This window comes from Perognathus longimembris, chromosome 15 (genome assembly GCF_023159225.1).
Source record: "Perognathus longimembris pacificus isolate PPM17 chromosome 15, ASM2315922v1, whole genome shotgun sequence".
Taxonomy (NCBI): domain Eukaryota; kingdom Metazoa; phylum Chordata; class Mammalia; order Rodentia; family Heteromyidae; genus Perognathus; species Perognathus longimembris.
In genome coordinates, this window is record NC_063175.1 from 27,743,020 (window position 1) to 28,031,377 (window position 288,358).

Genomic DNA, 288,358 nt, shown 5'->3' on the forward strand with positions numbered 1-288,358 from the left:
TGTTAGCTTGGGCTGGCTTCGAACCCTGGTCCTTAGATCTCAGCCTCCTGAGTAGCTAGGATTACAGGTAGGAGTCACCAATGTCCAGCCCAACCTACTACTTTAACTTACATCTTTAACATAGTTACAAAGCCTCTTTCTAACTTCGCAGGCCACAGAGGCATGATTCTAATAGAGGGTTTCTGTTCTGGTCAAAAAGCACAGGTGTGAGATCCCCACACTTAGGGGGCTTCTGGTCCTCTCCACGTAGGAGTCAACAGTCTAGTGAGCAGTCCTCCCTGCTGGGCAATCTCATTTCCTTTAGGACAGTATAAATGAACAAGCTCCGGTGGTTTGCCAGGGAATACATCACAGGTCAATAGCATCATTTAATTATTTTGAGCTCCATCCTAATTGTGTTTCACATTGCCTTTTCTTTCCTACCACTGAAAGCTATGATGATGCTAAACACAATCCATTAATATAAATTGCCTTTTCAGATAATGGGAGCTATTTTTGGGACAGGCCTTCCAAAGTGGGAGTTGTGGCTTTGTTCCCTAATGGAACTCAGTTTTACAGAGGCCCAGGCTATGGAACCAGTGTCTTTCTAAGCCGTGAGAGGATGGAAAGCAGAGATTTTATAAAGGGAAATGATGTTTATATCCTACTGACAGTGGAAGGTATGTCAATAAAAGTAGTTTTACATTACCTATTTTTTTGTTGTGGTTTTGTGTGCCCATTGATTATTTACCATGTTCTTCTGAGTTTCATTTTCAGGTATATTATAGGATGTGGAAGGAAATGGGCATGAGTGAGGGCTTCATTTAATGAAAATCATTAAGAATATGAAAATAATTTACTTGAAACAATAAAAGTGCCAGGGAAAGAGTATAATTATTACTTCATGGAGCAATAGATTTGGGAATTTCTTGGGAAATGAGTTATGGAATAGCTAATATTTTCTAGTACTATACTCTAGGATTCAAAACTAAAAATATCACACAAGTACTTGGTAGTTTCCATGTTCTATATTGTAGGATTTTAAAAATTCACATGTATCTCAGCTACTGTTAAAAATCCACATGTATCTCAGTAAAGCAGAGTCTTCCTTGTGAGGAGAGGTACTACAAGCAAAACCCATGAAATTGTGACTACAGTGTCTATTAGAGTCGGCCAAGATGATACTTCTTGAGAAAAGATATTCAAAAATAACATTTTTGGGGGTATTACTGGGATTTCAAGTCAGGACCTTGTGGCCTTGTGCTTGCCAGGTGGGTGCTCTCATGCTGAGCCATGCCTCTGACCTGTTTTTTTCTTCTCCATGCTGGAACATGGTTTGCTTATTTAGGTTTACCATCCATTGCTGGGATGCTGGAGTCACACAATCATGTCTTGCTTTCCTCTGTTGAGATGGAGTCTCACAGACTTTAGTTTTTTTTTTATCTTTGCCCACATTGGCCTGGAATTGTAGCCCCTCCCTCGCCGCCCTTCCCCCTCCCCCCTCCCCCCCCCCCCCCCCCCGCAGTGCCAGCTTCCCACGTAGCTTACTTAGGATAACAAGTGCCTGCCATTTCCCAACTGTGCATTGAGAAGGGATCTCATGAACTGGCTGCCTGAGCTGGCCTCAAACTCCCTCCTAGCAAGGATTACAGAAATGAGCCTGCTGATACTTGGCAGCTCTGGTTATTTTAAGATAAAGCCTTACATTTTGCCCAGGCTAGCTTGAGCTGTGATCTTTGTAGGCTGGCATGGCCAGCATGCACCACCACCAGCTTTTTCTGTAGAGATGAGATCTCAAGAGCGTTATTTTATTTTTTGACTAGGCTGGCCTAGAATCTTGATACTCCTGATATCTGCCTCCCACGTACCGAGGATTACAGATGTGGGGAGTAACTGGCACCTGTCTCCAAAATGATTCTATTAAGGGAGAAAACATTTTTTGTTCATTAACTTTCTTTAGTCTTATTTGAGTCAGAGGCAACCTCCCTATCTACACACACACACACACACACACACACACACACCCCTTAAAAAAAATCAACAAGGAAAGACAAAAACTGTGACTAGATTTTAGGCCACTAAGCATCTTGCTTGATGTCTGACATGTTACTTCACCATAAGAGAGGTTATTGTCCTTAGCTGCTGTGTGTGTGTGTGTGTGTGTGTGTGTGTGTGTGTGTGTGTGTGTGTGTGTGTATACTGGAGTTTGTTTGGCTTTTTTGCTCGCTCTTAGTGTTCTATCACTTGAGCTACATCTCCAGTTCCTGCTTTTTTTTTTTTTTTTTTTTTTGCTGTTAATTGGAGAGAAGAGCCTTACAAATTTGTGTGCCTGGGCTTGTTTGAGACAGTCAGATGTCAGCCTCCCGAGTAGCTAGGATTACAGGTTTGAGCCACCAGCATTTGGCATTTGTACTTTTGAGCTTTGCCTTCTCATCATGTTCTTCAAAGGCTGGTGTCAAAGGCTTGTGTTGCTCTGAGCTCCAACAGCCTGGGCAAGTATGTGCTTAAGTTGCAGTTCCAAAGCCTGGCTCCATTCTCTGTACCTACTTTTTATTACAATGCCACGACTGTTGCTGTACCCTGACCATCTTATCCTTTCAGATGGAAAGGTCAGATGATGATTATTAAAGCAAAAGCTGATGCCGGCCTGTTCTTCTACCCTCCTTAGACATAGCTCACCTCAATACCTCACACGCACAGCCAGTCCCAACCTCTGATGTCCTCGACCCCTGCTCCAGCTTTACATGTGAGAATAATGGCATCTGCACCATCAAAAATGGCAAAGCCGAGTGCAGGTAAGGGGGTCATGTGGGAAAGATGGCCTCATTCTTCCAAAAGAAATTTCATGGTGCTAGTTCAGGCAGGTTTGATCACTGAAAGTTACTATGAATGAAACCAGCCAGTTGTCACCTCAGAGCCATTCAGGATGCTTCCTTCTACTCCATTTAGGGTGTTGGATAGCTTTTGATGAAATGTTGCACATTACATTCTAATTGTCCGGAAAGTTCTCACAAGTTACATATTTATTAAAGCCACACATACAACCTTGTTCTTTGGGGCATGGCTATTCTCATTTTCTAGATGAAGACACTGAAATTCTGGCATCGTGGCCAAGGTATAGAGCAACAGGAGAGGCACTAAATATTCTGCTACTTAGGCTACCTCTCTTTCAATTCTTGGAACTGTTGTTTTAGTCTCTGATTAGATGTAATGATGCACTTTGTCCTTTTCATAGCCTTGAGGTGCCAGTCCCATACCTCCTGCTGGTCTAGAGTGAGTGAAATAGTTCTGTAGCTCAGGGACTTGATGGGGATCACTAGACTAAAGGTGATTCTTTGACAGAGAAGACATCCACAGTTAAATGTCAGTGTATGGTTCCATCTCATGTGCATGCGCAGGTGTCCTGCAGGGGAAGACTGGTGGTTCATGGGAGAAAGGTGTGAGAGGAAAGGCTCAACCCGAGACACCATCATCATCGCTGCTTCTTCCACTGCTGCTGTCTTTGGCGTGATGCTCATCGTCACACTTGTTAGTGTCTATTGTACCCGGAAGAAATACCGTCAAAAGACAAGTTCAAACACTGAAAATATAACTCTAGAAAACGTAAGTTCAGTCTGTGATTTGGTTATTCAAAACCTGTCGATGCAACCATATGGAGAAGACTTAGATCATTTTTATACACTATTCTTTGCTTTTCAGTGCTAAGATGAGTGATTTGAGGTCATGAGTTCCTATTAGCTTCACTTTGCATTAGTGTTTCTGAGATTGGGGAAGGGGAATGGGAAAGGGGAAGAGGAAAACGCCTTTGTACTCACCATGGTACTGGGCTGCCACCAAAGCAAGGAGTAAAACTGGGCAAGAGAAGCGCCTACAGGGAGAACATTTCTTTGAAGGGAAAAACTAAGCAACATGCCCTCCCAGCTGCTAAGATATTCCAGCAGTAGAAAGTGCAGCACTATAGGAGATTCATATTCCTACAAGAGTGTGGAGAAAGTGGCCTCACATCTGAATGTTACTTAAAAGTGGAGGTGTTTGGGTTTTTTTTTTAAGACTTGCAGATCTATCTCAGTTACCTCAGAATCTCTGAAAATTTTAAGTGAAATAAATGAAAAGAAGCCTTACTAGAAAAGTCTTCAAAATAAAAATACAGCAATTGACTAAAGCAAGAATACATCTTAAGAAAAACTGTCATTTAAGATGCATATTCTTTGTTCCAGTTCTGTGGACTTGAACTCAAAGCCTTGCACTCTTTCTTGGCTATTTTCCTGGCTGGCACTCTAGTATTTGAGCCATGTCTTCACTTGCTGCTTAATTGGAATAGAGTTTTATGTACTTTTCTGCCTGGGTTGGTTTCGAACCTTAATCCTTAGATCTCAGCCTCCCGAGTGCTAGGATTATAGACATGAGCCACCCCACCCAGATAAAATATGCTATCTTTTACTTTAATTTAAGTTAAGGATATTTTAAGTGGACAACTCTGTATCAAGATACTAAGTTTTGGGGAAAATCAGCCCAAAGATGGACAATAGCTGTGAATAGAAAGCAACTTTATTTACATTAATGACTGTTCTATTTCTGAATAGCAATCTTTAACCATCAGACAATAGATTAACTGCTTCAGAAACTTATTAGAAGAGTACTTAAAATATATACAGGTTGATTTGCTTTTTGTCATCTATTTCCAGATTTTGTTGTTGTTTGCTTGTTTGTTTTTTGCCAGTCCTGGGACCTGAACTCAGGGCCTGAGCACTGTCCCTGGCTTCTTTTTGCTCAAGGCTAGTCAAGGTTAGCATTCCACCACTTGAATTTTCTATATATGTGATGCTAAGGAATTGAACTCAGGGCTTCATGTTTACGAGGCAAGCACTCTACCACTAGGCCATATTCCCAGCCCTCCAGCTTTTCTTTTCCTTTCTTTTTTTTATGATGCAAAAGGGATGGCTCAGTCAGTATGGGACCCAATGGGCCAACTTGGTGATGTTTGTATCCATAGTCTCGGTCCCTGGACCAGTAGGGAGGAGCCAGGCCTTATGGTAAGGTGGCTGGAAGAGGAGGGCCAGAGTGCTAAGTGGAGCGGACTGCCAACTTATTTCCCTAGAAACTGAAAAATGTGAGTTCCTGTAAGAGTACTGATTTAGCCAATACAGATTGGAAGAATTAAAGAAAAATGATTTTTATAACAGTAATAATAAGGGAAAAAAAGGCAACCATTACAATATCAGGAGAGAACTGTTTTGCCTCTAGGTAATTTAAATACATTGTCAAGGGAAAGAAATCAACTGACATTTTCCTTAGTCTTGGCAGTTCTCCAGCTGATTCACGATAACAGATCTTGCAGATCTAGTTGAGATCTAAAATCAGGATGACCTTCTTTCTGAGGCCCATCTGTTCGTTCATCTTCATGGTTTGGTGTCTGAGTAATGGAGTCCTGAGAGGCCAGGGAATTGTCCTGGAGACAAAAGGGAGCCGCATGCCAGCTGAAAGAGAGGGAGGCCAAGAGACTGCTGGTGAAGACTTCATTTAAAAATTAAGCTGTTACATTGTGAGTCACTTAAATGACAGTTTTCAAATTTAGAAATTAAGTCATCAATTTATTCTTTCCCCTTTTAGCAATATGCTTTTTGAAGATTAACTCGACAATACAGCCAGAAAATGAAACGAAGAAGGACTATTCATCATGGATTTACCTAAGCTATAATTACAACACCTCATTCTTCTCAAAACAGATTTTCTCTGTAAACAGCTGAATGTACTATAGATCAGTATTTTGGTAAAAGTGAAATTGTCAAAATGCCTTCCCTTCTCTCTCTCTCTCTTTCTTTCCTTCTTTTCCTCTTTCTTTCTTTCTTTCTTTCTTTCTTTCTTTCTTTCTTTCTTTCTTTCTTTCTTTCTTTCCTCTCTCTTCTCTCTCTCTCTCTCTCTCTCTCTCTCTCTCTCTCTCTCTCTCTGTGTGTGTGTGTGTGTGTGTGTGTGTGTGTGTGTGTGTTTCCTGTCTGTCTTTTTCCTTGTGAAAGATAGCAGCTCAGGCTCATCTGGATGTATAATGTTGTCAATAAAAGGGAGCACAACCACTAGAGAGAGCTTTCTAAATCACTCATCCTTCTGTCTGGGCCTAGTGTAGTGATCTCTTCGGGGTCCCTGCCAGCCCCCCGTGGAATGATCGTGTGTGTGGAATCTCAGTAGTTTCACTGTTGTCCTGTCTTAAGGTAGTGGAAGTGGTGGACAGCTCTCCACACTCCTTGACCAACACTTCTTTCCAAAAAATGGCCACTTTCTTTTGTTTTCTTGTACTGTTTGGGGTATGTGAGTGTGATTTCCCATATATTTGAGCACATGACTTCAGTGTCAAAGAAAACTTTCTTCTCCGGAAAGAGCAATTATCAAAGTTTGGGGTCTTTACATGTTTAAATTTTATTTCAGATCCCAAAGATTTATAAGTCTTCTATTGAGCAGTATTTTCATTGTGAGAAACAAAATTGGGATTTTTTTTTTTTTTTATGATGGTACTGGGGCTTGAACTTGGCTTGCCTTGACAGTTCCCTTTGCTTTTTTTTGTGGCTCAAGGCTGGAGCTACATCTCTAGTTCTGGATTTTTGATGGTTAGTTGGAAATAAGGGTCTTAAGGATTTGTCTGACCAGGCTGGCTTTGAACTGTGATCCTCAGTCTTCAGACACCTGAAGCTAGGGTTATTGGCATGAGCCACCAGCACCCAACATCAACCTGGAAAAATTCTAAGCTATGACTTTATTAGTTATTAATAAGCCATTACATGTGAATAGACACTCTATCACTCGAGCCACACTCCCAATTTAACAAATGGTATTTTTTTCAAAGTCAGTTGAGACTGGGATCTGAAACCATATGACAAACTTTTGTGCCATGTCCAGTAAAATCCATGATATTTAATATTCTACATTGAACATTTGGACAGTATAGGTCCACCAGGTTAGCAGCTCTTCCAGGTTAAGACCTTTAGTTATATAGTTCCAAAACATTAGTTTTGGAATTAAGAAAGTTATGGCATTAAGACAGTAATTGAAAATTTGTTATGCTCATTGTGGGAAGAACAAAATTTCTTAAACTGTATTATTTTTTTTTTTTTTGGCCAGTCCTGGGCCCTGAACTCAGGGCCTGAGCACTGTCCCTGGCTTCCTTTTGCTCAAGGCTAGCACTCTGCCACCTGAGCCACAGCGCCACTTCTGGTCGTTTTCTGTATATGTGGTGCTGGGGAATTGAACCCAGGGCCTCATGTATACGAGGCAAGCTCTCTTGCCACTAGGCCATATCCCCAGCCCTAAACTGTATTTTTTTTAACCTGAAAGCTTAAATTTTAAACATCAGTAGCAAATATTGCTTTAACATCTTTTTTTTTTTTTTCCCTTTCCCAGTATCTTACCATGTAGCTCAAGCTGGTCTTGAACTCATGATCTTCCTGTCCCAATTTCCCAAGTGCTAAGATTTCGGGTTTATGTCTCCATGCCCAGCTAACTAAACAATGTCTTCTAATAATAAAGCCACTACATTAATTTTTTTGTTCCAGTGCTAGAACTAGAACTCAGAGCCTGATAACTGTCCCTTAGCTTTTTCACTCAAGGCTGGAGCTTTCCACTTAAATCACAGCTCCATGTCTGACTTTGGAGTGGCTAATTGGAGAAAAGAGTCTAATGAACTTTCCTGCTTGTGCTGGCTCCAAAGTGTGATCTTCAAAACTCAGCCTTCTGAGTAGCTAGGATTACAGGCATGAGCCACTCGAACCTGGCAAAGTTTTTCAATTCACATTTTGTTTTACCTAATTATAGATTCATATGCTGTGGTAAGAAGTAGTACTGTGAGATCCATGGACGCTTTACTCAGATTCTGCCAGCGCTACATCTTACAAACGTCTGTCACACACAGTCACTCTACAGACTTATGCTGGGCGCTGGTGGCTCGTGCTTGTTATTCTAGCTACTCGGGAGGCTGAGATCTGAGGATTGCAGTTCAAAGCCCAGCACAGGCAGGAAAGTTCATGAGGCTATTATTTCTAATAAACTACACAGAAAAAACTGGTAGTAGAGTGCTAGCCTTGAGTGAAAAGAGCTTAGGGACAACATGTAGGCCCAGAGCTTGAATTCAAGCTCCATGACAGATTAATTAAATAAATACTGACTCTGATAAAGCCAAGTTACAAAACACTTCCATTCCCAAAGTATTCCAATAAAGTTACTTTTACACAGCCTTATCCATTTCCTGTCTGCCCTCACCTCCTGTACACCCTCTGCCACCCACCAACATGTTATAGTCCTACAATCTTATCATGTCAGAATGTCCTATTCATGGAATTATACAGTCTGGAACCTTTTGGGGTTGATCCCCCCACTCACCCTTAGCATAATTCTTTGTAGATTCACCCAGGCTAAACTGTGTATCAGTAGGGTTTTGTTTTTTTTCCTTTATTGGTGAGGAATAGCCCCTGGTCTGGATGTACTATCGCCATTCATTTGTGTAAGGGCATCTGAGTTGTTTCTCAGTTTTGGCTATTACAAATAAAGTTGCTGCAAATGTTTGTATGTGGTGCTTTGTTTTGAGATTGAATCTATTATATAGTCCAGGCAAGCCTAAAACTTTAAATCTATCTACCTCCTGAGTTCTAGTATCACACATATACACCAAATGACCAACTTGTGTATTGGTTTTTATGTAGAGATTTTTCATTTCCCTGGAATCTATACCCCATAAAACGATTTCTGGGTCATAGTTGCATGCTGAATTAAAAGAAACTGCCAAAACAATTTGCTGAGTGGCTGTGCCTTTTTACATTCTGCCAGCAATGTATGCGTGGTCCAGTTTCTTTGCATCCTCATTTCTTTGCATCCTACTTTTTGTTTTTAAACAACAAACTTTTTTTTTTTTTTTGGCCAGTCCTGGGCCTTGGACTCAGGGCCTGAGCATTGTACCTGGCTTCTTCTTGCTCAAGGCTAGCACTCTGCCACTTGAGCCACAGCGCCACTTCTGGCCGTTTTCTGTATATGTGGTGCTGGGGAATCGAACCCAGGGCTTCATGTATACAAGGCGCAAGCGCTCTTGCCACTAGGCCATATCCCCAGCAACAAACTTTTTTTTAACTAACCCTAGGGCCTGGGCACTATGCTTAACCTTTTTTTTTTTTTTTTTTTTCTTATGGCTGGTGTTCTACCTCTTTTGTTTGTTTATTTTTCTGATTGTAGGGTTTGAATTCTAGGCCTGGGCCCTGAGCTGTTCAGCTCAAGGATAGCACTCTATCACTTGAGCCGCAGCACCACTTCTGGTTTTCTGGCAGTTAATTGGAGATAAGAGCCTCACAGACTTTCATGCCCAGCCTGGCTTTGAATCACAATCATCAGCCTTTTGAGTATCTAGGATTATAGGCATGAGTTGGGGCTTGGCATCAACAAATATTAAATTGTCATTATTTTTAAAAATATAGACTTTTGTTTGTGATAGGATCCTGTTATGTAGTCCAGGCTGGCTTCAAACTCATAATCCTCTTGCCTCTGACTTCCAAGTGCTGGAATTACAAGTATGTACCATTATGCCCAAGTTATAGCCTTCATTTTTTTAGTTTTTTAATTTTATTTATTTTTATTTCTTTATTGTCAAAGTGATGTACAGATGGGTTACAGTTTCATACATAAGGCAGTGAGTACATTTCTTATCCAACTTGTTGCCTCCTCCCTCATCCTCCTCCCTGCCTTCCTCCTCCTCATCTCCCCCATGAGTTGTACAGTTGGTTTACACCATAGAGTTTTGTAAGTATTGCTGTTGCATTGGTTTGTTCTTTTATCCTTTGTCTCTCTATTCTGATTTTCCCCTTCCCTTCCCTAGTTCCAATACACATATATACAATATCCATGGTACCAAAATCAGTTACTGTGATATCACAGGTATAAACCACAGGAAAGAAAGACAAAAGGAAAAGGGCATAATTTCACATGGTATGTTGAAAATAACAGAAACAATGATGAATCACTTGTTTCCATAACTTGGAGTTCATTTCACTTAGCATCATCTTATGTGTTCATATGGACATAGCTATTGAGCTATTGTGATCTTCTGCTAGGAGTATTCTAGACATGTACTAATTATTCTGTTGGGGTCTCTAGCCTCCCGTGCTCTCCTGACCCTTGGGAGAGACAGGAAAACACACTCCAACCAGGCGAGCCAAGAAGAGGAAAGGGTAGACGGACTGCCCGCACCCAGCCCTCCCTCACCGGAGGACAATCAGACGGAGTCCGGGAGAGATGTCAGCACACTTCTTGCTTTATTGAAAGGGCTTCTCTCTTAAAATAGGTCTGAGAGTGGCAGGAAAGGGAGGGGTTATGTGCACCTATCTAGGGACTGTGAAGGGCTGCCTGAGCTGTCCATCAAGGGTGGAGGGCCGAGGGACCAATCCTAAGAGGCGGCCTAATTCTATGTCACAGCCCACAGGACTGCCTCCGGGTTCATCACCAGGTGCCATCTTAGCCGATTGTGGTCCCAAGGCTGGGAGGCGGGGCCAGCTAGAACCGCCTTTCCGTGTTCCAGCATAACATGCGGCCCCAGGGCTGGGAAAACAGGCGGGGCCAACTAATTGCCTCTTAATGATGCAAGGCATCTGGGCAGCATGCCCCACATTATTCCCAATGAGGGTAACCATAGAGTCTATGTTTCTTTGGGTCTGGCTCACTTCACATAGTAGATTTTTTTTCCAAGTCCTTCCATTTCCTTACGAATGGGGCAATGTCATTCTTTCTGATAGATATAACCATTTTTAGAGCAATTTGAGATCCTCAACAAAACAGCAGCAATATGTAGGTGATCCAGCACTGAGGAAGAGCTGCTGTTGTTAAAAGAGACAATACAAAGGAATGATAGAAAGAGTAAGGAAGCAGGAAGATGAATCTAGATGAAGACAGATTATTCTGAGAACTAGGGAGAGGGGATGGAGGACTAGTTCAAAGTATTTTTTTTTTTTTTGGTTTGGTTGTGGGGCTTGAACTCAGGGCCTGGGTGCTGTCCCTGAGCACCTTTGCTCAAGGCTAGTGCTCTACCTCTTTGAGCTATGGTTCTGTTCTGGTTTTCTGGTGGTTCTTTGGAGATAAGAGTCTCACAGACTTTCCTGCCTGGGCTGGCTTTGAACTGCAATCCTCAGATCTCAGCCTCCTGAGTAACTAGGATTACAGGCATGAGCCACCTGCTCCTGACTGAAAGTAGTTTTTAAATATAGAAGTCTGAGAGCAAAACTAAATTGTACACATGCATTTTCTTACGATAAGTGGCAGGGGTGGCTCATAGTAGCAGTCCTGCTGAAGAAGATGTAGCCTTGCAAAGATGATGAGGTTGATGACATTGTTTTCTGCCTTAAGGTCATGAACATCTGTGCCACAGCCCTGCTCTGCCCCCAGTGAGGTTCATAGAGGATTAATACTACCAAGTGATGCAAGCTCTTACTGCTCCATACTAAGAAGTTCCCAAATGGAGACGGAAATTTTTTTATTATTTTAGAAATATTTTTATTCTAGGACAGAGGGAAAAACCTTTGATTTCTTACATGTGAATATAATCATTTTATTCATAGGTGGTATGAGAATATATCCCAAAGACAAAGGGATTTGTGTATATAGAAACATACATACTTTAATAAAATGGTAGTTGTTAATATTATGTAGCTACATGGGTTTACGTTTTTGCTTCTAGTTTCCTACTTGAAGCTTCTGAATAATGTAGGATTTTTTTTTTTTTGGTTCCAGTTAGTAGAGGCCCACACAATGTCCCTGTTATAGGCTAGAGTTCTACCACTTGAGCCACAGCTCCACTTTCAGCTTTTTGTGGGAATTGGAAGAGTTTCACAGTCTTTTCCTACCTGGGCTGGCTTCAAACACTGATCCTCAGATCTCAGCTTCCTGAATAGCTAAGATTATAGGCATGAACCATGGATCCCTGGCAGGGAAGGGATTTTATTTTGCAGTTGATTCTAGGCTATGACTGGAGCATGCAACCGTTTCCTTAGCTCTGCATTATCAAATGGTTCCTCTTTTTCTATCCCACACAGTTATCTTTAAAATGAGAGCGCAAAGGAAACCATCTCAGTTGCCATGGCCTAGTGCCTTTGATTCGTTTACCATGGTCTCTGTGATTATTTAACACAAGTGTCTTCAGGTAGAATTAACTGCTTCCCTGGAGGGCAGAATTTAAGTCACAGCATCAAAGCAGAGTTAAGTTTCTTCTAAGCGATGTTTGGCCTGGTGATAGTATGTTGGTCATCTATGCTATACTCAAAGCAGCGTTCTCTGGTTCCATCCTCCTGTGGCAGCCAACTGTCAAGCTCTGCGCTTGAGAACCACAGTTGAAAGTTGGTGTTGCTATGTGTTTCTCCCAATTCTGACAGATAAGAAATGAGGTGCATTTCTGGAAACCTGCTAAAGGGCACTGCCCTGTCCTTAGAGTAAAATCAGAGTTCCCAGCTCTGAGGCCCACTAATTTTAACATTATGAGATGCTTAAAGAATTTGAAATGTGAGATTTTCACAGCCTTTAACATTCTATACATAGAGACTCCGTGAAGGCCTTTAATAGTGTGTGGTTACCACTTGAAATGTTCACATTTGATAGGATTTGACCGTACCACATTTCATCAGCAAAATCCTTCTCTAATACTTGGATCCTCACGGGAATGATGCACTCTTTCCATTCCCCTTTTGCGTTGATTGGTGCCTGTGGAAGTTAATCTAATTTCTTAAGTGTAGGGAGAGATTGAACATTATGTGACTTAAAGGCTTGGAACGACCTGAAAGTTCCTGTATTTCTTCTACAGACATCGCCAATCTGTAAGGTCCTGGGAGAAACAGGACTTGATTCAGATTATCTCAAGTATTATTGTTCATATTTAAATTCAGACTTCAAGAAAAAGGGTTTTCCTTTGTCATTAAGAAATGTTCACATAAAATCAGAGGTCCCCATTAAAGTCATCTCTGATTTGACGTTAAGCCATTTGGCAGTATGCCTTCTATGACATGACTATGCTTCAGAGGTATGTAACTCATGAGAAATGAGAGTCTTGGCTGTATGGAGTGGCATATATCTGTAATCCTACCAGTTGGGAGGCAGAGGCAGGAGGATCATGAGTTTGAAGCCAGCCTGGGTTACATACACAAAACAACAACAACAAAAACAAAAAGACAGCTTGATGAATATAAATACCTGATTGCAAGAGGTTGTCTTCAGAAGTGTCAAATGGCAAGAAAAAAACATTAGAAAAACTTAGTAATGGGTTATTTAAAGCATTTAGCTGGGGAATCAGACACAGATGACTGGAGTTGAACAGTGCATTAACTTGGAGCCCTGTAGAGATGATCCCTGACTGGGAAGAAGAAAGTCACTGGTTTTGTCAGGGGGAGGGGCCACTGTACTCAAGTCTAGGTTCTTTGTAAGCCGTGTGATTTGTTTTGGTAGTGCTTTGCCTCACAGTGGGCTAGGCTGGTTCTCTACTGCTGAATTACAACTGCAGCCATTTTTTGCAATGGTACATACGGTTGCATTTGGGTTCTTCAATTGAGATGGAGACTCACAGACTGTTTTGCTTTCCCCCAAATTGACATTTAACCATGATCCTACCAATTTTAAATTTCCATGAAGCTGGAATGACAGGCACATGCCAACGTACCCAGTTACGGATTGCAAAGGGGTCTCATGAACTTTTCTGCCTGGGCTGGAATTACGAGCTTCCTGCTCTTAATCTCCAAAGTAGCTAAGATTACAGGTGTGAGCCTCTAACACCAACTCTTCTCCAAAAATTTTCAATAACAATTTTTATTTTTTTATTTCTTGCCAATCATGGGGCTTGAACTCAGGGCCTGGACACTGTCCTTGAGCTTTTCTTGTTCAAGGCTAGCACTCTACAACTTGAGCCACAGCACCACTTCTGGCTTTTTCTACATATATGGTGCTGAGGAATTGAACCCATGGCTTCATGTATATGAGGCAAGCACTCTACCACTAAGCCACATTCCCAGCCCCTCAATAACTATTTTCAAAACATGACTTCTAATTCCTACGATTAGGACATCTTGTCTGTGGGAGGAACTTTTTTTTTTTTTTAAAGTGATCTCATGCCGGGCACTGGTGGTTCACAACTGTAACTCTAGCTACTCAGGAGACTTAAGATCTGGGGACCATTGTTTGAAGCCAGCCCAGGCTTCGAGCTGTGGCTCAAAGTATTAGAGTGCTAGGGTTGAGCAAAAAGGCTTAGGGACAGCACCCAGGCACTGAGTTCAAGCCTTGAGTTCAAATGATAAAAAAATAAATTAAAATGATCTTATTTGTACATACCCCAAAGGACTACGGTGATGTTGATGTGTGGAGTTAGCTACCATTTTTTTTCAATTACTTTCAGATACTATGTGCTTTTGGGGGGTTTACTTTAAGGATTGCAATAAAAATATGTTTTGGTACTTTCTGGGAATTCTGTAACAAACAAAACCAGAGGGCGTGACCAGGGTGTCCCCTGCCTGAGAGATGATTCAGTTATCATAAACCTTAATGGTAGTGAATTGCTAAGTCCCAGGGAAACTAGGATTGTGAAACATTTTATCTCAGATTCCACCCTGGAAAACTCACCTGCGATAAACACCTGGCATTGGCTGGAAACACTCTGACACTGTTTCCTGACAAGGCCACACCCTGCTGTTGATCTGAGCAGCCCTCCTTCATCTGTGAATCTGCATGTGGCAGCCTCCCCCACCCCCATGACAGGAAGCTTGGCAGAATGTCATCAATCATCATCTTCTTCTCTGACAGCTTCTAGGATAATATTAGGGTAAATATGAAAGAGATCTTTAATATAGAAAAGAACAGAATATTTCTCTCCTTGGAAGCTCTAATGAATGGTTTGACTAAACATTCATTTTCTCTCTTAATCCCTTCAAATTGTGTCTCCTTTTGGTTGCTGCTGCCTCTATGCTCTTCTGTCTTTGGGTTTTGTTTCTTAGATTACCTGTAAGACAATGTAAGAAGGAACGGGATGGAAGAGAACACTGAAGAATAATGGTTTTGACAGACTGAAAATATTTTCATGAGAACAGCTCTGAGTCCTCTAATGACATTTACACACTATGCCAACCTACAAACAACCCATAAAAAATCTTACTCTAAAGAATTCATTTATAGAGGTTTCTTTTTCTGGTTATCTTCCAGCTAACAGGGGTTCCAGCCGTGAGTGACAGGGGCCTTGTGACCCCTGTCTATGCACTTCAAACATGGCTACCTGGCAAGCCTATGAGAAACAAGGAATTGCAGCTGACATTCAGGAGAATGTGATCACTAATGCTGGGTCACGAGGTCCAAGTGGAATCCATACAAGCCCGAACGAATGTGGAAACAAGTAGTTACAACTTGACTCCTGGTTGTCAAATTCAAGACTCTTGGGAAGATAGGTAAAGAATTTACAAGTTTGCTTAAGCAGATGGAGATTTTATGGCTGCAAATCTGAACTTTGGGAAGGCTGATACTCGCGGGGGCCCCAAGAATGATGACACAGGAATCAGAAATGCCCTGGCCACCGGGACTTCTTCGGGTCCTTGGCTCTCCCTGGGTGTTGGTCTGGTTCTATCCTGTTCTCTCTGTGGCTGCTGGTGGGGCTAGACTGAGGTCATAGCAGCTCGGCCACAGAGAGGGTGAGTTCTTTTGGCATGGCTCCACTTTGAAACTTTGTAGGGAAAGAGTTTTTAAATTACATTTTTAAGTAGTTGTACAAAGAGGTTGCAATTCAATAGGTCAGTTTAGAACTGCAATGCATGTTGATCAATATCACCCTTATCACCCATCCATCCCAACTCCACCCATCCTCTCAAGTTTCCTAGTTTCATTGGCTATACATTGAATTATGGAAAGAGTTCGATTGCCTGGTTTTCTTGTGGCCAAGGATGAAGTGGTGGGTTATGCCAGTTCAGCTCAAGTGCGCACCCTTGTGGCGGAGGATGGAGATGGAAACATGGATGGTGAATATTTTCCTAGATTGCTGAAAATGATGTTGGATCTCCAAAATTTGGTGACTCGTGAGGGCTGCCCATATAGTCTTTGGAGATGTTTATGTATTTGGACAAAAAGAGTCATATGGTTGTTACTCTATTTAGCACATGAGTTTCTTAGTCATATGTTGCTCTATTTCATATTAAAAAACAGCATAGGTTAATATGTGCAGAAATAGAAGTTAATCACGCAGAAGACATAGTCTAATAATTGGGAGATTAAAGCATTCCCTATGATTAAAAAGTTATAATTGAGAAAGGAAAACATTACAAATATAAGAAATACCTTATGACGCGAGAATGCCATAATACTAAAATATATATTTTCTTGTGAAAATATTGAGTTATTGAGTGTTAACTCAAAGCATACAAAATTTAAGATAATAAAATCCTAGAATATGAAATAAAAGAAGACAAGCATAAGTAGGTAGATATAGAGACATTTTGGTTGAGAATTTTGCATAAAGAAAATAATAATTCTCAACTAAATATAACACACAGTCTTATGCACTGCTGGTGCATTGTGAGATGAAGTTATAACAATAGAAAATGGAACTTGACAATTTGATAGTTACCCAGAAGACTGAATATAAATTCACAAATATGTCTATGTTTGCATTAAAATGATCTACCATATGTAAAACATTTATAAAAGAAGCCAAGACATAATGTCTTCTCTCATATGTGGAAGCTAGATCAAAAATAGCCCAGAACATGATAAATTATATAGGACTCTAGACACTCAGGCACAGTGAGACCAAAGGAGAACAGTCCTAAGAGAGGAACACAAGACGAAATGCCTATGTGCCTCTAATCATATAAAATAATATTTATCAAAATAAACTCCAGGAAATTGAAATGAGAGGTTTTATCTTTATTATTGTTTTTATTTTCTTTTCTTTTGTCTTAGGTATTCATTTATATGTCTTTGAGAGGGTAAGGTGGGGCACAGAAATGGAGATACAAAGGGTGAAGAAATGCAGCAGAGATACTCACTAGACAACACTAGTTGTACAACTTGGGGATGGGGGAAAAGGGTCAGGAGCAAAAATCTGGGAGAAAATGAGGGAAGAATTAACACTGTTCAAGAAGAAGTGTACTCATTACCTGAGTTTTGTAATTGTACCTCCTCTGTACCTTACCTTTATAATAATAATTTTTTAAATGTTAAAAAAGAAGCCAAAATTAAAAAATAAAAAAAGAAACCAACATATAATGCCACTAGAAGAAGAGTTGATTAAAAAAAAAGTCTGTACCATTCATTCATTATAAACTAAATGTAAGACAAAACAGGAGCAATAATACAAGCGAGGAAAGGCAATGGGATGGGAATTCTGCTGTCAGCTGGCCTCTGCCTCCTGCTTCCAGTCTGGCCTTCTTTCATGTGCTAACTGTACAAAAGGCTTACCAAGTATAGTTCTCTACATACACATCTAAGTGTACTGATCATTCTGATGCTGTGTGTGTGTGTGTGTGTGTGTGTGTGTGTTTTGCATATGGCTAGAGAATGGTATTATCTCAGGATGTGGGTGCTCCTATTCCTAAGGGCATTCCACCCTCCCCTCCCCCTACCTTCTGAGGCTGTGAGTCTTTAAGGCTGCACAGAAATGGAGTCACATGCACTCATGCATGGGATGAAAATATTACATGAAACTCAAAGGGGATGGTTGAGAGTTTGCTATCTTCTTCACAGGGGGAAGGAAGTAAGAATTGTAAATACTTTTAGAAAGATCATAAATGAGTTTTGGGGGGAAATGAATGTGCCTTAAACACACCTGGGGAGAAATTCCGCTGGACTCTAGGGTGGATTTTCAGTCTTTTCTCAAGTGTTAGTCCTGTTGGTTTATGCAATTTCATAATGGTTGTCCTCCTTTTGAAGAAGGGGCTTTCCTTAGTCAGAAAAAGGAATGTCAGGATAGAGAGGATCAAATATGATTCAGAGACAAGGGAAGTGGTGGGGGGGCGGGTATCAGAGAGACCTTACTCCCACGATTTTTCCAGCTTAGCCTGTCAGAGCACCGACTTTGGGAGGATTGCCTGCTGAGCCCCTACAGTTGGAAGGCTGAGATGCATGCATCTTCACAGGGCTAGAGGAGGAGTGCCCCTCATTAAATTCAGTGCTATCAAAGCAGTGTTTTTAACTTGCTGGGAGCCTTGGGCAGAGGGTACAGACAGATATGGTTGACAGAGTTGGACTGAGAATTCTTACTGTTTTACAATTAAGCCTCACTTTTTTTTTTTTTCAAAAAAATTTTTTTTGCCAGTCCTGGGGCTTGGACTCAGGGCCTGAGCACTGTCCCTGGCTTCTTCTTGCTCAAGGCTAGCACTCTGCCACTTGAGCCACAGTGCCACTTCTGGCCATTTTCTGTATATGTGGTGCTGGGGAATCGAACCCAGGGCCTTGTGTATACGAGGCAAGCACTCTTGCCACTAGGCCATATCCCCAGCCCTAAGCCTCACTTTTCAAGTCAATTTTTTTTTGTTTTGTTTTTTGGTTGTGGGGCTTGAACTCAGGGCCTATGAATTGTCCCTGAGCTTTTTTTTCTTGAGGCTAGAGCTCTGCCACTTGGAGCCACAGCTCCACTTCCTCAAGTCAATTAAAAAAATTATTAACTTTATGTAGTTGTACAGTGGGATTTCAATTCAATTCAACATTAATTTGAGTACAGTGCATCTTGATCAGTGTCATCCTTTCCATTGTTCTCAAGATAATTCTTATCAAATCATTGCTGATTAAAAATCATAAAGCTATATGCTATGAGGACTTAGAAAAATTAGTTGAGTTATATTTATTCTATATACTGCAATAAGTTTGCCACCGTTCAGAAGGCTAAACATAACATTCATGAAACACTATAGTCAAACAAGATCAAATATGAAACAGATGTCTTAGCCCAGATGATAATATTCAAGCTTCATTCAGAGTAGTAAGTGCTGTTTGTCCGTCTCTTCCTTCTGTCTGTGGGATCTCTCCATCACTCATGAGATCTATATACTGATTTGGAGGAATTTCCAGTGTGGTTTTTCCACAGGGACTAAAACCACATCCTCCCAGCTAAGTGTGGATCCCTCATTCCCTTCTCCACCTTCCACTGATGTTCTTCTTTTTTCCTGTGTCTTATGATCTAAACTGTGAAGGCAACAAAGTCTGCCACTTAAAAGAGGCCATGTTGGCATAGAATCATTTTGAGCTGGGGGCATTAAGAAGCAGTTACAAGATAAGCTCTCTGTCCTTTTCCTAAAGCAAGACCTAAGTTTGTGAAGGCGTCCTACCTCTCCTAAAGTTGGTCATCAGAGACAATTTTGGACCAGTACCAGCCTGAGTTCAACCCCAGAGAAATCAACACAAGGAACTATAACTAGCCTTCATAATTGGTTTTCCTATAGCTGCCTTCCAACAGCTTGCTGCCCGGAGAGAGTTACAGTTCCTTACCTTAGGTTGCAACTTCTATAAAAACGTGTTCTTTGTTGAAGATGGTGTGAGTTGGAGCCCTCAGTCACCTCCCAGAGAACTATTCTCTTCTCTGATTTTTTTTTATATTGTGTCTGTGAAACACACAGTTGATATGCTCATTGTTTTTCTTTTGTTAATTTATCTTTTATTTGAGGGGTAACAGCTGAGAATTCACAAAAAACAATGGTTTATATGCAAAATCAGAGTCCTTGTTCCTCAGAACGAGGCCTTGAGGATGAACTTAGATGAATAAGATGAGGCCATTTACGATGAGGGTAGGCCCTTTACCCAATAACTCATTTCCAGAAGGCACAGAATAAATACTTTTCGAAAATCTCAACATCCTAGAACTAGGCTGTGATTGAATAGTTCCTGTGATCTGTGTTTGGGTTTGTCTCAGTGCTCTCTGAGATTTGTGGGATGCATCTAGCATCCACACCAGATATTTCTTATCTGTATCATTTAGAAGCAGACTGAGACATCTTTCATTAAGAAGAACATATCTTTACAAATACATGTTTTTGCTGTCTTTTAAAGAGCATAATATAAAAATTTCCCTTTTCTCCTTCTCTTCCAACGCAGTTGTCGATCTGCTTTGTATTCCTTTGCTTCTCTGTGGCTTGCACCTTTTCCTGGGCTTATTAGCATGCGTCATTTGTCGTTCATCTCCCCATCTATTTTAACAGCCAAATGACTGGCTGTTTTCTGGCTTCCATGTAGGTTAGCAGGAGCAAGCTGTAATCCTCCACTTAGATGAAGGTTTAGCCCTCTGTATATATATGGTCTCCTCCAGCAGCAGGGCTCAGAATAACAGATGCTCTGCTCATTTTCGCCTAGAGAGGACAAGCATGGCTGTTTGTGGGGCAGGATGAGTCTTCCCCCCCTCAAACCTGGGCCTGTGCTTCTACCTCTGCAGTGTAGCTCCTCAACCTCATTTCCACTATGAATATTAGAAAACACAGTCAAAAAAGAGGCTGGCAAAAGCAATATGCATGTAAATATGTTCTAGAACACACATGAAGATTCTAGGTTTTGGGATTCTTGATATTCTTAGTGATCTTTCCTTTTCTAGCAATCTCTAGGTCCTCCCCTCCCCTCCTTCCTCTGCCAAGTACCTCAAATGTTTGAGGAGTACTTAGAAAATATTTATGGCACTGAATTGAATAATTACTATAATCAAAAGGATGCTAAAAATAACATATTTCAAGAATTATTTTTCTAAAAAGCCTTAAAACAGAGGCAATATTTTATTTGAGTTATAAATGATTTGGCTTATTAAATAATATTTAGGGAATTTCTTCTCACTTGACAATCAGATAATTGTGACATTTTCCTTCTTTCCAGGACAGTCCTTCTGCTTGACTTGAATATTGAGAAATGAGACAAACTTGCCACCCCCAAATTCCAAGTTCCCATGAAAATTGAGAAGAGTATCAACATAAAAATGACAGTACTTTTCTAAAGTCTAGTATTCATTTTCTTGTACTGTTTATATCATTAATTGCTTAAAATTACATATGACAATTTGATATTTGTGCAGACTTAGCTTAAGTTTTCTAGTTGTTGTAGATTCTGGCTACAGCTATAACCTTTGTCTAAGGCATCTGAGCATGTTGAAGAGCTAAGTTGACAGGTATTAGATTGAAGAGCTACTATGTTGAGGAGGTACTAAGTTGAGGTGGTACTAGATTGAGGAAGTACTAAGTTGAGGAAGTGCTAGTGGGTGCAAGGAGTATTCTCATGCTTAGCTTGGTTTCCTGGAAAATATCAAGATTGGATGGTGATTCAGGTTGGATGAGGAAAGTGGGTGGACATGGAAATTCAAGAAAAGGAAACTGACATATTTACAAAGCTGACTTGAGAAAAGCATTTGTTCCAAATAGGGTTGAGCACCCTCTGAATGATGAACCTTGTTTCAAGCACTGGAAACATGACAACGAACACACAAAGGTCTCAGGTGTCAAAAAAACAGAGCCAGAAGAAAACAAAGTTAGTTTTGACAAGTACTAGGCAAAGGGATTACAAATAAGTTTCTATAAGGGAGAGAAACAGAGAGAGAGAGAGAGAGAGAGAGACAGAGAGAGACAGACAGAGAGAGAGGCTACTGTTTTAGGGAGGTTAGTCAAATAACAAATGTGACAAGTAGAAATCTGAATAAACTACAGAATTGAATGTGAGAGATATCAAGTTGTACAATGGAAACAGCTCTTTTTAAGGCACTGTGTGTGGGGGGAGAGGGGGGGAGGTGCTGGGGATGGAACTCAGAACCCAGGGTCTCATGCACGCTAATGTTCTACCACTAAGCCACAATCCCAGTCCTGAGCCTATTTTCTTTCTTCTTTTTTTTTTTATTCACAAAAGATTAAAAAAATGTTCTTAGTAGCATGCATTGGTTATGTGTGTGGGTCTATTGTGACATTTCCATACATGCATACAATATACCTCACCAATCTCACCCCTCTCACTCTCCCTATTCTCCACCTGCCCTCGGCCTATTTTCTTGTTTATTTGTATTGTTTTTGTTGCCAGTCCTGGGGCATGGACTCAGGGTTTGAGCACTGTCCCTGGCTTCTTTTTGCTCAAGATGAGCACTCTACCTCTTGAGCCACAGCACCACTTCTGCTTTTTTTCTATATATGTGGTGCTGAGGAATCGAACCCAGATCTTCACGTATATGAGGTGAGCACTTTACCACTAGGCCATACTCCCAGCCCCCTCAGCTTATTTTCTAATGAGGTGTTTTGTTGTTTTTTTTTCTTTCCAGTCCTGGGCCTTGAATTCAGAGCCTGGGCACTGTTCCTGAGCTTCTTTTTGCTCAAAGCTAGCACTCTACCAATTAAGACACAGCACCACTCAGAAGTTTTTCTGTTTATGTGGTACTGAGGAATTGAACCCAGGCCTTCATGCATGCTAGGCAAGCACTCTACCACTAAGCCATGTTCCCAACACCATCTAATGAGTTTTTGAAATGACCATTTGTGAATTCTATTGGAAGATGGAATACTACTCTTATAAATGTGTCCAATGTTGTCGTCTGGGTCATGTCCTCCTCCTCTGAACAGCTCCCCCATCCCCCGTGTGTGTGTGTGTGTGTGTGTGTGTGTGTGTGTGTGTGTGTACAGCGTTTATTGAATGTTCTATTTTTATTTCTTAACTCTTTATTGAAAGGGTGATGATGGGGGGGTCACAGTTATGTAAGTAAGGTAATGAGTATATTTGTTTTTAAACACTGTTACCTCATCCCTCACTTTCTCCCTCTTATCCCTCCCTCCAAGTTTTAAGGTTGATATCCAACCTAGTGTCAAGTGAGTGTCATTGTTGCATTAGTTCATCCTTTGTCCTGCTGTTTCTGTGATTCCCTTTACCTTCCACTGTTCAAATAATCGTATACATAAGACACAATAATCTTATACACAAGATACAGAAAACTAAGAGAAAAGAAAATAAAAGCTACACACAAGACATAATGAGAATCTTGTTTTCATATCTGGGAGTTCATGTTGATATGCTTCATTACATATGGTTCTATTTGAGATCCCTTGTTAAGAATATCATAGACATATTCTAGTTCTTACAAATGAGGGAAATGGTACAACCTACTTTTCTTTGGGGATGGCTTACTTCATTTAATATATTTTTTTCCAGGTCTTTCCATCTCCTTATGAATGGGATAATGTCATTCTTTCTAATGGGAGCACAAAACTCCATTTTGTATATATACTACATCTTCTTGATCCATTCATCTACTGAGGGGCACCTGGGTTGGTTACATATCTTGGCTATGGTAAATAATGCTGCAGTGAACATGGTTGTGCTGGTAACTTTAGTAAGACCCTTGACTGCTCTATGGCTAGTGAAGATTGATTGTCTCCCAGTCTTTGGGGTTTCTATCTATCTTGCTAATTATGTCCTTTGCCGTGCAGAAGCTCTGCAGTTTGATGCAATCCCATTTGTTCAACCTTCCTTTGATTTGTTGTATTTCTGGGTTTTTTTTAAGAAAAGTTTTGACCTGTCTGTGCCAAGGAGCCCAAGTGTTTCTCTTATTCCTTCCTGTAATATTTTCAGGGTATCTGCTTTTACCCCAAGGTCTTTGATCCATTTGGAATTGATTCTATTACAGGGTGATATATAAGGATCTAACTTTACTTTTCTACTCGTGTTGCAGCTTCCTTCTTTCTGGAATTTCCTGTCAATGTCCTTTTTTGGTTAGCATCCTGCTGTGGTAACCAGGCTACCTGAAGCACTGACGTGTGTGTGTGTGTGTGTGTGTGTGTGTGTGTGTGTGTGTGTGTAGCCCCTTGATCTCTACTGTGAATTCCTTGTGGACAAGCTTTTCGTCCTCACTTTTTGCTTGCCAAGGATATGTAGTATTTAATAAATAAATAATAAATAAAATAAATAATAAATAATAAATTTAAGGAATATGTGTAATTCATTTTCACAATTAGGAACAAGGGCAGATTTTACAACATGTGGGGTGTGTGTGTGTGTGTGCCAGTACTAGGGCATGAACTCAGGGCCTTGCACTCTTACTTAGCCTTTTTGCTCAAGGCTGGGCTGTCTATCACTTGAACCATAGCTTCATGTCCAGTTTTTGCTGGTTAAATGAAGGAAAGAATCTCAAGGATTTTTTTCTGTCAGCTGGCCTCAAACTTCAGCCACAGATCTTAGTCCCCTGAGTGACTAAGATTGTATGTATGAGACACCAGTTTCCTTCATGTCAGGCGCATTTTTCACCCTCTCCCCAAGTAGGTGACGTTGAAAAGGACTGGACTAAAGGTGGACAGAGACTTTTTCAATCACAAGTTCTTAGATGAAAAGTACCCCAAAATCTTCACTCAAGCTCTATTTGGCCTTTGAGCCTGTGCCCTAAGTGTAGAATGGGAAGATCTAGGTTAGAGGAAGATTTAGATTTAGATTTTAAGTGCTGATTTTTTTAGTAGATCAAAGCTGAAATTTGGTGCCAGATAAGGGAATAGGAATAAGGAGATAACTGGAGGAACTGGGGCTACACAGTTGATGTATTGAACATAAGACATTTGCGATAAAGGTCAAATGATGTTCTCACACATAAAAATGTTTCCAATAAAAAGGCAAGCACATTTTTATGCCAGAAAATGATGACACAGTAATTGTGCTAGTTTAGCTTTTTGTTTTCTTGCTAATATTACATCATGGAATCACACAAGCGTGGTGAGGAGGGGACAATAAAAATAAGTTATCAATGCACTATTAACTCAGCGTGCTCTTACCTATTAATAAGACATTGATGTCTCCTCTTAAGCGTGTCACATTGAGAAACACTTTCTCATTACCTCCAAGCAGCATACACAAAATGGCTTTTTTAATATACTCATGTCTGTGGATGCTTGGCGCTAAAGACTTGTTTAAATGGTCAAAGATATCCTATTTAAGAAACAGGAAACACTTACATTGCACATTATCAACATTAGAATAGAATCTCATTATCCATTAGCTGGTATTTGTGCGATTTATAACTCACTTTAGATTGAGTTTTGCAGGATTTCATGATCTTTGCCATATCATCAGCTGAAAACGTAGGTGCTATGGCTTTGCTCATCAGTTTGATATTATTAGCTTAGGATTATGGCTGTATGTTTCCAAGGCTGCAGAAATCTTTTAAGAGATGCTGCTAATTAACTATTAAATAAATGCTTGGATGAAGTTATCTTCATAACAGATAAGCTACTTGGAAATTGCTTCCAATAAAATGGAATGAGTTAAATTTCTTCCGGTGCATTTGTGTTAACCTTTGCCTGTCTTTTAGAAATTTCTGACAGAACACTAGATGGTATGCTGTCGTTTGACTTGCATTCTCTTGAAACTTTGCAAAGAAAAAGAGCTGGGGGGCTGGGGATATGGCCTAGTGGCAAGAGAGCTTGCCTCGTATACATGAGGCCCTGGGTTCGATTCCCCAGCACCACATATACAGAAAACAGCCAGAAGTGGCGCTGTGGCTCAAGTGGCAAAGTGCTAGCCTTGAGCAAAAGGAAGCCAGGGACAGTGCTCAGGCCCTGAGTCCAAGGCCCAGGACTGGCCAAAACAAACAAACAAAAAAAAAGAAAAAAAAAAAAAAGAGCTGGGGAAGAGACACCCTATTCAATGGCCTGTGGGAATTAAAGACACTTCAAAAGACTACTTATGTTTTCTCTGCTCTCAGGCATTCCACACCCAACATTTTTGCTTGTTCCTACAGAGAGCGAGAAAAACCACATAAAGGCAAGTGTTTCAGGCCATAAAAAGTAAATCACATCACAATTCACAGAGAATTATGTACTCATTAAGTAAAAAACTTTTTTTTACTGTTTTGAATGAAAAAAGCGATGGAAACACTCAAGAATCTAGGAAAAGTTGGTGTTCTGTATCTTCTCTAATGATATGACATTATTTCATCAGATTGAAAACGAAATAGAGACTTCAATTCTAAGTATAAAAATGTCTTAAGTAGGTGAATGCAGATAGTTTCACACATTTGGTATGTAATAAACATAGATCTTTCCTAAAAAATAAAACAACCAACCACTACTAAAAGAAGAGTTTGTTTCCCAAAAGCTAAATTTACGTATTCCATTTGTTTCAACCAATCCACCAACAAAAATATTTACTGAATGTAGCCTAGGAGATGGCAGTCTTGGGAGACCAAAGCTAAGACAAAATCAAACACAGTTTACCATCCACTGGCTTACAATCCATGGCCCAAAGTTTGTACTCACCTTGAGGAGGGAAATGGCCCAATAGCACAAATATGAGGACAATACTGGGGGCAACTGAGGGGAAAGTTATTGAGACACAGACAACAGAAGAGAATGGCTACCATAGAAATGGAGAAGAAAAGAGAAATTTGCTAAATTTAAATCCATTAACTAACCCATTCATCTGCCTTTCCACTCACCCACCATCACACAACCAATAGTCTCCACACAATCCACCATGACGGCATATTGGTTGCAGTGCAGGAGAAAGAAAGAGGAGTAAGTCCAATTCCTGACCTCTGAAAATTTTAAGCACCCACCCATTTCTTTTCAGTGAAAATGTCAAGCCCTATTGGTGTATTATCTTGCCATTTTATATGACAAACAATGACAGAGTATCTCCTTCCTTTTGCCTGTTAATACAGAAACCATATTGCTTTTTGTTTCTTTTTTCCTTTGGGCTTAACTTTCCCTTTTTTTTTTTTTTTTTTTTTGGCCAGTCCTGGGACTTGGACTCAGGGCCTGAGCACTGTCCCTGGCTTCTTCCCGCTCAAGGCTAGCACTCTGCCACTTGAGCCACAGCGCCGCTTCTGGCCGTTTTCTGTATATGTGGTGCTGGGGAATCGAACCTAGGGCCTCGTGTATCCGAGGCAGGCACTCTTGCCACTAGGCTATATCCCCAGCCCCTTAACTTTCCCTTTTTGAAGAAATGAAAATCTGGCTCTTGCTTCCTACAGGAAACTTTATTCCTTCAACACTGCTCCCAAGACTGAGTATAGGCCTTTCAAAATCAGATAAAGATAAGACATAAATTCTCCTAGGTGGAGGGGTGTACTGATTGACTAATGACCCTGTAGAGTTCATCACATTTTTTTTTATTGTCTTAAATAATAAGTTCTACAATACCTTGTTGCACTCTATTCATGGGGGTTGTGGTGATCAAAGTGTCATCAGTAAAAATGTATTTTAGGCTGAAAGTGGTTGAATAAGGAAGAAACTTAAACCTGTACATTCATCTGGAAGTAAGGATAAAGAAACTAGAATCATTATTTTTGTTTCTTAGCCTAATGGGTAAGTTCTTAGTCTATTTACTGGTACTGTAACAGAATTCTGGAGACTGAGTCACTTACAAAGAACAGAAGTTTGTTTTGGGAAGTGAAAAAGCACCAGTATTTGCTTGGTTTGGGGCAAAGGTCTTCTGCTTCAACTCATGATGAAAGAGAAAGGACAGGTAGCAAAATACTACTGTAGTCCCAGCTACTGAGGTCCCATGAGGCTACTCGCTGCCTTGTGTTTCCAATCAGAACAATGAGTTTTGATGAAGTAGTCTGTTGTTCAATGTGGCAATGATGAGAAGAAACAGGGAGAGCAGGGCCCTAAGTCCTGTCTTTGGACTGGAGTTATAGTTTGAAGGTTGCATAGGAGAAAGGCAGGGCAGGAGGCAAGCAAGCAGTCCTTATCAAACTGTGACTTGGTCAGTTGTCTCAGGTCTGGTTCTGCAGGGTCTTCTTGGTGCCAGAGAAACCATTATTGTTTGAAGTGGGTGGGAGGGAGGAAGGTTAGGAGTAGGGGTGAAGGGGCCAGTGGGTAATTCAGCTTACACTATGAGCTCATTGCTCCTACTTGAAGGGCAGCCTTGTTTTTCATCATGGTGTGAGCTGCTTTCAAGGCTCATTGTTCCTAGACTCTTGAAAAACATCCTAGTTATTATGATCTCATTGTCTTCAGCCTAGAATGGGGATTAAAGAGTTTGGATAAATTTAGGGCTAATCAATATGGTATTAGCAGTTTTTAGACAGAGAATCTGACCACAGAGTTTAGGGAAGCAAAGAAGACAGATGCAAAATGATGGCAGAGACCCCAAGCTTTAGTTATTCAGTGGGCACCTGAAAGCCCAAGTGAAGAGGCCGTGCTTACCATAAAAGCAGTCAGAGCAAGTCCTGGATACAAAATCACAATAAGCAGCCTTGTTCTATAACAACAACAACAAAGGCATAGATTTATACTTTCTTTACTCCAAGTAAACTTGGTAAAAGGATTGGATTGGTGTCTGGGTGTCTGCTCAGGCTGTCCGGGGATGTTCTCTAATTTCTGAATAGGCCTTGCCCAATTCATTCAGTTACAGGAAATCAGTCAGCTGGGTACTTACTACAAGCTATATTTTAAACATACACACATTAATAAATACGATTCTTTTTCTTAGGTACTCAAGGCATTTTATGACTGAAAAAGGTCAACAGGTTTAAATTGTTTTACTTTTAAAATATTCACTTCAAATTCTTTATTTTCATTTATGATAGCCTAGTGAAGCTAAGTCCTTTTTCCATACAAAACTTGACCTATCCCTTCCCATTTGGGATAGTCCCATCCCTGGTAGATCCTTCTAGAGCTAATCTGTTGATAAAGCTCCATTTTATTCTCTCTACAAGCAGAGCATCTAGCTGGGGTTCTGGCTTGAACACTATCAGCTTTCACAAAAAATACCACCAATGAAATGGCTTACAAACAGCATCCATTTATTTCTCATGGTTTTGAATGCTAGGAAGCCAAGATCGAGGTGCTAGCAGATTTAGTGTCTGGGGATGGCTTGCTTTCTCACAGATAACAGAGAACTTTTTTTTTTATCATCTCCCCCTGTCAAGGGGTTAGTCTCTTGGATTCCTTCTGGTAAGATACTATTCCCATTCATGAGGGTTCCACCATCATGACCTAAATACTTAGCCAAAGGCTTGCCTGCTAGTACTTGCTCCATGTTGATTAGGTTTTAACATAAAAATTTGGGGAGTGGAACAAGCCGGTACCACAATTTGTCACAAAATTCACATCCTATGTGAATTTTTATGTGTAGAATCCATGGGAATGCTGTCATAATATTCATCTTCTACTCCTCCTTTCACATAATGTATTAGAAAGGGGGGTGTGTGACAAACATAAGATTTTTAGACATGAGGGGTTAGTCCTTTCTGCCCTACCACTATTCACTGCTCTGATTGGTCTATTTCTTCATACTCCCACTGGTAGCACTCCCTCCAGCGTCTATCACTCTTGGCATTAGTTATATCCAGTTTCCTAATTGGTCCCTCCATATCCAAATTTGCATCCTTCCAATCTATTTTTGTTCTCAGTGATGGGCATCTGCTCTGTTCTCTGTTCTCACAACTCAATGTTGCTCCCATGGCCCACTCACCACATTCCTGGGAGAATCCTTCTTGGAAATCTCCCCCGAATCTTATCAGAATCCCTGCCTTTGAGCTATTCTCAGCAAGACCTCACCCCTGGCCTTCTCTAAATGGGCAGGACTGATGGCAGCAGCTCAAGGACATCATAATTCCAAAGCAGGACTTTCTGTTACAACTACAAAGCTATGACAATTCCAAAACACCTCTCATACTCCATTGTCCTTAAACCCCCAAACCCCCATGCTTCCTTATTCCTGGTATCTCCGACTCTGGTTGCTGGTACCAGTGCCCCTCTTTGGTGATGATTAAGTCCTCATATGATCTGCTGAGGTCTCTGTCTTTTTCTTTTCTTTCATCTGCTTGGCCTTCTCTAACACTCAAGAGATCCCCTCTGCTCCTGCCACACCCCTGCATCCAGCCACAGTCAGTGCTCTCAGGGTGAGGAACAGACTCCCTCGCTTACTTGTCAATGACTGTCACAGAAGGTCTGCTTCTCATTGCTTCATTTCTTTCCACTTTCACTTGATCTTACCTAGATCAATTGTGCAAGCAATGCTAGGCTGTCTTTCATCTCGAGGACTTTGCAAATACTATGCATTCTTTTTGAAATAGCCAAATCTTCTTGTTTCACCATCTTCTCGCTCTTTCTCCTCTTCACTATTTCTACTTATCCTCCAAGTTCCTGAGCTTCAGGACACACAGGAGAAAGGATTGTATGCAGAGCATCTTGTGCTGTTCCCTCCTAGGAATATGGATATGGGGTTGGGAAGTCTTGTCTTTAAATCCAGGATCGGCTGTTTTTTGTCCTATGTAATCTTGAATCAGTTTCCTTTTCAGAGGTAGCTTCCTCACTACAAAAATGGAAGTAAAGGCATTAAGTATCTCTTACTACTGCTTTACAAATCAAATGAGATGATGCACACAGCTTCTTGTGTTTGAATTAGAGACACACGAGTTTTGACTGATTCTTAATTCTCATGCTTAAGGTCTGAAAACCATGATCGTGCAAACAAAGAATATGTCTTATTCACCATAGCCGCTTTAGCACCTTGTCATAGGCTGAAAAATATGCTCAATAAATACTTACTGAGCAAATGGATAGGTAGAAGAAATATACGAGTTACTCCTATCCCCACCTCACTCTCTCTCATTTGCAAAGACATTCAATTCTACCCCAAAGCAGAATAAATTCTTACTTTGAACAAAATGGTATGTTAAGAGCTTCACATATATCAACTTTTTAATTTTTATAGCCACTCTGAGAAGTAGTTATTATTTCTCTTTTATGGTAAGGGGATTGGGCTGTAGTCACAATCTTAATAAAGAGTTGAGCTCCGGTCCAAATTCAAGACCGACTGACTTAAAATAGTATCTATATTATTGTCCCTAGAGAAATTCATCCTCCCTTGGGGCAAATCCTGGTGAGAGATGGAGCCTTATGTAAAAATGCAATCACGTCTCCACAGGAGGCATTTCCACACGGTTGCTGCGTCTCTGGGGACCAGCTATGGAGCTGAGGGTGGGGATGGAAGAGCCCTGTGATTCGTTATTGGGCCTATTTCTCATTCCCCCTCGCGGGCTTCAATGTGGAGGCTTTGGAAGAACGCTGGTCCTGGGGGTGCGAGCGGACATGCCCACTGGAATTTAGGAAGCACATTCGTAACTCAGCAGATGCACCCGAAGTCGGTGTGGTGTGACACTGGGGAGGAGAGACCGAAGCAGGGACCAGAAATATCCACATGGGCATGTCTCCAGTGTGCGGGTTCAACTACTTCACCGTGCCTCCAGCTGCTGGTAGCGAAGGCTAACAGGAGGCGCCCAGTGCAAAGCCCCTGCGGAGAGGCAGAGGGAGGGTGTATCGGACAACCTAGGAGCAAATGCACCATACTTCCCCGAGGCATTCTAGAAACGGCTCCTAAGGAGATGTCACAGACCGAGGAGATGGTTGACAAAGAGTACAGTGCTAAAAAGTTTAAGGAAAGAGTGAGAAGAATCTGAGAAGAAGAGAGAAGTCTGAGAACAGAGGAGAACCTTCATTTCAGTGACAGTGAGGGGAGGGTGGGAGTGAAATCACCCAAGGCCTAGCAGATGGTGTCCTGGGCATATCAAACCCTTGCTTCCTGTGTATCAAATTCCCCACCCTCCAACTCTAACAAAATCAGTCTGAATGTGAAATGTCCTCGCGGGCTCAAGTGTTGGGACCTTGGTTGGTAGCTGATGGGCTTTGCAAAGTGATTGGGTCCTGAGGGCTCCAACTTAACCAGTGGATCAATTTCTTGATGGATTTAGAATACTGTTAGTCCCTGGAGGACTAGGTCACAGGAGTGTGCCCTGGAAGGAAATATCCTGTCCCTGGCTCCTTCTGAGGCTGTCTCTCCTGACTGTCCTGGGAGGAGCAGTTCCCTTTCACCCTGTCCTTCCATCCCAGTGTTGCCTGACCACAGGCCTGCAAACAATGGAGTAGCTAGCAGGATGAAAGCCCCTGAAATAAATCATTTCTCCTTTAAAATTTTTATTTATATATATATATTTATTTATTTTGCCAGTCCTGGGCTTGGACTCAGGGCCTGAGCACTCTCTGGCTTCTTTTTGCTCAAGGCTAGCACTCTGCTACTTGAGCCACAGCACCACTTCTGGCCATTTTCCCAGGGCTTCATGTATATGAAGCAAGCACTATTGCCACTAGGCCGTATTCCCAGCCCCTTTTAAATGTTTTCTTAGTTATTTGTTACAGGCAACTTAAGAAAATGACAAACACACCCTGCCATGAGTGACAATCAGGAGGAGACACCAACTATGGGTGGCAGATGGAATCTCTAAACACTGTCACTACTGACTGACGCCTGCGCAGTGGGCTTACGGCCGACCCTGGAGCCAGCTTTGCAGTCCAGGGCAGGACCAAGTTGTCCCAGATCCTGCCCCGTGGGAAGCTCATGCAGAAGGGAATGGGCTCAGAAACCAAGCGACAACTCCAAGAGGAGGCAAAGCAGATCAGCAAAGGGCACTTGCAGGTTAAAGAAAACGCTTTAAAATGAAAGAGCTTTAGAGAGCAGGGAAATGAATGTTTCAGAACAAAGTAGAAGATGAAAAAGTAGGGCTTGGAATATCCGATGACGACATGGCTGGAAGACATGAGACCTTCATGGGGACAACTGGAAAAATGTCTGCCAAGAAGCAGGGCTGTGAGCCAATTATAAAGAGGATGAAAATGGAAGCATAAAACCAATTAAAGATGTTCATAAAGCCTCAAGATGAAGTGGATGCCTTCAAACAAGGCTAGGGATGCCTCTGGAAACAGCACAGTTTGGAACTCGGCCCCACTGTGTCCTTCAGTTAATACTGTCGTGTTTATTTGTAAAGAAATGTATAATTTTGGAAGCATGCTGTGTTTGAAACAGATGTGTGATGCATGTGACACCACCTTTTCCTAATGGTGTTTATTGACAATAGAATTTTAGCTCTTCCAATGCACTTAGGCACTGAGGAACTCTAGATCTGAGATTTTCAAAAGCACATATAGTTCTTCAGTCAATGGCCTTGAATTGACTCCTATAAACTAATGTCATTGTTTAAATTGCCCTTGTTTGTATTTTCCTTTCAATAATCAGTCATGTCAAGACTACTCATACATGCATTTTGGAATCAAATATCATGAGAATTTATTATATGTAAATTTAATTCATAAAAAACAAGCATTATGTCAGCTGGGCAGTGGTGCCTCACACCTGTAACCCTAGCTATAAAGGAAGCCAAGATCTGAGTATTATGGTTTGAAGCCAGTTTGGGAAGGAAATCCTATGAGACTCTTATCTCCAATTAGCCATGAAAAAGCTGGAAATAGAGCCATGGATCAGATGTCAGAGTGCCAGCCTTGAGCAGATGAACTGAGGAACAGCACTGAGGCCCTGAGTTTAAGACCCACTGGCTCAAAAGAAAAAAAAAAAAAAGAAAAGGAATAAAAAGAAAAAGCATGCCTTTTCAGGCTGCATGCCACTAAATCACCAGCAGCTCATATTAGCAGTTTTGTTGTTTAGGAAATTTAATTATTTTCTAATCTTCTGTAACAAACATCTTTGTTTCACACAAATATGATCAATATTAGCAACAAGTCAAGGCAATATAGACATAAGATGGACAGAACAAGAAAAGATATAAGAAAGCCATGTCTGTCAAGAGCTAAGTGATGTGTGTTTCTCTAAAGATGTTCCTGAGAGTTAACTGAATAAAGGGAATATGTATTTCATTTTCCCATCCAGTATGCATTTACAGTTAGTTATCTGTGAAAGATAAGTTAGTTTTCTCAGCCTTCCAAATAATAAACCACCAATGACTCCTGACTCATGGATTAGGGCACTTTATGCTTTACCTAATAGGGTTCTATCAGTTGCCTTTTTTTTCTGCCAGAACAAATAACTTTCACATCTTTCTACCATTCAGGATGATGAATACAGAGAAATCATACTTTTTCAGAATATGCACCAGATAACTGGTGTGCACAGAGCTGAATCTCAATGACAAGAACTTAAGTGCTATTCTCATCTAATAAGAAAATGAGAAGAAAATGAAGTCTGTAGGCCTGAGAAAGAATATGACAGGAAAGGACTCGATTCACAATTTATCTCTATAAAGGAACAGGGGAACTTAAAAAAATTAAGATATAAATCAGAGTCCATAAAATTAGATGAACACTTTAAGCTGTAAGCTGGTTCTCAGAAGGATTGCTCACTTACGGGGTGGAATGGGCTACTCTGGGGGTCTCTGAGAATAGAGAATGGGAGAAATCATGAATGGGTGGAAGTACTGCCAGGACTCAGACATGGAGATAAGTGGGCTCTTGAGAGATCTGTCTCACCACCTCTCACCACAGCATTTGCTCAAAGGCAAACATAATTTACAATACTGAACCTTTCCAACCTTAGATGAGGACAGGTAGGAGATGCTGACAGAACTGTCATCATTCTGTAGCCCTCACATAGACAAAGAACCAAAATGGCCTCTGTCAGAGATGGGTAACATAAAGAAACATGAAAGCAGCAGACCATTTCACAACGTGAAGAGCTGCATCGGTGTGAACTCTGGTCCCTTTGGAACAATCACATTTCCGCATAACCCTTGTTCTCAAACCACTGATGTGTGGGGAAAAAATAGGTAATTATGGTTATGTGAAAAGAATAGCTGCCAATTATATTGTTTCAAGATGGCAACCTAGACTGAAAAATGAGGGCTTAAGAATATGGCTGAGTTGGCTGAGTGCTGCTTGCCTTGCATGCAGCATATTATGGGCTCAATCCACAACATAGCCAAAAGGAAAAAAGAAAGATACGTTATGAAAAATGGAGGTGTGACTCAAGTGCAGGGTGTCAGCCAATCAAGCAAGTTGGGTGAACACAAGGCCCCGAGTTTACCCCATTAAAACCAACCACCAACCATACATTCACCTCCTTAAAGGTTGATCTGGAGGAGACTGGCTATACTTCACCAATGACTGATACTGAAAGTTATTAAAGAGAATAAAGAAGGGCGTAGAAATACTTGTACATAAAAATGGTAGCTTGACATTTCTTAGGTATGGTTTGTCTTTTCTTTTTTGCTGTTCCTTGCAGAATCACTTAGGTGCATTCGTGGTTTGACTCTGAAGGTGGAGGAGGATGGAAAGGGATGTTTTTCTCAATCCTAATGTGAAAGTCAACTTTATTGAAATGTTATTTACTAGACTTTTGTTTCAGGTAAAAGGTTTGATCAAAATCAACCAAGTAAATAAAAGAGGAAGAAGCACAAGTTCTTCGTCTGCGCATCACCTTTAATAATTAAATTATTTTTTTAAAATAAAAAAAGAAAAAGTGCTTCTTCCTCCTCCTCCTCCTTCTTCCTCCTCTTTCTCCTTTTTCTCCTCCTTCTTCTTCCTCCTTCTCCCCTCCCCGTCCTCCTCCTCCTCCTTCCTCCTCTTCCTTCTTCTTCTTCCTCCTCCTCCTTCTCCTCCTCCTCCTCCTCCTTCTTCTTTTGATAGTTTCCAAAAATTCCTGAAATTCAGCAGCTGGGAAGGTGGCTTAGTGGTAGAGTGCTTGCTTTAGAGTGCATGAAGCCCTAGGTTTGATTTCTCAGCACCATATAAACAGAAAAAGCCAGAGTGGCACTGTGGCTCAAGTGATAGAGTGCTAGCATTGAACAAAAAAAAGCAGGGACAGTGCTCAGGATCTGAGTTCAAGCCCAAGGGCTGGCAAAAAAAAAAATCTGGAAATTCCCAACTAAGAGGTAGTAAGGCAGGCCACCTCTGCACTTTGAAAACCTCCTTTGTTCTCTTCTGAGTGGATATCTACCTTGGTGGGGGACAGGAGAGAGGAAGAAAGACTGTACACTCTCTCAAATTCCCTGTCATTCTTGTTTATTCATTTCCATGATACCAATATTCAATGCCTTTGGTTGAGGAAAGTAAAATGCAACTGATGAAAAAGAAAGTCTATGGTTGGACTAAAAACCTGCTTTGATTGTTGGCTCATTATTATTATATTCTGTTAAAAGTTAACAGGAAGGTGGGCCCAGGTGGCTCATACTTGCACTCCTAGCTACTCACCAGGCTGAGATCTGGGGATTGCAGTTTGAAACCAGCCCAGGCAGGAAAGCAGCCCAGGCAAAGTCTGTGAGATTCTTTTCTTTTTTTGTGTGTGTGAGACTATTATCTACTCATAAATAAATAAATATGCCAGAAGTGGCGCTGTGGGCTCAAGTGGTAGAGCTCTGGCCTTGAGCAAAAGCACCCAGGGCCAGAGTTCAAGCTCCAGAACCAGCAAAACAAGAACAACAACAAACCCAAAATGTTAAGAGGAGTAAGCAGGGCACTTGTGGTGTTGGCTATTCAAGAGGCTAAAATTTGGAGGACTGAGTTCAAAGCCAGCTCAGGCAGAAAATTCTGCCAGACTGTCTTCAAAAATAACCAACAAGGGCTGGGAATATGGCCTAGTGGCAAGAGTGCTTGCCTTGTAAACATGAAGCCCTGGGTTCGATTCCTCAGCACCACATATATTGAAAATGGCCAGAAGTGGTGCTGTGGCTCAAGTGGCAGAGTGCTAGCCTTGAGCAAAAAGAAGTCAGGGACAGTGCTCAGGCCCTGAGTTCAAGGCCCAGGACTGGAAATAAAAAAAAAAAACAAGAAAACCACAACCAACAAAAGGTTAGTTTGGAGGCATAAAGTGGTAGAGTACCAGCCTAGCAAATGTGAGGCTCTGAGTTCAAATTCCAGGACATCTCCCCTTCTAAAAACAAACAAACAAAATGTTGATTAGGGTAACCCCTGACTAGTAATTAGTGAATCTAAGAGTCTGACATCTAGTGATCATCCATAGTACTACAGTTGTTTCTCCACCTAGGTGCACCTAGCCAGGTAGCATGGAATGAGTAAGATGAAAGGTGGGTGTGTTATATGTAAGCCTTTTTACTTTTTCTCATGTTATACCTGTATTATTTGACATCTCCACATTTTGGTAGTACTGGAGGTTGGACCTCAGGGCTGCTGAGATGCCTTTTTTGTGTGTGTGTATGTGTCAGTCCTGGGGCTTGGACTCAGGGCCTGAGCACTGTCCCTGGCTTCTTTTTGCTCAAGGCTAGCACTCTGCCACTTGAGCCACAGCGCCACTTCTGGCCATTTTCTATATATGTGGTGCTGGGGAATCGAACCCAGGGCTTCATGTATACGAGGCAAGCACTCTTGCCACTAGGCCATATTCCCAGCCCTGAGATGCCTTTTTTAAAGTCTTACTCCCAGTCCTGCACTAAGTCTTCCTTTTTGATCAAAGAGCAAATGAATGGAGAGTTTCTCTTTATTCCCACCTTGCTCTGATGGGAGAATTACTGTGTAGGCTTTAAATTTAGAAGAACTTGGGAGACCAGGGCATGGTATTACATGCACTGCAAAACCATTATGTTGTCTTGGAGAGTTAAAAGTTGAGGAAATGGGGAGACAGAGTTGGGATGACTGAATACAAAAACCAGGAGTTTATATCCTGTTGTCACCACCCAGTGAGCTCTAGGGGACGTCATTTAACTTGCATGGGCATTTCTCCTCTGAAGTGAAGGACAGGACAGCTCATTCCCAAGGTCTCTTCTGGCTTTAAACTTCTCTACTGACCATAGGTGCCATCTCCTGCACCCTGCACAGCGTCTCCTCTCCTGTAGTTTGGAGAGCACACACTGGCATTTGTTTTTCCATCACTACCTCTAGCCTGAGAGCATGTCAGGTCAGGCAACAGCTGCTATTTTCTAATCACCTGTGTCTTTGGGAGCTAATATCTGCATCAGTCTATAGGGAAACATTGATCTCCACGATTCACTGATCTCTATGATTTAGCACACAGCCACCAGAAAGGGAAGTCATTGGCTTAATAAGAAACAATTATTTATTGTAATACTTGTTACATTTGTAATTTGTCACAACACAAACAACCTGGGAATCTCAAAACAAGTTTGTGTCCTGTCTTCTAGTTTACTTCCATACTTTTCTTGGTAAATATTTTTTGTTATTATAAAGGTGATATACAGAGGGGTTACAGTTACATAAATCAGGTAAAGAGTACATTTCTTTTGGGGCAGTGTCATCCCTTATTCCTGTACTTTGTGAGTACAAATGCCACTGATGTCATTCATGTGACTTTATTTTAGGGGTGATGATTGAACTTGGTCTCACCTGTATGGAACAGGTGCTCTGTACCTGCTAGTCCTCATTTGACCCAACTTTGTTTTTGTTATCCGTATGGCTGTAGTCTTGATCTGAATAGTACATAGGCTATCATTAGCAATGTCATGCATCAGGGTTTGAGGAGCATCTACTTTTGAAGGAATTGTGAGAGGGGCATCCTAAATCATTTTAGCAAAGAATTTATTCAGTACCCATTTTTCATCCAGTACTTGTTTTTGCATTAGATCCTTGGACGTTTAGGCAACCTACATCAAACTTAGGGTTACATCTAGTGCTCACATGACTGATATCGAGGGAAGTGGCCATATATAGGTATAGGTCCTCACAAGTTTTATTCCTAAAGAATAGGTGAGCAGAGTGGAAGGTTTAAAAGATCAAATATGAATACAAATTTGGGGATTCTTTCAGTCCAGCAAAAGAAGACAGGAAGGCAAGAGCATCAAAATGTTGGGAAATAATCTCACACTATTTGGAGTACAGTAAGTTATCTTAACCCATCTCCTACTTCTCTTTAAAATGTTTTGGCAGATGCCACCAGGCTAGATGCTCACAACTCTTTTCTAGTACACCTGACCATTTTTGCTGTTGTTATTCTGTAACACAAATGAGTTTGCATTAGCTCCCCATCTCCTTGCCCATGCACACGCATGTGCGCGTGCATGCACACATACAAAGTTTAGAGCCTTATCACATCATCTATATTATCTTCTGCTCCATCTCCTAATCACACAGGTACTAGATTCTCTTTGGATGTCACTAGGGTCCCTGGTTACCAGTGTTTTCAACATATGGTACTTACTGTTTTCAATCTAGAAGACAATAAAGCAGAATGGGCCTGCAATGTTAGGAATACTTCCAGACCAGTGCCCTACTGCTGATGAGAATGGGGAAAGAGGCCCTAGAAAACTCCACAGGATCTGACTAAGGAGAAACTCAAGAGCAACTTTGAAAATTTCTTTATTTATAGACATTTCAGAACCATTTAAATCAACAGACAAGGATTATTTTTTAGGCATAACATACCGTGTTTACCTTGAGGTACACACTGTGTCCACAGATAATGCTCTGGAAAGCCAACTATTCACTTGTACTTAACCACCCAAAACGTTTTCCAAGCCAAGAAACTGCAAAGATGGTTACAAAATTCCTTGAAAGTAACATAGCATTTTCATTTAATTTAAGGAAATCTTCCCAAATTCTGAACTGAGTCCCATTTAAAAAAATTAAATCAGAACTTAACATGAACATGGAAGAACAAGTTTCTATCTAAGCAATTAGCTGAACCCTACGGCATGGAGATTGTAAACAAAAGAACTTTTGTGTTCTGCTAAACTCTAGTACAAAACTTACAGTTTAGAAATTAGAGGAATTAGAAGCAGCAAAATTATAGGAGATGATTGAATCTAGTTTAAAGTGAAATCATGTTTACTCCTTGTTTCTGGCTATCACAACAAGGCAAAGTTTAAAATATGAAGTTTCAAAGACTAACATGATGTGATTTAACACATTGTGGCCATAAGAATCCCACATTACAACCTCACAATATAAAAGTCCCCTTTCCATAATTTGCATTCTGGGCTTTTTACTCTGTACCTTAGCAGCCTTTAGTTTTCTATAAATATGCAATCACAAGCATATTTTTCAAAAGCCTCATGTCTCCAACAGCAGGCTTACCTATCTTTCTTTCTTTTGTTTTTTGGTATTGCTGACACTAAAATTTCCTCTTAAAGTTCTACTAGATTCTTTGGAGAACGATTTTGCATTTCCAGTTTATTATTCAGAATGTTAGTCGTATGGGCCTCACATATGATGAGTAGTGACTTATTACACACACAAAGTGTAAAAGGGCCTCGCTATCCACCCACACCCAAGCCTGAACCCAGGTTTAGGGGAGATACACAGGTTGTTCTGGAATGGGAGCAAAGATTTTATGTGTGTGTCTGATCACCTGGAATGGACAGTCATAATATTTCCATAAAGTTGTTGCATTTCTGCACAGACAAGAACACTGCCCTTTAGCTGAGTGGACAGTTTTGCTACAACTTCTTCAGTTTGAATGATCTGTGAGGGCCGAGAGCGGAAGTGTACATTTCACAGTTCATAAAGTAGAGCAGCTTGACTTAGAGAACTTCCAGGCGTGCACACGATGCACAGAAGGAACTGGTCTGTGTTTGAGTTCTTGGAATTGGGTCCACGTTTTCTTTTTAACATTGTTGGTGGTTGGCTTGGTTTATTGATCTTCTTTTCTGATAGAGGCCATGAAGATGATGTTAGCCATGAATTTAAAGATCCAAGAAAAGGCCCTTTTTAATCACACAAGTTCTCCCTAATGCCTGTGTGACTCATTCTGACTTCAGGGAACCTGGAGAAGAATGGATGGTTAGAACAGGTCTGCTGGTGGGGGGCCTCTGTAAAATCTTTTCATGGCAAACATGCACCTCACTATGTAAGCAGATTAAAAATGACAGGAAAGTAAGAGTGTACCAGCAGGAGGGTAGAGGATTAAGGAAAAGAAGTGACTGTGGATGAATATTGTCCCAGCAGGTTCTTTGTGCGTGTGAAATTAGAACAACAAAACCTGTTTGAATTCTTTTAAATTTTAGGGTGGGGGACTGGGGTAAACGGGAGTGATAGAGTGAGATAGATGGGAATACACTGTAGCCACATGTGGAAATGGAAATGTTATAAAAATTCCTTTCCACAACTATGTCTGCTAATAAAAATTCTATAAAAGGAGGAAAACAAAATCATCACAGCTCCCAGAAGGAAAAGGTTGTTTTACCTCTTTATTCTGTCTCTGCCTTTCTTGTCCTGATTCCCTTGAGGTGATGGATGTTGTGTCTAGTCAGGAGCCTCTATAGATGCATGTTCAGCCCAGAAATGGCAATTACATTTATTTGTGACTTTTTGAAATGCTAGTAAATATCTATTACTGTTAAACAATTTCTAAGTGAATGAAAGGAAATACTAGACAGGGAGAGACAGATGCTTTCTGCCTCCAACACATTCTAAATTTTAATGGTTTTGTGGTGTTTATTTTATACCCCATAGAAGATTGCTGCCACTGCTTCTATCTGTGGATTCTTTAAAGACAGGACACGTTTACCTCAGTATATCCAGCTATCTCAGTAACTATGATTTTAAGTATCAACCATGAGTTCCAAGAAGGCAGGGGTTGGGTTTTCTTTATTTTTGAGGGGTCCTACTGGACTTTAAACTTGGAGCTTGTGCTTGCTAGCTATTTTCCCCTCCCTCTGATGTTATTCAACCTTGTAAACCATGCCACCAGCCTGGCTTTTTGCTGGCTATTCTGGAGCCCATAACCTTTTCTGCCTGGGTTTGTTTTGTTAGCCTTCAGGATATGTAGGATTACAGGCATGAGGCACCGCTGCCCAGCGAGGCAGCATTTTTGGCTGATGCCAAGCATCATGCCTGGCATGATGTATAGTTAATACATGATGAATCAAAGCCTTTGCCCTCCGGAGAACCCACACTGCCAATCAAGACACACTGGGCTTAAACATGCCAGGAACAACACAAACATCAAGAAAAGAATCCTGTTCTGTGTAAGGCTTTTTTTTTTCCCCCCAAAGAGAAAAGATTGTTGACACTGGGGACATATGTCTGTAATCCTAGCTATTCAGGAGGCTGAGATCTGAAGACTGCATTTCAAAGCCAGCTCAGGGAGGAAAGTCCATGAGACTCTTATCTCCAATTAACCACCAAAAAGTCAGAAGTGAAGCTGTGGTCCAAGTGGTAGAGAGCTAACCATGAAGAGAATCTCAGGGACAGCAAATCGGCCCTGAATACAACTAGCGCGCGCACACATACACACACACACACACACACACACACACACACACACACACACACAAAAGATAAAAGGAGTCAGTTATTTGATGTGGGGAAACATCTGTTAGTAAACTTAAAGCAACTTCATTGCTTCTGAGTGAAGATTGTATCCAAGTGCTGAAAAGTGGAAGCCACAGTGGCTTACCAACAAAACCTGCTGATTCTCAACTGCATCTACTTCTATTCCACAGGGAAGTTCTGAAAAGCTGATTTTGTAGGGTGTGAGCTCCCCTCACAGAGAGGGGACCTTCTACAAACAGGATTCTGTGGGCCTGAGGGTACTGAAATTTTCAGACCCTCAGTTACTTTGGAAGGAAAGCTCCTTATTTGACAGAGTTAGAGGGATCACCTTCTACCTAGAGCACAGTATTTACATTCTGGAAGGCATGAGTATAGGAAATCTAAGATGGAAAATTAGAACAGGTATGAGCTCACCTATCTCTACATCATGAATCTCAAATATCTTTCTAATACCAATAAACAAAGTAATATTTTACAGCACTATAAACTTAAGACTAGTGGGTTTTTAAAAAAAAATGGATTAACTAATTTTGGTGAGCAGCAAGGAGAGATCATAAAATGCAATCCAATTCTGCAGGCTATGCTGACTCCATGAGAGGCATGTATGTGATCATGAGCTACCTACATTCAGAGGCTCAGGACAGACTTGAAGGTTGTTTGTAGGATGCTTTACTCAGAGAGCAAAAATGTTTCTGAAGTTTGTATGCTTTTAAAAAAAGAGTCAAAGGGCTGGGAATGTGGCCTAGTGGTAGAATGCTTGCCTAGCATGAACGAAGCCTGGGTCTTCAGCACCACATAAAACAGAAAAAGCTGGAAGTAGTGCTGTGGCTCAAGTGGTAGAGTGCTAGCCTTGAGCAAAAGGAAGCCAGGTACAGTGCTCAGGACCTGAGTTCAAGCTCCAGGACTGGCAAAAAAAAAAGTCAAGAGTGAGGATGATGGCATTTTGGACTATTTAATCACCTTTAGTAAAAGTACTCAGATACACATTCTGGAATTCTTGGAGTAAAAGTCTGATAAGGAGGTATCACTTTCTTTGGAAGAAAAGAAAGATGAGGCTTAAGAAATTAGCACAAACTCTTATTGGTATTTTAAGAATCACTCAACAGATGCAGTGCATACGAAAATAGAAGGATGGATCATCTGATTGTTGAGTTTCCTAAAGCCAGAGGCATGCTGTGAACAGCGGACACTGAGAAATGCCCATCAGATCGCTTATCGCAGACCTTCAAAGCCAAAATGATCACTCAATAGCAACTGTCACTTGGCCAAACATCAGCATGGATATGCAGCAAGCAGCCCTATCATGGGCTTAAAGAGCTCACACCATCCTTTACTACAAACTCTTTACAGATTTCTTCCACATTTCCAGTGATGAAGCCTGAGCTTCAAGGTTTAGGGTTCTGAGAATCTTTGGAATCATTCTGTCCACTGTGTCTAAGAGAATCAACATAGTAGTCTCAAAACCTCAATGAGTATTTGAGAGTAAACATATATTATCTAAAACATCGATTCAAAATTATGTTTAAAACACATATGTGTGTATATACATATGCATATGCACACCTCCACACATACATATACACCTATACGGATACTTCACCTTGTTTCTCTCTGCTCAATAAAACTAGCAGCAGTTACAGATCCATTTTTATGATCATGATTTGTCTTATTTCTAAGGACGTTATATATCCTCTATCAATACATGAGTTTTGGGAAATGCCTTTTGATAAAACAATCTCCACCAAGCATACAATGTTAAAGTGTCATTATTTATATCACTAACATTTTCAGGCACAAGAGTAAAACAATTAGCATGAAGCAATCCAAACAACAGAGCACAGAACAGTTAATTGTCTAGAGTCAACTCTCCCAATGAATGAAGGGAATTATTCACAATGTTTTTCTTTCTTTCTTTTTCTTTTTTTTTTTTTTTAAAGATTCTTATGTCTTTCAGCTTTGGCTATTTTGTAATAAATATCATACCTTCTCACAAAACCTACCAGGGTAAGAATGAGTTCTCTGAATATGCCTTTGTTCTTTTAGCAGCTGCTGGGTGTTGAGTGATGTACAAGGCACACCTCTAAGTGTTCTGTACAGCATTTTTATTGATGTACAAAATAGCCTGTTCACCATTCAGAAACGTAATCTGCATAGTAAGAGTCTCTTATCCCTATTTACAGAGAAGGTTTTTAGTGCAAAAACATGAAACTGTGTCCCAGCCCATCCCTTCTATAGCACACACACTGCTTTGTTTTGTTCCATGCTACCTAGGGCTATTTGGCTAAATTTTGGGCCTCCAGCCATTAATGAATTGCATTATTTTCTTCACTTGCAGTTTGCTTAATTTGAAATCCTCTGAGAGGATTTCTTCTGTTAGTTGAACAAGCAAATTCCCGTCAATCTTTTCAGTGACAAAGAAGGATATGACATCTTCAGACAAACCAATGAACCGTAAGGACTTGGACACTTCCTCTATGGACAGTCCCGACAGGTCAGCAGGTGGCTGCCATGGAGAGCCGTCACCACAGGACCTAGGGGCCAGCTGGAGGTGGAGCGGAGATGAGAAAGGGTAAGAGACAGAGAAGATGTCCGGCATGCCCTTTTTGACAAAATACTGGTCCTCAGAGAGGTCCAGTGACCCCGACTCGGGGCCCTCCTCAGCACCATCGATTTTCAGAGGCAAAGGAGATGTTTCACAGGTGGCTTTCTGTTCCACTGGCTTTGGGGCCCTGGGGGGCAAAGCAGGGCAGGAGACACTCTGCTTGCTCATGCCAGCTGCAACAGTGCTCTCCTCTGAGCTCTCCAGAGAGTAGCTGGCTGACTTGGGACAACCAGAGACGCTGCCACTGAATTCTGCAGTGGCGCAAGTTGGAGGGCTGCCAGGAAGCTCACAGCCATCGAAATCAAAAGGCGCTGGGCAGGTTCTCTTTGGTGTGCCTGGTGTCTTTTGTCTGGGGTAACTGTAACTCCTGCTTGGATCCAGTAGGAAGTCACTCCTGGTCTGGTTTTCGGATACTCCTGAATAATGGTTAGGCCACGAGAGTCGTGAGGCGAGTGCTTCAGCAGAAGGACTTCCAGAAGGGGATTTCAAGTCCACTGAGTCTGTTTTCACTCGATTGCAGGGGTAGCAGGACACAGGAGCATTGTCAGAAGGATTTGTGTCACTTTTAGTAACACTGCTTAAAAAGCAAACAGACACAGAAAAGGAAATGAGTATGAACAAAAAAACCAGGCAAATTCAAGGCATCTGTTATGCATAGATGTTACTTAGGAAAAATATATTTCGTATTATGAATTTAAAATAAAGTGCTTGTTGACCTCTGTCTTTTTTAATTTTAAGAATGGAATATATTTTATAATTATGGACAGGTACACAATGATTCAAAGCGCTATGAAAGAGAGAGAAAATGATACACATTTTTAGCCAACAATAAAATAAATCATGATTGTTCAATATCTGAATCTTTACAGTGAGAAGAACCCTCAAGCTATGTTTTGGGCTTTGCATCCACAGGGGAGACAGAAAGGGGTGTGTAGATCCCTTGTGCTTGCCTTCCATGTGTGCAAATGACTAGACTTTTCATGACCATCCCTCACTCTATTCACACCCCACTGTCTCAGACAGGAAGACATGCTTCAAATGAAAGGTTCATCTTTGCTTTGATTTCTGTACAATGCAGTCACAGTGGCCTACAAACAGAGAAAACAAAGTGCCTAAGAGAGCTACTTAAACATTTACAGCATACGTGGAGTGTTACACTTAGCCTACGGATCATATTTTAAGAACAGTGAAACTAGGATGTGCTGAAAAGTGTGGGACCAGGCTGAGGACAGAACAGGCCACAGCGACAAGGAAAATGAACTGACACTGTTTCTTTTGGAGTGGGGAACACCTTTCATGGTAGCAACTTCGGATTGTCATGGACTGGCAGAGAAGTAAGGTGGATCTATTTTGTTTCTCTGCACTTAAGGAATCATCGAGCATTACTTAGAAATAGATTTTAACTTGATAGTATAAAAGACACATGCATTTCACAAAACTATTGTCATTTGTCAACAACAGAATGGATGGGCTGTTGTATGAAAGAAGTAAACTCACAGCTGTGGAAGGACTCAGAGAGGATGGAATGACTACCCAATAGTCATGGTCAGAAAGAGATTCCTTTCTGGTTGGAAACTTGGGAGCTCAGAGCCTCGGCCCCTCTTGGTGGGAGATCCTGCTGGAAAGCTGCTGTTTCAGTGTCAAGGTCAAAGTGGAAATAACCAATGGCAGTGCATGTTTTGTTTCCAGTAGGCATTTTATTACTGAATTTCTCTTAGACTGTGGTGGCATCATTTCTTCCCAACACTTCGACTCTTCCATCCTAGATCAAAACCCACAGGGGCCCAATCATGCTCTTCCAGCAAAAATTTTCAAAGGGAAAAGTACAATTTCCCATCCCTTGCCTAGGTGGTGATGTCCTCAAGGGCTCATGAACTGGTGGAAGGGAAGGTGGGGATGTGGCGGGCCCTAGCAGTAAGACTTACATGCTGTGCAGCCCTGAAGAATAGTAGGACAAGGTGGGGCTGGGAGAGCGAGTCTGTGGCCGCGCTGGCTTGACTGTGCGAGGAGGGATGGAGGGACTGGTGGACAAAGGCTTTGCGCTTCGGGGTGGAACAGGTGGGGCATTCAGGAGCCGGCATTCTTCCCTGACCTGGCGCAGAAAAGAACACTCCACGTTAGCAACAGGATGACAAGACTGACAAGGCCTCAGGGGACCAGCTTGATCCTACAAGGGTCATGTTGGGGTGGAAACAGAAGAGAGAGAAGATAGGAACAAACAGGAGAGATGCTAAACACAGAGGCTGCCAGGGAGAAAACCAGACGCCTGTCACATATTTGCTGGGAACAGACTGATTTGGAAAGAAACTGCTTGGTGAGAGTCAGCTGCTGCGGAAATATAGCAAGCAATGTGAAGTACAGCAAGTTAAAGTGTGTTTGCTTAAAGAGCCAGTGAAATGTGAGGATGTATAAAACAGATGTGTGAAGGAAATGAGACCACAAGGCAGCCATGATATCGACAGGATGAGACTCTCCTCCTGGGGTGTGTTTATTCCCTGCTTAAATAGATTCCAATCTGATCCAAACTTTTGGAAATGTGGACTTTCTCCAGGGTTAAACCTCCTTTGGAAGTTAAATCTGGGGCTTCTCAAACAGAAGTGCACATGTGTGACTCTCCTGAGGAGCATGTAAAAAATGCAGTCTAGTCCAGAAACTCGGGGTCGGGGCTCTGTATCCTCAACAGGCTCCCAGGTGAGAAGGAGACAGAAGGCAGCTCTTTAGTGCCAAAGATTTGTACTTTTATTGAAAAAGCTGCCTCCAGCCCTCTCATCCTCCTCTCAGCTTCACACTGGAGAGGACCTAGGTGATGCATGAGGGCCATAGCTTTAGCAAGCCTGCCTGCTCTACCCCAGAGCTTGCTTTCCCATCCTTGTAACATTTCCAAATAAAATCCCATTGACCAAGTGGGCGTTTGGTGTGCACTTCCCCATGTCAGGCAGCAGGGGGCAGCTTATGCCTGGTTCTGCTTGTCTACAAGTTGAACAAGAAACATACTCACTGCCTTACACTGTAACCCCTCTGTAATTCACTTTGACAATAAAGGAAAAAAAGAAAAAAGAAAAACTGAAAAACAAAAATACCAGCCAATTCTGACTTGATCAAAAAGTGCTGTGTTACAAATGCCCCTGCCTGCTTTTAGGCCATGTTATCATCAAAGTATTTCACTCTTTCAAATCTTTTCTGTCCAAGCAGCTATGGGAGCAGTAAGGACAATTAAACAGCAAGCGCCCATTAGCTCTGGCACAGAGCTTGCCCAACATGAAAGGAAATGGGCTCATGTTATTACATCACATCTTCCACCTCCTACACTGACCGCACCCTGGTCTCCAACTGGTGTCCCAGGCCCAAGTCATTCGCCGAAGCGGTCAGTAAGAAAAAGTCATGTGACCATGAGTGGCTCCACACATCTGTCTCCTAAGCAAAATGGAGACGATTTAAAGTCTTACCTGCTGTATTTCCCCTCAGTCCAGGGATTATCGCACTAACGTGCACACACTCCCCCACTCAGCCCCCCACAACCCAATACTTTACACTGGGTTGGGAAGAAGAAGGTTCTTGTTTTCATCTGGAGTTGAAATAAAGTGAAAGATCTGAAGCCAACAGCTACATGAGGCTTTAAAGAGGTGGTGGTGGATAACTGCAGGAAGGAAACATCTGACTAAATGCACAAGACTGCTCAGCTCTGGCACTATTTTGGGGTCCTCTTTGCTAAGTAAATGAGACCCAACTAGATCTGGCTAGGTCACCTTATTCATTCCCTGTCTTTTTCTCTGTGTGTGTGTGTTGGGGGGGGTAGGTAACTGTCTTTCTTCTGTTCGGCCAATGATCAGTACAGTAGCTGGCTGTTCTTCTCTTTCTCCAGAATGACGGATCTAGGGTGCGGCGGCAGAACTTCACTGAAGGTATGCTTGCTTTGGTGGATGTTTACAGTAGCATGGATTGTGGAAAATGTGAGGAGAGCCAGTTGACATTTTCATTTTTTAAATAAACAATTATGTTTCAGTACTTGGGTAGAGGGAGCATGAGCATGAGCTGAATTCAATTTGGGACATTTTCACATTTTGTAATTAGTTATTAAATATGACATTTCATTAGGGACTGCTTACCTGAAATGTCAATTGTAATATACATTTTAATTGAAAATAATTGGCCAACCTTAATCCTGGAACTCAAAACAGCATCCACTTGCAGTTTAATGTATCCTAGGGAAGTCCTCTTTCCTGTCCTCACAACTAGCCCCAGGCACCAAAGGTGGCCTGGAGCCCATCTGGCCACCTCCTCCACCTCCTTCCTAACTGAGCTGAGAGCTTCCCATGAATTTCCCACTGAGGCTGGGAAGTGAAAAGAAGCATTTGTAGGCTCTGGGGGCTGGGCTGCAGAAAGCTGCGGCTGAGAATATTTACAGCTAACCTTCAAAACAGAATCTGAGACAGGCAGCTTTCGGGGTGGTCACATGGCTCCTAAAGAGAGTTTGAATTATGAATTCAGAGTGAAAAAAAGTAGGCTTCCTTCAGACAGACTCTGGAAAAAAAGGTTGTTTCTAAAAAGGCAACTTTAAAGGGATCCCATCCATGACAAGAATTTCAGGTGCTGTCTATTGAGGCACAAAGCAAGGGGCTTTGTGCTATGCCTGGTGAGTGCGAGTGGCAGCGCTCAGTGGGTACCAGCAGCCACCCACAACACACCTCCTTCAACTGGCTCTTTTCAACATGGTGCTGCAGACGTGGCTACTCTGATGAAGTCGTATTTCACAGCATATTATGGGACGGATTATACACACTTGGAGATGTATACATTTGGGGATTCAGAAGTATAAATCAAGAACAGCAATCATCCTACTTTTCCTTGCTTCTTGATTTGATTCAATATGGGGTATTTATATCCAAGACGAAGGTAGCTATGTTGTAAATGAATTTTATCTGATAATAAAAGGCAATCTGTAAGCTGGGATGGCCAATCACCCTATTTCTAGTTTCCTCTAGTATTCAATTTCATTTTTAAGTGCTACATTTTCAGTACATTCCTTCTGAAAGCCTCAGCATGTGGCTTTTACCACGTTCCTTGCCATCTCCAGGGGTCCCCTCCGACTACTGGATGAAGGCCAGTCTCCTCCTCTGGCTCCATCCAGCACTTCTCTGAAGTCTGGTTCCAGCCCACTTTTTCTGCTTGTTTCTCCCCCTCCTCCACATGACCATGTACATCTAGGTGGTAGTGGGTGTAGTATCGTACCTTATGTTTTCCTGTCTCTTCCTCTGCTTTAGTTTTTCTTTCCATTCCTAGCTAACTGCCCATTTCTATTGCCCAGCCCCAAACATTACATGCTCTGTCTATAACCACCACAAGCAGTCACCGCATCTGATCCCTGCTACTGAATTCCACTAACATCTTGTTACACTGACTTCAGCTCCATGTACAGTCACTTAGCTGAGAACTAAAATAGTAAAAGCTGTTGTTATTGTTCTCACAGTCCTGTGAGGGGCTGAGTTTGGGGTCTCTAGCCTCTGGCACAGATATGTCACATAGACTGGTAGGTAGAGGTCAACAGGTTAACATTTTTTTAGACCAAAAACATACCACAGAATGACATTTACATTCCTATGTGGAAATTGCTGTTGACAAGTCATTTGGTTATCTGGGCCTGTGATACCATATTCACTGAAAGTCTAGGAAATAAAATAGAGCCAGTAGAGCTGGCACATAGACCATTATTAATTCCTCCTCTACCATCACATGCTGATATAGTACTTGGGTAAAAATGAGGACGACTGCATTCTTAAATTAAGAAATGATGTGGCTTTGTCAGCACTTCCCTCATAAGTAATTCCTATTCTAAAATGGAGACATCATAGACTATTTTGTGCCTGGCAGAGTATAGCCCTTTTGTTATTCCCAAGGAAACACCTGAGACTGAGTTTGAACTAGCAACACATGTGAGAAGTGGCTGTGCTTTTAGGAATAAACCCCTCAAATCCTAGGGTAAATGCGGGGTGGACATTCTGTTTTGAGGTGAATGTTACCACCCGTTGTAGATTATAGGTAGCTGTTGTCCATCTGCAGTTAATTCCTGACTGTGAATAGCGTGAATGTCCACAGAGAAGCTCCTGGCAGCAAAGGCTAGTGCTTAAGGCAAAGCCAATGAGCACTCATGGAACCAGGTAGCAGCATGGAGGGGCCCACCACTGCTCACATCCAGAGTCTCGCTTCACGAACAAGGCCTGCAGCAGCTCTGCAGCACTTCCACGTCTAAGCATGACTCCTTCACCTTTCCTCCTTCACAGAAAACTTTCCCTTTTCTAAAAGGTTAAAGTCTTAATTTCTGTCAAATATATGTCACAACTAATCTGGTGTTAGTAACATTCTTTGGTATTCACGTAGCAGATTGCTAACCTCAGGCTAAATGCAAAACGGAATTATTAAAAGGTAGGAATGTAAGTTCTGTTCTAGAGTCTACAAAGCATATTTCTAGGGAGGAATGTTCAAGTGCCTGCCATTGAGCACACTGAAATAGTCTAGTAATACAAGGTTGAAGTAAACTATAAAAGTTGGGACCAAAGCACCATCTACTTTCAATGTGTTAAACACCAACCCCCACCCCCACTGCCCCTGTAAGAACATGGCTGCTACTCTCTCTTTTCTAACATATCAACTTATTTTGCTAAGTGTAAATATATCTTGAGTGCATATTATGCTCAATGAGCTTGTCTTGACTATACAAAACTAAGTAACTCATAGAATGAGTTGTGAGGGAGGAAGATAAATGTAATTACAATAAAAACTGGCAAGTGTAATAACAGAAGTATGTGCAAAAGTACGTGGGAACTCCATGAATTTACTCAAGGTACTAGGAAAAGAACACTCAGGAAACTGGGAAAGTCTTACAGAAGTGTTATGAAGAGCTATAGAGAACATGGGCAATTAGGATGGAGTTCTGGTCTAGAAGCTGAGTTGGTAAGACAGCTATCTGTCCCATTTATCAGACAGAAACTGAGAAGAAAGAAAAGGATTGGGAGAAATCAGAGTTCAGTGTTGAAAAGACTGTTCAAAGACTGTTCGGCTTTGACTCTGTATTGGTAGAGAGACTGAGATCCCAGACAAGAAGTGAAGACAGGCAGGTAACTACTGCTCAGAGAAGAAGGATGGCTGAGTGCAGGTAAGCAAGCCAAAGTAGGGAAGGCTGTAGAAGGACAACAGTGCAAAGAAGGAGAGATGTTGGGAAGCCATGAAGAGGGCTTGTAAAAGATTCACATCATTATCACAGCAGTCACTAGTGAGCATAACAAATGAGCCTTACATCATGTGAAGGGAACCCAAGATTCCAATGAGTCAGGGGAAGGAAGGGAAGAGAGTAGAGTCAGTGAGGCAGTCTGTATTATCTGTGAAATTGGCTAGATGTAAAGCAGTTGTTAGAAAGGGAACCTGGAATTGAACTGAAGGAATCATGATTGATTTAAGCTAAGGCTTAAAAAAACTCAGGGCCTGGGCACTGTCCCTGAGCTTCTTTTGCTCAAGGTTAGCACTTGAATTCAACTCCACATCTGGCTTTTTGGTAGTTTACTGGAGATAACTTGCATGGACTTTCCTGCCCAGGCTGGCTTCAAATCATGATCCTCAGATCTCAGCCTCCTGAGTGGCTAGGATTACAGGCCTGAGTCACTGGCACATGCTTATTTATTTTTTACAATTGTTTTTGGTGGGGGGGGGGGAGAAACTAGGGAAAGGTGTTTGGGTATATGTACTAGGGGCTATCACATGAACTCCTGTGACCCCGTATTCAACTTTGACTTAAAAAGATGAAGGAGAGAACACATCCTTTCTCCATGCCTCTTTCCTTTGCCATGCCCTTAGTGGCCATATACAGCTAGAATCATAATCAATGGTGGTAGCCCATCATCTAACAGCTAAAGTAAAGATAGTCAACAAGAAGTTAAACACCTCTTTAGCCCTTGGTTGATGCCACTTGCTTGACTTGCCAGACTTCGATTGTCCAGAAAGTCTAACTTCATTTCCTGCCTCCTAGAACAGACATTTAATGTTCCTGTTGACCTTTGTACTCGCTACAACTGTGTAACTGGAAGGAATCTGAGCACAGGATAAAGGATGAAAAATCTGGGAGAAAATGGAAAATAAGGTATTTTCTTTAAACATTCACATATTAAAATAATGCACAAGAATTTCTTAATCACATTATGACAGTATTGGAAAACAGCCTGGGAAATGCAATTGTTTTAATGACAAGTATTCAAAAACTATGTATAATTGGAGTATCTTACACATATTATTTACAAGTTCAGTTTTTGCTACCTACATACTTCTAGATATTTAAAATAAAAGAAATAAAAGACACACCCAGTCTTTAGGAAACAGCATTGCCCGACAATGGTGCTTTTTGGTATGGTAGTAATTCCTGGAAACATTTGGTTTCTTGACACTCTGGGACTCCCCATTCAGCTTCACAGGAATAAACAACATATCTCCACCCCCTCACTAACTGACCAATGAGAGAGCTTAAGAAAAGTAAACAGAATACTTCACAATGACTCATTCTTTGCTTAACAGTCTTCAGATATCCTTTGGGGGGAAAATCCATGTCATAGCAGTGGTTGCTCAATTCATACACAAAGAGTGGATTTGGAGACACCTGCTAGGGGAGCTACACACTTCCTTGCAGTTTTCAGTCTAAAATCTACCACAGCTACCTGGTGGCAGTAGTGAGGGAGTATTCCCTGCCTTGAAAAATAAAAAACAAAAAACAAAAAACAACACAGGGCCTGGAACTGTGAGCTATCACTGAGTACTTTGTAACACTTGGTAGATCCATAATTGGTAGAGGATAAATAACTTTGTTTCCATATTGATGATTCAGAAAATATATGTGCTATCTGTGTGCTTGATCTAAAATTGCACTTACCTTTACTATGAGTTTTCTTCTCTAAAAAGCCAAATTCAGGATAATGTCAGCTATCCAAAGAAAGGAGTTTTGTAACCATGCTTCCTTGAACTTTGTAACTTTGCCTTCACTGCATGCTCTCTGCCCTGTGTTTTACATTTCTTCCCACACTCCCTCTCCCAGATAACAAAATCATTACAGCTTTAAGAAATCTTATTTATAAAGAGGCTTTTATGCAAAGAGTTCATAACCCTGTCACATAGTCATCAAAGGATATTTTCAGCTAAACAGAATTAAAGTTGTATAAAAATGAAGTTCAATAAATGAACCTCTCATTGATTAATTAAACAAGGCCAAGTGTGATTTACAGTCTTCTGATTCTCAGATAGATTGGTTTCTTTTTTCCAGTTTTATACATGGATAATAAAAGCTTAAGACAAACTTTTCTGGGAAAAGGCTTCTAATACTTAAGCCTCAGGCAAAGGAGGCTGGGGGAAGGAGTGGGAGGCCACTCAGCCAATGGCAAGAAGGGCAAGTAACTCTGAAAAGAAGTACTTGTTTAAAATCTAGGCTTCTTCTATAGACTCAGAAGAAAGGATATGCCATTGGGCCTACTATAAAGACCTTTCCTGAGCAAGGAGGGTGACACATCATGTATAAACTTACAGTGCACATAACCTTCTTGTCAATGTGATTTTATCCAAATGGTACCAAAGAATGCAGACCTGAAAGAAGAAATAGCTAACAGATATTATGTTTCATAATATCTCAGTCATCCTGACCTCTGATGACATCGAAGGTTGATTTAAGAAGGTTTCATTTAAAAACAATTTACATGCTAAGTGTGTTGGCATATGCTGTAATCACAGGACTTGGGAGGCTGTGGTAGGATTGTAAGTTAGAGGCTAGCCTGGGTTACACAGTGGCATGTCGTCTCAAAACACAGTAAAATTTTTTTGTGTGTGTATACACACACACACATACTCATACACACACATACACACACACACACACACACACACACACACACACACAAACTTGCAAGAAGCTTTCTGGGTAAGATGGCGGATTAGAAACCTCCTTCATGGAACTCCATGAATGAGAGGAGACACAGTAAGAAAGGACATGCTGTATTTAAAAAACAGGAAGAGCATCAAGAGTCACAAAAGGGGAGACATGATAGCTGAAAAGTACAGAGAACGAGGAAGGCTAGAAAGAAGTAGGAAGCAGCCAAGCCTAGAGGTGGGGGTGGGGACAGGGTATGTGGAACTGAAGCCACAATCACAAGGTAGGCCAGGCAGCCCTGCCCACAGGATAAGCCCAGTTCTTCTAAGCCTCAAGTTCAATGGGAATTTGGTGTTCAAGTGGCTGCTCCTGCAGGGCAGGCTAGCATTGAAAAAAAAATTGGAATTTTGTTGCTCCCTACATCTTTGAGAGATGGAGCCAAGCAACATCTTGAGAGACGTCTTATTGTTTTGAGACTGAGCTACTCTGCGGGTCCTAAAAACAAGGAAGCCTACGGATATGCTGCCACAGTGTCTGGATAAGAGATGGCTATAAGAGGCATTCACACTGACAGGAAAGAAGGACATGGACCTTCTAAGAAGTTTAGGTAGCCATCATCTGAGGATGACTGCAGAGCTCTGAACCTGAGCCCATGCTGGTGAACAGCTCAGACTCTGGAGCTGCCTTCCAGCTGCATGTGCTTCCAGGTAGGACGGAGAGCTCTGAGCCTAGGGCCCACAGATCACTAGATTTTCCCAGACTCTCCTCTCTCAAAAGGTAGTTTACTTCTGATTGGGGTTTGAAAGCATTGCTAGGTGAAGTGCCTACTTCCCTCAGGGTGCCCTGTGCAGTGTATATGTTGGTGTACTGTTTCTTCCCTAACACTCCAATATACCTAGGGAAAACTTCTCAGCTTGGATATTTGCTACTCCTGGGTATACAAACTGGGGGAAAACAAGCTACACAGCTCTGTGAGGCCATTCTAGAACACAAAGAAGGGAAGCATCTAAAGTGACTGTCAGCCTTAAAGCTGACAACTGGTCCGTGACTGTCTCAGCCCTCATCCTCAAATAGCACCAGCCTGAACAGTAGAAGTTAGCATTGCCCTGATACAGAAACTGGGTAAGGACATACCAAACAAACACATAAATAAAAACCCAACCAATTTTCCTGTACTCTTAAAAGACATTAAGGATTCCACTAGGAAAATCTTAGATCTGACAAACAATTTCAGCAAAATAGTAGGATACAAAGTTAATGTACAAAAATCTAGCTTTCTTACATACCAATGCAAACAGGATGAGGGAGAAAACCCCCAGGAAATCTATCCTATTTACAATAGCCTCAAAAAAGAAGTATTTAAGAAAAAAATTAAGGATGTAAAAGACCTCTACAATAAAAACTATAAAAACTGAAGAAAGATATTGTAGAAGACACTAGAAGATAGAACATTATGAAAATGACCATATTTCTGAATGCAACCTACAGATTCAATGCAATAAGCACCAAAATTCTTCACAGAAATATAAAAATTAATCTAAAATCATATGGAAGCACAAAAGACTCTAATATCACAACACCTGACTTCAAATTATACCATAGAGCAAAGTAACAAAAGAAGCATGGTATGGGCAACTACCAACTAAAGAGAATAGAGAGGACCTAGAAATAAACGTATGGAGTTACAGATGCCTGATTATTGATAAAGATGCTCAAAACATACTCTGGAGAAAGTCTTTCCAACAAATAGTGTGGATAAATGTGTATATCTACATGTAGATGACTGAAACTTGACATCTATCTCTAACTCTGTACAAAAAGCGGCACAAAGTAGATCAAAGACTTTAATGTATGACCTGAAACTTTAAAAGCACTAAAGGAAAACACAGGGGAAATAGTCCCAAGATATAGGAAAATAAGCATCTGACTTTCTGAGTAGGTCTCCAATACTTCATGAAATAATAGATAAAATTGACAAACAGCACTACATAAGATTAAAAATCTTCTGTCAATTGTAGTACATATACATGATAGAATTCTATGTTTCTGTCAGAAAGAATGACATTGCCCCATTCGTAAGAAAATGAAAGGACTTTGAAAAAAATCATACTACGTGAAGTGAGCCAGACCCAAAGAAACTCTATGGTCTCCATCATTGGTAATAATTAGTATATGTCTAGGATAGTCCTAGCAGATGATCACAATAGCTCAATAGCTATGTACATACATAAGATGAGGCTAAGCAAGATGATCTCCAAAATATGGAAACAAGTGGTTTATCATTGATGATGTTATTTTTAACATACTATGTGAAATTCTTTCTTTTTTTTTTTCTGTTCATTTTCCCTATGACTTAGCCCCTGTTGTCACTGTATTTGATTCTAGTACCCTGGGTATTTTATATACATTCGTCTGAATTAGAGAAGGGAAAGGGAACATTAAAAGGGTAAGACAAAGTTGCAGTACAAGGTGAACCAATGCAACAACAATACTTACAAAACAATATGTTTTAAACTAACTGTACAACTCGGGGGTGGGGCAGGAGAGAAGGGAAGGTGGGAGAAAAATGAGGGAGGGGTAACAAGTTGGACAAGAAATGTACTCATTACCTAACATATATAACTGTAACAACTCTATGTCACCCTGACAAAATAAAGCTCGTGTCTAACAAAGGAGACAAGCAAGGTGAAGAGAAAGTCTATAGGATAGGAGAAATAAAGCCTCTGCCAGCTAGTAATGGACAGGTGATTAATCTCTAGAAAAAATAAAAATTAAATGACCAAAGAGCAAAAAATCTAATTAAAAAGTGGGCAAGCGGGGCTGGGAATATGGCCTAGTGGCAAGAGTGCTTGCCTCGTATACATGAGGCCCTGGGTTCGATTCCTCAGCACCACATATACAGAAAATGGCCAGAAGTGGCGCTGTGGCTCAAGTGGCAGAGTGCTAGCCTTGAGCAAAAAAGAAGCCAGGGACAGTGCTCAGGCCCTGAGTTCACCGCCCAGGACTGGCAAAAAAAAAAAAAAAAAAAAAAGTGGGCAAGCGAATTGAACAATTTTCAAAAGAAGTACAAATGTCCAATAAATTATACATAAAGACATGTTTAATATGTTTAGCCATAAAGAAAATGGAATTGTACATCACCCTATACAGAATGGCTATCATCAAAAGCTAGTAAGGATGTGGGAAAAAAGCACCCTCAAACACTGTTGGTGAGGACATAAATTAGTGTGGCCACTATGGAAATCATTATGGAGAATCCTTTAAAAACCAAAACTTTGGCCTGGGAATGTGGCTTAGTGGTAGAATGCTTGCTTAGCACGCATGAAGCCCTGGGTTTGATTTCTCAGTACCAACATAAACAGAAAAAGCCAGAAGTGGCGCTGTGATTCAATGGTAGAAGGCTAGCTTTGAGCAAAAGAAGCTCAGGGACAATGCCCAGGCCCTGATTTCAAGCCCCAAGACTGGAAACAACAACAACAACAACAACAACAACAAAAAATCACACAAAACAAAAACCCAAACTATTCTGGGGATATAATGGAAGGAATCTAAGTCAGTATACACTAGAGGATTCAGCACACCAATGTTTATTGCAGCACTATTCATAACAGCTAAATCTAAGCGCTATCAGTGGGAAAATGAGAGAGGAGAAGAGAGTGGGAAAGGGGGAAGAGAGAGGGCAAGAGAGAGAGTGAGAAAGACAAGGGGGGGCAGATGGAGTTTTATTCAGTCATAAAATGAATGGAGCTGTGTCATTTTCAGGGAACTGGAGATCATTTTGTTAAGCAAAATAACTCTAGACTCAGAAACACAAAAATACGGTTTCATTGTATAATCTAGATTAAAGTAAAAAACTAGACACTAAATTAGAAGTGGAGTACTTTGGAAGAGAAAAAGGTCAGTGGGAGGGAGACAAAGGAAGATAATGGGCGATGAGTATGGCCAAAATATTTTGTATGTAGATTGGAAAATTACATAATAAAACCCATGATTTTGTACAATTAATATGGTAATAAAAATAAAAATAACCTACACAAAATGCAAGGCAATTAGTTTACAAGTTATCCAAACATAGTAATAATTTAGTCCTTATTTCAATTAACAAATGGAAATGTAGGTATGGCTTTCTTACACAATACCTTCAAAAGTTATAATTAAAATTAACTAAATGTCAAATGCCCTAGGAGACCTCATTAATTAGTGGAATCTTGAGTGAATGTTTTCATAGAGTAGTTATTCAGAGAAGTAAATAATTACTTCTGTATTTCTTTACTTGTAGTACTTGGGATTAAACCTAGGCACTCACATGTTCTTAGCAAGGGCTCTGCCACTTAGCTACATCTCAACCACTACTTCCATATTAATATTTTTACTACCTACACTTGAATCACTAAATGAAATTATTTTAAGAAAACTTGCCCTTTGTGCTTGTACAAGATGGCAATCCAGCACTTGGGAGGTAGAGATAGGTTCAACATGATATCATGTTGGGCTACATAGGGAGATTTAGTTTCAAAAAAATAAAAACAAAACAAAACAAAATGAATGAAACAAAGCAAAGCAAAACCAAACCAAACAAAAACATGCCCTTTAATGTCTTTTTTTTTTTTTGCCAGTCCTGGGCCTTGTACTCAGGGCCTGAGCACTGTTCCTGGCTTCTTTTTGCTCAAGGCTAGCACTCTGCCACTTGAGTCACAGCGCCACTTCTGGCCATTTTCTGTATATGTGGTGCTGGGGAATTGAACCCAGGGCTTCAAGTATACGAGGCAAGCGTTCTTGCCACTAGGCCATATCCCCAGCCCCTTTAATGTCTTTTCTACCATTAATATACGGTAGAGCAAAAATTCAAAGACAAAAAAAAATCCAGAGCAGAATTCGTTTTTGTAGTCACTTCCTTATTGATAAACAAATATTTTTATGGTGCTTTCTTACTTTGGGTAGTCATGTAACATTCTAATTCTGGATGATGGACGTATCCGGGGTGCAAGATCTGTTGGCACCATGGCCTAACCCAGCTGTGCCTAAGGAATGGAATTATTCCTGGCAAATTCCCAGCTTTAAGACTACAATACAGGTTGGCCTGAAAGTGTTAGTTTCTTAATACTTGTTGACAGCTTTAGAGCCACAGGCAGCCTTTTCACAAGCACCCTAGACTTCTTTAAGCCCTCCAACTCCTTCAATTACAGGACTCTGTTATTGAGATCCACAAGATATTAAGCAGTTTGGGGGTTCTCTCTTTTGCCTTGTGATTATTGCCAAGTTTATAACCCCACAGCTCGGTTAACTATAATACAACACTATTATCCTATCAAGTAGATATTTTAAAAGTCAGATTAAAAGAATGATCTATTTTAAAAAACAGAAATTCTTTTTGTAACATCTAACAAATATGAAACTACCAAACAGGGTTTAGGGAATGAGGACAAGGAGCCCATCTTGGTGTCAGGGCTACCACTGCTGACTGGGCTTGAAGGTAGACATGCCTGACTCTGGGGAGGGTCCTTATAAACTGGGAAAGAGAGACTGACTTACTCCATGATGGATGGGAGAGAAGAGACTTGAAAAATCATTTCCCATCTGGCTCTTAGTTGGAATCCATCTATATTAAATTATTGCTATTCTTTATTTTAAATACTTACCAGGCATTAGGGAAAAATGCCAAACACTTTGTATAATACAATAATGCAGTGAAGAATTTATTATTATCCCCGAAGGAACTTAGGGAGGTGGTTTTGCCCAAGGTATGAAGTTGCTAAGTGGTAGGGCACGGATCCTAATCCAGCCTGCCTCTCAAACTCAGTGCTACACACCGTCCTCTGGTGTGGCAGACCAGTTCTCCTCTGATTCATGAGGGGATTTAATAAAGACTCCCAGGATGCAAGGTACATTCTTCTAGTTTTCCATGGTAATCTCCTAACACAGACTAGAGACATTTGAACACACAGTCAAATCAGTCTTTTCAAGCACTCACAGATTAGTCCCAATCTGGCATTCAATTCATCCTTTAGCCTTCATTTTCTCAAACAACATTGTATCTCCTAGTCTCTTAGTGAGCGATGAATAGGGATTATCAATTCATTTTATTCCTATACTTCTCTCCTGCCAACTTGTTAGTAGTTTAAACAAATTCATCAGTGCCACAATAAAGTTGTTTGAAATTAACAGCTCAAGAATTAGAGCTTCTTTTATGGATTTCTTCTTACCAATGTCAGGAACTGCTATAATGGTGACAACCAAGTTAGGCATGTTTGCAGTTTTTTTTTTTTTTTGTCCTATTACTAGAGACAGATAAAGGACATTGATCAATGGATCTTGGTTTCTCCTGGTAAGATATTTTTGTGCAAGAGATTTTAGAGGGTTATCCAATAGTTGTATTTTGGCAGGAAGGGTTGGGGATTGAACCCACAGCCTTGTACACAGATGAGGCAAGTGATCTACTGCTGAGTAAATGCCCTCAACCTAACTAATAGTTTTGATTACCATTTGCAATTCACTGCATGGACCAGAACAGTCTGGGAGTCATTCCATTTATATAATTCCATACAATATAAAGTGTTCCCATCATTGTTCTTTAAAATTGCATTTTCTAAAAAGAAAAAAATGGAGAAAAAAAAAGCTCTTGAATCAAGATCGTGATTTGTAGAGTGTATTTGGGTAAATATTTTAGACATATTAGCCAATACTCATAAATTAAAGTGACGTATGGAAGCCTACAATGTTATGAAACAGAGGATATGTTTAGAAACAATGCCTGGGTCAATAAGGATAATTCATTTAAGAGGCATTTCAGGTTATCGTGGTCCATGGGCTCCCTGCAAATTTTTAAGTGACAGTGGCACCACCCAGTGAGCAGGGCCTTCTCCCTCAGCTTGGACTTTGCTGCAATATTGCTGCAGGATTTAAGTGGCTAAATCCTATTTACTTCTGGAGCCCACAACCATTTAGTTTTTCCTAGGACATTTCTATCAGGGAATAGCTTCTCATACTCCAAAGGATAAATGGCAGTGCTTTGTTTAAAAAAAAAACCTGTATTAATTAATCTTTACAAAGACACAAGATGACTACAGCATCATTCTAATCAGGCATGATTGTTGAAGGGGAAAGATTTATTCTTATTTTCACAAAAAGATACAAAGACCATGGAAATCTGCTAGACAGAGTATAATCATATCACAATTTAGGACACTGGAGCTGAACATGACACATAATTAGAGGGAAAAGAACAGACTGACATGTACTACAATGCAGCTACTGCACCTAAGACCTTCACATGGCTGGGTTAATGAAACAGTTCGTTAGCCCATCACCAGCTTTGCATTCTTACTGTGAAAGACATAATTTTTTTGATTGGCCCATGGCTTTATCATCTTCTATTCCTGAGGATCTGGTAAGGGCTGTCTTCTTCCTAGATACCCTCCCTCACTGGAAAGCGGACTGCCAACTTTGTTAGGTGAGGTGTTAGACACACAACACATCTTTTTTCTAGAACTTCTTCTACTCTATCTAAAGTAGAACTTTTAGTTAATTCTGTGGAAGCATATGAATTTGTGCCCCACTAAAGTTCCCTTTTAAAAATTACAAGCTGAAGCTGTATCTAAAACTTATGACATTCTTTGATCCCACACTCATCCTAAAGAAGGGAAAAATCATTTCATGGTTAAAGAACCAATTCAAAAAAGACTTCATTTAAAATGTGAGATTTTTTTTCTTGAAAAGTAAATGATTTCAGGTGTTTATAAAAATATGTTTATAATGATTTACAAACACTTTATGTCATAAAGAGACTGTAGCTTGGACTAGAAGTCCAAATCATTTCTTTCTTGTTTCTTTAAAATGAGATTTGCTTTTAGTTTCAAATTTAACTCTAGTGTTTGTCTTTTAGTACCAAAGTCAAGATTGGGCTTCTTAATGTTTATGTTCTTATTCATCTTTCACTAGACATGCACGCACATATGCACATTCATACACACATTCACACACACGCACACACACAAATAAATGATGCTGGTTTCTGACCTCTAGATTTTGCTATGTCAACAAACCTGAGAGCCACTCATTATGTCCCAGTTATGTTTCTAATAAAGACCAAGGTCCTCAACTATCAAATATCACAAATACGGAGCTGAGTTCTGACTTCACTAAAGGTGCCTAATGCTTCCAACAAGACGTATCCCCTTACTTTTTGTTCCTTTTGGGGAAGAGATGGAGGGGGAAGAAGGGAAACATGCTTAATGAATCTCTGACATGACTACAAGGACCAAGGACCTTGATTCCACCAAGAATTCCCTAAATATTCCCTGTTTTCTTATTCAGTGTCTCTGCACTTGTGTCTGAAGGTTCCTACAAGATCCTTTAAGCAACAAAGGAAGTCCAGACTTGAAGTTTCTAGGAAGCAAGAGACGGATCCTTTCTCAGGAAACCTTTGTAGAAATGAGGACTCTTTCTGGACAGCTAAGCAAACTGCCTAACATGAACTACTGCCTAACATTTAGGGCTGCCCATGTGTTGCTTCTAGCCTTTTGGCCACCTCTGTGCTTCATGTACCCTATTGAACCCTATCAAGCAGCCAGACAGAGCTTATGTGTTTAAGCTGTCCCTGCTCCCACACCCTTGCTCATGCTTTTCCTGAAATGTTCTTTCTTATCTCTCTGCTCTTTGTTTTTTCATGTATATTCGCTAAACTCACTTAAAACATCATAAGCTTCATGGAAGCGATCATTCATTCCCAGCTGGAAGTTTCTCTTTGTTCTACACATATTATCTGTCTCTCTCTTCTACTGTTTATCACTTTTTGACTGGTTTTCATCTGCTCATTTTCTACATCAAACTGAAAGCTACGAGGACACAGAGTCCAGGTCTTATGGTTCCTCGTATTTTTAGCATCGACCCAAGTAATTCCATAGTTTTAAAACTGGGTTCTCTACAGACTCAGAATCCCAAGGATGTTTCTGGAGATCAGTCCCTGGAGAAAGAGTCCTCAATCTGTGCTGTGGGTGTGTTTAGATTTTAATTCCTCAAAGATACTGGGATTCATGAAAGATTTTTTTTTTAAAAAAAGGACTCTTCTAGAGATAGAAAAAAGGGTATCACTATAATACATATTGTCAAATACATAAAGATAATTATATTTGATCCTTTTAGTGCTTCCTTCTTTTAGATTTAACAACATGCAATGATCAAACTGAGTAAAAAAAAAGTTAAGAGGATGTCACTGAAAACAACAACAACAACAACAACAACAACAACAACAACAACAACCACCTCCCCACATCAAAAGCAAGAGCCCTTTCTCCTGATGGGGATTGAACCTAGGACCAAATGCATTGTAAACATAGGCTCTACTAGCCATACTCCACACAGCTCCTGTACTAATCTTTTAACATGAAAATTTGATGGAAGATCCATCAAGCTCTGCCTGGGTAACATTTTAAGGTCCAAGCATAACAATATGGCACCTGGTTCTGCTGTGTGTGTGTGTTTGCATGCACGTGCGTGTATGTGTGTGTGTGGTGTTTATATGTGTACATATCCTCATGCTTTACCTCAGTGTAACTTCAGGGATACACAAAAGAGTTACAAGTGATACTGATACATCCTGATTCCCCTCTGTTTTCTCTCATATTCCACACTTCTCTTTCTGACATCCTTATCACTATGAATGACATTAATATCCACTTGTGATAGGCTAACCACACACTTTTCCCTTATTACTCCCTTTCCTTTTCTTCACTCATCTACTCATTGTCAGTGATGAGTGTTGGTCTACCTTCAAATCATATTCCAAAGCACCACATCTCTTCAGGCCACTAACTGTTACTAGCTGCTATAGGCTAGGCATTGTCACCATGTACTTCTGTTATTGCAATTGCCTCTTTATTGGCCTACTGTCTACTTCCTATAACCAGTTTTCTAAGTAGCAGCAAGTCAGGGTGGGTGGGTTTGTTTGTTTACTTCTTTGTTTTGTACGTGATGGATTGAACCTAGGCTCTCCATTCTACCATTTGAGTATGCCTCTAGCCTGAAAGTCAGGTTCAAACATTTCTTCTTAAAATATCTCAACGAGTTTCTCATTCAACATAACATTCTCACCTAACTAACTCCTTATTAATGAAGTAACCAGGTAGCATTATATTTCATTCCAATTAAGAAGCACTTTTATTCATTATGATAAACTTTTCTTTTAAAAAAATGAGTGGAGCTAGTAGTGTGGCTCAAGTGGTAGAGCACCTAAAGGCAACCTAAAGGCCCTGAGTTCAAGCCCCAGTACTATCCAAAAAAAAATGGTATAGAGGGCTGAGCAGGGAGACAGAAAGATTGGCATCTCACTCAAAAGTGAACAACTTACGGCTTCAGATTTGGGAGGCACCGGAGGTGGAGGTAGGGCAATTTCTGAAGACTTCATTGTGGCTCCAAGAGTCCCAGGGACAGGAAGAGGTGAAGTCGTACATTTAGACTTGACAGAGCCCCTCAATGGGTCACATCTGCTTTTCTCACTCAGTGAGCGAGTGAGAGGCTGACGGTTGGGCTTGCCTTCCTCTAGCCAAAGCTCTTCGTAAGGGAGTTCTGACTTCCCTTGGACACCCACAGACTCTTCACCAGCCTCTGGGAAAAGGTAGTCACTCCCACTGTCACCGGAGTCCTGATAGGGCAAAATGTCATGAGGAAAGGGAGCCCATTCTCCCCCCAGGTCCCTGCAGCCATGGAGGTTCACCTCACTGTTGCCATGGAGATTGTTGCCATATACACAGACTGAGAGCCTGTGGAAGGACTGGGTGAGCTCATCTCGGGCATAGCTGAGGGAATTGGGGACATGGTTGTGGCCAGAGCACCGGCCCTTCTTGGGGCTCTTGCAGTCCTCATTCCAGTCTGTTTTCACATCACGGACAGCCCGTGAATACTCATCAATGTCAAACTGCTCTTGGCAGATACCCAGCCAGTGATGGACCAGGGTTTCAGGCCACAGCTCTCCCTTTACAAGGTGTTCAGGGAGGCTGAACTTGGGGACGGTCAAGTGCAAAGGAAAGTGCATGGGGAGGATCTTGTTGTTTCTCAACACACAGCAGACCACCACTGTCTTAGTCTGGATGTTCACAAACTTGTAGCGGTGCCCCTCCCGGATGAAGTGGAGGTCATAGGGGTTCCTGGGTGGAGGACTGGGCACAGTCACATTCACAGGGAGTCGGGTTTTCTCCACAATGTTTCGGATGGTGTGCTCACCCTCCTGCATCTGAAGTTCCAGGGGACTTCGGGTGCTAAATCTGCCCTTGCACTGGAATGGAAGGCTGATACTTTCATTGGTCCGGTGATTCATGCAAATGAGGCATGGCATTTTGCCTTTTCCCAGCCTGCTGATGGAATTGAACTTCCCAATCTTTTTGAAGATTGTGTTGAGGCGTGACTTCTCCTTGAAAGTCTTTGCATAAAGGATTTCTGCCTGCCCCATAAGAGTGAGTTCATCCCCAGTACACAGGGTGATGTTGTAAACCTCAGTGTCTTCATTGCATTCACCTGAAGCAACCTACGAATGTGACAAATCAAACTGCAGGTTATTTCCTTTAGTCTTTTCAAACATATAGGTAAAGAATTTCTTAGCAAGACATGGGCATATACATAGAGGAAAACACTGTACTTTCATGTAGGATTTTTTTTTTTTTGCCAGTCCCAGGGCTTGAACTCAAGGCCTGAGCACTGTCCCTAGCTTCTTTTTGCTCAAGGCTAGCACTCTGCCACTTGAGCCACAGCGCTACTTCTGGCTGTTTCTATATATGTGATGCTGGGGAATTGAACCCAGGGCTTCATGTATACAAATCAAGCATTCTTGCCACTAGTCCATATTCCCAGTCCCTCATGTAGGATTTTGACAATTACACCAGAGGCTGTGTCAGGCATGTTTAAACCCAAATACATTTGCATTCATCTTTCCATCCAGAAATCCTACTTCTAAGAGTTTCCCTAAAGACAATCTTCTAGCATTATGAAACTATACATGAATGTTCATTGCAGCATTATTTGAGTTTGCACAATATCTAAAATGAGCTAAGTGCCCAGAGGAGACCAACTGAATGAGCTATAGTATACCACACACAATAGTTCTATGCAAAAAAGAACGAGGACAATGGAAAACCCAATTCTCCCTGTGGGTATTTGGCTGGGCTTAGTGTTGTTAGGTAAAGGCTTATAGGAGAATATTAAGTTTTGTTTTACATCTTTGTTAAAAAATATCTTTTACGTCTTTTTCCTTGTAGATGGCCAGAGCTGTCAAAAGCAAGCAGTTAACCCAGTGAGTGAACTGATAGTGTGAGGCCAGGCACAGTAGTGGCGACTGCCAGGAAACAGAACTAGGTGACTATCCCAGGTCAGACAGAGACAGACATACTACTGTCTCTTGCTGTCCTGAGTGACAATGTTGCCACTCCTGAAGTTCCATCTGACAAGGTGTAAGCCTCAGTTTTAGTCCCATTGCTTTCGTAGAATTTGTGGAGCTGTCAGTCAACCAGCTGCTTCCTTCAGGATTATGAGAGCAGTCATCATGACAGCTGTGACTACTTTAAACACTTCACAGCTGCTAAGGAGACTCTAATCAGCCGCTGCCACCTGGAAGAGACTTCAGTCCAGCCAAAGAAAGTACCACAGCTGTCGAGGCCACCACAGAAGCCACTGCTTCAGTTCCAGGCAACATCACTTCTGTAGCTGCTGTGTCAAGAGACTCTGTTTCAGTCATGGGCACACTAGACACCTGTGATGACCACAGGACACTGCATCCCCCTCTAAATGCAGCTCCAGCTGACTTTCAGATGTCCCCTGCCCATAACAGTGGGATCAGGCTGGCCAGTCCAGTCTGAGTTACACTAGTATGATTACGCAAAATCTTTGGTTACTCTAACAAAATATGTGTGCATGCATTGTAAGTAAGCTGCCTATGTAAACTTTCACTTACTCTAGGGTGACCTCCTTCCCATATACTGTTGTCCCCAGTTTGTGCAGCAGACTAGGCCTCAATTAAGCCTCATTTGAATAGTTCCATGGCCTACCATGTGGTCCTTAATCATGAGTAGATTGGGCTATGCTGGCAATTAGAAAACAGCAGTGTGTGGTAGCCTCACACACATCCAGCAGCTAGAAGGGAACTGATGAGTTCCAGAGAGTAGATGGTTGGAGACTGGAGAGCTAAATTGCAGAAATGCTGAGCAAGTGAGAGGCAATGGAGAGCTGAGGGACTGTGGAAGGTGATAAACTATGAAGAGAAGAGCTGTAGAGAACTGGCCCCAGCAATGGGAAGAGCTCCAAAGAGTCAGTTTGAGTTGAGCAGCCACCAAAGGCAGCTGACAGAGATATTAGCACTAGCAGCTTGTGCTGGGCGGCTGGCACTCAAAGCTTAGAGTTGTTGGCAACTAAGGGAGCTGCACTTTGCCTATTTGTGATTTCCATATGAATATAGCAAAAGAACCTTTAGCTGATAGATTATTGAATGCATTCAACAAATTGGTATGAAATTACATGATACATTAAGTGGATAAAAGCAAAACGCAAAAAAGTTTATAAAGTATATATGCATTTTTTTAAAAGGGGGAAATTAGTGTGGTATTTTCTGCTTATTCTTGTGAAAAAAGGAATGGAATAAGCCAGAAAACAATGAAGTTGGTTACTTATGCAGGTAGTGGAGGGAGGAACCAAGTAAAAGTAATGTGAGAGAAAATGGAATCTGAGTATACCATGCTACAGAGCTTTCCTTTTAGGATGTCTGTGAATGTTCTACATGTACAAAGAATTAAATCAATAAGATTTAAAAACAAACCACTCTGAATGCAAATGGAAATGGATAAACCCAACTGTATTGCAAATAAGTAAAATAACCACTTTGGGTACAGAGACAACTAATCCGGAATGCTACTCTATGCTACTCTAGGTATTGTCAACCCTGAAAACCACCTTTGACTGTGTAATGCTGGTAGCAGGGGAGGGGGGAATGAGTGGGTGGATACTGATAAATCTTTTGTTCCCTTTAGTAAATCTTTTTAAGAGAGATGTGTACAGAATGCATGTGAGTCAACATTATGTATACTGTAGGACTGAGCAAATGAGCAAGTATGTTGATGTATTGAAGATTACTGAGTTTTTGCTATGGAAGGAGAGATGGAAATATGGGATGGATTAAACCAGAATAAGCAGGAGAACAAGACAGAACTCCTTGAGGACTGATTTAGAATTGGAGATTTTTAAACAATTTACATATACATTCTCTCTCTCTCTCTCTCTCTCACACACACACACACACACACACACACACACACACACACACACACACACAAACACACGCTTTCTTTCCAAGAAACTGGAAGCTAAAGCTCCTTGGGCTCCAAACCATTCTCTAAGGAAAGTCCCTTGAAGAAATGATCAATTGTAGGGGTGGCACAGAAGAGGTACTAGATGAGGTTGGAACATTTGTCTCTGCCAGGGACTAAAGCATTCATAAGAGCATGTATCAAAAGAACACAGGAGCCAGCTTGAGTTGGCTCCCACTGATAGCATCTGGAACAACTTATGCATCACAATAAATATACCATTTGATTTATGATCTAACAAAATAAAAACTACCAAGTCTATACTCATAGCAAAAAAAAAAAGAACAAATGAGGAAAGTGAATGGGGAAAAACAATAAGAAGTGGTGAGACTGAATCAGAAAAATCTCAGTTTTGCAGCTATCATAGTGAAGAATGGTTTATGCAAGATCATCAGTGAATGCTGAATGCATCAAGTTTGATTAAGAAACATGTTATGTGCATGGCCTTGTCATCCCTCAGAATGCTTCTTAACTAAGAAGAGGTAAAAGCGAACACTATAGTTAAGACAACATCTTGACTAGACCATTGAATTTAATGTCACCCAAAAGAGGTCAGAAGTGCTCAGGACCCCACCTATGTAACATCCCAGAACCTAAACATGAGGAAAGATGAGACAAACACAAACTGAGCAATAGTTGTCCTCCTTCCCTCCTCACTTCCTTGTGTTGGGAATGGAGATTAGAGCATCAGATATGCTAGGAAAGGACTCTATCACTGAGCTACATTCCTATCCTGAGAAACATTCCAATACAATGGTTGGTGCATATTCTTAACAAAATGTTCATGCAAAAGAAAAGATGAAAAACCATTTTCAGATTAAAGTATAACAAACTGAAATAAAAAGTAACTGCAAATGAAATATACTACTGTATCAACTGGCAAATTTTGATCAGGAAGGGTAAATAAATTTCCTTGTTGCTAATGTATCATATTTCTAAAACAGAATACCATCATTTTCAGTAAAAAGCACTGATGTATTTTTTGTTTGTTTTTTGTTTATATATATATTTTATTATCAAACTGAATTACAGAGAGGTTACAGTTTCATACATTAGGCATTGTATACATTTCTTGTGCTGTTTGTTACCTCGTCCCTCATTCCCCTCTCCTCCCTCCCCCTTTCCCTTCCCCCCCCCCCCCCACCATGAGTTGTTCAGTTCATTTACACCAAACAGTTTTGCAAGTATTGCTTGCACTGATGTATTAAGGGGAAAGGGTATAATGTATTCAAGTTACTCTCAAATGATCTAGTATATATGTAAGTCATATTGTATATTTGTTCATATGAGGATGTGTGTGAAAGGGTAGAAGACAACAAAAACAAATGTGGACAAATAGCCTAAGCGGGTCAATCTGGCTAAAGTGTTCAGTGAGTTTTTGTATTACTTTGGTAATACTTTTTAAGAATAAAATTATTTAAAAATTAAAAATTGAAAAAGTAAAGAATTAAAAGGGCTGTGGTTGGCACTGTGAATTTTCTTTGAAATATATTAAATATGTTGATGTTTTGTCAGGAAGTGACATAAATGGGACTTCAAAATAGGTGATAATTCTCAAACTTTATTCAAATATTCCTTTATTAATCTTTATCAATTGTGAATGCTTTCAATTCAGTTATCAAATATGTTTATTATTCCACATGTCCCATGACTTACTGCAATAATTTTTTTTCAGTTTATTCACGTGGGATTTTGAGATTATATAAAAAGCAAATGAAAAAAATTATCCTTGACTTTTCAATTTCATATCTTTACTCTCTGGTTTTGAGAGTATTGATATTTTAATGTGAATACTATCCATATTTTAATATAAAACTCAGAGAAACATGCTGGTCTGACATATATTTTATATCATGTGAGTAATGTGTCTTCTAATTCCAGGTACCTGGAAATTTCTATGAAGAAATTTAATCAAATGTTGCTTCAGTGTCCAATAATTTGGTCATGTTTATTTTAAAATGTGATGGACTACTTTAATATTTAATAGTAGACACCTAAATATTAAAATAACTCTACATGGTTTAAGGAATCTTAAATGATAATGTGTATCTAAAAGAGCATAATTCTCTCTGACAGCATTGGATCTATGATTTATGTATCTTAGTCACAGGTAAGACTGGTCTATGGTTTTATTACACTTTCTTTATCAAGGTTCAGGTCTCAGGTTTATGTGGAGGCTGAGACTGAACTTTTTCTTAAATTAATAAAAATGGTATGGGTAAAGTAACTGATGATGTTCATATTGCTTATAGAGTATCAATGCCAATGTGTACTTAGAAAACTTGGTAGAACAATCTTTGTAAAGAACCTCTTACTCATCACACTCCAGATCATCTGTGTGTAATTTTAACCTTTGGAACAAGAAATTTGTCCACCAACACTAGTACTATAAAAAAACAAACAAATAGCTCTATGGTTACCATAGTGATATGAAATTTTCTGCAGGAGTCATTATAAACACATAAATGGCAGCACAATATTGTTTTAATTGCAGCTTACCCTGCTAATGTTTAAAGTCCACTTTAGGTGACTCAGAAAAGTGTAATTATTTTTTTTTTCAGACAGAAAGAAGTTTACTGGGGGAAAAGTGACTACCAGCTCATATAAGATGGAGGCATGGGGAGACAGAGGTGAAGGAAGGAGAGAAAAAGGAAAGGAGAGAAAAAGTGCAAAAGAGAATAAGAAAAGGAAAGAGTGTAATTATTTTTTAAGATTTCAAATTAACTGTTTACTTTTCAGACTCAATATTTACCTGGCCATAACATTTTACAACTAATGCATCCATCCCTTCTGTATTGTGATAAGTTCTGAAATGTAAATGAATGTTAACTATTTGTTTAAAATGATTCTGGCTTGGCTACAAATATGCACAGGAGGACAGAGTTAGAGTGTCGCACACCTACCTTCTCTAGTTAACAACTTACACAACCGTGACACTTGTCATTGTGATGTAGTACTATGCAGTAACCTTCAAGTGTTGTTTATATCTCACCCACTTTTTTCAGTAGTGTCCTTTTTTCCTGGACACTAGTAAAACAACCACTGGATACAACAATGTAACTAGTCCTCTGATATATGAGCTCTTTGGTCTTGTTTTTCACAACCTTGAAAAAACAGCTTAGCTTTTTCCTTAAACCACGAATGCGTCATTTTCAGATGACAGCACTTGGCACACATGAAGCTTTCTTTTCTTACATGATCTATAGCTTCAAGGCTTAGGTTATTTTATGATGTTGGTTTCCAAGAACCCTTTACTATTCACTTTAACTTTCAGCATATTTCTCCTGACAGATAGTACTTTAAGCCAGCAATATGTGTAGATGAGATGTCAGCAAATGACTGCCCACAGTCCAGATCCAGCCAACCACCTAATTTTGTAAACAGGGTTGTATTAGGACACCATCAGTCCCATTCATTTATGTAAAGATTATGGCTTCTTTCATCATACACTGGTAGTATATTTGCAGCAAGTACTCTGTATCTACTTGTTCATTTTGAAGAAAGAGCTTGCCCACCTTGGATATCGATGAATAATCTTTGGAATTTGATTGGCATGGTACTATTAACTTTATTAACTAAACTACAAGCTGAGCTTGAATCCTGGCTTCACAATTATGTGATGTTTTGATCTGCTTAATTCATTTCTGTTTAATTAATTTCATAATGTTTTATTTATTTGCTTTGTTCTGCTGGCCAAGTGAATGCATATGAGAACAAGGGCCTGTTATGCTTGGCACACAGTAGGTGTCCAATAAATGAAGGTCAATATGATAATTTTTGTTAACAATAAAACATTTTACTATGCACAATTCAGTTTCACAGTATTTTTCTCATCTCTATATTTTCACACTGACTTCTAGGGGTTTTCAGCTACTACTCTTTTCAAGCCCAAACCACTACTTCTTAGCATTATCCTTCTCTCTTTTCTGAAGACCAGCTCAAATTTTTATTGAATGTGTTATCCCAGAAACAAAAACTTAGTATCAGAATACAGCCTGAAATACCATCACAGATATCTTCCAAGGGAAGTAAACACATTCAAATGATTCAAAACATACTAGTTTAGAAGAAACTAGCCGGCAAAACTCTGTTAAATTGTTATACTTCTTTTTATTTCAACTTTGTGAAAAACCTGGCAGTTCACCTAGTTGAGAATCACACACAGAGAGACACAGACACACGCACACATACACACACATACATTCACTCTAGCAACACACTATTTCCAGTGAGTATACAAGGAGCCAATATTTGTCATATATGAAGGAATAAAAAGCATGTTTATTTCTAATCAACTAAATGGGTATTTACTACATTTTTCTTAATTTCCCTTTATAAATTATCAACTTTCCACAGGGATGACATGATTGGTATAGTGGAAGTACTGCACATAAATGAACTGAAGAGAATGACAGTCAGCTTTTGATACAAGCAGCAGACAGTCTGTGCACAGATTAAACAGATCAAAGTAATCCTTACTAAATGTCAGTATCCGGGCGCATTCAAGGGCTTTGCCTACATTTTTGTCTGTGTGTATTTACTAAGTTCCTCCCACTCAATATATAAAAATGCATAACATATGTGAGTACAATCTGTAAGTCTATGTTTCCAGCTCTGATGTCATCATTAATGCTGGCAATTAGCCCCTGCATAAATTATGAGACTAATGTACTGACCAATTTTGTGGTCACTGTCAGTGACAGATGAAGACTCTTATAAATACATGTTCTTCCTTTGGCAGTTCAGCCAGTCTCCTTGGATTTCTACAGATGTGATTTATTTGCATAATTTCTTTCCCTTTTTATTTTTTTAAATAGCAAAAGAAACAATGTGTTCCATCTAAGTGCTTTGGTATGTGTGCCTGGTTAACATTTCCAGTTGCAGTGCTTCCTGAGAGGAAGTAATTCAAAGTGTGTTATCTAAACAACTCTAATAGGTCTAATCCAGGAAACAATCAGGGTTTTAGCGTTCACAATACCACTCAGAATTAATGCCCCTTCGTCAAGAAACATTTTAAAACACTACTAAAACTTTTTACACTTATGCATATGTACAGTGCATACCACACACACACACACACACACACACACACACATGCACACAGATTGTGTTGGCATTAGACGTGTTCTCTAATGACCAAACAATCTAACAGGTTAAAATTCTAACTCTTTATGAATATTATACTATGTCCTATCAAATTCAACTTTACCAACTCTATCCTTTGAGAAAATGGCAGTGATGAGGAAAAGAAGCTTTCTAAAAGTTAAGATGTCAATTCTGGGTCTGTATGTTTTTTAAAACAGGAAATAGGACAAGGCTGACAAATACAAAGGCAATGATTTAATCTGTGACAGCATAGCAGAGGGTTTGCCAATTGGTAATTTTTCAGAAGTCTCAAAATCTCAGATAGCAAAAAAAAGTACTGAGCTGTCTTTAACCACTAAAAAACAATTAACCCTACAACTATACCCAATTTATCATGCTAGAGAATATTGATACTAAAATGACTTCTGACTCATCCTAAGTGAATGATGCAATTTTTAAACTGAAAAACAAAAATAAAAGTTGGCTGCAACTAAAATGCATTTAATCTTCATCTTAAAAATTACTTCTTACATTTGACAAAACTCTGCATAGTCATGAATACTTTCTGATCTTTCTGGAATAGAGCCAAGAAAAACACAGTGACCTAGAAGGACTCTGAACAGCCATGAGAAAGGAGGTAGTGATATGAGGGTAAGAACAGATGTACACAATCCTTAACTCAGTGTACTTGCTCCAAAACTAACTAAAACTCTGTCAAACATGCATGCCAATTTCCAATCCATGACAACCAAAAATGGAAATAAAAACTGTAAAGAGATTTTATAGAAAATATTCTAAGACATGTAGGAGGCAACAAACAGAAAAGCTTAAATGAGACCATAAAACACCCAATTGTAAGGGTACAGGATCTTCCAATATAAAGGCAAAAGTCATACATAGAGATGTTAAGAGTGTCAATGAATTATAGAACAGGAGATGAAGTTGAGTTCAAATTTTGTTCAAGTCTTCTCTTGAAATGGCAGGAAAATGCAATAAGAAGAAACAGAAAGGAAATTATAGTCATTTTATAAATAACTTTGTTAGAATTCACAGCAACCCACCAAAGCTGGTTATCTAGAAGCACTCATGTTCCTAACCTTCTAGAAAGGAATTTACTGGAGGAAATGATCTCTTATCTATTTTGGAAAAAAGAACCCACAGGAAAAAGTCTCCCTGATATTATTATAAACATAAAAACAAGAAGGAGGCTCCTTTTAGCTATCAAGTCTGAATTTGGGGGCAGTACTTTAGACTGGAATGGCTGAACTACCAATTATAACAAAACCTCCAAAGAACACCATTTCATTATTACAATTTTGCATTACTTTATAGGACAAAGACAGGACAGTCAATGTATGAGGAATAGTATCTACTAATGAGCTGCTTTAAATTTTAATGCAAATATGCTTAGAAAGATGATAGGATGTAAATAATTACAGGAAGAACAGAATCACAAGCAGCCCCACATTTCCTCATTTATGTATTTTCAAAATTCTTCTTTTACTTTCCTCTGTTAAAATGAGTTCAGAAAGTAAAATGGCATGTTTAACTCCTGTATCTATGGAAATATGACTGGTTGGCAAAAGGGAAAGGTCTTTTATTGACTCAGTATTTTTGTGAGATGGCAATTTAAAAAGGGGTATCAAACACATTATTATAAAAGCACACAGGTTTCTTCAATTCCGTGACTTGGGAAAAAATGGTGGATTTTTAATAAGTTGAAAGCCTTGGAGTAAATTCAAGGTTTAGCATCAAGTTGCATTAATTAGTGAAACTTTAATTTGATCGAGTTAATCTTTAGACACTTGCTTATTTATTCAGCAATGTGTTTTAGTCACTTATCTCTAACACAGTTTCAAGTAATATTCAAGTCTAGCCTTGTTTCTCTACTAATGTAGTTAGAACTTTAATATTTTATGGGTATATTTTTGAAGGAGTTCATTTTGACCCGTAATACCTAATTAACTAAAATACTATAATAATGATGAGCAGACAAATATCACGAGCCTGGGTACTGTCCTTTAGATTGTTCTCTCAAGGATGGTGCTCTACTATTTGAACCACAGCTTTACTTCTGGCTTTTTGCTAGTTGGAGATAAAAGTCTCACAGATTTTCTTCACTGAGGTAGCTTCGAACATCCATCCTCAAATCTCAGCCCCTTGAGTAGCTAGGATTAGTTACGCCCCTGAGACACTGGTGGCCTGGCAGAATTTCACTTTTTAAATGCTAGCACCATACTGTGGTAAAGAGAAATATCAATTACATATGTAACACTCACAAAAGTGCCCAAATCCTTTGTATCAAATTATGTTTTAGAAAATACAAGACAGAAGAATTCTGACTACATGTTAGGTCATATACATTAATTATTGACTATATTTTTCTAGATTAAAAATGAATTTGGATAGAAAATATGATGTTTCTAAGTCTGTAAACTTCCTGTTCTGGTGGGATTATAAAATTTTGTCATTTTACTTTGGGTCACATTTCTCCGTATCAAGGTACTATCATGTAAGTTCTCTGAATCTTCTATGATTTTGTTTCCTATTTTAAGACAGGGATCTCTGAGAATACACACACACACACACACACACACACACACACACACACACACGAAAATGCCATTCAGCCTTAAGAAAAAGGGGAAATAATATCATTTGCAATAACATGGGCAAACCTGGAAGATACTATGTTAAAAAAATGAAACAGTCACAGAAAGACTAATATTCTATGTTTTCACTCTTACATGAGATATTAAAAAAAAAAAAACAAGAACACACAGAATTATAAAACAGAATGGATGGCTTCCAAAGGGTTGAGAGTGGGAGAATGGGGAGATGTTGGTCCAAGGGTACAATGTTCTAGTCAGATAGATGTACTGTACCCTGAATACTTCAAGTGGTGGATATAATTAGCTTTATTCAATCATTCCACACTACATACATATGCAACATCGTCTATCACATAAATACATGCAATTACAACTTCTCGATATTCGAAAAGGGAGATACCTCTGAAATCCTTCTTCCCTCCCCATCAGCATCTCTGTTGCTAGGCAATGACACCCTTGCTACAGCAGGTGTCACATGCAGTAATTAGAAGCTGATTTGCAGGTGACAGGGCTGTTAGCTCAGCTCCTACCCAGATTGGGTGGTTATGGAAAAGGCAGAGGCAGTGACTGACCTCAAAACTTGTTTCTGAGTGGGTCATTTTCCCTAGCTGAGACAATGCAAACTTGTTATTTTGCCTCTGGGGGATCTCTGCAGGAACAGCTGAAAGCAAGGCCCTCCCTGGCTGTAAACGAAAATAGTAACATTATAGATTCCAGCCTGGAGGATCTGGGCTGCTCCAGACTTCAGGGTAGTAATTTCAATGTATAAAGCTTTGGAGGCAGAGCAATGAAGACAAGCTGCCAAATCAAAACCGCCTCTTCTTCCCTCTTCCTCTACAGTGTCATAGTGAGGACAGAGCTTGCATTAAGACTTATTTGTTAGTCATTACTTTGGTGGGAGAAAACCCATGTGTGGGAAAATTTCTCATCACTGGGCTGAGTTTGAAAGGTTGTGTAAAAGAATTTATTAATTATGCCTATAGTATATATGAAGTGAAGAGGTATTTTGAAACAATAATAAGACCTGCTTCTATCTACCAAGTTCTCAATATTAACATGGGGTGTGAAGTATTAAAAGTTAAGTGAAATAATGATGTGGTGGGTGTAATAAGGAGGTCAGATCTGGCTAGCGCCATCATTGGCCACATGGCAAGCTGTACTATTTAGCATCTTGTCTTGGTGGGTGTGCCTAGATTCCTACAGGAAGGGAAGTCCCATCCCCAGGTAATGGGTATTCCAGAATCCCAAGAGACAGGGGTGGGCACATGTCCTATAGGCTACTGAACCTGTCTGTCAAGTGCTTGGAACTGGAGCTTCCTGTGACCCAGCCTCCTGACCTGACCCTATTGAGGGTCAGGCCAGCTCCGGTGCCATTACGCCATGCCACATGTCTCCATGTTCACGTCCTGTGTCCTGTCTCATCTTTAGTCCCCATGGCGTCCCAAGTCAGCTCTTCATCGAAGCTGAGTTGGTTTGTTGGTATCATTTTTGTTCTTTCCTCCCTCCCTGGCCTGTTTCCTGATAGTGTTAAGGGCATGTGTGGGCTACAAGAGTTACTTAGAAATCTTCCGGAAGTAAGTCTTTATGTCTCTGTCCTGTTTTGTGTTACATATTTTTCTGAAACTTGGGACCGGTTCATCTGGAACTTCCCTAATAAATTCATCTTTTTGCTTGACACTGTCCCTGAGTGGTGGACTCTTGGATGGATGGGGAATCCCCTCTCTCGAACCCTATAACAGTGGGAATGTGTCTTAAATATGATATTATTTAGTAAGACTTCCTTACAGGGTCAGACAGTAACTCTTCGGACTCTGTTGAAACTTGGAAGCTCTGTTGGTATGAAGCAGAAACAGACAATATGTAATCAAATGGCTGTGTTCCAGCACAGTTTAATTTTTAATAATAGGTAGCCTAGCCACGGGCCACAGTTTGCTAGCTCCCATTCTAGACAGTGGAAAGGACTCAGGTGCATTGTTTCATTTAATTCTGACAACAAATCATAAGGTGTGGGTTATCACCTCCATTTTGCAAGTAAAGGCATGGAGGGCTTGGGAGGTGATGTGGCCTACTCATGGACATTAACTTTTGACCTGGGGCTGAATTCAGCTCAATGCCAAGAGTCTGAACCATGATACCATCTCATGGGTGTTTAGGTCATCATGGCTTTGGTTTGAAAGTGGTTGATATGGTAGTTTTTATTATTAAAAGGTAAAGGACTAAACCTTTAGTTGAGATGACCAACTCACAAAGAAGAAGTCTTTTGACTTTGGAAATAAACATAAGAACAGAGGTGGTGCTGAAAATACTGAGTGGTAGAGCCCCAGCATTGAGCAAAAGAAAACAAAAAAGTCCAGGCTCTGCTACTGCCCTTCAAAACCAAATCCAAACAAACAAAAAAGTAAGTGCTAAGACAGAAAAGGCCTATTGTAGTTAAAAATAAACAGAAGAGCAAATAAATCCAAAATTCTCACAATGTAAGTTAAAAAAACAAAAACGATGGATAAACGTTAAAAAAAAAGCAATGTGACAGGCAGGCGGTTGCTATTCTAAAAACAAGGTAAACTCTTAGTTTTGCTCTTTAAGGGACTGGACAAAACACATAAAAAACAATCAGGAGAATCATGAAGCCTTTGATTTTCATAAATATCTCACCTCCTATTCCTATGTGGAGTTAACATGTCTCACATAACATTTCTAGTTATTATGGCTCAGTGCTACCCATTAATCTGAGTCATACTTCACTAACATCTAGGATAATCTGGGTTATATTAACCACTAAAATCTAGGCTAATGATAGAACAGCACATGTGATGAATTGTACATCAGTGAGGCCTGCATCAATGAGGCCGATGCTAGAAGAAGCAAGAGGCTTGAGGGTATGCACTGGTTAGCTTAGTTTTCATGCCTTGGTATTGATTATTTCCTTTGGGTCAAGGCTACCAATGACTTCTGTTTTGCTAAATTTGATGTTAGCTCTGAGATTGTATCTCCTTCAGTTACTAAATATCATTCGATAGAGTTATTTATGCCTGCTTAACATGTGGCTTCTGGGAAACTTGCTGCCCTCTTATCTCATTGCAGGGCCCCAAATGTAGAAATGTCCCAAGGCTCAGTCCTCAGCTCTGTGTTTCTTTAGACTCTGGGTTAGGGTTTGTAAATCTTGAGACTTGGTATTTTGGAGTGGACGATTTTTTGTTGTAAGGGTCTCTCTTGTGCATTGTGGAATGTGTAGGAACATTATGGGCCTCTATTCTCAGAATGTCTTCTACTCTGTAGTCATGACAATCAAAATTACAGATATGTAAATGGAAGCTGACTGAAAATGTTCCTGTTTGAACACCACTAGCAAGTGGTGTTCAACTCAGCAAGGTGATGAGCCCAAATGTATATCATCCCAGACTTAGACCTTTTTCCAAGTTCCAGATCTCTATATCTAAATGTCCCTCCTCCCTCCTTCCATCCCTCTTGCCAGTAAGATAGTGTTTTGTCTTACTATATAGCCCAGGCTGCCAACTGTTTTCTTATCTCTACTTGAGGAAGGAGGGGAACACTTATTGTCTACTTTCCCTATTAGACTGTGGTTTCCTTAAAAGTATTCACTTTCATATTCACTCTGTATTTCCAGATACTACAACAGTACTGGGCATGTACTGCTCAAAATATATTTGATGATTAAATATTTAATGCACATAAATTCATTTTAGTCAATCAATCACTGATGCTTCAAATTCTTATTATAATTCACTTAAATTTGAACCTGTGTATATCCAGGTTAATATGTATATGAACACATACACTTAGGAATATTTATTTCAAAGAATGTTCATGTCTCCTTAATAGTACGAGGGCTGCAATTCATAAGTAAGTTATGTCTTCAAAAGCCCTATAGGTATAATTTATGCTTTGAAGTGAAAGAAACAAGGTAAAGTTTTCTAAGGAGGTTTGAAAGTTTTACAAACAAACAAGCAAACAAACCTGTCTCCTGGTAACCAGACACATGGTGAATAGACAGTGCTGTTTTTCATTTTTTTTTCTTCTCCACAGAAAGTAGTAACCAACCAAGTCATTTTTAAAAAAAACAATCAGCTCTCTCACAGACACTATAATCATTTCTACTTTTAATTAGAGAAGACCATAACTTTCATCATTTACTTTTGGCCCGAGTAGTATCCACACAAACCTTTCCATAGCTCTCCTCTATTTATTTACTTACTTGGGTGGTTATTTACCAAGTGTGCAAACTTTTGTACCTCAATTGTTCCTTGAGTAGAAATGAGTCATGTCTCAATGACTGACGCAAGCTGAATGTGATGGCTCCTAAGTGTTTGTTAAGGCATAGACTGAAGATATTATTTATATTTGTACAACCTAGGACTCAGTTCACACCCAATTAGCTCTATGGATGATATAAGCCCAATTTCATATTATACACATTTAAGTAATACACTCAAACATGGTATTCTATGTAGTAAAAATCATTGTATCAAAATGTATGAGTTCCAGTACAATATTTTAAACCACTGTTGATTTAATGTAAAAATATCTGAAAAGCTGGTAGAAGCCATCTTTTAAAAATACTGTACATGGAAGTGGAGCTATGGCTTTTGTGGGAGAACATCAGCTTTGAGTGAAAAAGTTAAGATAGCCAGGCAACAGTGGCTCACACCTGCGACCATAGCTATTCAGGAGGCTAAGATCTGAAGATTGCAGTTTGAAGCCAGCCTAGGCAGGAACGTGCACGGGACTGATAGCTGCAACTAACCACCAAACAGCCAGAAGTAAAACTGTGGCTCAAGTGAAGAGCACTAGTTTGGAGCAAATGAAGCTCAGGGACAGAGCCTAGTCCCTAAGTTCAAGCCCTAGGACTGTCATATGTATGTACACAAGCACAAACACACACAGCAGTGTTCAAAGATAAAAATAAAAAAAAATTAAAACAAAAACCAAAACACTATACACGAACAATATGGAATGTTGAATTTTAATAGTAGAGAAAATCTTAAATAAATTTTTTGATTGACTTTTAATCATTTATTAGTAAATAAAATATTTTAAGAATAATTTACAAGAATTAATTTTCTTTTCTCAACAATATTTTATTAGGTTACTTTAAATATTTTAGGTTTTCTGGAACGATTTAAATCATACTTAGATGCTAATTGAATTAGACTTCCTGGGATGAGGAATATATACTAATGGTAAAGAATTTACTTTAGTATGATTGAGGTCCGAGATTTGATTTCTGCACCATAAGAAAAAAAATACACAAAACAAAAAAACCAAAACACAGTTGTTGTTGTTTGTTTGTTTCATTTTGTCAAGTCTTGGGGCTTGAAATTAAAGCTTGGTCACTGTCCATGAGCTCTTTTGCTCAAGGCTCTACCACTTTGAGCCACAGCTTCACTTTCTGTTTTTTAGTAGTTAACAGGAGATAAGGTAAGAGTCCAGACTTTCCTGCCACGGTTGCCATTGAACTGCAATCCCCAAATCTCAGCTTCCTAAGTAGCTAGAATTATAGGTGTGAGCCACCAGTGCCCAGCTAGAAATAGAAAACACAGGTTTAATGTATGAATCAATGAATCTGGAATTTTAAAATGAAGAACATGTTCTCACCTACTTTTAATATAAATGAGAGAGGGTTGTCTTGATGACTTACATACTGAGACAATGGAGGAACTAAAAAATTATATAGTTTTTTTTTATATAAGTAAAATCTACCTAGTAAGACATTTTACAAAATATAAAATCTGATCTACTTTAACAATAAGACTAAACAAAGCAGACCACCACTACTGTATTTTAGAACTGGAAGCAAGAATGACAGCTCAGCCAATACAACAGACAGAACCTGTTCTCCAATCAGGAGGCTGTTGGACCCTCCTCCCTTTCCTGAAGAGTGTGGGTAGAGTGACCCACAAAGACTTTGGTGTATTCTTGGGCCAAGAAACCATGTAGTATACTGTTTACATAGATTTCTAAGAAACGGGAATCCTGCTTCCCTCACTCTTATTCTCAGAGAACTTCACTTATTTGGACTTCCTGGAGAAAAGAGGTTAAATAGGAAATCCTTTCAATGTGAATACTAAAATGTTTGAGAGTAATTGTGAGTGTTGGTGTAGGAGATATGTGGGCAACATGACTGAACCTAGCTAGTGCCACTGCTTTATCAGCAAGTTTGGTCAAAGGAGTTCCTTCAACATATTAAAGGGGAATGTGCTGTTTCTTTAAGAATGCAAAACAAAGGAAGTAGAGCAAACACTATCTGTCTTTTCTCTGGGTAAGATTCTGTTTATCAGTTTTCTCTGTATATATTGAGACAGATAGTTCACAAAGAATGGAATGAATGCATGCTGATCTCAGAATAAGCTCTACAAGCCTTTTGTTCTTCCTTTTTTTTTTTTTTTTATTCCTTTATGGTCAAAGTGCTATAGAGGAGGGTTACAGTTTCATAGTAAGGCAGTGCCTACTTTTCTTATCCTTCTTAAACTTAATGTATTTGTTCATCCTAGGCAGAAAACCAGTCCCAGAAAAGAGTCAAACAAATGCTACAAATGAAGTCCAAATTAAAAAAAAAAAGTCTTCTCAGGCTAATGGAAGGGGTCTGCATGTGACAAAGTACATTATATGTGTACATGAAAATGTTATAAGGAAACCTATCATTTGGTAAAATATAGGCTAATAAAAATGAACTTAAAATATCCTTGATCTGTCCTACCCATTTTATTTTTGAACTTATCAGGTTTATGTTCTAATAAAAGATAATGCCAATGAATCCAAAATGTAATTAGGAGTCAGGTCAGCTCTATTATATATATGCATTTTGCCTGCTGACATTAATTAGGTCACTGGGGAAATGGAACCCTCTGAACAGCACAGATATGTGCTTGTTATGTACATAAAGACTTGAAAGGTAAATTATTTTAGTGAAGGTAAATATTTGGTTCTTCAAGAGCTACCTTCACATTGAAAGTTATCTCCTCCATGACGTATACGCGCTCAGGGAATGCTTTAGCCACCTCCTCCACACTGTTGAAGTATTGCACTGGCTCTTTTATATCTCGGTCTTGTTCCAGCAGCTTGAATTGTCCTAGAACACAGGATAAATGGAAGATATGTAAGATATTTATGTTGGACAGCTGTCACCATGGTGACATCATCCTTTTCCCTTACAACAACTTTTTTTTTAAATCAAAGAACTTTATTCATCATAAAAAAAGGAATTATCATAACAGAAGGGCTAAGCAAGAGCACATATACATACATATATATGGATATATACAGATTTACAGCCAAGCATATAGATATATTATGTTTTTCCCTTTTTCTGTTTACATTCAGGGTTTATGGTCAGAGGTCTAAAATTGTTTATGGGTTATTTAATCTCAAAGAGAAAGCTTACTATCTTCTTTAAATTATTGTGAATTTTGTTTTTTAACAGAGTTATCTTGTCATTTAGTTGTATTAGAACACATATAACATTTTATCAAGGCCCAGTAGCCTAGAAGAACTAACTTTATAAGGTTAGTATTTAAAATAGAATAGAATAAGGACAAAGGATGTGGCTCAGCAGGAGAATACTTACCTAGTATGCACAAGGTCCTGAGTTTGACCCCTAGCACCACAATAAGACTAGCAAAACAAACAGTAACACAGAAGAAAATAATATTACAGACTCTTGGCTTTCATAGAATTCAAATTTGTTTCAACTATGCATGAGAAACAATGAAGGCTCATGAGCTGTCTGAGTATGATGGGTGAAAGTACAGAGGGCCTGGGCTGTGGAGTGAGGACTAAGCCCTAGCAGCCACATAGCATCTAAGGCTTCCTGTGGCTTCCCTTTTATTGAAATCCATTCCAGTAAATATATTATTATGGTATGTACAATTTGGGGGATTTGGGAAGAACTCTAAATGTGTTCCTAAAAACATCAAGCACCTATGATGTTGTTTGCGCAGTTTCAATATTAATGATACTGCTGCTACAGTCTACAGGATTTGTTTTCAGTTTAACATAAAAGACCACTTGTAATCAAGTCAAGGACATGTAGTTATTCTGCTAGTTGGTATTTTCTGAATTTTGTTTACATTCTAACACTTGAGAAGCTTAGAAGCAAATTAAAGACTACCATGAGGAAAATCCGAGAATGTGTCTGTGTCAGGAAGAAATAAAGAAACTTTCATTATATTCAACACATTAAGTGTCTACTAGGTAGAGGCATTATACTATATTCACCAATGGAAAGGATAGGCAGACATCACTGTCTTTCTGAAAGTTACATTTGGGTCAGAGACAGACAGCAAATTCAATAAAAGAGGTTACATGATGTGAGAGGGGTAAGATGTGCTATTGAACTTAGGGCAGAGGGGGGCAATGGTGTGGACAGGGTGGCCACAAGATAAAGCTCACCCTGTGACCTTGGGTAAAGGACAGAGGTAGCTAACTAGAGTGGAGTTCTTAGAATTCTAGACATAGGTAGGAGCCAGTGCAATGACCCTCAGGAAAGTGAGTGCCTGCTTGGCATGCTGCCAGTGTAACTGGAATAGGGTAGAAAATAGGCAAGAGAGCAGAGAAAGAATGTCACCAGTGAGTGAAGAAGAGGTGATTTTACCAACAAGGCTCACTATGGCTGCCATGCAGGGCTGTCTTAAGACGCAAGTCTTGGGGGCAGAGACAACAGGAGATTCCTGTAATCTTTAAGTATGAGAGTGCAAGGGATTGTAAATGGTGAGAAGCGTTAAGAACCTGGCTTGAGCAACAGACTGCCATTAAGTGAATTGGACTGGTTTAGAGAGTAGATGAAGGACTAGAAATCAGTCTGGACATATGTCTATCACATATACAATACAATGAAGGCATCTATGGATGTATAAATGAGAGGTCAGGAGAAAGGTCCAGCTGGAAATAATGAACTTGTCTATGTCATCTACATATAGACAACATTTAAAGCCATGACACTTTAATGATGATGATCAACAGGGTTTTGAGTATAAGTAGGAAAGAATTCTAAGATATAAGTTTCAGGAAACTAAGGAAGACGAGGCAGGACAGTCAGAGGCAAACCAAGAGGGTGCATTCTGGGAGCCAGGAGGTCTGAGTACTTCAAGGTTTGAGGGCTGAATGCTGCTGTGGGACAGTGAGATCAAAACCGTGTTCGATTTAACTGGGAGTTTGAGGATGGCTGGACCAAGTGCCTGACAGAACTAAATTCCATTCAGATGATCTTTATTTAGACAACATTGGTACAGAGAGATGGGACATGGAATAGTGACTACAGGGAGGAGGTGCAAGACAGAGTTGGGGGCATTTCATTGTTCTTGATATAATGTGGGAGTATAGCACATTTGGGTACTGATGTAAATGACTAACAGAAAGGATCAAGCACCTGGTGGAGTGGTTCAGGCTTGTAATCCTAGGTACTTGGGAGGGGGCGTTAAGAGGTTTGCAGGAAAACCCATCACAAGCAAAGGCTGCACATGGTGGTGTGCTTCTATTATTCCAGTTATAGGGAAGAACAGTGGTTGGGTGCAGTGACACATACATGTTTGTTATTCTCAGTGACACAGAAAAGCACAAGTAGGAGAATCATTTTCTGGACAGTCTGGAGGAGTAGAGTGACAAGCTGCCTCAGAAATAACCAGTGAAAAAGGATCTGAAAGCAGGAGCCCTGAGTCCAATCCCCAGTACTGAAAAAAAAATCAGTGTGTGTGTAAGCAAACTACGGGAATGACTGGTGCTCTACTGTTGAGTAGGAAGAGGGGAAGCATCTGACACGAGAATGGTGGCCTCCAGATAGAAGCACAGACAGCCCTTCTGTAGCTACACCAGGCATCGTATAATGTAGTAGGAACTCACAGAATCTTCCTTTCATTGTTTAAATTCTTCTAGCCAAAGGTGGAACAATTACTGGTTGAGAATAGGTTGAGAGAGGCATCAGAGGATTAAAGAAAGAGAAGGTTGTCACAAGTCCAGTGATAGGGAGTAACATCACAAGACTGCTAGGGCGTAATGAGTTCCTGCTTAGGGTTGATGATTTTGAATTAAGAGTGAAATCAGAATGTATGACCATGCTTTCCCCAGCCAAGGTCAGAAGCTGGTGCAAAGTAAAAATTTGGATTGGGCCAGTACTGTGAGCATGAGAAGTAAGAGAAAGCAAAGGAGCCAGGATGTAGATATGGGAGTGGATATGCTGTCTATTCATGGGCCTTGAGCTGGCAAAGAGGGATACAAGATTTTAAGTGGAAAGGAAGAGAAACATGGGAAACAAAGATTGGTATCAATGGATAGTCTGCTCTGATGGAGATGGTGTTTTCTTTTCTTTGGAGGGAATTAGTTCAAAAGCCATAGATGAAGAGCCAGGCCCCTTAAAATCATGATTATGTTACCAGTAACCTCAAAGAATACTTTTCAGCTGCCAATCCAAAGACTAGGCTAAACACAAAAGTATCCTTCAATATTAAACAAATGATCCTTCAGCATTGCAAGGGGATATATCGGTGGTAAAAGATAAAATTTGTAGGTTCACTTGGTGAGATCTCTAGAAACACCCACAAGAGACTTTAAATATTTGTGCCAACATTTCTGGTTATGTGTAATTGTGATTTCTAATTTCTAATTTGTTAGGTAAACATGAATTTTACTTTCAAAATCTGAACACAATTCAAGCCATCTTTCATGAAACCAGGTACACTTTTATTAAAAACTGCCAATGATATCAACTGTTGGAGTATGAATGAGTTTAATTTACTTAAAATTTGTGATGTTAGATAAAATTTCCTAACATAAAGCAATCTGTACATGCACCAAATATTAAATAGAAGATACTAGTAAAACTCTTGAATTATGCCTTCCCCCTTCCAACATCCACAAAAAATATAATACAAAGAAAGCTGGGTGTTGGTGGTTCATGCCTGTAAATTTAGCTTCTCAGGAGGCTGAGATTTGAGGACTGTGGTTGAAGCTAGCCTGGATAGAAAAATCTGTGAGACTCTTATCTTTAATTAATCAAGAATGTGCCTGAAGTGGACGTGTAATTCAAGTAGGCAGAGCACCAGCTTTTAGCAGAAAAATCTAAGCAAGAGCAAGAGACTCCGAGTTTAAGCCTTACCAACATGCACATACAAATACACATACAACATAGGTAAAAAGAACTAGGGCACTGGTAAGGGCATTGGTGGCTCATACCTATAATCCTAGCTGAGGAGGCTGAGATCTTGAGGATTTTGGTTCAAGGCTAGCCCAGGCAACACAAAATTACCTAAAATTAATTATTAAAATTCTTACATTACAAGTGACTTTAAAATCTAAATAGCTAACACCTATCAAATATCTTCTTAACATAGTCAGGCCATCCACAGTACCCCAAGGGACTTCTTATGGCAGAATTTAACAAACTTGTTCTGTATATATTTTAGGCTTCCTCAGCTAAATGGACTCTGGTGTGCAAAAGCAGTCTCAGATAACATGCAAAGGAATGACAGCAGCCAAGCTCCAATAAGACTTTATTTACAAAACATGCGGCAGGTCAGATGTGGCCCTCAGGCCACAGTTTGCTGACCTCCATCCTGCTGGATAAATTGGAAAATACACATCAGCTAGGGGCAAAACAAGACATCAGAAGTGAAAATGAGCTGTCCATTTACTCCACACATACTAAATTGTCATACCAGGTTCTCTTGTGAGGTTCCTAAAGTCAATCCTAAACTGCCCTTGTTGATTTTCGAACAGTTTTTTCCCTTAAGTACATATCTAAAATCATCAAGTGCAAGATACAGAAGCAGGCTTATATTAGGAGAACAATGCAAATGATCAAACAACACAAATGCTGATATTTTCTCACCATGTTGTCCAAGAGAAAATTTATATGAACTTTTACTTAGCTTCTAATCTTTAAGAACAAATGTGACACTCCTTGGGTAGTGAACTTGATGTACTCTGGGAAAGACACTGGCTATAGCATTAGTGAATTCTCTGTGACCACTGTGGCTTGAAATTGGACCTTGTTAGAGGCCAATCTTAAAGACTGGATGAGTTAAGAGCCAATGTCTTGCCAAAACTGAAATCAATTTATACAACACATATTCCCACAACCCCCACGCAGAGGAACTAATTTTTTAACAGACCATTTCATGAATAACAGAGTCTTTTGTGTCACCAAATGAAAACATTCGAAGCTTGTGGAAACATCTGTTCTGAGATGTTACTGTCAAACTCTGTTCTTGGAGAGGGAGGTAGTTGCATTGTCTTCTGACAGCTTTGATGATTTCATAAAACTTCCCATGGAAGAGCAGATAGGTCCATCTGCCAGGTCCTGAAACTCCACGAAACAAATCCAACACCAATGATAATGCCTGCTGATTACAATTTAAGTAACTTTACTGTATTATTTAGAAAGCAAAGATCCACACTGTATTTATGTTATGCCTAGAACTTGATTCCATAATAGGTGATAAGGAATATCATCTGAAATATATTAATTATTTTTGCCCCTCAACATTGTCTCAGAGATAATAATGCTAACAACCGCTGGAAAACATGTCAAGATAGGCAAGAGCACAGTATAATGCTACGGGACTGTCCTAATAACACCTCTTTTACTTAGAAGATAAGACCATGTGTCAGAAATGAAAATGGAAACAAATTTTGCTAATTAAAAGGAGAGAAAAAGCAATAACAAGAAGAGTTAGATTGAGGTAATGGGGTGAGGTCTGTTAAGCTTGCTATTGGCCAGGACGTTTTGATCACCAGTCAGTGAGAATCCAAAGCTGCAGAAACCAGTGATTTGTGCTCTACTGGTCGCCATTACTGCTGGCAATGAGCAAGGCCTGTGGTAAATCTTTCACAGACAAGATTTTACTGCTTGCCATTCCTTCAACACAGTGGTCTACTTTATGTGTGTAAATAAAAAGAAATGGAATAAGAGCAGAGGCCTGCCATATCCATCTGTGGGACTATAATTCAAGTGAACAACACTACTACTGATGTCTCCTCTGCTGCTGGGAACAGACAAATGCTGTCGAAACCAGCCTTAAAACATACAGAAAAGAAAGAACAACCAAAATAACACCAGCACACCAAGAATGGTGAAAGTGATCCAAAGACTGTGCAAAGAAAGTCTCAGCAAGCTGACAAGACTACATTGTTCAGTGTGGGACCTACATGTTGCATCAAGAAGGTGTTTACTAAATACAGATTGAGTGAACAAACTTCTTTCCTCACTTCTCTCTGACAGTCTACCAACATTAAGTTGGGACTTTTCAAGTTAGGTGTGTAGAAATACATTTTAGGTAGTTCAAAGAACTGACTTATAAAACCACTGGACCATTACCAGATGTGAAGAAAAGAACAATTCTCAAGTGACAGAAGCAATGAAGTAGTTGCCACTTAAAAAAATTATTTATTGTCAAAGTGATGTACAGAGGGGTTAGTTACAGTTTCATATGTAAGGCCATGGGTACATTTCTTGTACTATTTGCTACCTCCCCCCCTCCTCCCTTCCCCTTCTTCTCCCCCCATGAGTTGTTCAGTTGGTTTATACCAAATGGTTTTGCAAGTATTGCTTTTGGAGCATTTATCTTTTTATCCTTTGTCTCTTGATTTTGATATTCTCTTTCACTTCCCTAGTTCTAATAACAGTATACAAAGCATCCAGGGTACTCAGATGAGATACAGGTGATAGCACGGGGACAACCACAGTAAAAGGATACAAGAGGATCATCAACAAAAGAAGCTACGATTTCACATGGCATGTTGAAACAGAATATTAGCTGAGAATTTCCCAAATATCCAGAAGGATAGGCCTATCCAGATACAAGAAGGGTTTAGAACCCCAAACTGACCAGACCACAAGAGGACACCCCACCAACACATGGTGATCAAAACAAGATCAATAGACTCCAAGGAAAGAATCCTTAAAGCTACTAGGAAGAAGAAAATAATCACATATAAAGGAAAACAAATTAGGATTACCCCAGACTTCTCAGCAGAGACCATGAAAGCAAGAGTAGCCTGGAATGAGGTATGCCACACCCTAAAGAAAAATAACTATCAACCAAGAATACTGAACCCAGCTAAACTCTCATTCATAGCCAAAGGTCAAATAAAAGTCTTCCACAGTAAGGAAAAACTGAAATAATATATCTCCACCAAACCAGCTTTACAGAAAATCCTCAAGGATGTACTACACATGGAAAATAATCAAGATTACAATACAGAGAAATGAACCCTAAATAGAAAACCAGAATATTAGATCAAGAATGGGGAAGACACAGCTTTTAAAAAGATAGCTATAATGAAAAGAACAAACGACCATCTCTCAATCCTAACTCTCAACATTAATGGACTTATTTCTCCAATTAAATGACATAGACTCATAAATTGCCACTTTTTATAAGATAAATAAAGCTGGGCAGCAATTAGCACTTATCAAGATGTAATATCAAAAGTATTCAGGCATTTTTATCTGGTATATTTATGCAGGCAGAACCTCCCTAGGGCCAAATACACAAGTACAATTTGCCAGGTAGTAGATATGCATTACCCTGTTATTTTGAAAAGCACTGAGCAATACGTCATGTTTTATAAAGTTTATGTTAATGTCCACTAACAGTATGAGGAAACCCATTTACTTAAACCTTTCAGCCGCAGCCCAGAGGTAGTATCTGATGTAGGCTAGCTACCTTTTCCAAAAAAGGTAGCATATTATATAATCACTTCATTCACTATATAAAAATCTGTCTCACTTTTGGGAGCTGCTAAAACCATATATACCACTATACCATAACAACTAATTTAAACAGCCTCCTGTTGGTGGATTATTCCAATCTTCTGCAGCTACAGTGCTGTTGAAATGAATATTTTTTTTTTTTTTGGCTGGTTCTGGGGCTTGAAATCAGGGGCTGGACACTGTCCCTGAGCTTCTTTTGTTCAAGGTTAGCACTCTACCACTTGAGCCACAGAGTCACTTCCGGCTTTTTCTGTTTATGTGGTACTGAGGAATCAAACCCAGGGCTTTACTCATGCTAGGAAGTGCTCTGCCATAAAGCCACATTCCCAGCCCCCAAATTAATATTCTTATACACTGGTAGGAAAATGCCTAAAACAGGAACTGATGGGCTAAATGGTAAAGGCATTTTTCTTCTTGATACATATTGCCAAACGAAGGGTAAGTTTGCATACTCTCATAAACAATTCATTTCCTTATGCCTTTCCTAATAGTTCATTTACAAAGTTTAAAAAGGTATGGTTGTTCTCAAAGGTAAGAGATAGTTTACCATTGTGATCTGAACAAATCTTTGACATAGTTATTTTTTTGACATAGTTATTTTTGTAAATAATTTATATTATGTGAATTTTCTGTTCATTTTTCAATTACTAATCATTGAAATTTGTATTAATCTTTGTGTGTGTGTGTGTGTGTGTGTGTGTGTGTGTGTGTGTGTGTGTGCGCTGAGGCTTGCATTCAGGGCATGGGGCACTATCCCTGAGCTTTTTTAGCACTCTACCACTTAAGCAACAGTTCCACTTCCAGTTCCACTTTTGGGGGGTTTATAGGAGATCAGAGTGTCATGGATTTTCCTGCCCAGGCTGGAACACACTATTGAACTGCTATTCAAAGGGAGATATGAGTTACTGGAAGGACGAAGTGCTGAGGCTGTGAGAGAGGGAGAAGGAGCAGGTAGGTCTTGCATGATCTTTCCAAAGAGAAAGCTAGGGCTGGGAATATGGCATAGTGGTAGAGTGCTCACCTCACATACATGAAGCCCTGGGTTCAATTCCTCAGCACCACATATATTGAACATATATTGAAAAAGCCAGAAGTGGCTCTGTGGCTCAAGAGGTAGAGTGCTAGCCTTGAGCAAAAAAAAGCCAGGGACAGTGCTCAGGCCCTGGGTTCCAGTCCTATGACTGGCAACAAACAAACAAACAACAACAACAAACCAAAAGAGAAAGCTAAAAGAGCATTAAGACTTGGATTTTACTGTGTTCCTGCCATTGGGACTATCTATCCATTGGCAAGACTGGGAGGAAAAGAGCTTGGAAGTCTGCTCATTTGGCCCTATAAGTTAGCTTCTGGGACGCATCACAATAGAGGTAGAAGAGAGCAGTTGAGGGGGACAGGAGGTACATGGGAGGTAAGTGCACAGATCCTCTGAAATTTGGTTTTCTTTCCTCTTTGGGCTAACACCCATCCGAATTTATTTACAGTAAACTATACCTCTTTTCACACAGAACTCACCATGTAGAGTACCTTTCATCTATTCCCAGATTTAGCCAATCTATTCATCTCAAATTAAGTTCATTTATTATCTATACCATTGAGAACTTCCAGGTATATAACTGAACACATTCTTTTCTTATCTACAGATTTTTTTTTTTTGTGTGTGTGTCAGCTCTAAAGCTTGCACTCAGGACCTAAGCACTATCCCTGAGCTTCTGAGCTCCAGGTTAGCTCTCCACCACTTGAGCCATAGCTCTACTTCTGGCTTTTTGGTATACTTGCTTCAAACCACTGATTCTCCAATCTCAGCCCTGAGTAGCGAAGATTACAGGCATGAGCCAACAGCACCCAGCTATTATCTACAGAGTTTTATTCAAGCATGTATTTTATTGTCCATTTTTGTTTACATATCTCTTTGTTATCTAAACTGATGGGATAGGGAATGTGTCAGTGGCCTTCTTATTGGCTCCCAACATTGGGCAAAACACTCAGAAGGTCGTTAAGAAATGATGGAAAATGAAGGAATAAATTTACGCATCAGCTCAAGTATACAGTTCCGTGACAACTTCACCCTATTCTGATTTTATTTATATTTACTACCAGAGTTCATATTTCCTACTTGTTTCATGTGTGTGTGTGTGTGTGTGTGTGTGTGTGTGTGTGTGTAGTACTACAGTGCTCTGACAGGAAGAAATATGTGTTCTGTTTCTTTGAGCGCCACGCTGAAGACAATGCTAAGAAACTTAATAGTGTATTTGAAGTCTCAAACTCTAATACTTATAGGAACTTTCAGAAGAGTCTTATAAATTGGTAAAACTGATAAAAAGGTACAGATGGTGACCTCCTAGCTCTCTTAGCACCAGCTGATGATCCCCAGAAATGGAGTTTTTATGTAAATGGGGTTTCTATGTAAATAAATCAAATTTTTAGTGAGTTATTCAACTAAATATCATCTCCATTTCAAGGACCACTTCTCATTTCTGAAGGAGAGCAGGGTATAGATGTAGCCAAAGGCTTGACACATCACTGATCTAGTTGATGTCACATGAGAGTGTGTGGATTAGGGGCAAGAAATATTTAAGAAACATAGTTGGGAAATCTAGCCTACTGCACTTCACTCCTCCTAAGCTTAAAACCACAGAATTGAAGTGGAAGGCCTCTTCTTATAGCTTTTTTATTTTTTTTAATGTTATGTTTACCATTAAAGCAGTTACCATGACCTCGCCAAAATTTCCTTCCTTCCTTCCTTCCTTCCTTCCTTCCTTCCTTCCTTCCTTCCTTCCTTCCTTCCTTCCTCTTTCTTTCTTCCCCCTCTCTTTTCATTCTTTCTTCTCTCTCTCTCTCTCTCTCTCTCTCTCTCTCTCTCTCTCTCTCTCTCTCTCTCTCTCTCTCTCTCTCCAGTCCTGGGGCTTGAACTCAGGGTGTCCCTAGCTTCTTTTTGCTCAAGGCTAGCACTCTACCAACTGAGCTACAGTGCCAGTTCTGGCTTTTTCTATCTATGTGGTGCTGAGGAATCGAACCCAGGGCTTCGTGCATGCTAGGCAAGCACTCTACCACTAGGCCACATTCCCAGTCCTTTCTTATAGCTTTAAACAAGAGCATTATGAACAAGTCCTTGGAGACCTATTCTGGTGCCAGTATTCAGACTGGGCATATCCAAGCTCCTTTTACTGGCCTCAGTCTAAAAATGTAAGAAAAGACAGTAGGTTCTGACTGACTTTGTAGGCCAAAATGTGTCCAATGCAAGTGATAGTGACAAAGATTTAGAAGGGAGAATCACAGACCAAACAAGCATTATCTCAAGAGAATCTTAACCAGATTCAGAAAATGAAATGAAAAAGAAAGAGCCTGACCCTCTGGCTAGAGTCATCCCAGGACGACTCTTTTCGTTCTACTTTCCCACACACATCACTCCATTCAACAAACCATGGAGTGGGCGAGGAGTATTAGAGATTTAACTGGTGGGGACACTGAAGGAATTTACTTTGGTCAGAGCCAAGTTGGTAGGAAATCCAGAATTGTAACGTGTGTTTGGATCTAAATTTACCATTATTATGCTGCTTCTAAAATCCATCAACACCTCCTTAGGATGAGATCAATAGGACGGGGTGCTTTGCCTATTTATGGAAGAATATAAAAAAAAACTATCAGGAAAAGGATCATTTGATGTTATGTAGGTGACAAATTTCACTTTAAAAGAACTTAAAAGTCTATTCAAATTGTCTCATTTAATCCCCTAAATGACTATGGCAATTGGTTAAATGATAAAGCAAATTTTCATTTATATATGACATGGGCAACTGAGGCATAGAAGGCTTGATGACAGTAGGTATTCACTTCATTCTGTGTAATCAGAACCTAACCACCCTTTTATAATGTCTGGCATGGTGGCTAGAAGCCAGGGTGTAGCAGCTGCTTCTGTTAAGGAACAAAAACCTACATTAAAAAAAGGAATCCAGGTTTCAGTATGTAAAAAGCAATTTTATTTGAGTTAGGTTATTTTTAGAGAAATATAGAGTAACCCATTCATGTACAGAAAAATTAAAGACTCTACATTTTTTTATTTGCTGAATTTTAAGTTATAGCCCATAGAAAGTGAAGGGCAAGATAAAAATGAATAGAAAATAAAGAGCAGGAAAAATGAAGTGAGGAGAGAGGAAGATGTACAAAAAAAATTTTAAATGGGGCATAGAAATTAATACTAGAAAAAGACATCATGCACAGACACAAATGCAACCCTGACAAAGAAAAGAAATACCACACCAGTGCAGATGGAGAACATATGGGTGTATACAATACAGATAGATTTTAAAGCCATGTTGTCATTTTACAATGACAGGCAAAACAGAAGACATGCCATTTAAAATTCAAGTTGAAGTTTAAGCTTTCAAGGCTCTGATCCTTCTAATACAGGCTTCTCCCTCATGCCTTATGGAAGTATTTAAAAAGGAAAAAGAAAGCCAAACTGCATGACCAAAGAATGGAGAGGGTGAGAAACACATTCAAGGATTTTAACATTCCACCCTTATTTCTCTATTGAAACATGACCCCATTCTTGGCTTCTTATTCGTTCCCTTTTCCACAGCCCAACAGTAAACTCCCACACACCAGTGGGACCACAGAGGAGAGACAATAATACAAGCAGCTGCTCAAGCTGTGGTTTTCATTAGGGAGAAAAAGTGCCTTGATTATAAGAGATTTAGGTTTTAATCTTTGTGCTAAAACTGTAGCGATTAAAACTCCATGTAAAAAAATATTCATAGTTTCTTAAAGGTATGCTCCAGGGCAGACACTTAAGTTATCAAGGAGATGGGGGAAGATAAATCAATTTTAAATAGCAACACTGGCCTAAAACATTGAAATCTACTAAAAACAAATCATATTAGTCTTAGCTGGGGATATAGCCTAGTGGCAAGAGCGCTTGTCTCGTATACATGAAGCCCTGGGTTCAATTCCCCAGCACCACATATACAGAAAATGGCTAGAAGTGGCGCTGTGACTCAAGTGGCAGAGTGCTAGCCTTGAGCAAAAAGAAGCCAGGGACAGTGCTCAGGCCCTGAGTCCAAGGCCCAGGACTGGCAAAAAAAAAAAAAAAAAAAAAAGAAGGCCAAATCATATTAGTCTTACACTGCATTTCAGGAAAAATTAGGAATAAATCTCTAAATTCTTTAGTTATTACTAAGAAGTCATGAAAGACACAGAGAAAGCTTATGCGCAGTATTTGAAAGAGGCCAATCTTATAAAAGCTATGTATTGTAATACTATCTATATGATAATATATAGACAAAACTATGGAGATGAAAATTATTAAAGGGGAGGAGGTTAAAGGAAGAGAATAAAGAATAGGTGCATCACAGGTCTTTCTGAACAGTGGGAATATTGTGTATCAGCAGATACATGTCTGCTATACATTTGTCCAAACTCACAGAGTGTTCAACACCAAGATGAAACCTAAGTGTATACTATGGACTTTGGATAATGAAAATGTGCTACTGTAGGTTCATCGTTTCCAACAAATGTACCATTCTAGTCTGTGATGTTGATAATATGCGATACTGTGTAATGTTGGAGTCCAAAATACATGGGAAATATCTGTGCCTTAAACTTGACTATTGACCTGAAACTTCTCTATCAAAAGAAAATCAAAGCAAGGCAACTCCTTAAAGCCTTACGCTTGACAGAAGAGCCAAGTAAAAGAAAGATATCCTCAGAGTCAGATGTGTCCTGTTTTCTGGGCTCTTAAAATAATAGGCAAAAATGAAGACATGTCATTTAGAATCACATTAATGTTTACACTTTCAAAACAAGATGGTCAGCTTCAGATTATCATCAATGATCATTTTTGCCTCCACAACTTGGTGCAGCAATTAGTGCATACATTTCTGGAGTTCAAATTCTGGCTTTCTCTTTTACCTTGCAACTTTGGTTGTCATAACTTTTTACACTCCTTTTTGCTTCCCAGTTCTATATAACATTGGTTAGTAATGCCAATATTAGGCTTTTTAGGATGATAAACATACTTAGAGAGTTTAACATGGTAAGTGACATGGTAAGTGTGTTCAATGAATGAATTTACTTAAAGGAGGCCAAAATATGATATGGATACTCATTGTCCTCAAAGAACAGGAGCTGGGCCAGGAGTTTGGCCTAGTGGTAGAGTGCTTGCCTAGCATGCAAGAAGCCCTGGGTTTGACTCCCCAGTACCACATACACAGAAAAAGCCAGAAGTGGCACTGTGGCTCAAGTGGTAGAGTGCTAGCCTTGAGCAAAAGAGCTCAAGGACAGTGCTCAGGCCCTGAGTTCAAGCCTCAGGACTGGAACAAGAAAGGAAGAAAGAAAAGGAGCTGTAGTTCATGTCTGTAATTGTAGCTACTCAGGAGTCTGAGATCTGAGGATTGTATTTTGAAGCCAGACTAGGCAGAAAAGCCTGTGAGACTCTTATGCCTAATAAAGCTGGAAATGGAGCTGTGGATCAAGTCATTGTGTGCTAGCCTTGAGCAAAGGAAACTCAGGGACAATGCACAGGCCCTGAGTTCAGCCTTAGAACCAGCAGACACACAGACACAGACACACACACACCGAGAGCAACTTAATATTATTTTAATATTCTCTCTTTTTTTTTGTTAGTCCTGGGGCTTGGACTCAGGGCCTGAGCACTGTATCTGGCTTCTTTTTGCTCAAGGCTAGCACTCTGCCACTTGAGCCACAGTGCCACTTCTGGCCTTTTCTATATATGTGGTGCTGAGGAATTGAACCCAGGGCTTCATGTATATGAGGCAAGCACTTTTTATCAATAGGTCACATTCCCAGCCCTATTATTTTAATATTCTTGCTGGGTAGAAATAAGGTGTTAGCTTCTTATATTAACACTTAATTGGAGATATCAAAAAGTATTTTAAAATTGACAGATACAAATGGCACAAGTGTTAGGAAGAAAAGAGGAGACAGAAAGGCAGAGGTATTTAGAGCAACTTGCAGGTATCTGGTTGGACACTGGTTTTGGAAAAGAGAATGGGAAATAGGAAGTGATGACAAACTGTCTAGATAACCCTCTCCTCATGAACAATTCCAATGTCTCATACTTAAAATATAATTAATGTACATGTCACCACAATGACAAGGAATGTCAGGTCCTATACTCATTAGGAATCAAAGCTGCAGCACAAGAAAAAAAAAGGAAAACCATATAAAATGAAAAAGCTCTACATAATAAGGAGCCTCCTCATTCTTGCTAAATCCTTCAGAATCTGTAATTAAGCAATAGAGAAACACATAACCATGCTGTTGCTGTTGACTTATAGTTCCATTTCTGTTAAAGTGCTTGATGAATGAGCATGTTGCCAAATAGCAAATACATACCTTTGGCCTACCCCAAACCCAGCAAGTGGTTTTCTTTCCACCCTCTCACAAAAGAGCTACTCTTTCTTCTTTTGTTTTCTTTAGTATTTGCTGGTGAAATGTCCCTGCTCTTTCTCTAATTCTTCGCTTTCATCCAAATGCTTCCACTTTTGTTCAGCAAGGATCTAGCTTACTGGGCATTCATAAGTGCCTTTTAGGTTTTGACCCTATTCCATGTTAAACAGGCTGCGGTGCCTGTGTAGGATGGTGCTCAGTAAAACATTCCACCCAAGGAGGGCAGTTATGTAAACAGGACTGCACAGGCATGAATGTCTGATAGGAAAGGCTGGGGAGAAAAAGTACTTTTACAGAGGAGTGACTTTTTCAGGGAAACACATTCCCAATAACAATTTTTTCTTCTTTCTTTTCTCTTCCCTTTCCTCTTTCGGGCTCCCTCTCTCCCTCCAGTCCTGCCTCTCTCTCTCTCTCTGAGAGTCTTATTATACAGCCTAACTTAAGCCTTAACCTCACAATTCTCCTGCTTCAAACTCTGCAATGCTAGGATTACAAGCACACCCTACTTTATCAATTGATTTAAAAAAATTCTTGTTTCTAATATAAGACAAGTCTTTTAACAAAAATTACTGGGAGTAATCTGAAAAGATCTTATAGACAGCCTTTGGCAATATTGCCATTTTCACAATGTTAATCCTCCCAGTCCAGGAACATGGGAGTTTTTTCCATTTCCTTAGTTCTGCCTTAATTTCTTTTTTCAGGTTTTTAAAATTCTCATCATAGAGGTCTTTCACTTCTTTGGTTAAGGTTATTCCTAAGTATTTTATGTTTTTTGAGGCTATTGCAAAAGGAGTTGCTTTCCCGATTTCAACCTTGCTCTTCGGGTTGTTGGCATATAGAAAAGCCATCCTGCTACTTTTCCAAAGTTTTGGATCAACTCAAGTAACTTGGGAGTAGAGTCTATGGAGTTCTTTAGATACAGGATCATGTCGTTTGCTAAGAGCAAGAGTTTACCTTCATCCTTTCCTATTTGGATCCCCTTTATGTCTACCTCTTGCCTTATTGCTCTGTGAAGTGAGCCATACCCAAAGAAACATGGACTCTATGGTTTCCCTCATAGGGAATAATTATTACATGTCCAGGACAGTCATAGCAGAAGATCACAATAGATCAATAACTATGCCCATATGAACACATAAGATGATGCTAAGCAAAATGAACTCGAAGTTATGGAAACAAGTAGTAAATCATTGTTGTAGTTATTTTCAACATGCCATGAAACCATACCCTTTTTTTCTTCTTTTCTATCATATTCCCTTCCCGTGGTTTTATCCCTGCTATCACTGTAACTGATCTTAGTACCCTGGATACTGTATATATGTGTATTGGAACTAGGGAAGGGAAAGGGAATACTAAAATCGAGAGACAAAGGATAAAAAGACAAACCACTGCAACAGCAATACTTAGAAAACCATTTGGTATAAAACAACTCATGGCGGGGGGGGGGGGGGGAGGAGGGAGAGGCGGAGAGGGAAGGCGGGGGAAAATGAGGGAGGGAGTAACAAGTTGGATAAGAAATGTACTTGCCCCACATATGAAACTGTAACCCTTTTGTACTTCACTTTGATAATAAGCAAGAAAAAAGAAGATCAATTTTGATTCAGCAACTGTATTTTCTGATAGTATACTAAGGGTACATTAGTTATTTCTCTGAGTACTATGACAGAATACCTGACAGAAACATTTTAAAAGAGGATAAATTCATTTGGGTTCATAGGCTGAGATCTGAGTGAGGATCATGGTTCAGAGCCAGCTAGGGCAAAATAGCCAGAAGTGGGGCTGTAAGCCCAAGTAGCTGAGAGCCAATCTTGTGTGAGAAAGTGAAGGGACAGCATCTAGGCCCTGAGTTCAAGCCCCAGTATAGGCACAAAAACAAAACAGAACAAAACCATTATGACAGTTTCACATATTTATTTATGATTCTGCTCAAGGCATTGTTCAAGGTATTTCAAGGCAGAAAAATGCTTAGAAAGCTTTGTGTTCCTTTCTCTTTCTTTTATCTATAGGTTTGAATTTTCCCAAGTATAATTTTAGCATATTCTACTTTTTTGTGCCCTATAAAAAATTCATTAAGTCCAAAATGTTCATATTTTATAAGCTGGTAAATCATTATCAGATAAAGTGGGATGAGCTCTGAATTTATGTTTGTTGTTTTAGCTAATACTCTACAGGTAGAACTGACAAGGTCGACAGAGTTCTTTATGCACTGTGTTGCCACTGAGAGTCCAGATGAAATATTTGGAAGCTGGGTTCAGAGTGAACGGACACCTTTTTTGGTGATGGTCTTAATAGTTTTAGGACACATCTTACTGTTTGGGGGTTCTGGCTATTTAACTTACAGTAGCATTTCTGTTGAATAAACACAGTTAAAGAGGGTTAAGTAAATGGAAAAAAATCTCAATGTTATGTAATAAAGATACTGTCACAACACACTGGACAAGACTAGACTAATCTTTGGTTGGTTAAAAACTGCCTCACAACAGAGAAGAACTAAAATGGATTTTATAAGCAGAAACTAAGGCGAAACAAGGAATTTATTAAATATTTTTGCTTGAGAATACTATGGGAAAAGTTGACAGGTGACAGAACAGAAGATGACTGTAAAGTCTGAAAGTGAAAAGAGACAGATATTGGGAAAAATCTGTGAAATCCTACAAATGAAGGTGGAGGAACATTTTTAAGGAAGGTCAGCCTAAAGCATGTGAGGAGAATCTCAAAAAGTGCCACAAAGGCAAATTAAGAGTTCTTATTTCACAACTGTTACACATGCAAACTTGTAATTTCCTGATATAGGTCAGGAATCTTGTTGGACAGCTACTCTGGAGAGAGACTTTTGCGTCATTTAGTCAAATTAACTCCTCATGCTTCGAACACCCAGCAATTCCACTCCTACATATAAGTTTCAAAGAAATGTTCACACAGAGCACGGGGAGCCATGAAGATCTTCATGACAGCAATACTGTTGCTGCACTCCTTTGGGCAACCAGATGAACACATTGTAAGAATGGAGTTTCAAACAAGAGTGGTTCTTCAAATGATCCTTAATAAAGCTTAATGAAGAGAAAAAAATGGCATTTAGAACACTATACATTTTACATAAATTACAAACATAAGCTGAACACAGTAGTTTAGGCCTATCATACTAAATGGGAGCTATATGGAATGCTGAGATTGGAAAGATAGTGGTTCAAGGCCAACCCAGGCCAAGAGGTCACAGAATCCCATTTCAACTAATAAACACTTGCAAGCTGCATGGGAGGTATAGAAAGATCTGTTTAGGACAGTCCTATTTAAAAACTAACCAAAGCAAAAATGTGACTCAAGTGAAAAAGCACCTGCCTAGAAGTGCAATGCCCTGAGTTCAAATCCCAATACTGCTAAAATATATTCAAGGCAGACACACAAACACAGACACACATATTGGCAGAAACCCATCCAATAAACAAGGCACAATAAACATACTGCAATGGTAACATATGACAGACTGGGGAGTATATATACTGCTGAGGTAAAATGGAAGAAAACAAATCCCCTTCCCCCTTATATGTAAAGAGTAAACTTAAGGTTCATATTTTAAAACACTTACTTAATATATCAGGAAGAAAGGATGGAAAGAGGAAAAAGGGGGAAAGAAGGAAACATTTTGAGTGCCATATAGGCTATAACAGTAAGTTTTCTGGATATAAAATATTCCCTAAAACAGCTGCCCTTCTTACACACTCTTCAAAATTCCATATAGCGAGCTCAGGGCCAGTGGTGCATGCCTGTAATTCTAACTACTCAGAAAGCTGAGATCTGAGAATCACAGTTCAAATCCAGCCTGGGTAGGAAAGTTCGCAAGACTCTTACCTCCAATAAATTACTCAGAAGCAGCCAGAAGTGGCACTTGCGGATCAAGTGGTAGAGTGCTAGCCTTGAGAACAAAGAGACCCAGGGATAGCATCCAGACCCTAAGTTCAAGGCCAGGACGTGTTAAAAATTTTTCATATAGCCCTATACCCCAGGTATACCTTCTGTATAATTATAGCCTAATTTCAAGTTAAACTAGCACAACCATTCACAAACAAATCTGTTTCTTCCTCTTATAAAACCCACAGAGTGGTTGGGAGTCATGCCCCTTCCTGTGTGACATTGTACCATCCTCCAACAAGGACTTCACACTGGTTTCAGATATTGTGAGAAATCTGACATTTCTCCACATATGGTGTTCTAAAGCAGATCAAGATGAAATTATTAGTCACAAGAAAGAAATGAAGTGAAAATTAACTGGAATAACTTTCAGCAATTGATCCAAATATATAACAAAAGATTACTGTGTTGTGTAAAAACATGAATGTAGGCCAAAAAGTGGAACTACAGCCTTATCATGGAGGTAAAATATTAATACATGAAACAAGTAAATAATGCCACACATAATTTAATTCTAAGGAAGTTGCATACTATTGTTCTAAAATGTCAGTTGCATCCAAATCACCTCGAAGTCTTATTAAAATAAACTCTGGGCTCTATCTGACCACCCAAGTAAAATGTGGGAGGACCAAGTTCCTGTACTAAAGGACAGTCTTGGAATGTCTTAGGAGAAGGAGGAGGAAAACGAGGAAGAAGAGGAAGAGGGAAAACAGCACCTGATCCCATATCCCATCCCTGTGCAGAGCCTGGGCCCTCCTATTACCATCTGATAGGACACTGTGAGGACCACATGGAATAAGCTAGAAAAAATGTCTTGCACAGGATTTAGCACCAAGTGGTTCACAGATGGAACCTATCATTTCTAAGCTTGTAATCCGGATCCTGGCACCTTTGTCTTATTAACCCACTTGAGCTTCTTCCATGAAACAGTGCTCAATGGAAGAAGAATATTAGTGATCAACATGATAGCCTAGGGTATGGACTCTGACAATGACAAAAATAGACACGGCAGAGTAGGCTGTCAGCTTAGGGGAGAAAAGACACATTTTTCCTTTGTAGGAATTAAGGCTGACACAATGAAAGAACATAGAGTGTGCTCAGTGTGTTGCTAAACTTTGAAACAAAAATTGTCAAGAGGAGTCAACAGTAGAAGTTGTGGGGAAATGGAGAGGGGCTTTAGAGGAGAGGAAGAAACATTAAGTAGAGGAAAGGAGTGGTAAGATAGAGATGGGGGAGGATAACAGGCTGACTGTGACCAACACATTGAAGAGTAGGCACAGATAATAAGGTGGAGGAAAGCCAAGAGAATGGAACACCATAGGGAGTGAGAAGAAGAGTTCAAGGACAGTTGCCGCTAGTGTCCAATGTTACAGTCAAGAAGCAGACCTGCAAAAGACTTGGAGTCTGACCATGAGAAATTACTATGATACAAGCAAGGTTCCCAGGAGAGTGTCAACTAAGATCAAGGCCAGGCCAGTCATTCCTGTGATCCAGTTGCAAGTTGAAGGTTCAAGACTGACAGAAACAGAAATGTATTAACTGAAATATGGCAGATTCAAGGGGGATATGCAACTGTAATTCCTTAGAAAGGCAAAGTCAAAATTCAACAAAATAAAACACCAGGAAATGGGTACTTGAAAGGAGTGGGGAGAGTCAAGGGAGAGGGAGGGGTAGTCAAATGAAGAGGAGAAAGGGGAGAATGCAGTCAAGAATTCAATGTATGTCCTTCAAAATCAAGAAAAGTGAGAGAAGGGGTGGGTAGAGGAGGGATGAATGTGAATGTTGAAAGTGGTGACACTGATAAAGATACACTACATTCATAAAGTGCTTTGTTAAATGGCAACTCCTTTGTACAACTACTTAATGATAATGATTTTTAAAAGGCTGTAGTGTACATTTCTTCCTGAGCTAGGTATACAATGCCAACAAATGGATACCCAGCCTACTCTTTTTAATTCTAAAGAGCTTCCTAGCCTTCAAGCCTATGTGAGTTCCTGTGAAGAGGCGGCTCATGGCAACAGATCTCATCCTCCACATCACAAGCTGCTCCAAATCCACTTCCTGAGCTGACAGTGACATTTATATTCTGATGTTTTTGTTGTTGCTCTTGTTTTCTCCCCTCCTTAGTTTGGAAGTTAACTTTAGGTGCTCATCATTAGTGTAAATAACAGGATTAAAGCAGTTATTATTAGTTAGAAGACACAGATCTCTGACCAGGCTGGATCTGTATAGAAAAATAAAGGTGACTCCTGTCCCACTGCTGTGAACACTATCATGCAACCAGCGTGGGGTGCACTTCACAGGATGGATGAGATAGGATTCATCCAAGATGCAGAGGACCATATTGCACACTGAGCAGTTAAGAACATTATGAACTCCCAGTCAGAAAGAAGCAGGTGTCTAGAGAGGCAGAAAGAGGAAAACAATAACAACAACAACAACAACAACAACAAAAATCCACACAAACTATAACTGAGCTAAATAACCCCAATTCCCAATCCAAATTAGCCACCCTCCCATCAGAAAAATCTGTAAGAGAAGAGTTTTATAGAAGGTTTAGTCAGTTGTATCCTCAGGGCACTAAATTTCTCTGGTGGGTCTGTTGAGTGATGAGAAAGCCCAGAGGCAAATTTAGACTCTATTGGGAACAGCTTTGAGACATATGACACCTTGAGATGTCAAAATTGTTATTCCTGTGGAAATAAAAATCTGCTGCCAAATTTTTATTTACCAAGACTTCTCACCTTACAGGAAAAATAAATAGAAAAGTTCAAATACTCTCAGTCAGTTCCATGCTGGGTGGGTGGCAAGGGGCAGGAAGAGGAAGGAGAAGAGAAAGCTGGGAGGAGCTGGGTAGTTTTCTAGCCCAACAAAAGAGATGTAAGGGCTGGGGATATAGCCTAGTGGCAAGAGTGCCTGCCTCGGATACACGAGGCCCTAGGTTCGATTCCCCAGTACCACATATACAGAAAACGGCCAGAAGTGGCGCTGTGGCTCAAGTGGCAGAGTGCTAGCCTTGAGCGGGAAGAAGCCAGGGACAGTGCTCAGGCCCTGAGTCCAAGGCCCAGGACTGGCAAAAAAAAAAAAAAAAAAAAAAAAGAGATGTAAAAAGGAAGCTCCATGTTTATCTAGCTGAAATATTCTCCTCCAAGTAGGTTTCTACCTGGGAAGCGGATGAGAAATACATAGGCCATAGTGAAGGATGGAGCAGGTCTTTTTGTTTTCTTTTTAGTTGGTGTTACGGTTTGAACTTGGAGCCCAGGCAGCACTCCACAACTTGTACTCCAGCCTCATCTCTTTTTGCTTTCATTTTTGAGATGGAGTTTTGACCAGGATAGCCTGGACCCAATCTTCCTATTTAAACTTCTGATCTAGCTGGGATGACAGGGGTGGACCATCACACCCAGCTATTTGTTAAGATAGGAGCTCAATAACTTTGTTTGGACTTGCTTCAGATGGATCCTTCGGATGTCTACCTTCCAGTTGGGATCACAAGTGTGAGTTACTGCACCAGGCCAAAGATGGAGTAGTTTTGAGGGGCAAAGGGTGCCCTAATACAGCATGACCTATCCACCCCAATTTTGCTAGTATTTGGGGATTGATGTTGACTTCAATAAAAATTCATGATATCATAATTGTTTTTTTCCTCCCCATAGTATCTCTAATATAAACAAGATAATATTACCCATTGATCTATTCTCTGCCCTTGCTCAATGCTATTCTATTTCTTTCCTTTTGATATAAGTAGGAAACAGGTCAGGGTAGGTGATGTAAAGGACTATTAGGAGATTTGACAAAAATACCAGGGACATGTGCAAAGAGGGGGTGGCTGGTATCACCCTGTATTTGCTGTCGAGTGCCCACTCAGACCCAGAGCTGTAGGAGAGCTCTTTCCGCCCATTCCTTCCTTCCTCCTCAAATAGAGCCACCTTTCTCCACTGCCAATCTTCAGATCAGCACAATGATTAATGACCCAGGCAAGAACTTAATTTCCTGTCCAGTAGTCCAAGGCTGATTTCCAATAAAAGAATTCACTCAAGACAACCATTTCCTTTTCACAGCTTCTAATCTTTTATTCAATTGAAGGCATTCTTCTCTCTCAGTGTGAAAGCAGAATCAATTTCTGAACTTCCATGTGGTGAATATTCCAAAGAATTGCAGAGTGCTAAATCTGGAAGGGACCTTAAAGGCAATGCCATTGTCAGATAGACTGAGGTTGAAGGCTTTGACTCACACTATTCTGTGGGCACATGGTCAAGTTGCAAGTGAAGGGGGAAGTACTATCATTAAGGGACACAGCTTGGGTCCTCACTGGTCTCATTGTAGTTATCTTTAATGAAACCATCTATTTCAAACTGAGAACTAATCACCATGGGAAAATGTTTCTAGCAATTGCAGGCTCAGACAAAACACAAATGAAAATAAATATTAGTGAAACCTTTCAAGAACAACAACACAATTACCCTGTCCAATTACCTCTGGATTCCTTGAATACACAGAGTAGATGTAATGGGGTGTCCTGATTTGAACTACATGTATCCATCTTCTATTTATTCTGAGAAATGCTTGATAAATCACTCCATCACTTTCTGTGAAATCAATTCTGAAAAGCACTGACTGCTAAGAGAGATGCTAATGACTGCAGAAAATATGAGACCTTCTTTAAATGCACAATTTCCCATGAACAATTCCAGTGACGATTCAGGAAATACTTTCTGCCTTGATGCCTAAATTAGGTGAAATTCACAAGTGAGAGGATGCAAATGCCAAGCAATGGGTTGGGCTATGATGGGCTGAGGGACAGCAAAGTGACCACAGGAGCAGTAGTGAGAGTTACACCCTTTTCTAAATAATTCATTCTTGTTGAGGCAGTTTCCTTATTTGCAGATGAGGTATAATTAAGGCTTAGGAAAAGGTTACAAAGGTGTACTAAATAGGACATATGATAGCAACCATCATAGTGCTTAGCAAATACTGGTACTTAAGTGTACTTGTTGAATTTAAGTATCTTAATTTCCTCAACACTTTTTCATGCCTCATTGAAACATTTCAATTGCAATAAAAACGAAGTATAGAGATTTGTCATTAAAATGAGTATATAGTGTACATAGTCTCAATTCACATCAGATCTGTTCTATCCCCCATTCAAATGCTCAAATAGGCTAAAAACTGAATATGGACCATGGGCAGACCTAGACCTAAATCATGTCAATATGAAGACTGTAATGAGGTAGAGCGTGAGACTACCAAAAGTTTGGACTTCAGACCAGATGGGTTCTACTCACCAGAACCAAATGGTTGGACAGATTATTTAACTTCCCAGAAATTTACCTTCTTCCTCTGTAAAATGAGATACTTAACCACTGACTTCATGGGTTGTAATAGTGTGAATTAAGCTGATTTGTATAAAACAGCTAGTAAAATTCCTGATGCAATGCAGGTGGCTAAAACATGGCAACTGCTAAAAATCTGAAGTCCAGGGATATTCAGGACACTGTCATTCTTATGGTTCCATCTCTCTCTCTCTCTCTCTCTCTCTCTCTCTCTCTCTCTCTCTCTCTCTCTCTCTCTCCCCCTCTCTCCCCCCCTCCCTCTCCCTCTCTCTCTCCCTCTCCCTCTTTTTCTCTCTCTCCTTCTGAAACAGTAGTGACAACAGTTCTGTCTAGTGAGAAGACTTGTTATTGGGAAAATCTAGAAGAAAGCCCCCAAATATGAAGGAGGATAGAAGACACAAATATGTCATAGGTCAAATTACTGGAAAATATGTTTTATTTTCTAGTGGCTTATATGAAACTTTAAAAAGCCTGAAAAAGTGCTGGGCGCAATTCTACCTGAAGGGGCTGAGGTCTCAGGATCATGGTTCAAAGCCAGCCCAGGTAGGAAAGTACAGGAGACACCAAAAAACCCAGAAGGGGAGCTATGGCTAAAGTGGTAGAACATTAGCCTTGAGCAAAAAATCCCAGGGAGAGCTCCCAAGCCCCAAGGTCAGCCCCAGGACTGGCATAAACAAATAAAATAATAATAATAATAATAATAATAATAAATAAACGAAGTGCAAATATACCAGACATGAGATTCACTAATCCATATGTAATTTCCTGTTAAAGACAAGTGAAACTTTGGCCATAAACTTAAACTTTGTCCATGAAAATAAAAGCAGATGAGACTATTTGAAGAACATAGGAAGTTTCAGAACTTAAAATGTGTATGCAAGAGTGGCAGCTAAGAAACATTTTGGAACACTTCAATCCAGTATCCTGCACACAAACCTGCAAGTGGTAAGTGGGGTATATTGTGCAGTCCAGTATGCTATTTCCCAGGCTTAGCACTTCTGAGTGAGATGACTGTTAGAAGCTTACTGCTTCTCATCTCATTAGTCACATGAAACGACAAGTCATACTTTCATGTTTTTTGAGCTTTTGGTGATCTAAGGTAGAACATCAAATTTCCAAAACTAAAATATTGACCACTCTTAATAGGATAATGAGTAGGAAAATGGCTAAGCTCTAAAGAGCCAGGAGATAGTTCCAATGGCTACAAAATATCGCAGAAGAACATTATTTCCTACTGAAAATTCAATTTGTGCTCCAAGCTTTCCCAGGCTAAAATTAGTGGGCAGTTTTCTCAATCATCACCCCAAGAACTTAGCCAGCCTGCCACTTGTAACCTCGAAAACATTTCCACCTCCGTTGGCCTTCAGAGTATTTAGAGTATTTAGAACATTCTTGGTTGAATTAAAAAACACATTAGCTAACTAACCAAACAAGCTGGAAGGAGGCATACCACAAGACCTAATCCTGGCAGACAGGGTGAATGTGAAAACACTCTTAAAGCTTATGGAGCATCGGGAGAGAGCTCTAAAGACAGCAGGAAGTAGTTTCTTTAAAGTTTGCACTTATTCACCCACAAATACAGTCATTAAAAACACAGGCCTAAGCCTGGTGCCAGTGGCTCATACTTATAATCCTAGCTACTCAGGAGTCTGAGATGCAGAGATTTCTGTTTAAAGCAATCCTGGGAAGAAAACTCCTCAAGACTGTATTTCCAAAATTACTACCAAAAGTAGAGCTGAGGGCATGGCATAGATGGTAGAGTGCCAGCCTACTAAGCAAGCCAAGGGATGGCAGATCCTGGGTTCAAATCCTGGTTATCAGCAAATGAACAGACCTAGAAAGGAATGAATTATAAGCCTAAGTCCTTCTAACTTCTAGATAGTTTAGAATATCTGGACCCTGGGAGATTAAATAATGCATATATAATCTTGTAAAAATATTTTTCCTACCTTGAATTCAAGAAACAGCTGGTTTTGCCTTTGAGACAGGGTCTCACTAGTAACCCAGGCTGGTTCTCAAACATGCTATACCTGCCTTACCTCTCAAGTGCTGGGACTGCAGGTGTATACTTGTCACCTCATACATATTGGCATCTCCTAAAACTTTTTAGTTTAAACCATCTTAAACCCCAACTGGACCATTCCTCTAGGATGTCTCTCAAGCAATGAACACATAGTACTCCTCTCTGAATTCAGTGCTTACTTACCCCTTGTTTCTTAATTTCCCAAACGGAAGCTTCAAACTCATAAATTAATTCAAGCCAGAAACCTAGACATCATCTTCACCAAGGCATTGCTCTGCATCTACTCTATTACCCAGTAATATTAGTTCATTTATCTCCTTCCCTTTCTCCCTCCATCTCTCCCTCCTTTCCTCCACCCTACTTTCCTTCCTTCCGCTCCTTTCTCCTTTTTTTTTTCTTTTCTTCCCTCCCTCTGTTCCTGACTGGACTTGAACATCCAATATTCCTGCCTCCGCTTCCCAAGTGCTCCATCTGCTTATTTCTTCAAGCTGTTCCTGCTGCTTTATCCTTGCTACTTAGACTCTTAATTTCTACATTGTTACAGTTAATCTCTGCTTTCTACCTGTCACAATGGACAGGTGGAATGACTTCTCTAAAATATAACTAACTCTATAAACATGGCCCTGAATAGAATTGTTAAACAGCTCCTCAAAGATATCTAGAGATAATTCTAAGTGCTTGCAAGGATGACAATAACCTGATAAATATAGCAGGCCCTCTCCTCTCCAGTGTCACTTTCTCTAGCTGTTGTATTCACATAGCTTCATTCTCTACGACACACCTGCTCCTGCGTTCACCCCTTTCAGCCTTTGGCAGACAGCTCTATGAGGCACTTAGGGATATAACTGTGAGTGAAACAGTTTACGTCTTTTAGTGGTTCTAGTTACGTGATGGGGCCATAGGGTGTTCATTATTAATCACTTGAAGAAACATATGATTATGACAAGGAGAAAAGCTCTAAAAAAAAAAGTACCATGAGGTCACCAGAACCAGACTTTGTGTAAAAGGCCCAGAAAAGAGCCTCCCATGGGATTTTAACTTTCAGCTGAGACTTCAAAGATGAGATCTGGCTACAGGAAATGAGAATCTTGGCATGACAGAGTTCACAAAGGGAAGAACAATAGCATGTGAAGACGTTGTTATTATATAAGCACATAGAGCCTTGCCAGTCGTAATGCAAATCTAACCTAGCCCCCTTGGACTGTGTGCTTCACCTTTCTTTGAAAATTGCTTTACAAGTTTTAATGTGTTGTAAGAGCAAAGCATGCAAGTGAAATGAACTCCATTTTATGAAAATGATTGTTATATCACAGTTGTAACTACTTTCAACATCCCATGTGTATCTGTAGTTTCTACTATTGATGATGTTCGTGTATCACCTTCTTGTGATTGTATCTACACTATCTCTGTAATCTTATCTGAGTGTATGGGAAACAGTGTGTACTGGTATTAGAATTAGGAAATTCAAAGGGAATACCAAAATTGAGAGACAAAGGGTAAAATACGAGAAACAACAACAAAAGCAATACTTGCAAAACTGGTGTAAGTGAACTGAACACCTCAGGGGGGGAAAGGGGGAGGGGGGAGGGGGGTATGAGGGACAAGGTAACAAACAGTACAAGAAATGTATCCAATGCCTACCGTATGAAACTCTAACCTCTCTGTACATCAGTTTTATAATAAAAACTTTAAAAAAAAGAGCAAAGCATGCTTATTGCAACAACTCAACAATAGAAATGAAAATAAACAGCAAGAGTAGCAAACATTTTATGTAGCCCTTGCTAGGTTCTAGATACTTTCTAAGTGCTGTCATGCAACCGCAGAGGTACAGAAAGGTAGTTTAAGTAACTGCCTATGGGCAAAGTTAGCAAGTAAGAGCTAGCCGTAGATGTAAGTGGTCTATTCCAGTCTGTCAAGTTAAAGCAACCAATGGGCCCTGCCTTCAATCCAGCCTCTGTTGAATACTGATATAAGTCCAGTCTCTTTTGGTAATTGATACAAAAGATATGACACACTTTTATGTGGGTTACTCTGTTCTCAAACACATAAAAACAACTGGAGAACTGACATGTTTTTCCTTACAATAGAGAAACTTTAATGTCTATCTTAAAAGCAATGGGAAGTTACTGAAGTTTGATTCTTTAACATGGTGATTTTCACACAGATTTGTGTTTTGAAAAGACCTATATATTCTGACTCCCAAGTAGAGAATGGAGTGGGAATAGGTGGAGCAGAGAAGGGTCAATCACTAACTTGTCTATAATTCTCTAGGCTAAAATAGCTGCACTGAAGGTGAAGTGAAGCAAATAGACTGCAGACTTATGCTGAGGATAAATCATCAAGAACTAGAGATAGTGTCATTATAACAGGAGGAAAGGGACCTGTCAAGGTCTGCTGAGTTGTTGTCTAGGTTTCTGGATAGACAATCACAGTGAAATGAAGATCACTCATTTTGTAGGCCGGGAGAGAAATGCTTTGTTCTGGATAACATGAATTAGAAGCCTGTGAGACACAGTACTGCAATAATGATTATTTACTGAGAGTTTATGATGCAGTAGGCATCGGATAAGCATCATTTCTACTCAAAAATCCTTTCAATGTTGATACTGTCATTATCTGTACTTTCCAGATAAAGAAAACAATGCTCAGAAGTTAAGCAACTTGTTTGAGGTTCAAGAGCTAAGGAGACTCAGAGCCTTGAAGCACACTGTCACCAGTGACTTTCCTGGGTTATTCTACTTACCTCTGAAATAATCTATATGCCTCCAGGTGAGAACCAACATCCATGATGCAGCTACATGCCCACTGGCTCAACTTGTTCCTACCCTATGCCCTTCCAGGCTCTACTTGCCTCCTCTTTGGCATGACACACAGACCTTTCATGATCCAGACTTGCCAACCTCTCGTGTGTGTGTGTGTGTGTGTGTGTGTGTGTGTGTGTGTGTGTGTATGTTTTACAGAGTGCAGAACACAGCAGCGGGTAGGGTGTGACTCCCAGGACAGGTGGTGCTCTCTTCTGTTCTGTGATGTCCTTCTCCACATCTCAGCTCTGGCCATCCCCACAACTGCTTTTGCAGAACTGTTTGTGTGACTATCTTTGTGTTTCCAAAGCTTTCTGAGGGCAGTCTTTTTTCTCAAATTCCTAACATCCTATTAATGCTAACTAAAAGGAACAATTGAATAGCATTCACTTGAAAATATCTATGGGACAATGGCAGCAAATGCTATATGAACAAAAGCTAAGGAAACTTTGTAAGCACAAAAGGAAGACTACTACATTTTATCATACATGTCCACCAACCCACTCTATCTGCAGTTCCTTTTGCCACACTGATGTCTTTTTCCATGCTCCCTTTGCACTGAAATATTTCATTGATATTATTTGCAGATGCAGTAACTTGAACTTAAGCCAGGTAATAGGTACTCCAAGCCTTGCAGTGTCAAGAACAATGGACCATTACTGGGACTCATTGTCAAGTCCCTCCATTTCTGAAGGTCATTGTACTCTACAAAAATTTGCTAATTTAACTTTGAAAGCTGCCATATCCCCACATGACAGCACAACAAACTTGTAAATTTGTTATCAATTCTGCTACAGAAAACAAATTCCTTTTAGTTTTAGAAGATATGCTGCCTTAAAAAAGGCCAGAAGTTGGCAAAAACAAACAAACAAAAAACCATGAGACAAACAGAAGAAAAAGTACCATCGTTGAATCTGCCAACTAATTTCCTCCAAGGCCACAAGAATACTTTCAAACTAAGCCAATTCAAAGAAAAAAGACCAAATCTTTGAACTTCTAACATCTATCTCATGCATTCCAGAGTATGATATGTTTAGTAGAACATATTGCCATTTTTCTAAATGGTGGTTGCCACCTTTAGCACTGTCTAGCTCCAGGTGAGGAAGCAGATACACAGCTGTCAGCAAGCCACCCACTTTCCTGCAGCCTGAGGGCAGCAGTCAGGATCATAACAGCTCATCTGCCCCTGCCTGAGAACAGTGGGCTGATGCCTGCTTCCCTCTACTGAAGGCTTCTTGGGTTCTTTTGTGAGCATAGTAACTCTACATATTATCCTCTGCTTTTCCTTCCTTCCTTCCCCTCTTTCCCTCCCGTATTTTTTTGCCAGAGTTCAAACTTCCACAGGCCTTGTACATCTAGTCTCATTATGCCCTACTTTTGAAGAAGTCCTGGAAATGCCACCTTGAGAACTGGAATCCACCCCTGCATGCTCATCGCATAACGGTGCTACCTCCCTGCTTTGGCTATAGTCCTCAGTTGCCAGGCTTTCTTCTGAATCTGTTATCTTTCTGGACCCAGTCATACAACTGGACTTAGAGTGCAGAGGCTGCATTCCTGTGGAGACCTGGTCCTGCCCTGCTGGCCTCTTCCCTAAAACTCAGCAGCTTTAAAGTTTCTCCAAATCAGGGATAAGGCTGACAAGTGACCTCACTCTTGATTAGGCTTGGCAAAAACAGACACTAGCCTTCTGTGGCCTTCTGCTGGGGGCCAATGTGAGTAACTGGAGCACATAAAGAAGAGCCCAAAGGCGCTGATAGCATGGCTCAAGTGGTAGAGTGCTTGGTTAGAATGCACAAGGCTCTGGATTCAGTGCCCAGTAAAAATTCAGATGGTGCACTGATGTTCAGATTTTTAAGGTACAAAATAGATTTGTAAACGCTGATTATCAATAATTATGTCTAATCAAGCTAAATTGGGGGAAAACAGCTGCTCACTACACTGAATAAATATCAATTTGCTGTATGTAGAAATGCTTAATTACTTGAATAATATATTGAAAGTTAAATTATATGGGTAACATATTAAGCTTAAAGATTTCTAGTGTAAAAAGCATTTTCAAAGTACAACATTGCCAACTGATAAAAAATGTATGCCTATATAAACTGTAATACTGAAGTCACAGGTTGGAAAGCTTGTGAGCAGTCTAAAGTAGTCCATAGCTTATAAGTAAACTAGGCAAGTAAAATGAATAAATCAAGTATAGCAGAGAACATGTACCTGGATTATCTAGAGGAGAAATTAAGAACAAAATTTTCATATGCAAAAAAGCTGGTTTACAAATTAGTGAAATGTCTACATACTAGAAAATAAATGGTAAGAACCCAGGATTACCACAAGAATCTTCTCCACATAATTCCTTTAACTACATGGTTGGAGTTTAAAAATAAAATTAATAGAGGCATCATTCAGGTGATGATGTAGGACAGAAAATTTATCACATGAAAGAAGATAAAGGACAAATTAACTTCACTGGATCTGTTGCTCAGTTCTTCAAGTAGAATGAAAAACAAGAAAGATTTTAAGAAGTCTTCTCTAAAACATTGATAAGGTAGTGGTAAATTGGTTATATTGGCAATCAGTTCAGGAAGTGCTAGTTTCTAGTTAAATATGCCTAAACAAGCAGCTACTTAATTGACTGGCCGGATGAAAAGTAACTGATAGATTTCCAGCTGAACTTCATATCACCAAGCTGATGAAAATGATGCTGCAGGAAACTTGACCTGGGTCTGAGATCTGGGTACTGATAGCATGGTTGATACTAGTGGTAAGTAGAAGATGCCCTTCATTAAGATGTTATCTACTTCTTATTATGTCATGAGCTAGTTTTATTTTAACTGAGATGAAATTAAAGTTATTCTACATACATTTCTACATTTACTAAAATCTGACAAGCTGGGTGTCCCAACTACTCAGGAGGCAGAGGCAAGAGGACTTGAAATTCAAGGCTATCCCTCAGTCTCTGCTTTGTTCACACTACATATCTGTTTGGAAACAGAATTTAGAGAAGTCTGAATATAAATCTGCCCAAGACAGCCAGACTTGAGATATTTAATTTATGTAGAACTATATAAACATCATATCCTCAAATGCTACCTATATTCATGCCATGGTAAAAAGGAAATGATTATAGGACAGTTAAGGAGAAAAAGAAGATTAATGTTCTAGTAACAAGACTATTTAAAAAAAGAAAAAATAACGATGAATGAGGTTACATTGATCAAGAAGCATTGTACTTACAAAATAATCTGTTGAAAGTCTTTTGTACAGCTACTTAAAGACAGTAATTTATAAAAATTAAAGTTGTACACAGTGTCTTATGTCAGTACTCCTAGCTGCTGGGGAAGCTGAGATTGTGAGTATTATGGTTTGAGGCTAGCAAAAAGTTATTGAAAATCTCAGTCAAGTAATAGTTGGGTACAGTGGTGTATTACTGTCATCCCAGCTATGCGGAAGCATGAGATCAGAAGGAACTTGATTCCAGGCCAGGCACAAGCAAAAATGAATTGTTTGTGAAGATCCATTTTTTTTTGGAAAAGCTACGTATAGTAGTGAATGCCTATCATTCATTATGGCAGAAAGTATAAAACAATAGGCTTATGAGTCCATACATCTCTTTCTTTCATTCAAAATAGCCAGTGCAAAAAAAAACCAAAAAGGCTGGAGGCATGGCTTAGCAGTAGAATGCTTGCCTCACAAGCTTGAGGTCCTGAGTTCAAGCTCCAGCACTATTATAAAAGAAGGGGGTGGGAACCATAGTACAGCTCTGGTCTATGGCAAGCAGTGCTCTACAGTGAAGGAAATTAACCTCTTGCCCTTGTTGAACAAGTGTTTTAGTTGGCTATTTGTGAGCAATGGAACAATCTGGAGCATGTGGTACAAATGAGACAAGAGAAATATTACACCGAACCAAATTTAGAAAAGTCATTTTTTTTTAAAGGTGAACTACAGAATTACATATACACAAGTTGGATAGTAGAAAATGAGTTGTCAATTAGGAGACACGTACAGAGGGAAAAGGAATCTTTTTACTTTAGGAAAGGCTGTAAGATATACAATATGGATTAGGAAAAGTATGGAGATCAATGGAGCAGGGGACATTGATAAAGATGCATTGCATTCATAATCTGATTTGTGGAATTGAAACTCCTTTATACATCTACTTTAAAATAAAGAACAAAAAAGGTAGATAATATGAACAACAACACTAACTCAAAAGTCACAGAAACATTAGATCAAAATCAATGAAAACACATATTTGTTTAACAAATATTGAAGAGAGGCTGGGAATGCAGCTTAGTGGTAGAGGGCCTGCCTAGCTTTCATGAGGCCCTGGGTTCAAGTCCTTGGTACCACATAAAAACAAAAATAAATAATAAAAATAAAAATGGAAGGCAGAGTAATGGGGTTTGTAAGACATTTTCTATTCATAGAGAGACAAGAATATTCTCAAACATTACATTGACCTGTGGCTCAACAGATAATTTTGCCTATCCTTCCATGATAAACAAATGATCTTATTTGTTTGGAAATCCCTATGGTAGTCCATTGGATAAACACATCCTAAATGATTCATTAAATTTGATCTGTCATTATCATGAATTAATTTGACATTTTCTGGAGTTCAGGCCTTTTTCAAGCTGTAGAAACTCACTTTTGAAATTCTAGAGAACATAACTGGGTCTTCTAAGATGAGAATGAAACATTGGTTGAGGCTTCCTTGCTAATTTTAAAAATACTTTTGGAATCTGCAATTATTTCTTAAAATAGAGTTTTAAAAATCTCTGTATTCAAGTAGATTTTAATTTGCCTAGTTTTAGCTTGTTTTGAAATTTCTATAAAAAGCGACAGAGGAATGCTCTAAAAATTTGTAAAGAGAATATACATTTGGTTTAGAGCAAAGTTAGTAGGATTTTTTAAACATAAAACTCACAATGGTTTGAATTTATGAATTGGAATCTCATCCAAAGTCATTATGCTATTCAATGAGAATAAAGGACAGGAGGGCTAGGGTTTGCCTTCATCTCAAGAAGTTCCATTTTCTTGAATGACACAAACTTAACTGATTAAAAGAAATTTGTAAGTCTTATTATAAAAGAAATGAAAATCAGGCAATATCCAAAATGAGCCTAGAAAATAAGCCAAGGCCACTTTTAAAATTAATAGTCACAAAAATTCTGTCTGATAAATATATAATGTACCTAGTCAAAATAAAAATATAATCCAATATATTTGAAAGATATTTACTGAGATTTTGTTTCTTAGCCTAATTTGGTCATTAACACTCATTAGATGTAAGAAACCATGCAATATGCTGTGTGTATATTTGTGTGTGTGCATGCATGTGCATGCACACGTGCCATTACTGGAGAATGAACTCAGGCATTATGTTCTTTCTTGGCTTTTCTACCTCAAAGCTGGTGTTCTACCACTTGAGCCATGCCTTAACTTTCAGTTGTTTGCTTGTTTACTGGAGATTAGTGTCAGATTAGAAAGGATCTTCACCAGCATAGCAACAGACAAAGGCCTAATATCCGTCATCTACAGAGAATTAAAAAAACTAACCTTCTCCAATCCCAATTATTAAATGGGCAAAGGAGCTAAAGAGAGACTTCACAGGAGAAGAGATAAAAATGGCAAAGAAACATATGAGGAAATGTTCAACATCCCTAGCAGTAAAGGAAATGCAAATAAAAACAACCCTGAGATACCACCTCACTCCAGTAAGAATGGCCTATACTCTGAACTCAGGCAACAACAAATGCTGGAGGGGATGCAGGGAAAGAGGAACCCTTTTCCACTGTTGGTGGGAGTGCAAATTAGTACAACCACTTTGGAGAACAGTATGGAGGTTCCTCAAAAAGCTCAGCGTTGACATACCCTATGACCCAGCCATACCACTCCTAGGCATCTATTCTGAACAACAGGTCTCAGGATATCATAAAGACATCTGCACATCCATGTTTATGGCTGCACAATTCACAATAGCCAAAATATGGAAACAACCCAGATGCCCCACTACAGATGAATGGATACAAAAGAATGTACCTATACACAATGGAATACTACATAGCTAATAGAAATGAAAAGATATTGGTATTCACAAGGAAATGGTCAGATCTTGAACAAATAATGTTGAGCAAGACAAGCCTACAACACAGAGAACAAAGGGGCATGGCCTCCTTGATATATGACTGTTAGGGTGGGGGCGGACAATAGAGACCTGGTCTGTAAAACAACAAACTTCTTTTCAAAAGGTATTTCCATAGGTTTGGGTCAGCGACCTTACATTATGTATCTAGAACCAAACAACTACTAAACATAAAAAGGTCTAGAATAGACCTATCAGTGGATCACAATAGCTCAACAGCTATGTACACATGATCATATAAGACGAGGATAAGCAAAAACAACTCCAAGAGAAGGACACAGGAGAATTCTATTGTTGACATTACATATAAAGTTCTAGGTGAGTTTCCTTTGGCGTACCCTATGCAGTTACTGTATAGGATTTTGGTACACTGGATATTGTATATATGCCTACCTGATCTAGGGAAGGGAAAGTAAAACGAGGGTGTAAGATATCACAAGAAATGTACTCGCGGGGCTGGGGATATGGCCTAGTGGCAAGAGTGCTTGCCTTGAATACATGAAGCCCTGGGTTCAATTCCTCAGCACCGCATATACAGAAAATGGCCAGAAGTGGTGCTGTGGCTCAAGTGGCAAAGTGCTAGCCTTGAGCAAAAAGAAGCCAGGGGCAGTGCTCAGGCCCTGAGTTCAAACACCAGGACTGGCAAAAAAAAAAAAAAAAAAAAAGAAAGAAAGAAATGTACTCGCTGCCTTATTATGTAACTGTACCCCTTTGGACAACACCTTGTAAACAAAATTTAATTAATAAAAACAACATTCAAAAGGGGAAAAAAACGTACGATTTCTACATAGTAAACTCATGAAAACAAGAAAAAAAAAAGAGTGTCAGATTGGATTTACCTACCTGAGCTGGCTTTGAACCACGATCCTTAAATCTTAGCTTCCTGAATAACTATTAGAGACTAAGTTATTGGTGCCTGACTTCAAACATACTGATATTTACAACAATGATTGCAAATACATTTCACAAAATTTATCACATTTATATTCAATTTACCATCTTGCATAAATGTCCAGAATCACTTACTTATCTAGAACTTACTTCCAATGTTCTGTAAAGACCATTTCAGAACTACAATTCTACAAATTGCTTTGAATCACATGAGATGACGGGTTCAAATACAACAGGTATAAACCAGATTTTATTGTAAGCTTTGTTCTCCTAAGGTCCATAAAAATTGAGTTTACACACAGTTTAAATGTTGGATAGACTGAACTCTTCATGGATCTTATGAATTTTCCATAAATGAGACATCAGTTAATTTGACCGGGACAAGATAAAATACAAAGCTTAAACAAAACTTTCCAATTGTAGCCATGTCTCTCAGTAATTATCAGAAAATTTCCAGTCTAATATTAGTATATCAAACTCATTAAGTCACTAGAAATAATTGCCCATTGGCTGATGAGGTAGCCAAGAACCAAAAGATACTGTATGAGAATTTGTATATACTATGTACTTTCTCCTAAAAGCAGGAATTGTTCAAAAATAGGTAGGTATTATTATTTGTGAAATGAAAAAAATTAAAGTCCAGCAATATATTCCAAGTAAATATGAGTATATATGTATGTGTACACACACACATACACACGTTTGCTGAATGGAAGAATGCTCAACTTAAAAACATTCAGTATTTTATCTGAAAATTTTTGTTGTTATTCTATATTTTCTTAATCAACAAATATGAAATGTATGAAGGTGGCTTATTAAATAGCATGCTGTGGAAAAAAAATGAACCTTTGATTTTGAAAAGGTAGCATATGAAGGGCAAGGATTGAATACAAGGCATGCTTTTTTAATCCAAGCCTAAAACTTCAATGAGCTCTAAAAGGACATTTGCTTGAGTCAGGGAGTATGGAACACAGCATGAGAAATGTGAACATTCTTGGTAAACTGACATCATCATGACAACTTTGGCAGGCCTCCAAGCGTCTGAAGCAGCATTGAGTCTTGTTTATGAAGTGGGAGAAAGGAGCTTGGGCTTTCTGATTTACACCTTGGCAACAAGCAGAGATAGGAGAAAGGGGACACTTTTTATGTAGAGTAACTGGCAAGTTTCTTTGAAGAAATGAGAAGAAGAAAGCAAGCTATTTGAAAAGTTAAAAATTGCCCTCCCCCCTGTTTTGCAGAGTGAGTCATTCAGATTCTCCCTCTTCTCTAAATATATAAATATATACACATGAAGACATAAAAAGTCTATTTGTGAATGTAATATAACCTCTTTACAGCATGGAGAGTAAAAAATAAAATTATGCATAGCAACACAATCTTACCGGAACTATTATTGTATAATACAATCATTAGAATTTTTGGCTAATAGGATATTCTTGGTCCAAATTCTTTTAAACTAGAGTCAGGGTCTTTTAATATATGAAATATGAAGTCAAAGACCTTTAGGTAAAAACAAGTATAAAAATACTCAACTTAAGAAATTTCTGTGTATATACAAGGGCTAACTGATATTTCATCAATACAATTTGAATTTCTTATTTAATGAACGAAATAGAAAAACTGTGTTTAAATGCAATTTAAAGACAGCTTTAGATGCCACATAAAACTTGTAGGTTAAGAATCACTTTAAAGTTCTTTCTTGAATGTTTGCTCATTATGGAGGACATAATAAATGCAAATGTTCATGTCTATTACATGTGTTAAAGAGAAAATGTGATAGGGAGCCAGTGGCTCATGCCTGTAATTCTAGCTACACAGGAGGCTGAGACCTGATATCATGGTTTAAGGCCGGCTAGGGCAGAAAAATCCTCATGAGACTCTTATCTCCAATTAACCACTCAAAAACTGGAAGTGGTGCTGTGTGGCAAGTGGTAGAGCACAGAGAGGTTCAGGGTCAGTGCCCAGGCCCTGAGTTCAAACACTACAATCACCACCAACAAAAAAGGAATCTGAGTTAGAGAAACATCAAAGTTCACACTACAGAAAAAAAGCAAGTGACAGCCTCTGGTTTGAAAATACACATAAAACCTAACTGGGCAAGGTTTTACATTTCTGTTTCACACTAAACTTCATGGCATATCAAGAATGTAAAGCATGGTGGTTTAATAAAATTTCGACTAATGAGACAAATTCTTCCTTTTTGGTAAATAGACTGTTTTTAATACTGCATTCATTTTTAACTAGGAAGAGAGCACATACAAACTAAATGTGAGAAAATTGGCTGAGTAATTCACGTAGGAACTTGTATGTTAAAATAACTACTTAAACCTTTGGCTAAACTTCTGGTCCTTCTGTTTTTTTAATCTCTAATTTTTATGATGCATTGTTGCATACCCTGTATCAGTTTTTTAAAAAGTTTAAAGTTATTAACAATGCTCTGTTGATGGAATATAAAAATAATTTTCATTGTTTCTTTAAAGTAGAAAAAAACACTCTACGTACCATAGAAAATGTATTTGAGTGCCTTAGTCATGTATTCTTTTAAATCATAATTATATATCCACTTTCTTGGCTCTCCAATAGTTTTAAAAGGTTATTTTTAGAATTATTACTCATTAATCTGACTCAAATTTATCAGTGAGGAAGGCTTATGTAAAACTACTGATGCAAGCCGAACAACAATGATAGTTCTTGGTCCTCAGATATAAATAACACATTTTCTACGAAAAACACTGAAGTATATACTAAAGGGCCTGAATGACGGGGATTTCACAAAATTCAACCAAGTGCCAGAGTACATATGTCATAGAGCCCAGTTTAACCAAGGTGACATTACTTTAAGGAGGGTTGTAATCACTCAGTCTTGGTGACTTGGTTAGGAAATATTCTAAGTAATATTTTAAAAAGTAAAAATGTGTAAGTATCTCTAAAGCAACATGCTAGACATGACTTGCCATTCTGTTTAAGTCTAACCAGCTTTCCTACATTCAAACTCTTGGTATACTCTTTAAAAGATAGATAAAAATATTAGTGGAAAAAAATGCTTGTGAAAAGGAATCTCTTCTTCCACTGAGTTATACAGGTGTTGATCTGAAGATTTATGGAATTTTATATACTTCAAATAAATGATTTTCTATAAGAAGTCATTAAGCCTGAAATGTCCGAACTTAAATAATTATATAAAGTGATGACAAAATGCTTTTAGAGCTAAAATTTCGACCATTAACAACACTCTTCCTCCCATCTCCAACCCCACACAGAGCCTTCTGAGCAGCTGCAGAATGTGAGACATATATATTCCAAAAGTTCTTTTCTTAGTTCCTCGAAACTTTTAATATTTTCTCAGGGACATAGGATTACAATTGGGGGTTGAGTTTCCAAATTAGCACAGAAACATAGTACTAAAGATGAGGTGAGGGTTGTATAGAACATTTGGAGAAAGTATACTCATGGCTGAGTCCAGAAGAAGAGCAAAGGCCCATCTTCTTGCGTTGCTCTGTGCAGAGAATCCTGTCCCTCTCATTGTCAGCCCAGAATCTCTTCATAGCCACTCTCTATTGATTGCTTATGGGGCATACAGGAAGGAGTGTGGAGTAGCCTCTAAGAGGTACATAATATCAGAAAATCAGGGGCAGATAGAAAGGTTGGGTGGTGACAAACTGGCCCAGAAACTTAGAGGAGTTACAGAGGGTAAGAGTTAAAGCAGAGAGGTAGAGTAAAGAAGTGGGCAGGGGATAGGATAGTAGGCTGGTGAAGACTGAGTTCACCTTAGACCTGGAACATCTGTGATTATTGGGAAGGACAGAGTCTCCATGGAAGAAAGGCTTGGAAAGATATAGAACTGATGGAAAACTGAAAGAAACTTATTGGGGGAGAATGTGAGGCAGTGAATGGAAAAAAGAGACGGCAAGAAAAGAACTGAAACTCAAAGTAAAGAAAGAAAACAAAGCTCTGTTTTTAGAAAGACTAGAAAATCATTTATAAATAAGCTGATTAATTTAGGATGAAGGATTACTCATAAAACATACTTTCTTTTACATGTTGAATGGAAACCCCTCTGTACAACTACTTAAAGGTAACTTTTTAAAAAGAAGAAAAAAGATGTATTTTTGACCAATGTTAAGTAACTAATTCATGAATACTGACAAAAACAAAAGAAACCACAGATGCAAATAAATCACTGATAGGCTAAACTGACAAATTCATTGTCACTACAAGGCTGGGGTAAAAATGAAAAAAAAAATACCAGAGTTTCTGCCTTCTCTGCTCTGTATTAAGGTTCCATGTTCCTTTAATTCAAATTCTAAATTAATGGCAGATATTTTCTTTAACATAATTAAGGAGTATGTGAAATGAGTTCATAGACTTTTGGCACACTTCCAAACATGAATAACAGGCTGAAAATACAAACCTTTAAGACACTCAGAGCTGCCAAGACCGGAAAATGGATTATGCAATATGGTCTATTGCAGTGTCCTGAAGAGTGACTGGCACATAAGTCAATAAATAACTGAATGAATGTTTAAGATAAAAGACAGATGGATATGGCTAGAAGAATTGCAGTTTTCATTTGCAAGAATCCAAAATTAACTCCAAATTGCTATCAACATTAAGTCCAAATGACAACTTTTCTATTTATAACACAAATGTAAAACTTGAACACTACACCGAATCTAGGAGAGGAACCACCTCTATTTCTCTTTAAACTTTCTCCACAAAAGCAGGGCGAACATTTTTTTTTTTTTTTTTTTTTTTTTTTTTTTTTTTTTTTTTTTTTTTTTTTTTTTTTTTGGCCAGCCCTGGGGCTTGGACTCAGAGCCTGAGCACTGTCCCTGGCTTCCTTTTTGCTCAAGGCTAGCACTCTGCCACTTGAGCCACAGCGCCTCTTCTGGCCGTTTTCTAGATATGTGGTGCTGGAGAATCGAACCCAGGGCTTCATGTATAAGAGGTAAGCTCTCTTGCCACTAGGCCATATTCCCAGCCCAGGGCGAACATTTTGATCATTCAAAATGGGCTAGATGGGAGCCAAGTATCAATGGCTCATGCTTGTAATCCCAGCTACTCAGCAAGCTGAGATCTGGGGATGGAGATTCAAAGATGGCCAAGTCCATGAGACTCTTTAACTACTCAAAAGCAGGAGATGGAGCTCAAAGTGACAGACTACTGGCCTTGAGCACAAAAGCTCAGGGACAGTGCCCATCCCCTGAGTTCAAGCCCCATGACCAATACCAAAAGCAACAACAAAAACCAGAGTGGGGAGATAGCAGAGTCCAACTCCCTCATGGCTGGTGAGATTAGGCTCAGCAGCTCAAATAACTTGCCTTATATCACAAAGCAGAGCAGCAACTAGTGTTCTAGTCCTCTGACTTTCCTCCAGGGTTTTACCTTTACTGGCAATAGTTAAATGTTTGAATTGTGTGAAAAATCAGAAAATTCAACAAACTCAAAAAATAAAGTAAAGAGGTAGTGACAGAAGCAGCCACTGTATTTGCCTAATGGTCATTTTACTTTGGAGATTACTGCTGCTCTAGAAAATTCTACAAAACAAAGCTGTCTTTACAAGCCTTGCAAAGATGAAAACTGGGTGCAAGAAATTGAAAAAAAACTTAAGAGAAAAGAGTCTTATGATCATTACTGATATTGAAGAGGTCATACCTAATTGCGGCATTCTTTCTCCTAAGGTAACAGTGGAAAATTTTGATAAAGCTGTACCCAATTCCTTTAAAAAAAAAAACCACCCCAAAACCAAGTAGTAAATAAGAACAAACCAACGACTCCTAGAATATGTTTGGATAAATAAAAGTTTCTTTTGTGATAATGCCTTTTATCTTTGTAAAAGATAAATTGTAGGACTGGCCCTTTCTGGCTTACTATATTTATGATAATCATTTGCTAATTTCACTTTAAGGTGTCAAGAGTAGAAAACAACAGTCAAAATATTTGTTTTACATTCACATTTCACAGCTTTGCATTGAGTATTTCATACTGTCATTAGCAATATGTTAAAACAAAAATGAATAAACATACAAATATGTTAGAAATCTCCTCTCCCTCATGCCTATCTTTTCTTCTTGTATTAGGGATTGAACTGAGGATGGCCCAGCCCACTATATCATTCTTATTTTAAAAATACCAACAATAACCCAGGTGCTGGTGGCTATGCCTGTACCCTAACTACTCAGGAAGGTGAGATCTGAAGATCACAGCCCAAAGCCCAGCAGGAAGGTCTTTGAGACTCTTGTCTCCAACTGACCACCAACATGCCAGAAGTGGAGCTGTGGGTCAAGGGGTAGAGTACCAGTTTTAGCATAAATTCATGAATTCAAGCCCCACAACTGGCACACACATTTTTTTTAAGTGTCAATAATTAAAAGTTACTGATTTCATTCCACCACTTAAAGCCACCAAGAGAAAACTAAGAATTTTTTTATAGAACTATCAAACCATTGACATTAAATTTGATTTACATTTACAGAAAGAAAAATGTGTCAGCAGGTTAAAAATATTCCGCAAAAGAAATGACATATTTTTTTAAGCCAACAGAAGTCTCTAAAGGTTACAAGCCCACCAAAAAAGAGTATTATTTAGGTCAACCCAGTCAGTGAAAAATAAAGAACATTCAGTATAGTAGAACAGGAAAATTCCATGCACACTTATTAGAGAAGGCTTATTTTAGGAAATTAGTATATCTACAAGGGCTCTTTGTTGCTATGAGCAACATGCTTACGACCACTTTCAATTGCCTGAGTCAGGTCATGATTACCTCTTAAACAGACCTTGTCATTCTAGTGGAGCACTTTTTCTTTCATTCAGGATTTCTAAGGAAACAGCTTTCATCTTAAGCAACTAAACGTCTGGCTTCTTGGTTTGTTTTAAGGAGCAAAATGGGAAAAGAATGAATCACCACAGAGCAGGTCAGGTTAGCATTTTTTTCCTATTAAAAGTTAGTTTCCAAAAACTTTCCTCGAGAAAATGAGTAATTCAAAACGCACCAATGATTATAGAGGAGGGACCCTGGAATATGTCTAAAGACAATTCAGGCTGACCTCCCATGTTTGCGCTCTAAATTCTAACTTGCAAACTATTAAATCTTACTGTAAGGTTAGCCAGGAAGGAAACCTGCCACATGGTTCAGGAGAAAGGAGTTTATTGGGGGGGGGGGGGGGACAAACTGTCAACCCACAGAAGATGGAGGAGTGGGGAGACAGTGGGGAAGGAAGAAGGGAAAAAGAGATAAAAGAGCAAGAGAGAAAAGGAAAGAACAGGGACTGTGTTGAGCCAGATTATATAGGAAAAGGTGGGAGGTATGGCCAGATGGATTGGATGTGACCTCAGAGAAGAAGGAGGTAACTGCCTCCAGGTGTACCAGTTACCTAGGTAACTCAGGTACTGGGTACAAACTTAAACAGATGGGAGGCACCTGCACGGAGCCTTCCGGGGGTAGACCTTACATTCCGGCCTTTTAATAATTATGAAAAAGGGCACTGACTCTCTGGCTACCTTCTGCTGGCAAGGGGAGTCAGCATTAGGGGTAAAAGGTGGAGATGTGGTCCCTCCAGGAGAAGGCAAGCAGCAGATGTCCTTTGGTGGTCCTTGAATGAAGCCTGGAAGAAGTCTCATGAGGCAGGGGCTGTAACTTACTAGGAATTGACCACAAATACCAGTTATTTCCGTAAAACTGCCCGCTTTTTCCTTTGGCTTGTGAAGTAGATCAAATTCAGAACGGCTAGCCTTTGAGAGAGAATCTAGAGGGGGAGTCCTTAGCCAAAAGGTTGGGCCATTGAGACCAACTTTCTAGCCTATGAGGCATTTTGACTTTATGGAGTAGTCTGGTGAGGACACAGGAGTCCATAATGATGTAGAGGGGGGTCCACAAGGTCATAGACAGGGGGTCTGCAAGGACATAGAGTCAAATTCTCGATTCAGGCATCCCTGAAATGAGAAGAGACTGGCCAAGAAGGCATAAGGGGTCCCTCTGGCGTGGTCAGAGGACCTGTAGATGGGAGTCACTCACCAGACTTAAGAGAGGAGATGGTGTGGTGGGTGCTTAGCCAGCAATGGTAAGGTGAGAAGTCCAAAGTGAGTTTCCCCTGGCTTTTGGCAGTTTGGTCTGAGGAGGGGTGGTCAAGAAGGTGGATTAACCCTCAAAAGAGACGAGGGAGGAAAGGATCCAGGGACTCCTGACTGTCCCCATCCGAGTCATGGCACCAGATGTAAGGTTCACAGGAAAGGAAACCTGCCACATGGTTCAGGAGAAAGGAGTTTGTTGGGGGGAAAGCAAACTGCCAGCCCACACAAGATGGAGGTGAGGGGAGACAGTGGGGAAGGAAGAAGGGAAAAAGAGAGGAAAGAGCAAGAGAGAAAGGGAAAGAGAGCAGGGATTGTGTTGAGCTGGATTATATAGGCAAAAGTGGGAGGTATGGCCAGGTGGATTGGATGTGACCTCAGAGAAGGAGGTAACTGCCTTCAGGTGTGCCAGTTACATAGGTAACTCAGGTACTGGATGCAGACTTAGGTGTGGGGCATATGCATGGAGCCCTCCCAGGGGTAGATCTTACAATTACACAAAATAAAAACATCTAAGAGGAAAAGGAGTTAGGTTCTTTGAGCATTACTGCTATTCTTTTTTTTTTCATTTTCCTATCATGAAAATAACTGAATATATATAAAATATTTTAGTTCTCTTTGATTCCTGAAAAAAAAATTCTCTTTTTTTCTTAATGACCAGATGGTTTATTTACTATTCCATTCCCAAGTCCACTTGCTGAAAGTCTTTAGACATATAACTAGGGTGATTTCTCTTCTCCTTTCATCATGTACAGAGAATTTACTGGATGTTACATACCACGCAGAAGCTTCACATGTGTCTTAACCTCTCCCCTATTAAGTTATTAGAATAATTTTGAAAGGAAAATCTCTGCCAGACAATGGTGACACAGCCTTAATACCAGTACTTGGGAGGCTAGGGTAGGAGGATCAGTAGTTAGAAGTCAGCCTGTGCTACACAGTGAGACCTTATTTCAGAATAAGTCTTATGTTTTTGGTCCAGGCTTCTTTGGCCATTCACTCTGTGTATAGTGTAATCCATGTGACTCTAGTACATTCTGTTCATCCTGAGGAGGGGCCCTCCATCTCCTGGGATTCCTCTTATACACAGTTCTCTGTTCTGTGTCCTTCACATGCTCTATTCTTGTGCTCATAATTGTCTTTATCCTAACAAATTAGGCTTCAGCTTACCAGTCCATTCTCAAAAACAGTAAATCCTGAACTCAGCCTAAATTAACTTCTTTTAAACCCCTAGGACACCCTGAACTCTTTACTTAAAGGCTTTATCTCAATGTGCAACTGTTTTAACTTCTCCATTTACTCCCTAGACCCTGAACTTCCTGAACACAGAAACAGCCCTTATCTTGCTACAGCCTGTACTCTAATGTCTCACCCGGTGATGCCAGTGTGGCCCAAATCCTGGCCATCAAGAGCCATTACAAATTGTGAAAAAGGAAGCCTCCAGCTATCTCATGGGCTTTGCTTGTTTCTCCAGCTTTAATATTTCCTTCAACAGTATGCTAATTCCTTACAAAAATGCTCTCTCCAAAATGTAAAAAAAGAAGTTTTATGCAATCCTCCTATCTCCTTGTACTTAACTCAGCCATCTTGAGGACAGTGAAGTCTGAAACAATTTTAATGACTAAATAAGATATAACTATAAATACCGCGATAACAGAAACACAACAGCCCACAGATACCCAACTATGTAGTACTCTTCAAATGTGTCACTCTGGGGACAGCACAAAGACTTCTGGGACACTATCATGGCATGAGATATTTCTAAGGATTCTCTTTGGCAATTGTCTTTAAAATCAATTTAGTGACCAAACCAGAAAACCTGCTTTCTCTTTTAAGGTAAACATAATACTGTCTCTTAGTTGGCACTGTCTTCGCCTTGCTGTTCATGTGAACAGCTGCGCCACCACTGAGTCTAAATGACATTCATCCCTATATGTGATAACCTTGCCAATGGCCCTACAGAGGCCTTTGCCAATCTGGCCCAGCAGCATGAAGATTTGCAGCAGAAACATATTGGTTTGTTTTGAAATTTATGTATTTATTTGTTTATGTATTTACTCTGCTACTGTTGTTATCAGCAGTCTCAAAACTTATGTATACCAGAATGCCTACACTGGTGATCCTCCTGCCTCAGTCTTCCCCACTGCTAGGATTAGAGGCATATACAGCCACACCCATCTCTAAAGTTTCATTCTAGAGAAACTAGAGAAGACAGTGGAGATCCTTTCAGAGTAGCATGCTAGCCTACTTCCAATGTGAAGACAGCTCTGTGATAGTCAGGCCAAGAAATGAGCAATTAACACTGCTCAGGACAGGAACTCCAGTGAGGCCTGGTCTGTGACAGGGGCCACATTTTATTCTCTGTTCTCCTTGTCTGAAGGAGAAGTGGTGTCTCTCCAGAACTCAAGGTGACTGACTAACTAGATTTTCCAATCTGGACAACAATCCAAACATCCTTCTTCCTCTAAAAGGGTGACTTGTCACAAGCTTAGCTTTCTCCATACTGACATTCTTTTCTGTGAAAACGATTCTACTTATTACGTAGTTCAGAATTTAAAATAACCTTTCCCATGCCAAATTTCTGTTTGAAAATGACACATTAATCCATAAAAGACATTGAACAACTGTTTAGGGTGTTGTGCCATATATGACTTTCAAATGCTTGAGATGGATGTCAGTGTATTGCAGTCTTTGTGGCCCTATCAGTCTGTCTGGGTACAGAAAACAACAGGCCACTAGAAGGTCAGGGTCATAGGAAGTAGTAGCAACCTCACTCAGGCCAGAATCCAAACAATGTATCCATTAGAGCAGGCCTGGCTACATAATTTCCAGGGCTTAGCTCAAAGGGAACAAGTGGGGCTTCTTGTTGCTAAATCATTAAGAATTTCAAGGCAGCAACCAAGCACTAAAACAAGCTCTGGACTATGTTGATTGTACAGGATGTCTAATCATGAAATTAAATCCAAATAGAAGCAGCCCTTAAATTGCCCAGCTGTGTACTCTACCTTCCCATACTGTGACTTTAGTATGTTGTATAAAAACTTTGTTGGGGTTGGGGGTGGGCTGGGAACATGGCTCAAGTAACAGAACATTTGCCTAGTAAGTGCAGGGCCCTGAGTTCAAACTTAGTACTGCAAGAGATAAATATAAATACAAACAAATAAAAACAACACCAAGAAGCTGTGTGCTATACTGTGTTAAAAGCAAAACCAAAACCACAAAGCTTTGCCTTCTGCTTTAACTTTTAAATTAAACTAAAACATGCTCAGAACTACAATAATCTACAATAATCTACAGAACTACAATAATCAGGTGGTATTTGCATCTCTTACTGTAATAGAAACCTGAGATAATAAGCTTATGAAAGGTTTATTTTGGCTCACAGTTTTAAATGTTCCAGCCAATGACTGATTTGCCCTATTGCTTTGACCTATCTCAAGGCAGTCTTATTATGGTGGAAGCATGTGGTGAAACTACTTTCTTACCAGGGAGTAGATAGTGAGGAAGAGCTATTTCCACAATAACTTTCAGGGACACAAACTCTACCCCCTAATGACCTAAAGACCTCCCACTAGGTCTCATATCTTAAAGATTTCACCAAATCCCAACAGCACCACCACAGGTATCAAGTATTTAATACAGAAACAGTACTCAAAGGCTTATAATTTACAAAAGAAAAATAGCCTCTTCCATGCCTCCTAACCTGATCCTGTCTCCCTAGAGATGAGTACTTTTGATTGAGGACTTTCTTCTGTCATGTCTCTGAATATAAATCACGTTATGTGTCAGTCTATTTATTTACCATTATGCAGGAGGTTTATTATGTGACCTATATGCACACACCACACTCTCCTCTCCTACCCCATCTTGTTCTATGACAGTGTTGGGTTTGAATATGAAATCCCCCACCCCAGACTGCTCATTTATGGGATGCTTGTCCTCAGCTGGTAGAACTGGGGGTTGTAGAAACATTAGGAGTTGGGACTCACTGGCAAAAGAAGATTCCAGAAGGAGTACCTGCTCCCTGGGTCCCTTCTCTGTGCTTGCTTCTTGCCTACAACTTGAGCTATTTTGCTCCATCACCACATCCTCCCTATTATAGTGTTATAAAACTTCTGAAGCTTTAGTGAAATAAATAATTCCTCCACTTTGTTATGTCAGGTATTTTTGGTCACAGCAACACAAAGTATGACTAACAGAAAATTGGTACCAAGAAATGTAGTCATCCCAGTGACTAAACCTGATGATGCTAGTTCAGAAGCTTCTGGAACTACTTTTTCCAGAAGAATTTGGAAGCGATGGAAGGTATGACCTAGGAAAAGCCTAGGAATCCTGAAAGAAGAGCTTAGTGGGTGATTCTGGTGGATGCTCAGAAGAGCAGAACACCAGTGGGAATGTAGATAGTGAAGGCTAGGCTCATGAGATTTCAGACAGGGTAAGAACTGTATTGGAAACTGGAATAGAGGTCATGTATGTTACATTCTAGCCCCCCCCCCCCACCATCATCTAAAATTTTGTCTATCACTTGTGACTTTGAAGTTGATATTAAGCACAATGGACTTGATCAGAGGAAACAAGTCTTGAGGGCATCTCAGGAATTGGCCAGATCCCACCAATGGGAGACTTTGGGGTGAGGAGGTTTTCACTCATTTGAAAAACCTTGCTTTGGGAAAGTAACTCCAGGGTGGCCAATATGCACAGAAAGTGTTTTCCCAGGTTCAGTTGTCTCAACAATTAAGAGGCTGTTGCAGTTGTAACCCAAGGGAACCTGGCTACTATTCTATCAGGCAGCAAAGTTCAACATCATCCACACATCATATTGGTTTGCAGGTATGCAGAATGTAAGAGTTATGGGGTCAGGAAGGCTCCACAATTGTTCAAAGGCAGGCCTGGGAGGCCAGGCAATATGTGGCAATGTCAGGGTCTGAGTCTCTGTAGGAAGTCCCTGAAAAGGTGACAGCAAAGTTGTAAGGGATATTCTTTAGCCACAGTGGAGATCCAAAGATGTTAGAGATGCCCATGCCTGTTGGAGCTTTTATCACACCAGTATGTGCCTCAGGTGTCAGATAAGAAACTGTAAAATTTAGTGTTTTGTCTTGCTGGCTGTTGCTCTTTCTTTGGTTCTATGTTTCTGGGAAATTTCAGGTTTCAGAGTGGGAATATTCTCTGTGCCATTGTATCTTCATAGTATTTTAATTTTCTTTTTCATTCACAGGGGTTCATGACTAAAGTCTACACTGAGTATCACAAGACTTTGAATTTAGGCTATGAGCCATGTTGGGAATATTAAGAACCTGAGTACTTCTGGAGATGAACTAAATGCATTTTGCACTGAGGTAGTCATGACTCTTTGAGGACCTCTAGTACAATGTTATGGTTTGGACATGAAACGTCCTGTACAAACGCATGCATTGAATACATGATTCTTATCCAGGCAGTGCCATTTTGGAAACCTAGAAATTTTAGGAAATAAGGTCTAGTTGGAGGAAGGTTCAATGGGGGTGCCTCTGAAGGTCCCTGATCCCTTTCCTCTCTTTTTCTCCCCCTTCCCCCCATCCCCGGCCCTTCTCTTTACTTCCTGTCTGCCATGAAATAAAGAAGCTCCTCAACAACATGGAGCTACCACTATGTTCAGTTCAGATGCATGGCGCCAAGCAACCATGGACCAGATTTATGAAACAGTGAGCCCAAATAAATCTTTCTTCTTTACATTCCTTATACCAAGTATTTAGTGAATGATAATAAAATTGACTAATATAGACAGCCTAGGATTATGATCAATATTCAGTGCTTATGCTACATGATTCACAGTAAAGCTAAGTGGCTCATACATGTGCAATATCTCCTTATTCCACAGGTAAAGAATTGTTTTGGTGTATAGGTACTTTTTTAAAGTAAATATTTCTAATTCCTGTTAATACAGAGCACAAATACATCATCTAATTTATCAGTTTCTTCTCTCTCTTCCTCTCTGCCCCTTTTCTATGACCTTACCACCTCTGCTAAATCACCTCCATTCATGCCTTATGTGGACTATCACTCAAGCATTGAGTAATAATTTGTTTCTTTCCTATCTTACACTCCTCTTTTTAAAGACTGCTACTTTCTGGGAAAGTTTCTCATCTTTAACTAGACAATCATTTCGCTGATTGTATTTGTGTACTAGGTTTAGTTTCTCTAAAAGACCTTCTACATTCCAACTATTTAAAATATCTAGCTTTTGTTAAAAACATATCTTTTCTCTGATCTGATCTCTCTCTCAAGCATTTAGAGATTTCTTTCCCTTTTATTATTGGATGGTATTTTGATCAAGACTTTTTTTTCCCTCTAGGTGTGTGGCTTGCTCCTAGGAGTCACACTGCAGACATTCCTCACAGGCTTCATGCTTCTAGCTTGTCAGTTTTCAACAGGAGTCAGGCCCTAAAACTCAGAAAGTTTGGGGGCACAAAATGGGACTGCTGACTGGTTAATTTCACTGGAGAGTGATAAAACATTTTAAGGGGAATTCAAATATTGTGTTTTATACATCTTTTGAGGGTGCCAGTAATGAGGAGCATCATTTTTTTCCAGAAAGAATTTTCTTGTCTAGAGGAGACAGGTCTGATCAGTAAATACTCTACATACAACTGAGTTTTAAATTTTCATAGAACACTTATTGCTAGCATTTCTATTTTGTGTCTGCTGTAGCTCCATTGGCTGATAATTGATGGATTATGGATATTTGTATAACTTATTAGAGAGCTATTAAAATTTTTCATTCTGCCTTTCCTTTCCATTCATGTTTCCATTAATTTATTTAAAATTTTTATTTTGGACAATATCAGGGTTTGAACTCTGAGCCTCTCACTTGCTGAGCAGTGCTCTACCACTTAAGCCATGTTCACCAACCTTCTGTTTGTTCTTAATAGTTCAAGATCCCATTTGCTCCTCAATGCACATTACTGGATTTTGTGGGAGAACAAATGCTAAGTACCCATGCTTCTGCTGATATTTAATCAAGGTTCTCCCTTGATCACAGATTGTAAATAGAAACATTTATTAGTTTTAGCAGCATTTCCAGTTGTGAATACATTCTCTTACTTAATATTCTTTTAAAAGCACTGAAATTCTGCAGGGCAGTGGTGGCTCACACTTGTAATCCTAGCTACCCCAAAGCCTGAAATCTGAGGATTACAGTTCAAAGCCAACCTTCTCAGGAAAGTCTGTAAGATATCTTATCTCTAACTAACCACCAAAAAGCCAGAAGTGGAGTTGTAGCTCAAGAGGCAGAAAGCTAGCCTTGAGCAAAAAAGCTCAGGGGCAACATCCAGACCTTGAGTTCAAATCCCAGAACTAGCATCAAAACAACAACAAACAGCCCAACAAACAAAAATCTCCTAATAGTCTCCCACATTTCTGGCTCCTGATTGTGCATATAATAAAGCCAGAAGTCTGGTCAGGTGTTCTTAGGCAGATAGGATTTCTCACCTTTCTGTCATCCTAACCCCTGCCTTCCTCACTCTATATAAGAACACATTTATGTGGAGTTGATCTGTTTCAGAGGTCATCTGGCCTACTTCTTCATTTACTGCTGGTTGTATGAACTTGAGAACTCTGGCTATTTTCAGTGTTAGTACCAACCAAGGGTGGCAAGGAAAGCAAATCTGTTGAAAATAAAACCTAAAATTAAGTGAAATTATTTTGGAATATTTATTTTGTTGCCTCAATGAAATTAAGGAGAGAGATTTAATTAAATTACTTAGAAAAACTGGATTTTATTAACTGTAACAGTGTGATTAATGACAACTTGATCTGGTATACAGGCAACCTCTTTTTCAATTTTGATTCTAGATAAAAAAAGTAGTTTGAAATGCTGACATTTCTTCTTACCTCAGAAAAAAATAAACAGAAAATAAAATTTAGACATTCAACGGGAGATCTTACATCAGCATTTTATAATTCCTCAATACCCCATTCAAGTCATTATTTTAAAAACCTTATAAACATTTCCTAGTAGAGTTTATAAAATGGACTATGTTTACCCCATATAAAATCAACATCAAAAGGTTAAACTAATAGGCAAAAAATAGAATGGAATCTCCTTCCTTTGAATACATTCATTCAGTTTTAGGAGCTATATGTGCCAGGTTTAATCATTAAAAATGCTATGTATATGGGGCAATGTGCCTGCTCATGCCTGTAATTCTAGCTACTCAGGAGGCTGAGACCCAAGGACTGTAGTCTGAGCCAGCCAGTGAGGAAAGTCTGTGAGATTCTTATTTCCAATAAACTACTTAGAAAAGGCTGGAAGTGGTGCTATGGCTCAAGTGGTAGAGTGATAGCCTTGAACAAATGAAGCTCAGGGACAGGGCCTAGGCCCTGAGTGCAAGCCCCAGGACCAGTAAAAAAAAAAAAAAAATGCTGAGCATAATAGGTCTTTATATTTATGTATATTTCCATCTATGTGTAGTGAGTGATTAAAAGTGGCTATATTTAAGCAATGCTATAAAAGTTTAAAAGCAATTTCTGCTATCTTCAAATCCTACTAGAAATTAATCAGTTGGTCTGGCAAGAAGGGTAGAAGGCAGAAAAATGATCACACATGGAAAAATTCCCAGTAATTTGAACACATTGCCATAGTACTTCTCGTCTCAGATGGTTTCCCCTTCAGAATTCTGACTTTCAGGATAGAGTCTCACATTTGCTAGTCTTCCTTTCCATTCCCATACACTTATCCGGTGGGTAGTGGCAATCCTCAACTTGACTGACTTAAGAAACACGTAGGGGGCTGAGGATATGGCCTAGTGGCAAGAGTGCCTGCTTCATATACATGAGGCCCTGGGTTCGATTCCCGAGCACCACATATACAGAAAATGGCCAGAAGTGGCGCTGTGGCTCAAGTGGCGGAGTGCTGGCCTTGAGCAAAAAGGAAGCCAGGGACAGTGCTCAGGCTCTGAGTCCAAGCCCCAGGACTGGCCAAAAAAAAAAAAAAAAAGAAAAAGAAACGCGTAGGATATTAGCTTCACTTCCAGGGGTGTCTGTGAGGATGTTTCCGGACAGAACCTGATCATAGAGACTTTGAACTTGAAAGAATTAAAGCCTTGATTTTGTTTTCTTCCCACTATAATTCATTTTATGATGGCATTACTCGAAGTGGTGAAAGATAGGTGCTGGAACCTGGTTGAAGAAAGCAGGTCATGAGTGACCTGTATTTGGGGGTGATATCTTGCCCTGGTCTCTCTCGGCTTCCTGTGAGCTGCTCTGCTCTACTACACCCCCTTTACCCTTTACTCACAATGATGGATTGACACCTTGAAAACTGAATCAAAATAAATCTTTTCTCTTTGTTTATGTCAAGTATTTGGTCCCAGTGTAATAAAAAGTAACACAGGTACCTAAATGACATATCTGTGTGGAACAGGTTTTCTTTTGTGTTTTTAAGATAAAGTCTTGCTATGTAGCCTTGCTATGTGGCTTAGAGCTTGCTCTGTAGCCTATGCTGGCCTCAAACCCAGGATCTACCTGCCTCAGTCTTTGGAGTGGTGAGATTACAGGGAGGTGTCACTATAGCTGATCTAATGTAAGTACTTTTCATGCCTTGTGTAAAACCTTTAAGAAGCATTTTAGTGGATTAATAATCTAACTCCTACTATAGTTTACATATAGCAATAAGTTGTTCTTAAATGGTTCTTAGTTTCTGTTGAGATACATGTCTCATTAAATCCTACTATGTTTCTGAATTAAATGTGCAAGTTTGACAAGAAATGTACTTACTACCTTACTGTGTAACTATAACCTCTCTGTATACCACCTTGACAATAACAAATAAAAAATTATAAATATTTGAAATTTTATTGCTTTTCAGTAGATAATGTTTGTAAGAAATCAGTAATAACAACAACTACAATGTTTGATTTTTTTGTTTTTCATGTGTCAGTTTTAAAGGCAAGTTGCAGAGAAGAGAGAAATATTACGATGAATCATGAAAACTTCAAAGATGAAACAAGAGACAAATCTATATAGGTTTAACCAAATGATGACTAAGGTAGTGTTTACTGAGATATAATCCTTCACATTGTGAAAGACATTAGTGACAACCTTACCATGTATTTATATGTCAATGTGCCCTTCAAGTTTCAGTTTCAAAAGAACAAATTCACATTTTAATTATCAAGAGTAGACACTAATTAATAAACAAATTGTTTATCAGATATGTCTACATTTTTTAAAAACAATAACATCCCTTATTTAATTATATACTTACTTGTATTCTCTGTTCAAAAGTGAATTGAAATCTGTACTGCCTAAAATTGCTCTTCCAAGGAATCCTATGAGAACTGTATCAGTTATTTAATTAATTCATTTACCCTTATATGTGGACTCATTTGTCAAGCTTCAAGTTGGAATAAACCCAATTATATGAATCCAAACTGATTTCTGTCTTAACAGAAGCAGAGATAATGCTCTAGTGATTGTTATAAAATTAAGCTTAGTTTCTTGTAAGATAAAAATATCTTCCTGTCTCAAGGAAGTAAGTTTTATTTTAAAAAATACAGTATACCTTTAAAAAAACAAAAATTATTTTCAGAAAATTAAGAGTAATTCCCTAGCTATTAACTTTAATCCAGTGCTCCTTTCCTTTGTGATGACAAATTTTACTTTTTAGAAATTATCTTGCCATTGCTTCTTTATAAAATAAACCTGACATTATAACCATGTAGCCAAATAACTGAAGTTAATTACACAATTATAGCTAAATATTAATGATCACCTATAAGTTTATAGTAGGTAAAACTGATGTAAAACAACTTCTCTAGCAATTTCTTGATTCCATAAGGTCTTCTGCTCTCAGTGAAGGATTTTTCTGGTTCATGGACTGAAGGTCTAAGGTCTCTAACAAATCAAGTTTAATAAAGATCCAAACTTTTTACAAATTTCCAAATGCAAACAATGGAGGAGGCTTAATGAGTTAATCTTATTCCCTTCATGGAATATTCTGCATTCACCAAAAAACATAACCTTGTATGTGCAAATTTTCGGTTATCTAGATGCTAGCCATTTTAAAGAGGGTTAAGATGATGTTCTTGGAACTTTTGAAAACACTAAAGGAGAGATCCTGCTCCACCTAAGACAGAGTTGTTGTTGTTTTTTTTTTATCTTTTGATAAGGGGTTATCTTTTCTGGTAAAGATTTTTTTCTAGTACCAATAAAAAAATTTCATTATTTTACTTCTCTTAGTATCTGTTTATTCTCTGCTACTCCCAACAAACATTCAACACTGAAACAATAAATATGTTTTTTTAAAGCAAACTTTAAAGATGATTTCACCTATATTATGTAAAAGTCTAGCATGTTGGTTTTAATGCTTTATTTGTTCTGACTGTATTAGTAATATAATACATTTATAAAATTGTCTATCCTAAGCTTGTATTACCACTATACAGAAAAATGCTTTTATAAATATTAGGTACATGCTAACAGTAGACATTAGAAAGCAAACTGTGACATGAAAATAATCAGATCAAAACTTATTTTTTGTCAGTTGTGGGGCTTGAACTCAGGGCATGGGCACTGTTCCTGAGCTCCTTCACTCAAGGCTAGTGCTCTACTACTTTAAGCCACAGTTCCACTTCCAGTTTTCTGAGAGTTAATTGGAGATAAGAGTCTCATGGATTTTCCTTAGTCTGGCTTTGAACTGTGGTCCTCAGATTTCAGCCTCCTGATTTCAGCTAGGATTGTTTATAAGCTACCAGCTCCCAGCTTAAAACTTTTTAGCATGAAAATGTATCATATGGTAGGTATAAATGAGTACAAAAAAACAAACCACTAAAGGTTGTACCTCTCAAGATTTCTCAATATATTATTTCTAAAATAAAATGAGGAAGCGACTATCCTCTAGAGTATTATATTAATGAAGTCACATGGTAATGAACAGTAAAGCAAAAACTCAGATCCCAGATGGCATAATACTGGTGCCCCTGGCCATCTGGGAATGGCTCTTGATGGTCAAAGGTTAGTGACATGAACTGTTTTCATTAGTAAACTTCAGGAACATGTGTTCAGAAAAATAACCTATGGCTAGAACGTTTCTGTATGCAAAATTATTATTCTTTTGTCTGTTGTGGGGCTTGAACTCTGGGCTGAGGCCTTCAGTTCAAGGCTAGCACTCTACCACCGGAGCCACAGCACCACTTCCAGTTTTTTACTAGTTAATTGGAGATCAAAGTCTCACAGACTTTCCTGCTCAGGCTGGCTTTGATCCAAGATTCTCAGATCTCAGCCTCCTGAGTAGTGAGGATTACAGGCGTGAGCCACCGGCACCCCAGTTTATTTTATTTTTATTAGGAAACATTCCAATTGTTCCAAACTTTGATGTTCTACTCTATCACTAGAATATTTATTTGTATATATATCACAATAGTTAATCTAGCTTATTCAGTAGGAAAAAATAATAGCAAGTCATGTGATATGAAATAGGATCATTCCATACCAATGGCTACTGAAGCAAGTGAAGCCATCTTTATTGCAAATGTTCTGTTCTCCACACAAATAGATCACAAAGATATCCTGTAAACCCAATACTTCAGGGCCCAAATCTCATATACCTAGTAAAGACATTTATACCATGAGATGGCAAGCAGGAGGAGCAGGGCTGACAAATCCTGGTGACATAATTATTCCTGATTTGTTTCCACACCCACTGGCTTGCCTCACCTTCTCATGTCATATTTCTGGATTGTCCCCACTAAGCAATCCAACTTCTTGGCTCTCTTAACTACCTCTGCTCCCAGGATATCATCAAAAGGCCAACTGAGTGCTAATCCCAATTTTGAGGGCTCATCTTGGAAAGAATGCAACACCATTAAAGCAATGTGCAGGAAGTGTGAGATTTTTCATTATGAGTTAGATGTCTGGAAGTGTTGCATCTGATAAGTAAAACCTAAAGGAGTAATTCCACTGTTGGGGAGGATTACTAAAGGTAGAGGAGAGATTCGAGTCCCTTTAAGTAGTATTCCTTACATGTTGCTTTACGGTTTGATAAATCATGGAAGATATTCCATACCTGATTTACCAGTGCAGCTCCATCTCTCCATGTTCTCTTCTCAAACTGTTGACACAAGCAATTTCAAATGTGTAATTTTCTTCCCTTAAACTATCCTGTATTTTCTCCTGTCTGCCACATTTCTCTCCTCTTCCACCTAAGTGGCCATGTTTATCCACCCTAAATCCCAGCAGAACATCAGTACAGCTCCCCTTGCCCTATCTAATCTAGTTGGGAGCTTTGCCTAAGGTCTTAAGTGCCTTGTCTTTCTTCTCTGGTACTATTTTTTTTACTACCTGCTATAGTAAATATCCCTACAAGGAGGCTTATGGTAGCCCTGTGTCCCAAGAAATTAGTCTAGTGTTTGGCATGAAGAGTTCTTGACAAATGTTTGCCACATCAAGGGCTATCTCAGGAGAAAGAGGACATACTTTAAAATATACTACATTTATACATGTGTGTATACATATATGTATGTATGTATTTATGAGAGGAACCATGAAATAAACTTCCTTGTTTGCTAAGCTATGTCCATGTAAAAACTTATAGAGTAGCTAGACCAAAAAGTTCTAACAGTGAAATTTTAATCATTTTTCTCATCTACTTTTACAAGAAAGCCTAAACAATCACATCATAATATAAACTCTGGCTAAAATCATTAAGATTTAGTACCAGGATCAACTCACAGTTATGCAATACAGGAGTAATTTTAAATTTTGTTTTGTTTCCGGCTAGCTGGGAGGTCTACATACCAAAACTGGGTTGGCAACTTTTAGTTGTTGAGAAAGTTCTACAAATATTCTGGAAAAACCAGTGGGTGGAATTTAGGTTCTCAGTAACAAAGTTTTTGTTGTCAACAGGTGAAATACAAAGTTGTGAAATCAAGTATCACATTAACAAAATGATGACTTCATATGGAACACATTTAAAAAGCACTTAAAGTATTAGTAATTTTAAAAGAACTATTAGTTTATAATTTTTGAAATAAGGAGTTACTGATGTTAGGCTATGTGGCTAAAGTAAGCTGCAACTATAAATAGAGAATCTCTCCTATGTTCTGTCTTGTTCCCATAGACATCTAGCAATGCCAGTGTCCTAACATTTTAACTTTAGATTTCTGATTTTCAAACTGATACATATCAATAAAAATCTTCTTACAAAATAAGGAGATATATTTTAGTCTAACATGTATCTATGTTAATCATTTCATTTTCTAATAAGCCCCCAAAAGAAGTCACTTTTTCTAAAACTGTTGAGCCACTGTTGAAAGCAAATTGAATAAAGTTTATATAAGATACAAATATCTAGCTAATAGAGGAAGAGTACATAGATGATATATGTGCATATAATAGAAGATATAGGTAACAACATATTCTTCCTAACTCAGAGGCAATAAACTTGTTAAGAGGAAGATACATTCAAAGGCTTAAGACTGATACTAAGCCTTTGCATTCTACTAAAATATTTAGTTTTATAACATATAGGAGTAATCCAAATTTTAATGAGCCATGCTCCTTTGAGAAGTTTTAGTAACTTCTATGCCCTAGTTTTTAGATTACCAATTTTGCCAAAGAAATACCAGAACAATCTCTCACATACTTCCTCATTGTCAAAGTCCAAGCTTTATTTTTTGTTCTGTTGTAATTGATGGATACAGTGTGTACTTGCCTCGGTCTCAAGTATATAAGAGTGGTGAACAGGCCCCAGTTTCAACTCTCAGCAAGCCAAGGAGAGATTGGAAATGCAATTACCACACAAAGAAAGGCTATAGGGAAGTAAGTAAAGAGAGACAAGCACTTTTGCAGGAAAGATGAATGACTAACTGTCAAAGGGAGTCAGGTAAAGGTTTTACATGGGAGGTGACATTTAATCTGGGGTTTGAAGGTTGGTACAAAAGAAAGGCATTCCTGAAGACAAGACAGAGCCAACACAAAGGAAATATTTGAGATGTCCACTCTCAAATGAATACATTATTCCAGACAAATCCTTGGGCTTATTTCCTTGTCTCTAAATGGGGCCTTCTCGGCCCCATTTATCCTGTCCCTGCTTATATGATGAGTATCCCTCCAAAGAAGCTCTAACAACAATGGTTTCCTCCTGCCTTCCCAAACTAACTCCAATAGTTCTTATTGGCATTCCTCAATAGATCTTGGGTATTTTGACTCTGCTGGAACATGATTTAAGCTTGTGTCTCCTTGGTCTTGAATACAGGGCCATCTTGTTTTCTGCTTCCTTGTAAAAGAAGACCAGTACCTGGCCTTTTACAAGGAAAAACTGTTTATTATATATCTGAAGCCAGTGTGGAACTGATCAAAACTGATCAAAACATTATTTCCTAAATTTATCCAACTTCTTTTTACCTGTGGATCTTCATATCATTAGCAATGTGTCACCATTGTCATGTAATTTTCATGGCATTTCAGACCAAAATGTTGCACAGCAAAACTGGAAAAGAGGTCTCCATATTTTTTTCAGTTGATAAAACAATGTTCTTTTATGTTCCGAATTATTGCTTCCACATTTTATTTAAAAAATCTAGACAGCAGGAACTCTTTTAAAAGTTGAAAAGTCTCTAAAGACCCTGGTGCTAATTACCAAGTGGTTAACTTATTCATTACATGAATGGAAATGAATGGATTGTAAAGACTCTTTACAATCAAATTGTGGTTTACTTTCCAGTGCTTTCTTAGCCCATTTCTCATTCATTCACAAACTCTTTTCTTCTCTCTTTCTCATAAATAATATGAATATGGATTTTCAATGTGATCTGTGCTCATCAGAAATCTGCACAACTTAGTTCCTTGGTAATAATAACAGCAGCAAAATTAAACAAACAGAAAGTAGTGTCTAGTATTTTAGCTTAAATATGGCTAAGAAAAATCTAAATTGTAAATGAAATATAAAATGTAGTAACTGTCCTTTTAGTCTGCACTGGATCTTCATACTAAACCTGGACCCCTGTGCCTAACAACAGCAACAGCATCAGAATGTCATTTCTATCACACTGTCTTTTTCACCAATAAGCTCTATGGATGACTGTCTCTGGCACAACTTTGTGTTATCAAAGACATCCTGAGAGTGAGTGAATAAGTGACTGAATGAAAGGCAAGGCTAATTTCAAGTGTAAATTCACAACTCGGGGGCCTACATGTTTCCTAAAAAGATTTGGAACTACTTCTTAAATTATAAATTTAGACTGTGATCCAAATTACGTCATGTCCAATCGCGTATGTTTTTCAGCAGAGACAGTTGGAATTGATGTTGTGGAGAGGTGCTTTTGAAGCTGAAGTGGTTTATAATCCTTATTTATCCTAATTCCTATACCCAATTTAAACTACATAAAGACATCATTGATTCAAAAATGTGCTGTCCTGTTAACATGCTGCTCTTCTGAATGACATCAAAGACATGAAGAGGAAATTCTTTATTTGCTCTCAATAGGCACAGGATCTCCTTAATGAGACCATTAAGGTCTAGGATAGGATTAGAGACACAGCAAGGACACATCAGAAGATGCTTTCTAGATGAGAGATGACCAGGCCAAGGCACTCCAGGTGGGGGGGACAGCATGACCAGATAAAGAAGAGCATGGCAACAATGTAGCTCATGCAGAGAATGGTCCACCAGGCTGCAGATATGACAGGCAAGGTCTAAGGTCAGGCAGTGTGTTGCTTGGTGATCCATGAAAAAGAGAGATGTAACTCAGGTAGATCTTTTAAAACAGCCTATTTTAAATACTAAGGACCTTCTAGGCTACTCTGTGGGTGGTAAAATTTAAGAGATCAAAGCTAGAGCCAGTTAAAAGGCTGAAGGTTTAAAAAGGAAGAAGGTTTGTATTAGGAGAGCAGAAATTTAAAAAAAAAACACACACATTTGATATGCAGTGATGATAGCATCAGTGAGACTTTTCATCACAGGATGTGGAGGATGATGTTGTGGGAAGGCTCCCAGATTTCTAGCTTGGATGGCAATGCCACCAAACAGGATACAGGAAGAAAAGCCGGTTTAGGGTGGGCAGTAAGTCTGGAGGAAGCTATACTAACTGAGGTGAACCAACTGGCACTCGGGGTGATAATGAATCCCAAACAGACCTGGGGTGAGAACTGCCAGTGTAAAGTGGTATCCTGGCAGCGTAGAGAAGAAGACTGTCAAGGAGAAAGTCATGAACAACAGTCTTAAGCAAGCTGAGGACTGGAAAATGCTTATTCTATGCAGACAGTAGTAAAAGTTGTTTCAGTAAATTTATGAGAACAGAAGCTGCCCTTCAATGAGTTATCAAATAAATGCAAAGTAAGAGGTAAGAAATGGAGATAATGTTTAGTTAAGGTGCTGTTAAATTGAGAAACAGATTTAAAGGTAGCTTTAGATTGGTTTAGTTGAAAACATACAATCTACAGATAACCACTGTTGTTTTGGTGACCATACATTCTTCCATATATTACTATGTATACACATATACATATACACATTCACACCCTAAATGCAGACACAAAAATTTGTCCAGACAACCATGCATGATTACAGTGAATTACGATTTTACATTTAAATCTCCCTTTAAGTTATAAATATCAAAAATATATAAAGTCAATACAATCTCGTTTCCAAACTAAACCCTAATCCTGGTGACACACAGCATCACTTGACAAAAACACTCCTGCTTCTTCTGAGAATCATAGTACACAACAGTCAGCCTGGGAGAGAGACACACCCAAGGTCATTGATTTTTAGAAGGTAGAAAGCAACTTCCCACTTGGAACACTTCCAGGGAGATAGACACCCAGCCTTAGGAGCACAGACTTAGGAGATTTACCTCTGAGGGCTAACAACCACTTAGCAAGAGGATATTAACAATATACACCCGAAGAGTAGCACCCAGTGAATCACCAGAGAGGGACAAGTCCTGCCCTGTGAAGCATCCACACCTGCCTCTGTCTCATCACCACAGAAAGAGCAACATTCAGCTCTCTAGTGTGGTGTGGCAAAGCCAACAGAACTGGAAAGACTGGCTAAACAGGCCTGTCAGCAGAATGGCCATAGGATTTGGCTTAGGCTCACTCTAGTAGGAAATGGGGCAAGAGGTCAGAACTGTAGCATAGTAAAGGCAGCTCACAAAGACTTCTACAGTCAGCCTGCGGTGCTTTCTGTAGAAAACACAGTGCTCCAAGCAGTTCCTTAGCTCTCCTGTTTGCCCTCACTCCCATTCTTACTTTTCCTATTCCTTCTTCTGTAGAAGAAGCTTTCCTAGTAGACAATGGAAGGAACATGTTTGTCAATCCTTTTTTGTGTGAACTCCTAGTTTGTATACAACTTTAAAAGCTCTATTGCCATATCTCTTCTATCTCTCTGTACTGTAGATAAATCTGATTTTTTTATTTTTGTTGTTGTTTTTGTTTTTTGCCAGTCCTGGGGCTTGTACTCAGGGCCTGAGCACTGTCCCTGGCTTCTTTTTGCTCAAGGCTAGCTAGCACTCTGCCACTTGAGCCACTTCTGGCCATTTTCTATGTATGTAGTGCTGAGGAATCAAACCCAGGACTTCATGTATACGAGGCAAGCACTCTTGCCACTAGGCCATATTCCCTGATTTTTTTTATTTTTAACTAGAGAATAAAAAGCTGCTAGTAAAATAGCTTAGGAGAGTATAAAATGTGTTAACAACAGATGAGGCTGTTTCTTGCTTATAATGTCAAAACCCAGTATTTTAGTTATGTAGGTAACAACTAGGTCCCATTTGGAAGGCCTTCTTTATACCACTGCTTGTGGTACAAATGCTTGTGTCCCTTCCTCCCCTCGAAATTCATTGGCTTAAACATAATTCATGAATGGGACTAGTGTCCTTCTAAAAGAGATCCCAGAGACCTTTACCCTTCCATGTGAGGCTACATGAAAAAGTTAACCACCTATGCATTAGGAAGTTACCCTTGTCAGTCACTGAATCTGCCTGTGCTTGATACAAGACTTCTCAAATAAAACTGTGAGAAAAACTTTGCTATTTCCAAGCCGTTCAGTCTAGGGTATTTTTCTTTTTAAAATTTTTTTTATTATTTTTTATTGTCAAACTAATGTACAGAGAGGTTACAGTTTCATCCGTTAGGCATTGGATACATTTCTTGTACTGTTTGTTACCTCCTCCCTTATTCCCCCTTCCCACCTCTCCCTTTCCCTCTCCCCACCATGAGTTGTTCAGTTGGTTTACACCAAACAGTTTTCCAAGTATTGCCCTTCCTGTGGTTATACCTGCACTATCACTGTATCTTATCTGAGTATATTGGAAACTGTGTATACTGGTATTAGAACTAGGAAAGTGAAAGGGAATACCAAAATCGAGAGACACAGGATAAAAAGACAAATGACTACAATAGGGTATTTTTCTTATAACAGCTTGAAGACAAGGTTGAGACAATCACCATGGAACAGATACTGGTATGCAATTGATGAAACCCTTATACAGACAGATAAGACTTTGTGGATCTCAAAGTCCAAAACATTCTATCAGCAACCAACATGATTTTTCAGGGAAATGGACCAAAGGAGTTAAGGATAACAGTACATAGTGTATTGGCCAGATTCTTTAGGGAATAGCAGAATTCCTCAGTGGCCATGTCCCCTTTTACTTTCAAACACTGAAATGCACAGAAAGTGTACAATGTGAAAAATTGTCTTTGGGTAACAACCGACTCAAAAATCATTCTTTGATCTGATTAAATTCTAAAAATAAAAAGAAATAAAAAGACATGAACATTCTGTTGCCACACTTTTCTACAAAGACTGACAAGAAACAGCAAAACAGTGATGGGGTGGGGGATGGTCTTCATAGAAATTTTTACAAGCAAAGCCACCTGAAAAGAAGACATGTGGAAGATGACACCATTGTGGAACAGTTGTCACATAATGTGCTCTGGTTGCCTGCCAGTATACCCATGAGGTAATTGCTAAGGTTGGTCACTACCTGTCATCCAGACTTTTTCCAACCTCCAAAGGTAATTTTCCACCATCTGCGTCACAGTAGACTACATTTACTGTCAGTGGTGTCAATTTATGGGAAAGCTTCTATAATCACTTTTGTAAATCAGTCTTCAAGGTCTTGTAAAACTACAGATAAGAATTTCTAGCAAAACAAATTTATTACTTTCCACTTAAGAAAATTCCATGAACACAGTATTCTTCATTGGTAGACAGTATTTTTAGAGACTTCATTTTTCCAGGACACTAAATGCATACTTAAAACCAGTTGTAAAAAACAGTCATAATGAAGACAACAACAACAACCACACTTTTGTGTTTGATTGCTGCCAGATTTCATAAACAGAGCTGTTAGTCAGTCCCCTCAATGCTTTAATTTCCAACCAAGACCAGGAACCCAGAGTCAGGCATTGTGTTTCCTGTCAAATGTCTCATGCATGGTCTTCAAAGACATGAGGGACATTCAAATAGATGTTAGAAAGGTGACACTCTGGGGCTGGGACTATGGCCTAGTGGTAAAGTGCTCATCTTGTATACACGAAGCCTTGGGTTTGAGTCCTCAGCACCATGTATATAGAAAAAGCTGGATGTGGTGCTGTGGCTCAAGTGGCAGATTGCTATCCTTGAGAAAAAAGAAGCCAGGGACAGTGCTCAGGCCCCGAGTTCAAGCCCCAGGATTGGCAAAAAAAAAAAGAAAAAAACAAGAAAGAAAACAAAAGAAAAGTGACACTCTGTTGAAGGCAAAGTGAGGGCAGCAGGCCATAAATCTTCCTCTGGAAAGGTAGCCAACTTTTCACACACTCATTATATACCACTTTTAGATCTGTGCAATTATTAGAATTCATCTTTTAGTTTGTAGATTCATTTTCTAGATGCATATATACTTGGACCAATGACTTAGTCCCTTGCTCTTCTCAAGTACCATACCCTGTTTGGCATGTAGCCATATAATAGTCTCCTTAGCATAAGTTCCACTGATAGTAAGCATATATACAAGACCTTATGATAGATCCTTTCTTAGATTCTAGCTGAACAGCACATAGCACCAACAAAAGCAACTAAATATTTGAATTAGTTTTCAGCAGCAACTCTAGAAACATATGTACATTAAGTTAAGAAAGAAGTGTTTGAGAGGTAAAGGGAAGGACCTAAATGATGATTAAAAGAATAAAACACTGCTGTGTAACATGTTCCTTTCAAAACATCTAAATGGTGAATAATTGTTCAGCCACTTAGATGTCTACTATGTATCTGTCACAATAGAAGGTTCTGTGAAGAATGCAAAATAGAGGAGATGTATTCAAGAGCTGACAAGAAGGCAGCAGACACATACAAAAGATACTTTATATACTCAATTGGCAAATGTAATTCCAATAAAATGCTATATAAGAAGAAAATGTTTCTAACTGGAGGTTGTAAGGAAAGGCATTTAGGACAGCTTAAAAATAAATATCATTTTAAGTACTTACTCCAAAAAACCATGCTGAGTATATGTAGGAACATCAAAATCTAAACATACGGAAAGTTAAGCTTTGTGAAATGATAGTTCTCATTTACAAAGTGCCTATAACACAAACAGCTAATATTCTATACACCTAGCCACCTAAATATTATTGTACTTACCTTAAAATTTGGGAATTTAGGCTTAAAAATGATAAAGATGGCATTTGAGGCTGCAGGGCTGGAAATGTAAACTGCAGAAGCAAGCACTACAATGTGCACATGTAAATTTATACCACAGCTACCCTCAATACACAAAAGAGCAATGCTAAATACTGCTGGTGGGGTAAAGGCTGGGTAAGGAGGGTCAAATCCCAAGCTACAGGAGTTTTTTTTTTAAGGGAGCAATTCTGGCTCTGTCTTTTTTTTTTTTTTTTTTTTTTTTGGCCAGTCCTGGGGCCTGGACTCAGGGCCTGAGCACTGTCCCTGGCTTCTTTTTGCTCAAGGCTGGCACTCTGCCACTTGAGCCACAGCGCCACTTCTGGCCGTTTTCTGTATATGTGGTGCTGGGGAATCGAACCCAGGGCCTCATGTATCCGAGGCAGGCACTCTTGCCACTAGGCCGTATCCCCAGCCCAAGAGAGCAATTCTGAATTTGAGCAATTTCTGTATTTTATTCAGAATGACTGAAACTAGTTGTAAAAGCGACTGGTAAATGAAAAATCATTCTACAAATTGTTTATTCTACAGCTTCAAACTGAAGGATGTTTTCCTTGAATAAGGTCTTACTAGATACATATCATAATGCTAGTGATTTTGTACAATTAAACTGAAAATTACTAGGTTTAAGGCAATGGTTAGATAAAATGATTTGGAATTCATTACATTACTAAGTAAATTACAAAGTATAATATATGCCTTGCTTTTTAGTCTAAGCATATTTACTTTGTATGAAAAGTCAAATAGATACTGTCAAGATTTAGTACTGAATTATAAGAGCTTGGGAAGGATAGTGAAGCAGGAATGGAGAGTGGTAGGATTATTAATGGATCTGGAGATGAAGATGCACAGGAGCGACTTCTAATGTTATACTGTACAATGGGGCAAAATGGTTGACAACAATTAATTGAATATTTCAAAACAGCTGGTGGAGAGGGTTTAGAGTATTTTTCCAAAATGAAGGAATGATAGATACCTTAGGTGACAGGTATTACTATGATCTAACAGCACATATTTTATACATACTATCATCTAATAGTACACATTTATACATATATATTAAAATATCATACTGAGTCCCATAAATGCATACAATTATTATGATTCAAATTAAAAATATATTCGAGTAGCCACAACAGCAGAACTTAGTGTTTAGTATATGCCAGATAGGCTTCTAAGATTAGTAAATCCTCCTGACAAGGGTTATCCTCATTTTATAAATGGTGAACATGAGACAAAGAAAGGTCAGGTCACACACATAAGACGTCAAGCCAGGACAATAAGCCAAAAGTTTCTTTGGTAAAATACTCACTGTAGCTGGAGAGAAAGTTGTTAGGCCACACAAGGGTGAAGGTGAAGATAGAAACCCTCATCTTGTTTTTGCTTTTAACGATATCACCAGTATAATGTTGTTTGAAGCCATAAGAAGAGGGAGAGGTATGAGCCAGAGCCTTTGCCAGGAATCTCAGAGGTGACATAAAGTCTAGGCAGCTGGACATCTTGGAGCCTATGTCACTCGGGGTCTCGGGCAAGTGTGGCACTTCCCACACTGTGCAATGTGCAGATAGGAGCCAGGTGATGGGAAGACAGTGTCCCCTGTTAGTTGACAATATGCTTGATGGACACTTGCCAGAACACAGTGGCTTCTCTTCTGCAACAGGAAAAGCTCAGCACTCTGATATTCCTTGAAGGACTGCTCTTTCTCAAATCTAGTTATACCTTAGGCACACAGAAAAGGCCTTTCCACATGGCACAAGGAACAAATGCTCTGTTACCTATGAGTTTTTCTCTCTGGACAAGCTCTCTTTAAAAATGCTATCTGTGAACCTTGGCTGGCAAGGAGGTGAGAGGTAAGGGAGAGAAGGGAAGACAGGAAGAACAAATACCTCAGTCCATGTGCTGTCATCCTTTGCTTCATGACTCATAAGGCCTCCTCATGGGAGACACTAGAATAGGCTCTCCAAAGTTATGAGAACCAAGGAACAAAGACGTGTTGTTTGTTCCTTCCACTTTAGTTATGCAATTTGTTATTAACAAAGGGCCAAAGACTTATCTGTGAAACAAAACACGGCACCTTGATAATAAAATCACTGCATATAGAATACAGTCTGAGCCCAGAAGGTCCACAAGAATTCAGATCTAGACCTTGTGAAGGGCTGCAACCTGATTTTTTTTTGGGGGGGGGGATGTGGGGAGGAGAGGGCGGTCCTGGGGCTTGAACTCAGGGCCTAAGCACTGTCCCTGGCTACTTTTTGTTCAAGGCTAGCATTCTACCACTTGAGCCACAGCACCACTTTTGGCTTTTTCTATATATGTAGTGCTGAGGAATCAGACCCCAGGGCTTCCAGTATGAGAGGTAAGCACTCTACCACTAGGCCATATTCCCAGCCCTGCAGCCTGATTCTTTAGGTGGGTTTGGGGTAGAACCTCAGATTCACCACCTACTGAGTAGAGGATCCAAAGCCTTTTTTTCCTTATCTGCAATGGTTTCTGTATTGAATGAGAGAAAAGTGGTGTGAAGCACCACATTATGTATTATACAATAGGTGTTCCACTCATTACTGTTGACTTAACTCATGTCTGACTAGATCCACAGATCTACCTAACCTTGTTAAGTGTCACTGTCTCTCAACCTGTGATTAGGCTTTCAATAGAGTAGCTTCAACAAAAAACAGAACAAAACATGCAGTTAAAATGTTGGGAAGGTACAAAGACTTACAATGGAAGATAGTGATACACTTTGGGGGGAATCAAGGAAAAGGGGCCCCACATTTTTTCCCCTCACATAGATACACATTAAATTCTATATTTTGGAAAATATGAAATATATAAATATGCATATATATATATGTAACCTGAAGCAGGTAGAGTTTGTTTGCTGTTTTAGAGCTTTCAAAATCTGTTGATTGTAGGCATTTACATGCATTCTTTTTTAAATTAAGGGAAGAAGGAAAAGAAAAGTCAGAACAGTCGGGAAGGTAAACAAAATTTTGCAATAAAAGGGATTGCCACATTTAGGCCCCCTGAATTTTCTGGTCATGACAGGCACAGTAATTGTCAATTTTAGGCAGTGTGTGTGAAAACAAACATAAGCTTACAATCTGCTGAATATTTGTTTGTCTAGTTAGGTCTGAGCAACAACTGGTTATTTTAGTAATCAACATTATAACACTAATTTTGTAGACAATATCTATTGGTATCTTCTATCTAAAAACATAATATAAAACTGATTATGGTAATAATAAATAAAATAGCAGTAATAATTTCATTTTTCTACCTCAGCATCACTGATACTTGGAAGATGGACATTCCTACAGTGGCAAATCATCCTGCGATTGTAAGCTGCTCAGTAGGTTGCAGGGCTACCCCTCCATTTGTGACAACCCAAACTGTCTCTAGAAGTTGCCAGATGTAAACAGAGTGGGAAAGTAGGTACAAACTTTCCACTTGCTTGAAAACCACTGGTTTATGTTAAACAAAGAAAATAATCCTTCTTTTCCTTAAATGAGGAAGTAATAGTGTTATTATGAAGAGACATTAGCTTTTGATAGTAAGTTGACCTACATAACATATTCTCTCCTTCACACAAGAATTTACTTATTATCATGTTCAGAATATACAATCAACATATTTTATGCAACTTAAAAAACTTACATTTGGACACTCAGTGAAGAGTTTCTGATGGATGTAGGAAATAAATAATTGTCAAAATACAAGTAAAGTGCTAAATTTTTATAGTACTAACCTTTTAGAGTCTGATATTTTTGTATGCCATGTTTTATCACTTGATCCTGTATTCTAAATACACTTTTCTATAGCACTCCTAACTCTAACATACTAGACAGACCCAAGATTGAGAAAGATAAGAGCACTCTTCCCAGTCTGAAGTCAAGTAACTCAGAGGTTGAGAAACATCTCTGATGTTTCAGAGAAGCCTCTGACTATTCCAAAAGATTCGGGATTTTAATAAGAAACCTAAATCTTCTTTCTCTATTATTGGGAAGAACTTTAAGTATTTTTTGTTGATGCTGTTGGCAGATTCTATCTTAAGGGGAGAGAGTGTTTTAACAACAAATAAAACATTAGAAATAAATTAAAGCTATTACAAAAAAACGTGCACAAGCAAATGCCAATGCCTAGGAGCAAGGTAGAGAGAAGAGGAAAAGAGAGAGGGAGGGTGTTTCCTTTAAAATTGGGCAAAAATGTTTATTATTAGTTCTCAGATTTATTTTCTTCTTCCATTTCTTTATTTCTCATATTTCAATATCTACTTTTATCTCACCCCCACTAGCCTAGTCCCTATCTTCATCATCTTTCTTTTTTAAATGAATACGTATGGCTTGTACAAGACAGTTTCATTGTGATAATTCCATAAACATACACAATATCCCCTGACCAAATTCACCCTCTCTACTGGTCTTCCTTATCCACTTCCCCATATCAGGTCTTCCTCAAGAACTTTTTCAGCGGCTTTCCCATCTGCAGTTTCCCACTATCTTTGCATCCCTCACTCCTGATTTATTAAACTCACATGTAGAGGACAGTGGGCCAACTCACCAGTAATCTTTTAAAAACACAGATTTTGGACAGACTACCAGAGCATAGAGTATAATTACAGTTCTCCTTGTTCTGCCTGGGAATCCCTATTCATTTCCCTTAAACTAGACTTCTAATTGTATCTTCTAAGTACTCCTTCCCCTTTATGCCACAAACTATTTAAGCTATTGCTACTGGTATAATGTTCTGATATAAGGTCATTTCAGCCCATGTTCACTTAAAGATCTCACCTTCCATTCCACAGTGCTGAGGATTTTGGCTATATCCCTGTGACAGCAATTCCAAACACCTTTCCTGTCGATATTGGGTATAGAGCTGGATTTTTTTTCCCCTATTTCAAGTATGAAACCAGACTTGTTCAAGAAATTCTCAAGCTACTGTACTGTGAAGCACAGTGGCTCAAGTCTGTACTCCTAGCTACTTGGAGATTAGAGATCAGAAAATTGCCATCTGAAGCTAGCTAGCATGGGTGAAAAGTTCTGGAGACATCATCTCAACCAACAGCTGAGCACAGCTATGTAAACCAACTATCCCAGTTAGAGGGGAAGTATAAACAGAAGGATCAAGGTCCAGACAATTCCTGGCACTGAGACAATCTAAAAAAAAATAACCTATGCAAAAAGTGATGAGTATCAACCTAGTATGAGGCCTCAATTCAAATGCCTGTGCCACAGAAAATTTTAAAAAGTTTGTCCTTTAAAGATGAATCAACTTCAGTTGGGTCAAGATCATTCTGTAAACCTTAAATAAACCAAGAGTGTACTAGATGCAGACAGGATCAATGCTACTTGAATTGTCCTTGAGGAGCATTTAGTAACAGGAAGAACAAGAGCAAGTCTCCCAGGCATGGAATGCTTAGGGATTCTGAAGAGTAAGAAAGAGACATTGTACCTGCATGGTGTGGAATACTGGGAAAAACTTCTTGGGGAAAACAGTATTTGGGGGCAGGATTTCACAATGGAGTAGGACTCTAATAAGTGAGCTCTGTAAGCACAAGAAAGAGAACAAAGCAAAACAGGGCAGAATGAGCAACAAAAGCCTTGGGGCCGATGCCCACTGGGATATACAACAGACAGATTTCAGGGCCCAACAAGAGTTTGTATTGACAAGAAGACCACCTCTGAAAAAGTCCTAGCCAGTACACAGAACACCTGGGGGCTGGGGGGAGGGGCAGGAAGGGAGATGACTGAGTTCAGGAGGAAAACCTGATCTTTAGAGCAGGGGATACAGTTATGCAGGTTGAAAGGACCTTTGGCTTGTTTAGGGAATGCAGGAGCAGAGTCAATAAGACAGTTACTTAAGGGGAGAGTTAGAAGGAGCCCAAAGAGGATGAAGCACTGGAATTTCCACACAAGGTATCTCTAGTTTCACATATGGAAACAAGTTGGGACTAGGAAATAGTGTAAAGAGTCAGAAGAAGAAAAAAAACAACAACTACCTGCCATTGAGTATTAAAACTAAAACTAATGCAGGAACAGAGTCAACAAGACAGCACTCAGTTACATAAGGGGTGAGTTAGAAGGAGCCCAAAAAGGATAAAGCACTGGAATTTCCACACAAAGTATCTCTAGTTTCACATATGGAAACAAGTTGGGACTAGGAAATAGTGTAAAGAGTCAGAAGAAGAAAAAAACACACAAATACCTGCCATTGAGTATTAAAACTAAAACTAATGGAATACAAAAGGCATACTAGGCGAATAGATTATTTCAAATGTCTATGTGGCCTGTATTTCACTTACCTACAGTGATATGGAACATCTAGAAAATAAAAGCTCCATGTTTATTACGCTCACCTCACACTCACTCATTTGCTTGACTCACAAGGGACAAACCCCACCAGCTTCTGTGAACCAGTTCTAACAAGTTGGAGGAACTGTGTGACGTACATCTTTCTAGAAGTGAACAGGGAAGAGTCTGAATCACCTCTCCTCTTACCCTGGATGGCAGAAATGTGCACAGTACACTTGGCTTGTTGTTTTATACTGAAAGTACACAGAACCACTCACTACCCAGATGGGTCAGTATTCACACAAAGCTAGCACAAGACTTCCATGAGTAGAGCATCATTAAAGACAAGTGATTCTACTCCTAGAAAACAGGAGTGACTTCAGGAAGTTTTAGTGCATTGCAATCAGTTTGGAGCATATGTTTGTTTTCTGCAAAGAAAAAGCTCAAGGAAAATCCTAAAAGCCAGAAGAGGACCTTTTGAAAGATCACATTTTACTTCTTAAAGGTACAAATCCAACAAGGAAATAAAACAGGCACATTCCCACCCATGCTATAAACACTCCATTAACAGTGTGGCCACAGGTTTATTCACTTTCCACCTGATGTTGATCACATTATCTCATAGGTTAAATTACACTTGAACTGGAGTTAGCCCTTTCCAGTACCGACTTCCCATTAAGTACCAAACCAGAAGTGAGGAGAAACAAAAACTACAGCCTAGGAGTTTTGAACCCCAAAGACCATCCCTGTTTGTGCTAGAGTAGTTGTATTTCTTCTGATTTGCTGTTTATAGATTTCAGCACATGATTTGCAAGGAGTGTGAGAAGAAAGAGAGATTGAATTGTGAAATACAATTGAGAGACTTATCATTTTTTATAATTTATAATAAATTTTTATTATTTTAGTAGTGTTTATAGCACGAGTGCAACACCAAAGAAGTTTCGAATGTATTTGCTCATATTCCTCCCCTTTCTGTATCTCCCACACACCTCTTACTTTAAGAAAATAAAGATCCCTCCTTCCCTCCCTCTCTTCCTTCTTTCCTTCCTTCCTTCCTTCCTTCTGACTTTAACATATATATTTATATATACATATATATGTATATATTGAAATATATACGATAGGCAAGTGACTTCAGGAAGTTTTAGTGCATTGCAATCAGTTTGGAACACATTAAAGTCTGTTTTCTGCAAAGAAAAAGCTCACGGAAAATCCTAAAAGCCAGAAGAGAACCTTTTGAAAAGCCACATTATATATATATATATATACACATACATATGTATAATATATTATATATTATTGTGTTATATTATATGTAATATATATATATATACACATATACACAATGTCCACCTCCTTATCATTTAAACTGAAGTAGAAAAGTTACCCTTCCTGGTGAAAGGACTTTACAGCATCCAGTTGGTGGAATGTGGCCTGGTGGGGCTATTGCTGGAATGTGGGTTGGGGAAAGACTAGGTGGGGCCACATAGATTGATGGCAGGAAGACCACAAGGCATTATTTTATTTATTTATTATTTGTCATTTGTTTATTTATATAGTCAGTTGTGGGGGTTGAACTCTGGGCAATAAATTCCTTTATCATCTCTAAAAAGTGGTTTTGATGCCTGCTAATCTGTGCCTTAACAAAATCACTAAGCTGAGTAAACTTCCAGAAGAAGCCACAGTTATGACTAAGGAAGGTTCCACAGAAAGCTACCAGCTAAGAAGGCTTGGTCATTACTTTTTCGTAAGTTCACCTTCCCTTCTATTCTTTCCATTAGTGCTCATTTCAGTGAGCACTAATCCTGATCAAATCCACCCAGTGAAAAGAGGAACTTCCACTCCAGAGAAATTGAAGACTACAAATGGAATTCTAAGATGGTTGGTCGCAGTAAGGTTTTGGTTAAATTATCATCTAAGAAAACTGTGACTGTCCATTACATCACTGAGTCCGTTTTTTTCCTTTTACTACAAAAATTTTCAAACAGAAAATTAGGGCAATAAGCATCCACATTCTCTTTCCAGTTTTAACAATTTCAATAGTTTCCCCATTATTCACCTAGTTTGTTTTTACTGAAGTATTTTATAAATTATGATTACATCACCCTTAAAGATTTAGTGTCTTTAAAGATTATATCCTTTTTGCTTTTTTTTTTGGTCAGTTGTGGGGCTTGAACTCAGGGCCTGGGATCTGTCCCTGAGCCTCTCTGTGCTCAGGGCTAGTGCTCTACCACTTGAGCCATAGCGACACTTTTTCTGTTCATGTGGTACTGAGGAATTGAACCCAGGGCTTCATGCATGCTAGGCAAGCACTCTACCACTAAGCCACATTCCCAGCCTCTCCTACAGCAATTTTATGACTAAAAACTAGAAACTCCTTCTCCCCAAAGCAAATCATATAACCATTACTCTAATCTCCCCCTTGGCCCTGCCCCAACGGATTCTTTACCTTGTCTATCAGTGCTTCCTATGACCCTCACTACAAAGAGGGTCCTGTGTTCTTTCTGGGAGGAAGGAATGCCATACAGAAGTGCCAAGAAGAGTTGATATGAACAAGCCTTGCTGATACCCTCTGTGAAAGTTATACTCTTTGTCTAATTAAATTTGTACACCATTATCCTTTCCTCATCTAAACATAAAAATAGACGATCAGGAAATTTTCACTGGGATGGGACTTCACTCTGACACTACTGTGTCATGTGAAAATAAATCTATGCTTTTGTTAATCTGTCATGTGTTAGAAAGAGTCTCAGCAGCAATCTTTCCATCCTCACAAATACCTTGGGGGGGGGGGAGTAAAACAGACAATTTCCCAGATACCAAGCTATTAAATTAGTTAATTAGTTTTCCTCTCCTCTCTTCTGAATCATTCCACCTAGGAATCATTCTACTTAACCTAAAAAGACTGACCAGATTACATTAGTCTCTAAAATTGAAATATTAAAAAATCCTTTCATTCCTCTGATCTCTCTTGCTTCTCTTTAATACAAAAATTTTGATGAAAATAGCTGATCCCTGTTTGCTGTCTTACTTGTCACTCATTAGATTACCTTCTTCAGTAACCTAATTTTCTTCTGTTTCATTCATTCATTTAGCCTGCTCTGTTGAAGATCATCAGTGTCCTTAGTAAAATACCTTTTCCCAGACTTTCAAGCTTTCCAGGTAGAGCAGAAGCCCTATCCATCAACTCAGGAGCCTCCTGGAAGCTCTCCCTGTCTCTGCTTCTCTCTGGTAATTACTTAGAGACAGGAATATCACCTATGTGCCGATGATTTGCACATCAAAAAGTGTCATGGTTTAGATATCTACTTAATTTGCCTAGAGTCAGAATATAAGTGGGGAGTGTGGATGAAAGAAATCAAAAGCTTTCTCAATATACTGCATTTCATGCCCCATTCACATATAATGCTGGGGGCAGGGATTACATGGCACACACTGGCCTAGAAAGTACCCTCTAGAATTTGCCAAGAGGGAGGAGTGTCTCTGGAGCTACATATGCTGGGTTCAAATCACACTTGACTCTTGACTGTATAATCTTACAAGATATATAATACCTCTGACTTTCAGTCATTCCTTTTCCAAAACGTAGACAATAATGGAACAAACCTATGGGTTTGTTATGAAGAAATGAAAGTAAAGGGCTGTTAATAACCTGTGAAGGAAATAATAAGCTCTCAGTAAGTCTTAGTTATTGCTAATTGTGACCTATTAGGCAATCCTTAAAATTTAGTTGTTTATTAGATAACCAATCTTTACTATTGGCAAAAGTGGCTGGGACATTGGAACATTTAGGACTTTTATAAAAGGAAGTCCAGTCATGTTCCACTTATCACAGAAAGTTTATCCCATGGGACAGAAAAAGTATACAAAGTGTTGTTCAAAGCTAGTAGTAACTTTTGTAAACTGGTGATTCATACTAATTAAACTTGCAACCCAGGGGAATAAAATTAGCTTGTTTTAACATTTCTTTTTGTTCAGTAATTACAATTCAAGGTTATGTTAGGTACTGTGAGACAGACACTGCACATCCCACATTTTTTTAAAACAGGCACTGCTGACAAAAATGCAGGTGCTGCTGACTAAGGGCCTTGGAGACTGCATAAGCAATTCTCCCAACCTTGTGCACAAGTGACTTCTTTCTGTACATACTGCAGCTGGGAGGGAAAGGACTGAGCTCGCTTCATCTTGTTACAGATTCACCAGATTTGCAGGAAGATGAAAATTTAAAAATAGAAACCAAACGTGGCTGGAGTTAATCTCAGATGCTTATGTTCAAGTACCAATCTGTTCATCCATAAGGATTGTAAGTGTTCCATGGAATGATTTATAATTTCATAAGCCCAGTCAGAATTGCATTCCTTGGCAAGTTGGTGGACCACAGGTATACAGACACTTTACATTCTGATCCATTTGATTTCTTAAAGCTCTACCTCCAGAACCCTCCTTGTTGGTTCTCATGAGAGGGTAAGAAAGGGGTTAGATCTCTTCAACATGTTCTAGGGTATATTCTCTATTGTGTATAATGGAAACAGCACTCAGGAGGGTAAAGAAAATTTCAGAGGATAAAAATTTCAGAGAATATGGCATTTATTTCCAAGTATTTGCAGAACCTGAAGTCTAGATTACATTTAAAGAAAACAGCATCAAGTTACATTCATGATTCATATTTATATTACTATGAACCAGATCATATTATTTTGTCAACCTAACTATAAACTAAATTAGGCTTGAGGCCTTAGGAGGGAGGGTCACATGACATTTGCTTTGGTATTAATTTGCATCTCCTGGACTGACTACTTCAAATTGCAAAAACCAAATGAATTTGATTTTTTTAAGTGAGCTGTAAAATGAGAAACATTCATACTGCCTAGAATTAAGATATATTAGGGCTCTTAAAACAAACTTTTAAAAGAAGGGTTTTATTCAACCATTAGGGTAAATGAGGGGAAGGGTGGATGTATAGGGTGAATTAGCCTGTGTTTGAGCTTTTAAGCATTTCTTAAGCTAGATGTTCTGAATGTGCAGACTACAGTAACAGTCCTGAGATTGTCATACATGTTTCTTAGAAAATCTCAGCCCCTCTGGTAGCAATGAGAAGTTAAATTTTGAAAGAGGATTTATCTGTGATGCCTTTTGAATAAAACACATGTAAAAACATCATTGCCTTTTCTAAGGACTCTGCCAATTTTTTTGAATGCTTTCTTCAACTGTGTGAAAAATACATGATGCTGACAGAATACATTCTGTCTCTTGAAATTGATTGTTGTACCAAGAAAACTCCTTTTCCCCAAAATTAAACCTATTTTTTCCAGAATGAGGAAACCCTTTATTTGTGTAAAGCACATCTAATCATTTCAGAAATCAGAATAAGGAGCTTCTTATAAATACCATTTCAGTGTGTAGTTCTCATGCAAACTTCAAGTTTTATTTAGCTCTTCTCAAAGCCTTCTGAAATTATTTCTTTTCATATGAGGAATGTCATGAAAATTCTCTGATACAGAATAGGTGAAAGGCACAGTGAATTTCTTAATGATGCTGACAGCTATTCTATAAATCAACTTGCCTACGTTCTTCAAAAATGTCTGTGTCAAAAAACACAAAGACAGTGACTTCTGCTCTAGATTCAAGCAGCCTGAAGACATGACAGTGAATGACAAGGTGTGGCCTGTTCCTGACCAGGACACAAAAAATAAAATAAAAGACAAGACAGTTTGGGACAACAGTTGAAACTGGAATATGGACTGTAGATTAAAGTATTAAGTCCAAAGAACATAAAAGTAACAAAACTTGTAAATAACAGTACAAGAGACATTTCATTAGTTTCATGACCATGATAGTAACCACTGGCACTGACAAAGCATTTAAAGGAGCTACACTCTGAAAGGTGCTCCACTTGTATGACCTCTTTTAATCTTTACAACTCCCTTTGGAAAAAGGTACTATAATTATCTCCATTTTATAGATGAGAAAAACTAAGATTTGCCCAAAGTAATACAGGTAGTAAATGATACAATCAAGAACAAAGCCATATTGTTTCATTATAAAACTGGTGGGCTTTGCTACTATGTTAAACTTGTTTATTAACTTTCCTTAAAGAATGAACAATTAACATCAACTTGATAAAATTCTGACATGTATTCATGGATAAGGGTTTCTTCCACTAATTAAACTTAAAGAGTACATGTAAGAGAGAAATGATGTTCTTTTGGATTCCACAATGTACTTTATGCTCACTTTCTTTTCAAAGGCTGAATTTCATAATACATATATTCTTCAAGACAAAACAGATGCTACTGTAGGCTGGGTGAGGTGGTCCGAGTTACTTGAGAGGCTGAGACAGGACAATTTCTTGAGCCTGGGAGTTGAATACCTTCCTAGGTAATGGTCTTGAGAATATGGTTGACAGTGGTAGGTAAGTGTGAAGCTCTGAGTTCAAACCCAGTACCACAGAGAAGAAAGAAGGAAGAAGAAATTATTCCTACTCATAAGCCACTTAAATCTTGATACCAAACAATTATATCAGGATTGAAGAATGTCACTTTTATAATGTATCAAAGTGCTGGGCCCTCTTGATTCCCTATTAGCCAATAGTATTGTGTTTTTATTAATTAACAAATCATTGAAGCTGATCTTTTTAACTTTATAAAGCAAGTTTCTTGGTGATTTTTAAGATGTGTGCCCTCAAACAAAATGACCACTGCCATCTATTTGTACCTCAAGTCTTCTATCTATACTTCTTGCTCAATCAATTCAGAAAGGACAGTTTAGAAAACTTAAGATAGGCACTAAACACCAACCACACCTTCTAACTTGCCATTTGATCCTATTTCAAGTTTTTCATCCTTTCTTTTCTCTCCTTTAATGTAAGGTGTCGTGATCTTAGTGCTCATGTTTCCTTCAGTTTTGGTCCTTCAATTCCATTAAAATGAATGTCTATTGCATGCAACATGATGATTTTTCCTTTCACAAATAAAACACAAGCTGCTGAACACCCACAGAAAGCTGAGTGGTTGTAGTACAAAAACATATGTTCAAAATACTAATGTATTTACAAGTATTTAGGAAAATTACAGCATCTAACACTATAAATACCTATTCACAACCCAGGAAAAGTTAACCACAGGGAAAGTTAAAATTTTGAGAACTTCAGGAAGTAGAGCCAAGCAATCAAGTGATTACCATGGGGAGCCAGGGTGAGATCCTGAGATCAAACATTCATGTAAATTACTTGTGTATAGAAACAAAGGATGGCAGAGTTTTTTGTTTTGTTATTGTTTTTAGAACTAATCTTGTATGTGGATGGGGGAGGAAATGGGGTTTGAATTCAAGATCTTGAGTTTCTAGGCAGGTGCTTAATCACTTGAGCCATGCCTCCCAGCCCTTTTTACTTGTAGTTATTTTTTGAATAGTGCATGAGACACTTATGCTCAGGAAAGCCTGGACATCCATCTTTCCATTTACACTTCCAGTATAGCTGGATGAAAGATGAAACTCATTGTGTCCTGTCCTCTCCAAGCCTTTTGACCAGACTAATCTCAAACCATTATTCTCTTCTTCTCCATCTCCAAGATAGCTAGGAGCACAAATGTGAATGACTATGCTTGACTGATCTTATTTGTTAAGGTGTAGAGTCCAACTGGTACATGAAGGAAGGTATGTGTGTTCACAGGAAGAGGAATTTAAATGAATAGTGATAACATGTGCCAAATGAAAGTGATACATAGTAAGTATATCAAGAATCCAGTGGGGGCAGAAGAACCTGCATGCCTCAACCCAAAGACAGGCTGAAAAGCAGCATGTGCCGAGGGAGGCAACTCAAGTGAGGTAAATGGTATAAATTTAAAATATCTGGTGTGGTCAGGAATCATTGACTAATCTAGGTCAAGTGGATGGCACTCTTTTCAGAGTAGAAAGGCTGAGGAATTAGGCTAGAACTCTCAAAGGCCTCAAACAACAAGGCAAAGCACCCCCAAATATATTTATTTACTTGCCAATCCTGGGGCTTGAACTCATGGCCTGGGCATTGTCCCTGGGCTTCTTTTGCTCAAGTCTAACACTCTACCACTTGAGCCATAGCTCCACTTCCAGGCTTTTCTGTGTATGTGGTGCTGAGGAATAAAACCCAGGGCTTCAAGCATGGTAGGCAAGCATTCTACCACTAAGCCACACTCTTGTACCCCAAGAATCCCTAGAGATTTGAAGAAATGGTCCAGCAAAAACATTCCTCTGTGAAGACTGATTTGACAGAACCATTCATGGAGGGTTTGGGGAGAGACTGAAACTTGGTCCACAAATGGAAGAATGGTCTACAAATGTAATAAACTAGATAAAGTCATGTAGGTGTTGAAACAATGTAGAAAAGTATGTTTCCTTGCAGTTTTGCACAAATACAGAGTTAGAGCCTGCTCCCTGTTGTGGGAGCTTCCTGGAGCCTGTCTGGAATCTTCACTCCTTTGAAAATTGGCTTCACTCCTGTTTATCTGGCTCCCAATCTCACAAATGTAGTATCTTTGGCAGTTAAATATTTCCCTTTTTCCATGAAGGCTATTCATTCAGCAGGTGAGGCATGATACATCCAGAAGAAAAAAAAATTAAGACAGAGAAGTTCTCTTTCTTTAAGTATTTTTTGAATAAGAATGTTTCCAGAAGCTCAGTGATCCCTAGGTCATACCAGCAATCAAACACTTCTGAGAATCCAAAGAGCACCAAATTATTCATTCATTCCTTAAGAATTCATTGTACAAGGACCATTTGCTAAAATTTTAGTAAGGTCCTTTTCTAAATAGACAACTTGATGAGCATTTTAGAAAGGTCAAGCAAAAACAAACTGGCATTCTAGTGCTAAGCAATTTATAGTTAGTTGGTTAAAATGTCCTTCTGTAACTAAATTTAAAAAAAGAATAACAGAAAGAATTAAGGTCCTTTTTATAATGAACTGTAAATGCCAGAGTAAAGTATAAGGTAAATTACACATATTTTTTGATGACTTACAAGGTACTAACATTGAAAGTTCATTCAAACCACTAAAGATGTCCAAAGTTCAGTTTGGGCCACAGAATGTGCTCAATAAACATGAACTCACTGAACTGAATGGAATTTAAAGGGAAAACAAGGCAGTTGTCACATGCATTTGACTAGAGTAGTGAGATCCTCTCCATTGCTGTGTTCTACAGGCCTAGTTGACAAAACCAACACATATCTAGGTACTTGATTTTCCAATACTCCTAAAACCAGATTACAATGCTCACTTGTGAAATGGCACCTTTTGGAATCACTACATCAGAGTTATTCACAAAAGGAATGTTCAAGTTGTTCACAGATCTTCTTGGAGATCAGATGTTCATTACACATACTGAATTTAATCCAAGACTGCAGAGAAGTTCTTTGTACTCATACAAAATTTCATCTTAAAAATATCTAGCTGCATTAATTAGAAATATTTACAACAAAATGAATCTGATATTTTATTCACGGATTAAAAAAGAAGTGTTTGGTTCTTGTTTTTCGAAGTCATTGTGTTACCTTGTTTAGAGACAATTCCTATTTCTACTTATGAAGAAAAAGCATGAACTCTTTAGGTATCCTTTCTCCCTCTTGCCTGTTTCTGCCACTTGAGAGATAGTTTACCTGCATAATGTACCGGAATCTCTATCTTTGGCCCAATGACATAGTGGCCCTCCTCCAGGCTGTGGGCAGTGATGGTGGTCCACTGACGACATGAATGGATCAGAAGATAGTCATTCTCCCGCAGCCCTTCTATGCATTCTCCTGGAAAACATACAATTTATTGTAAAAAAAATTACAATTCACATTTCCTTACTCTATGTTTTGCATGAAATCTCTTCAGGTAAAACTTTACATGCAGAAGCTGGTAACTCATAGTAAGGTAGGAAAAAAATTTACTCTTGATTGAAAAAAAAGTAAAGGTATTCCACATTAAGTTGAAAACTGGCCACAGGATTTCATAAAAAATGTTTTCTAACAACATTGAGATTTCATCTCACCCCAGTAAGAATGTCATATATCAAGAAAACTAACAATAACAATTGTTGGAGGGGATGTGGCCAAAAGGGAACCCAACTTCATTGTTGGTGGGAATGTAAATTGGCTCAGCCACTCTGGCAAGCAGTGTGGAGATTCCTCAGAAGGCTAAATATAGAACTCCCCTATGACCCAGCAGCCCCACTTTTGGGTATCTATCCAAAAGACCACAAACAAAATCACAGTAAAGCCGCCAGTACAACAATGTTCATCATAGCACAATTTGTCATAGCTAAATTTGGAACCAACCCAGATACCCTTCAGTAGACGAATGGGTCAGGAAAATGTGGTACATATACACAATGGAATTTTATGCCTCTATCAGAAAGAATGACATTGCCCCATTTGTAAGGAAATGGAAGGACTTGGAAAAAATTATACTAAGTGAAGTGAGCCAGACCCAAAGAAACATGGACTCTATGGTCTCCTTTATTGGGAATAATTAGTACAGGTTTAGGCAAGTCATAGCAGAGGGTCACAAGAACCCAATAGCTATACCCTTATGAACACCTACGATGATGCTAAGTGAAATGAACTCCATGTTATGGAAACGATTGTTATATCACAGTTGTAACTACTTTCATCTGTATCTGTAGCTTCTATTATTGATGATGTTCTTGTATCACCTTCCTGTGGTTGTACCTACACTATCTCTGTAATCTTATCTGAGTATATTGGAAACCGTGTATACTGGTATTAGAACTAGGAAATTGAAAGGGAATACCAAAATTGAGAGACACAGGGTAAAAAAAGACAAACAACTACAAAAGCAATACTTGCAAAACTGTTTGGTATAAGTGAACTGAACACGTCATGGGGGGAAAGGGAAAGGGGGAGGAGGGAGGGGGGTATGAGGGACAAGGTAACAAACAGTACAAGAAATGTATCCAATGCCTAACGTATGAAACTGTAACCTCTCTGTACATCAGTTTGATAATACAAATTTGAAAAAAAAATGTTTTCTAGGGTTGGTAATATGGCCCAAGGGTAGAGGCTTGCCTCGTATACATGAAGCCCTAGGTTTGATTTCCCAAGCCCCAGGACTGGCAAAAAAAAAAAACCAAAAAAGTTTTCTATATATCTGGCAAATACTTCACTGGACCAAATGGTTACATTTCAGTGGTAATTTGTAAAAGTACATACAGTGCATTAGCCACTGCTTAGATTTTTATGTGTCTGTGCATATATATACTCATGTATATATACATGGATATATTCATATATATTTTATTTAATAAGAACTTTATGAAGTAGTTATTGTTCCTCCTTTACAGGTAAAAAAGAAAAGTCCAAAATATTAGATTACATGTCTAAACTCACAGATTTAACAAGCAGGAAAATGAGAATTTTTTTCTTTCTTTTTTGTTGGTTGTGGGGCTTGAACTTAGGGCATGGACACAGTCCCTGAGCCCTTTTGCTTGAGTGTAGCGCTCTATCATTTTGAGCCACCATGCCACTAGGGGTTTTCTGGAAGATTCTCATGTACTTTTTTGCCTGGGCTGTCTTTGAACTGTGATCAGATCTCCTAAGTAGCTAGGATTACAGGTGTGAGCCACTACAGCCCAGCAAAAGTGAGAATTTAAAGTGAGAATTATTTAGGCCCAGTTGATCCCAAAACTTCTTCTTTTAATCACTATAATAAAACTCTCCAAAACAAATAATAAACTATGTCTCTATTGAAAGCGTATTTGGAATCAGATGTGTGTATTTCCTTTAAATTTTTATATGTCTGCCAGCTCTCTCTGGATTTATCCCAAACCTCCCAATCAATTAAGTATAATGAAGCTTTATAGCATCCAAGTGAAATTATTTTTCATTTTAATATTCTCTGAAGTAACTTTCTGGCCTTTGAGCTAATGACAAACTAGTTCAAAAGAGAAATCCTCTCCCTAAAATATAAAAGATGTTCCTCAGATGCTGACATAATGCATTCCATTATTTCAGAGTTAGTTATCTGAAATGTTCAATGAAATATCTGAAAAGATTAATTTCTTCACACAGAAAACCTTATTTTTTATGTTAACTTTATTATAATAATTAAGACAGTAACATTGCATTTTGAAATGACACAGGTCTCTCTAGAATAAAAGATTCAATATTTTTCCAATTAATAGAGAAGGTAATAATGGTCAATTTTGATTATTCTGACCATAAACTATCTAATTTGCTTCCAAACCAGTAAATGCAACCATGTTTAAAACAGCCTTAATAAAAGAATATTTTATCTTTGTGGTAGAAAATACAGTGAAATGCTTTGTCTTTTGAGGAAAGGGGGAAAAAAAAACAAACGGAACTGGAGGTAGAGTACATGAGCAGGAATGGAAGGGTCTAATTACTCATTAAAGTGTTGTTCCAAACCTCAGTCCTCTGCCCTTCATGCTTTAGAAAGATTGGAGTTTTCTTGAAGACATCTCCAGGGGCCACTATCATTCAAGAGCCAGCTTCTCTCTCTCTCTCTTTCTTTCTTTCTTTCTTTCTTCCTTTCTTCCTTCCTTCCTTCCTTCCTTCCTTCCTTCCTTCCTTTCTTTCTTTCATTTTTTGCCAGTTCTGGGGCTTGAACTCAGGGCTTGAGCACTGTCCCTGGCTTCTTTTTGCTTGAGCCATAGCACCACTTCTGGCTTTTTCTGTTTATGTTTGTACTGAGGAATAGAACCCAGAGCTTCATGTATACGAGGCAAGCACCCTACCCACTAGGCTATATTCCCAGCCCAAGAGCCAGCCCTTTCTTTTCTTTCCTCAAGCATGTTAGGGCAAGATGGAAAGCAGCCAGAACCCCTGATCCCAAGAAGAAATCAGGCAGCTACATGGTAAGCTTTCCATGCCTGCCCCAGAAGAGGGCAGGCATATAATAGGCAGAATAGTTATAAACACCAGATTTGGGGAGAGGGGATGTTCAGCATACCTAATCTTAGTATAATGCCACTCACTACTGGGTGATTTGGGGCAGGCTGCATCTGCTTCTTACCTAGGAGGTAGATAACTGTAGTTCCTGTTTTACAAGGAATATACAGTGACAGAGAACAGAAAATGTTTAGCACCAGGTCTAACAAATTAGAATTAATTAGGAAACATGAGCTATTAACTTTATTGTACCTGGTTTTCCCTAAAATTTAATCCTTACATAAACACTGTAATTTAGGTCAAGTTATCCTTTAACAGGTTACAAAATGACCTTCAGAACAGTCAAGAACCTCAGTCATACAGCCAGCAAGTGGCACAAAACTACTTCAGTGCCCCTCTACATTTTCTTCTTCATCTTTTGTCATGGCACTATCCTATGCCTCAAAACACAATGACAATAACCGAAGAAACAGGAAGAAGCTAATCTTTACATTTGGATTTCACTTATTCCCTCAACTAACATGACAAGCCTTGTTCTAAACATTAATACACATCAGTGAGCAAAACAAAGTGCTTAATACCAAACAGGGATGAGGAGACAGCCGATATCAGACAGCCAATATCAGCAAAAGAATGAATAATCACAAACTAAATAGAAGATGAGAGGTCCAATGAGAAAAATGAGTAAGAGATCCAAATACATGGGAGGTAAATTTCATATTTGTTATTTTAAAGTACTCATTAATTTGTCCAGCAAACAGCTACTTTTACTCAGTATCTTTATTCAATAGGAATGGAGGAGCCAGAAAAATATAACAATTTTTAGTTCCCAAATTAAGAAATCCATTTTCTTAATGTTGCAATGTCCTTACATATAATTTTACATAAGGCAGGGCAAGATCCATGCTTGGCTGGGGGACAAAATATCTAGAGTAGAGATGAGCACTTCAGCGGAGAATGAATACAAAGAAAAGCATTAAGGGAGAATATAGTAACTGAGATGTCCCTTTTGTTATATGGTAAATTATCTGAGAAGCCATATACTGAAGGATCAAATTTTGGAGTCTTTAATGGAGCATTAGCAGTCTGCAGGCAGCTAGTTGTTACAAAGGCCTGCAGCCCACAAATACCCTTAACACTGTCAGGAAACAGGCTAGAGTAGAAAGATAGAACAAAATACCAACAAACCAATTCCGCTCCAGTGGAGGTGACTTAGGATGTCATGGTGACTGGACACAAGACACAAAGATGGAGACATGTGGCATGACCTTGATGGTGCCTGGGCTGATCTGACCTAAATAGGGTCAGGTCAATGGGCTAGGTTACAGGAAGCTCCCAGTCCTAGGCACTTGACTGACAGGTTCAGTAACCTATAGGCCAAGGGCCCACCCCTGTTTCTATGGATTCAAGAACACCCATCACTTGGAGGTGGGACTTCCCTTCCTCTAGGAAGTCAGGTACAACCATCAAGACAAGATGCCAGATAGCACAACTCACTATGTGGCCAATGATGGCGCTGACCAGATCTGACCTCCATATTACATTTTGATGGATGAGCTGGGCTTAGATGAGAGGGAGGCAATGGGGAGCCACTGAAGGAGAGAGGAATGACCAAATCTCTGCTTCAGGAAAATTAATCTGATAGCAGTACAAAAGATGGATGGAAGTTAAAAGAAACCAGAGCCATGGGGCACATGCAGGAAACTCAGGGTAGAACACATTGCTGTTCAGGGAAAAGAGAAAAATGTCATTCTCTCCAACTAAATGGTTATATCATAAAAACTGTTTTAATTTTATTCCACAGTGGGCTCTAAAGAGGCAGCCACGAAACAATTGTAGTCAAGTTAATCAAAATGAAAATTTAATGTTAAATCCTACTGCTTGCTGTTGTAGTAAACATTCTGGTAAGAGGATTCAGAATGATTTTCAAAACCATAAAGCAGTAAAAAACCATTGCCTTCTTTTTAGCTTACATCTTTTTAATTTTTTAACAACTGAACCATGTGTCTGTCCGCTTTAGGCAAAATAAGTTTAATAAAAATGTCTAGAAATAAAACTTAAAATATCCTAGGGTAGGCCATAATAAAGATACTACATTAAGCAAATTCACCAAGTAAACAATTTTGTGATACAATTATCCTTTTGCTTAACTACTATGTATAACATACTGAAATATATATATATATGTATATATATATTTGGCTCAATGATATAGTAAAAAGAAGTCTAAAAGATCTGTGTGTTAAATTCCAAAATATGTGAGCACCTTCTTGACATTTATTGTCATGTAGCATAATGCTAAGATTTACTTTATTTCTCTATTTTGACCTTGATTTCCTTACATTCCTGCTAAAATAATTTTTAACACTAATTTAACTTCAAAGTAAATCTTCTTTAAAAAACCTAAAACATCAAAATCTAGTAAGTGTTTATAAGCTGAGCATAAAAAAATAAGGAACTTGTCTTTCTGTCCTGTGGTCCAAAATAGTCTCTGGAGTCAACTTTTGTGTTACTTCCTCTCAGTTTTTGCCCTTTAGATTGGCCATAATGTAATAGGTCAATACTGCTGATCTATTCTCCTTTTCTCTTTCCTTCACATTGTTTCATATTTCTCAAACGCTCAATTAATCAGAGACAAACTCCCCAATCTTTATCACCAACTGCTAATTTTCATTCTAAAAACCTATTCTAGCCTTGTATTTCCTATATATTTCTAACTTGGTGTCACAGTGTCACTTATTATGCATCATACATTCATCCAGTACACATTTATGGAGGACCAACTATGCTGAATGATCTAGCAGTACCACAGTGGACCAAGTACTTATTACCCTCACAAAGATGTCCTCATTTTTCATTCTTCTAATTTACTGCAATATTATTATTGATAGAACTCTTTAAATACAGTAATCGACTGTTTGGCTTACATGCCTCAACAGTTCCCACTCCTTCCTTGGCCCAGTACTCAAGGGTTGTGATCTAGTTGCAAAGGAATCTACTGCCTTATGTCCCTAGCAGAAGTCCAAGACTGTTCTCTGTTCACCTATTGGCTTCGCTGTCACACAACTGGGCCCTCTCCTCACCATCTCTGATAAGCTTTTCTCTACCTTCCAATCTCAAGACACAGCTCTTCATCTGTTTGCCCTTAAAGGCCAGCTCCAATGCCACCTGCATTAATATCTTCCTAACTCTAATTCTAGTTGTATTTAAGCTTACATTCTATGTTGAATACATACATATATATATATATATATATATATATCTTTTAATTCAGCCATGGCCCTTAGGACATGTCAGAAAGAAAAAAAAAATGTGTCTTGAAAAGTGAAGTCTTTATCCTAAGTTCACTTAGTTTGTATGGCACTGGAAAACTTCCCATCAAGAGTCGGATTGGGGCTGGGTGCTAGTGGTTCATACCTGTAATCTCAGCCACTCAGGAATCTGAGATCTGAAAATAACAGTTTGAAGACAGCAAAGTCTTGTGAGATTCTAATCTCTAATTAACCACGAATGAGCCTGACTTGGAGCTGTGGCTCAAGTAGTAGACTGAAAGCCTTAAGGACAAAAGCTCCAGGACAGCCCCCAGGCCCTGAGTTCAAACCCTAGGGCCAGCTCCACTGCCTCAAAAAACAAAACAAAACAAAAAAAAAACCCAGTCAGAATGGGTCTCAAACTGGTGCCTTAGGGGGCTGACATCTGGGGGTTTAATTCAGAGAAGCAGAAAAATCCATGAGATTCTGTTTCCCAAAATAACCAGGCAAAAAGCAGGACTGGAAGTATGGCTCAAGTGGTAGAGTGCTAACCTTGCAATCAAACCTTAAGGCCCAGTGTTCAAACTTTAGTGTCATTTCTCCACCACAAAAAGTCGCATGGCTGAGTATGATGGCACATACTTATAATCCTAGCACTTGGGAGGCTGAGGCAGGAGAATTGAGTTTGAGGCCAGCTTGAGCTATTCATAACCAGGCCCTGTCTTAAAAATAAGAGGGCTATGGTTCAAGCAGTAGAATACCAGCTGGGAGCAAGAAAGCTGAGCAAGAGCATGAACCCCTGAGTTAATCCCCAATAGGGCAACAAACAAAGGATACTTCACAAATAACTAGAGAAATCTCCACCATCACCTAGATTGCACTGGCTTGAACTTGTTGTTGTTTCTGAGTTCTCAAAATGATTGAAACCAGCCAGCACCAGCACCAGTACCAGTGGCTCACACCTGTAATCCTATCTACTCTGGAGGCTGAGATTTGAGGATCAAAGTTCAAGCCAGCCTGTAGGAAAAGCGTGAGACTCTTATCTCCAATTAACCACCAGAAAACCGAAATGGCACTGTGGTTCAAGTGGTGAAGCACTAGCCTTGAGCTGAACTGCTCAGGGACAGACAGCGCCCAGGTACAGAGATCAAGACACACACACACACACACACACACACACACACACACACACACACGATTGAAAACTTGAAGCATAAGAAGGTGTGCCCAGTTCAAGGGGTGGAGAGGCGAGGAGGGTCCAGCTCACAGTCACACACACCCCTAAGTTGTCAAGTATGGAGAGTGCAGTCACTTACATTTTGAATTTGCATATGAAATTGTGTGGTTTCAATTTCAGAGTGAGGGTCCTAACATTTTCAATACAACCTTTTATCTTTTCCACTGAACTGATTCATAGAACTTTAGGTAACTCAAATAATCTTTTACTAGTGATCGATTGCTTGGCCCTCTAAGGAACTAGCAGCTAAAAGTAGACTTCGTAGGCTATGTAAAATACAATGATAATTTTCGTCATTGTGAAAGTTAAAATGTGTACTGTGAAATATATGCAGTAACAAACTGAATAAAAAATGTAAAAAAAAAAAAGACCGCAATTAAAAAAAACAAAAAAAAAGACTGGGGCCAAGAACTAGTGGCTCACAACTATAATTCTAGCAACTCAGGAGGCTGAGGTCTGAGGATGGTGGTTCAAAGCCAGCCCAGGCAGGAAAGTTCAAGGGACTCTGCTCATAGCCAAAAAAAAAAAAAGGAAGGAAGGAAGGGAGAGAGGGAGGGAGGGAAGGAGGGAGGGAGGGAGGGAGGGAGGCAGGTAGGCGAATTTATAAATTTTTAGAGCTATGGATACAAGAAATCTAGGTCAACTTATTAATATTCATACATTAATATGTAAATGAATTAAAATAATGTAAAAGAGTTTTTCTCCTTTTAAAAACTGGTGCAGCCGGGCACTGGTAGCTCATGTGTGTAATCCTAGCTACTGAGGAAGCTGAGGTCTAAGGATTATAGTTTAAAACCAGACTGGGCAGAAAAGTCCATGAGAGTCTTATCTCTAACCACCCAAAAGCCAAAAGTAGAGCTGTGGCTCAGTCTTGAGAGAAAAGCTAAGGGGTAGTGCCCAAGCCTCAAGTCCAAGCCCCAGTAGCAGCAGAGCCACAATGACAACAACAACACTAAAACTCTTGTGCATATGTTTTTCAAATTTAAGAAACATAACTGTAAGGGCGAAGGAACAGAGAATTCAGAAGTATGAGAAGCTTCTTAAATCATTCCATCTAATGCCCAGAGCAATGCAACAGAACAAACCAGACTCACTCCCTTTTGGTTTTCTTGTGCTTTCTAGATATTATAATAGTTTTATTTAGAATATCTCTTCTATACTGAGTATTACTTATAGTGCTCACAACAATTTTAGCTTTGTACAACATTACCGTTGAATAAGAACAGTGAATAACCGTTGAATAACAACAGTGCCTGTGTAACTTAGGGTGATTCTGAATTAGTCCAAGTGGTTATATAACTAACATCTTTCATAGTAGGCAGACCTCTACTAAATACTTTTTTAAACAAGAAAACAAGGTGCAGTCTGAATATCCCTAATCCAAAAACTTTTAAGTATCAACATGATGCTGTAAGTGGAAATTTCCACTCTTGTCCTCATGTAAGTGCTTCACACTAAAAGTAGTGTACAAAATTGCTTTTAGAAGCCTGGTGCTAGTGGCTCATGTCTATAATCCTAGCTACTCAGGAGACTGGGATACAAGGATCATGGTTTGAAGCCAGCCTGGGCAAGAAAGTCTGTGAGACTCTTATCTCCAGTAAACTACTCAGAAAAAGCTAGAAGTGGCACTGTGGCACAACTGGCAGAGCTAGCCTTGAGTACAAAGAGGCTCAGAGACAGAGCCCAGGCCCTGAGTTCAAGCCTCAGAACAGGCAAAAAAAAAAAAAAAAACCACAAAAAACTTTTAGGCTGTGTTCAAGAGCCTACATGAAATTGTATGTTTAGATATAGACCCCATCCCCTAAATATATTTGCAAATATTTCAAAACGTAGAAAAACACACACTGTATACACTTGATCTTAGCCAAAAGCTTGAGAAACGATACATTATATACATACATACCTGAATGACTACGTACTGATGGCAAACCCTTTCCATTTTACTCCCACTAAGTTTTCTCTTTAATGCTGAGATGAATCCAGAAAATAAAAGACAAATATTCCTGTTGCTTTTTTGGTACTCTTAAGTAACACAAAACACACCCTGCTTAACAGAATGAAGGAAAGCCCAAATATATGTGACTTTAGTAAATTAAAATCTTTTTTTTTTTTCCACACTTGTTTTCCATATTCCTTCCCTTGTGATATTTCACACCACAGTTACAGGCTCAGTCAACAACCTAGAGCTGTATTTCTACAGGTACTGTCTTTTAATTCTTATAACACCAAGAATACAAATAAATACCCTAAATTGCTGGTTAATTTTTATTTCACGAGTATGCTCTACCACTTCGGGGACTCTTCTAACCCCTTTTAGTGTTGATTATGTTCTAGAGTCTCTCACTTTATGCTCAGGCCAGCCTGGGCTACAATTCTCCAGTGCTTCCTCTCTGCTGGGAGGACAAACATGCACACCGTTGTACTCAGCCACTGGTTGAAATAGTCTTACAAACTTTTTTTTCTTTGCCTGAGTAGGCCTCAAACAATAATCACGCTGTCTCTACCTTGCCTAGTTCCTTTAGACTATTTTTACTTCGAGTGCCAATACATAACATAGATGGGTCTTCCTTTGCATACCCCACTAGACCATTAGCTCCTAAGGCTCAACATCGCCTCCTTTTGTGCTTTGTCTGTATTCCACAAGACAATATTGCTGGGCAACATAGTAAGTATGCAAAAAAAAAGTATGAGGGATAAGGTAACAAACAGTACAAGAAATGTATCCAATGCCTAACATATGAAACTGTAACCTCTCTGTACATCAGTTTTATAATAAAAACAAACAAAAAAAAGAAAAAAAAGGGGGGCTGTCAAGTGAATAAGTTTGGGTGTAAGTTGAAAAATAGTCACATCAAGCAAATATAAATATAAATTAAGTACTTGGGTATTATGTAACATTTAAGTCCCTCAAAGAAAGCTTTTTCAAATACTTTCTTCTATTGATCTCTCACCCTACCCTAAATAACACCAATATATCCACATTGTCTACAGTTGTAATTTTGGATAAATACTTTTTTCACAGGCTTAAAGACTGTTCTACTCAAGTCAGAGTTGTATTTTCAAGTTTTATTCTTTACTGTGAAATCTCAGTAATAAAAGAAGGAAATAGAGATTGATTTAGACAAATCATTACAGTGGTAATATGGTCAAAGAACTTTATGGTGAAATCTAAGCAAAAACAGAATATATGATCTAAAGGAGAATAAAAACAGGTTACTGATATACTATTCCTCTTTTAAAATGAAGTCTTAAACAAAGGACTCCTTTTACAACAGTAGGTCTGCCCAGAATTATGCCTCATAGATCTGTGCTGTATGAAATAGCAGTATGCCAACTTAAGTCAAACCTGAAATTTTGTGCTCTGAAATACTGATTGAACCACGCCTTACATTCTAAAGGTAAGAATCCTATTCAAAACAATTCCTAGAAAAACAGATGACCAACCATAGTTTCAGTATTTTATAAATACATAAAATATATTAAATCTCCCAACAGAGTGACCAGTCAGTATGTACCATAAAAATATTTCAAGCAGGTGAGGAAGGGGCCTCAGAATTACATAATAAAGTTATTCTTTGAAAATCTATTCAGTTATAACATATAGACATTCTTTCAGTGAGTGAGATACATGAAGTTTGTCCTCCAGTATTGGACAATGAACATCAGTAGGATCATTTGATTTGTGCAGCATGCATTTATGACTCTGTGTGAGGAGATGTTCATACAGACTGAGTGACCCACAAAAGCAGTCAAGGGTCACCTCAGGCTCACCAAGTATCAAAGACCAACTGACCTATCCCATTCTAGGATTTCCTCCTCTCTGCCTCCAATTCTCTGGCTCTAGTAATTTAAGTGAGTATTTGATGACTCTTCATGGTAGGTGGCAGGCAGTGAGGTACCTTAGAAATAGGCTAACATTTACAGCCAGATTTAGTTTAAATTTGTATTTAAGATTTATTAATGACATGACCATCAGCAAAACACTTTATTCCTTTGAGCCTTGGAAAGGAAGCTGGGATGACTGAATGAGAATAAAGATAAAAGACTTGATACAGTACTGAGTGTACAGGAGGTTCTCTAGAAGATGACTTGGGTTGTATTTTCTTCCTCAATCAGTTGACATCCTTTCACCCCCTTTTACTTGCTCAGTACACAATGCAGTTTCTTTGTCCAATGAGGCAATGCACTGCTAAAGTGCAATGATTCAAACTATGTTTCACTTGATAGGGTTCTTAAAAATACCTCTGTTTCATTTGTAAAGAATGGAATTCAAAGCCACACAGCACCCAGAATGGCATGGGTTCTAAAACCATGAACATTTTCTGCTGGAGTCCTTGAACTCCTCATATTGTTCCTACTTAGGCTGAGGCTGGAGTTCTCTTCCGAGTATCCATCTGCTTTAGAAAAATATTTGTAAATATTTTGTGAAGATACAGGAAGAACATACAGTAAAGCTCTACCCAGTCTTTCAGACAGACACCAATATAAAAGGACCACTGAGATAACACTCAGCTTCACCAAGCCATCATTTTATCATGGTAGCAGGTGCATTTAAAGGTACACACAGTTGTCAAACACAGGTCAGGTCACTTCAGGAAGTTTCTTCATGTATCTGAACCTTAGTTCTGCTATCTGCAGAATGTAGACACTAATAATAACTGTCTACTTCATGGGGTTGCAGTGAGGATTAAATGAGTTTGAAAATGTAATATAATATTGATTACTGATACACAATAAGCACTGTCTTAGTAAGATTTATTAGATGGGTAAGAATGATGAAAGGGGGTGAAAGTGATCAAGATAGATTTACTTATAAACTAACAGGATGAATGGCAACCTCACTGTACAATTTCTTACGAGATAAAGTTGAATTTAAAAATAAGGTTTATCATTGTTCTAGTGACACACCTCTTTTCACTAGCATCAATTAGTTGTACAAGGGAGGGGGGCCATTTTGACATGTCCATAAAATGTACCTTGATGAGACTCAGTCACTCTTCTTCTCTCCCCTCCCAAACTAATCTCAGCAAGTATCACTGTTCCATTTTCACACATATCTATAAGGTATTCAGGTCATGAGATCCATTCACTTCTCCATGATGCTCAGCCTTCGGATTTCGTTGCTGACAGATTCTTCCAAATGCAACTCCATCCACATGATTACCCTGCTTGAAAACCTTCAGTGATTCCTCATTACTTTCTTAAGTAGTGAGGAGGAACTAAAAAAATAGTGATGAAAAATTCCATAAGGCACAATACAAAAGCATTCATGACTGGGCCACAGCAACAGCACTGGTAAAGTATGAAGGAAGCCAGAGCAAGAGAAATGGCATAAATGGAGATGGGACAGCAGGGGTCACTCAGGTTAACCATAGGTTTTCTCACCGACATCTTGTTGCCTAGGATGTCCTTCATCCTCTAGTTGCCCAAACAAGAAATTCCTTTGTCTCCTAAGAGGAACCCTTCTCCACTGTTGGTGTGAGTGCAAACTAGTACAACCACTTTGGAGAACAGTATGGAAGTTCCTCAAAAAACTCAGCATAGACATATGACCCAGCCATACCACTCCTAGGCATCTATCCTGAACAACAGGTCCCAGGATACCATAAAGACATCTGCACATCCATGTTTATCACTGCACAACTCACAATAGCCAAAATATGGAAACAACCCAAATGCCCCACCACAGAGGAATGGATCCCCAAAATGTGGTACCTGTACACAATGAATACTACATAGAGATTAGAAATTATAAAATAATGGTATTCGTAGGGAAATGGTCAGATCTTGAACAAATAATGTTGAGCGAGACAAGCCTAGAACACAGAGAACAAAGGCACATGGTCTCCTTGATATATGATTGTTAGGGGTTGGGGGGTGGATAACAGTAGAGATCGGGTCTGTAAATAACAAACATCTTTTCAAGTGGTATTTCCACATGTTTGGGTCAGTGACTACATTATGTATCTAAAACCAAACAATTACTAAACAAACATAAATAGGTCTAGGATAGACCTATCAGAGGATCACAATAGCTCAACAGCTATGTATATATGATTATATAAGATGAGGCTAAGCAAAATGAACTCCAAGAGAAGGAAATAGGAGGATTTTATTGCTGTCATTACGTTTAATGTACTAGGTGAACTTCCTTTGGTGTATCCCATGTGGTTACTGTATATATTTTTGGTACACTGAATATTGTATATATGCTTACCTGAACTAGGGCAGGGAAAGAAAAATGAGGGAGGGTGTAACAAATATGACAAGAAATGTACTCATTACCTTATTATGCCACTGTAACCCCTCTGTACATCACACCTTGTCAATAAAATTTAATTTAAAAAAAAGAAATTCCTTTGTTTCCTGTCATCTGAAAAAGTTCTCTTGTTCTTCTATACCTTTTTTTTTTTTTTTTGGCCAGTCCTGGGCCTTGGACTCAGGGCCTGAGCACTGTCCCTGGCTCCTTTTTGCTCAAGGCTAGCACTCTGCCACTTGAGCCACAGCGCCACTTCTGGCCATTTTCTGTATATGTGGTGCTGGGGAATCGAACCCAGGGCCTCATGTATACAAGGCAAGCACTCTTGCCACTAGGCCATATCCCCAGCCCCCTTCTATACCTTCTTGAAAAGTCACCACAATGCTGTTTGCCTCTTACATTGTAAGTTACCTGTCCACCATACCATAAGTACTATCCTCCAGCATGTGACACTCTAATTCAGCCTCCTTCAAACCTCTGCTCTTCTCTACAAGTTTCCATTGGCTTAAAACAATTTATTATCCTTTCTCCAGCTGCTAAATCCCATCATCAGTGAAGCCTTGCCTACAGGACCTTCCCTCCCATAGACAGAAGTGTTTCTTTCTCTTTCCTCTTTTGGTACTCTGCCCACCTTCATCGCTAGCTTAGACTCCTTGCAATTGTAGTGAGATTACCTATTTGTGGGTTTGCCTTACACATTAAGTTGCAGCCCAAGGTCTTGGAAGCCCATGAACTAACTATATACTGAGGCTCAATGTATATAAGTTGAATGAACTTAAATTATGCTGTCATTTTCCATTCTTCAAATTCATGATGAGGGCTTCCTCATGTAATACCATTTCTTGCAGGACAGAATTTGGTGGGACAAAAGCTTTCCTGGAGCCATTACATATGTCTCAAAACTATAAATTCCTTGCTTAGAAATTAGAAGAAACTTAAACATTTGAGCTGATAAGCCCAAATAAAGTACATGTTTTAATTTTATTAATTAATTAAATTGATTTTAATTAATTGATTTTTTTCTGCCAGTCCTCGGGGCTTGAGTTCTGTCCCAGGCTTCTTTTTGCTCAAGACTAGCACGCTACCACTTGAGCCACAGTGCCACTTCCAGCTTTTTCTGTATATGTGGTGCTGAGAATCAAACCCAGGGCTTCATGCATGCTAGGCAAGCACTAGGCCACATTCCTAGCCCCTAATTTTATTATTTTAAGTAGTACAAGAAGGTTTCAACTCAACTGGCTATAGTACCAATTAAATTTGAAATGATTTTTGAAACAGAAACATGCTAAGTTTGAGCACTTTCATTTAATAACTGACAAAGCGTACACAAAATTCCCAATCACTTTGTAGTAACAGAAAGTGTAGAACCCAAATTCCCATTGTATTATCTCAATGCAGTACCAAAGCTATTAAGGGTGACAGCTGGATGAATACTGGGAAGAACTCTTCATTGGGCTTTGAAGTCTAGTGCTAACTGTGAGCCCCCATGTTGTGCTCCTACTGGAGGCAGTTTCCTAGTCTGAAATGTGAGAATAACACCTCTTCCATAAATTGTCATGACTATTAAGTGAGAAATCCAGGAGAGGCAGTCTTCAGATCATAAATGCCACCTAAGTGCCAACTGATAAGAAAACATAAGGCTAGTTTATACTGTGGTCTTTTCCTCCCATCATCAAAACCAGTCACCTATTGCTCTAGAGTAATGGAAGGAGAGGGTTGGGCTAAAAAGGAGAATAACTGAGGATTAGGAGGGTGGAAGTAGATTGTTTGCAAATATGAAAATAGAGCAATAAAACTTGTTGAAATTGTTTTAAGAAGGAGGTAACGGGGAGTAATAGAGGAAATGAGATTGATTGGAATGCATTTTTATGCATGTATAAAATGTCATAATGAAATCTTCCTGTAATTAATTACACTAATAATTTAAAAATAAACTAGCCATCACCTGATTTGTTCTGTTTATCCTTACCTCCTTGTTTTGTGGTTCTAGAAAGTGCACCAGCATCAAGGAAAGGAAAAGAAAAAAAGGTAGGTATTATTTGAATATTTATCATCTTAGGTTCTCCTTAGTCTATTGCCAATGGCATATAAACATTTTTCTTAAAATTTGGTGACAATCACTCTTTATATATTCAAAGAAATGGGCATCTTACAAAAGTTTAATGTCTGTTAAATTCAGAGACTTTAAGTTGGAAACAGCATTAGATGTCATATAAATTTTACCTTTTCTTCAAAGCAGATTTAAGGAAATAAAGAATACCAGGCATGGTAGTATATGCCAGTAATATTAGGCAATGGAGAAATCAAGTATCACAGTTCAGGGCCAGTCAGGACAAAAAGTTAGAAAGACTGTGTGTCAACCAAGCAAGCTGGGTGTGTTGGTACATGCCTATATATTGAGGAATAGGTAAAAGGATCACACTGAGACTGTCCTTGACCAAAAATACAAGACCCTACTGAAACAAAAGGAATGGAGGCACTTCTCAAGTGGTAGCATGTTTGACTACTAAGTGCAATGTCCTGAGTTAAAACCCCAGTACTACCAAGAAAAGAAAGCAAACCTATAAGTTATATATTTAAAACACAAACACTAAGTTTCATATGTTGTACCTAACTATAGGTAATAGGTTATCTTTAAAAAATAGAACAAAGTTTCATGTCCCACAGGACTTTTTCTTTTTCTTTGTTTGTTTATTTGTTTTGTCAGTCATGGGGCTTGAATTCTGGGCCTGGTTGCTGTCCCTGAGCTCTTCAGCTCAAGGCTAGTGCTCTACCATATGAGCCACAGTGCCATTTCTGGTTTTCTGGTGGTTAACTGGAGATAAGAGTCTCAGACTTTCCTGCCCTGGCTGGCTTTGAATTGTGATCCTCAGATCTCAGCCTCCCGAGTAGCTAGGATTACAGGCATGAGCCACCAGCACCTGGCCTCCTATAAGCCAAATTCTATAATAAACTAATAAACTGAAGATAATTCCTTAGTTTGTGGCAAGTAATACAAAATATATTATAGCTAATATATTACAGTATACTTTTTCCTAGGAACCCATCTTTTAGGAGGGAAGCCATATTTACATCCAATTTAAAAAAAAACTAAGATACTAGGGTAATATAAAAATAAGAAGGGGCTGCAACTGTGGCTGAGCGTTAGAGTGCTTGCCTAGCATGCATGAAGCCCTGGGTTCTATTCCTCAGCACCACATAAACAGAAAAAGCTGGAAGTGGTGCTGTAGCTCAAGAGGTAGAATGCTAGCCTTGAGCAAAAAAGAAGCCAGGGACAGTGCTCAGGCCCTGAGTTCCAGCTCCAGGACAGGCCAAAAAGAGAGAGAGAGAGAAGAAAAAATAATTATGAGTGTGTCTCAGTAAGGTTTGGTCAACTAATCAATTTACCAGAGTCTAAGACACATTTAAACCCACAAGCCAAAACAAAATGAATTCTAAAATAGCATTCACTTTACTGAGATGAAATCATTTTCTCTCAACATACATAATCTTATGTGTTAAATAAGGTTTTTAAACTAAAGCTTTAAAGCAGAGCTTTCTATCACTATGAACTTACATATAAATAAAACTTGTAAACATCAGATGTTTTACCCACTTTCCTTTGTGAGACATCCTTACAACATTCTCTTAATTCAGCATGTTGTCAAATAGTACTTATTAAGCACTATTCTCAGTAACTGAAACAGAACAGTCCCTTGTTCTGGGTTGTAATTTGGCACAGACAACATCCACAGAGGCCAGCCTTCCAAAGGGTATATCAGAACTGTTCTAAAGAAAGATCACAACACTAAGGCCCAAGGAAAAGGCACTTAAAATTCTGTACCAGTCCCAATTTAGTATTCGTGCCTGAGTAAAGGGTCAACTACATGATCACTTGACTCCTCCTTCTTCACTATTTTTACCCCAGTGGGTTAGTGTACATTAACTAGTTATTACTTAAGTATTTTTCATATTTATTGATAGGGAGCACAAGTAACTTAACCAATTTACTAAACTATCATCTGGCACAAATTTTATTTGGAGATTTTCCCCATTAACAATGGTGCACATTTTGTGAGGAAGGTGCTCCTGTTTTTTTAAGTGTAATTTACTATTTCTGGTGATTCCAATGATATCCATAAATACTGAAGGGAAAACTCTGCCTCTGTAGTCTGATAATTGGTCAGATCAAAGACAGTATCTTTTAAAAGAAAATAATTCTTTTGTCTCCTGTACTATTTTATAATTTTGAACAGACAGGAGTTAGAGAGTGTCCAGATATAAAAAGATGGTACAAGATAAAGTGATAATTTTTGCCAATTGTGTGATGACTCTAAGTGAACAGTCAAGTGAAGGAATTCAGTTCTGACTAAGAACACTGCCAAATAGTTAAAGATACATGGAATAGTAAATCTGACTTATTTCAGAAGACTTATTTAAGAAGCACAAAGAAAAAGTGAACAATTTCTCAGCATTCTTTCCACAAAACCCCTCAGATATTCAAAACAGTTTTTAAGTGGCCTCTTAAATTTACCTTAGAAAAGATGATATACAAAAGAGTAACTCCTTAATCCTTTCCTTATGGGCCATACTGTATTTGTTTGTTTTTAATCTGTAATTGCTTTTGTTGCTCTTCCTTGGAACTTTTCTACTTTTCTTTCGTTAATTTTAGAGCCCAAAAGAGAATGGAAAATGTTCGATCAAGGCTTACTCAACAATGGGCAAAGCAGAATTATTTTACTTTTCTTAAATACAGTATTCTTTTACTAACATTAAAATACATACATACATCTATATAAGGCTCTTCCCCTAAGTTCACTGATGAGAAAAACTCAATTCAAAGCAGCAAATCCAGCCCAAAGTCACTCCGATAGTAAATAAAAGAGAGCTGGGGAGAAGGCCAGCAGTGCCTGCCTCCTTCGGCTCTATGTGGGCATCCAAAACTTGATTCTGAAATGATGACAACGTGATAGGAAAGGTGGCTGTGGTCTGGATACAAGGACTACATTATTATGTTCTGTCACATCCCAAACATTCAAACCAGACATATGAAGATAGGTGGGTACTACTCTGTGTTTAAATTTAAGCATCTAACATTGGTGAGAGAGAAAAACTGGCATTAAACTCACTTAGACAACTAAAATGACTCACAAATATTTCCAATTTTCCTTCCAACCATAAAAAAGTGACCTTTCAGAAATGCCACATCATTTATAGCTACATTATAGCTAAGTTTTCTAAAATTGAAAGTTAAATCCTTCCTAAGTCTCAAAAATGTTCCAATACTCAACAGTATGAGTAAAGGAAAGGAGTAGGGCCTAGTGGGACTTAAACATAATTGCACAAAAGAGTATGACTATATATGGAGGAAGAACATATTATAGGTCTCTAAAAATGATAATGGGTTATTTCAGCACAAATCATACTATTTGAAATGCAGTGATCTCTGAGATCCAGAGCAGCCACCTGGAGAAGAACTACTAAAACATTTTGACAACTAGCAAATGAAAGTGGCTGAAAACTGTATTGGCAAGTTTGATAAATTTTGTAACCTTCCTGAAGGACACACACCATTAGAGGCTTTAATTATAACAAGCCGGTAAATTTAAACATAGAATTGAAAAGTGTCTCTTTGGTGTCCTGTCTAGTTTAACCCTTCTCCATTAAATGAATGGCAACTCTTTCCCTGGAAGGGAAACTCTAGATACCACATGCATGCCAAAAGCTTGGATTTCCTAGACAGAAGTACATGGGTGATCCAGGGTGAGCTATCAGACCATCAACGATCCTTTCAGTTCTCTTTCAGTCCAGTGTTGCATCCTTGCTCTTGGATTCCTGTCTGAGCTAAATTCTCCCTTTCCAATTAAGCAATTCATTTGCTTCGTAACATCTTAAAATAGAAGTAAATGTTTACATTTTTAAGAAGCCAGGTGCCAATGACTACCATATTATATAATCTTTGCTTCTCAGAAGTATGAGATCTGAGGATCAAATTTGGAGACAGTCTGGGCAGACAAATCCAAGAGATTCTTATCTCCAATTTACCAGTAAAACAAACAACAACAACAAACTAATAACAAAAAACAAGTGGAGATGGCTCAAATAGTGAAGGCAAGCCAGAGTGCAAAGTGCTGAGTTCAAGTCCCAGTACAAGAGCATGTGCACATGCATCCTCTCCCCCCCACATACAGCATTTATGGAATGAAATTTATGGATCTTTCTGTCAACACCCTCCCTTATCCTGTAAAAAAAACAACACTAAAATGAAGACTTCAAGAAAATTTTTCTTTTATGAGATAGGGGGAAGGGAGGGAAGCAAAATGAAATAAATCTTGGAATCTTCAATCTATGGTCCAGATTATCTTTTATTTACTCTTCCTACATAAAAGTAGATAAAATGACCCATTTCAAATTTATATTCACTGTTAGGCTCCTTTTGTATTAACATCAGGCAATTCCATAAAAGCATATGACATTCTTCAACGAGCTATTAGAAACTAATCCCTCACAAGTCTTCCCAGTCATGTTCTACAATGATTTTGTGGGGGCAGAGATCTAGTTCTTAGGATTATTTCTATCATGAGAATCAAGTATAAATTGTTGATAAAAACCACTTCAACATTCTGGACAATGATGTCCATCTCCAAGAATGCTTCTCACCAGAGTAAACACGCCTACATCTTTTCAACAAAACAAAGCTTTCTTCTACTACAACCATATCACCTCAAAGGAGAAGCTACATGCCATTCTGAATTCTGGTCCTACAGTGGTATTTTTGAACCCTTCAGCATACCACTTCAAAAGTTATTTGAAGCTGTTGACGATAGGAAGGAAGAAAGGTACAGAGCTGAGCTCACAGATGGTGTTTCTTGCTCAGGTCTTTAATAAACATTTTAATCTATGTTCATCAAGGACACTTTACTTCTCCAGTGAAAAACAGTGACCCAATTAGAAGTAAACTTTCTTCTAAATAAAGAGTCATTCCTGATTCAAAAGAGGAATGACATTCTTTCATCTTAATTGGTAGTACAGGTTATTTATGTCCAACATCAAGAAACAAATACTTCACCATGTTCTGCACTGTAAAGACTAGTTAACAGCTCCCTTCTCTCAAAAAGCCCAGAAATCATATTGTTATAAACATCCCAATAACATGAAACCAAGGACCATGGTATGGCAGTGGCTTGGTTTCTAGCATCATGCTGTAGTGTTATATTTTCATTTGAGTTCTGAAATACAATAGTTGTTTTGTGTGTGTGTGTGTGTGTGTGTGTGCGTGCGTGCGTGTGTCTATACACACACACCAGTACTGGGGCTTGAACTCAGGGCCTGGATGTTGTTTCTGAGGTTCTTTTGCTCACAGATAGTGCTCTACTACTTGCACCACCAGCTCCACTTCTAGTTTTTTGATGGTTAATTGGAGGTAAGAGTCTCAGGGACTTTTCCTGCCCAGGCTGGTTTCAAATCATGATCTTTAGATTTCAGCCTCCTGATTACCGAGGATTATAGGCATGAGCCACAGGCACCTGGCTGAAATTTTGTTGTGTATTTCTTTAGTCTTGTTTATTTTTTACTTGCTATATGTCAAAAACCCTGACATAATTACCAGTCCAGTCTTAGCAGACTGTTCACATGCTATTATTCCAATAATGATGAGAAAAAGTAAGGGTTATTGCTGAGTAGGGTCTAAGTGGACAGTTGATAAATGGAAGAAACTATTAACACTGAAGTACAAAGTTGCAAGGTATCAGATAAAAGAAAAAAGATCCAAACCAGAATCATTTTAGGGTATTCTAGTTTTCCTCCTGTATTTCACAAAATGTGAAATCTAATCTTCAAAATATTGTTTTACCACATGAATCTTAAAGCACTACAAATTATATTACATGTTTGTAAGAAATGCAGTCAAAGATGCTTAAAAAAAGGGATGGAAGGAGGGGCTGTGAATGTGGTAGAGTGTTTACCTTCCATGCATGAAGCCCCCTGGGTTCGGTTCCTCAGCACCACATAGCCAGAAAAAGCCAGAAGTGGTGCTGTGGCTCAAGAGATAGAGTGCTAGCCCTGAACAAAAAGAAGCTAGGGACAGTGCTCAGGCCCTGAGTCTCAATCCGCAGGACTGGCAAAAAAAAAAGGGGGGTGGGATGGAAGGAGCTGACCTTAGTATCTTTGGAAACTATTTCTGACGTAGTGCTATGATGCTAACAAGAAAAAAGACATATACAAATACTATAACCTAGTTGCTATTTTTTCACAGAAGAGATTCATAAACTCACTCTGTATACTTGTGTTGAATAGGTACTAAGAAAATATATTGATGTTGTTTTGTTTTGTCTTAATATGTATTAATCGTACAATGTGGGTATTTTAATGTAATATTTCCATATATGTAGATAATATACTTTGATCATCTTTTCTCTGCTGTCACTTCTTCCTTTTTTACCTTTCTTGCAATTAAAAAAACAGATTTCATTATGACCCTTTAATACATGTGTTAAGGAATTTCGATTCTATTCCCCTACCTTTTGGTTCTATTCTTTCCCCCACCTACCTTCTACATATCCCTCCTAAAGATAATCCTTCATTTATGTTTGTATAATTTTTTTCCTTTAGATCTGGCTCCCATATATCAGAGAAAACATGTATTTATTTGAATCTGACTTTGAAAGAACTTTGTTTTCTCTTTTGGGCAGTACTGAGGTTTGGATTCAGCCTGCCTCATGCTTGCTGGGCCAAGCACCACTCTACCAGTTGAGCCATGCTCTTAACCCCTTTTCTTTTCCTTTTCTTTCTTTTCCTTAGCTATTTTTCAAATAAAGTCTCATGTTTTTGCCTAATATGGCTTCAAACTAGTCTTCCACCTCCAACACTGCTGAGGTTTCAGGCTCCCAGACACCAGGGAAGTACTCTTAAGATGCTAAGTGAAATGAACTCCAAGTTAGGGAAATAAGTGGTTTACCACTGTCATTGTTATTTTCAATGTACCATCTGAAATGATGCCACTTTCTTTTGTTTTTCTTCCCCAGGGTTTTTACACCTAATGTCAATGTTACTGATTTTGGTACCCTGGGTATTGTATATAGGTTTATTGGAACTAGGGAAGGGAAGGGGAACATCAAAATGGAGAAACAAAGGGTAAAAGGTGAACCAATGCAATAGCAATACTTCCAAAACTATATGCCATAATCCAACTGTACAACTCACAGTAGGGGAGGGATGGGGAGAGGGGAAGGAGGGAGAAAAATGAGGGAGGTAACAAGCTTGATAAGAAATGTACTCACTGCCTTATGTATGAAACTGTAAGCCCTCTGTACATAACTTTGACAATAAATAAATTAATTTTAAAAAAAGAAGAAAACCAGAGATTTCAGTCAAGTGTTTAGCAGGGGCAAGACCCTGAGTTCAGTCATCTAGGAGGGGAGAGAGGAGGAAAGGGGAGGGGAGGGGGAGGGAGGGGAGGAGAGGGGAAAGGAGGGGAGGGGAAAGGGAGGGGAGGGGAGTGGAGGGGAAGGGAGGGGAGGGGAGAGGAGAGGAGAGGGGAGAGGAGGGGAGGAGAGGGGAGGGGAGGTCAGAGGAGAGAGGGAAGAGAAGAAAGGAGAAAGGAGAGAAGAGAGAAGAAAGGGGGTAGAGAGAGAAGAGAGAGAAAGAGAGAGAGAAGGAGGGAGGAAGGGAGGAGAGAGAGGAGAGGAGAAAGGAGAGAAGAGTGAGGGGGAGAGAGAGAGGAGAAGGGAGAGAAAGAGAGTGGAGAGAGGGAGGGAGGGAGAGAGGATGGAGGTCCAGAGAAAAAAACACAGAAACCAAAGCTGGAACATTTTGAACAAAGTACTGTGGGCTAATACTAGATTACACACTCAAGGAATAATACAAATATCCATGAATCACATTCAGTAATGATAATAAACATACAAATATAGGAGAAAATAAATCTTCCTTATAGAAGATTTTGGTTTAATAAGTGTAGAAAAAATAGGGATGCATAAAATCCCCATCAGGACTCTACCATAATATTGCTACAGGCAGGATTCACAGATGAATGTTTAAAAGAGTTGGACAAAGTTTTAAGGAGAAATAGGATACGTGAAATGTGCATAGCCTCCAAGTACCTATCCCCCTGAAAATATGTATTAAATACAAAGGGAGCAGCAGTTCAATTACAATGGAAAAATGTGGTAGACTCCACCTTGACCAAATGATCAAGGTTAACATCACATTGACATAATGCACTGAGACAAATACATCACCTTACTTCAAGGTACTGTTCAATAATGCACAATTAAGAGGAAGAAAATATCACATTAAGTCCAAATTGAGGGGCAGTTTATGCAATAGAATAATAGTAAATTCCCAAAGTATCAAGATCATGAACAGTAAGGAAAAAAATAGAAGTGTCACACATCATAGAAGTTTAAAAGTAAGGACAGCTCAATGTGACACAGGTTAGAAATTTAAAAAGGTAATAGTGAACTCATAAAGTTGAAAAAAGTCTAAAGTAGTAATAAACCAATGCTAGTTTGAAAGCTTCAAGGTTGGTACTACAGTATTTAAGGAGCAATAAGTTAAAGAGTATGCAAGAAAGCTTCTATTTTTGTCCTTCCTATAAACCTACAATTATTTATTTATTTATTTATTTATTTATTCAGATTTTTATTATCAAACTGATGTACAGTTTCAGACGTTAGGCATTGGAACCTACAATTATTTGCTTTAAAGCAAAAAAGCTTTTAAAAACAAAACAAGTTATCTGAACAGAACATTACAGACTTTCAGTATGTATTCAAAGTGCATAACTCATAAGATGATAGTTTTTTGTGAGAAATCACTATGGTTAACAATGACAATAGTTTTTTAAATAACAGAATTAAAAATTAAAATTAGAGCTTTGAAAATGCTATTAAATAAAGAAAAGTTGTCAATTACAGGAGGAGAAAGGCACTGCCATAAGTTTAAGAGTTCATGGAATCTCTGAAGTTAGTATACCAACTTTCATATGCGGAACCTGGGCAGAAGGGCAGAGGAAGGAAGAGGAGAGCAGAGATGAGTGTGCAGGCACCATTCCAAGTGTTCTGATGTTGTTTCCGTTTTTGTTGCTGTTGTTATTTGTTTTTGTTTTTGTTTTTTGTTTTTTTGAGACAAGATCTAGCTATGTAACCCACTCTGGCCTCAAACTCCTAGTCTGCATGTTAGGCTCTCAAGTGATGAGGTCACAGATAAGTACCACAACATTCCAGCTCTAGACGCTTAACATGCATGATCTCAGCTAATCTTGACAGTGTGTGAGAGAAGTATTTTTTGTTAGTTTTTGCAGTACTGGGGATCAAACCCAGGGTTGCATGCATCTTAAACAAGAGCTCTTTGCCAGCAGGGCTATATCTGCTGCCTGTAGCCCTCATTTTACAAGTGAAAAATTATAGCCAAGGTTTCAGTCAGTTAAGCAGCAGAACTGAGTTTAAACCTCAGGCCTAACAAACTTTGAAATGTCTTTCTCTTTCTCTGTGTGTATTACCTCTGATGAAAACTGAGAGTAATTTTCCTCAGATAAAGGGTACAACTTCAGAGTCTAGGAGGAAGAGGGAAGGGCATTAAAGGAAGCAGTGCAATATGTGAATAAAGACAGCAGAAGGTAGAGCTAATTAAGTTGCTAAACAAAAAAAAAAAAAAAAGGAAAGATACTGAGGGAAGCAGCTTTGGATTAAGAGCTCACAAGGAAGAACTTGGGGGTTGAAGGAAAATGAAAAGGACCTACAAACGGCAATATAGAACCAGCCGATATATGAAAGCAGTTCTCTCAAGAAGCTCTGAAGGTGAAGAAAGTAGGACAATGCTGCACACAAGCTACAGGTTTGCAGTTTTTTTTACAAGTACCATAGCCCTGGCTTTACCAGCCTGTGTTTCTGCACATGTGCATGTGTGCGCAACATACACTGCCTTAAATTCAGTAATTCACAAATAAGAAAATCAACTATTACAATAAGAAGAGGACATCTACTTAACTGCATTCCTCTAACCTAAAGTATATAGCTCAGTGGCGGAGCACTTGTTTATATGTGAGATGTCCTGGGTTCCATCCCCAGCACACTAAACAGTTCCAGATTAAAAGCTAGAATTTAAAATTTGAATATATGATTAAAAGTTAAAAGAAATATCTTTCTTTGACTGAAGCCAATGAAGCAGCTTAGGCAGAAGCTGTTTAAACACAGCGTCCTTCTTAGCATGTGTTTAAATGTACCACACTCTTCAAGTAAACAGTTTCCTTTTAATTCTGTTTTTAAATGAATAAAGCAGGATAAGAATTTAAGAAAAATACCTTGTTCTAATTGGATATTTTCAAGTCAATCATGGTAAAATAGTACCTCAAATGTGAGAAGGTTATTCATGCCCCATAGATGTAGGATATTCCAAGAGCAGAGATTTTTTTGAGAAACAGTTTCAAGTCCTAGCTCCATTACAGCTGTGGAACTTTATGCAAGGGTTATATTTTGAACTAAGATGAAAATCTACTTTAAGGGTGATCATGGGGTCAAGTGTAGTAGGGTGGTGGTAACAGACCTATAATCTCAGCACTTTATGAGGTGGAGGCAGGAGGTTCTCAAGTTCAAGGCGAGTGTGGCAAAGGCTGCCATTCATGTCACTCTCCCACCCTATCCTCAATACACCAAAGTGTTTACCATAGGATTAATTGAGAAATTACACATATACCTCCCAACCCAGCATTCTGAGCCAAGTGAGTGCTTAAAGTAGAGGGAGAGGAAAATAACATATCATGTGTTTCTTCATTCCATATGTGGATTATATGTCACTGTATAATAGGCTGGGAATGGGTCCTAGTGGCAGAGTGCTTGTCTAGCATGCATGAAGTACTGGGTTCAATTCCTCAAGCACCACATATACAGAAAAAGCCGGAAGTGGCATTTTGGTTCAAGTGGTAGAGTGCTAGCCTTGAGCAAGAGAAGCCAGGGACAGTGCTCAGGCCGGAGTTCAAGCCCTAGGCAAAAAAAAAGCCCTGCCCCCCCCCCAAAAAAAAGTATATAATCATTAAAATGCCAAATGCGAAAGCTGGGCAACAAACAAGTTTCAACAAACAAATATAGCACTTGTTGTGAAAATAGAACCAGACAGAATCCAGAGATGGAGCATTAGCTTTAGCTGGCTTGTTATTCCACAGTGAGTGAGAAGAGACACCCACTGCCTCTCCCCTCTCAGCTTGCCTGCCACCAGAAGCCGTGGAGGGAAGGAGATGGAAGGGACAGAAACTTCTCAGTGCTTCCTCCCAAATCAAGGCTCTAAGAGCCCAGGGATAAAATGTGTGACTGAAACTAGTTCAAGAAGGAAACTTGACTGTCCGCAAACATTTGAGGGGCTACCCCCAAGTGCCTTGCTTAGAGATACAGTGGCCAGAGGTAAAGATACCATGAGCTTAGGGGATAAAGAACATAATGGGCAATGATGAAATCCTGACCCAGGCTGTCCTGCTGAGTGTCCAAGGAAGCTAAACTGGCTCACCTCTGAATGTGAACACATTTACCTACAGAAGAGAACTATGGTATTTGCAAATAGGAGAATCCTGTCTATTTTCTTTTTTAAATTTCAATGTAAAGAATACCAGATGATGGACATTTTACAGAATATTTAATTTGAAATTATTTGGGAATGTGCTTTGATTCAGTCTCTATGCTTTTCAGTCATCTCGGATGGCAAAATGAGTTATGTTTCATGAACAGTCAAATTGACCTCTTTGATGGTAAACTTGCTGGGCACTGGTGGTTAGCAGTTCTATAATCCTAGCTATTCAGTTGCGATCTAAGGTTCACAGTTCAAAACCAGTTTGGACAGGACTCTTACCTCCAGTTAACCACCAAAAACCTGAAAGTGGAGCTGTGACTCAAATGGTGGTACACTAGCTTTGAGGCCAGTACCCAGGCTCTGAGTTCAAACCCCAGTACTGGCTGCCTCCTCCTACCTACAAAGTAAGGTAAACTAATGTTCAATAATTCAAACAACTCAAACCCAGCACAGCACTTTCAGCTGCCATTTCTTCACTTACTAAGGAAAAGACCTATAATATATAAATACAAGATGAGGGTGAGCAGGCTTTCTCTGGCAGAGGGTGTGTTTGCTGTGGTCTGAGGCTAAGCTCCTAAGCATGCAGCAGTTCTGGGATCCCTGTGAATTGTGGCCTCAGTCCATGAATTTCCTTCCACACAGGTCTCGCTAAGCTCTCACACCTTCCTTACCTTGGCTGCCTGCCTAGCTGCAATGACAGCTAGCCTCTTCTTCTACCCCTTTTCGCTGGACCCAGCTGAACCTTGAGCAAACTGACTCTTCCCTCATTGCTGAAAACACGGGGTTGGAGACAAAGATGACTCCCTGCTCTTTTAAGACCTTGTGGCAAAGGAGTGCCAAATCCTGATAAAATGTACCTAAGGAGGAAATCCAGGGACTCCCTCAGATTACAAGTTAATGGAACTCAACCTGTCACTTTGTCTTTGGGTATTGACTTACCTTACCGCTCATTTATAAAATTTATACAAATAACACTTGTCGGTGTATTCATTTATAAAACTATAATACGTTTCTTCCAAGATAGCTTTCGAGACATATGTGATTGACAACAAACATTTAAAATGCACTGTCATGAAAATAGATGTTTAGCCTCTCAAATGACTAACTGGGAAGCCTGGTGGCCCCACAAGGGAGGGCTTCAGGGACTGGAGGACTGCATGTAGAGACAAAGAGAAGTAGCCAGCTTTCACTTCAGTTCACCACAACTACTGTGAGTAAATACCATTATCTGCAAGACCAAGAGCTGAAACAATAGAACTACAGAGGATTCTCATCCAGTTTTCTGGGGGTTGACAGATATCACACTGAGACTGGGAAGGCTTGCCAGGCACTGGGAGGCAGGTCAGTGGAATCCTAAAACCTACTTTCTTGTCCCTATGGTTACAACTTCTGTTATTTAAAATGAGAAGTTGCAGAGAAAATTCTTTTTCCAAAAGCACACAAAAGAAAAAAAAAGAATTATGTGAGAATAAGAATTGTAGATCTATCTTAGGATGAATCTGATAAATGTGAGATCAGCTCACAGATAAGAACCCAAAACAGATGGTACAAGAATGACTTCTAGTAATGCAATGTTTCTGAAGTTTCTCTAACCCTATGAAAACCTCTCCAACTGGAAGGGCCCAGAAGATTCACTGTAGGTTGGGCCTTACCCTTTCTTTATCAAAAGACACTGACAAAATAGTTAAAATTCTTTAGTTGAAAAAGTAACAAGGGGCTGGGAATATGGCCTAGTGGTAGAATGCTTGCCTCATATACATGAAGCCCTGGGTTCGATTCCTCAGCACCACATATACAAAACAAAAACAAAAAAAAAAAAAAAAAAAAAAAGCTGTAAGTGGCACTGTGGCTCAAGTGGTAGAGTACTAGCCTTGAGTAAAAAGAATCCAGGCCCTGAGTTCAAGCCCCAGGACTGGCAAAAAAGAAAGAAAGAAAAAGTAACAAGAGTTGCCAGGCCCCCTAAAACCAAAAAATTTACAAGTGAATTTACTTGGGGTTAGAATCCTAGAGATCTATGGTCATAGAGCTGAGCATGGGCCACCATAGTGTACACACACACACACACACACACACACACACACACACACACACGTAAAGTTCTACATAAATGAAGGGGAGGAGGTTCTACATAAATGAAGGGGAGGAGCTGGGAATGTGGCTTAGTGGTAGAGTGTGTGCCTTGTATGCATGAAGCCTTGGGTTTGATTCCCCAGCACCACATATATAGAAAAAGCCAGAAGTGGAGGAGGTAACAAATTGTACAAGAAATGTACCCACTGCCTTACATATGAAACTGTAACCCCTCTGTACATCACTTTGACAATAAATAATTATTAAAAAAATAAATTTAAAAAAACACACCACAAAAAAAGGAAAAAGCCCGAAGGGATGCTGTTGCTCAAGAGGTAGAGTGCTAGCCTTGAGCAAAAAGAAGCAGAGACAGTGCTCAGGCCCTGAGTCCCAAGCCCTATGACTGGCAAAAAACCAAAAAAAAAATAATAAAAATAAATGAAGAGGAAAGCTCTGCTCTCTGCTTCCCACTCCTCATTCCTCTAGGGCATTCCTAGAGTTAGACTCCTCCAGTGTGAAAATGGTCCAGTCTAGTAATGAGGCCAGCAAGAACTCTAAGCAATTCCTGCACATTTTCCTTTCTCTCTTCCACTGGCTGTTCCCCTTTTACCTTATTCTTTATTTTCTGATGTTATCAGCCATAATTTACTAATGCATTTAACATAAGCAACACTTGTCAGCATATCAAGCAAGGTTTCATAGCTAATTAAAGGCTCTATAGATATTAATTCCTTAAATTAAAAAAACACTTCTGAGGTGAAAACTATTACCTTGATTTTTACAGATGAGACCCTGAGAACTTAAGCAACTTGCTTAAAATCATACAGCTTCCACATGGCTCTAATAGGTTTTTGGCACCTCACTCCATTATGGTATTTCAGGTTCAGATTTCAGGGGTGTTGATGTTTCCTATCTCAAATTTCCAAGAGAGAATTAGCCAACCAGTCCTGCTTATTACTATAATTACCACATTGCTGGTACATGGCTATCATTACTAGTAATGAGCACAAGATACTTGGGACCTGGTAGCTCACACCTGCAATACTAGCTAATACTTAGGAGGCTGGGATCTGAGGATGGTGATTTGAAGCAATCCCTGGAAAGAAAGTTGGTGAGACTCCAATTAATTACCCAAAATGCCAGAAGTGGAGCTGTGGCTAAGTGGTAGAAGAGTGATAGCCTTGAGCAAAAAATGCTCATGCACAGTGTCCAAACCCTGCATTCAAGGCCCAGGACCTGCACAAAAATATAAATAAATAAATAAATAAATAACAAGAAAGAAAAGACGTTCAACTTAACAAAATCATCAATTTGACTTTGTTTCTTCCTTACATTTCTATATTAAGTTTTTATTTTATGGTGTCTCTCCTCCAATGCATCTGCCCATCATTGCTGGCCAGACAGAAAGAATAATGTAACCATCTTGCCTATATGTGTGTCTTTCAGCACTTGTGGAAGGGCTGTCAGGAGCTTGGAAGAAAATCTCGGAGACAACAGTGGCATGCTTGAAACGACATATCCCACAGTGCTGCTGATAGCTGAGGATCACATTGTAGGGAAATAATGGACTTGTACAGCTGAGTGGAAAAGTAATGCAGAAGGCACCAGCCCGAATGTGATGCAACTTCAGGCATACCTTGTTTTACACACACACTCTTACTTTGATGAGCCCACAAATAAAAGTATGCCTCAAGTAACTCTCAAAGAGCTAACTTAACAAATGCAAAGTTACGTTTTAGGTGACAGAAAGTACTCTTACAGTCTATTTGGCATCAGTTTTATCTTTCTTAGCTGTACATAAAATACTTGTGCCTCTTACAATTCATTCTTTCTTAAGATTTAATAAAATATATAACAGCATTACAGGTAGGAGCAGGTGTGTCTCTTCAGACTTAAGAAACAGCAGGACTAGAGTTTCAGGGTTTTCTTTGAGGGGGTTAAATGACCTTCTAAGAAAGCTTGGAGATGCAGAAGAAATTTTTCAGTGACTATGCATGTCCAGATATGTAAAACAATGTCTATTTTAATTGAGATTTATTTTTTCTAAAGTCCACCTGTTTGGGGTTCTGTGGAGGATGGCAGCTGGACTCTAGTGACAACCTCCACCGCTAGCATTCCTCTGTAGGATGATAGTTTACTACAGTACTTAACTGTATGAGAACTGACTATTTAATAAGGCACAGGTGCTGAATGGATGTTGAACACTCACTACACATGAGCGAGTACCAGTGCACAACAATCCAAAAGATGGTTTCTGGCAGGGAACCAGGCCTCATAATTGTAATCCTGGCTACATAAGAAGTGAGAATTAGGAGGAAGGTGGTTCAAGACCTGTCCAGGACCCATTCCCCCCAAATTGAGACCCTTATCTCAACCAGTAGCTGGTGGTATGTACTTGTCATCACAGTTACTTGGGAGGCAGAAGAGGGAGGATGTGGTTGCAGGCTGGACCTGGACAAGAAAAACTCAATACCACCTGATAAAAAAAGAAAAGTGAAAATGAGTTGGAGGTGTGGTTCATGTGGTAAAATGCTTGCCTAGTAAGCACGAGGTCATGAGTTCAAACACCAGAACTACAAACCAGTACTACAAAAAAACAAACAAACAAAAAAACCCAAAGTTTTTTGTAAAAATTAAAGCAGCAGACGAATAAAGCTGCCTGCCAGTATACTCAAGTATACTACCAGAACTTCTTCCATAACTGTGTGCTCTGCTTAATGACTGCTCACCCAGACACAACAACATCTTTTAAACACACAGAAGCCTTCCCTTGTACCCACACACAAAAGCGGCCTGCTGCAGTTTAGTTCCCTGCCTCTGTCATCGGATCCCAATCTGAAAGGGCTCCTTCTTTAGATACAAGCTAACCCACTCAGCAAATCTCTCCACACACAGCCCACCCTCTCTACCCTGCCCAGAAAGAAAAGTGCTCTCAAAGTCATCTGGAGAAACAATGTGCCAATATTTTTTCTTGCATTCCAAAATATAGTGAACTTCCTGTCCCTGGTGCAGTCCCTGTGAGGGTCAGTGTTAAAGAGCACTCAAAGTAATTCCCAACTATTCCAGAATGCTCCCCCTGTGCAGAGTTGCCACTATTATCTCCAAGGCAGGTGCACACGCATTTCTTCCTGTAAAAGGAATCCCTTGCAAGTATAAGAAGAATTCTGCCAAAGAATGAATTAATCACTACATGAAAATCATTATCGACATGCTTTTTAAAAATAAAAAGTGTCTTAGAAATCTGTTCTCCTGTTTAAGTAAACTATTCTATCATTTTACCCACTATCCTTTGTCCTGGATATTTCAAGAATGATATCCACAAGAATTATCAGTATTTTTCCATCTTTATATTTATTCCCAGAAAGTATAAAGTTTATTTCATTATTGACTTTCAATAAAATAACTTTAAAACAACCTGAAAAGCTTAAGGGTACTAATATAACTCAGAAGATAAACCAATTCACATGACTTGGATGCAAAATCTTCATTCGGCTTTTTATTCAACACTTGGTATTTCAGTGTAGTTGCAGGTCTTTGAAATCCAAAGTACATTTTAAGAGATCTTGACACTCTTTAACTGAAAACGTGTTGTTCATAAAAACAGCATCACCAAATGCCACACATGATTAAAACATGAGAAAAGCATCCCATGTTGATGAAAACTTTTTAATAAGTGACTTTATAACACATCTGCATGGCCCAGTATTTGAGGAGAACAGATAGGAGGGTTCACCAACTAAGCTTTGGTGGGGAGGTTAACTTTCAACACTTTCAGCATACAAGACAGCTTCCAAGTCACCTGCATGTCTTAAGTTTTTGCCCTCTGCTCAGTGGCTTTGTCCATTGTGCAGAAAAGGAGATTAATGGGAAGAGAGATGCTTTCATTGAAAGATCCCAAACAAATGTTGTCAGAAAATGAAGATATTGTTCTAGAACAGAGACCAACTGTTCAGGTTAACAGAGCAAGAGCCTTCAGTAGTACACTGCCTTGTATTTGCTGCTGTCAAAGAGAACATGTGTATTCTTCAACTCACAAAAAAACTGAAATTAATAACTGCAGGTCAGCGACCAGATTCTCCCCAAATGACTAAACACACAACAGTAAGAAAGGTTTTCTGAAAACTTTTTGTGTGATTTCAAGACTGAAATACTAGAATTTAAAAATGAAAACAGCTGAAAAATACAGATCACTACTGAACAGTAATCTATACAAATCTGAACTCAACATGGATCAAAGTTCCAAATGTAAGAGCTAAAACTATAAAGCTCAGAAGAAAACCTAGGAGGGAAGCTTTGTAATTTTGGATTTAGCAATGGTTTCAAATATGACACCAAAAGAAATAATATGTGAGTTGGACTGTGGGGTGAAATGCAAAAAGTAAAGAATTTCATGCTTCAAAGAATACCATAAATAGGGTGAAAATATTACATACTGGGAAAGACATCATCAGTCTGAATCAGGATCTATAGAGATTAATAGACACTGATGGGTACAGCTACATAAAACATAAAAAATGTGTTTCAAGGGGGCTGGGGATATGGCCTAGTGGCAAGAGTGCTTGCCTCGTATACATGAGGCCCTGGGTTCAATTCCCCAGCACCACATATACAGAAAATGGCCAGAAGTCAGAAGTGGCGCTGTGGCTCAAGTGGCAGAGTGCTAGCCTTGAGCAAAAAGAAGCAAGGGACAGTGCTCAGGCCCTAAGTCCAAGCCCCAGGACTGGCCAAAATAAATAAATAAATAAATGTGTTTCAAGGATATACAGCTCTCATTCAGGAACACACACACACACACACACACACACACACACACACAACTATGTTTCTTGAACAAAAAAACCACAGTTTTTCCATAAGTACTTATACCTATGATCTGTGTGTAAAATAATTCACCAGAAATGCTTGACAGCCATCAGCTGCTCAAATGGAGGTATATATCCTTCCATTCACATTGTATTTGGAAAGCAACAGAGACAGACAGAAGAAAATGGACAGCATAAATACAAAATTTTGACAAAATTATTTCACAAAATTCATGAATAATTTCATGTCTTTAAAACCAGAAACCTTCTAATGAAAAATGACTAAGTCAAGCTGAGTGGCTGGAGCTTAAGAGTCCTCATTTAAACAGCCAAAGTTCTGTGTGTAAATATGAATTTCTATAGGATTCTAAAACTTAATTATATTACTGTAACATGGCAAATTGTTTCCACCTAAAAAGTTTTAAATCCTCATTGTGAATCACAAACCACTGATTAGCATATATAATAATCTCAGAATCAAGCTACACAGTAGTAAGCAAAAACCATCTTTATATCCAAAAATGTAAGTTAATGCAGCAGCAGCATGATAGATCCTCTTACCAAAGACTCGGGAATAGCCATGTTGCTCCAGAAATATAATGTTAAGATGCATGTTGTTTTCCAATAGGAATAGTCTTAATTTTAAATGGTGCTCTGCCACAAGGGTGCTTTCAAATTAATTAAAGTAACAGATGGGAACAGCTACTCAAAAGGCTAACATTGGAGGATCAAAGTTCAAAGCCAACACAGGCAGAAAACCCATGAGGCTCCATCTCTAAAATAACCAGCAAACACGCTGGGCTAGAGGTGTAACTCAAGTAGTTCAGCATCAGTCATGAGCATGAAACCATGTAAGAATGCAAGGCCTGGAGTTCAAACTTCAGTACCACCCCCCCACCCCCCGACAAACATCCATCATTCTTGTAGTATTAAGGTTATTTACCATAACAAGAATTTTATTTTTGTAAATGAAGAATTGTGTTCATTTTCATGTTACATAATATAGTCACCACAAATAAGGAAGAAGATTTGCTCAATACCTCACCTATAGGTAGAATACCCATGCAATGTATGATCCAAGCCAGGCACTTCTGAGCATAAAAAGGGCACTATGAATAACTTCTCTGGGAACAGAGCTATAAACTGGGACCGTCCTGGACAAACTGGGATCCTGTGACACTCAATATAAAGAAATAAGCTAGGAAAGTTCCTTAACTTTCTAAGTTCACATAAAGGAACAAAAAGGAATTTGGATTTACAAAGCTTATCTGACTGCAGTTCAAAAAAGTAACAACATTCTAAGTAAACACCAAATGGAGTTGAATGTAGGTGGTATTTTACCATAACTCTGGGTCCACTGACATAAGACTTGTATGAGGCTTCCTGAATGGATCATTTTTCACTGACACTTTCCCCAACCCTGCCTTATAATTTCTGTCATTACAGTTAAAATTTCAACACATTGGGATGATGAAACTGTGTCTATAAGTACATATAGAAAAATTCAGCCCCGGTGAGTGTGATGAGGCACAACCCCCTACAGCCACTGGGTAGCGGTGTCTTATTAAGGAACATGGACTGTATGTATTATCATCCCAGTAGGTTCAAGTGCTACAAGCCATCAATAGCCCCAATTGTACTGTACACACTGAGAACCCTAATTACATGCAATTTCTCTTCCTTTAAAATTTTATATACTGTTCTTCCACAAGCATGTACAAACCATGGTTACAACAGCTTCACAGCAACTGCACCATCTAATTTACATCCAGTAGGAAGCTGTGAGTAGGTTTCTGATCATTCATTTATATTTACTACATGAAGTAGTTTTCCAAGGCTTTAAGTCAAAGAATCCCTACATATAATTTTTATGCAAATTTTTTCAGATAAGTTAATATGGACAGCTTTAATAAATAAACTAGTTGCTTTCCTTACACTACATTAAACACTCAACTAAAATTTATGTTTGAATTTTTTTTTTTTTTTGCCAGTCCTGGGGCTTGAACTCAGGGCCTGACCACTGTCCCTGACTTCTTTCTGCTCAAGGCAAGCACTCTACCACTTGAGCCACAGTGCCACTTTCAGCTTTTTCTGTATATGTGGTGCTGAGGAATCGAACTCAGAAATTCATGTATGCTAGGCAAGCACTCTACCACTAGGCCACATTCCCAGCCCTCAACTAAACTTTTTTTTTAATTTTTAACTTCCCATTTGCACATTTAAAAGTTTATGAAACAAAATCATTCATCTAACAAGTGTCTCAGTTATAGTCCTTACATACTCTTTCATCCTTATAAGCAAATTTCTTTAGTTTTATAAAAGAAAATTGTGCCATTTATTTAAATTATATTTTATTATCTTTAAGTATTTGTTATAACAGGATTAATAGTCAACAGATCAGTTTATAAGTACAACACATCATGATAGGTAAATAGGAGAGAGAAATCTTTTTTTATGCTGGGGCTTGAATACATGGGTAATAAGAATACACTCTACAACTTAACTACACTCTCAGCCCACTATATTTCTTTACTTATATGATAAGATATATAATAATATCTGAAAATGGTAACATTTTAAAGCAATACATGATGAATAATTACCTCTTAAGATTGGTATAGGGCTGGGGATATAGCCTAGTGGCAAGAGTGCCTGCCTCGGATACACGAGGCCCTAGGTTCGATTCCCCAGCACCACATATACAGAAAAAACGGCCAGAAGCGGCGCTGTGGCTCACGTGGCAGAGTGCTAGCCTTGAGCGGGAAGAAGCCAGGGACAGTGCTCAGGCCCTGAGTCCAAGGCCCAGGACTGGCCAAAAAAAAAAAAAGATTGGTATAGGTTCCTTTTTCCTAAATCCCACAAATCTACTTTTGGAATAGTGCTTTAAGAAAAATCCTGCAATACTAGTTCTGAGAGAAAGCACTGAGTTAAAATTTTCTCAAAGGTTCATTTCTTCCATTTCCTTGTTTTCCCCACTTGTCTTATACATCACCAGCATATTCACAATTTCTTTCTTTTTTTTTTTTTTTTTTTTGGCCAGTCGTGGGCCTTGGACTCAGGGCCTGAGCACTGTCCCTGGCTTCTTCCTGCTCAAGGCTAGCACTCTGCCACTTGAGCCACAGCGCCGCTTCTGGCCGTTTTCTGTATATGTGGTGCTGGGGAATCGAACCTAGGGCCTCGTGTATCCGAGGCAGGCACTCTTGCCACTAGGCTATATCCCCAGCCCACAATTTATTTCTAAAGACAGTGCTTAATCATATTAATGAAAGACTGTATTACAGATGACCCAAGAAACCACATAATTTGAAATTATGTTGTTGAAATTCATTATGTATTATTACTGAGGTGATTTTAGCTTTCTGGTTATGTGCTTTGTGAGTGCGCACTAGAGAACCTAGCTTGGGATGAAAATTGTTCCATTTCATAAATAGATATAACAAATACATATGATAATAAGTTGCTATACTGTGTTCCTAAAGGGGTTTATTAAGGGCTGGAAATGCAGTTTAGAGGTGGAGTATTTGCTTAGCTTGTGCAAGGACAGGCTCTGAGTTCCATCCCTAGCCCAACAAGGATGGGAATAAAAACATTTGTGTCTAAAGGGGTTTATTTGGGGCTCCCGTGCCTCAATTTCAAAGAATCACCTATCATGTGTTAAATGAATGCACATGAGATTTATCTACATCTCTGTAAGTTAAATTTTCAGGATCTACAGACATCTTTTGTCCATGCAAATAAACACAGGTTCCAGAGTTAATTGCTGAAGAACAAATGGGCTTAGGATGAAGGTTGGTGAAGGTTGAAAGCATATAGTGAAGAATTTTCTGGGCTTTACAATTTCTCTGACACCTATTCTCTGCTGCTACAATAGTATGAAAGCTATAAGACAGTATGTGAACCAATAGGTATGTTGTCTTCTAATGAACCTTACTTAAGCAGCAGCAGGCCACAGTTAGTCCATGGACTGCAGGCACCACTATCTGATTTAGGGTAACTTTGCTGTTGTTTGGTGGGGAACCATACAAACTGAAATTAGATTCATGAACTGTGTTAACCACATATTTCCATCTTTGAGAAACCTTCTCTATCACTTCCTGTCCCAGCTACTGTCCCCACACATTGATACTACTTGTCCAATACTATTTAATGAATGAAGATTATAATTCAAATTAATGAAGTGAATATAAGCAGCTGGTGATTTTGTTTTTGTCCTTAGTAACATTTGAAACAGGGTAATTTACCACCATGGGAGGTAGTGTCAATGTTCCACATCGAGTTCGAGTCTTCCTGTCCAAAGTCTGAGTTTTTGGCTTTAGGCAGGGGCAAGACTGTCCATAAATACCTTATAATTATATGAAGTCCTAGGTTGTATGTTTACATTTGAACTTATTTGCAGCATTCATCAGATCTCTAAACAGTTAAGCAAGATTCATGGCGAAAGTTATTTTCAACAATGTAAACATACTCTTGTGCAGATGTCTGTAGAGTAGGGGAATAATCATTGTCTTTAGGATCTTAAATGTGACCACCTACCCTAAGCATGTCTCCGTGTTCTTCTCACTTCTAATGACGGCAGCCTGCTTCAGCTTCAGATTGGTTTCCAAAGTGCTATTTTATTCTGCAAGGTAAAACCCACTACTCCACAGTCTAGGGAAAGAGTATGAGCTTTGTAACAGATGAAGAGCAGAACTACAAACTTGCTGAAAAGCCAGTATTTCTTCAAGTCCTATCCCAAGGTAAGAGATCACCATGGATTTATTTTTACAGAAATACTGAGTGTGTGTGTGTGTGTGTGTGTGTGTGTATGTATATGAAGTACTGAGAAGCAAGTGTTTTAAAAGTCAGGAATCAAAAATGAAAACCATTCTTATTTTGCTATTACCTGTCACCTTTTACTCCATCTTGTTAGGGAGACTGGAGTAGGAAGACACAAACATTTTATATAGGAGTTCTACTTCTGTTGGGAATCTCCAAGATCCACTTTAGCTCCTGTCCTCTAGAAACAGTTCTGTGGGGCCCTCATGGTTAGCTTAACTTCTATCATTGGGATAGGTCTATCCTTGGTACCCTTGCCTGTAGTTTCAATTTTTAATAAAGATGATGGACAACATGCTCTTTCATTCTGTAATGTGCAACAGGACTGAGGGAAGCAGTCCTGTTGACTTGCGAATGAGGAGAGGCAGGATGGAGTTAAAGACTGGTGCTCCAAAAGTGCCTCCAGTTACTGACTTACTCCACATCTCAGCTACTTGACTTTAAGTAAATTATCCCTTATGTCAGAATTATTGTAAGAAGTGAGATAATGCATATGAAGTACCGAACAACAGCCAGTATCATTATTAGACCCAATAAATTGTAGCTATAATAATCATACAGGAACAAAAACCAATAACTTTGCTTATTTGGAGAACACAATAGTAACTTTCCATAGTTTTATGTGCCTGTATCAAGAAAGTAAAAGCTAGCTTCCTATATTTTTTAAATGCCATGATCTAAAGCATAATGCTACTAAGAAATAGAAATTTATCTGGGAGCCAGTGGATTATACCTTATAAACTTAGTTACTCAAGAAGGTGATATCTGAGAATCCTGATTCAATGCCAGCTCATGCAGAAAAAATCCAAAGAGCTTAATTTCAATTAACAAGCGAAGGGCCACAAGTAGACTTATGGCTCAAGTTATAGAGCACCAGCCATGAGCAAAAAAGCCAGGCAAGAGTTCAGGGCCCTGAGTTCTAGCCCCCATGTACACACAACACACACATACACATACACACACACAACACACACACACAGAGTAGAAATTTAATGACTGTATATATTGGAATGATTGTGATCATTTTTACCAGTATAGCTATTCATAATGATTCAAATTTTCCATTAAATAGTACAATATATTAGACCAGGTTTGTTTTTCCATTTTCCTAGTGAATGCACAACCTTACAGATGAAGTGTTTATCCTGGGTTATCACATATGTCTACATAACAAGTTTGAAAACTGAGCATTTCTAATGTAGACCCATTTGGAAGTCAGAAGGCAAAAGTGTAAAAACCTTTTAAGAGAATAGAAACATCAAGTCTTCTTATGTCTGAACACCAGCCAATGGGGAAAACTGCTCTTAACTACCTCCCTTTGCCAGTAATTGGAGCTATAAAAAGAACATCGTTACAGCAAGGCTAAGCCTATCCTGTTGTCTGAGACACAGACAGGAAATTTTTTTTAAAAGAACTCTAATTCCCCAAGTACTCTGCAACCTTGTTATCAATCAGCTTATAATCAATCCTCTCTTCCAACTATAATAACTACTCTTGGTAGTATGTTGTCATTCCTACTGGGTCAGAAAACTGGCTAAAATCTTAACGCAAATTCTAAAGGGCACCTTTGAAATTACTAAATGCAAGTCAGCAATTTTGGAGTCTAAAAAGCCAAATTCTGTTAAAGTGATTAATTCAACTCCTACAAGAACCATTAGATAAAACTGAAGTTATAGCCAGCTCAAAAGTTAAAAAAACAAAAACAAAAAACAAAGCTGTGGGGCACTGGTGGCTCACGCCTGTAAGCTCTGCTACTCAGGAGGCTGATTTCTGAGGATCATGATTCCAAGTCAGCCTAGGCAGGAAGTGTACAAGACTCTTTTTTTTTTCCCCCAGTCGTGGGCCTTGAACTCAGGGCTTGAGCACTGTCCCTGGCTTCCTTTTACTCAAGGCTAGCACTTCGCCACTTGAGCAACAGTGCCACTTCTGGCAGTTTTCTGTATATGTGGTGCTGGGGAATGGAACCCAGGGCTTCATATATACAAGGCAAGCACTCTTGCCACTAGAGCCATATTCCCAGCCCCTGTACGAGACTCTTATCTTCAATTAATCACAGAAAAATCTGGAAGTGATGCTATGGCTCAAGTGGTGGAATGCTAGCCTTGAGCAAAAGCGCTGAGGGACAGTGTCAAGGCCCAGAGTTTAAGCCCCAGGACTGGCAAAACAAAAACCAGGGCTGAGGAATTGCAACATTGTAACTACAAACTTGATAGCTTTGATCATTTGCATTTGCTGTTCCTATAAGATCAGTGCTATTCACTTGATTCATGATTTTTACATTGAAATCTCCCAATACTGCTTGCTTCTCTGGTCCTGAAGTCTCTCAAGATAAAAGATTTCCAATATCTTCTGAAACCAATTCACAAATGATACTTCCTTCCCACACCTCCCACCATCATAGTCCCTGGAGACATAAGCTTCTCATAGGGAAAGATGATACAACTTTACTCTCTTGATAGTCAGGTGTGGCAAAGAACTCACCCCTGTGACATATAAGAAGAATACAAGGTGTACCACTTCTGGGCAAAAGCTTTAAGGAGTCAGTGCATGATTTGCTATATTCCTTCTTCTGCCTCAGCAAGCATAGACACACAATGATGGGGTTTGAAGGCCTGGGGTCCACAGTGAGGAGGATGGGAAGGCTGTGAAACAGCAACACCTCAGTCAACAAACTCATCATACCCATGTGCACTGTTTTGTTGTTGCTTTGTTTACTTTATTTGTGGTGGTGGGAATCAAATCAGAAACTTGCATACCATGTGCTAAGCACTAAACTACAATCAGAGTCTAACCTTTGGTATTTCATAATCTTGATATATTTATTATACTGTCAAACTTGGCCTACTCTGATGAATACACTTTTTCCTGTATCTCCATGTGTGTTCACATTGCTGATAAGGGGATGGAACTCTAAGCCAGTAACGTCACAACTAATGCTTCCTTCTTCATATCCCTTTATTTATGTTTAGCCCTGGAAATCTTACCTTCAAATAGTTCCCAATTGTCTCTTGCTTTACATTCCCAAACATCTAGTATTGGCTACTCTTTCCTCTTAATTATAATCCTATCACTTCCACTGATTTCTCACTCCCACCTTTACGATCTTCCAAAATGATACCAGAACAATTCCTGTTTTAAAAAAAACAAACAATTCCGGGCCTTTCTATATTTAAATGTTTTCCCACTGTTCATATAACATTTGAAGAACATTCTTGTAACCAGGCACTGTTAGACACATTGTGGGTACAAAGATGAGCCATGTGTCCAGGCACTGTGTTGCCCAATACTAGCTTTTCGTAAAACACTGAAGTTAGTAAAATAATTTATTATTAAAATGAAAATGGTAATTGATTCAAAATTCTCTATGAAAACTTGACTCTCATATTCATACTTGCTTCCTTGCAAGGTGGAGAGAGTGCTGAGGATGTTGCTCGGGGGGCGGGGGGGAGGGAGAAGAGTGAGAGGGATAGAGGGAGAGAGACAGTGAGCCCATAGAAGATTCTAGTTCAATCCCCAACATTTAAGATTAACCAAGTGAAACCTGGGTAAGGCTGTGTACATGGCTGAAAAATCTCTAATGCCTCCCTGAAGACTGCTAATTATATGAGTAGCTTACATTTTATATATTCTCATAGTTTCTCATTTGCTAATGTTTATATTGAAGTGCATCAGAATTTGGTAGTCCAGTGGATTTTGTTGCAACCTCTTCTGTTAAGACATCATCTGCCTGACATGATCTGTACTTAAAAAACCCATAGAGTCTCCCTTATTGGGAGTAATTAGTACAGGTTTAGGCTAGTTACAGCAGATGATCACAAGAGCCCAAAAGCTATACCCTTATGAACACATAAGATGATGCTAAGTGAAATGAACTCCATGTTATGGAGAGACTCATGGTAAAAAAAGAAAACAACTACAAAAGCAATACTTGCAAAACTGTTTGGTCTAAGTGAATGGAACACCTCATGGGGGGAAAGGGAGAGGGGATGGAGGGTAGGGGGGTAGGAGGTACGAGGTAACAAACAGTACAAGTAATGTATCCAATGCCTAATGTATGAAACTGTAACCTCTCTGTATATCAGTTTGATAATAAAATTTTGAAAAAAAAAAACCATAGACTCTACTCCCAAGTTACTTGAGCTGATCCAAAATTTTGGCAAAGTAGCAGGATATAAAATAAATCCTCAAAAGTCAATGGCTTTTCTATATGCCAACAATGTGAAGAGTGAGGCTGAAATCAGGAAAGCAACTCCTTTTGCAATATCCTCAAAAAGCATAAAATACTTAGGAATAACCTTAACCAAAGAAGTAAAAGACCTCTATGATGAGAAGTTTAAAAATCTGAAAAAGGAAATTGAAGCAAAACTAAGGAAATGGAAAAACCTCCCTTGCTCCTGGATTGGGAGGAGTAACATCATGAAAATGGCAATATTACCAAAGGCTATCTATAAATTCAATGCAATACCCATCAATATATCAACACCATTCTTTAATGAAATAGAGGAAGCAATCCAGAAATTCATATGGAACAATAAGACCCCAAATAGCAAAAACAATCCTAAGCAGGAAAACGGTGCTGGATGGAGCAATTTCAATACCAAATTTCAAACTCTATTACAAAGCTATAGTAATTAAAAAAAAACAAACAGCTTGGTATTGGCATAAGAAGAGGCCTGAGGACCAATGGAATAGAATTGAAGACCCAGAAATGATCCCACTGACCTATAGCTACTTAATCTTTGATAAAGGAGCTAAAAAAAATAGGACGAAAGAAAGACAGCCTCTTCAACAAATGGTATTGTCAAAACTGGTTCAACACCTGTAACAAACTAAAGCTAGATCCTTATATAGCACCCTACACCAGAATCAATTCCAAATTGATCAACGACCTTGAGGTAAAATCAGATACCCTAAAAACATTGCAGGTAGGAATATGAGAAACATTTGGGCTCCTTGGTACAGGAAAAAAATTTTCTTATTAGAGGCCCAGAAACAAAACAAATCAAAGAAAGCTTCAACAAATGGGATTGCACCAAACTGCAGAGCTTCTGCATGGCAAAGGACATAAGTTGCAAGATAAATAGAAAGCTCTCAGATTGGGAGGAGATCTTCACTGGCCATACAACAGACAAAGGCCTCATATCCAAAATATATGTAGAACTCAAAAGATTAAATTCCTCCAAAAAAAATCCTCAAAGAACCAACTGCCCCCTCAACAAATGGGCTGAAGACCTAAAAAGAGACTTCTCTGCAAAGGCAATGAGAATGGCCAAAAGACACATGAAGAAGTGCTCTCAACATCACTGGCCATAAAAGAAATGCAAACAAAAACAATACTGAGATTCCACCTCACCCCATTAAGACTGTCCATTATCAAGAAAACTAATAACAGATGCTTGAGGGGATGTGGCCAAAAGGGAACCCTACTACACTGTTGGTGGGAGTGTAAACTTGTTCAACTGCTCTGGAAAGCAGTATGGAGGTCCCTCAAAAGGCTAAAAATCATAGAGCTCCCCTATGGCCCAGAAGCCCCACTTTTTGGGCATCTACCCAAAAGATTACAAGCAAGACCACACTAAAGCCACCAGCACAACTATGTTCATCACAGCACAATTTGTCATTGCTAAAATATGGAACCAATCCAGATGCCCCTCAGTAGATGAGTGGATCAAGAAAATGTGGTACATCTACACAATGGAATTCTATGCCTCTATCAGAAAGAATGACATTGCCCCATTTCTAAGGAAATGGAAGGACTTGGAAAAAAAAAATCATATTAAGTGAAGTGAGCCAGACCCAAGGAAACATAGACTCTACAGTTTCCTTCATGGGGAATAATTAGTACACACCTAGGATAATCCTAGCAAAAGATCACAATAGCTCAATAGCTATGTACATATGAACACACAAGATGACACTAAGCAAAATGAACTCCAAATTATAGAAATAAATGGTTTATCATTATTGTTGTTATTTTCAACATACCATGTGAAATTATGCCTTTTTCTTTTGTCTTTCTTCACAATGGTTTTACCCGTGATACCACTCTAACTGATTTTGGTACCCAGGATATTGTATATATGTGTATTAAAACTAGGGAAGGAGAATATCAAAATGGAGACACAAAGGATAAAAGACAAACCAATCCAACAGCAATACTTAAAAAACTATTTGCTGTAATCCAACTGTACAACTCATTGAGGGGGAGAGAAATGCGGAAAGGGAAGGCGGGGGAAAATGAGGGAGGGGGTAACAAGTTGGATAAGAAATGTTTGCACTGCCTTACATATAAAATTATAACCCCTCTGTACATCACTTTGACAATAAAGAAATATTTTTTTTTTAAAGACATCATCTGCCATTTGTGTTCTAGAAGCCAAAGGTTCAGGGCTATCCTCTGGTATAGAGTATAGCTCTTCAAAATATACTTCCCATGCTCCAGGCCCTGGGTTCAAACTACAAGAAGAGAATAAAACTAAATCCATTCCAATCCATTCTATTAAGGTTCCTCAAGGAATCCAGGATTGAGCTTTTCTAATTTTACACAGGGTCCCTACAGTAGACAAAGCATCTTGACTACGCTTCTAGAAGGCATTTAACAAGGTACTATTGCTTCCAAATCTCACTAGGATAGCCTGAATTTAATTTTTCATCGCACACACAAAAAAAATCTAGGGCCTCCCATGGCCTTTGGAAAAGAATTAAATCAAGAATAAGGACAGGTCTAGCAGTAATTTCTTTCCTTTGGGGAATTTTCAGATTTCATTAAACTTTTGTGTTGTTGAAACAAAGCCCAAGGCAGTCCTGAAAGACAAGTGTGGCTCAAGTGTGTTTTTCTACTGTTAAGGAGAAAAATAAACATGACAAAGATAGCTCATATTATAAACAGAGTTCAGAATAAATAGGCTGGCAAAACGGCAGCTTGTAAGGAAACACAAATCTTACATCATATGCAAAAATTAATTCCAGATGGATTAAAGGCAAATGAAAAAATTTTGAATGTTCCCAGACCATCTAAGAGACTACATGCAGAAGGCTAGGTTTCAGGCAGACTTTTTTTGTTAACCAAGAGTGAAAATAAAAAAGGAGGACTTATCCACGTAAAAATTAAACTCTTAAGCAGACAAATACAATATAAACAAAGTCAACAGACAAAATAAATGAAAATAAGAAAAACAAGCTATCTCTGTATTATACAAATGACATTCAGAAACTGATGAAAACAAGCCAGTAATAGAAAGAAAAAAAAAAGACTATAATTTCAACTTACAAGTAAAGTCCAAATGGCAAACAAATACATAGAAAGGCGCAAATAAAAAATCAGAAAAAAAAAGAAAATTAGCACAGCAATAAAATCATAATATATATCCATTATTCTTAATTCTACAATAACTATGATTAACATAGATTTAGAGAACTGATATATGGTTTTTCTGTGATGGAAATGAGAATTGTTAGGGGCCTTGGGACATATTTTGGCAACATCTATTAAATCAAGTCCATTCTGTAAACTGTGATTTGGAAGGTATATAAGACCCATTTTCCCCCTTGTTTCCAAAAATAAGGAAGTTTCAGCTTTGCATATAACATTGAAAGAATCAGAAAGACAATGCTATCAAAGAAGTCTGCAGAAGTTAAAGCTATTAAGTAGAATCAGAATCACAGAAAAACAATGACCATATTATTGGCATTATATACAGGAAGGTTTACTAAAATGCAACTCATAATGGCCAATAGCCAGAAATAAACTAAACACAATCAATAAAGAATGACTATTTCCATGTGATAAAGTACTACGTAGTTGTTTTAAAATGAGGACCTATTATAGGAGATGGTTTAAAAAACTGCATGAGTGATATAAAAGGACAAAAAGCATTGTATACAATCCAATTTTTATTAAAAAGTAACAGAATTCTGCATCTATCTATACATCTAATGCTGATGCAGGAGGAATACAGAGAAAATATGTAGGAAATGCAATGGGTTGTGAAAGTGGATTATGTGACAGACGGGATTCCAAGGGGAATGGATGATGTCAAAGAGGAATTTTTTAAGTTCCCATAATGCCTCATTTACTGTAAGTATGCCAGTTTATGAATGGCGATGCATCAAAATATTAAATGGTGGTTATCTCAGGATGGTAGGATCATATTTAAACATTTTATATAGATTGTTCACAGTGAATATATTACATTTATAATTGGAGGAATTAAGTTTTATTGCAGCAATTTAGAAAACTAGGTAGCCTATAATGGTATTTACACTTGGTGCTTGTATTTCCTGTTGCCCTCCTTTTAGGCTCTCTCTAACCTGAAACACTCCTCTGATATAACATAATATCCAAACGACTGCAATCTACTCAGATTTCATCTTCCAGTTGAGTTTAGGAAATAAAAGAAAGAGAAGACGGGAGTATTAGAGTGAGTATAATTCACAATCTACCTCACCTACTGTGAAGTTAACTTAAAGCTTCTTTGTTAACACTAAAAAGATTCTCTGAAAGTTATCTTGCTCATCACCTTCAGCAACTGTCACCTAAACACTGATAAACATCACTATTTATAGTCTGTAGGTGAGATATTGGCAGAATGATATGTGTTTCATTTCCCATCAATCACTGGCAGGGAGAAATCCTAGGTTTTGCTTCTATTTTCCTTCTTCTTAGACATTACAGTGAAATGCACAGATACTCATCAGAACAGATGAAACGACATTGTAATCATGCTATCTGGACTCAGATTCTAAGTTGCAACAGACTCTGAAGTTGCTACAGATTGTCCCATCTAACTGCCCATAGGTGCCAAACTTCAAGCTGGATTACGTATAACATGTGAGAAAGAATTTAATAATCTTCACTTAGTATAATATACTAAGTGAAGTGAGCCAGACCCAAAGAAACATGGACTCTATGGTCTCCCTTACTGGGAATAATTAGCACAGGTTTAGGCAAGTCACAGCAGAGGATCACAAGAGCCCAATAGCTATACCCTTATGATCACATAAGATGATGCTAAGTGAAATGAACTCCATTTTATGGAAATGATTGTTATATCACAGTTGTAACTACTTTCAACTCCCATGTGTATCTGTAGTTACTACTATTGATGATGTCCGTGTATCACCTTCTTGTGATTGTATCTACACTAGCTCTGTAATCTTATCTGAGTGTATGGGAAACAGTGTGTACTGGAATTAGAATTAGGAAATTGAAAGGGAATACCAAAATTGAGAGACAAAGGGTAAAATAAGAGAAACAACAACAAAAGCAATACTTGCAAAACTGTTTGGTGTAAGTGAACTGAACACCTCAGGGGGGGAAAGGGGGAGGGGGGTATGAGGGACAAGGTAACAGTAAAAGAAATGTATCCAATGCCTAACGTATGAAACTGTAACCTCTCAGTACATCAGTTTTACAATAAAAACTTAAAATAAATAAATAAATAAGCAATATTCAATCCAAAAAAAAGAATTTAATAATCTTTACACATTTATCCATTTCGTTCTTTGTTCTTAAGGCTAAATGTTGAAGAATCTATTTTGTCAGCTCAGATTCATACAATCCACAGGAACTTATAAATAATGAAGTGCCTGTGGGCAAAACGCTGATTCAAATACAACATGGTTGTGAATATACAACATGATTTTTCCAAGACAAGATTTCATTTTATAAAATGAGAGGCTATTCACACTTTCAGAAAAGCAGCCAAAATAAAATAGAATATATTTAAATCCATTTACAAAGAAAAGTAAATTAATTACAAATAATCAATTTCAAACATCACAGTGATACCTGCTTGCATACATTAATACAAGAAAAGAAGTTAAAAAGTGATTAAGACACATTAACCTTGGGTATTATGAAAATACCCACAAAATAGGCAAATTCAAATACAGAAGTATTCTCCAAAACAAGACACTTAAAACAGCCAGTATATAACAACTGGAAGTGGTGATATAAGTAACGCTTAGTGGGTAATAACAATCACATTTAGTCAGAAAATTTTACTTCTTAAGAAAAAAGGAAAATGTTCATGACCTAATGTAAAATTAAAAAATCAACTTTACAGGGTTTGGTTTCCACTTTTATGTATGCTTTCCATTCAAATTTCATATCTGCATATAGCAAAAAGTAAATAATGTTATGTAACAAGGTATATGCTCTTTGGATTTAAAAATTATATTCACTTTTGTTTTTCTATAATTTCCAAATTTATAATAACAATGATAGCTGGGTGAAAACTGAAAGTACTGTTAAAGTAGAACTACTCCTCTTTGACAAGAAGAATAAAAGGAGAGAAGGGAAAACCTTAGGAAAAGATTTGTATATTTAACCCCTTAAGTTCAGCAAATCAAAGAGAAAAACAAATACGAAGCCACCCCTTTTGTCCCCCCCCCAAAAAAAAGTGAGGAAGCTTTTATAAACAATAGCTCCTTACATAGACAACTTCTCATGGCTTACTTCCTACAATGCACTTTCACCTCTTGCAATGGCTTTTAGTTCCAAGATGTAGTTAGTTCAGTGGTAGAGCACTTGCCTAGCTTGTACAGAAGGGCCTGGGTTTGATCCCCAGCACTGCAAAAAAAAACAACAAACCAAAACTAATCTTTGTAAATGTAGACCCATTTAAAAGCTATAGATCATGCTCTAGGATACAGAGGTAGTTAGGGAAAGAGGTTCATAGAGCCTCAGCTGAGGGAGAAACTGAACAAGGGAAATGATGCAGGGAGGCCCACCCACTACATGGCTATATTAACATATTTTTGCTTCCCTTCTCCTGATGTAGGAAACCCTGAGCATTGGGTCCAGTTCAGATTTCAGTCCTCTCTGCATTCTGGTACTCCCATATGGAGGTGTGTAAGTCCAGACGTATGGGATATGAGAGAGAGAGAGAGAGAGAGAGAAGTCTGTGTAGGACTAGAAGGAGCTATTCCACTTTTACATGTCTTGCTGTCTGAGATGAAATGACCTTGGATGGATGACAAAAATCCCATGATTTGGGTGAAGTTGTCAAATCAGTCCTAGACTACTTCTGCTCTATTTTCTTGTATACAGAAAAGAAAGATCCTCCTTGTTTTGTTTTTGTTATTGTTATTATGCACAACTGACCGTCTTATGGATAACATGAGCTTGTGAGAATTACCTTCAGTCCTATCTACTTGCAGTGGCTCCTTTCCTTTTAACTTTTAACAAAACATGAGACTAAAATAAACAGAAAAAAATAAGAGCAGAGTTCCTTAATAAAGATTTCATGTTACTTGTTATTTTTAAGTAGGTAATCTGAACCTTCTAGAGCACGTGCGTGTGTGCGGGCACGTGTGCGCTCTCTCTCTCTGTCTCTCTCTCTCTCTCCCTCACATGATCTGTCTTCCTTCTCTCCCTACCCTCTCTCCAACTAATTAAGTTGTTTTTTAACTTGGATCTGTCACTTGATTGATTTTTTTTTTTTAGTTAGGAGACCAAAGGTAAAAAATGGTTCCTGCATTATTTTAAATGTTAACAAGCTAAAACGACAACCTGGGAGCTGAAGCTACTTAGAAGCAGGAATGACACTGAACTGGGTTTGTTAGTTCTAGAAGTCCACTTGACCACTGTTGCTAAATAGAAGAAGAGCAATAATCCCAAATGAATGTCCAAAGTGGGATAAAACACAGCGTTTGGAGACAGATGTCCTAGAGTTGTGTAAAACTCTCTCAGGCATTTCATTAACCTTCTCATGAAAGGATGACAGATTCTGTTATAACCAGTGTTTTCTAATTACCTACAGGATAAAATACATGATTAAAAACGGAAAACATTTACTCTTTACTGTTACTTTTAGATATAGGAATGTAGTTCCCTGGTAGAAGGGAAATTTTTCATTTCCAACATCCTGAAGTTTGGCATTGAGAAAACTATCATCTTAATGACAATAATATATTTTTAAAATTTTTATTGCCAAGGTGAAGTATAGAGGGAATAAAGTATTTTTAAAATTGTCAGGACAAGGAAAATCTTGCTACTGTGGAAAAAAAATGTACAAAACATAACTTACTTTATCTTCAAAAGAATACATATATACGTACATATATATGCACTGTTCATAATTATATTGCCACGTTATATCCATAATAACCTGCTGATAATATTAAATATCACCCCAAAATAACAAATACCTTCATAACTATAAAAAAAATTCACCTTGCAGTATACATTCAGTAACTTGGTATTCATTAAACAACCATTAAGCCATCAAAGCCCAAATGGTATTTAAATACTTCCAAATGGGTTAACAATTTAAATGACTTGCTCTATAACTATAATACAATTTATCCACAGAACTGGAAAGAGGCTGGAGAAGGTGTTTGTTTCTTCCTTACCACAATGTAAAATGCCTTCAGGAGCATAAATGGAACTTCACTTTCTAGGATTAAGACACTATGGTTCTGGGATGAAATGAGGGAGGGGGTGACACCATTCAAAAAGAAATGTACTCATTACCTGACTTAGTTAACTGTAAACCCTTTGTACATCACCTTTACAAATAAAAGACACTATGGTTTCAAGTAATCTTTGGGCTATTCTAGGAAGACACAACAGTACCAAATTAGCAGTTATAGTTTCCTAACACTATTTGAACAAAGTGACAGGCTTTTCTTAGGAATATAATTGTTTCTGTCCATAGATAGGTAGTTAAATGGTTAGCTAAGGATCCAATCAAGCCTTTTGTTTTTTGGAGAAACAGCTAATTACTTTTCAAAGATTTATGACATTCTAACTCATGTTCTCAGGAGGCATGTGGGTATCAAAGATTAAAAATTCAATGATGTGGTAATATCTAATGTAAACTTCAAGATAAAACTGATTTTTTTCATCTAGCAAAAGTAAAAAAAATTGAAAATAAGCTGTAATTTTCAAAAATAATTTATTTAACACATTAGTAATAGCCCTAAGAATAATTATCTCATAAATCATGATGGTCTACTAATCTCTTATTTTTCCTGCTGCTAATATTAAGGCCTGCCATCTTGGTTCTGATATAAAAAATATACCTAATACATTTTGGATTACCATTCTTTTCTATTTAACAACAGTGGGAGAGTAGAATATATTGTCTCATAAAGTCTGAACTTATCTTTCAGACTTACAGAGCTAATAGACAGCTTCAGTAATATAGATATCACAAATCATGCTAATCAACTGCCTCTACTTGCCTATCATTGTGCTATGAGTTACCAAATACTAAGAATAACTTCAGATATCTTCAACCTGAAGCTCAAGCAAACATTCTAATGAAATTGGGAATAAGGAAAAAGTGGGGGAGGCTTCTCATGTGGCAATGCCCCATGAATGAATTAATTTCATGAGATTTAAAATATTTTAGAAAGTATCTTGTATTTTTTTCAAGTTTGGAAAAACAATATGCATATCAACCATTAAAGTTATTTTTCATGTTGCATACAACAGCTGGTGTTGTTAAGATCAAGAGTCTTGCTGAAAGCGGAGAAGTTACGGGTCTTCCTAGAACTGCAGTTCAGTAAGTGAAAAGGCAGATGATAGCTCAGGAATCTCAAACAAAAATAAACGAATTTATGAGCTGGTCCACAAAAACTTGCTATTTCAGTTAGGTGACCAGTGATCAAAATACATGAGAATTCTCCCTTCTGAAACTGATACAATCACAGCAGTCGAACCAGATTTCCTTTTAAAAATGAGGCAAGTGGCTTAAAATTTTTGCTACCAGTGTAGAAATTATGATTTTCAAAATTGCTATCTTACTTGAAAAACAATCACTCTGAAGGACCTCTGTCTACTCTTATTTTATGGATGTAAATGCCTGTCACTGTCTACTGCCCATAACAACATCCTCTCCTTACTTTCTAGGCATGACCAGTAGTAAGAATAAGTAACATAAAAGCATACAGTACATGAAGGGATAGTAAAGAGCCCTTCTTATTTCTTACTTGCTTGTAGCTTTCTCTTAGTAACCATTACATAACTATAGATATTAAAAACAGACACTGGATCTTAAGAAGATAAAAGTAAATATATGTTTAATTTTTTTTAATGTCCCAGCTCATTGTTTTGGTACCAAAACATCTGGTTCTGGATTATGTTAAAAGTTCCTCTCCCAGCTGAGTACCAGTGACTCAGGCCTATAATCCTAGTTACTCAGGAGGCTGGGACCTAAAGGATCAAGGTTCAAAATCAGTCTAGGCAGAAAAGTATACAAGACTCTCTCTCCAAAATGCCAGATAGTGAGGACCTGAATTTAAACCCCAGCACCACCACCACCAAAAAAAATAAAATAAAATAAAAAATCACTCCCTAACTTCCTACTGAAGTTCATTCCAAACTCAACCTGGGTTAGTTTATAACACTTTCTCTCTGATAAAGACTTTACTCCTTTTTTGCTTTAAATAATTATCACACTTCTAGATCAATAATCTGTGATGCTCAAAAGGATAGAGACTGAAGTCACCCAGATCATTTCTCTCACTTTATCTGTATAAGGATAATGTGTTTATTACTCAGCTTACTTCTGCGGCCTGAATGACATGATATACTTTAAAGCCTCTCAGTGCTGCAATTCTAATACCTAAAATTGGGCTTATTGTGTAGTAGGGGCTTAATCAACATTAGTAAATATTAGGTAACTGAATAAACAAATTAATGACCCAGTGTGTTTTTCTATATGAAAAGAGGTTAAGATCTCAAGGCTGTGGACTGTTAGTACCTGTAACAGAATGGAGGTCTCTGCTCTAATCCACATCATTTAAACCACTGCTTCTCCTACCCTTGTACTGTAAACACAGAATATCAGAGAAAATTAAGTCCTAGGATAAACGTATATATTTTCCTGGATCAAGATTTATAGTAAGTTACTTTAGGAAAACACACACACACGAAATAGTATCTATCACATAACAGATTTTTGAAAGCTAACATCATTTTCAAAGATAAAATACAGATCTAGAAGGATCTCTATGGTGGATTATGGATTTTCTTACAGCCTCCCCAGGTTGTAAGTGCCCATGCTTTTGCTCTTAGAACCTTCAGGCTCATAAATGATAGAACTGTAAAAGCACCTGAAAACAAAGCAAAATCAAAGTTCCCAAGCAACTGAGTCAGGCTTAGATGACTTCCCTTTATCACTTGGAAAAAGAGACAACTACCATTCTACTTACTTAACAGTCTCCAAGTCTCCCCACCTTTTCTTTTTCCTCTTTGCAGGTCAGTCTCTGTAACCTCAGATTTTCTTTTCCATTTGTCAAACAAGACCTTCAACTAATTCACTGTCTGCTGTCCTAGACTAATTCTTCAATCTGGGGTACATATTCTCAGCAAAGCTAACATTTCCCCAGGACTCACCATCACAGCTAGAAAAGAATCAGTTTCCAGAGGCTCAACTTCCAAATCTACTCAGAAATATTCCGCTGGGGCATGACTGTCATGCAAGAACATCCCTCCAGTGGTTACTGTGACTGATAGAAGCTGTCATCACTAATTCCTCCTCCACACAATGGCCCTCACCCACTACAGGTGTCACATTACCTTCCTCAGATGTCTCTAAAATGTAGAAGCCAGGAATGCAAGGATCCCTAGGGGATGCACAAAGGAGCCAAAGTCTCTAGTAGATGAGTGAACTCCTTCTATAAGTCAGGTACTTCCCAGTTTTTTGTTTAAAACAACAAAACAAATTGACAAAACAAAATATAGCCAAGCACCGAGGATCTCAGTTGGAAGCTAATCCAGGCAGAAAAGTCCCTATGAGATTCTTATCTCCAACTAACCAATCAAAAAAATGAAAGTGGTGTTGTGTCTCAAAGTGGTAGAGCACTAGCCTTGAACAAGAGTTCAAAGTCTGATGACCCAAAAAACCCAAAAACTAAAAAGTTTCAAGTACAAAAAAAAAGCCTATGGTAAAAAGAAATACCAAATTCTGGATTTCAGTGTCTATACTTTTCCTTGATTAGAGAAAGAATGAAAGTGATCAATAATCCACTTTCAATTATAAAAATATTCTGCACTGGAATATTATCTTATACAAAGAAAAGGAAATGAAATACGAATTTTTGGATATATGGAGATGATATACCATTTTTTAAATGTTACAGAACTTATTTGTGCCTCTTTAGATATAAATACTAGGAATCAAGTACAGATTCCACTCATGTTTTTGTGATGTAACAATGTGATTTAGAATGTCAATATTTAATAATTAATATAAAAAGTCACATTCTTTCAACTACTTAAACCTAAGATGAAAACTTTTAGCAAATAATTAGTCATAGAATCTTTTATAAGCTACAGAAAACAAAAGAGTTGGGAAAACACTGCCCTAGGCCTTCAGGACTTCCCAAAATAAAATAATGAGGGGAAAAAAACTAGCTTTTCTCTGTAGCTTGTAGAATGTTTTGACTGTAGACTGTTGGTGGGAGGGAGAGGATTAGTATTTTCTGCCCTCTTCTTCATCCTGTTGTCCTACAGACAATATACAAGACTGAGGTAAGTTTGGCTTATGAGATGATTCTCATCAAATATCCCAAGGATAGTGGCTACAGTTCCTTTGTGTTCTCCACAAGGAATTGTAAGCAAATACACATGAAGGCTCACTAATTTTGAATTTATCTTGTCATACAAAGATAAATTTCACTATTGGGACATATAAATTCAAAAGCATCAAAGCAGCATTTCAGAATTGGCAAGATTAATGCAAAAACTTAAATTCTTCAAATAGTGTATATAATTTTAACAATATGTACACCAAGAAATTATTGCAATGGACACATATGCATACTCTAACGCCCCCACAACTACACTTATTTCTTTCAGTCTCTATTTCATTCTCCAAACCTGTAGCTTCTCTTCTTCTCTGTTTGCTCTTTCCAGCCACTTCCTCTGGAAAGCAGATAGGCAACTAAATATGATGGATGATGCCAACACTTTATTCGATGTCTGCACTGTTTTAAAAATATTGTCTTTCTGGTCCTCCATCTCTGAGAGAGACAGACAGGCTATACAAAGCAGACATCAAAACTACTCCAAAGCTACTCCCCTTTAGGATGAGGAGGTAATAAGGCTTAAGATAAAGGGTCAGTCTTAAAAGGCACAAAGTTGCCTGGAAATCCCACTCCACCACTGACTAGCTGTGGGTCTTTCATTCAGTTTCTCTGAACCTCAGCTCCCCCAAGTTCCCACAATAAAGCTGTTCAGGATCTGAGACAATATACATCAAGCATGTGGAAAACAACCTGCCCATAGTAGGTATTCAATTATCAAGTTATGAGCTTAGGATTTTAATGTGCTTCCATGACAGCTAAAAATCTGTCAATAGTTTCCTCTTGGCATAATGTCAACTAGTGGCATGTTGTTCAATTTCTTCCTAGTCTCTTAAAACAAGTGATTTGGAAAATGAGTACCTTTCATGTCTAAGTATAGGGTGGGTGTGTGCAATGTGTGTGTAACTGTACCCACAGAACTAAAACTGGCAGCACACACACAAACACACACACACATACACACACAGAGGACAAGGACTTTACAAAACTTGAGATTTTACTGATAGCATTTTTAAAATACAGCAGCATGTCCTTAACCTTTTCTAAACACTGCTAAGAAACACGTTTAAAAATAAGCGACGAATCTATGACTGGTTCCTTAAAAGTCTACCCAAATTAGACTCTTAAGATAACATGTTGTCTGATAAAGTAAGCAAATATTTAAAAATTTGAATCCTAAAAATGTAAGGATGTGGTCAGAGTGGTACTCTCACAATACCTATATTAGTGTAAATAACTCTCTAAATCAACAGCAATGTGTACCAAGATTTTTAAAAGGACTCACATATGCATTCAGCAAGGTAATAATACACTAGAACCACACAAATAAATTTTTGTATAGGAGGTTCATACATTGTAACTTACAATAGTAGAAAAGGAAACTAATATTAAGTAATAGAGGACTGGATGTAATTCAGCTATTCCCACACAATATTATACATCTACTAAAAAGAACACAAAAAAGTATTTAAAGGAGATGGGATTGTTAAACGGGGGACATGTATAAAGAAGTATTTAGCTGATTATGAATTTGTGTGAACCCTGGCAATGTTGAAGTGGTGATAAGCAAAAAACTTTACAATAGAGAACTGGAAATACACAGAGTGATCAAAAATCCTTAGCAGGGCTTGAAAGGACACAGTGTTAAAACTCAGAACCCACGTCCTAATTTTAAAAAGCAGAGTGGGATGAGTGAATTGCTGAATCAGGTATTTTTCATGAATGGTAGGAATGAGAAAGTGGAAAATAAAACTAAGAGTTATGTCTGAAGTGATATTGAGCCTCTTTAAACTTTCAGTTTGATGAAGCTTTTGAATGACTATTATACCACATCCATCAATGCTCTCTTGCTTAGCTAAGAAGTTTTGGCAGAGTATTCAGAGATGAGAGAAGGTCTGGAAAGGTGAGGACTCAAAACCTGCCAATATACACACTTTTTCATAGTAGAGGAAAAAATGAAACTCTATAAACACACACACACACACACACACACACACACACACACACACACACACACTGAGGCCTGCAGATGCATACTTAATTCACAAAATACTTTTCCCACTCACATTCTAAGCAGAAGCCTCAACATATCTTTCTCCCAACGCATTAGCTGTCATAAAAAGTTCTAGATCATTTCCAGTCCCCACCATGACAATCACACAAGGATAGTAAGTTGTCTGCCACCTTTCTGGAACTTTCCAGCACTTATTTTTCACATGGGTGCTTCAAATGTGTAACCTATTCCACAGATAAGAAACAAATAAAAATGTCTTTGGACAGTTATACATCTTGTATCATATTCTTATACCCCAGAAAACAAGGAGTAACACAAGGACTTGGGACTCAAAAGGACATTTTTCTGCTCACTGGTATTTTGATTTGACCTGTGTGTGGACATAAGCTCTATTTGCCTGCCTGCCTGCCATCCTGGGGCCTGATGTCTCATAGCAGGTCAGAATCCTTTTTGCAAATAAATAGTCTAAAATCGCCTGAATCCCAAACCCCACTAAAGTTATTGTGAAGATAAAACACAACCTAAATCGCTCACTTTCTTGCCACAACTCTCTCAATGAAAGGTGTCCAGTTGCTTGATGCCACATCTGCAGGTTTGTCAGTAGATGTCATACTACAGATTATTCAAGTTGCAGAGATGTTTGGTTTCTCTTAGTCAATTTCAGTAACTATTGGTGGTTCCTTGCTTCTGAGCTCACGTGGCATATATTTGTGTATATATATATACATATATGTATATACACACATACATTTTTTTGTCTAGGCTGGAAATGTGCTCAGCTAATAATTAACCTTAAGCATACCATCACTTCTGCTAAAGACATTTTCTAACACATAGTCTGAAATTACTTTCAGTTGGGTTTAAACAAAACAGACAAGCTGTAATAAAAGATGTCTGAGAAATATGATCCCTTTCATTGGTCACCCAGGAGCCTTTTCCTCTTAAATCTGCAGCTCACGGGTTTGAGAGATCACGGAAAACAAGATACCATGCAGAGCACAATTATTTCCCTAAGAAAGTTGCCTAAGATAACTCTTCAGGGTTTCCCAGGTTGAGTAATTCTTGCAGGCGGATGGGGAGGGACAGTTTGCGTCCAAGATTACAATCTGAAGAGGTTTCCCTTGTTTTTTTAAGGCATTCGTTTTTGGGTTTTATTTTATTTTTTTAATTACACTCAAGGACTCTGATTTCCACCTCTCTAGCTGCTGCTGGGAGGAGAGTTGAGAGCAACGCGCCAGGGCTGCGGCAACCGCACCCGCCAACTCCAGGGCCCCAGGAGGGTAGGGGGCGCGGACAGCCCACTCCCCATCGGTCCCACCGGTCTCACCCTCCCGAGCACACGCGCGCACACCCGGGCCGAGACCGACATCGAGATCGGCGCCCCCCTGTCCTGAGCCCGCCTGGGACTCACCGCTGTCCAGCCGCGCGATCTGGGGCAGCCGGTAAGTGCTGACCAGCAGGTCGAGTGGCACGGCCACCGAGCTCCACTTCACATCCTTGAGGCTGCAGCCCAGCGAGGGCGCCGGGTCCATCTTCCCCGCCTCCGTCCGTCAGTCCCGCGCTCCCCGGCCGGCCGCCGGCACCAGCGCGCCTCGGTGGCCGCCACTGCTCGCGCGCTCGCGGTCTGGGGCGCGCGGGAGGCGCCGGGCAGCTCCAGCCGCGGGCGGCCGAGGGGGGCGCGGCGGCTGAAGCGGCCGGCGCCCGGCTCAGCTGCCTCGGCGGGGCATGGCTGGGGCGCGCCGTGCGCCCCTCAAGCCTGGATAGGACTCGGAGCAGCCTCGCGTCCGCGGGCGGCGGCGACGGCGGCGGCCCGGGTGGCTGCGGCGACTCCCGCTCCGCCTCCTCCTCTGGCCCCGGGTCTGCAGCTGCGGCAGCCGCCCGCTCGCCTCCTCCTCCTCTTCCCCCTCCTTCCCTCCGCCTCGAGCGTGTGAGGAGGAGCCGCGGGTCTGAGAAACGCCATAGCAGCGCTCCCAGCACTGACTAATCAACAAGGTGCGAGCAACGCCTGCGCAGCTCGGGGAGACACCGCCCCCGCCCCCGCCTCCGCCCCCGCCTCCCCGGCGCCGCCGGCCCCGCCCACGGCCCCGCCCACACTCCAGGCCCCGCCCCAGCTCCTCCCCGAAGCTCCCGCCCGGCGACCCGCGGGACGCGGCGCGGCGTCGGCTTTGGGCTTTGCCTGCTGGCGCCAGCCGCTCGGCGCGCTCCACAAGCTTTAGCTCTCGCTCCCCCATCCGACCGCTCCGGCGCCCTGCAGCCTCCTCGCCCGGCGCCGCCGCCGCCGCCGCAGCGTGCGCGATTCCGGTTCTTCGCCAAGCCCTTTCCCGGACCCCGGGAGTGCAGAACGAGCTCTCTGCATCTTAGTCATGCACGGTCCTCTCAGACTCGCAACCTGCAATGGGTACCTAGTATGGGGAACAAAAGAAAGCTTCTGATGCTTCCTCTTGCTTACCCGGTTGCCCGGGCTTCAAGGAGAGGCCCGGAGAGTGCCACTGAAGCTCCTGGGCGCATTCCCCCAATCCTACATTCAACTCCACAAAGGAAGTTACATCGCTTTGATTGCTAGACAGAATGAGAAAGGCCCAAGCACCCGACAGCAAAAAGGTAGTGGATGATCAGCACCCGATTCCCACACATCTCCAAAACAGCTGCCTTCCTTATATGACCCTGCTGCTAGGAGCTGCAGAGATGAGGCCACCTCCTGCAACGGAGGAAAAGGAACATTTAGGCTTCTGGGGTCCCACTGGGGTGGGCTGTTTCCCCTGGTCTTTCCCACTTAGTTTCTTCAATCTGCTATTCATATATCCTCTATAAAAGCCTCAGGGAGTATGAGGAGTAATTCCCTTTCACAAAGTATTTGATGACTTAATGACCTAGAGACAAAATAAAAAGTAAAAGATTAATGTATTTAACTTTTAACAAAATCAATAAAGTTCTTACATTAGATTGATTCTGATTGCTGACCTGGCAGGAAAGGTTTCATTTTAATCTGAAGTATACAAGGCAAGAAATGTTAATGAGCAGCAAATTCTTAGCTCCTCTCTTGTAGGAATTCTTAAAGTAAGATCTTAATTGTGAGATCTAGAAAGCTTTGATTACACTGTAAAAATATCAACTCAGAAAAATAATCTTTCAAGTCTGGCTAAATTGTGCTTCCAAATGTGTGTTTCTGAAGACAGTTGAACCAATGCAAACAATGTAGACTAAAAGCATATGCACTGGGTGGACAGATGCTATGTATACTTTAAATCTTAACTATCTCCCCAAAGTCTATGTTTTAAGTCACAATCCCAGGGTGGCTACTTGGAGTTGGTCACACCTTAAAGAGGAAGGGTCTGTTAGGCAGAAGGAAAAAGGCCAAAGCACCTAGCACCAGAAAGGTTCCCAGTCCCATAAAAAGGAGTGATCAAGCAGTTTAGTTGTGGGAGTAATCTTGAAGGGGATAGTGAGACCCTGGCTTCTTCCTCTTCCTCTTTTTTGTTCCTTGGCTCTTATGAGTTGAAGTTTTGTTCCACCATGGATTCCTACCATATTGTGCTGCCTCAACACTGCCCCAAAACAAAGAGGCCAACCAGTCATGGACTAGAACTTCCAAAACTGTAAGCCAACTGTACGTTTATCATCTTATCGTTTATCATCAGATTCGTAGAAAGATGACTAGCATAGCAGTAACACTGAGAGGACTTTGCAGATTTGCAAAAGTAACGTCCAAGAAAAGCTCTCAGTAAGGCAAATGGTGATTTCCTGGGCCCTTGATCCTGCTGAATACCTTTCTAAAGCTGCGATTTGTGGGCTTTTCTGGTGATTTAAAAAGTTGACTCTCGGGGGCTGGGGATATGGCCTAGTGGCAAGAGAGCTTGCCTTGTACACATGAGGCCCTGGGTTCGATTCCCCAGCACCACATATACAGAAAATGGCCAGAAGTGGCGCTGTGGCTCAAGGGGCAGAGTGCTAGCCTTGAGCAAAAAGAAGCCAGGGACAGTGCTCAGGCCCTGAGTCCAAGGCCCAGGACTGGCCAAAAAAGAAAAAAACAGTTGACTCTCAATCATCTGAGTGTGCATTTAGAATAATATCTGATATGTACATAGAAAGTAGTTTACAACCACAGGTTAAGAATCTCTATCTGAAATGCTTGGGGCCAGAAATGTTTTGGACTTTGATTTTGTTTTAGTTTTAGAACATTTGCATATACATACCAAGGAATCTTAAGGCACAAAACTCAATTTTAAACATGATATTCATATGTGTCTCAGACATATAGCTTGAATGTATGAACTCTATGAGCTGTCCTCCCAGCTTCCTGAAGGTAATTAATTGCACACATTATGTTTAATGTGTCTGTGTTTTGAGTGTGATCTATCTTGTGAGGTAAAGGGTAGAATTTCCCATTTGTAGCATTCTGTCAGTTCCCAAAAGATTTCAGATGTGGACATATCTATTGGGATTGTTTCGATGTTTAACTTATAGTATTAAAAGAACTATTGGCTTTCAGGGGTCAAAGTTTAGAGTACAGATAAAGAGGCAAATTCATATTTAAAGACATGGTTTGATTTTTGAAGAAGAGTTATATCAGACAGATAATAGAAGAACATTCCTCTCAAAGGAAAACCCAGCTGTAGACATTTACTCCTCATATCTAAAGTCTGAGGAATTAAGTATTCCATAGGGAGCCAGCTTGTCATGTGGCAGATCCAGACAGTGGTCACGATGTCTCTAATTGCTAAAGAATCTAACACTTCTGATAAGCTCAAGGGTGAATAAGGAATGGAATATAGTGGGACTCATGTGACTGACATATCCCATCTTCCTAACTCTGAGTCTACTGTTTATATACACATAATTTGTTAATCTTCTGCATTATCAACTTTGCAACATAAACATATTACATGTTGGTTTTCCTCATATTAAAGTGTCTAATACACATTATAGCCTAATGGACAAGGGTATCAAAGTTCACAGTCCTCGTGGTTTTCTAGAATTCCAGAATCTTTTTCTTTGATCAATTAATTTCCATGTGATTGCCAGAGTGAACCTAAAAGTCATTCCCTGGAAAGAAAAATGTACTCAGTATTTTTATCATCACTGTCTATAAATAAACTATGAAGTACTTTGCCTGGCATAAAAGTTTCTTCCAATAAGTGTCTGGGTTGCCCTATGCAACCTGCATTGCGTTGGCTGCTTTCCCATCCCATGGGATCCAATAGTACTGCCTTCTTATGGTGGCTCTTCATGCCATACTGCTCCATGCCCTTGCAGTGATGTCTTCTAGTTTAGAAGACTCTCTTTTCTCTTACTATGAAATGCTTATTTTCCCCTTTTTCTATGATACCATTGCACCTAGCAATGCCCCCTGTAACTATGCGGATTGAACTATGATTTATCTGTTCTTATGTTAGCAATCACTACTAATCGCCACTTACCTGTGCCCACACAAAGTATATTTATTCACCTGTTTCTTTTTTATTTTTTATTGTTATAAAAAGGTAATATACAGAGGGGTTACAGTTTTATAAGTCTGGTAATGAGTACATTTCTATTTTGTACATTGTCACCCCTACTCTCACTCTCTTCCAATGTTTTCCTGCTATTCCCACACAGAAATTGGATAGTTCATTTTCAACATAGTGTCTGCTGAGTACCAGTGCGGCATTTGTTCACCCTTTATCTCTCCATTTCTGTGCAGTTCTTTTCCTCCCAAAGAGAGATAAATGAACAAACAAGACAAAAAGGAAAGAGCAACAGCAAGGAAAAAAAGCTGCTTGTTTCTGTTTCCTGGAGTTCATTTAGGTAAATACTATTTTATATAATCAGAAGCACATAGGCATTGCACCTTTGTGTTCCTCCCCTAAGAGTATCCTCCTTTGCTCTCACTGTGTGTGAATTCCTAGAGTACTATAGAACTTATCTTGCTTCAGTATATTTTAGATCTGGCTTCTACATATGAGACAAAACAAATGGTATTTGCATCTCTAAACTTGGATTACCTCATTTAACCTGACTTGTTCTAGGTCTGTCCATTTCCCTGCAAATGACATAGTATTAGTCTTTCTAATAGCAATGTGAAATTCCATTGTGTATAGGTACCACCTTTTTGTGATCCACTTATTTATTGTTGTGCCTCTGGGCTGTGTCCATAACTTGGAAGCAATGGACATGGATGTACCACTGTTTACTCACTTCTTGTTTCCATTCCTGGCTCAAGGAAAGTGCTCAGTTAGTGTTTGTTGAATTGAGTAATCAATGGACTAAGTCATCTTCTTACTCTATTGTATCTTATCTTATGGCATGCTGTCTATCTCTTCATTCAAAAGTAATTCATCAAGTCTAGATACTTTCAGTAATAAGTTCCAACCCCTTATAAATAATAATTTTTATCAGATTGCTACCTTATTTTTCTTATTTAATCAAAACTTTTGAATTTTATTGAAATAAACTTCACCAAACTGGAGATGATACTTCTTGACTAATAGCTGCAATGCTCTATGGAACTTGTTAGTATGCTTACTGTTAGCTTACTTGTGCTGGCCTTTACTAGGATGTTGCTCCTCCAAAGGGCATATTTATTATCTTAGCGTCCCTTGCACTTAATAAATAGTTGGGACTACGGATGTATATATTTGTTTATATATCTAAAGTACCTAAGCTAATATATGCAACCATATACAAGTATGTATATGCACACATAGCGATGACATAAAAAGGTCATAAGAAGTGTATCCCACATGAACACTTTTTGAAATTTATTTTTTTTCAAATTTTTAATTATCAAACTGATATACAGAGAGGTTACAGTTTCATACGTTAGGCATTGGATACATTTCTTGTACTGTTTGTTACCCTGTCCCTCATACTCCCCTCTCTCCTCCCCCTTTCCCTCCCCCCCCCAGGTGTTCAGTTCACTTTCACCAACCGTTTTGCAAGTATTGCTTTTGTAGTTGTTTGTCTTTTTTTAACCGGTGTCTCTCAATTTCGGTATTCCTTTTCAATTTCCTACTTCTAATACCAGTATACACGGTTTCCAAAATACTCAGATAAGATTACAGAGATAGTGTATATACAATCACAGGAAGGTGATACAAGAACATCATCAATAATAGAAGCTACAGATACACATGGGACGTTGAAAGTAGTTACAACTGTGATATAACAATCATTTCCATAACATGGAGTTCATTGAAATTTATTTTGTCATTTATTCCTGTCTTGATTTTGTTAGAGAGCATGCCTTGCAAAAACAACAACAACAACAACAAAAAACCCTGGTGCTTGAATATAGGGCAGTATGCTTGCTAGCAGGCACCTCCACCACTAGAAAATGCTTTTAAATAGATCATTGGAGGACAGATCTTCCTGTGCCAACAGAGGAATATTATGGGAAAAATATCACAAACTGGAAATTGGATCTCATGGGAAAATATTTGCTTTCAAACAAAGCATACAAAATGTTGCTCTAAAATGACCTATTGCATTGTAATCCAGTATCAGTATATAATAGATATGTAAGTAAAACAAAATTTTACAAAATGATACATATTTTGCATATTTATAGCCTGAGCCTGAGTTTTTTCCAAAAAATTATAAAATGATACATATTTTATACACTTATAATGTATACTGTATCCTAAGGCTTTCTATTCTGGGCCTTAAGCATTCTAGGCAAAACCTCCACCACTAGACCATACCACTAGCCCTACCCTAATCTGCTCTTTTAACATATTTTTGGAAGGTTTTAAACACTAGTTGTGATTCACTCATTTTATTCCATAATAAATAGTGAGTCATAACTACCATTTAAAATACTATTTTAAATGACTGTTCCCTTTTGCAATTAAGTAGTTAAAGGTTCCTCAAAACAGCATTATTATAAAATTTACAGGAGTTTCTAAATTTCAAGAACAGTCAAAAATAAAAAGGTAAATGATATGAATATATTTAGTGAGTTTCCCAAAATTACATGTATATTTCATGTAATAAGCATAGGTTGAAAAATTTTCATTTGCTTTTGTTAATCACAAAATAATAATTCATATTACTAAACATTTGTGAGGGCTGCAAATATTCCCAGGAAGCATGTAAGTTTGTCATTCTGATGGTAGGAAACTTCAAAAGGAGTTTTAATGTCAGAGGTAGTTAGAGATGGCTCCCGGTTCTATATCTCTGAAGAAAGACCATCCTCTATGTTACCTGAGTTATGTATTCTGAGCCCATGTTCAAGAAGAAAGGTAAAAAGAAAGATAAAGAAGATTGTGATGATGCTGGACTCCTCTGAACACCTGGCTACACCTGTGCAAACATGGCACATTTTTTCCTCCCTGACCTCTTTCATGATTCATTATTCAGATTCTTGGTCAATGAAGATAAGACAGTATCACATTAATTTACATAGAAATGCCTCAGCTCATACTTAACTTCTCCAGTAGATTTTCTATTGATTCCAAAACCCACATCTTAAGAACTCATGCCATGCTCCTACTTTAGAAACCAATGCCAAATTTCCCCAACCTTATGTTTTATTTTTATTTATCTTATTCTTGTGGTATAGGGTATCAATGTGGTGCTTTAAGTGTAATTAATTATTTTTATTTTTGGTCATGAGGGCCTGGGCACTGTCCCTGAGCTTTTCTGCTCAAAACTAGTGCTCTACCACTATGAGCCACAGACACACTTCCAGTTTTCTAGTGAGTAATTGGAGATAAGAGTCAAGGCCAGGTGCTGGTGGCTCATGCCTGTAATCCTAGCTACTCAGGAGCCGGAGATCTTTGGATCTCAGTTCAAAGCCAGTCCAGGCAGTAAAGTCTGTAAGACTTTTATCTCCAATAAAACTACTCACAAAAAGCTGGAAATAGCACTGTGGCTCAAGTGATGGAACGCTAGCTTTGAGCACAAAGAGGCATATAGATAGTGCACACGCCCTGAGTTCAAGCCTCAGGATCAGCAAACAAAAACAAAAACAAAACAAAACAAAAAACCCAACCAAAATGTCACATGGACTTTACTGCCCTGGCTGGCTTTGAACTACATTCTCAGATCTCAGCCTCCTCAGTAGCTAGAATTATGGGTGTGAGCCACTGTCATCTGGCTTTGGCAACATAATGTGGGCATTTTGCTGTGCTGCTATGTATTCTAAAATGTGATTTTTAAAATGACTGTATAATATTTCATTATCCATACAAATAATTTACCCAAATTTTTATTGTTTAAAATTTTTAATCATTAATCTTGTCTTTATGACTATTTTTGTAGGCAAATCCTTGAGCATAGATGTGATTCCCCCCTCTTGACTATATGTTACTACTTGGGGACTTCTGTACTAGAATACATGAAAACTTTTTAAAGCTTTTGGTATATACTGTTAATTTACCTCCTATGAGTATACAAATTTTCTTCCCTACAGTTTATATTATATGCTTATATTACTTTCTGGTTTTATACAATTAGGCAAAACTTTTTGCTAGAGGTTTTATTTATTTTTTATTGTAGGGGTGTATTGTAGGGGTTACAGTCACATAAGTAATGAGCACATTTCTTTCCTAAGTGTTACCTACTTCCTCATTTTTTCCTGCTTTTCCTCCTCCCATTCCCCTCCCCCCAAGTTGAAAAGTTCATTTCCAACATAGAGTCTTATGAGTATCATTGTTGCATTGGTTCACCCTTTGTTCCACTGTTTCTGTGATTCCCTTTTCCATCCTCAAATCAGATAAACTTATACACAAGACAAAGGGTAGTGAAATCAAACAGTGACCACAGGGAATAAACCAGAGGGACAAAACACGAAAGAAAAAAGAAATAACTGCAAATAGTACAAACACACACACATACACACACACATGACTATCTAGAGTTTATTTCAATTAGCATCATTTTATAAGGTCATATGTACATAGCTGTTGTGCTATTGCGATCATCTGCTAGGGCTATTCTAGACGTATACTAATTATTACAAATGAGAGAAACCGTGATGCGATGTGTCCTCGGGTCTGGGTCACTTAATATGATTTTTTCCAAGTCTTTCCATTTCCTTATGAATGGGTGATGTCATTCTTTCTGAAGGAAACATAGAACTCCATTGTGTATATGTACTACATTTTCTTGATCCATTCGTCTACTGAGGGGCATCCAGGTTGATTCCACATCTTAGCTATGGTAAATAATACTGCAATGAACATAGTTGTCTTGGTAGCTTTAGTGGGACCTTGTCTGTGGTCACTTGGGTAAATACTCATGAGTGGGATTGCTGGGTCATAGGGGAGCTCTATGTTTAATCTTCTAAGGAACCTCCATACTGCTTTCTAGAGTGATTGAACAAGTTTACACTTCCACCAACAGTGTACCCTGTGTGGCTTTCATCAAATGTGAACAATGATTAACAAGTAATAACAATTGAATGCAGTTTGAAATTAGTCCATGTAATTAAATGAAGGGATGAGAATGTTTAATGTGGTTCATGAACACATGCACATATACATTTTTTTCTACAGGTAATAACCATACCTAAGTAGTAGAATAAGATCTTCAAAAAATGAAGCTATTTTCAGATGCCAAACTTAACAAGAAAATTACTGAACAAAATACTGGGATGGAATATGGGACTATGAAAAGTCAAGAAAGAATAGGAAAATAAAGATAGGTAGTGTGTGTATGTATATATATATGAACATATACATATATATGTATGTATATATACACATAGATAGATAGATACCATAGATAGATAGATAGATAGATAGATAGATAGATAGATAGATAGATGTTATTTTTCATGCCTCTGTTTCAGACCTACATTTACATTTCCTCAAAAAATGGTCCTGAATTTCCCATTTCTCTTCCTTCTTGATTTTAGTATTAGAAATAAATAAATGTCTTTAATATTTTTTTGTCCTCACCATTAAATCTAACTGAAAGATAAAATGCCTATAAGGAGATAGCTAGCTTAATCTGATCTACCATAACAGTCCCCTGACACTTAAATAGGCACTGGGGAGTCATTGGGGGCAGAGACCATGGAGTTTCACTTTGCTCTAAACAATCCCAGCTAATGTAGTGGAAGATGGTGCTATTAGAGTGATTATGCAAACTCTCCCTAGGTCTTATTGGAGGTTCTCTTGGTCCTCACAAACACTATCTTTGCTTTCCTTCCCAAACACCTATACAAATTTTATTTTAAAGCACATTTATCTAGCAAAATTTTGTATCTCAGAGAATTAGAACATATTTTTTACTACTTCATTGATGCTGACAGCGTAAAGTTTTACCTATTTTCCAAATATCACTATATTGCCACATACTTTAGAGTCACACTTGAACTTGGAACCTTCAGTTCTTTTTCAACAACTGAAGTCATTTGTTATGTTTTTTTGAGTTGATTCAAATGAACAGTAATTCATTTTTCAAAAAAGCAAAGATGTCGGGTGTTGGTGGCTCATGCCATTCAGGAGGCTGTGGTCCGAAGCCATCCTGGGCAGGAAACCCCATGATACTCTTACATCTAATTAATTATAGAAAAAGCCAGAAGTGGCACTGTGTCTCAAGTGGTAGAGTGCTAGCTTTGAGCAAAAGGAGCTCATGGACCAGAGTCCAGGACCAGAGTTCAAGACACAGGACTGGCTAAAAAAAAAGAGAGAAAAGAAAGCAAAGTCCCCAGACAAAGAATGAATATATATATATATATATTTTTCTTTTTACCCTTTAATCACTAGAATTGTAAATGCTTTGAATTTACTACTTAATACAAGATTAAATATACCAAGCTGAAAATATTGACATCCAGCCTATCTCTAACATCAATAACTTGCTAGGAACCTAACAGGAATAAAAGAAAGTATTTATAATGGTTACATTTACCATAATAACTAATACTCTTTCAAAAGAGAGATACTTTATAATATATCAATTTCTCTTTCATTAAGTTTTTAAATGACTTTGATTAAATTATATAAATATGCACAGCTTATCACCCACTCTTCGTTGATCTACCTATCAAGCTACTCATTTATTTAATATATATATATATATACATATATATATATATATGTAGAATACTTAAGTGCTGGGAACCACCCTAGCCAGTAGATTTTGAAAGGTGAGTTCCTAGGAGAGCTAGAAACTATGTTATTACAATCCAAATGTTAAGATTAAAGACAGATAATGGTATCTAAGGATTACAAAGGAAGCCTCATACCTGGTAAGAATTTGAAGGATGACAACACGAACTCCTTTGAGAAAACTACTATGGTATAAACTTCCAGGTCAAGAAAAGGCATGAGAAAAAGATTAGATAGGGGATCATGTGAGGAAAAGCATCAAGGCCAAAAGCAGCACATATAATCCTTCTGATTTTCTATATCTTGAGATTTTAAGTAGGGAGCAACTGAGACACATGTGAAGATTTAGGCAAGATAATGCTGAAGTTTGTCTCTCCTGGGAAAGTTTACCTTTACCTCAAAAGACCTATACTAGATGGTCTGTAATATAAATGATGGCTACTCCTGGAATATCTTAAGCAGAGAATTAAGATCAGGAATTCTGGGAAGTGTCCCCAAGGTAGGTTTGAAGAGGTTGAATCTGAGAACAACAGATGACAATCAGAGGACATGAGAAGCTGGTAACTGCTGACCAAGTGTTTAACCAGATCAATTCATTCCCTAGAGTGGATATAAGAGAAAAAGTTGTAGGTATTTATCAAGGTAGAAAAATCCTTAGAATTTAGCTTATTTCATGGAGGTAAAGCGATTCTCCAAAAATGATCATGACTCCATTGAACAATCAGCAAACCTAACAGAAATCTAAGCAATAAGTATATAATTTGTACATAGGAAAAAATTTTAAGAAATTTGAAACTGAAATTTGAAAATTATACTGAACTCTCAAGTTAATCCATGATAAATCAGAGCAATAGTAAAGTGATCACCGTAAAAGCACAGGACAACATGCAAGCAAGTGTAGGTTTTACTGACACAGTCTTACTATTTAATGGATTTTAGCAGTATAATTTCTTTCATACTGATACTATTGAATTGATTTTATTCTGTTGGCATATCTGTCTAGCAATGAGAATCACTTGTGGATTTCTTGTTTGAGGCCTTAGGAATCGTGGTTCCATTAACAGGAGGCAGAGATAAGTGACTAGAGACTAGAAAGAGAGAATTGGTTCAACTTGAACATGTTAGAGTCACAAGTGAAGTATGTGAAGAAGACACTCAGAAATAAGATGATGGAGCTAGAGAAAAAATGTAGGGCAGCAATACGTACTTGGTAACCAAAGTCACAGATACTATTTTCCAGGAATGGACAGAGATATGCATTTGGGGCATTACAATTCATAAGTATCACAGAGGAAACCTAACAGAAGATACTGGGATAAAATAGAGAAACAGGAATAGATTTATAACACTTTTTATACTTTGCATTTTCCACACATGTTCCTTACTTACATCTTAAAACTTCTCCAGGACTCAACTTTAATTACCTATATAAAACTCTCTCTCAACAACTACAAAAGCAATACTTGCAAAACTGTTTGGTGTAAGTGAACTGAACACCTCAGGGGGGGGGGAGGGAAAGGGGGAGGAGGGCGGGGGGTATGAGGGACAAGGTAACAAACAGTACAAGAAATGTATCCCATGCCTAACGTATGAAACTGTAACCTCTCTGTACATCAGTTTGATAATAAAAATTTGAAAAAAAATAAAACTCTCTCTCCTTCTCCCTCTTTCCCTCTCTCCCTCTGTCTCTCCCCCTCTCCCCTCCTCCCCATCTCTTTTCTCCTCTCTCATCTCTTTCTCTCCTCTCTTAATCTGTCTCTCTGTGGGAGGGAACTTGAGGGGACAGAATCAACTTAGTTCTTTATAGTATTGTAGATAACTATCATAATCATATCATATTGTGGGTTTCTGCACAGAGTTCTTAATCTCCTTAATGAATAGCTTTTTTTTTTTTCCTATCAAGAACAGTAGATTCCTATCTATTTGTTAGGCTAACAACCAGCCTACCCCACTTTTGTGTTTATTGGCAGAAGACAAGAGATTCCTGCATGAGAGACAACAAATTACTCCTGGAATTTCAGGAAGTATGAACTTTATGTTCACATTACTTCCTCTTGCCTCAAAGTTCTATGGGATGATTGAGAGGGTCTAGGTAGGTGCTACACATGTAGGAACTTCTTAAAGTAAGAATTCTGGATGTTAGAGGATCCAACCTTTTTTTTCTTTTCTTTTCTTTTCTTTGGGGTGTGTGTGTGTGTGTGTGTGTGTGTGTGTGTGTGTGTGTGTGTGTGTGTGTGTGCACTGGTCCTGGGGCTTGAACTCATATTATATCTTGAGTACTGTTCCTGAGTTTCTTTGGCTCAAAGTTAGCGGTCTACCATTTGAGTCACAGCACTTCTAGCTTTTTCTGAGCAGTTTGTTGGAGATAGGCATCTTACAGACTCATCTGCCTAGGCTGGCTTCGAACTAGGAACCTCAGCGTCCTGAGTAGCTAGGGTTACAGGCATGAGCCACCAGCCCGGCTCCTCCCCCCCATCTCCTTTACAGCCTCCCTCCCCACTCCCTTGCAATTCTGCCTAGGCAGAGCCCAACCTTTTACAAGTAAACTTGGCCTTCCTTTTCCCCCAGAGGTAGATATTGTCTTTATTATGCTGAATAATATAGGAATGCCTTTGCACTCAAGGGAGACAGTATCTGATAGCAGCAGCTTTTAAGGCTGTTTTACTATATACACATCCTGGAAACAATGACCCAGAATAAAGGCTGCCAATTTCTCCGCTCATAAGATGGGTAAAAAGAGAGTGACCTATGGAGATGCTCTCCCAATAGGCACATTGATGTCTTCTATATTTTTATGTACTCCTGGCATCTCTCTGGTTAGTGCCTGACATATTGAATAAATAATTTAAATGACCATTTAGAATAAACACCAACAATTTAAAGAAGTTTCCATAGAATTCCTTGTGATAGGACACATAAAGTTTGCTTTAAATCTCTGCTATATGCTATTTAGAAAAGCTCTTAAATAATAACCATCCTTCTCAAAAACAATAATATATAAATCACTTTTTTCCTTACAGTCTAAAACAGTCTAGAATATAATAATTGATCAAGAAAGATTTGCTAAATAAACGGAAATATGCGAGAGATCAAACATATTTGAAAGGTGCAAACTAAAACAGACTTGGTCCTTGTTTACCACTTCCAGTCTTTGGTACCAATGCCAGTAATTGCTAGTAACTTCCTGGATTATATCTACACAAAGAAGTTCTTTAACATTAAGAGCCTCCTAGATGTCAAGGGCATGATAAAACAGGTTTATCATACCTTGTTGGTAGAAATGTAAACTGATAAAAATCTTTATATACACACTTATTTTCAATGAGCCTTTAAATGCTTATCCAGAAATTTAATATTAGAGAAACCTCCCTAAATAAATTATTCTAAGTTTAAGTAGGAAGTTTTATGCACAAATATGTTAAATCCAGATTTCTATTTATAATAGCATAAAAATTTAAGATTCCTTCTTGAACTTAAGTAATTCTATAAGATGAAAAATCACTTCATAGGTCATGGAAAGGAATTATTGCCATATTTCCTAAGAAGAATAAATTACTATTCCTAGACAATTTTAATATTGATGCCATGTGTCTTTCCAAGGTCTCTTCTATTTTATTTAGTCTAGGTTATATGATTCATAGGAAAGTTAATAGAATTTTCAATTGCTTCTCATTTTTATTTGGGGGCTGATCTTTCAGTACAATGACACTCAACTGAATCAAATATTTTGGAGTACGTATAGTCAATATTATAACATCTTTCTAATCATGGGGCAAGTTAATTGCTCCAATTGATAGAATCAGGTGATAAAATTGCAGTTTTATTAAACATAAAATTAGCTGAATATAAATATTTATATGTGTAATAATTATTCAGAAACACTGAGGAAGTCAAATGACTTCCTATCAATGTATACTCTTGTTATTTTGCCAAAAAGATGTCAGCAGGTGAGACCATGTCAGAAATTTGGAGACAATTCAGGGAGAAAAAAAATAAAACTAGAACAAAAAATATTTGAGACACCATCTCAACTAATGGCTGAGTATGGTGTCTGACCTGTCCCTGGAAGTAACTGGGGAGGCATGAGGATTGCAGCTTATACCAGCCTGGCCATAAATCAAGACCCTACCTTGAAGAGCCAACATGTAAATGGGAGGTGTGGCTCAAGTAATAGAATGCCTGCTTAGAAAGTATGAGGTCCTGAGTTCAATCCCCAATGCTGCTAAAAGCAAACAAAAACAACAAGAAAGAAATTGGTTGTCAGATGACAGTAATAGTTATTTAAGGGTTGTTTCATGTAAAACTATAACATTCTGATGAAACCCACTTGGAGCTGTCAAAAATTTTCTTAAATGTATTGTTGTCACTAGGTTTATGTAATGTTCAAAAAGCAAATCCCACATCTGGAGGAAAGATGGTAGTAACTTAATAAAGCTGTTGACTTTTTGCATTAGTCATAATTCCATCCAGAAAAAGAGTTCATAAAATTCTTTTTATTAGCAACTCTCTTTGATGCCAAGATATACATTGGCGTACTTAATTTACTTTTATTTGTAGGGAGCACCCTTGGATCTTACTGATGAGACTTAGAAGCTTTGAGTTTCAGAGAAGTTTCTGAGTAAGCAGTTGATACTACCTTCTCCAGGATTAAACAAACACACAGAAGAGCGCAGCTCACCCAATTTGTATTGTTCAGCTTTCTTGACATTAAATGGCCAAGGTATAAAATGAAATACTGACACTAAAAGTTACTGGCTTCTGGTGTAATTAATTTTCAGGTCTTCTATTGCTTCTTTTGCTAAAAATAACTGAGCAAGGAAAAGACAGCGTAGTTGCTGAGAGAAAACTGAAACTGTGAAAATAGAAATGAAAGGTCAAGGGGGGATAAAGCTGGCTAGAGAGCTGTAGGAGAAACCTATGACAAGGCAGAGCATGGAAAAGTGTATGGGAGAGGGCTAGTAGGGGTGGGGAAAAAAGAGGGGGAAGGAAAGTCACAGAATTAAATTAAAAATTGCCTAGTACATCTTACTTTTTCTAACTTGAAAGTGGGTATGGGAATGCAAAGCTTTCTTGTGAAGTAAGATGGATATCTGAGACTTTCCAGCTATTCTTGTCATCTTTAATATACGCTAGTGGGAAATATTGCTGCAAGCATATATAGATGCCAATTTACTCCAAGAAAGACTCCCTTTTAATTACTCAAGTACAAACTTTTCATATTTTCTATTTGATATCAAATAGGAAGCTTTTTAGTCCAGCAAAGTGGATTACATTTGAAAACACCTGACCCTATGAAGATTTAGTATTTTGTGAAACATTGTTCACTCTTGTCCTGCCAGTCATTTTAAAATTTTGACTTATGAATTTGCTAGATACTTCCAGAGAACCAATTTTGGACTTTCTTTTCTGTTTTCCTAATTTCTTATTTTTCTTTATTTTTCATTCTTTTCAGGTTTACATTGTTTTTGTTTTCTAGCATTTTACTGGCAGAATCTCACTACGTAACCCAGGCTGGCCTCAAACGCAGAAAGCTTCTGCCTCATCCTCCTAGGTGCTAGAATTATAGGTGAGTGCAACCACATGTGACTACTCTGCTGTTCATTATTTCTGAGTCTATTTCTTGCTTATTTCCAATTCTCTTTCTTTTTTTTGGGGGGGGGGGGGTCGGGGGGATGAACTCAGAGCCTGGGTGCTGTGCTGTCCCTGAGCTTTTTCACTCAAAGTTAGCACTCTACCACTTTGAGCCACAGAGTCACTTCTGGTTTTCTGGTGGTTAATTGGAAATAAGAGTCTCACAAACTTTCCTTCCTGGGCTGGCTTTGAACCACAGCTCTCAGCTCAGCTGAATTGTAGCTGAATAGCTACAATTATAGGTGTGAATCATTGGCCTCCAGCTCTCCTTTCTTTTTTTTAAATTTTAAATGCATAGATAAGATCTCTAGTTTTCAAATTATTCCCTCTCACATATTTTGATATGTCGAATTTTTTTATATAACCGAATTATCATTTACTTAAAAATACTATTTGAGTTCTATTTTGGGTCTTTTGACTGATGATGAGTTAGGAATATATGTAACATCTTCTAAGCCTCTCCTAACTACTCATTTCTACTCTTGTTTTGTGATCAGAAATGTATTAACTCTTCAAAATTTATTGGGCATCTTTTGTGACTCATTTGTTAACAATTTATATAAATGTTCCATGGCACTTTAAAATACACTAAAAAGCATATAATTTTCTATTTGCTCAGTGGAGGGAGTTATAGCTATTTATAAAAGATTATTAGTTTTACAATTGAAATGTTCTCTAACTTTTTGTTGTTGATTTGCTTGATATGTTTGTCTCTGATGGAGATTCATCAAAATTGCTGATTATAATTTGGATTTGTCAATTTCTACTTTATTATTTTGTTTTGTTTCCTTTTTGCATTAGGCCATAAAAGTTTATGATTGTCATATCATTCTGGTAGCATGTTCCTATTACCCATCTTTATCTTTATTTGCCTTAAATATTTATTTCCTACCTCAGCTTTCTTTTTGTGATATTTGCCTAATGTATTTCTTTTCCACTATTTTTCTTTAAATATATATATATATTTGTTTCATTTTGTTGTGTCTCTTAAAAACAATGTATGGCTAATTTTTCAAGAAGTACAATCTGACACGAGAAACTGGAGAGATGTCTTATTGTTGAATAGAGTCTGATCCCCTGAAGTCAACTCAATTTGTCTGTGCCCCAATCTCCTTTGTCTCTTTGTTGTAAAATTTCTTAGTGAGAAATACAAGCTGCTCTGTCAACAGTTACAAGGAAACAAGAGACTTAAGTTTACACAGTAGCACATCAAGATGCCCAAAGCAGGCAATAAATCCAAGACTTAATTTGGTTTTCTTGTGTGCCTGCAGAAATTAGGATAGAATGATTTTGCAGGTACACTAAAAGAACAATTTAATAAATTCTGCCTTGCTCTCTCTTATTTTCCCCTTAGGTTTTCACAGAAGACAAATTTTAGAAAAGCATTTCCCCATGGTCTATGCAGATAAATGTTTTTGTAGCCTCGCTAAATTGTAAACTTGTTAAAGTGCGAATAGTGTGCATTCAAAACTGGCCTGCACAGAAGTCTTCATTTTGTGGAGAGAGGAGGAGAAAAGGATAAAGGCAATTTGCAAAGTGACTTTTTTTTACCACACAAATTATTATAAAAGATGACAATAATGCTGTAATTTCCACTGATCTTTACTGATCTAAGAGCCTCAATGACTATTTTCACAAGTATGTCCAAGTTATCATTATTTTGCAAAAGAATAAGTAATAAAATTTCCGAATAAAAAAAGCAGAGCTTGTTTTTGTCCATACCACTACACTGTAAGAAGTAACCTCTCTTTCCCCTACTGTGTTGTAACAGTGCCTGGCACATAGCAGGCTTTCAAGAAATATTTGAATGAATAATAGATAAGATGACATATAGAGTACTATTATAACTCTACCTGTTCTAAAACCTTTTCAAACTTATATCAACTCTTTCCAAATATTCAAATGGAGATTGAACCTTTATTATTTCTACAAAGGATTTTTTGACATCTCAAGAAATAAACTTTTTTCAATGTTCCCGCCTTGTTCATTCTGCTAAGTAGCAATTTTTACTAGTACACGTTACGTGTCTCTGTTATCCTCTGTCCCCTTCTAACTTATGGTGAATCATTTCTTTTTTTTTTTTTATTTTGTCTCTGTTATCCTCTGTCCCCTTCTAGCTTATGGTGAATCATTTCTTTTTTTTTAATTTTTATTTTTATTGTCAAGGTAATGTACAGAGGGATTACAGTGTCATACGTAAGTCAGTGAGTACATTTCTTGTCAAACTTGTTACCTCCCACTTTTTCTCCCACCTTCCTGCCTCCCCAATTCCCTCCCCCCCAGTTGTACAGTTGGTTTATATCATATTGTCTTGTAAGTATTGCTGTTACATTGGTTGCCTTTTATGTTGAATTGTGTCTTAATAGCTTTTAAGTGTGTTTTACAGCTGCAAGAATTCAACAAGTATTTCTTGACTAGATTTTTAGAAAGTAAAACGTAGACTGCAATATCTGGATATCTACTACATTTTAGATTCTTTTCAAGGACATTTTAAGATGCTTTTCCCCTTGAATTTTTCCTTACTTTTTTTGGGTCTGGTTTAATTTATTTATTTTGAGAGCGACTTACTTTGTAGCATAGGCTGCCATGCAACAACTCACTTTGTAGGCTCAGGCGAGCCTCAAATTTACTATCTTCCTGCCCCAGCCTCCTGAGTACTGGGGGCTTGTAGGTATGAAACATCCCATCTGACTTTCCTTTGGTTTTCACAAGCATCCTACAAAGGATGCGTTATTATTAATCACTTTTAGTCTATGAGAAAACAAATTAATCATCTAAGCCAAACATTTGGGAACAGAGGAAGGTACCACTAGCCAGGTGCTCCTTTTAACTAGTGGTATTACTCTAGCTCATTCCCTAAACCAAACCAGGCTGATAAGGAAGTCCATGAAGGTTTTAGTTTATCTGCCAATTGTTTTTTGAAGTGTAACTTATGGAAAATGCAATAATGCTTCCTTGTCACTGGGTTCTCCTTATATGATTAGCCTCAGCATGCATAATATTACCTCAACTTGAGTCATGCTCACCTCTAGGGGAAAAAAATGTTCCTTTTCTAATCCAAATTCCCAGAAGTCAGAGAATAGGCTTGTGTGAACTGAATGACAATCACATCAGTTGTGAAGAGCCTGCCTTCCTTCCTTTCTTTCTTTCTCTTTCTTTCTTTCTTTCTTTCTTTCTTTCTTTCTTTCTTTCTTTCTTTCTTTCCTTCTTTCTTTCTTTCTTTCCTTTCTCCTTCCTATCTTTCTTTCTTTAGTTCCGTCTCTCTCTTTCCTTCCTTTCTCTTACCTGCCTGCCTGCCCTCTTTCCTTCCTTTCTCCCTCCCTCTCTTTCCTTCCCTCCCTCTCTCTCCCTCCCCCTCCTTCTTTCTCTCTTTCTTTCTTTTGCTCTTTCTCTTTTCCTCCCTCCCTCCCTTACTCCCCTCTTTCCTTCCTTCCTTCTTGAATTTATTATTATTATTATAAAGATGATATACAGAGAGGGTTACAGTTACATAAGTCAGGTAATAAGTACATTTCTTTTTGCACAATATTACCCCTTCCTTCACTCAGAGCATTTCTTAATGTGTTCCTTGGACTCTAAATCTACCTTCTAGGACATTATACTCTATGGAATAATTAAAGTTAAATCCAAAGCTGACAATAAACATTTATTTACATGATGATGTATTAGAAAAATATTCTTCACATTTTTTTGGTTTTGTAGTCACATATGTCTTCACTTCAATTTATATTCTCATTGTTGAAAAGCACAATGCTGAGATATGTTTAGTCTTCTTCTAGGCCAGTTTCCTTAGACTAGAACAAAGGTGGACACACCTTTTCCTATGAGTTATATAAGATAATGCCCATTCTACAAGTGGTAGTCACTATTATTATTTCCCCTAGAAAAGCATGTACTACAAAAAACAGTAAGTAAATTAGGTTTGTCTATATGGATTAAATATCTCTAGCTAATACCTCTTTATTTAGTACCACCTATTAGTCTTGAGGCTACTTTCAAACCAATATGAGACAAATGAGTGCAATAGTCCTTAGGCAGCAGGGTTAATGTCCCAGACAGACACTACAGAGAACACAAATATTATTTGCGGCTATTGCCATACAACAGTTGATAGGGGCATTAGAGTAGGATGTGACATAAATTTTACACATTTATTATGCATTAAGCATACATATTATTCAACCCATCTAGAATTACAGCAACATCAATTATGAGCATTACTTGCCCATACTTCTCTAAACCAAACTGGGCTTATAATGAAATCTGCACATGGTGTTCTCTCTATAAACACACATAGAAGTCCTGTGGTGATCTATTAGGGTTTTTCTGTATCCTTCCTCTGCCCCTTTCGATCCTTTTAGGCTCATATGAGCACACCGTTGATCATGACTAAAAGCAGCTAAGTGCTTTCTTTCTGGGTGCTTAGCAGTTTCTCTGGGAAGTCAGCAGACGATAATGTAGCTCTTAATAAAGACTCAGACCAAATTTAGGAGAGGAAGCAGGAGCAAGATATAAAGTTAAGAAAACATGGCCTTTCAAGAAGACTAATGAAGACAAATATTTTCAAGGCAACCTTTAAGTCACATGGTTGGGAACATTTTCCTTTACAAATTTCCCTTACAAATTATTTTTGAACTTTCAGATCTATAGGGAAATGTGATGAAAGAGATGAAATGAGATAGTTGCATAAATGACAGGAAGAGAAACTCTTAAATTATGCAGTATTACATATCATCTTCTAAGATGATAGAAAAGTACCTACATATAAATCATGGGATAAAAATAAGAGTTAATTCTGAATTAGCTTCCTCACTATTCACTGTAGAAGAAAGATGTCGTCAGTAGAGAGATCTGTCTTTGATGGAGACCCCGTTAATCAGGGGCAACTTGGGCAGTATCTTAGCCTTTTCTCTTGATAATGATCAACACTGGTACACCAAAACTATATAACATAAAATCACAAAAGCGATTTTATATATTGTGGACTCACTTGGCTTTTCATGGCCCTAGAAAGCCAAAAAGAGAAATTAGAAGCTTTGAAAATTCAATGAAGAATTGATATACACTATTAAGATTGATATACACAACTAAGAACCAGACATACACTGTATCTATAAAACAATCTCTTTGTTCTATGGTTGAATTGAAGCAATGTTTGGGTACACTTGCAATAAGGGAATTATTGCATAAGAAATGAGATTTCTAAAACAAAGATTATGGGCATATTAAGATCATATAATTGAATCTGAATGCTTTGATCTGTAAGATCTCCCATGGGGTTGGGAACATGGCCTAGTGGCAAAAATGCCTGCCTTATATACGTGAAGCACTGGGTTCGATTCCCCAGCACCACATATATAGAAAATGGCCAGAAGTGGAGCTGTGGCCCAAGTGGCAGAGTGCTAGCCTTGAGCAAAAAGAAACCAGGGACAGTGCTCAGGCCCTGAGTCCAAGGCCCAGGACTGGCAAAAAAAAAAAAAAAAAAGTTAAGATCTCCCTGTTTCACAAATTAATGTCAATCTTTAAGCTCTCTTTCTTCTAAGTTTGATAATGTGAGTTAAATCTCAAGAGATGGTGGAGGTGGAGGAGCAAATGCATGTCCAAGGAGGATTACTCTAAAAGGAATGAAAGAATCACAAGAACTTTCTAATCAGCCAAAACTCAGGCAACAGGAAGAGAAATGAATTCATTTGCCCAAGACTTTAAATAATATGTGAACATATATTATATGTAAATATATACACACATATAAACAAATTTACACACAGACACACCTGTGTGTGTGTATGTGTACATGTGTTTCTCATAGGAGAACCCTGGCTAACCTATACATATGACAATACCCATATCCAGTTTGCCATATTCTAGATGCACTATCTTCACTAGGGCAAATAAATAAAGCCCTTGGCTCTTAGTATGAGAATTCCTGTTTTTCTACTTTCATCAGTAAGTAAAAAACCAAATCAAACCCAAATAAAAACAAACATTAAATGTCAACTTGTATTTACATAACAGGGATAAAATATGCCATTATGTGATATGGTATGTTACAAAATGAGTTCTCTAAGAAGCAGAATTTGGGAAGAAGTTTTATGTTCAGAATGTTTATTGGGGATTAAATATGTGTGGAGGCATTGCACAATATGTTTGCCAAAGGGTAAGGGAGAAATTGTGGAATTTCAATAATCAGTGAGGTAGTGATAGGATCTGTGACATCTTTCCTAATGTAGAAGATAAGCTACTGTGCCTCATAATGCTTTATGGTTTTTGTCTTTAGGATGTTGGTTCAACATACACCACAGTTAGACATGCTGTGACAACACATTGACTGTATAACTGTGTAAGTTGACAGTTTTTTGTTGGTTTTTTTTTTTTTTTTTGGCCAGTCCTGGGCCTTGGACTCAGGGCCTGAGCACTGTCCCTGGCTTCCTTTTGCTCAAGGCTAGCACTCTGCCACTTGAGCCACAGCGCCACTTCTGGCCGTTTTCTATATATGTGGTGCTGGGGAATCGAACCCAGGGCCTCATGTATACGAGGCAAGCTCTCTTGCCGCTAGGCCATATCCCCAGCCCAAGTTGACAGTTTTTAGTGGCACTTGTTTTTAGAAATAGTTGTGAGACTGTATAGGCTGTGGCTCTGTCTCATAATGCAGACCCTGCAACCAACAAAATCCAATGTTCTGCTCTGCCAGTGGCAGATAGAAATGCTATACAGAGAGGAAGGGGGAGAAGGTCATCATAAAATCCTATGTATCTGCTACAAAATTAAGAAAAGAATGGGGTTGGGAATGATTAAGCAGAATGATGAAAGGGATGACAATGATCAAGATTCATTGTATTCAAAAACTGCTTTGCTGAATAACAACTCCTTTGTACATCAACCTAAAGATAAAACAGTATTTTTTAAAAAAGGAAAACAAAAGAGCTATCTGAAAAGACAGAAATACTCATTTTGAAAAATCCTAAATCAATGTTTCTTTCATTACATCCTTTCAGTCCTTTTCATCAGAATCACCAGTAGAAACTTTGTTATAATGCAAGGCCCTACTTTATTATTACTACTGAGTACAAGGCTTAAGGAAGTAGAACTCTCTAGGTAACAACTAAAATTGGAGAACTAATGCCTAAAACCACACCTTGTGAACCTCAACTTACTCTGTAAATAAACCAGTGATGATAAGGGAAGGGGAGGAGAGGGAGGGAGGGAAAGAGGGAAGGAGAGAGAGAGGGGGTGGTGGTTTTATAGATCATTTGGCAAGCCCTAGTAAAAGGAACACAACACAGACACCCTAGAGTTTTTGGATAAGGCTATGTTCTAGTCTGAAAACTACTATTCATTAGAAAAGGTTACCACGACTGGTTGCTGGTCTTGGAACAGATTGAATGTTGACCATAGGATATCCAAATTGCCAAACTCGTGTTTTCTGTTCCACTGAACCATAAAATTGGATGTGCAGGGTGCATTCCATTATAAAATAGAAGTGGTATGTATCAGGGGTCTTCAACTTTTATCTATAAAGGGCCAGTTAGTGAATAGTTTAGCTTTGTGGCCTGTATGGTTTCTGTTGCAACTATTCAACTCTGGTGCTATAGTGCAAAAGTGACCACAAACAATATGTAAATATGTGACTATGTCTATGTTTCAATAACACTTTATTATTGACCCTGAAATTTGAATTTCAGATAACTTTATGTGCCATGAAATATTATTCTTGTTTTTGGTATAACTAACATTTAAAAGTGTAAAAACCCTTCTTAGCTTAAAAGAAATGCAATCTACAAAAGAATTGGCAAACTGGATTTGGTCCATGGTTCTCCAATAATCCCTGGTATATATATAACAAGTTAGGCTAAACAGGGCCAGAAGGTACAAACTCTCATGGTGTATGCCTGCTTTTACTGTTTAGCTTTTTCTCCTTCATACTTTCTATAATGAAACTTATAAAAAGTGTTAACAGAAGGGAATATAACACGAGTTCCAAGTGTGAACAGAGTTGCCTGGTGTATAGAAACAGAAAGGCATGATGGCTGGTGTACTCTGATTCTACTACCAGTGGGCTCACCTTGAGCAGCACATAGGACTTCCACCTTATGTTAAAGGAGAAATGGCCAGAGAAGTAGCTCTACATTCACTCAAGAAAAATTGGTAACTGTTTATTAAACTCAAGTACTTGAAAAGGACATTATTAGGATATGGATCATGATGTGAAAAGAGGAACTGACATGCAGATGGACTTCTTTGAACAGATGGGATATGAAGATATTTATGTCTCAGATAGTGGTCCATCAGAGGCCATTTATAGTAAGAGGCTCTCAATAATCAGATGGACAGCCAGTCTCTTCATGTACCTCAATGTATGCATAATAGGCTATGGTGGCAGGGACTGTGGCTGTGCAGGCTTACCAATTTGATCTCATTCAATTTCTTATGACTATTACCACTTGGGGAGTGGTACAGTCTTTATTTATTATAGGTACTATCTTGTCTATTAGCAGTTAAAAGTAGATAAGAGAAAAATTTAAAGATGCTACAATGAATGACTTAAGTGACAAATTTAGTCTTTCAGGCCAAAATTATATACTAGCAACTCAGAATCCTTATAATGATTAGGATCTTTTTTTCCCTTCCCAGTACTCCTTTGGTGCTTGCTTGTCTACTTGTATAAAATCACAAAATTACCAGATGACAGTTGTATCTTTAGATTGAGTGAGACTCTCAATGTGCAATCTAGTGAAAAAACACTCTCTCTTAGAACCTAGGCTCTTATCTAGAGTCACAGAGCACAACATTGGCAGGTTGGCAAGCATTCATACCCAGGTAGATCGACTTAGGAGAAACATGGGAAGAGGCTGTTTGTACTCCCTGGTTCTCTGACCCTATGTATCCCATTAAGAACAGAGTGTAACATAATGGCATTGGCTTAAGGTACAAAGAATGTCATCATTTAGCTTCACTTAGCTTAGCATACCTTCACTTTTTTGAGGAGAAGGGAGCACTGGTCCTGGGGTTTGAACTGAGGTCCTGGGTGCTATCCTTGAGCTTTTTTGCTCAAGGCTAGCACTCTACCACTCGAACCACAGCTCCACTTCTAGCTTTTCTGTTGACTAATTGGAGATAAAAGTTTCACAGACTTTTCTGATTGGGCTGGCTTTGAGCTGTGATGCTTAGATCTTAGCCTCCTGAGTAGCTAGGGTTGCAGGAGTGAGCCACTGGTGCTGGGTGCATACCTTCACTATTAGCAGACCATTTCAATAACCCATTGGGATGGGTAATGATGTATGGAGTCCAGTGGAATCAATAGTTATGGTCTTGTTGACCTACCTCTTGCCAAGAAGTGTCTTTTGGGGCTGGGAATATGGCCTAGTGGCAAGAGTGCTTGCCTCCTGCACATGAAGCTCTCCGTTCGATTCCCCAGCACCACATATATATGGAAAACGACCAGAAGGGGCGCTGTGGCTCAGGTGGCAGAGTGCTAGCCTTGAGCGGGAAGAAGCCAGGGACGGTGCTCAGGCCCTGAGTCCAAGGCCCACGACAGGCCAAAAAAAAAAAAAAAAAGAAGTGTCTTTTGATAAAAAAAAAGATAAGAAACAGGAACATGTACTAAAAAACTTCATATTTCAGAGCTTTCAGATGTGCAAGTCTTAGCCTCATGAACAGCAAAGTCGAATGCATGCCTGGAAAACATGTCAACCCTTGCTACTATTTCCATAACTTGCCACTGACTATCCATTTGGGCTTCCTGAGAGAGACAATGGATCCTAGGGTTGTCTCTATTCACAGAAGGTCAGATATTCAGCAGAAGTTGCCAGTTCAGTTTTGGTAAGAGGGAGTCCAACTTATCAGACATCATATAACACTTTTTGTCACCATGGTTCTATTATGTACAGACACTGGAAATGCTGAGGACAAAGGCTGGCTGACATGTTTCAGCTGACTACCCTTATCCTTTTAGTATTTTGTGCCTCTCTTTCAGTGAATGCCCTCTGGTGAGTATTCATTATTATACACAGCTCCTGGCCCTTTGGGGCCTCTTATGTAGGTCCATCCACTTATTCAATATGGATCCTTCCAGTCTTTCACTCACTAACTATACCATTTGGCATTGCTTTTGGAGTCAAGATATGTTCTTAGTTTGTCCATTACTCCCTCTAACCTCAAAGCTTTGCCTACCAAGAGAATCTCCATATTGTTGTCTGTCAGGGTTCCCCCAGAGTTGGTCTGTAGTGTGATAGCAATCCATTTTTGGTTCTTTTGACTCATATGAAACAATTGAGTATGAATAACCCAAATGAGTCAAGAAAAACCCAACCCTAGGTTCTTTCTCCTTTCATCAGTTGGTTATAGGAAGTCCCTATGAGGCAAAGGCAAAGTATATAGACAGTGTTTGTGCGTAACAAGTGAATCTAGACCACTTATTTGTGCAGCTTACTGTGCTCTCTCCATTTGCTTGGCACAATATGCTTCATTTTCATTGTGTAACAAATGGCCAGAAGGCTTGCTTGGTCTTATACTTTAGAGATTCTGATAGTACTCAGTTTCTGATGGCATTTCAAGTCACAGAGTCCCTTGGTGATCATGATGGCATTTCAAATGCTGAGTCCCTTGGTGATCTGTAGTCACAGCTCATTTGTATTTGGACCCAATAACATGCAAGGAATTGTTTTTGACATGGCATACAGTTCCATTGTGCAGGTGAATGGTCTTGACTCAGATCTCTAAAGATCTGTACTGCAACTTCCTGTTGGAGATTGCAAATCCTCCTGGTTTATCCATGAGATGATAATTGTAGTACCATGAGATCTTCCTGGTCATATGGCACAAGAACCAGGAATATTTGTTCTTGAGCCTGGCTTGTGCTATACTGTATAGTTCCAACCAAAACAATTTTGTCTCTCTCAATACTGGCAAGCTTTTATATCACATGATAAATGGATCAAAGCAATATTCTTGAGCATAATATTTCACTTTCTAAACTCATGAAGGCCTATGGAGTGTTAGACCTCACAGTTTTAAGAAGTACTTAAGGCAATAGCTTGCCCCTTACTCAAGAGGCAATGTCCTGGCAGGTACCAGACTGGACTTTTGTGTACTGGAACTAGGGAAGGAAGAGGAGATATCAAAATTGAGAGATAAAAACACAAATCAATAATACAGCACAAATCAGCAATACTTACAAAACTAGATGGTATAAACGAACTACACAACTCATGGGGGCGGGTGGAGAGAGGGAAGACAGGGGAAATGAGGGAGGAGGTAGCAAGTTGGGTAAGAAATGTATACACTGCCTTTTTTTTCCAAAATGTTAAGATTTTATATATGAAGCTTTTTTTGTTTTTGTACACTGCCTTACGTCTGAAATTGTAACCCCTCTGTACATCACTTTGACAATACAGAAATTTTTTTTAAAGCTCATGGACATGGTATCCTCTACATTTTAACAGGAACTAGATCTCATCCTTAGGAGCTTCTGCATCTTAACCTGCCTTTCAGAGTCCTCATAATTTCTTGTTCATCAGGTCTGATTCACATGTTATCAGCAATGTAGATGACCAATGTGATATTCTTTCAGATGTTCAAATGGTCCAGGTTTATTTGGACCATGTTATCACAAAGTTCAAGAGATCTGTAGCATTCGTGAATATACCACTTGTCCATCCCAGTTAACCTAATCTGTTTCTATGTCTCCTTTCTTACAGGTGTTGAAAGAAATGACTTTACTAGATTTTGTCCTTGGTCAAGTTTGTAATGTCCCATTATCATCTGATCTATCCATTTTCCACTCTCAAGGGCTACACTAGCAACATATATGGGAATATAAAAGCAGTACAAATCTTTCTTCTTCCTAAGATGTAGTATTGGTTTTCAGATGACTACTTTGGCAGAAGCTGGGGGATAAACTGGAAGCAGAAATTCTTTTCTTTTTCCCCCTCAGCATCCTCTGGACACTTCATTTACAAAGGGGAGGTGGTTATTGTCAGGGAGTTGCCAGGTATCATAGTGGTTATTTAAGATAAGGAGACAAACTGAAGGGCACAACTGAGTGTTCACTTGCTTTGAGAGTATAACCACAAGGCTAAACAGGAAAGGCTGGCAGCTCCCAGTGTATATTCTTCATCCATGGAATGGAAGCAAGTGTGATTTAGATGTATCAGAGTGACAGTGACCATCTCATACTAAGAGAGCTTTGAAGAAAAAGCTCCTGACACTTTATGGTCCCTGGGCTGATGCGTGGAATGGAAAAGGGGATATGAGTAGAAAAATACAAAATATTAAGTCAGAATGGCAACATGAATTCAAGGCTCCCAGTCTATGAAAAGACTTAGCATGAGCATCTATCTGAGCACATATCACTGGAGGCCTTTCCCAAAGGAGGTTTCCATGGAGAGACAGCAAGACTACAGTCCAGATGTGTTAGCTTGGCTGGCTCAGGGGGCCTGAGTTCTTGACTAGAGCTCTCTAGAGACTTCAAAGCACTGCTTAGGCACCAAGTCTGGTGTAGGAAGAATGGAAACTATGCCCTACTCCCAACCTTACCATGCCTAAGCCCTGCCACATGAAGCCTTTTTAATAGTTTTGTTCTGTCCTGAAAGACCAAACCTAGAATTTACCTTTGAGCCAAACTTTTCAGTCATTCTACCATGTGGATAAATGATTACTGGGAGTAATTGGGTATATTTTACACCATGGAGCAAGGGAAACCTGTATGTGGAACTCAGAGGGCATATTTTGGGAGCTATGTGCTCCTTTTTGTTTACTAACGGTTTTCTAATGGTTTTGTCCTAATGGTTTTACCAATGGAAAACTGAGACAAATTACTAAAGACAAGACCACTTAAAAATCATGCTACAGAAATGAAGGTTTGTATCACACAATCAAATAAAGAAGTCCATCAACTGAGGTACTGACAGTGAGTAATAGGATTATGGATTGAATGGTGGCAGCAATGACAGTCACTAAGCCTAGGCGCCTGACTCTCTCTCTCTCTCTCTCTCTCTCTCTCTCTCTCTCTCTCTCTCTCTCTCTCTCTCATACACACACACCCTAGGATTATGCTATGAAATAGTGAAATAGTAAAAAAAAAATCTATCACGTTTTTCTTTGCTACCTTACTGGGAATACACTGGTGGTAGCACCAATCTTTCAAGATCAGAGCGTACTCCTCTAGGACTTCGTAGAAGACAGGACTTCCAGTCCAAGGCTTGAGGACATAGATGTTTCAGATGCATGACAAAGAAGAGGGGATGCTGAATGGGAGAAAAGTTGAATTGTCTTCCATTTGTTCCTCCAGATTCATTTTCTACTTTCTACATTTTCCACCCTATTCTTTGTTTAGGAGGAAGTTCTGAAGGCAACCACCTAAAAATCCTTCTTGCCTTCTGGTATCTGATTGGGTTGGCCAATGAGAAGAGTATGCTAAAGTGAGGAAGTGGAAGGATGTGAGAGGAAGTATTTTATTGCTTGTGTTTCTGTTGCTTTCTTTGTCCAGCTTTCTCCCTGCAGGTTTGCCATAGGTTGGCTGTGTCCTTGTCCAAGGTCACAGCTACTCCCAAGGTGGTCTTGTTCCCATAGAACTCTCCTTTGTTTTTCCAGTTACTGCCCACTTGTGTCTTCCTTCAGGCCTAGGGTGGTAACAGTCACACTGGTACCAGCTCCTGGGTATTGAGTTATCCTTTACAAGTTTCCACATCCTACCCAGAACTTTGTTCATTGTCCTTTTTGCTAAACCTGCCTTTAATTATCCTAATTAATATGTGCCTTGTTTCTGCTGCACATCTAATTTGTAACATCTTCATTTTTCTATTATTCTGAGCCTGGTGTCCTCTAGTCTAAAAAATCTTAAGTCATTCTTTAAGAGTTATTAGTTGAACCGGGATCATTTGATGCTGATACTGTTGGTATTACACATGATGTACTAAGCTGCTTTGTGGCCTCCTCGCCTTGGTTAAGTCAAGCCTCCATATTCAGTCATTTGCAGCAAACCTCTTCTATCCTGAAAATTCCTAATGGCTCTCTGTCATTGACAGAAAGACATAAACTCCATGGCATGCTGTCTACTGGACAGCTCCCTGACTTTTCCTTCTGTTTTTCAGCCACACTGAACCAGTGTTCAGTTCACTTTACTGGAAATTCTGTTTGTCTACTGCTCCTTGAAAACCACTGAGGACTGTTTCCCCTTTAATCACAAAGTAGTGTCTCCTCCATCTGCTTTTCAAACTATTTCTTGGCTTTGGAACACAATCTAAGCATTGTCACCCCACCCCTCCTCTCAGCAAAGTGTTTCCAGATTCCCATGGGATGTTGTACAAATTTTGTTAAAATTGTTTTAATACTCAACACTGCTTATTGATTCCTCTCAAATAGATGCAGGTAACTTTAAGGAAAAGTAAATTCCTGTGTGTCTAAAACAGAATAAGTATCTTGTAACTATTGGATGGAATACTTAAATTTTTCAAAGATAGGCTAAGAGTTTTTGAATATCCAGTGCCTGCTGCTTCTTTGGGCTCCCAAGATGCTGCCTTTTCTATTGATTGATTGACTGATTGATTGACTGCAGTACTTGGGCCAACACTCTTACTACTGAGCTACACCTTTAGTATTGCTATTTGTTGGGTTTTTTGTTTGTTTGTTGTTGTTGTTGTTTGCCAGTCCTGGGCCTTGGACTCAGGGCCTGAGCACTGTCCCTGGCTTCTTTTTGCTCAGGGCTAGCACTCTGCCACTTGAGCCACAGTGCCACTTCTGGCTGTTTTTTGTACATGTGGTGCTGGCGAATTGAACCCAGGGCTTCATGTATACGAGGCAAGTACTCTTGCCACTAGGCCATATTCCCAGCCCTTGTTGGTTATTTTTGAGGCACATTCTCACTTCCTGCCCAGGAATGTGCCTGGGTGAGATCTACCATGTTAGGCTTTTGAGTAACTCAGATAATAGACACATAACATGGTTTCCAGCTGACCTTTGAGAAGGGGGTCTCATGAACTTTTCTGTCTGTGCTAGTCTAGAGTAATGATTCCCCCAATCTCAGCCTTCCAAGTAGCTAGGATTGCAGATGTGAGCCACTGGTACCAAGTTTGCAGCTGGCCTTTTAAAAACTCTCATTTTGAGCTGAAAATCTGCCCCTTCTCCTTTGGATGCAGTCATTTCCTCTGAGTTTTAATTCTTACTTCTTTTCCCTGTAGTACAAGCTCCCTCATGAGAGGGAGCAAACTTCCTCTGAGTCTCCAAATTGTCATTAGACACTAGAGACCTATAGTGACTTAATTATCCTTCTGATTCCAGGAAAGTCTAAAGAAACCTTTAAGTAAATAAAGTACCAGGTTGGTGTTTGAAGCAACATACTTACTTTAGTATCTGGCAAATTAATAATTTTATCCACATTTGGAATATATACAAAGTGGTTTTGTGTATGTCCTATGTGTTAAGCTAGTTTTCTGAAAAAGACCTTAATAGTGGATAGAAAAGAAAAGTTAGGCAATCAGTTTAAGGTTATGACATATGTACACAAAAATTGACAAATCAGTTTTTTTGTGGCCTTAGATTGAATCTAGGGTCTTATGCATGTTAAGGAATAAGTCTACTATTGAGGCAAAGAATAATTTTTTTTTGCCAGTCCTGGGGCTTGAACTCAGGGCCTGAGCACTGTCCCTGACTTCTTTTTGCTCAAAGCTAGCACTTTACCACTTGAGCCACAGCTCCACGTCTGGCTTTTTCTATATAGGTGGAACTGAGGAATCGAACCCACGGCTTCATGTTTACAAGGCGAGCACTCTACCACTAGGCCACATTCCCAGCCCCCCAAAGATTAATTTTTAATTCCTATAACTGGGTAGTATGAACCAGGCTGAGCTATGACTCCGGTCTGTATCTTGATCCTGAACCCCAAATTCAAAACTACCTGCTGCAAATTAAAACAATATGTGTGTATATGTCTGGAAGCAAAGAAAATAATGCATTCCCTCTGTTTCTTTTTATACAATATATAAATAGAATCTATTTGTCTATCATACACAGCTCTCTTTAGTAATTATGTTTCAGTTTTCTCTGAACAAACTATGGTTACCTTCCTTATATTTCCATGGGCAAGACTGGTAAAATAACAAAAGAGTTGACAAGTTATATACAACTTGGAGTAAGTAGTCTTTCACTAATATAAGGACAAATCTACATAAGGAAATATATTCGCATCTTTCTTTTTCTTGTTTTCATGTGATTTGGAAAAAGGTGAAGAACACTGAATTACTTGCTGGAATTCTGGGGGAAAATGTTAATTTGACTCAGTGCAATCATTCAGTGCAAATTCTGTATTGGGAAAACAACATATTCTGTTCTGCCACTCTGTTCCAAGTAATATTTAATTGCTTTCTGAACCTCTTCCAACTTCAATTAGTGTTAATTTAGTGTGTAACTAAATACATTACCCTAAAATAATTAGGAATGGTACAGTGTCCTCTGTAACATATGTGGTTTATATTAGCAGACTTGGTTCAGAATAATCTTAAGCAGGAATCAGGTACAGAAACTATTTTCTCGACAAAATCTTGTCTCATGCAAGCAACATGCATATACTAACTTGGTTAGCAATAGGTTCTTTTGGTCACTGGGGGCCACATGTTTTGCAGATTATGTGAAAAATGCCTAAATATTACTTCTAGACTGTCTGTGATGTGATTCTGTTTCATCTCTGGTTTTGCATCTCATATTTCAATTCTACAAAGGTGTCTTGCCTCCCCAAATCACATATGCCCCGGTGTGCTTTGGCTTTTGTTGTGTTGTCTCCCTGGAATGCCCTCTACCTATCAGATTGAGCCACATAGCTAGGCTCCAATCAAATGTGAGTGTGCTGCAGATTTTTCATTCATTCCTGTACCTCTCCTTCTCGGTCACCATCTTCTCTGCTCTGTGCCTCATGCGTTAATGGTAGAGGACTCATTCACTATGGTGCTTCCCTGAGTTCTGACTTGCAATTGAGTTCCATCAATGAGAGTTACCAGGAGAAGACTAAGGGAAAAAGGAGAGAGAGAGATCTGGGTATCTCTTTCCTCCACGTGTGCATGTTTTCATTCTCCATGGACTGTGGTGTGGCACAGCGGCAGTAGCTTTGCTCCTCTTAGTGCCACAGCTCCCAAGGCTACAGCTCTCATTGGGCAGTGGAAAGAAACCTTTCCATCTCTTCTGGCCTGGGGAGTTAACTTCTTATTCCTGATTGTCCCTTCATTGCAGTGAACTCACTGGATATGATTTGTTCCTTATTTGCATACTCTTAGTAATACTTTCAGTAAACTCTGACTATTTTTGTCTTTGAATGTGCCATTTCTCTCTTGTTGAGACACTGACTAGCACAGTTATATTTTTGTTTTTTGTAACACCCATCTTTAAGTAGAATTGAAATCTGTGGCTGTCACAAAACCCTTTGCAGGCTTATCAACCAGGTAAACTGGATTGTACTAATTTCTTGATTGTTTTTATTCTTTTTTTTTCTTCTTGAATCAAAGGGACCACTCTTCTTATCACCAGGGAAGAACACAGGGATTGATATGGATCTGCACTTCAGTGAATATTTTTTTAAATAAACTGGGAAGTATGATTAATAATATTATTAACAATGATAAGCTGTTTGAAATTGTTGTTATATACATTACTTCATTTAATCCTCACCATAATTCTAGCAGGTGAGATTAACTTCACTTTGCAGCATAGATTGAAACTTGGAGAGTCATAGTAAGTGTAAGAGTAAACATTGGGTTAAAAAATTCCCAAGCAGCTAGGCAGTGGCTCATGGCTGTTATTCTAGCTACTCAGGAGGCTGAGATCTGAAGATCATGACTTGAAGCCAATCTGGGCAGAAAAGTCCCCGTGAGACTCTTTTTCTCCAATTAACCACATAAAGAATGAAAGTGGTGCTGTGGCTCAAAGTGGCAGAATGCTACCTTTGTGCAAAAGAGCTCGAGGACAATGCCTAGGCCCTGAGTTCAAGCCTCACAACTAACAAAAACAAAATCCCAAAGATATAATTATAATGTTAAAGTAGTGATAGATTTCTATAAAAATGCACAGGGTTTAACCTAAGAGTTCAGTGGCTTTGTTTTAGATATTTTCTAAGATGCTCTGTGCCTCATCCCAACCCTGGATCAGAGACGAATATTTGAGTGTTATTAATAGCATTAACATGGTCATCTACCCACCATGAAATGGTAATTTTGTGGCATTTTTATGTGAATTTTGAATTTAATAGGAAAAAGCTGAAATAGTTTATATATTCGTACTTTGGCATGTTGAAATAATTATGTAATCTTTATTTGGAAGTGAATTGTCTCCTTACCATGAAGTAAAGAGCCATGGGATCCATCAAGTAATTGGGAGTCGTTGGGAAACAGTAATGATCTAGTTAAACTTGATTTCAATCATGGATTTCTTTTTTTTTCCTTCAACTTTCAGAAGTTTATTTTTATTTTTTTTTTAATTTTTATTATCAAACTTATGTACAGAGAGGTTACAGTTTCGTACGTTAGGCATTGGAAATATTTCTTGTACTGTTTGTTACCTTGTCCCTCATACCCCCCACTCTCCTCCCCCTTCAATCATGGATTTCAACCTTAAAAAAAAATCACACATCTTCAACACATGCCAAAATCTACCAAGCCATCCATGAATTTTATAGGAGTTATTCCTTGATGGTTTCATAGTTGTTACTTGGTTTGTAGCATTCGTAGTACATACAAATCTCTGATTTTTTTGAGGGGTAAATGGTACTATGAATTGAATCTGGGCTCAATCATGGGTTATCTTAGTATGCTAAGCATATGCACTAAGTTATACCCCTGACCATATCTTTCTTGTTTTTGCTTTAACCCACCACACTAGTTTATTTTGTTCTTATTGGCCTTCAGCCAGTCTCACTGATTTGTTATGGATGCAGATTTATAAACTCATTGGGTTGGAATATCTTATTTCTTTTAGGAATTCCCTAAGTAAAATAGTTTCAGGAAGAAATAACCCATTGCTTCTTTAATAGCCAGAGTATCCGCATATTGTAAACATATGTGTTTCTGTATAATTTATTCTATCTGGTCCAGGTTCTAGTTAAAACTAGGTAGGAAAATACCATTCCCCTTTTGTCATGACAAATCCTTCAACTCAGGAGAGAGCTATCATTCCCCTTCCCCTTCTTCACGTACCAACACTTTTTTTTTTTTTTTTTTGCCAGTCGTGGGCCTTGGACTCAGGGCCTGAGCACTGTCCCTGGCTTCTTCCCTGGCTTCTTCCCGCTCAAGGCTAGCACTCTGCCACTTGAGCCACAGCGCCGCTTCTGGCCGTTTTCTGTATATATGGTGCTGGGGAATCGAACCTAGGGCCTCGTGTATCCGAGGCAGGCACTCTTGCCGCTAGGCTATATCCCCAGCCCCACGTACCAACACTTTTTAAAAGGTTAAACAACATTTTATTTCACAATCATCTAGAAGTAAAAAGCAAAATAACTTAAGTGGTGAAAACTTCTGGTCCATCTTTTCAAAGTCATTTCCAGTGCTTCATTAAAAAAAAAAAAAGAAAGAAAGAAAGAAAAAGAAAGCAAGCTACCACAACAATAAATGAGGTATGCGATTTAATTCTGGATATTACAGGGAGGCTTAATGAAGCAAGGAAGTGAATTTCCAGAAAAGAAGAGATTAAAGTCTGGAAAAGAAGCATACCTGTTTGGGGGATTTATAAATAAACAACCTCTAAAGGTCAAGGAACCTGGAAATAAGCTTAGACACCTACAATGAGGCATAACATGAGGCAAAAAAGCAAAAGAAATGGAAGGTGAGAAACTTTTTCTGAGGATGGAATTCTTTAAGTAAAATATTTCCAGAAAATGGCATGTGCCTTGAAAAAAATGATTTTCATACTGAGGCTCTGAGGGCTGCTTATTGGGGAAATTAGGTAGGTCAAATTTGTATTTCAAGCTCTCTAGAAACAAATTACTTTTGATAAAATCATAGGCTATAAAAGGACATAAAAAGTTATGATTTATTTCAGGTAAACTTTTAATTTAGGGCAAATATAAATTATTAGCTTTTGTAGCATGTTACAAAGCTAATACAATGCTGTAATGTTTTGTTTTGAATCTATTTTATTTAAGGGATTTGAGCATTACCCGCATAAACCTGAAGTTATGGGGTTAAAAATACAGCATCTCTGAATGTAACTATTTTTCAAATATTGAAAAAGACTGATTATACAGAAGTCCCATGGAAAAGAAAAGAAAATCTAATGGCTGTTTTATTTTCACAAACCTAATTGTAAAAGTACAAAAGTACATGGTAGAAATAATGAGATAATTCGTTATATAGTTAAGTTTCTATTCATGAGTGTACACACACACACACACACACACACACATTTCCAGTGTTAAAAATAAAAACGTACTTGCTATACTGGATGTTTATTCACTAGTCTACTGAGGTTAAAAGGACAACAAAGATCATACATTCAGGTTCAGTTTCTTTTGTTACCATTTTCTGAAATGAGAATTAGCAAAATGATTTCATGTCGACTGCATAGAGGAAGGGAATCAGAGGCCATCTCTCTGCAGTTTATCAAATTTCTGAGCTTATTAATGCTTTTGTACTATCACAAAACAGCAGCAAAGGAAGTCATAGGTGTGAAAGTAGCAAGCCATGGAGAAGCCCAGTTTTGCATTCTTGTACCAGTATTTCTTGCTTTTTGGGCTGAGTGCTCTGTCTTTGAAGTATTGATGAAGTTTATTGAGTCTCTTAGGTCTTGATGTAATGATCTCTTGTAATGTAGAAACTTTACTTTCTCTTAAGACCACTTCCATCATTAACCATCAATTTTATCTAATGTAATGGTCCATATATTCTAAGATACAATTTTTTATTTTAAAATGAACTATATAATTCTTTTTGTCTTTTTATTTGCATATATAAAGGGATTTTGCTATATTTCTTACAGGTATGTAATGTATTGTAATGAAATTTACCATCTCTGTGCTTTCTTATCCTTCTGCTCATTGTAAACAATTTAAATAGGTTTCATTATTTTGGTTTGATACATGTACATGAAGTACTTTGAACAATCCATACACCTTTACCATCTTCCTTCCTATTTTCCTCCTCCTCTTTTTCCTCTTCCTGTTCTGGGGCTTGAACTCAGAGCGCAGGCACTGAACTGAATTTTTGTGCTCAAGGCTAATGCTTTAACACTCAGGTGCGTATACATGTCTTACTTAATTTTGTCAATCATTCTTATCAATCTTATTCTGAGCTCATTGTTTGAAATGGCATCTGTCTCAGTATTGTTCAAATCCTTTATTGTGGAGATGTTGACTTTTGGAGGTGGTATATTGCCTTTTTTTCCATATTACTTGTGTTTTAATGTTGGAATTTATACATCTGAAGACAAGTTGTTTGCTGAAAGTTGTAATCACTTGTACTCTTTCAAGTTTAAATAGTCTCAATGTTCAGAGATGCTTGAGATGCTAGTTCACACGACACATTCAGGGATATAAATCAGTAGCTAAGGAGTGGTCCAGTGGCTAGAACTTCCCTATGATTCATTCATATCACTCTTGGACATTATCATTATAAGTCAGGATACAGTAAAGACACTTGTACATCCATGTTCATTGCTATACTACCTACAATACAGAAGCCAAGTTATGGAAACAGCCCAGATACCTTATAACAGATGAATGGATCAATAAAATATGGTACATATACGCAGTGGAATTTTGCTCATCCTTTGGAAAAAATAAGATTATATCATTTGCAGGGAAATGAATGGGCCTAGAACAAATCATGCTAAGTGAGGTAAACCAAGCTCAGAGAGACAAACACTGCATGTTTTCTCTCATATGAGAAAGCTTGAGCTAAAATATAACTGGACATGATGACCTATACAGACTGTAGGCATTCACACACAAACAGACTTAAGGAAGATTCTCTTAGGTGAGGAACACCAAGGAGTAACTTTTCCAAACATTTCAAATACTATTTTGTGGGGCACACTGACTGGCCCCGCCTGTCCGCGCCCCGGAGGTATGTGGCTGTTGTGCCTCAGGAGTGAGGCCCTGAAGAGCCCTGCCTGCCTCAGTCCCTGGGGGCGTGCTTGCTTGCACTGCCTCCCAGAAGAGGGATCCCGGTTAGCCCCGCCTGCCTTCCGGTCTGGAACTGGAAAGGCGGCTCTAGCTGGCCACGCCTCCCAGCCTTAAGACCATGTGCAGCAAGATGGCTGCCGGCAGTAACCTGGGGGCGATCCTGCTAGTACTTAGGCAGCCCCTTAGGGAGGTCCCATGGCCTTCCACCCTTGACTGACAGCTCGGACCACCAATCATTGCCCCTGGCTAGGTATGTTACACCCTCCTCTTCCTGCTGCCATTGCCCATACTTAAGACCGGGTCCATCCCACTAAAACGGAGAGCAGTCTTGAACTTCTCCCGAGTCCTCTGATTGTCCAACTACTGGCGAAAGGTTGGGTTGGGCTGAGTGGGGGCGACTCGCGGCTCGTTACCTATTCTGGGTTCACCCTCGGCGGGGTGCGCTTCCTCACCTCTCCCGCTGGTTGGGAGAGCACCCGGGGTGCAGGGACCCCTGAACTATTTATTGAAAGTAATTCCAGGGAATAGAGCAAATGGGTGTTAAACTAGAGATATGATCATCAGATAAGAAGTAACAGCTTAAGCCAAGAGACAGCAAGACCTAGGACCGCCGGTGAAAAGAAACCAAAGCAGATCCATTTTGGAAAGAGAGGAAGTACTGCCCAAGTCATTTTATCATTTTCCAAAATATCCTCCTGTAGTGGAATAACAATCATAGTACAGCTAAATGGATTCCTACTCAGCTACTCTTCCAGAAAGAAGCCATTTTTCATACAAATAGTAGACTAAAGGTTTTACAGTGGTTGTCAGAGGTGGAATAACAAGACATGTAAGAAAGATACATCTTGTCTCTTCAAAATTTCTTTAGACTGTCTTTTTAGTACATTGACAAATTGCAGTGACTTAAAGGGAGTAATTCTAAGAGAATAATTTATCCTTTTCAAAAAATAACATATATATTAGTTTACCTCTTAGTTTGCACTGGGTATTTTCTATGGTTTTGCAACATAACGATGCAAGCCTTTTCATATAGAGAGTTGCAGTTTAATCTGGTGTAATTTTTAAGTTCCCAAATGAAATGTCAAGTTGGATTTCGGCTCCTAGGGAGGCATTTGTCCAGAGGCAGTCATTCTTTTTCTAGTTTGACTAAATTGTGCATTATAGTCTCCTTATCTTCTAAAATTTGTAAATAACATTTGTAAATAACCAAACGGTAGAATGTTCTGAATAAGAGAGAGCCTTTGGGTGAGTTTAGTCTAGTTACTGAGAAATAAGGATACACATAGAGGTAAGACACGTGGGGTCCTAACCTCTTTGAAGGTTACAATTCAACCTAAGATTCCTTTTTTATTATTTAAAACGGTATTTTGTTTTTACTAAGAGATAATATATGTATATGTGGTTTTAAAAGTGATATATTTTCTCATGTTGTAAGTAGGACCACAAGTGAAAAAACTGGTTTAACAAGGTTTCCTTGACCTTTATGAGATAGAAGGCCTTCTCTTTATTGTATGACTTAGTTCTTTTTATTTCTTTACAATCCATGTATGGTCCATCTCCTTTCTCCTGTTACAGTTCTTGCTTTTTAATTAGGTTAGTGCATGCTAATGCACAGCTGATTGTAGGGGACTATTTTAAGTTTTATTTTAACTGCAATAAAATAGTCTTGTGCTAAATATTTGCAAAGGTCAAAATTTTTACATGAGAAAAGCACTTCTACTAAGAATAAAAGGATATAATTGAATGACGTTTTATGTATCAAGCAACTTGGGAGATGTTTGATAAGATATTGATGGATAAAAATGGGACAGATGTTGGAAGTCTCTTATAACATCATTCATTAATTCAGGTAAACATTTACTATACATAGTCTTTATTCCAGACACAGTGCAGAGAATAAAAAAAATTAGTAGAGTAAATTTACTCTCAACTATTTTAGATTCCAGAGGAGGAGGCTTACTCTTCTAAAGAGATATTTCCTATGTAATATGATGATGGAATGACAGTGGTATATATAGTAAATGTTCTAAGAAGAAAAATTTCAGGTTGCCTACTCAGACTCAGGATCCAGGATGGCTTAGAAATGAACTATACCTACTTGAGTAACCAAAGAACTCATGTTAGTGAAGAGAATGGGGAGGAGAAGGTAGTATGGGCATAATGAATATAAGGCTGAAGCCACAGACAAGTAAGCACTAGAAGAAATATCAAGGTCCAGAAGGGAAAATGTTGAAGTAGAAAGGCCAATAAGGAAACTTGAGGGCCTTAAAATGTAATTAATTGAGCCAGGTGCTGGTGGCTCATGACTGTAACCCTAGCTACTCAGGAGGCTGAAATCTGAGGATTGTAGTTTGAAGCCAGCCAGGGCAGGAAGTCTGTGAGTCTCTTATCTGCAATTAACCACTAGGCAACCAAAAGTGATGCTGTGGCTCAAAGTGGTAGAGTGCTGGCCTTAAGAGAGAAAGCTCAGAAATAGCATCTAGGCCCTGAGTTCAAGCCCCATAACCAACCAAAAATTATTTTTAAATTAATGGTTTCAGGATGAAAATTGAGGAGCAATGACAAGCAAGGGTCAGACGATTTGCCTTATGCTTTTTTATGTTTCCCTTTGAGAGGGACTTACAATTGGCTATGAACTATGTGGGTGATGGAAGCAGAAAGGAAGTGTTACTAATACTTGTGAACCACTGAAGGTATAGTTTCTTTTTGTCATCTATGCTAATCTACACTTATACAGAAGCAATACTTTCACTAACATTAAAGACTCAATCCTTGTCTGAGGTAGCACTCTTTCTGGATTGCTTTCCTTTTATAATGTCTTCTGCTGGCTGCTTTCTATCCTCCTTGTGATCAGACAAGCAATTCTGACATACTTCTGGTAGAGTAAGAAACACTTGGGCAGACGTCTACCTGAAATTTAGTGATCTGATAGACTATAGAAGGAAGAGAGGTGAAATAATCTGTCAAAACTTCTTTTAGTATAGGCTTTAATACAGATAGACAAATTGATTATTTAATGTGGTTCAGTTAAGATCACCACCAGTATATATTTGTGACTGGGCTAGTGATATGGATGCAACATGTAAACATAGTGGTGCCTTATTCGTTACCACCTCCATTTTCTTGTTTCAGATACTTTTGTTTTTTTTGTTTTTGTTTTGTTTTGTTTTGTTTTTTGGCCTTGAACTCAGTGCCTGAGCTCTGTCCCTGGCTTCTTTTTGCTCAAGGCTAGCACTCTGCCACTTGAGCCACAGTGCCACTTCTGGCCATTTTCTACATTCGTGGTGCTGAGGAATCAAACCCAGGGCTTCATGTATATGAGGCGAGCACTCTTGCCACTAGGCCATATTCCCAGCCCTTGTTTCAGATACTTTTGAAAGAAATTTTTGTTATCCCTTGGCTCCACTCAATCTCTGCCTTGGTCTTCACATGGTGATGTCTCTATATGTGTGTCTGTGTCTAAATCTCCCCTTGTGTAAAATATCAGTTATATGGAATAGGAGCTGTTCCTACTGTCTTAACTACATCGGCGATAAGGAAGTATGCCGGGGTGATAATTTTGTGTATTGTTAAGGGAGATATAATTCAACTATAGTACCAGGTCCCTTTTGAAAATCTTGATTTTATTTTGTATTTTTTAAGAGTTAGACTCTAAGAAGAAAAATATTGTCATTGGCAAGTACAGAACAGATTAATACCCCTTCCCTTTTAGAAGAGCTATGACTAATAAGCTGATTATTATTATTTTTAAACTACTTTTAGACAACATTAGCATGACTTCTCTATATTCTAAGCACATTATCCCTTAAGTATAAGTATTTTCCCACCTTCTATATAAGCTTTAGGTAACTAACATATGGCTTGTGTTCCTAAGAAACTCACAGTTTCAAGGAGGAAAACAGCATATAAACAATAACAGAATATCTCGTGATGAGAGCTGGGATAGGCTTGAATCTGTCCCTACTACATTTCCATTGTTTATGAAACTAGTTAAATCTTTTGTGTGGATCTTAAGAATGAAAGCTGCTGCACAATTAGAGCAGGGACAATGAAGTCCTTTCTATAAAGCTATTCAAATTTTACACAACTAGAATCTCCCACATGCTATTTTAAAAGGGGACAGACTATTAAAAGAGAATATCCACTGTGCATGAACAAGTGACTATTTCATTGAGGCAAGACAATTGAGTTACATGTGACTGTAACCTTTTATGAATATGCCTTGCAAGGATTTCTTAATTCTAGCACTATTGCTATTTGGAGCAAAAACTTTTATTATCAGTGGTTATTCTATGCATTTATTGGATATTTGAGGAGCATCCATGGCTTTATAAAAAATAAATTTATTTATTTATTGTCAAAATAATGTACAGAGGGGTTACAGTTACATGCATAAGGCAGAGAGTACATTTCTTATCAAACCTGTCACCTCCTCTTTTCTTTTGCTCCCACCTTCCCCCATGCCAGGTTCCCTCCTCACCCTCATCCTAGGTTGTACACTTGGTTTGCAGCATATTGTCTTGTAAGTAGTGCTGTTGTATTGGTTCACCTTTTACCCTTTGTCTCTCCATTTTGGTGTTCCCTTTCCCTAGTTCTAATAAAAGTACATACAATACCCAGTGTACCAAAGTCAGTTACAATGACATCAGGGTTAAAACCATTGGGAAGAAAGACAAGAAAAAGGCATAATTTCACATGGTACATTGGAAATAACAACAACAAAGATAAACCACTTATTTCCAAATCTTGCAGTTAATTTCACTTAGCATCATCTTATGTGGTCATATGTACGTTGCTACTGAGCTATTGTGTTCCTCTGCTAGGACTATCCTAGACAAGTACTAGTTGCTTCCAATGAGTAAAACCATAGAGTTCATGTTTCTTTGGGTCTAGCTCATTTCACTTAGTATGATTTTTTCCAATTCTTTCCATTTCCTCATGAATGGGGCCAAGTCATTTTTTCTGATGGAAGCATAGAATTCCATTATGTATATGTACCACATTTTCTTGATTTATTCATCTGCTCAGGGACATCTGGGTTGGTTCCATATTTTAGCGATGGTAAATTATGCTGCGATAAACCTAGTTGTGCTTTAGTGAGATCTTGCTTGTAATCCTTTGGGTAAATGCCCAAAAGTGGGGTTTCTGGGCCACAGAGGAGCTCTATGGTTAGCCTTTTGAGGAACCTCCATACTGCTTTCCAGGGTGGTTGAACAAGTTTACACTTCCACCAATAGTGTAGATTCCAGTAGCATCACCTCCTGTCTCATTTGTGACAACTGCACCTCACCTATGACAATTGGAAAGCCTTGCTCAGTTGAAAGCTACTAATGTATACCAGAATTCATTTTCCATTACATCTTACCTAATTTAACAAGTGCCATATTAAGTGGGTTCCTTGACCAATCCATCTTTCACTTAAATTGGAGCAAGTAAATCTTTAGCCATTTGTTTTGGGGGGATGGAAGTTTAGATGCTAGCATCTTCAGGTACTTGCAAGTTGAGCTAGTAAGTTTAACCTCTCTCAATATCTGTCTGATGAACTAACATTCAATTAGACAGTGGAGTCAATGGAGGAAACGAAGGAAGAGAGGAGACAGAGTACATCAGAGGTGCTCATCTTTGCTTATTTAAATGTTGGCACTCTTAGGGAACTAGTGAAAAGTGGAAGAAGAGCTCTGTCCCTTGGTCATCTCTCCTCAGGTCCTACAATAGATCCTCCCCAGGCCTACTTGTGCCTAAGTTACCTATAAAAATTCTAGACATTCCCATTTTCAGAATTCAAAAGACCTAACTTGACTATCAGAACTTGAGTGATTTGCTGACAGCAGTCCTGGCACAAATAGTTCTCAACAGCAGTTATTTTACTGAGCTGAACTTTCTTAACATATCAGATCATTACTCTTAAGTACAAATACGTAGTCTTGGTGAAGTAACGGGGCATAGCCTGCATTGGATTTTGATAGTTCTGGCACTTGGTTCAGCAACAGCTTGACCCTGAGTTAATTAGTCTGACAATTCCTGCTGGCTGTTTAATCAAAATACTGCAACTTTCAACTTCATCAGTAATTTAGTTCATTTGTCTTTATTATGATTCCATGATTACTTCTGGTTGGAAGACTAATATTTCTGATAATTATAATGTTAGCAATAAATGGCAATATTAATGTCTGTGTAGAATATATGCACTGGCATACCTACAATAACATCATGAGCTTTAAAATATAGTTCTTTAAAAGAATGAAGACAGCAACTGTTTCTGTGATGCCCAAACGATCTCTTATGTTTTCATAATTTAAATTATGACCAATGAGAAGAAAACATTGGATTTAAGAGGAGAAAACACAATTTATTCCTCAAAATAGTTTTAATATTTTGAAAATTATACAAATAGCTATAAAAAGAATAGTTTTTTTTAAAAGCAATTCTTCCAATCTACTTCCTTAACAAATCACCTCCATTTTCTAAGTTTTTCCCCAATCATGTTTGCATGCATAACCAATTTTGTATAGTTGCAATTACAGGGTAGATTCAATTTCGTATTCTGCTTTTTCACTTAGCATTTTTCTTCCATAATAATTTAAAGAGAGTTTTATTTACGGTTATTTCAAATGGAAAGGATATAATTTTCTAAACTGTACTTAAGTGCTCAATTTAAATATTTTAATGACCAACCCAAATCATCAAATGTACTCTAGATAAGGGTGCATTATAGTTAATGCTTAACATCTCTGCAAACAACTTGCATATACATTAGAGTCACATGTTATATGCAAGTGGAAATGAATTAAAGGCTGGTTGTCTTTATGTATTACAATTTTTTTCATCAGTAAGATATACTTCTAACATTGGTGAGTCTGGCTGCTAAATTCTTGTGCCCTGAACTAATTCAGCCAGTTGTAAAATTGTACCTTTCTGCAGATGACTTAACATGTGCACCTCATTTATACTTGAACTTGCTATGATTCAGATAGCATTATCCTAAATGATGTTAAGAAATTGTTCATTTTCTGTGTCAGCGAAAAATAAGGAAAGGTCAACCACATTTCCCCTGAAGACAGTCATGTCAGAACTGACATCTTGGCAGTTACAAAAATGCAAGGAAGATATTTTAACAGGGCATACTAAAACTAATGAACTGAGGACCAATATACAGTTCTGCATTGTATTAAAGAGACATCTACTGAGTGTCCAAATGTTAAAAGACATGCCTTATTTGTTGCTCTAGGAGTCCTATTTTATTTAGCTTATCAGTTAAGTACGTTTGTTTTCCTTTCATGTAATTTTTAACCCTTTTATAAAAGTGACACAGGAAGATGGATTTAAGAAATAAATTGTTCTAAATATAAAACATTAAAATAAAAATCGATATCCTGTCTTTCTCATAACTAATGAAAGAAACAGGAAATCTGAACAAAGAACTTTTTGCTTGAGTTAAGTAGCTCACTGGCCTTTATGAGCAATACTGTGCTTTAATTTTTGAAAAGCTAATACGATGCTTGGATTATTTGCAAAACCCGAGGAAGGCTACTTGCATTTAACTCAATGTCTACTAGGGCTCTATTAATAAGTGATGTGTAATTTAAATTTTTATAACTTCATGTTTTTAAACTCAGAGAACATAAGGATCAGCAGTAGAATCAGTTAAAGGAATGTCAATGGAAATATTTATTCTAATTGAGTCGCTTTTCCTCAGGAGAAACTATGATGGATATTTATTATTCTTTTTAGGTGTATTTCTTATTATAGAAGCTTCAATAGTGACTTGAATTTTATTTAGAGCAGAGCTTCTCCAAGTATGCATGCCTAATGAACAGCCTGATTATGAGAAATAATCATTTTCTTGTATATCATCATAGAGATGGTTCTAGTGAGAACTGGTATCTGAAAAGCAATGTTTTAGAAGCAGGTTATAGAAAGAATAGAGCATAAAAATAAGGGTAATTTTCCTAAAAAGTGTCAGGTAAATGAAGTTGTTTTGACTTTAGAAGAATATTTTAAGGTATTGTAGCTATATTAAACCAGCATATGAAAGAAAGTTTCAGTGTACTTGGCAGAGGAACCAAAACAATTTCCCTTTATTTTAAAATTTAATTTTGTTATATTTTATGTAATAGATGTTCATCTTTAAATAGTTGTACAAAGAAGTTTTAGTTCAACCTGCCAATCTGTGTGTACAATGAATCTTGACTACTTCCATTATTCTTCCTCTCTATCCCAACCCCATGCATCCTTTCAAGTCTCTTAGTTCCATTTTCATGTGTGTAGATTGTGTGTTGTGACTGCCTTTATTCACTTTTCCTCTCTTCAAAGAATTGTCTTTCTGTAAGCCAGACACTTCATTAAGACAAAGTGTTTTGAAATACTGATAGGCATATAGTTCCTTAAAAAAATGACACATAATAATTGTACATAATTGTGGGCACCATATGGTATTTCAATATATACAGTGTAGAAACATCTGATTAGCATATTTGGAATTTTTCCTCATCATTTCTTTATGTTAGGGACATCCAAAATCCTTTCTACTTTTTTTTTTTTTTTTGGTCAATCATGAGACTTGACCTCAGGGCTTGGGCCGTGTGCCTGAACTCTGTTTTGTTCAAGGCTAGTATTCTACCACCTTGACCTGCAGTTCCACTTTGAGTTTTTGAGGGTTGATTGGAGATAAAAGTCTTATGGGGACTTTTCTGCCTGGGCTGGATTCCAATGGGAATCCTCAGAGCTCAGCCTCCTGAATAGTTAGGATTATTGGCAGGAGTCACCCAGGGCCAGCTGTACTGTTATTTTAAAATATATGGTTCATTATTGCTAGCCAATACTACTTTACTGTATTAGATAGCACACTAGCAGTTATTTAATTATAGGCAAGTTTATTTTTGAGGCTGCCTTAAGTGGATGAAGATACATCTTCCCCCCCCCCCCAAAAAAGAAACCTTCACAAGAGTCATCACTACTTTATTGATACATTAAGGAATGTGTACATTGCTTTAGGTATTCTACTTAATTCCTCCCCAAGATGTTGAAGAATATGTGTAATTTACATGCACTTGTCTTAGAAGACTAAAGAGTGTTCAGTTCAAAGTTGTAAAATTGATTGCTCATTAATTCATGCTTATATGCATATATTCATTCAATCTAGAACTGTTTACTAAGCTTTGTTTTCTTCTCAGCACTTTGCTAGGGCTGTGTTAAACAACAGACCTTGTCTGAGCTCAAGATAAGTGTTAATGTTAGGAGTTTGACAAGAAATGTTAGGAGTTTGACAATGTACTCATTACCTTTCGTATGTAACTGTAACCACTCTGTACATCACTTTGACAATAAAATTAAATTAAAAAATATTATGAGTTATCAGTTTACTGGGAGATGGGAATCTTTTACTGGATCTTATTGCTTTTTAGTTACCTGTAGAGTCAATGTGCTTAATACAGTCAAAGTTCTCCCCTACAACAGAGCATTCCCAGCAAAGGCTACAACAGTGGTTCTCAGAGTGTGTCACCCATACCAACAACAGAAACATCACTGGGAAATACAGGCACAGGTCCCATTCCAGAACAGTTGAACCAGTAACTCTGGGGGTGAGGCCCAATCATGTGAGACTTACCAAGCCTTCCAGTTGACTCTGTAGCAATCAAATTTTGGGAGCAGCTATAATGGAGGGTGGAATAATGAAACTATTTTGGTGAGAGCTTTTGGCAAAGAAATGTGGAACTACTAGTAACCGTGTTACTTCTCAACTGTCTGATTTATCTTATGTGAAGATCAGAACTACAGCAAAAGACAGGTGAATTTATTTCTTATTGTTGGATTAGAAACTATCAAAACTGGTATCTTACAGCTCTGAAAGTGAGAGGTCTGTAACATGGCCTGTTGAGTTTATAGCAAGGGTTTGGCTCGTTGTGCTTCTTTCTCTAGAAGCTGCCTATGTTTTGGCCTGTGTCACTTCCCCAAGTTTCAAAGCCAACAGCACAATAGCATTAAATCTGTGTGACACTGATTCTCTTGCTTCTCCATTTAATTTATACACATCCATTGTTCCTGTTCTATTGAGAGTAATCCATTTACCTCAAGAACCAAAACTTCATCATACCCGTGAAGGTCCTTTTGCCAGGCAAGGCGTCAAATCACAGGTTCCAGCAATCAAGGTGTAGACACATTTGGGGTGGGGGAGCAGAATGTTGACCACAATATTCATTAGGTGTGATAAAACACTAACTAATCCATGTTTTAAGAATGGATGACTTCAGAATGGATAAGGAGCAACCAAAGCAGCAATTACGGAGCGCTAGACCAAAGGAAGTCCTTTAAGATCTATTAAAAATTCATTAAAGTGAAACATTTTATGTGGTTAGTCCTCATAAAGGTATGTATTATATTTATGTCTATTATATTTATGGTTAATGAAACTATGGATTGTGGGTCTGTTCAAAGTGTCAATGGGACAGACAACTCTATTGGGATTATTTGAGGAGAGGCAAGGAAGACCCTTCTAATCTAAGATACTTACTTCTATTGACATTCAGGGGAATACTTTTACCTCTAAAGTAGAGGAATATCTAACAAGAGCTATTTCTAATTGAAGAATGAGCCAGTTCTTTTCTCAAACAACTTACATACAAAATCCTTATAATGGATTTGATTTTTTAGAAGAAACTTGGAAGTCTGAGGTACTATTCAGAAACAGTATGAGGTGTGTGTGGGGGGGTGAGGGAGTGAATTAAAAGATATAATGCATCCAAAACACTTACCACAAATCTTGGAGCACAGTTAATTGTTCATAAAGTAGCATACTTAGTGTGTTGATTATGTGCTACTTATTATAAGTTAAAAATTTGAGGAAAATAAATAGCAACACTGTTGTTTTCCTTTGCTTTGTTGTTCAAAGGCTGAATATATTTATTTATTGGTACCTTGTATGCCCATATTTTCTTCCTCCAATTGAGTCCCTGAATGGAGCTTCATGAATAAGGAGGGTAAGATATTCAGAAATGTGGGGAGTGAGGTTTAGAAGGACAAAGGATGCAATGCTAGTCAGGTGGTCTACATTCCTGACTCCCTTTCTTCATCACTTAACTATTCAGTTAGTTGTCATTACTGCTGAAACTGCTTAGCACTATCAGGGGGTCTCTCATAGAATACAAATGATCATCTCTTAGTCCTCAATCCACCCAACTTCTCTGAAGCATGTTGTGATACTGACTACTTGTTGAAAATATGATCATATCAGAATTTGTATATAGAAATACTTCCTAGATCAATGGGTTGATTGACCAAAGAAACATTTACTGAGTGTTTAATATGGACCAGCACTCTCTTAAGAGAAAAAGCAAAGTTGACCCCAAATAGATTCTAGGTCTTTGGGCCTGGTGCAAATTAATTTTTAATTTGTGAATGAGATAGTCCCAGGTGATGCAACATGACAGCTGGGAAAAGCAACACCAAACAACCCTTCCTGTGTTGACATGATCTTAGGAAGTCAAGCAAGATTGCTCTTGTAGGAGATCACTTAGATTGATATCTGGGGAAGTGTAGAGCTAATTAGACCAAAGGAACAATAGAAGAGCATTCAAGCAAAGGGAACTACCCATACCCAGAACCTGTGGTAAGAGAAAGTATAAAAACTTTGAGGGACTGAGAAAGGACTTTTGATGGCATGGAGAGCACCATAGTTGTGAGGAGGGAGCCACAACATTTGCTGCTCAGAAGGCCTTAAAAAACACATCAAAGATCACAAGAAATGTACCTACTGCCCTATTATGTAACTGTACCCCTTTTGCACAACACCTTGTCAACAAAATTTAATTAGTACAAAAAAAACACATCAAAGAATGATGGGGAGCACTTGAAAACAAAACAAAACAGAGTAGCCTGGCAGACTAGAAAACAGGCAGAATGGATGGGACTTTTTCAGTCTCTTGAGTCTGTTGCCTAGTACAAGCAAGCAATGATGGTAGCTTGAACTAAGAAAGTAGTGGTGAAGGATTAAGTCATAATTGATCTGCCACTGTTTGGTCTACAAGGCCATGGAGGAATATTAATGTGCCTTCTGTTTGTTGGTAAACATCTTCAAACTGCACATTGCCTAGTATGGGCAGGAGGTGTGATACGGTGGTACAACTACATTCTTTGTCCCTCTTGACTGAGTTTTTCTGCCTTATCAGCTATGCTTATCTCAGCATGCTAACCTGTGCTTATCTCTCAAGATATTTCTCATTCTACACTGCGTATTCTCCTTTGCTTGTTCAGTACCTCCACCAAACTGAATGCCCCTTGTATATAGGCAGTGCATGACATCAGTAGTTCTCCCACTGAAGGCGCATAGAAAATGCCCTAGGATTTTATTAAAATTCATACTCTGACTCATTAGCTGGAAACTGGGGTCTGAAATGACTCATTGCTAATGAGACCCAGGTGTTTCTGGTGCCGGTGCCCTAAGGGGATCTCAGTAGGTAGCAAAGTCTTTATCCAACTTTTTACCTTGGTGCTTAGCAGAGTATCTGGTTCCTTACAGAATTTTGACAAGTGTTTATTGAATGAATAAGCCTGGTCTTCTTTTCCCAATTCATCTTGATCTCTGGACCCTATCTTAATAGCACACCTTATTTCCAATGTCTCCTGTCAGTTTCCTTGCATATTATATTACTTTGGCCTGGAGAACTCGCTTTAAAAATATTAATTACTTGCTTGTTTTACTGGGATTTGAACTGTAGGCCTCGTACTTGGTAGATGGAGGTTTTTACTGCTAAGAACCTCACTTTCTTCTGATGTTGACTGTTGGGGACAGCTGTGCCTTTAAGAGGCCACAGCTGGCTTTAGCCCGTCCCCTCCTCTTCCGCCTTTAACAGGAAGTTTAGAAGCCCCGGCCCCTGGCGGTCAAGCACGTGTCTGATGGCCCGGACCCCAGAACCCAACCCTTGGGGGGCTGAGTCTCGCCCACAAAGGAAGTCCCCTGACATCACTTGATGGATAGCCCTTGTGGCCAACCTGTAGTCCCTCTCCTGTGCCCACCTTTGGGGGTATATCTGTTGGCTCCTCATTTGAATAAATCAGAACGCCCCAGAGGCATTCTCCAAGACCACCACGTGCCTGTGTCTTTCCTTGGGCTGGCAGGCACGGGGTCTCGCAACCACATGCAAATTGAGGCTGCATTGGGACCCCGCTTCCGTGATTAATCCCGATGGCTAGGGGACATGAGAGAGTTAGTATGGATCCCACACAGAAGAAGCAGACAAGCCCAGGAACTCCCCCCACACAGATGGGGGGGGGCGGTAGAGCAAAGCCCGGCAGTTGACAACAACTGCCTTCTCAATAACCATATCTTCTAAATATTTTCTCAATTGTTCACCAAGATAGGTAATTTTTGTCCCTCCCTATCCAATGTAATGTTTCCTCCCCAATAAAAGAGAAAAGAAATGGGAATATCTGTTTCTTATATGTTTTCTTTTATGTGATGCTTGCTTTTTTTGAGTCTTGCTCTTCAATCCCCAAACTCAGAACCCCTAAAATACCCTAAAATATGCCTGAGAAGTGAACGGAGTCTAAGTCTTTCCTAATTACTTTCTATGTAGTAGGATCCAGTAACTATTCATAGAACAAATGAATCCCTGAATGAGAGTAGCAGGGCAAGGTAAATTTTGGAGATGTAGGACCTCCACCTTTCTTTCTGAATTCTCTTATTTAGGGTGCTCAGAGGAATCCATATGTATCACACCATACCTCCTAGAATCTAGCTACTACAGTGAGTCCCTAGGTAATTTGCATAGAGATGAGCAAGTGACAACTTTATCAGTGGTGTGGTAGATTTTGTTGTAGTATTTCAAGTATGGAGATGAAGAAAGGAATATCCTGGTGTCACATCTCTTTGTTGTTCTTCCTACACAGAAGATATTGTCATCCAGAATCATCTTGACACCTGGTGTGTGTGTGTGTGTGTGTGTGTGTGTGTGTGTGTGTGTGTGTCAATACTCCGTGGAAATACAAACCAGTTCCACTAGGAATCAGTCTTTCAATATGAAGTTCTCTCTCCAAAGGTCCAAAGGTCAGGGTGTTCAGGAGTCTCCTGAACAAAGTGACTTTTGCCCCTTGAGATATGGGTCCAAGGTTCTGGAAATAAGGTAGCTCCAAGTTAAATACACATTTAAGTTCAGGACAAACATAGACAAACTGATTGTATGCTTTTACATCTACAAAAATTCTATCCTAATTTTCATTTTGCTTCATAAAGCCAAAATTGATAGGCCAAATATTAAAAGAAAATCCAACTACATCTTCCTTCCTTCCTTCCTTCTTTCCTTCCTTCCTTCCTTCCTTCCTTCCTTCCTTCCTTCCTTCCTTCCTTCCTTCCCTCCTTTCCTTTCCTTCCCTCCCTCCCTCCCTGCCTCCCTCCCTCCCTTTCTCCCTCCCTCTCTCCCTCCTTCCCTCCCTCCTTCCCCCCCCCCTCTCTTTCTTTTTCTAGTCCTGGGGTTTAAACTCAGGGCCTGGTCTCTGTCCCTGAGCCTCTTTGTGCTCAAGGCTAGCTCTTGAGCCACAGCGACATTTCTGGATTTTTCTGAGTAGTTTATTGGAGATAAGAGCCTCACAGACATTCCTACCCAGAGTGGCTTCAAACCAGGATCCTCAGCTCTCAGCCTCATGAGTAGCTAGGATTACAGTTGTAAGCCACCAGCACCAGGCTTCAATTTTATTTCATAGAAGATAAGCTACAACTTTCCAATTTGAAACTTGACTTTAATGATAGTTGACTATCTGGCAAGATGAGCTTTTGTTTGATTCAGAAGGTTAAACTGATTTCTTTAACCCTTTTTATATTATTAATTTGCCTGCCATTAAAAACAGTTAGAGGTTTGGTTTTCTGTTTAATATTCAAGTAGATACTGAGGGTCTAACACTTACTAGACAGATGCTCAACTACTTGAGTCATGCCTCTATTCCCCATTTTTGTCTTATTTTTTGGATAGAGTCAGGTGTTTTTGCCTGGAGATGGCCCTGTATGATTATCCTCCTATTTATGTTTTCTGAGTAGCTGACAATACAGGTGTGCACCATCATGCTTGGCAAAGGTAATTTTTCTTACTCCTAGATTTCTCATCATTTCTGAATTGGAATTGGGTTTTCTACATTCATCCACCACCTTTCTTTTCTCCTCTTTTCCCTTAGGACTGTGTGTGTGTGTGTGTGTGTGTGTGTGTGTGTGTGTGTGTGTGTGTGTAGAAGTTATAAGCAATCAAGACTTTCAGATATGTTGATAAAAGCACATCTAACAAAATATATAGTATTCAAACTCTGAGCCATACTTAAGAGGCAGATAGATGCTTGGCTTGGCTGACAAGGGAAGGGATATTGATTTATTAACTAAAGAGGGTATTAAGGGTTGCATATTTTTTGAGAGAGTTATTTTAGGATTCTAGCTAGGTAAGTCAACCCTTGAAACTCCTCTTTCCCCATATTCCTCTCCCAGTTTGCCCTTTATTTTTGAGGTGCTATTTAGTGAGCTACTATGACAAAGATCTTCACTGTCTCTTGCCACTTCTGTGGTTGTGGGTTTGTTTGCTCTGAGTGTTCTCCTGTTCCACTCCCTCCTCCCTTTCCACCCACCACTTCCTGCCTTTGCTTTTCTCCTTGCTGGCAATCCCAGCCCTTTAGTTCTTTCCAGCCCACTCTTCATCTCCCACAGCCTGGCCCTCACTGGGGCCTCATAAAGTCTAGGGAGCCTGTAGCAATCATTAAAGTGACAGCTTTTGTTGTGTACATGATGTGGGCCTGCCTGTGCTCCTCCCCTCCGTGTCACTGAAAGGAACTATTGTCAGTTTAAAGGTTTGGACATTTTTTCCCCTCTCTCAGTATTAAAGACCGACCACAGGGCCTTGTGCCTGTTAGGCAGGTGCTTTGCTACTTGTGCCAATCATGGATTGGGGCATTTAAAAAATATATCAACAAAATGCTGCTATCACCAATGACAGATTTTCCCCCAATTTTGTAATATCATATATGTTATTATCTTTAAGTAGCTGCACAAAGGAGCTGCCATCCTACAAAGCAGCTTATGAATACAAAGCATCTTGGTCCATGTCACTCCTTTCATCATTTGCTATCTTATCTTAGGCATATGATTATCATAGAGAAAAATACATATTTTCCACCGTTGGCTGATCTTTTCCTCACTATTGCCACTCCTGGCATCTCAGCTCATCTTTTGCAGATGTGCCCATAGTCTACTTCCTCTAAACTTCGGTTTGACTTTCAAAGTATAGCTTTCAGTGAGGCAAATAAATAAATAAAAAGCTTGTTTATTATTCTGTCATTATTGCTTTATCATCATGGCATGAAATACTGAATAATGAGGATGCAAACACCCATTTTATAGGCCTATTGCAATCTTCTCTGTATAATTAATATCTGTCATTAGAATGAGAGTCATATCATTTGCAATTTGATGCAGCTTTCTTTAGAATTCCTTGATGACTCCAAGGTAGTTTATATGCTAGCACACCTGTTGCTTGCAATCAGGTTGTATTAGATAAATAGGCTCCTAGCCTTTTGCCTGATCTCCTTCACTACTTATCTTCTCAAAGGGCCACTTGGAGCTGGGAGAAATAGCTACTATGCATAATAAAGCCACCTCTCTCTCCTGCCTCCTTGCCTCCCACCAGAAGGAAATATTGCATCTGTCTTACTCTAAGGGCATGCATGTTGGATGGCCTTGTAATAAAACATAGACAAATTGGAGGTGTATAAATCTGCTATGTGCCCATAAAAAGGACTTGTCTCAGACCAAGCTAAGGGCACTCTGCTTGAGCACTGTTTCATCCTGTTCCTGGAAATGTGAGTTGTTGCTGACATCCAAAACGCAGCTTCATGTAAGAGTTTGTCTCTTCACTTAAATGCACAAAGTCAGAAAGAAATTGGGTCACACATTTGTAATGCACATTAAGTTTGCATAGGGTCTTAACTAATCTCATATATCATGACAACACCACCCCTTGGATCCCAGCACCCTCAAATTCTTGACATTGCTTAGAGCAAGTCAGAGGAGCCCATGAGCACACACAGATTCATGCAGATCCATTAGGCCACCTGCTCAGGCAATTCTTATGTCATGGCCTGCTGATAGCTGGTCAGTAGCCTTGGCCTCACCTGTGAAGAGTGGCCCATTCCTCATTTGGCAAAGCTTTCCCCTGTCCCTGAGCACTGAGGATGTGTAACCTCATCTTACAATGCAGAAGGCGGGAGCACTAGCAGCCTTTCCACCACCCACATAGTCCATCACATGATTCCCTTATACAATTTTAGAGGCCTCCTCCTTCTTTTTTTCTCTGAAGTTGCAAGGTTTGGGGAGAGCAGCAGTTAGTGAGGAATGGGGAAATAGACACTTCTGAAACTGATTCATCACTATGGTGTGTTTTTGGAGGTACAGTCTCCAAGCTAGCTTCCACAGGCCTGTCCTAGTGTAGAAAGTAGATTTTTCTTCTTTTTGAAAGAGAAGAAACCTAGTATACTAGGTTTTAGACTTAGTGTACTTACAAAATATTTCCACAAACATAGTCTATTAGCAGTTTTGGATACCCAAGTTAGACTATGTATATACTGATTTTTCCCCTGTTTTTTTGTTTCCAGTGCTGAGAGGCTCAAACTCTGAGCCTTGTGCATGCTAGGTAAGTACTTTACAACTGAGCTATACCCATAATCCTTGATTATTTTCCCCCACATATAATAGTCTTGAGAACACGTTGCTTAACCTGCTTTTGCTCATCTCATTATTCTCATAAAATGGGAATAATGGTATCAACCTCATGGGTTAGCTGCATACATCTTTGCCCTCTTGTATGTCTAAAGAAAATAGAATAGCACAGTCAAATGTTGTGGATACTTCTGCTTGTTGGAAGGCTGTAGATCACTCTCCTACAAGTTCCCATCTCCTCTGTGTCCATTTCCCCACACTGTCTGCAAACTACAGAATTACTGAGTCTGATGCAATGCTTTCAGGGCACACTTTCTCTGTATATGATATATCTGTATGCGTCCGTCCTTTCCTTATTACACACCAAGGGAAAAGGCAATTTAGAGATAAGCCAGAGGGAAGGGGATTCAGAGACCAACAGAGGAGCCAGGTGCACAATGCTATTCTCTTTCTCCATGGTTTGCATCACTGGCTAGAAGGTAAGTAGAAAAGAAACACAAAGGAGGCTAGGGGAAAGCGGACCCCCCTTGTCTTCAGGAAGCTTTTCTGCTTCTGTATTGTTGCTTTGCAGGGTTCCAGCTCAGGTCAGCACACGTGTCAGCTCAGAAATGTGTACGAGAAACCTTCAGCTCTCAGATCATAAAGGCCCAGTGTGTGAGGGAGGCACAGAGGAGGGGAGGCCAACCCTCAGTGCACTGAGTACTCAGTATGGCATGCTGATATTGGAGAACGAGTGCCCAGCCAGGGAGGAAAATTAGTCTTTGCCAGCTGCTCCCTGGAAAGCACTCTGAATGCCTATGTCACATGTCTCACTCATGGTAAAATGAAGTACTTATTTGGGTGATTTAATTTGATTCGTTTTCCTTCCCTTTCAATGTCAGGTTTCACAAGGCAGGGCCCAGCCTGTCTAGCTTGCTGCTGTACCTATTGCCCAGTCAGAGACACCAAAGTGGAGCTTAGTAAGGGTGTGATAAATACACCCACAGGAGCATACCTCCTGTTTCCTTCTCTATCATAGCCAAGGACAATGCCACTTTCTTGCCTGCCTGCCTGCCTTCCCTTCCTTCCTTCCTTCCTTCCTTCCTTCCTTCCTTCCTTCCTTCCTTCCTTCCTTCCTTCCTTCCTTCCTCCTTCCCTCCCTCCCTCCCTCCCTCTCTCTCTCTCTCTCTCTTTCTTTCTTTCTTTCTTTCTTTCTTTCTTTCTTTCTTTCTTTCTTTCTTTCTTTCTTTCTTTTTTTCTTTCTTTCTTCCTTCCTTTCTTTCTCTCTATCTCCCCCAAAGGCCTTGTACTTTAGAGCGGTTAGATTCACAGCAAAATGGAGAGGCAAGTACAAAATTCCCATATAACCTGTGATGGCCACATGCAGACTTCTCTATTGGCAACATCCCACACCAGAGCAGCACATGTGTTACCATCTGGGAACCTGCTCTGATGCATCATCCTCACTTAGGGGACACAATCAACATAAAGTTCTCTCTTGGGGAGAACACAAATGAAGACAAACACCCACCATGATAGTACCACACAGAGTAATTTCTCTGGCCTAAAAGCAATGGCACCTTTGCATTTTCAAAGAATTATATACATATGTTTGTGTTTACCATTCCAAATTATATTTTCTTGAAGAAGAGAACATACTTGATGTCCATAAGCAATGAGCTTAAATGAGCACATAGTGCCTCCAAACTGACCTATGTCAACATGCAAGAGATAGTAGAAAGGCTGAGGATGTAGCTTAGTGGTAGGGCACTTTTCTGGCTTGTGCCAGTTTCTGGCTTTGATTTTTTTAGCACCCTCTAAAAGATGGTAGAGCACTTATAGCAGCTCTCCGTGTTGAGGATGAACCCGGAAGGAGCCAGGCTAACTGGAAACTGGGTTTTGATTAGAACTCGATGGTCCTAGGAGCCTTGAGGGCCCAATGTGTTTTGTGTTTCACCATGGGGTAAAGACAGGAAGCATGGGAAGAGCCAGGTTCTGAGGGCAAAGCTTTGGATGGCATGTGGAGGCCAAGATTGCCTTGTGAATGCTGGCAAAAATGACTCCCTAAGCCTATTATTCAGTGATTTAATCCCCCAACAGATGAAAAGGATGGAGGGCTTTTTCCATAGAGCATTTTGACGAGGTTAAGCACAGCCCAGAGGCGATGAGCCTTCTGCCAACATATGAATGAATCACAATTAATGTGGAGAAGTTAAAATGAAGGTTACAAGTGATGGAATAATTTGAAATACATTAAGGGAAACAAAAGGTTCTGTAATGTGTACCTAACGTAGATATTTTCCCCCCTTGAGTCTTATGTTAATGGATATATTTTTACTGTTATTTTCCACATGTGGAAATAGTCTGTGTTTTATTTGCAGAGATGGTTATTTTAGTAAAGGTATAATGCCCATAGAATGAGGCATATTAGGAATATAACCTAGAGTTTGCCCTGAGAAGTTAGCTTCCTTAGTGAAGAACTTCTGACCTGGGGGTCCCCCTGATGAGCACCACTACCACCTGGTGGCCCTTGATGACGTTGCAGGCTCAGCGTCTCAGAGGAATCCTTTACCTTGGAGAAGCACTTCTTGCTTCTTCTGGTAAAAAAACAAAACTGATCAGTGCCTTGCTGCTAAAGAGGATAAGGGATCTAGTATTTTCTAGGCAACTGCTTTGCAGCAGTACCCACTGCAGAGAGTTGGGTATCTCATTTTCCCAGTTGCCCAGTGTTGCACATCATGTAAGCACTATTTAACACAAAAGGAAACAGAGGCTTAGCATTGTTAAGTGACTTGCCCAAGGTGAGAGGACCAGGCTTGCTGGAGTTTTGGGTTGAAATCAGATTCACTTTACTCCAGAGTCTGTGCTCTTTGTGATGCTTACTGCCTGAGCTTTGCCTAATAAAAGATAGTGAGATACTGGCTTGTGATTTTTTTTTTTTTTTTTTTTTTTTTTAGAGAGGTAATCTAGTATTTAGAGCCATGGTTAAAATGTTCATTTGGCTGGAGAAATGGCTCATCAATACAGAGGCTGCTCAGCAACAAAAAGTTCCTGGGTTCTAATCCCAGGGCCACCACAAAGAAACAAACAAAAACAAAAACACCCACAGCATAATCAATTAGGAAGCATTTCAGAACAAGCTGTTGTTTTTTTTTTCCTTTTGTTTTAGTGGTGCTGAAGTGCTAAGCAGAGTGGTGCTAAGCATTTATGCTCTACTACTTTAATAGCCCATTTTTCAGATAAGGTCTCCCCTGTTGCTTAGGACTGGCTCTGACTGCGATCTTCCTACCTTTGTCTTCTAAGAAGTTGGTATGGCAGTCTCATGCTACCACGCTCAGCTTGTTTGGTTGAGCTAGACTCTTCTTAATGATTCTGCCTAAAAAGGCCTTAAACCTTAGTCCTCTGATCTTTGCCTTTTGAATAGCTGGATTATAGGCAGGACTCACTCACCCTGCCAATAGTAAGTATTTTCACATATCAAATCAAGTTACTGTTGGCTTTTCTGTTTTGGAAAACAAAATGAGTTTCCTGATAAGGTATTAGGCATACCTAAAAGAAATGAGATTATGTCAAACTCTACAAGTTGAGAAGTATTATTTATTGGTTTGTTTATCAAGAGTCTGTTTTATTCTAGGCCGGGGGATACATGCATGACTTGCATAATATTGCCTACAAAGAACTTATAAGGTTGGACACACACACACACACACACACACACACACACACACACACACACACACACTACTTATACCCTCATTCCAACACAGAACTAATCTCCTGGAAATGAAGGAAAACACTAGCCAATGAAATCATGTTACCCTTCCTTCTATCTTACAGATCCTTATCCTCTATTTCTTCTTCCTTTTTCTTTAACATTAACATTTCTTCTTTCTTTTCTTTAAGATTGAGTAGTTCTCTCTAGCTACTCAGCATTTCCTGATGACCCTGTTTCCCTATGGCCTTGACCACCATCTGCTTGAACAATTCCTATATGACTACATACCCAGGCTTCCCTAATGAGCTCTAGACTCCACATTTCCAATATATCCAGTCCTTTCTAACTCAGCATGATCTGACTGAGAATAGAAGTAGTCTCAATTTCAGTTAGGGTACTCTCATTTATCCAGTTTTCCAAGCCAGAAATTTAGGCAACATTTTATTTCTCTTGCTCTTTTACTTTTACAACCAACTGGTCACTGGACAAACAAGGGATATTTACTTAAACATCTCATAAATCTGTCCCTTTACAAAATTCTCACTGTTTTTTTTAAACTTCTGTCATTATTTTTTTTAAGCTGAAATACTAGGACAGCATGTGTTCTGTCCAATTCAGCCTTTTTATTTCTTTCAGGTAGCTCACACCTGTAATCCTAGCTATTCAGGAAGCTGAGATCTGAGAATGGAAATGGCAAACTCTCAAGCAGGAAAGTCCATGACATTTTTATTTTCTGATTAATCACCAAAAGGGCTGAAGTGAGCTGTGTCCCAAGTGACAGAGTCCTGCCTTTGAGCAAAAACGCTAAAGGACAGTAGACCGTGCACAGTCCCTGGATTCAAGTCCTGAGAGAAGCCCATGGGCCTTTGCTGGACCTCAATCTTTTTTTTTTTTTTTAATTTTTTTTTATTATTAATTGAACATAAAATTTTTTTTACAAGGTGTTGTGCAAAGAGGGTGCAGTTACATAGTAGGGCAGTGTGTACATTTCTTGTGATATCTTACAACCTGTTTTTCCGTCCCTTGTATAGGTCAGGTAGACCCATATGCAATATACAATGTATCAAGCACATATACAGTGTTCACAGACTTGGTCTCTACTGTCTCTCCATCTCCCTTTGTTAACAGTCATATATCAGGGAGATCATGCCCCTTTGTTTTCTGTGTTCTAGGCTTGTCTCACTCAACATTATTTGTTCGAGTTCTGACCATTTCCCTGCGAATAACAATATTTCACCATTCCTAATCGCTATGTAGTATTCCATTGTGTATAAGTACCATATTTTTTGGATCCATTCATCTGTGGAAGGGCATCTGGGTTGTTTCCAAATTTTGGCTATTGTGAATTGTGCTGCGATAAACATGGAAGTACAAATGTCCTTTTGATATCTTGGGTTTTGCTGTTTAGGATAGATGCCTAGGAGTGGTATGGCTGGGTCATAGGGTAGGTCTATATTGAGCTTTTTGAGAAACCTCCATACTGTTCTCCCAAGTGGTTGTACTAATTTGCACTCCCACCAACAATGGAGAAGGGTTCCTCTTTCCCCACAGCCCCTCCAGCATTTGTTGTTTCCTGAGTTCAGAGTATAGGCCATTCTAACTGGGGTGAGGTGGTATCTCAGGGTTGTTTTTATTTGCATTTCCTTTACTAGCAGGGATGTTGAGCATTTCCTCATGTGTTTCTTTGCCATTTTTATATCTTCTCTTGTGAAGTCTCTCTTTAGCTCTTTTGCCCATTTCCTAATAGGTTTATTGGGCTTGGAGGGGCTTAGTTTTTTGAGTTCTCTGTAGATGACAGATATTAGGCCTTTGTCTGTTGCTGTGCTGGTAAATATCCTTTCCCATATCGTTGGCTGTCTTTCTATTTTGGTGGCTATGACCTTAGCTGTGCAGAAACTTTTTAATTTGTAGTAGTCCCATTTGTTGAGTCTTTCCCCTATTTGTTGTGCCCCTGGGACTCTATTCAGGAAGTTCCTTCCTGTGCCTATAAGTTCTAGTGTCTTTCCTACTCTGTCCTTCAGTAGTTTCAAGGATTCAGGTCTGATGTTGAGGTCCTTGATCCATTTTGAGTTGATCTTGGTGCATGGTGATAGGCTTGGGTCTACTTTGAGTTTTCTGCATATGGCTGCCCAGTTCTCCCAGCACCAGTAGTTGAAGAGGCTATGCTTATTCCATTGTATGTCTTTAGCTCCTTTGTCGAATATCAGTTGGCTGTAAGAGTGCGGTTTTATTTCTGGTGGACCTCAATCTTAAGAGGCTGCAGCTGATGCCTGAACTAGTCAATAAGATGGGAGTTCATGGGAGTATTCATTATTTATGATTTCATGATTAAATATGTTTTATGATTCAATAAAATTCATAAGGCACTTGAAACAGTGTCTGGCACATAGGACAATTTTTCTAGAATGATTTTTTCTTTTTGTGCCAGGCCAGGGACTTGAACTTGGGGTCTGGGTGCTGTCCCTGAGCTTTTTTGCTCAAGGTCAGGGCTCTTCCACTTGAGCCATAGCTCTACTTCTGGCTTTTGGGGGGTAGTTAATTGGAGATAAGAGTCTCATGGACTTATTGCCCATGGCTGGCTTTGAACCTCACTTATACCTAGAATTACAGGTGAACCACTAGTGCCTAGCTTAGAATGATTTTAAGATTAAAATTTAAACATATATTATGTAAGGCCTTCAGTGACCTCTCTGTTTCACAGCTACTTTTCTAGTTGCATCTATTTCCTTCCATTTGCTTATGTGCTAGCCATATTGAACTAAAAACTCCAGTCCGTGGCATGGTCTGGATCTTCTGCATCTTTCAGGAAGATCCCCTGAAGACAGCCATTCATAATGTAAAGTTCATTCAGTAATCACCCTCTCCCTGAAGACACCACAGCACTTAGGTTTTTCTCTGTGCTTCTACATCAGTATGTAAATCCATTATAGCACCTGCCATATTTCTGTGACTCCGTTTAGAAATAATCTAACCTGCCAGACTGTAGGTCCCTCCAGGGGAAAAACACACTTTGTTTTATTTCCCATGCCCCACCCATACCATTTAACATAGCATCAGGCCCAGAAATTGGTTGCAGTCGTATTCATTATTGTTATTATCTATATTATAGTACTGTTGGAAGGAATTTGAAATGCTTATCTAATTTTATCCTGTTGAATAGGGAAAAAACCCCCACAAACTCTAAGTACAGGGGGAAAAAATGGAGATTTGCCTAAGGTTTTCTTTCTTTCTTTCTTTCTTTTTTTTTTTTGGCCAGTCCTTGGGCTTGGACTCAGGGCCTGAGCACTGTCCCTGGCTTCTTTTTGCTCAAGGCTAGCACCCTGCCACTTGAGCCACAGTGCCGCTTCTGGCCATTTTCTGTATATGTGGTGCTGGGGAATCGAACCCAGGGCCTCATGTATATGAGGCAAGCACTCTCGCCACTAGGCCATATCCCCAGCCCCCACCTAAGGTTTTCTTGATACGGTATAGTAAAGGTAAGATTAGGACCTGGTTTTCTTTGTTCTCTATTACTGCTCTCTTCTCTACATTAAAAATGGGAATCATGTCCCTCTGATTTCTAGGCGTCTGCAGAGTCATGAACCAAACTACCTATATGGGTATGCATCTATGTTTGCCAGTTTAATACACTTGCAGTTTGGGGGTTTCATTGAGAAGAGTCAAAACTCAGAGCCACTCTCCACCTAGTGGCAATTACCTAAACTTCAGGGCTTTCTTTCCAGGTGACCATTCTTGATAGTCTTCTAGTCTTATGGGTTCCTCTTTCTTGGTTTCTTCTGTGTTTTTTTCTTCTTGGCTTATTCAGCAAATATCACAATGTCCTTGGGTTCTTGGATATCTCACTCTGCATACCTTTTCTGGGGGCGGGGAAGAAATTGATTTATTCTTGAGCTTCAAATACTAGTTCTGTGCTGATGACCCTCAACTTCCATTTTCGATGACTTTCTACTGAGCTCCCCCCACCCCACAGGGCTTCCCTATGCATCAATACAGTTTGTCACTGGCCTTTGTCATTGTCACTGTTGTCCAACACTCACTAGGGTTAGAATAGCTTGGGGCAGAATGTATCAGTATACAGCATTTTCCTTTAGAAATTTCAAAACATTACCTGCACCACACAAAAACTCATTATTGCTCCTCTGAACAC

General features: G+C 38.9%; 2 protein-coding genes across 3 annotated transcripts in view; one reads left to right on the top strand and one right to left on the bottom strand.

Moving 5' to 3' along the window:
• Positions 1–5,790, top strand: part of Mep1b (meprin A subunit beta) — a 24,538-nt gene extending 18,748 nt beyond the window's left edge. The window contains exons 11-14 of the mRNA XM_048363264.1: positions 480–659; positions 2,648–2,774; positions 3,378–3,582; positions 5,590–5,790. Coding sequence (XP_048219221.1) covers positions 480–659; positions 2,648–2,774; positions 3,378–3,582; positions 5,590–5,604 — 527 coding nt within the window. The 3' untranslated portion in view covers positions 5,605–5,790. The remainder of the gene's footprint in view (positions 1–479; positions 660–2,647; positions 2,775–3,377; positions 3,583–5,589) is intronic.
• A 36,961-nt stretch (positions 5,791–42,751) lies between these two features.
• Garem1 (GRB2 associated regulator of MAPK1 subtype 1) lies at positions 42,752–225,034 on the bottom strand. 2 transcript variants are annotated; one of them, XM_048363570.1, is made up of 6 exons: positions 224,487–225,034; positions 165,298–165,438; positions 83,399–83,529; positions 64,749–65,921; positions 46,437–46,603; positions 42,752–45,085 (listed from the first exon to the last, which is right to left on the bottom strand). In XM_048363570.1, exons 1-6 carry the CDS (start codon positions 224,605–224,607, stop codon positions 44,191–44,193), a joined length of 2,628 nt encoding a protein of 875 aa, XP_048219527.1. In that variant the 5' UTR covers positions 224,608–225,034; the 3' UTR covers positions 42,752–44,190. The 2 variants fall into 2 exon arrangements, with proteins under 2 accessions (XP_048219527.1, XP_048219526.1); XM_048363569.1 differs by having other exon boundaries at positions 42,752–45,088.
• Positions 225,035–288,358: the final 63,324 nt, after the last annotated feature.

Bases quoted from the DNA above. Each gene is read 5' to 3' on its own strand.
- Garem1 (XM_048363569.1), bottom strand. From the start codon at position 224,607: ATGGACCCGGCGCCCTCGCTGGGCTGCAGCCTCAAGGATGTGAAGTGG. The intron at 46,604-64,748 runs GTAAGTTGTTCA...TTTCTGCGCCAG, and splicing joins TGCCTCCCAAATCTGAAGCC to GTCAGGGAAGAATGCCGGCT. The intron at 45,089-46,436 runs GTAAGTCTTACT...TTGCTTTTTAAG, and splicing joins TCTTCAGGGCTGCACAGCAT to CAGTGTTACTAAAAGTGACA.